The sequence below is a fragment of the Taudactylus pleione genome, unplaced genomic scaffold, assembly GCF_031769625.1.
Source record: "Taudactylus pleione unplaced genomic scaffold, aTauple2 ptg000245l, whole genome shotgun sequence".
NCBI classification, from domain to species: Eukaryota; Metazoa; Chordata; class Amphibia; order Anura; family Myobatrachidae; genus Taudactylus; species Taudactylus pleione.
The window spans coordinates 219,162-507,519 of NW_028284647.1; the positions used below are offsets into that span (position 1 = coordinate 219,162).

The window sequence follows — 288,358 nt, forward strand, 5'->3', positions numbered from 1 at the left end:
GTATTCTGAATGAAACTGCGCCATAAAAATATAGATAGTTGTACTCTGGATATATTGTGTATCAGAAAGCACTAAAGCTGTGTATTAGAAAACACTGAGACGATAGGCATTCATTCCGACATCGGAACAAATGCCCTTGTACGGGGATTGCCGGCCCGCACTTGAACGCGTTAATGAATGACAGAACGATACTGTTTCGTCCTTCGTTAACTTACCATAGGACGATAGCAATGTCGTCAGGTTTGATGTGCAGCACATCAAACCTAGCGACCGTGGGATCGTGCAATCGGCGGGACAAACAGCGATGTCGGGCCGATATGCCGCTTCGTAATCACATATTGCCTACATCCCTCCCACGGACGCTAGTGACAGTCGCCAGGTTTGATGTGCTGCCCATGAAACCTAGTGATATCGCTAGCGGCCAGTGCATTATTAATGAATGAGGTACCGGTGATCGTTACGTCGTTCATTAAAGCCGTCCAGTGTGGACGCACAGTCACTGTTGATGGGCATTTAGTTTCCGATGAATGCCCGTCGCTCCAGTGTGTACCTAGCTTAAGAATGAGCCATGTATGTGACATTGGGCCTGATTCAGCAAGGATCGCAATTGCAAAGCTGCACACAGGCTATAGATATATGATGTATGCACGCAGGCTATAGATATATGATGGATGCACGCAGGCTATAGATATATGATGGATGCACGCAGGCTATAGATATATGATGTATGCACGCAGGCTATAGTTATAGCCGTCAGCGGGTCCAGAAGAAGAGGACGCCAAAGAACTCGTTAGCTGGACACAATAAAGGCTGACACGAACATGCCCATAAATTACCTGAAGGAAGCGGTCAGAGAAAGAGAAGCGTGGCGTTCACTGATCTATAAAGTGTCCGAAAGTCAATGTTGACTAAACGGATAATCATCATCACATAAATAAACAGCACATGTGGAATATATGACTCACAGAACTGTGCAGAAGAAATGATGCATGTCCCATGTGCCGTCTATTTTCTGTCACATACATGATCAGGCAGTAATACCCCTTTCAGACTTCTCGATTCCCGGGAATTTGGCCTGCCTCAGCCAAATTCCCGGGTAGCCGTGTCTGTCTGGAAGCCCCCCTTCAATCGACCAGGGTTTTTCCCGGGACTTAAGTCCCGGGAAATTACCCTGCTTCTGTCTGAATGGTGCTACCCGGGAATTTACTACTCCCGGGCAGCACCAAGCAGCTTTGACATGGAGTTGGCAGCGCAGAGCGCTGCTGCTCACCACCCCCAGCGCCGGCCGGCTGTGTACAGAGAGCCCCAGCCGGACGGTGTGGACACCCACCAGCGGATCTCTGCCACAGTGGGCCGCCTGCCACGCCGGTCGCTGTGTCAGCGACACAGGACCCCAGCCGGACGCCGGGGACACCCGCGCTGGAGACCGCCGACTGGTCCTAGCCATAGTGGGCCATCCGCACTCCCGCTGGACTGCCAGGGAATTAAAAGAAATTTTAAAAAAACTATAAAAATTTTTTTGAAAAAAAATCTGCATTATGATTGACCGGCTTCCGGCAGCTGAATTATATCATCATCATCAGCCAGAGAGGAGATAGGCTAGGAGGAGCAGACGGCAGAGAAGGGCAGGTAAGTAGAAAAACCCTGCTCTTGTCTGAAAGGGGTCTACCTGGGAATTTCCCGGGTAGACGCTGTAGTGTGAAAGGGGGGTCTTGACCAAATACCCGGGAATTTGCACAGGAGAAATTCCCGGGTCTGAGCAGGAAATTTCCCAGGTTGTATATCTGAAAGGGGTATTAGTGATCAGATGTTACACACATCACACACTCTCTGCTGGTACCTATGGAAGTAACCTTCTATTGTACCTAACCTAATAAAGTACAGCTTGGTCTCCGTTTCTACATATATGTCCTAGATATACTTTACATACACACATAATGTAAGGTTGTTTGTCACAGACATTACTGTGGAATGTCCCATTACAGACTTACATTTAACTCTGACTTGTGTGTTCTTCCTCTTTCTCTACACCTTTATATGTATTATACCAGTATGCTGTTACCTGCCAATGTATGTAACCCCACCTTTATATGTATTATACCAGTATGCTGTTACCTGCCAATGTATGTAACCCCACCTTTATATGTATTATACCAGTATGCTGTTACCTGCCAATGTATGTAACCCCACCTTTATATGTATTATACCAGTATATGCTGTTACCTGCCAATGTATGTAACCCCACCTTTATATGTATTATACCAGTATGCTGTTACCTGCCAATGTATGTAACCCCACCTTTATATGTATTATACCAGTATGCTGTTACCTGCCAATGTATGTAACCCCACCTTTATATGTATTATACCAGTATGCTGTTACCTGCCAATGTATGTAACCCTACCTTTATATGTATTATACCAGTATGCTGTTACCTGCCAATGTATGTAACCCCACCTTTATATGTATTATACCAGTATGCTGTTACCTGCCAATGTATGTAACCCCACCTTTATATGTATTATACCAGTATGCTGTTACCTGCCAATGTATGTAACCTCACCTTTATATGTATTATACCAGTATGCTGTTACCTGCCACTGTATGTAACCCCACCTTTATATGTATTATACCACTATGCTGTTACCTGCCAATGTATGTAACCCCACCTTTATATGTATTATACCACTATGCTGTTACCTGCCAATGTATGTAACCCCACCTTTATATGTATTATACCACTATGCTGTTACCTGCCAATGTATGTAACCCCACCTTTATATGTATTATACCAGTATGCTGCTACCTGCCAATGTATGTAACCCTACCTTTATATGTATTATACCAGTATGCTGTTACCTGCCAATGTATGTAACCCCACCTTTATATGTATTATACCAGTATGCTGTTACCTGCCAATGTATGTAACCCCACCTTTATATGTATTATACCAGTATGCTGTTACCTGCCAATGTATGTAACCCCACCTTTATATGTATTATACCAGTATGCTGTTACCTGCCAATGTATGTAACCCCACCTTTATATGTATTATACCAGTATGCTGCTACCTGCCAATGTATGTAACCTCACCTTTATATGTATTATACCAGTATGCTGTTACCTGCCAATGTATGTAACCCCACCTTTATATGTATTATACCAGTACCACCTTTAGTCCTTCCCGTGTAACTGTACCCCCATTTCTTCCTGCTTAACCGTGCCCCCTGTTCTTTCCCATGCAACTGTGCCCCCTCTTTTCCTTTTTTGTAACTACACCCTCATCCCTTCCCGTGTCACGCCTCCCCCGCCCCTTCCAGTGTCACGCCTCCCCCACCCCTTCCCGTGTCATGCCTCCCCCGCCCCTTTCCGTGTAACTGCACCCCTGTTCCTTCCCGTGTAACTGCACCCCTCTGTCCTTCCTGGGTGATTTATACCTCAGGTGTCTTCCCGTGTCACGCCTCTCCTGTCCCTTCCCGTGTCACGCCTCCCCCACCCCTTCCCGTGTCACGCCTCCACCGCCCCTTTCCGTGTAACTGCACCCCTGTTCCTTCCCGTGTAACTGCACCCCTCGGTCCTTCCTGGGTGATTTATACCTCAGGTGTATTCCCGTGTCACGCCTCTCCTGTCCCTTCCCGTGTCACGCCTCCCCCACCCCTTCCCGTGTCACGCCTCCACCGCCCCTTTCCGTGTAACTGCACCCCTGTTCCTTCCCGTGTAACTGCACCCCTCGGTCCTTCCTGGGTGATTTACACCTCAGGTGTCTTCCCGTGTCACGCCTCCCCCACCCCTTCCCGCGTCACGCCTCCACCGCCCCTTTCCGTGTAACTGCACCCCATCCTTCCTTCACGTGTAACTGCACCCGTTCCTTTTTGTGTGACTGCACCCCTGTTCCTTCCCGTGTAACTGCACCCCTCGGTCCTTCCTGGGTGACTTACACCTCAGGTGTCTTCCCGTGTCACGCCTCCCCCGCCCCTTCCCCTGTCACGCCTCCCCCGCCCCTTCCCGTGTCACTCCTCCCCCGTCCCTTCCCCAGTCACGCCTCCCCCATTCCTTTCCATGTAACTGCACCCCCTTTCCTTTCTGTGTAACTCTACCTCTATGTATGTCAGCATGGCTTGCACAGGGCTGTAACTAGGGTGTGTGACAGGTGCCTCCACCTGGGAAGCAAAACAGAGGGGACGGCACTGCTCCTGTCCCAGAGGCACCTGAATTCGGCTTGTAGGAAGTGTTGAACAGCACCCTGGCGATCGCACAATGTATCCTAAGGACGCACCTGACGCTCAGCTTCCTGGCCCAGCCCCATTTGCTTCATCGTGGGCTTTCAGATGACACAATTGCTGGATATATTTTCCTGGGCCTTTATGTGCTTAATGCTGTATAAATAATGCCCCATCTGACCAGGAGAATGTAAGACAGTTACTGACAGTAAAGGGAGTAATCCCGCTATATGTAGCACTTATTCTGCAGTATGTTTTCTCCAGTGTACTGATTGCTGCAAAATACCTTCTTCTTCTTTTTAATTTTAAAATAATGTGAAATTTATATATTTTTTCCCTTAGGTGCAAACAGACGCCCAGCAGGTGGCGGAGGATAAGTTTGTGTTTAACCTGGCCGACTATGAGAGCATCAATCACGTGGTGGTGTTTATGCTGGGCACCATTCCCTTCCCAGAGAGAATGGGCGGCTCTGTCTACATCTCGTACCCCGACCACAGTGGCATGCCCGTCTGGCAGCTGCTCGGCTTCATTACAAATGAGAAACCAAGCGCCATATTCAAAATCTCCGGCTTGAAGTCCGGTAAGACGATGCCGTGCCATTGCCTAAGAGGCCAATAAGCAGCCGCTAATCAGGGGGAGTTGTCCATAGTCTGTGTGTGGCATCATGGTGATCGGGGCAGATCATGGTGCAGCAGGGGCAGTGGAGACGGATGTCTCCTGTTATGCGGGGATGTTGGGAGGAGGGCTTCTGGGAAATGTATCCTTGGTAACCACATTCGTTAATGCTTTGACCCCTCCCCTTCCCAGCAGACAGGCTGTTTTGCCTCAACTTATCACTATAAATGGGGATGTTTGCGTTTTGTCACTAGGGAGAAAGAACGCCTGTCGCATACAGCGGAAGCAGCCATTTTGTGACTGAACACATAAGGGGCTGATGTAGGATTGAAAGTAAAAGGGGCTCAAAAGTAAAGTGCACATAGCAATAGCGTATGCACACACACATATACGGGGCTGTATGCTGTACTAGGTGCACATGCCTTTGAATAGGCAGCACACACGCCTGGGTAAAAGGTGCTGTGTGACCTGTGTGGGGTCCTGAGGACAGAGTTTGAGAACCTCTGGTCTAGACCATTGTTTCTGAATAATGTGTCACCTTTTGGGGGCTCATCAATGTAGGAAAAAAATACTATTCTGCTCAGCATGTTAAGCTATATTGGGGCAGCTGCTCTGAAATAAGAATGAAAACGCAACAATAATATTCCCGTTGCTAAAGGGCTGACGTAGAGCGAGTAATAGGTCAGCTGTGTAGCGTATTTTGCGCAAATTCCCTCTGCATATTGCTCTGTAAATGGGAGCCTGAAAATGCGAGGGGGGTCAAACGCATTCTGAATGTGTCTACACTTACGACCAGTAGGTGGCAGTAGGGAGGTCAGGGCCATCTCACGTAGGCAAAGTTCAATGGGAGCGTGTAGGCCAAGCAGACCAGCACGCTGGTGTATAGTGGCCGGTTAGGAGGCGGATCTTTTGCACCCTGTACAGGGCAGATCGCTCGCGCACACTGATAATGACATGTAGTAAACCAGGCGTGTGTGTTGGACGTAGGGGTTGGTGTAGTGCGCTACTGGGGTGTTGGGATGTAGGTTAGGAGTGAGGTTGGTGTATGCTGCTGCTATAGACACCGGTGAGTTTCCTGTATTCACCAGAATAAATATGTTATACAGGGTAAAAGGTGTGTCTATTGTGTCAGCGCAGCATAAAGTAAATGAACTTGGTAAACAGTGGTATGCAGTAAATGAAATGTTTAATAAGTACACATGTAAGGATAAAAATTTTGACAATTGTAACAATAATTATGAAGGTTACTCTGTATGCAAAACTAGATAAAGTGTAATATGTTAAAAATTAAACCCAGTCTGCATAAACTAAAATAAAGTAGGGTATAGTAAATACAATGTAACAATCAATATACAGTGAATAAAATAATATTAATTGATAGAGCAAATGATGTTCCAGAATGCAGCTTTGATAATTGACTGGATATAATGAAAAGTTCAATGTCCAAAATGTTGGTCCAGAATAATAATGAATAAGAATTGGTGATTATGTCCCAATAAGTAACAAGCTGTCCTACAAGTGTGGCTTAGTAGTGTGGTGTGAAAGGGTGCTCGCTTTTCATTATATCCAGTCAATTATCAAAGCTACATTCTGGAACTTCATTTGCTCTATCAATTATTATTATTTTATTCACTGTATATTGATTGTTACATTGTATTTACTATACCCTACTTTATTTTAGTTTATGCAGACTGGGTTTAATTTTTAATCTATTAAATTTTATCTAGTTTTGCATACAGAGTAACCTTCATAATTATTGTTACAATTGTCATAATAGAGATGATAGAGTCGGTGGAGGAATGATAACTATAGCACCTTTAAAGATACCGTTATGTGAACGTCTGGTACTTACCTTGGGTAAGTGTCTTGGAGGGATCTCCTTTACTGTGAATTCACAGAGACCGTGAAACTTACCATTCCATTGTCTTCCATGTATTGTGTAAACGCTGAGGAAGAAATCGCTTATTGTGGACAGAAGATTTCCAATATATATTTCACCACATATCAGTAGATGCTTATAAGTGAAACATCGCTTCTTTGGTATTTCCATTTGTTTTATTAGTATTACATTTGGGCGTAGTGTAAGCTCAAGGAGAGGACGGAACTGCAGCTGTTTACGCGCAGGTTATACATTTTCATTTTATAAGCATCCACAAGTGGCGGTAATTATTTCACTTGTGATTCCATGAGGAGACCTGGATAACGTGACCTGCGTGGGGTCCCAAGGACAGAGTTTGAGAACCCGAGTCTAGACTCTAGAGGAATGTGTGTTTTTTGTTTTTTTAAGCTATCATAATGAAGTTTCATTTGGGTTTTACTTTCAGGTGAAGGGACCCAGCACCCGTTTGGAGCTATGAGTTTACCACAGCCACCCTCGGTGGCACAAATTGGTATCTCTGTGGAGCTGCTAGAGCAGCTGGCACAGCAAACCCCTGTAGCCAGCGCTGCTGTGTCGACTGTGGATTCCTTCACCCAGGTCAGTAGCAGGTATATTGTGTCTATTAATGATTACCATATTGCAGCAGGACTGCAGGTCACTTATACTGTACGAAAGGGGTGTAATAGTTAAACTACTTACATTACATGGCTAAAGGTCTATGGATACTGGTTATTAAAATGGAGTTGGTCCCGTGTTTGCGGCTATAACATCCTCCACTCTCCTGGGAAGGATTTCCACTAGATTTCAGCACAGGGCATCCATTCAGCCACAAGAATATTAGAGGGGTTGGCCACTGATGTTGGGAGATAGGGCCTGGCTCACTATCAGTGTTCCAGTTCACCCCAATGGTGTTTGATCAGTAGGGTTTAGGTCAAGGGTCTGTGCCGGCCAATCAAGTTCTTCCACACCAAACCATTTTCTGTTGGACCTTGCTTTGTGCACAGAGAAATAAGCATTGTGAAACAGGAAACGGCCTTCCCCCAAACTGTTGCCACAATTTTGGAAGCTCGAAGTTCCCAAACTCTGGCCCTGATTCAGAGCCGGACGCTCTGAGTCTGTGCGTTTTTTTTTTTTTTGTCCGGCCTTTTGGCCGCTCACATAGCTGTGGGTGACCACCCACAGCTATTGCGAACGACCAGGATGATGGTCGCGATGGTCAAGACCATCGGGCTTGCGACGAGACCCTTGTGGTAGGGTCTCGTGGCCGCAAGCCCCAGAGAGCTTCTGGCTCTAATAGAGCCAGAAGCTCTCTCACTGACATCACTGGTGATGTCAGTGGGGCCACCCACAAACGGCAGGCGTTCGCTTGGGAACGCCTCCGTTTGTGAAGCCACCCCCCCGCCACGCCTACAAAACGGGACGAACGACAGCCGCCCCTTTTATAGTGAGCCACGGAGCGAGAGATTTTCTCTCTCGCTCCGGGGCTTGCGACCGCTGCACGTGCGCAGAGCACACCATCAACCCGCAAGCATTATGCGTGCTCCTAATAATCCTGTCACAGAGCGAGTTAGTCAGACGAGCCTTCACATATAGTACTCAACATTTGGGTCAAAATAAAATGTAAACCAGAGCATGTTTTCCGTCTGTAATCGTGGAGGTAGCAGAGCATGCCTGCGTGTGTTTTTGGGGTTGCACTGTGCCATTTTAATCCTGGGTTAATATTGTACCTATCTTGCATGGAATATTGTGCATTTTTTCAGCATCTTATAGTGGCATGAAGAGAACACTATGGGCCCGATTCAGACCTGGACGCTAAGCCGCGGGCGCACGCTATGGGTGATTATCGCCTGTCTGCGCATGCGTGTACAGTGCACATGCGGTAACCAGTCATTTTGATTGGGAATCGTGCGCTCTTAACACAAAGACTGAGCGCTACTTTGAGTGACAGAATGTGCCGTTTGTACGTAGGTGGTAACAGGGAAGGTGTTTCTGAATGGGGGAGTGGTGCTGCGAACGCAGGGGTGTCTGGGCGTCAAAACAACGTTTTATGGGTGTATATAATTAGCATGGAAGAGTCATTGTACACGTCACCTGGTTGTATTTCAGCCTGCAGTGATCGCAGTGCTTGCGGTGCGGTAGGGTCTACCTCAAGCACTGCGTGCAGCTCCAATGGATCTCGATGGTTCCGATTGTCCATACACTTCCTGGAGATGACGTGTGTTAAGAAAAGAAAAGTGGACGTCTTTATAACGGCCGTCGCTCTCTAAAACATAGAGGGCGTCCTTACACCAGACAGTGCGATCGCAGAATTTTGCATAACCGCCCACTTTTGGCAGCGAGAGAGCGCAGCTTAGCGTCCGGGTCTGAATTGACCACTTTTTTCCTGACATAACAAACACATTAAAAAAAAACCTGAAAGTTGCTCACGTTATTGAGGTGCCAATAAATAAATGGGTAATTTAAGAGAGAAAAAAAAATCCACCCATGTAGTATTATATAATATTTGATTTCGTAAACCAATACGTCATTTTATTACCTGGAAACTGTCACTTAGTTTTCTATAAACCAATATGATATTATGAAGCTCTAAAAAAATGTTTTGTAGTGTGAATCTTCATTTATTCTGATAACCTCTCCAAATCCGGTTTTGCATAAAAACAAATTATTATACTGGTTTGCAGTGGCAAACACAGGATTTCTAGAGGGGGGTTTCCAAATGCCTGATTTTAGAGTGAGTGTGGCCAGTCCATGAAGAGGGCATAATTACCACTTATCCAGCTTTAATATGTTACATACAAAGTATATTGTGTGTGATAATTCCAGCATATAGAGGATCAGCGATCACAATAAGCCATTATATGCGGCAGTAGGGCCATCCTGCCTGAGCTGAATGTTTGTAGTTTAGATGTGGGCTCCATTCCAGAGTATTAGAGCAAGCCCGGGAGTCTGGGAGCAGCCGAGGAACCTAGCACTGCCCTGGACATATATGTACATATTGGGCTCTATAGCAGTGCATCCTTAACAGTGCATGTTTTCCAGATCTCCTAGTTGGTGCACACATTATTTATTACTGGCTGATACATGTTAAAAGATCCACAGGTGGTGCTAATTATTTTATTTGTGATAGTGAGAAGAACATACAGCACTAGTAACAATCTATTATATTACTATATCTATTGTGGTCATGGTGTGGGCTGGGGAGGGGGGATTTCCAGGCAGACGGAAGCCCCCCCTGCGTTTGCCTATGCTTTGTACAAGTTGAGATAGGATTTCTACCTGAAATTCTCTGGTGAAGCCATGGAAACACACTGTTGCTGTCATTTGACAGATATGTTGTTATTAATAACTGGCCTTACTTGGCAACATCTTTAACAATAGAAACAGTGCAGTCCATTTTCATGGTTACATATAATGTTAAGGAATGAGTTCATCACCACATACCTGTCATAAAAGTATCAGGCAGTGTTGTGTTTCCGAGCTTTCACCAGATGATCTTATGTGGGGTATTTACAAGTAAATTGTCGCACTTAGAAAATAATTTTTACTAAGCAAAATCCTTTTTGACTTGAGTCAAAAAAAAATTGTTATCAACCATGTTCTGGAGTTCAGCTTTTAGATAAAGGTGTTCTCTGCCTTTGGACGACCTGTTGGCTTCTATGTCTTTGTTTGCACCAAAATAAGAACGTTGATTTATCTTTCTAGTTGACTTTTGTTGTTTTAGCCATTTATGTTATCACAGTTATTTTCTTGTTTTACCCATGGATAGGACCCAGATCTTCCATCTTAGCATTTAGATGTTATATTATCCCATATGCGTTGTATCCAAAGGCAGCAAAAATATATTCTGCCCAAAGTTACAAATACATGACTGAAAAGCACTGCACGGAGGTAGAAATAAAAAATCAGCGTATAATGTAAAAGGTGCAGCATAGCGCGTAGTTGCCGATAACTTATCGTAACGGGGGCGGAAACGCAGGTGGAAAATTTCTTTAACATAAATTAGTCCATGAGATGCAACTAGAATGTGACGTTTAGGCCCTGATTCAGAGGTGGGCGCCAACGGAACTCCATGGCGATGTTGGCAGAGTTGAGCGCTTATTTGCCTCGGTGCATGTGCGGAAAGTCCTGAAAACCCCAACGGCACATGCGTCCACCTGAGTGCATGCAGAGACGCTGTGTTTCATACAGGATCGCTGGCATTAGAACTGACAGCGCAAGTTCAAGAGCGTTCCTGTGAGGTGGCTGGAAGTGCGCTAAAAAAGTCCACATCAGGCGCGTGTTATGGGAGTGTCGCAAGCGTCACGGTGAACGTGGTTGTGTTCTCAGTTTCAGAGCCACAGAGGTGAGAAGGAGACACTGAGTCCGCCATAGGCGGGTGCAAGGATTGATGGTGCACAGATTGTGGATTGTCAGGAACCACCAGCGGAGTTGCACCCTCCACGGGCATTGAGAGTCTCAGGGCTTGCACGCTCCGGCACCCGCTAGTACACAAGGCGAATGCTGAAACTGGCATCTGCATATTACCGCTGCTGCAACTCTGCAAAAAGTCACATTCGCGCCTGCAATAGCGCTCACCACTGTGTCTGGCCCTTTAGTTTAATTTTGTTTTGGTTTTTTTTATGTAATAATTTGTACTTTTCTTCCAGTTCACTCAGAAAATGTTGGACAACTTTTACAACTTTGCTACATCATTTGCCGTGTCGCAGGCTCAGATGACCCCTAACCCCTCCGAAGTCTTTATACCCGCAAATGTTGTTCTCAAATGGTAAGGAGGGGTGACATTCTATAAGGGGTCACTCTGTGTGCAGTCCGAGGGAAGGAATGGGGGCATCCCTGCCATCTGATTCGCATCCCAACATAAAACTCGTTCAAAGTCATGTGACTAAAGTGGGCTGGGCCTGTTTTTCCCCGGTGCGTACAAACAACCGATGCATCATGTCGCTTATAACGTACTCGCAGAATAAACATTAATTTGGTCTCTTTGCTGCCTTCAGGTACGAGAACTTTCAGCGGCGCCTGGCGCAGAACCCGTTCTTCTGGAAGACGTAGACGGGGAGATTCCACCGAGGGCTTCATAGTGTGGAAACTACATTGGGCGCCTTTCTAACACTTTCTTTGCTGGCCAGTTCCTCAGTTCCCTCCCGGTTTCTCCAGCAAAGCGTGTTTGGGAACGCAGGCACGGTTACATCTGCACTTGCTGCAGGTATCGGTGGATGAGGATATCGGTTGTGGGGATGGGACGTCTACAAAAGCTTCGCTCTGTCAGGCCCCGAAGTGTTACGATGACCCCTCTTTGGATGTATACGTCTTTTTCAATAAGTATCTTACTAAACCTGTTTTAAGGTTACTACGTTATTGAGTTACACTTTTTAATTTGCCATGAAAGTCTTCTCTTCTGAACCTCAACATTTTGTAATGACTTCCAGAAGATTGGGCCAACTATTCATTTATTAATTTACGATGGGTCCTATCTGACCAAATACACTCATCGTTTACTACAGCGAAGTACTACAAGGACGGCAGGTGGTTAAACCAGAAATAAAAAGAAAAAAACATTTTTTCAGAACTGCAGTAGTAACGACGGATTAGTTAAGGTACTTAATGAAATAAATAAAGGTGTTCTTCTTTTTTTTTTTTTTTAAATGGCCAGGGCTATTTTTTATTACTATTATTCTGATAAAATTCGGTTAAGAGCTTCTAAATCCATTTGCTGTGAAATTGGAATTAGGAACAATATTTAATACAAATTGCTTTTGGTGTTGTACTTATACAGACACAAATGTTTGTACATTAATTCCCAATGTTCTTCCTGTTTGCGTGTTTAATTTATTTGCTGACAGATTTCAAAAAGTTCAGTGACGCTAATATGGCCGAATGTACGTAAAATACAGCTGTACTCTTGTTATTTCCATCAGTGTGCGGCCAAATGTACTAAACAATTTTTTAAACTTTGGACTATGCTGTTTTTCAGATTTTTTTTTTTTTTGTATTGCTGCCTGAAAGTATTATTACAGCAGCTGCAGATGAGTTTTGCAATTGGAGCGTTTTTCTTAACATAACATTTCATGAAATTACATTTATTTCTGTTCCTGGGCTTTACTACTATTTTATGCATTAAATAAACTGTGCCATAAAGTGAGCGTGTAATCTGAAAGGGTTTTTTTTGTTGTTGTTGTATGTAAGTATTGTTGTTACAGAGAATGATGCGTAGAACAGGGAACAAGCCCGAATGTCATCGTATTAGGCTTTATTACAGTGGTCGGGGAACAGGGGTAAATTATCCCACAGGGGTTAAAAATGAAATTCCTGGGGTTAATGGATGGACAGCCGGGCATGCATATACAGTCAGGTCCATAAATATTGGGACATTGACAGAATTTTCATATTTTGGCCTCTATTCACCACCACAATGACTTTGAAATGAAACAAACAAGATGTGCTTTAACTGCAGACTTTCAGATTTAATTTGAGGGTAATTACATCCAAATCAGGTGAATGGTGTAGGAATTACAACGGTTTCTATATGTGCCTCCCACTTTTTAAGAGGCCAAAAGTAATGGGACAAACTAAACAATCCTAAATCTAACTTTCACTTTTTAATACATTGTTGCAAATCCTTTGCAGGCAATTACAGCCTGAAGTCTGGAACGCATAGACATCACCCCCGCTGGCTTTCATCCCTTTTGATGCTCTGCCAGGTCTCTACTGCAAATGTCTTCAGTTCCTGCTTGTGCTTGGGGCATTTTCCCTTCAGTTTTGTCTTCATCAAGTGAAATGCATGCTCAATCGGATTCAGGTCAGGGGATTGACTTGGCCATTGCATAACATTCCACTTTTTAGCCTTAAAAAACTGTGGTTGCTTTTGCAGTATGCTTCGGATCATTGTCCATCTGCACTGTGAAGCGCCGTCCAATGAGTTCTGAAGCATTTGACTGAATATGAGCATATAATATTGCCCGAAACACTTCAGAATTCATTCTGCTGCTTTTGTCAGCAGTCACATCATCAATAAATACAAGGGAACCAGTTCCATTGGCAGCCATACATGCCCACGCCATGACACTACCACCACCATGCTTCACTGATGAGGTGGTATGTTTTGAATCTCTTCTCTTCCCATCACTCTGGTACAAGTTGATCTTTGTCTCATCTGTCCATAGGATGTTGTTCCAGAACTGTAATGGCTTTTTTAGATGTTGTTCGACAAACTCTAATCTGGTCTTCCTGTTTTTGTGGCTCACCAATGGTTTGCATCTTGTGGTGAACCCTCTATATTAACTCTTGTGAAGTCTTCTCTTGATTGTTGACTTTGACACATATACACCTACCTCCTGGAGAGTGTTCTTGATTTGGCCAACTGTTGTGAAGGGGTTTTTCTTCACCAGGGAAATAATTCTTTTGTCATCCACCACAGTTGTTTTCTGTGGTCTTCCGGGTCTTTTGGTGTTGCTGAGCTCTCCGGTGTGTTCTTTCTTTTTAAGAATGCTCTAAACAGTTGATTTGGCCACACCTAATGTTTTTGCTATCTCTCTGATGGGTTTGTTTTGATTTTTCAGCCTAATGATGGCTTGCTTCACTGATAGTGACAGCTCTTTGGATCTCATATTGAGAGTTGACAGCAACTGATTCCAAATGCAAATGTCACACCTAGAATCAACTCCAGACCTTTTACCTGCTTAATTGATAATGAAATAACGAGGGAATAGCCCACACCTGTCCATGAAATAGCTTTTGAGTTGATAGTCCCATTACTTTTGGCCCCTTACAAAGTGGGAGGCACATATTGAAACCATTGTAATTCCTACACCGTTCACCCGATTTGGATGTAATTACCCTCAAATTAAATCTGAAAGTCTGCAGTTAAAGCACATCTTGTTTGTTTCATTTCAAAACCATTGTGGTGGTGAATAGAGGCCAAAATAGGAAAATTCTGTCAATGTCCCAATATTTATGGACCTGACTGTATATAATATAGAATGATTCATATGCATGCCTGGCTGTGCCGCAGGAAGGCTCTAAGCCGGACGCCCACTGAGATGTTATTACCAGCAGGCGCCCGGCTCCTTCCCTGCAGCGTCGCGTTAGCCGGAGCCTGGAGTTCTCTTCTGAACTCCAGCTTCCAGCTCTCTCCATGCGCACTATGGGAGAGACGTCATGACGTCTCTCCCATAGTTCCGAGGAGCAGCCGGGCGGACAGGACGGCGGCGGCTGCAGGAGTGGGGATTAAGGTAAGTGTTTTTTTTTTGTACAAGCGGCACTACAGAGGCATTATATGGGGGCACTACTACAGGGGATTTAAATGGGGGCACTACTACAGGGCCACTATATTGGGGCACTACTACAGGGGCATTATATATGGGGGCACTACTACAGGGCCACTATATTGGGGCACTACTACAGGGGCATTATATGGGAGCACTACTACAGGGCCACTATATGGGGGCACTACTACAGGGCCACAACTATGGGGGCACTACTACAGGGGCATTATATGGGGGCACTACTACAGGGGGCGTTATATGGGGGCACTACTACAGGGGGCGTTATATGGGGGCTCTACTACAGGGGGCGTTATATGGGGGCACTACTACAGGGCTATTATATGGGGGCACTACTACAGGAGCATTATATAGGGGCATTATGATGGGCATAACTATGGGGGCACTACTACAGGGGCATAACTATGGGGGCACTACTACAGGGGCATATATGGGGGCACTACAGGAGGATTATATGGGGGCACTACTTTCCTTTCAAATCAAGGGGGTAACGTCGGCGTATCTAAATATATTTTGGGGTAAAAGGTAAAAAAGTTCCCTGACCCCTGCTTTATAAGATGAATGATTGTTTATTCCGAAAGTCGTCTGAGTCGCCTCCGTACGTGTCACATTGCCAGGGTGGTTCTAAATGACCGTCCTAGCAGATGTAACTCTGATGATGGTACTATGATGGCATGTTGCGGGGAGCCTGCCCTGTGCCCACCTAAAGCTGCGCGTCTGCTCTATCTGACCAATAGGTGAGAAGGATACAGACTGAAGCCCGGTAGGGTGAGTGATTCTGTACTGAAAGGAAAAGTGAAATGTGCCAGATAACAGCTGGTTGTATAAACCGTCATCATACACTGTAAGACTTACATTGCTGGGCCCCATCACAGACAGACATGACTGGGACGGATTTCATGCTGTACAATAGAAAATGAGGTTGGCCAAAGACCTCTATCGGCACTTGTGTGATCAGCCGACCATTACATAGAAGCATAGTGAGTGCAAGCAGTATCCGTACCCGTCTGATCTCCATGGATCGTTGCAATTCAAATCTCCTCAAGCTGGTCCTATATGTGCACGGATCGATTGCTCACAAATATAACTGAATTGCAATATTCCAATGTGCATCACATCAGTGGTCTCTTGTTTTAGGTACAGGGCCAGATTATCCACATGGCAACCCAGCTTAGGGCTCTGTGGGCCTAAGGGGCCTGGCAGCCACCCGAATGTCAAAACTTTTTTTTCTTTAGAAAAAGACATCAGTGGGCCTGGACTGAAGAGGAGGGAGAAGCTTGCTTAGAGAGCACTTCTGGGCTACTCACAGTTTAGTAGGGTCAGAGCTTCCTGCACAGCACTATCTGTACTCTCAGCCAATCACAGGGGTCGCAGAACTCTGCACATTCTCATCTGATTCCTCCTTAGCAGCATGAGAACTGACAGAGCTGTACCGGAAGCCTGACATATGCAATAGGGATGACCATCGATGGTCTCCACCAGTGGTGTCTCATCGGTGGTTTACATTGATGGCAGGAAATCATTGATGGTTTGCACCATCAACGGCCATCAGTGCAGAGGCTCTTACTGACTAGGAGGCCGTACTTCGTGGACCAATAAGGGAAGGCGCAGGCATAAGGGCCGCCGGCCAAGGAAAATAAAACATTGCTGCACTCGCTCTTTGTGAAGAACCATTAGTTCTCCGCCACTGATAGCAAACCTCCCATGGTTCCTCACCATCTATGGTCGATGGCTGTACCCATGCACACTGCAGCAGTGAGCTAGATGCATGCAGCACACAGATGAGCTATGGGCAGCGGTAGATACATGCAGCACACAGATGAGCTATGGGCAGCGGTGAGCTAGATACGTGCAGCACACAGATGAGCTATGGGCAGCGGTGAGCTAGATATGTTTAGCACACAGATGAGCTATGGGCAGCGGTGAGCTAGATACGTGCAGCACACAGATGAGCTATGGGCAGCGGTGAGCTAGATACATGCAGCACACAGATGAGCTAAGGGCAGCGATGAGCTAGATACGTGCAGCACACAGATGAGCTAAGGGCAGCGATGAGCTAGATACGTGCAGCACACAGATTAGCTATGGGCAGCGGTGAGCTAGATAGGTGCAGCACACAGATGAGCTATGGGCAGCGGTGAGCTAGATACATGTAGCACACAGATGAGCTAAGGGCAGCGATGAGCTAGATACGTGCAGCAGACAGATGAGCTATGTACAGCGGTGAGCTAGATACGTGCAGCAGACAGATGAGCTATGTACAGCGGTGAGCTAGATACGTGTAGCACACAGATGAGCTATGTACAGCGGTGAGCTAGATACATGCAGCACACAGATGAGCTATGTACAGCGGTGAGCTAGATACATGCAGCACACATATGCGTTAAGGGCAGCGATGAGCTAGATACGTGCAGCAGACAGATGAGCTATGTACAGCGGTGAGCTAGATACGTGTAGCACACAGATGAGCTATGTACAGCGGTGAGCTAGATACATGCAGCACACAGATGAGCTATGTACAGCGGTGAGCTAGAAACGTGTAGCACACAGATGAGCTATGGGCAGCGGTGAGCTAGATACATGCAGCACACAGATGAGCTAAGGGCAGCGATGAGCTAGATACATGCAGCACACAGATAAGCTAAGGGCAGCGATGAGCTAGATATGTTCAGCACACATGAGCTATGGGCAGCGGTGAGTTAGATACGTGCAGCACACAGATGAGCTATGGGCAGCGGTGAGCTAGATACGTTTAGCACACAGATGAGCTATGGGCAGCGGTGAGCTAGATACGTGCAGCACACAGATGAGCTATGGGCAGCGGTGAGCTAGATAGGTGCAGCACACAGATGAGCTATGGGCAGCGGTGAGCTAGATACATGCAGCACACAGATGAGCTAAGGGCAGCGATGAGCTAGATACGTGCAGCAGACAGATGAGCTATGTACAGCGGTGAGCTAGATACGTGTAGCACACAAATGAGCTATGTACAGCGGTGAGCTAGATACATGCAGCACACAGATGAGCTATGGGCAGCGGTGAGCTAGATACGTGCAGCATACAGATGAGCTATGTACAGCAGTGAGCTAGATACGTGTAGCACACAGATGAGCTATGTACAGCGGTGAGCTAGATACATGCAGCACACAGATGAGCTATGTACAGCGGTGAGCTAGATACATGCAGCACACAGATGAGCTATGTACAACGGTGAGCTAGATACATGCAGCACACAGATGAGCTATGGGCAGCGGTGAGCTAGATACATGCAGCACACAGATGAGCTATGTACAGCGATGAGCTAGATACGTGCAGCAGACAGATGAGCTATGTACAGCGGTGAGCTAGATACGTGTAGCACACAGATGAGCTATGTACAGCGGTGAGCTAGATACATGCAGCACACAGATGAGCTATGTACAGCGGTGAGCTAGAAACGTGTAGCACACAGATGAGCTATGTACAGCGGTGAGCTAGATACATGCAGCACACAGATGAGCTAAGGGCAGCGATGAGCTAGATACATGCAGCACACAGATGAGCTAAGGGCAGCGATGAGCTAGATATGTGCAGCACAGATGAGCTATGGGCAGCGGTGAGTTAGATACGTGTAGCACACAGATGAGCTATGGGCAGCGGTGAGCTAGATATGTGCAGCACACAGATGAGCTATGGGCAGCGGTGAGCTAGATATGTTTAGCACACAGATGAGCTATGGGCAGCGGTGAGCTAGATACGTGCAGCACACAGATGAGCTATGGGCAGCGGTGAGCTAGATACGTGCAGCACACAGTAGCTGTGTACAAGAGTGAGCTAGATACGCGCCGCACACAGATTAGCTATGTACAATGGTGAGCTAGATACATGCAGTGCACAGATGAGCTAGATACATGCAGCACACAGATGACCTAAGATCAGCGGTGAGCTAGATAAGTGCAGCACACAGATGAGCTATGTACAACGGTGAGCATGATACATGCAGCATACAGATGAGCTATGGGCAGCGGTGAGCTAGATACATGCAGCACACAGATGAGCTATGTACAGCGGTGAGCTAGATACATGCAGCACACAGATGAGCTATGGGCAGCGGTGAGCTAGATACGTGCAGCACACAGTAGCTGTGTACAAGAGTGAGCTAGATACGTGCCGCACACAGATTAGCTATGTACAATGGTGAGCTAGATACATGCAGTGCACAGATGAGCTAGATACATGCAGCACACAGATGACCTAAGATCAGCGGTGAGCTAGATAAGTGCAGCACACAGATGAGCTATGTACAACGGTGAGCATGATACATGCAGCACACAGATGAGCTATGGGCAGCGGTGAGTTAGATATGTGCAGCACACAGATGAGCTATGGGCAGCGGTGAGTTAGATACATGCAGCACACAGATGAGCTATGAGCAGCGGTGAGTTAGATACGTGCAGCACACAGATGAGCTATGGGCAGTGGTGAGTTAGATATGTGCAGCACACAGAAGAGGTATGGGCAGCAGTGAGCTAGATACGTGCAGCACACAGATGAGCTATGGGCGGCGGTGAGCTAGATACGTGCAGCACACAGATGAGCTACAGTATGGGCAGCACATAGATGAGCTATGGTCAGCGGTGAGTTAGATACGTGCAGCACACAGATGAGCTATGTACAGCGGTGAGCTAGATACGTGCAGCACACAGATGAGCTATGTACAGCGGTGAGCTAGATACGTGCAGCAGACAGATGAGCTACAGTATGGGCAGCACACAGATGACCTATGTACAGCGGTGAGCTAGATACGTGCAGCACACAGATGAGCTATGGGCAGCGGTGAGCTAGATACGTGCAGCACACAGATGAGCTACAGTATGGGCAGCACATAGATGAGCTATGGTCAGCGGTGAGTTAGATACATGCAGCACACAGATGAGCTATGAGGAGCAGTGAGTTAGATACGTGCAGCACACAGATGAGCTATGGGCAGCGGTGAGATAGATACGTGCAGCAGACAGATGAGCTATGTACAGCGGTGAGCTAGAAACGTGTAGCACACAGATGAGCTATGTAGAGCGGTGAGCTAGATACATGCAGCACACAGATGAGCTAAGGGCAGCGATGAGCTAGATATGTGCAGCACAGATGAGCTATGGGCAGCGGTGAGCTAGATACGTGCAGCACACAGATGAGCTATGGGCAGCGGTGAGCTAGATATGTTTAGCACACAGATGAGCTATGGGCAGCGGTGAGCTAGATACGTGCAGCACACAGATGAGCTATGGGCAGCGGTGAGCTAGATACATGCAGCACACAGATGAGCTATGGGCAGCGGTGAGCTAGATATGTGCAGCACACAGATTTGCTGTGTACAAGAGTGAGCTAGATACGTGCAGCACACATGAGCTATGGGCAGCGGTGAGCTAGATACGTGCAGCACACAGATGAGCTATGGGCAGCGGTGAGTTAGATATGTGCAGCACACAGATGAGCTATGGGCAGCGGTGAGTTAGATACATGCAGCACACAGATGAGCTATGAGCAGCGGTGAGTTAGATAAGTGCAGCACACAGATGAGCTATGGGCAGTAGTGAGTTAGATATGTGCAGCACACAGAAGAGCTATGGGCAGCAGTGAGCTAGATACGTGCAGCACACAGATGAGCTATGGGCAGCGGTGAGCTAGATACGTGCAGCACACAGATGAGCTACAGTATGGGCAGCACATAGATGAGCTATGGTCAGCGGTGAGTTAGATACGTGCAGCACACAGATGAGCTATGTACAGCGGTGAGCTAGATACGTGCAGCACACAGATGAGCTATGTACAGCGGTGAGCTAGATACGTGCAGCAGACATGAGCTACAGTATGGGCAGCACACAGATGACCTATGTACAGCGGTGAGCTAGATACGCGCAGCACACAGATGAGCTACAGTATGGGCAGCAAACAGATGACCTATGTACAGCAGTGAGCTAGATACGTGCAGCACACAGATGAGCTATGGGCAGCGGTGAGCTAGATACGTGCAGCACACAGATGAGCTATGGGCAGCGGTGAGTTAGATATGTTTAGCACACAGATGAGCTATGGGCAGCGGTGAGTTAGATACGTGCAGCACACAGATGAGCTACAGTATGGGCAGCACATAGATGAGCTATGGTCAGCGGTGAGTTAGATACATGCAGCACACAGATGAGCTATGAGCAGCGGTGAGTTAGATACGTGCAGCACACAGATGAGCTATGGGCAGCGGTGAGCTAGATACGTGCAGCAGACAGATGAGCTAAGGGCAGCGGTAAGTTAGATGCGTGCAGCACACAGATGAGCTATGGGCAGCGGTGAGCTAGATACGTGCAGCACACAGATGAGCTATGGGCAGCGGTGAGCTAGATATGTTTAGCACAGAGATGAGCTATGGGCAGCGGTGAGCTAGATAAGTGCAGCACACAGATGAGCTATGGGCAGCGGTGAGCTAGATACATGCAGCACACATATGAGCTAAGGGCAGCGGTGAGCTAGATACGTGCAGCACACAGATGAGCTATGTACAATGGTGAGCTAGATACATGCAGCACACAGATGACCTAAGAGCAGCGGTGAGCTAGATAAGTGCAGCACACAGATGAGCTATGTACAACTGTGAGCATGATACATGCAGCATACAGATGAGCTATGGGCAGCGGTGAGCTAGATACGTGCAGCACACAGATGAGCTATGGGCAGCGGTGAGTTAGATACGTGCAGCACACAGATGAGCTATGGGCAGCGGTGAGCTAGATACGTGCAGCACACGGATGAGCTACAGTATGGGCAGCACATAGATGAGCTATGGTCAGTGGTGAGTTAGATACATGCAGCACACAGATGAGCTATGAGCAGCGGTGAGTTAGATACGTGCTGCACACAGATGAGCTATGGGCAGCGGTGAGCTAGATACATGCAGCAGACAGATGAGCTATGTACAGCGGTGAGCTAGATACGTGTAGCACACAGATGAGCTATGTACAGCGGTGAGCTAGATACATGCACCACACATATGAGCTAAGGGCAGCGATGAGCTAGATACATGCAGCACACAGATGAGCTAAGGGCAGCGATGAGCTAGATATGTGCAGTACAGATGAGCTATTGGCAGCGGTGAGTTAGATACGTGCAGCACACAGATGAGCTATGGGCAGCGGTGAGCTAGATACGTGCAGCACACAGATGAGCTATGGGCAGCGGTGAGCTAGATATGTTTAGCACACAGATGAGCTATGGGCAGCGGTGAGCTAGATACGTGCAGCACACAGATGAGCTATGGGCAGCGGTGAGCTAGATACATGCAGCACACAGATGAGCTAAGGGCAGCGATGAGCTAGATACATGCAGCACACAGATGAGCTAAGGGCAGCGATGAGCTAGATACGTGCAGCAGACAGATGAGCTATGTACAGCGGTGAGCTAGATACGTGTAGCACAATGATGAGCTATGTACAGCGGTGAGCTAGATACATGCAGCACACAGATGAGCTATGTACAGCGGTGAGCTAGATACATGCAGCACACAGATGAGCTATGGGCAGCGGTGAGCTAGATACGTGCAGCACACAGATGAGCTATGGGCAGCGGTGAGCTAGATACATGCAGCACACAGATGAGCTAAGGGCAGCGATGAGCTAGATACATGCAGCACACAGATGAGGTAAGGTCAGCGATGAGCTAGATACGTGCAGCAGACAGATGAGCTATGTACAGCGGTGAGCTAGATACGTGTAGCACAATGATGAGCTATGTACAGCGGTGAGCTAGATACAAGCAGCACACAGATGAGCTATGTACAGCGGTGAGCTAGATACATGCAGCACACAGATGAGCTATGGGCAGCGGTGAGCTAGATACGTGCAGCACACAGATGAGCTATGGGCAGCGGTGAGCTAGATATGTGCAGCACACAGATTAGCTGTGTACAAGAGTGAGCTAGATACGTGCAGCACACATGAGCTATGGGCAGCGGTGAGCTAGATACGTGCAGCACACAGATGAGCTATGGGCAGCGGTGAGTTAGATATGTGCAGCACACAGATGAGCTATGGGCAGCGGTGAGTTAGATACATGCAGCACACTGATGAGCTATGAGCAGCGGTGAGTTAGATAAGTGCAGCACACAGATGAGCTATGGGCAGCGGTGAGTTAGATATGTTTAGCACACAGATGAGCTATGGGCAGCGGTGAGTTAGATACGTGCAGCACACAGATGAGCTACAGTATGGGCAGCACATAGATGAGCTATGGTCAGCGGTGAGTTAGATACATGCAGCACACAGATGACCTATGAGCAGCGGTGAGTTAGATACGTGCAGCACACAGATGAGCTATGGGCAGCGGTGAGCTAGATACGTGCAGCACACAGATGAGCTATGGGCAGCGGTGAGCTAGATATGTTTAGCACACAGTTGAGCTATGGGCAGCGGTGAGCTAGATACGTGCAGCACACAGATGAGCTATGGGCAGCGGTGAGCTAGATACATGCAGCACACAGATGAGCTAAGGGCTGCGATGAGCTAGATACGTGCAGCAGACAGATGAGCTATGTACAGCGGTGAGCTAGATACGTGTAGCACACAGATGAGCTATGTAGAGCGGTGAACTAGGTACATGCAGCACACAGATGAGCTATGTACAGCGGTGATTTAGATACATGCAGCACACAGATGAGCTATGGGCAGCGGTGAGCTAAATATGTGCAGCACACAGATTAGCTGTGTACAAGAGTGAGCTAGATACGTGCAGCACACATGAGCTATGGGCAGCGGTGAGCTAGATACGTGCAGCACACAGAGTAGCTGTGTACAAGAGTAGGCTAGATACGTGCAGCACACAGATTAGCTATGTACAATGGTGAGCTAGATACATGCAGCACACAGATGACCTAAGAGCAGCGGTGAGCTAGATAAGTGCAGCACACAGATGAGCTATGTACAACGGATAGCATGATACATGCAGCATACAGATGAGCTATGGGCAGCGGTGAGCTTGATACGTGCAGCACACAGATGAGCTATGGGCCGCGGTGAGTTAGATACGTGCAGCACACAGATGAGCTATGGGCAGCGGTGAGCTAGATACGTGCAGCACACAGATGAGCTACAGTATGGGCAGCACATAGATGAGCTATGGTCAGCGGTGAGTTAGATACATGCAGCACACAGATGAGCTAAGGGCAGCGATGAGCTAGATATGTGCAGCACAGATGAGCTATGGGCAGCGGTGAGTTAGATACGTGCAGCACACAGATGAGCTATGGGCAGCGGTGAGCTAGATACGTGCAGCACACAGAAGAGCTATGGGCAGCGGTGAGCTAGATATGTGTAGCACACAGATGAGCTATGGGCAGCGGTGAGCTAGATACGTGCAGCACACAGATGAGCTATGGGCAGCGGTGAGCTAGATACATGCAGCACACAATGAGCTAAGGGCAGCGGTGAGCTAGATACATGCAGCACACAGATGAGCTAAGGGCAGCGATGAGCTAGACACGTGCAGCAGACACATGAGCTATGTACAGCGGTGAGCTAGATACGTGTAGCACACAGATGAGCTATGTACAGCGGTGAGCTAGATACATGCAGCACACAGATGAGCTATGTACAGCGGTGAGCTAGATACGTGCAGCAGACAGATGAGCTATGTACAGCGGTGAGCTAGATACGTGTAGCACACAGATGAGCTATGTACAGCGGTGAGCTAGATACATGCAGCACACAGATGAGCTATGTACACCGGTGAGCTAGATACATGCAGCACACAGATGAGCTATGGGCAGCGGTGAGCTAGATACGTGCAGCACACAGATGAGCTATGGGCAGCGGTGAGCTAGATATGTGCAGCACACAGATTAGCTGTGTATAAGAGTGAGCTAGATACGTGCAGCACACATGAGCTATGGGCAGCGGTGAGCTAGATACGTAACACAGATCACACTGATATTATACACCTGATACACACAGGTCACACTGATATTATACACCTGATACACACAGGTCACACTGATATTATACACCTGATACACACAGGTCACACTGATATTATACACCTGATACACACAGGTCACACTGATATTATACACCTGATACACACAGGTCACACTATTATACACCTGATACACACAGGTCACACTATTATACACCTGATACACACAGGTCACCCTGATATTATACTCCTGATTCACACTGGTCACACTATTATACACCTGATTCACACAGGTCAAACTGATATTATATACCTGAATCACACTGGTCACACTATTATACACCTGATTCACTCTGGTTACACTATTATACACCTGATACACACAGATCACACTGATATCACACACCTGATACACACTGATATCACAGACCTGATACACAGGTCACACTGATATTATACACCTGAAACACAGAGATCACACTGATATTATACACCTGATACACACAGATCACACTGATATCACACACCTGATACACAGGTCACACTGATATTATACACCTGAAACACAGAGATCACACTGATATTATACACCTGATACACACAGGTCACACTATTATACACCTGATACACACAGATCACCCTGATATTATACACCTGATACACAGAGATCACACTGATATTATATACCTGATACACACTGGTCACACTGTTATACACCTAGTACACACAGGTCACACTATTATACACCTGATACACAGGTCACGCTGATATCACACACTTGATACACACTGGTCACACTGTTATACAACTGATATACACAGGTCACACTATTATACACCTGGTACACACAGGTCACACTATTATACACCTGATGCACACAGGTCACACTGATATTATACACCTTATACACACAGGTCACACTGATATTATACACCTGATACACACAGGTCACACTGATATTATACACCTGATACACACTGGTCACACTATTTTACACCTGATACACACTGGTCACACTATTATACACCTGATACACACAGGTCATCCTGATATTATACACCTGATACACACGTCACACTGATATTATACACCTGATACACAGAGGTCACACTGATATTAGACGCCTGATACACACATATCACACTGATATTATACACCTGATACACACAGGTTAAACTATTATACACCTGATACACACAGATCAGTCGCACGCAAAAGCGAGTAGCAGCGTCTGTTGGCGGTCGCCCATCTTTGGCTTTATGCAAATGCCGTTACAAACTCCCCACCTTAAGTATATTCGTGCGGCTCAATGTCCACTGTTAGCGCCCATAGAAGCTATAATACCCATTAGATTCCACCCTCGGTTACACCATTGAAACTCGCACCAGACCTATGGCAGGTGCAGTGACTATGGCTTAACCCAGCCGCTTACACTGACACGCCTACGATACTCCCATAACACGTCCACTGAACGGACCATGTTTGGTGCGTTTAGCCACCTCCCAGTCACCGCCCATCACTTTTCCGCCACACTCCTAATACTATGTGACCCAATCGCAACAGCGCCGATGTGTGGACACACTGTGTAACGCATGTGCCGTAGGGGTTTTCCGAAATTTTCGTGCATGCGCAGTTACAGAACATCGGCATTGCGTGAGACCCAGAATCATGTCCATGGTGTCTGCAGACCAGAGGAAATACGTCCCTATTTATTACTTTGCTACGTAACTACTATAAAACATCTATTTAGTGAGGAAGAGCTGTGGTGATGCACTGTACCCGGCCTAATGTACAGACTCTATAAATGTGATATGATGGAATTAGTGACAGTTGTGCTACAGACAATTCTCAGGGACCGCACTGTTACCCATAGCTCATCTGTGTGCTGCCCATACTGTAGCTCATCTGTGTGCTGCGCGTATCTAACTCACCGCTGTACATAGCTCATCTGTGTGCTGCGCGTATCTAGCTCACCGCTGTACATAGCTCATCTGTGTGCTGCACGTATCTAGCTCACCGCTGTACATAGCTCATCTGTGTGCTGCGCGTATCTAGCTCACTGCTGTACATAACTCATCTGTGTGCTGCACGTATCTAGCTCACCGCTGTACATAGCTCATCTGTGTGCTGCACGTATCTAACTCACCGCTGACCATAGCTCATCTATGTGCTGCCCATACTGTAGCTCATCTGTGTGCTGCACGTATCTAGCTCACCGCTGCCCATAGCTCATCTGTGTGCTGCACGTATCTAGCTCACCGCTGCCCATAGCTCATCTGTGTGCTGCACGTATCTAACTCACCACTGCCCATAGCTCATCTGTGTGCTGCACGTATCTAACTCACCGCTGCCCATAGCTCATCTGTGTGCTGCACGTATCTAACTCACCACTGCCCATAGCTCATCTGTGTGCACCATGTATCTAACTCACCGCTGCCCATAGCTCATCTGTGTGCTGCACATATCTAACTCACCGTTGCTCATAGCTCATCTGTGTGCTGCATGTATCTAGCTCACCATTGTACATAGCTAATCTGTGTGCTGCACGTATCTAGCTCACTCTTGTACACAGCTACTCTGTGTGCTGCATGTATCTAGCTCACCGCTGCCCATAGCTCATGTGTGCTGCACGTATCTAGCTCACTTTTGTACACAGCTAATCTGTGTGCTGCACATATTTCGCTCACCGCTGCCCATAGCTCATCTGTGTGCTGCATGTATCTAGCTCACCGCTGTACATAGCTCATCTGTGTGCTGCATGTATCTAATTCACCGCTGTACATAGCTCATCTGTGTGCTACACGAATCTAGCTCACCGCTGTACATAGCTCATCTGTCTGCTGCACGTATCTAGCTCATCGCTGCCCTTAGCTCATCTGTGTGCTGCATGTATCTAGCTCATCGCAGCCCTTAGCTCATCTGTGTGCTGCATGTATCTAGCTCACCGCTGCCCATAGCTAATCTGTGTGCTAAATATATCTAGCTCACCGCTGCCCATAGCTCATCTGTGTGCTGCACATATCTAGCTCACCGCTGCCCATAGCTCATCTGTGTGCTGCACGTATCTAACTTACTGCTGCCCATAGCTCATCTGTGTGCTGCACATATCTAGCTCACCGCTGCCCTTAGCTCATCTGTGTGCTGCATGTATCTAGCTCATCGCTGCCCTTAGCTCTTCTGTGTGCTGCATGTATCTAGCTCACCGCTGTACATAGCTCATCTGTGTGCTACACGTATCTAGCTCACCGCTGCCCATAGCTCATCTGTCTGCTGCACGTATCTAGCTCACCGCTGCCCATAGCTCATCTGTGTGCTGCACGTATCTAGCTCACCGCTGCTCATAGCTCATCTGTGTGCTGCATGTATCTAACTCACCGCTGACCATAGCTCATCTATGTGCTGCCCATACTGTAGCTCATCTGTGTGCTGCACGTATCTAACTCACCGCTGCCCATAGCTTATCTGTGTGCTAAACATATCTAACTCACTGCTGCCCATAGCTCATCTGTGTGCTGCACGTATCTAGCTCACCGCTGCCCATAGCTCATCTGTGTGCTGCACGTATCTAGCTCACCGCTGTACATAGGTCATCTGTGTGCTGCCTATACTGTAGCTCATCTGTGTGCTGCGCGTAACTAGCTCACCGCTGTACATAGGTCATCTGTGTGCTGCCCATACTGTAGCTCATCTGTCTGCTGCACGTAACTAGCTCACCGCTGTACATAGCTCATCTGTGTGCTGCACGTATCTAGCTCATTGCTGTACATAGCTCATCTGTGTGCTGCACGTATCTAACTCACCGCTGACCATAGCTCATCTATGTGCTGCCCATACTATAGCTTATCTGTGTGCTGCACATATCTAGCTTACCGCTGCCCATAGCTCATCTGTGTGCTGCACGTATCTAGTTCACTGCTGCCCATAGCTCTTCTGTGTGCTGCACATATCTAACTCACCACTGCCCGTAGCTCATCTGTGTGCTGCACTTATCTAACTCACCGCTGCTCATAGCTCATCTGTGTGCTGCATGTATCTAACTCACCACTGCCCATAGCTCATCTGTGTACTGCACATATCTAACTCACCACTGCCCATAGCTCATCTGTGTGCTGCACGTATCTAGCTCACCGCTGCCCATAGCTCATGTGTGCTGCACGTATCTAGCTCACTCTTGTACACAGCTAATCTGTGTGCTGCACATATCTAGCTCACCGCTGCCCATAGCTCATCTGTGTGCTGCACGTATCTAGCTCACCGCTGCCCATAGCTCATCTGTGTGCTGCATGTATCTAGCTCACCGCTGTACATAGCTCATCTGTGTGCTGCATGTATCTAGCTCACCGCTGTACATAGCTCATCTGTGTGCTACACGTATCTAGCTCACCGCTGTACATAGCTCATCTGTCTGCTGCACGTATCTAGCTCATCGCTGCCCTTAGCTCATCTGTGTGCTGCATGTATCTAGCTCATCGCTGCCCTTAGCTCATCTGTGTGCTGCATGTATCTAGCTCACCGCTGCCCATAGCTCATCTGTGTGCTGCATGTATCTAGCTCACCGCTGCTCATAGCTCATCTGTGTGCTAAACATATCTAAATCACCGCTGCCCATAGCTCATCTGTGCTGCACATATCTAGCTCATCGCTGCCCTTAGCTCATCTGTGTGCTGCATGTATCTAGCTCATCGCTGCCCTTAGCTCATCTGTGTGCTGCATGTATCTAGCTCACCGCTGTACATAGCTCATCTGTGTGCTACACGTATCTAGCTCACCGCTGTACATAGCTCATCTGTCTGCTGCACGTATCTAGCTCACCGCTGCCCATAGCTCATCTGTGTGCTGCACGTATCTAACTCACCACTGCTCATAGCTCATCTGTGTGCTGCATGTATCTAACTCACCGCTGACCATAGCTCATCTATGTGCTGCCCATACTGTAGCTCATCTGTGTGCTGCACGTATCTAGCTCACCGCTGCCATAGCTCATCTGTGTGCTGCACGTATCTAACTCACCGCTGCCCATAGCTCATCTGTGTGCTGCACGTATCTAGCTCACCGCTGCCCATAGCTCATCTGTGTGCTGCATGTATCATGCTCACCGTTGTACATAGCTCATCTGTGTGCTGCACTTATCTAGCTCACCGCTGCTCTTAGGTCATCTGTGTGCTGCATGTATCTAGCTCACCATTGTACATAGCTAATCTGTGTGCTGCACGTATCTAGCTCACTCTTGTACACAGCTGCTCTGTGTGCTGCACGTATCTAGCTCACCGCTGCCCATAGCTCATGTGTGCTGCACGTATCTAGCTCACTCTTGTACACAGCTAATCTGTGTGCTGCACATATTTAGCTCACCGCTGCCCATAGCTCATCTGTGTGCTGCACGTATCTAGCTCACCGCTGCCCATAGCTCATCTGTGTGCTGCATGTATCTAGCTCACCGCTGTACATAGCTCATCTGTGTGCTGCATGTATCTAGCTCACCGCTGTACATAGCTCATCTGTGTGCTGCATGTATCTAGCTCACCGCTGTACATAGCTCATCTGTGTGCTGCATGTATCTAGCTCACCGCTGTACATAGCTCATCTGTGTGCTACACGTATCTAGCTCACCGCTGTACATAGCTCATCTGTCTGCTGCACGTATCTAGCTCATCGCTGCCCATAGCTCATCTGTGTGCTGCATGTATCTAGCTCATCGCAGCCCTTAGCTCATCTGTGTGCTGCATGTATCTAGCTCACCGCTGCCCATAGTTCATCTGTGTGCTGCACGTATCTAGCTCACCGCTGCCCATAGCTCATCTGTGTGCTAAACATATCTAGCTCACCGCTGCCCATAGCTCATCTGTGTGCTGCACGTATCTAGCTCACCGCTGCCCATAGCTCATCTGTGTGCTGCACGTATCTAACTTACCGCTGCCCTTAGCTCATCTGTCTGCTGCACATATCTAGCTCACCGCTGCCCATAGCTCATCTGTGTGCTGCACGTATCTAACTCACCGCTGCTCATAGCTCATCAGTGTGCTGCATGTATCTAACTCACCGCTGACCATAGCTCATCTATGTGCTGCCCATACAGTAGCTCATCTGTGTGCTGCACGTATCTAACTCACCGCTGCCCATAGCTCATCTGTGTGCTAAACATATCTAACTCACCGCTGCCCATAGCTCATCTGTGTGCTGCACTTATCTTACTCACCGCTGCTCATAGCTCATCTGTGTGCTGCATGTATCTAACTCACCGCTGCCCATAGCTCATCTGTGTGCTGCACATATCTAACTCACCGCAGCCCACAGCTCATCTGTGTGCTGCACGTATCTAGCTCACCGCTGCCCATAGCTCATGTGTGCTGCACGTATCTAGCTCACTCTTGTACACTGCTAATCTGTGTGCTGCACATATCTAGCTCACCGCTGCCCATAGCTCATCTGTGTGCTGCACGTATCTAGCTCACTGCTGCCCATAGCTCATCTGTGTGCTGCATGTATCTAGCTCACCGCTGTACATAGCTCATCTGTGTGCTGCATGTATCTAGCTCACCGCTGTACATAGCTCATCTGTGTGCTACACGTATCTAGCTCACCGCTGTACATAGCTCATCTGTCTGCTGCACGTATCTAGCTCATCGCTGCCCTTAGCTCATCTGTGTGCTGCATGTATCTATCTCATCGCTGCCCTTAGCTCATCTGTGTGCTGCATGTATCTAGCTCACCGCTGCCCATAGCTCATCTGTGTGCTGCACGTATCTAGCTCACCGCTGCCCATAGCTCATCTGTGTGCTAAACATATCTAGCTCACCCCTGCCCATAGCTCATCTGTGTGCTGCACGTATCTAGCTCACCACTGCCCATAGCTCTTCTGTGTGCTGCACGTATCTAACTCACCGCTGCCCATAGCTCATCTGTGCTGCACATATCTAGCTCATCGCTGCCCTTAGCTCATCTGTGTGCTGCATGTATCTAGCTCATCGCTGCCCATAGCTCATCTGTGTGCTGCATGTATCTAGCTCACCGCTGTACATAGCTCATCTGTGTGCTACACGTATCTAGCTCACCGCTGTACATAGATCATCTGTCTGCTGCACATATCTAGCTCACCGCTGCCCATAGCTCATCTGTGTGCTGCACGTATCTAACTCACCGCTGCTCATAGCTCATCTGTGTGCTGCATGTATATAACTCACCGCTGACCATAGCTCATCTATGTGCTGCCCATACTGTAGCTCATCTGTGTGCTGCACGTATCTAGCTCACCGCTGCCCATAGCTCATCTGTGTGCTGCACGTATCTAACTCACCGCGGCCCATAGCTCATCTGTGTGCTGCACGTATCTAGCTCACCGCTGCCCATAGCTCATCTGTATGCTGCATGTATCATGCTCACCGTTGTACATAGCTCATCTGTGTGCTGCACTTATCTAGCTCACCGCTGCTCTTAGGCTAGATACGCGCAGCACACAGATGAGCTATGTACAGCGGTGAGCTAGATACGTTCAGCACACAGATGAGCTATGTACAGCGGTGAGCTAGATACGCGCAGCACACAGATGAGCTATGTACAGCGGTGAGTTAGATACGCGCAGCACACAGATGAGCTACAGTATGGGCAGCACACAGATGAGCTATGGGTAACAGTGCGGTCCTTGAGAATTGTCTGTAGCACAACTGTCACTAATTCCATCATATCACATTTATAGAGTTTGTACATTAGGCCGGGTACAGTGCGTCACCACAGCTCTTCCTCACTAAATAGATGTTTTATAGTAGTTACGTAGCAAAGTAATAAATAGGGCCGTATTTCCTGTGGTCTGCAGACACCATGGACATGATTCTGGGTCTCACGCAATGCCGATGTTCTGTAACTGCGCATGCACGAAAATTTCGGAAAACCCCTACGGCACATGCGTTACACAGTGTGTCCACACATCGGCGCTGTTGCGATTGGGTCACATAGTATTAGGAGTGTGGCGGAAAAGTGATGGGCGGTGACTGGGAGGTGGCTAAACGCACCAAACATGGTCTGTTCAGTGGACGTGTTATGGGAGTATCGTATGCGTTTCAGTTTAAGCGGCTGCGTTAAGCCATAGTCCCTGCACCTGCCATAGGTCTGGTGCGAGTTTCAATGGTGTAACCGAGGTTGCATCTAATGGGTATTATAGCTTCTATGGGCGCTAACAGTGGACATTGAGCCGCACGAATATACTCAAGGTGGGGAGTTTGTAATGGCATTTGCATAAAGCCAAAGATGGGCGACCGCCAATAGACGCTGCTACTCGCTTTTGCGTGCGACTGATCTGTATGTATTAGGTGTATAATAGTTTGACCTGTGTGTATCAGGTGTATAATATCAGTGTGATATGTGTGTATCAGGCGTATAATATCAGTGTGACCTGTGTGTATCAGGTGTATAATATCAGTGTGACGTGTGTATCAGGTGTATAATATCAGGATGACCTGTGTGTATCAGGTGTATAATAGTGTGACCAGTGTGTATCAGGTGTATAATAGTGTGACCAGTGTGTATCAGGTGTATAATATCAGTGTGACCTGTGTGTATCAGGTGTATAATATCAGTGTGACCTGTGTGTATAAGGTGTATAATATCAGTGTGACCTGTGTGCATCAGGTGTATAATAGTGTGACCTGTGGGTACCAGGTGTATAATAGTGTGACCTGTGTATATCAGTTGTATAACAGTGTGACCAGTGTGTATCAAGTGTGTGATATCAGCGTGACCTGTGTGTATCAGGTGTATAATAGTGTGACCTGTGTGTACTAGGTGTATAACAGTGTGACCAGTGTGTATCAGGTATATAATATCAGTGTGATCTCTGTGTATCAGGTGTATAATATCAGTGTGATCTGTGTGTATCAGGTGTATAATAGTGTGACCTGTGTGTATCAGGTGTATAATATCAGTGTGACCTGTGTGTATCAGGGGTGTGATATCAGTATGTATCAGATGTGTGATATCACTGTGACCAATTTGTATCAGGTGTGTGATATCACTGTGACCAGTGTGTATCGTGTGTGATATCAGTGTGACCAGTCTGTATCAGGTGCGTAATATCAGTGTGACTAGTATGTATCAGGTGTGTGATTTCAGTGTGAGCAGTGTGTATCAGGTGTGTGATATCAGTGCGACCAGTGTGTATCAGGTGTGTGATATCAGTATGTATCAGATGTGTGATATCACTGTGACCAATTTGTATCAGGTGTGTGATATCACTGTGACCAGTGTGTATCATGTGTGATATCAGTGTGACCAGTCTGTATCAGGTGCGTAATATCAGTGTGACTAGTATGTATCAGGTGTGTGATTTCAGTGTGACCTGTGTGTATCAGGTGTGTGATATCAGAGTCTCCAGTGTGTATCAGGTGTGTGATATAAGTGTGACCAGTGTGTATTGATCAGTGTGTATCAGGTGTGTGATATCAGTGTGACCTGTGTGTATCCGGTGTTTGATATCAGTGTGACCTGTATACCAGGTGTGTGATATCAGTGTGACCAGTGTATATCAGGTGTGTGACATCAGTGTGATATGTGTGTATCAGGTGTATAATATCAGTGTGATCTCTGTGTATCAGGTGTATAATATCACTGTTCATCAGGTGTATAATATCAGTGTGACCTGTGTGTATCAGGTGTATATTATCAGTGTGACCTGTGTGTATCAGGTGTGTGATATCAGTGTGACCAGTGTGTATCAGGTGTATAATAGTGTGACCAGTGTGTATCAGGTGTATAATATCAGTGGGATCTCTGTTTATCAGGTGTATAATATCAGTGTGTATCAGGTGTATAATATCAGTGTGATCTGTGTGTATCAGGTGTATAATATCAGTGTGATATGTGTGTATCAGGTATGTAATATCAGTGGGATCTGTGTGTATCAGGTGTGTGATATCAGTGTGTCCTGTGTGTGTCAGGTGTATAATATCAGTGTGACCTGTGTGTATCAGGTGTAAAATAGTGTGACCAGTGTGTAGTAATCAGTGTGTATCAGGTGTGTGATATCAGTGTGACCTGTGTGTATCAGGTGTGTGATATCAGTGTGACCTGTGTGTATCAGTTGTATATTATCAGTGTGACCTGTGTGTATCAGGTGTGTAATATCAGTGTGACTAGTGTGTATCAGGTGTGTGATATCAGTGTGACCTGTGTGTATCAGGTGTGTGTTATCAGAGTGTCCAGTGTGTATCAGGTGTGTGATATAAGTGTGACCAGTGTGTAGTGATCAGTGTGTATCAGGTGTGTGATATCAGTGTGACCTGTGTGTATCAGGTGTTTGATATCAGTGTGACCTGTATACCAGGAGTGTGATATCAGTGTGACCAGTGTATATCAGGTGTGTGACATCAGAGTGATATGTGTGTATCAGGTGTATAATTTCAGTGTGATCTCTGTGTATCAGGTGTATAATATCACTGTTCATCAGGTGTATAATATCAGTGTGACCTGTGTGTATCAGGTGTATATTATCAGTGTGACCTGTGTGTATCAGGTGTGTGATATCAGTGTGACCAGTGTGTATCAGGTGTATAATAGTGTGACCAGTGTGTATCAGGTGTATAATATCAGTGTGATCTCTGTTTACAAGGTGTATAATATCAGTGTGTATCAGGTGTATAATATCAGTGTGATCTGTGTGTATCAGGTGTATAATATCAGTGTGATATGTGTGTATCAGGTGTATAATATCAGTGGGATCTGTGTGTATCAGGTGTGTGATATCAGTGTGACCTGTGTGTATCAGGTGTATAATATCAGTGTGACCTGTGTGTATCAGGTGTATAATAGTGTGACCAGTGTGTATCAGGTGTATAATATCAGTGTGATCTCTGTATATCAGGTGTATAATATCAGTGTGTATGAGGTGTATAATATCAGTGTTCATCAGGTGTATAATATCAGTGTGACCTGTGTGCATCAGGTATTTGATATCAGTGTGACCTGTGTATATCAGCTGTATAATATCAGTGTGACCTGTGTGTATCAGGTCTATAATATCAGTGTGATATAAGTGTGTATCAGGTGTATGATATCAGTGTGACCTGTATGTACCTGGTGTGTGATATCAGTGTGACCAGTGTGTATCAGGTGTATAATATCAGTGTGCATCAGGTGTGTAATATCAATGTGACCTGTGTGTATCAGGCATGTGATATCAGTGACCAGTGTGTGATATCAGTGTGTATCAGGTGTGTGATATCAGTGTGACCTGTGTGTATCAGGTGTGTGATATCAGTGTGACCTGTGTGTATCAGGTGTATATTATCAGTGTGACCTGTGTGTATCAGGTGTGTGATATCAGTGCTACCTGTGTTTATCAAGTGTTTGATATCAGTGCGACCTGTGTGTACCAGGTTTGTGATATCAGTGTGACCAGTGTGTATCAGGTGTGTGACATCAGTGTGACCAGTGTGTATAAGGTGTGTGATATCACTGTGACCAGTGTGTATCAGGTGTGTGATATCACTGTGACCATTGTGTATCAGGTGTGTGATATCACTGTGACCAGTGTGTATCAGGTTTGTGATATCCGTGTGACCAGTGTGCATCAGGTGTGTGATATCACTGTGACCATTGTGTATCATGTGTGATATTAGTGTGACCAGTGTGTATCAGGTGTGTGATATTAGTGTGTATCAGGTGTGTGATATCACTGTGACCAGTGTGTATCATGTGTGATATCGGTGTGACCAGTGTGTATCAGGTGTGTGATATCAGTGTGTATCAGGTGTGTGATATCACTGTGACCAGTGTGTATCATGTGTGATATCTGTGTAACCAGTGTGTATCAGGTGTGTGAAATCAGTGTGACCAGAGTGTATCAGGTGCGTGATATCTGTGTGTGACTAGTGTGTATCAGGTGTGTGATATCAGTGTGACCAGTGTGATATCAGTATGACCTGTGTGTATCAGGTGTGTGATATCAGTGTGTACAGTGTGTATCAGGTATGTGATATAAGTGTGACCTGTGTGTGTGACCAGTGTGTATCAGGTTTGTGATATCAGTGTGACCAATATGTATCAGGTGTGTGATATCACTGTGACCAGTGTGTATCAGGTGTGTGATATCAGTGTGACCAGTGTGTATCAGGTGTGTGATATCACTGTGACCAGTGTGTATCAGGTGTGTGAGATCAGTGTGACCAGTGTGTATCAGGTGTGTGATATCACTGTGACCAGTGTGTATCAGGTGTGTGATATCACTGTGACCAGTGTGTATCAGGGGTGTGAAATCAGTGTGATCTGTGTGAATCAGGGGTGTGAAATCAGTGTGACCTGTGTGTATCAGGTGTTTGATATCAGTGTGACCTGTATGTACAAGGTGTGTGATATCAGTGTGACCAGTGTGTATCAGGTGTGTGATATCAGTGCGACTAGTGTGTATCAGGTGTGTGATATCAGTGTGTATCAGGTGTGTGATATCAGTGTGACCAATTTGTATCAGGTGTGTGATATCACTGTGACCAGTGTGTATCATGTGTGATATCAGTGTGACCAGTGTGTATCAGGTGTGTAATATCAGTGTGACTAGTGTGTATCAGGTGTGTGATATCAGTGTGACCTGTGTGTATCAGGTGTGTGATATCAGAGTGTCCAGTGTGTATCAGGTGTGTGATATAAGTGTGACCAGTGTGTAGTGATCAGTGTGTATCAGGTGTGTGATATCAGTGTGACCTGTGTGTATCAGGTGTTTGATATCAGTGTGTTCTGTATACCAGGTGTGTGATATCAGTGTGACCAGTGTATATCAGGTGTGTGACATCAGTGTGATATGTGTGTATCAGGTGTATAATATCACTGTTCATCAGGTGTATAATATCAGTGTGACCTGTGTGTTTCAGGTGTATATTATCAGTGTGACCTGTGTGTATCAGGTGTGTGATATCAGTGTGTATCAGGTGTATAATAGTGTGACCAGTGTGTATCAGGTGTATAATATCAGTGTGATCTCTGTTTATCAGGTGTATAATATTAGTGTGTATCAGGTGTATAATATCAGTGTAATCTGTGTGTATCAGGTATATAATATCAGTGGGATCTGTGTGTATCAGGTGTGTGATATCAGTGTGTCCTGTGTGTATCAGGTGTATAATATCAGTGTGACCTGTGTGTATCAGGTGTATAATAGTGTGACCAGTGTGTATCAGGTGTATAATATCAGTGTGATCTCTGTTTATCAGGTGTATAATATCAATGTTCATCAGGTGTATAATATCAGTGTGACCTGTGTGTATCAGGTGTGTGATATCAGTGTGACCTGTGTATATCAGCTGTATAATATCAGTGTGACCTGTGTGTATCAGGTGTATAATATCAGTGTGATATAAGTGTGTATCAGGTGTATGATAGTGTGACCTGTATGTACCTGGTGTGTGATATCAGTGTGACCAGTGTGTATCAGGTGTATAATATCAGTGTGCATCAGGTGTTTAATATCAATGTGACCTGTGTGTATCAGGCATGTGATATCAGTGACCAGGGTGTGATATCAGTGTGTATCAGGTGTGTGATATCAGTGTGAGCTGTGTGTATCAGGTGTGTGATATCAGTGTGACCTGTGTGTATCAGGTGTATATTATCAGTGTGACCTGTGTGTATCAGGTGTGTAATATCAGTGTGACTAGTGTGTATCAGGTGTGTGATATCAGTGTGACCTGTGTGTATCAGGTGTGTTATCAGAGTGTCCAGTGAGTATCAGGTGCGTGATATCTGTGTGTGACTAGTGTGTATCAGGTGTGTGATATCAGTGTGACCAGTGTGATATCAGTATGACCTGTGTGTATCAGGTGTGTGATATCAGTGTGTACAGTGTGTATCAGGTATGTGATATAAGTGTGACCTGTGTGTGTGACCAGTGTGTATCAGGTTTGTGATATCAGTGTGACCAATATGTATCAGGTGTGTGATATCACTGTGACCAGTGTATCAGGTGTGTGATATCAGTGTGACCAGTGTGTATCAGGTGTGTGATATCACTGTGACCAGTGTGTATCAGGTGTGTGAGATCAGTGTGACCAGTGTGTATCAGGTGTGTGATATCACTGTGACCAGTGTGTATCAGGTGTGTGATATAACTGTGACCAGTGTGTATCAGGGGTGTGATATCAGTGTGACCTGTGTGTATCAGGGGTGTGATATCAGTGTGACCTGTGTGTATCAGGTGTTTGATATCAGTGTGACCTGTATGTACAAGGTGTGTGATATCAGTATGTATCAGGTGTGTGATATCACTGTGACCAATTTGTATCAGGTGTGTGATATCACTGTGACCAGTGTGTATCAGGTGTGTGATATCAGTGTGACCAGTGTGTATCAGGTGTGTGATATCACTGTGACCAGTGTGTATCAGGTGTGTGAGATCAGTGTGACCAGTGTGTATCAGGTGTGTGATATCACTGTGACCAGTGTGTATCAGGTGTGTGATATAACTGTGACCAGTGTGTATCAGGGGTGTGATATCAGTGTGACCTGTGTGTATCAGGGGTGTGATATCAGTGTGACCAGTGTGTATCAGGTGTGTGATATCAGTGCGACCAGTGTGTATCAGGTGTGTGATATCAGTATGTATCAGGTGTGTGATATCACTGTGACCAATTTGTATCAGGTGTGTGATATCACTGTGACCAGTGTGTATCATGTGTGATATCAGTGTGACCAGTCTGTATCAGGTGCGTAATATCAGTGTGACTAGTATGTATCAGGTGTGTGATTTCAGTGTGACCTGTGTGTATCAGGTGTGTGATATCAGAATCTCCAGTGTGTATCAGGTGTGTGATATAAGTGTGACCAGTGTGTAGTGATCAGTGTGTATCAGGTGTGTGATATCAGTGTGACCTGTGAGTATCAGGTGTTTGATATCAGTGTGACCTGTATACCAGGTGTGTGATATCAGTGTGACCAGTGTATATCAGGTGTGTGACATCAGTGTGATATGTGTGTATCAGGTGTATAATATCAGTGTGATCTCTGTGTATCAGGTGTATAATATCACTGTTCATCAGGTGTATAATATCAGTGTGACCTGTGTGTATCAGGTATATATTATCAGTGTGACCTGTGTGTATCAGGTGTGTGATATCAGTGTGACCAGTGTGTATCAGGTGTATAATAGTGTGACCAGTGTGTATCAGGTGTATAATATCAGTGTGATCTCTGATTATCAGGTGTATAATATCAGTGTGTATCAGGTGTATAATATCAGTGTGATCTGTGTGTATCAGGTGTATAATATCAGTGTGATATGTGTGTATCAGGTATGTAATATCAGTGGGATCTGTGTGTATCAGGTGTGTGATATCAGTGTGTCCTGTGTGTATCAGGTGTATAATATCAGTGTGACCTGTGTGTATCAGGTGTATAATAGTGTGACCAGTGTGTAGTAATCAGTGTGTATCAGGTGTGTGATATCAGTGTGACCTGTGTGTATCAGGTGTGTGATATCAGTGTGACCTGTGTGTATCAGTTGTATATTATCAGTGTGACCTGTGTGTATCAGGTGTGTAATATCAGTGTGACTAGTGTGTATCAGGTGTGTGATATCAGTGTGACCTGTGTGTATCAGGTGTTTGATATCAGTGTGACCTGTATACCAGGAGTGTGATATCAGTGTGACCAGTGTATATCAGGTGTGTGACATCAGAGTGATATGTGTGTATCAGGTGTATAATTTCAGTGTGATCTCTGTGTATCAGGTGTATAATATCACTGTTCATCAGGTGTATAATATCAGTGTGACCTGTGTGTATCAGGTGTATATTATCAGTGTGACCAGTGTGTATCAGGTGTATAATAGTGTGACCAGTGTGTATCAGGTGTATAATATCAGTGTGATCTCTGTTTACAAGGTGTATAATATCAGTGTGTATCAGGTGTATAATATCAGTGTGATCTGTGTGTATCAGGTGTATAATATCAGTGTGATATGTGTGTATCAGGTGTATAATATCAGTGGGATCTGTGTGTATCAGGTGTGTGATATCAGTGTGACCTGTGTGTATCAGGTGTATAATATCAGTGTGACCTGTGTGTATCAGGTGTATAATAGTGTGACCAGTGTGTATCAGGTGTATAATATCAGTGTGATCTCTGTATATCAGGTGTATAATATCAGTGTGTATGAGGTGTATAATATCAGTGTTCATCAGGTGTATAATATCAGTGTGACCTGTGTGCATCAGGTATGTGATATCAGTGTGACCTGTGTATATCAGCTGTATAATATCAGTGTGACCTGTGTGTATCAGGTGTATAATATCAGTGTGATATAAGTGTGTATCAGGTGTATGATATCAGTGTGACCTGTATGTACCTGGTGTGTGATATCAGTGTGACCAGTGTGTATCAGGTGTATAATATCAGTGTGCATCAGGTGTGTAATATCAATGTGACCTGTGTGTATCAGGCATGTGATATCAGTGACCAGTGTGTGATATCAGTGTGTATCAGGTGTGTGATATCAGTGTGACCTGTGTGTATCAGGTGTGTGATATCAGTGTGACCTGTGTGTATCAGGTGTATATTATCAGTGTGACCTGTGTGTATCAGGTGTGTGATATCAGTGCTACCTGTGTTTATCAAGTGTTTGATATCAGTGCGACCTGTGTGTACCAGGTGTGTGATATCAGTGTGACCAGTGTGTATCAGGTGTGTGATATCAGTGTGACCAGTGTGTATAAGGTGTGTGATATCACTGTGACCAGTGTGTATCAGGTGTGTGATATCACTGTGACCATTGTGTATCAGGTGTGTGATATCACTGTGACCAGTGTGTATCAGGTTTGTGATATCCGTGTGACCAGTGTGCATCAGGTGTGTGATATCACTGTGACCATTGTGTATCATGTGTGATATTAGTGTGACCAGTGTGTATCAGGTGTGTGATATTAGTGTGTATCAGGTGTGTGATATCACTGTGACCAGTGTGTATCATGTGTGATATCAGTGTGACCAGTGTGTATCAGGTGTGTGATATCAGTGTGTATCAGGTGTGTGATATCACTGTGACCAGTGTGTATCATGTGTGATATCTGTGTAACCAGTGTGTATCAGGTGTGTGAAATCAGTGTGACCAGAGTGTATCAGGTGCGTGATATCTGTGTGTGACTAGTGTGTATCAGGTGTGTGATATCAGTGTGACCAGTGTGATATCAGTATGACCTGTGTGTAACAGGTGTGTGATATCAGTGTGTACAGTGTGTATCAGGTATGTGATATAAGTGTGACCTGTGTGTGTGACCAGTGTGTATCAGGTTTGTGATATCAGTGTGACCAATATGTATCAGGTGTGTGATATCACTGTGACCAGTGTGTATCAGGTGTGTGATATCAGTGTGACCAGTGTGTATCAGGTGTGTGATATCACTGTGACCAGTGTGTATCAGGTGTGTGAGATCAGTGTGACCAGTGTGTATCAGGTGTGTGATATCACTGTGACCAGTGTGTATCAGGTGTATGATATCACTGTGACCAGTGTGTATCAGGGGTGTGAAATCAGTGTGATCTGTGTGAATCAGGGGTGTGAAATCAGTGTGACCTGTGTGTATCAGGTGTTTGATATCAGTGTGACCTGTATGTACAAGGTGTGTGATATCAGTGTGACCAGTGTGTACCAGGTGTGTGATATCAGTGCGACTAGTGTGTATCAGGTGTGTGATATCAGTGTGTATCAGGTGTGTGATATCAGTGTGACCAATTTGTATCAGGTGTGTGATATCACTGTGACCAGTGTGTATCATGTGTGATATCAGTGTGACCAGTGTGTATCAGGTGTGTAATATCAGTGTGACTAGTGTGTATCAGGTGTGTGATATCAGTGTGACCTGTGTGTATCAGGTGTGTGATATCAGAGTGACCAGTGTGTATCAGGTGTGTGATATAAGTGTGACCAGTGTGTAGTGATCAGTGTGTATCAGGTGTGTGATATCAGTGTGACCTGTGTGTATCAGGTGTTTGATATCAGTGTGTTCTGTATACCAGGTGTGTGATATCAGTGTGACCAGTGTATATCAGGTGTGTGACATCAGTGTGATATGTGTGTATCAGGTGTATAATATCAGTGTGATCTCTGTGTATCAGGTGTATAATATTAGTGTGTATCAGGTGTATAATATCAGTGTAATCTGTGTGTATCAGGTATATAATATCAGTGGGATCTGTGTGTATCAGGTGTGTGATATCAGTGTGTCCTGTGTGTATCAGGTGTATAATATCAGTGTGACCTGTGTGTATCAGGTGTATAATAGTGTGACCAGTGTGTATCAGGTGTATAATATCAGTGTGATCTCTGTTTATCAGGTGTATAATATCAATGTTCATCAGGTGTATAATATCAGTGTGACCTGTGTGTATCAGGTGTGTGATATCAGTGTGACCTGTGTATATCAGCTGTATAATATCAGTGTGACCTGTGTGTATCAGGTGTATAATATCAGTGTGATATAAGTGTGTATCAGGTGTATGATAGTGTGACCTGTATGTACCTGGTGTGTGGTATCAGTGTGACCAGTGTGTATCAGGTGTATAATATCAGTGTGCATCAGGTGTTTAATATCAATGTGACCTGTGTGTATCAGGCATGTGATATCAGTGACCAGGGTGTGATATCAGTGTGTATCAGGTGTGTGATATCAGTGTGAGCTGTGTGTATCAGGTGTGTGATATCAGTGTGACCTGTGTGTATCAGGTGTATATTATCAGTGTGACCTGTGTGTATCAGGTGTGTAATATCAGTGTGACTAGTGTGTATCAGGTGTGTGATATCAGTGTGACCTGTGTGTATCAGGTGTGTTTTCAGAGTGTCCAGTGAGTATCAGGTGTGTGATATAAGTGTGACCAGTGTGTAGTGATCAGTGTGTATCAGGTGTGTGATATCAGTGTGACCTGTGTGTATCAGGTGTTTGATATCAGTGTGACCTATATACCAGGAGTGTGATATCAGTGTGACCAGTGTATATCAGGTGTGTGACATCAGTGTGATATGTGTGTATCAGGTGTATAATTTCAGTGTGATCTCTGTGTATCAGGTGTATAATATCACTGTTCATCAGGTGTATAATATCAGTGTGACCTGTGTGTATCAGGTGTATATTATCAGTGTGACCTTTGTGTATCAGGTGTGTGATATCAGTGTGACCAGTGTGTATCAGGTGTATAATAGTGTGACCAGTGTGTATCAGGTGTATAATATCAGTGTGATCTCTGTTTACAAGGTGTATAATATCAGTGTGTATCAGGTGTATAATATCAGTATGATGTTGTGTGTATCAGGTGTATAATATCAGTGTGATATGTGTGTACCAGGTGTATAATATCAGTGGGATCTGTGTGTATCAGGTGTGTGATATCAGTGTGACCTGTGTGTATCAGGTGTATAATATCAGTGTGACCTGTGTGTATCAGGTGTATAATAGTGTGACCAGTGTGTATCAGGTGTGTAATATCAGTGTGATCTCTGTATATCAGGTGTATAATATCAGTGTGTATCAGGTGTATAATATCAGTGTTCATCAGGTGTATAATATCAGTGTGACCTGTGTGCATCAGGTATGTGATATCAGTGTGACCTGTGTATATCAGCTGTATAATATCAGTGTGACCTGTGTGTATCAGCTGTATAATATCAGTGTGATATAAGTGTGTATCAGGTGTATGATATCAGTGTGACCTGTATGTACCTGGTGTGTGATATCAGTGTGACCAGTGTGTATCAGGTGTATAATATCATTGTGCATCAGGTGTGTAATATCAATGTGACCTGTGTGTATCAGGCATGTGATATCAGTGACCAGTGTGTGATATCAGTGTGTATTAGGTGTGTGATATCAGTGTGACCTGTGTGTATCAGGTGTGTGATATCAGTGTGACCTGTGTGTATCAGGTGTATATTATCAGTGTGACCTGTGTGTATCAGGTGTGTGATATCAGTGCTACCTGTGTTTATCAAGTGTTTGATATCAGTGCGACCTGTGTGTACCAGGTGTGTGATATCAGTGTTACCAGGGTGTATAAGGTGTGTGATATCACTGTGACCAGTGTGTATCAGGTGTGTGATATCACTGTGACCATTGTGTATCAGGTGTGTGATATCACTGTGACCAGTGTGTATCAGGTTTGTGATATCCGTGTGACCAGTGTGTATCAGGTGTGTGATATCACTGTGACCATTGTGTATCATGTGTGATATCAGTGTGACCAGTGTGTATCAGGTGTGTGATATTAGTGTGTATCAGGTGTGTGATATCACTGTGACCAGTGTGTATCATGTGTGATATCAGTGTGACCAGTGTGTATCAGGTATGTGATATCAGTGTGTATCAGGTGTGTGATATCACTGTGACCAGTGTGTATCATGTGTGATATCTGTGTAACCAGTGTGTATCAGGTGTGTGATATCAGTGTGACCAGAGTGTATCAGGTGCGTGATATCTGTGTGTGACTAGTGTGTATCAGGTGTGTGATATCAGTGTGACCAGTGTGATATCAGTATGACCTGTGTGTATCAGGTGTGTGATAACAGTGTGTACAGTGTGTATCAGGTATGTGATATAAGTGTGACCTGTGTGTGTGACCAGTGTGTATCAGGGGTGTGATATCAGTGTGACCAATATGTATCAGGTGTGTGATATCACTGTGACCAGTGTGTATCAGGTGTGTGATATCAGTGTGACCAGTGTGTATCCGGTGTGTGATATCACTGTGACCAGTGTGTATCAGGGGTGTGATATCAGTGTGACCAGTGTGTATCAGGGGTGTGATATCAGTGTGACCTGTGTGTATCAGGGGTGTGAAATCAGTGTGACCTGTGTGTATCAGGTGTTTGATATCAGTGTGACCTGTATGTACAAGGTGTGTGATATCAGTGTGACCAGTGTGTATCAGGTGTGTGATATCAGTGCGACCAGTGTGTATCAGGTATGTGATATCAGTGTGTATCAGGTGTGTGATATCACTGTGACCAATTTGTATCAGGTGTGTGATATCACTGTGACCAGTGTGTATCATGTGTGATATCAGTGTGACCAGTGTGTATCAGGTGCGTAATATCAGTGTGACTAGTGTGTATCAGGTGTGTGATATCAGTGTGACCAGTGTGTATCAGGTGCGTAATATCAGAGTGTCCAGTGTGTATCAGGTGTGTGATATAAGTGTGACCAGTGTGTAGTGATCAGTGTGTATCAGTGTGTGATATCAGTGTGAACTGTGTGTATCAGGTGTGTGATATCAGTGTGACCTGTATACCAGGTGTGTGATATCACTGTAACCAGTTTATATCAGGTGTGTGACATCAGTGTGATATGTGTGTATCAGGTGTATAATATCAGTGTGATCTCTGTGTATCAGGTGTATAATATCTCTTTTCATCAGGTGTATAATATCAGTGTGACCTGTTTGTATCAGGTGTATTTTATCAGTGTGACTTGTGTGTATCAGGTGTGTGATATCAGTGTGACCAGTGTGTATCAGGTGTATAATAGTGTGACCAGTGTGTATCAGGTGTATAATATCAGTGTGATCTCTGTTTATCAGGTGTATAATATCAGTGTGTATCAGGTGTATAATATCAGTGTGATCTGTGTGTATCAGGTGTATAATATCAGTGTGATATATGTGTATCAGGTGTATAATATCAGTGGGATCTGTGTGTATCAGGTGTGTGATATCAGTGTGACCTGTGTGTATCAGGTGTATAATAGTGTGACCAGTGTGTATCAGGTGTATAATATCAGTGTGATCTCTGTTTATCAGGTGTATAATATCAGTGTGTATCAGGTGTATAATATCTGTGTTCATCAGGTGTATAATATCACTGTGACCAGTGTGTATCATGTATGATATCTGGGTAACCAGTGTGTATCAGGCGTGTGATATCAGTGTGACCAGGGAGATATCAGTATGACCTGTGTGTATCAGGTGTGTGATATCAGTGTGTACTGTGTGTATCAGGTGTGTGATATAAGTGTGACCTGTGTGTGTGACCAGTGTGTATCAAGTGTGTGATATCACTGTGACCAGTGTGTATCAGGTGTGTGATATCAGTGTGACCAGAGTGATATCAGTATGACCTGTGTGTATCAGGTGTGTGATATCAGTGTGTACAGTGTGTATCAGGTATGTGATATAAGTGTGACCTGTGTGTGTGACCAGTGTGTATCAGGTGTGTGATATCACTGTGACCAGTGTGTATCAGGTGTGTGATATCACTGTGACCAGTGTGTATCTGGTGTATGAAATCATTGTGACCTGTGTGTATCAGGTTTTTGATATCAGTGTGACCTGTATGTACCCGTTGTGTGATATCAGTGTTACCAGTGTGTATCAGGTGTGTGATATCAGTGTGACCAGTGTGTATCAGGTGTGTGATATCAGTGTGTATCAGGTGTGTGATATCAGTGTGATCTGTGTGCATCAGGTTTATTATAGTGTGACCAGTGTGCATCAGGTGTATAATAGTGTGACCAGTGTGTATCAGGTGTATAATATCAGTGTGATATGTGTGTATCAGGTGTATAATATCAGTGTTCATCAGCTGTATAATATCAGTGTGACCTGTGTGTATCAGGTGTATGATATCAGTCTGACCAGTGTGTATCAGGTCTATAATAGTGACCAGTGTGTATCAGGTGTATAATATCAGTGTGATCTGTGTGTATCAGGTGTGTGATATCAGTGTGACCTGTGTGTATCAGGTGTATAATAGTGTGACCAGTGGGTCTCATTCAGAGCCGCCTGTTCGTTCCGAGCGATGTTCGCACATCTGCGTATGTGTATGGGTTTTAGTACGCATGTGCGAACCAGTCAGTGCGGTCAGAAATCGTGTGCTCGCAATATAGCGAATGCCTGCTAATTTGAGTGACAGAGTGAGGCGTTTGTGGGTGGTAACAGGGGAATGTTCTTGAAAACGGGGAGTGGAGATCCGAACGCAGGCGTGCCAAACGGTCAATGGGTGTGCATAATTAACAAAGCAGCGTCATCGACCACGTCAGTTGGGTGTCTTTTAGCCAGAACTGCTCGCATCTTTGCGGTAGGAAAATGCAACCACAAGAATAGCGAGCAGTTCATTCGCCTTTCGATGTTCTCGATTAATCTAATAAATAGCGGAGATGACGTGTGATGCGAGCGGCCAGGGGGCGTTTTTTTACAAAAAAACGTCCGCATGTTTTGTTCACTCGTTCAGACCTAGAGGCGTCAACAGACCGCAAAGAGCGAACGGTTAATTTAAATAGCCACCCCCTTTTTCTGAATGAGCGAGTGCAAATAGCGTCCGGCTCTGAATCAGACCCAGTGTGTATCAGGTGTATAATATCTGTGTGATCTCTGTGTATCAGGTGTATAATATCAGTGTGACCTGTGTGTCTCAGGTGTGTGATATCAGTGTGACCTGTGTGTATCAGGTGTATAATATCAGTGTGACCTGTGTGTATCATGTGTGTAATATCAGTGTGATATAAGTGTGTATCAGGTGTGTCATAGTGTGACCTGTATGTACCAGGTGTGTGATATCAGTGTGACCAGTGTGTATCAGGTGTGTGATATCAGTGTAACCTGCGTGTATCAGGTGTATAATATCAGTGTTCATCAGGTGTATATTATCAGTGTGACCTGTGTGTATCAGGTGTGTGATATCAGTGCGACCTGTGTTTATCAAGTGTTTGATATCAGTGCGACCTGTATGTACCAGGTGTGTGATATCAGTGTGACCTGTGTGTATCAGGTGTGTGATATCAGTGTGTACAGTGTGTATCAGGTATGTGATATAAGTGTGACCAGTGTGTTTCTGGTGTATGAAATCAGTGTGACCTGTGTGTATCAGGTGTTTGATATCAGTGTGACCTGTATGTACCCGGTGTGTGATATCAGTGTTACCAGTGTGTATCAGGTGTATAATATCAGTGTGACCTGTGTGTATCAGGTGTGTGATATCAGTGTGACCAGTGTGTATCAGGTCTATAATAGTGTGACCAGTGTGTATCAGGTGTATAATATCAGTGTGATCTGTGTGTATCAGGTGTGTGATATCAGTGTGACCTGTGTGTAACAGGTGTATAATAGTGTGATCAGTGGGTCTCATTCAGAGCCGCTCGTTCGTTCCGAGCGATGTTCGCACATCTGCGTATGCGTATGGGTTTTAGTACGCATGCGCGAACCAGTCAGTGCGGTCAGAAATCGTGTGCTCGCAATATAGCGAATGCCTGCTAATTTGAGTGACAGAGTGAGGCGTTTGTGGGTGGTAACAGGGGAATGTTCTTGAAAACGTGGAGTGGAGATCCGAACGCAGGCGTGCCAAACGGTCAATGGGTGTGCATAATTAACAAAGCAGCGTCATCGACCACGCCAGTTGGGTGTCTTTTAGCCAGAACTGCTCGCATGATTGCGGTAGGAAAATGCAACCACAAGAATAGCGAGCAGTTCATTCGCCTTTCGATGTTCTCGATTAATCTAATAAATAGCGGAGATGACGTATGATGCGAGCGGCCAGGGGGCATTTTTTACAAAAAAACGTCCGCATGTTTTGTTCACTCGTTCAGACCTAGAGGCGTCAACAGACCGCAAAGAGCGAACGGTTAATTTAAATAGCCACCCCCTTTTTCTGAACGAGCGAGCGCAAATAGCGTCCGGCTCTGAATCAGACCGAGTGTGTATCAGGTGTATAATATCTGTGTGATCTCTGTGTATCAGGTGTATAATATCAGTGTGTATCAGGTGTATAATAACAGTGTTCATCAGGTGTATAATATCAGTGTGACCTGTGTGTCTCAGGTGTGTGATATCAGTGTGACCTGTGTGTATCATGTGTGTAATATCTGTGTGATATAAGTGTGTATCAGGTGTGTCATAGTGTGACCTGTATGTACCAGGTGTGTGATATCAGTGTGACCAGTGTGTATCAGGTGTGTGATATCAGTGTAACCTGCGTGTATCAGGTGTATAATATCAGTGTTCATCAGGTGTATATTATCAGTGTGACCTGTGTGTATCAGGTGTGTGATATCAGTGCGACCTGTGTTTATCAAGTGTTTGATATCAGTGCGACCTGTATGTACCAGGTGTGTGATATCAGTGTGACCAGTGTGTATCAGGTGTGTGATATGTGTGACCAGTGTGTATCAGGTGTGTGATATCAGTGTGACCAGTGTGTATCAGGTGTGTGATATCAGTGTGACTAGTGTGTACCAGGTGTGTGCTATCACTGTGACCAGTGTGTATCATATGTGTGATATCAGTGTGACCAGTGTGTATCAGGTGTGTGATATCAGTGTGACTTGTATGTACCAGGTGTGTGATTTCACTGTGACCAATGTGTATCAGGTGTGTGATATCACTGTGACCAGTGTGTATCAGGTGTGTGATATATGTGTGACCAGTGTGTTTCAGGTGTGTGATATCAGTGTGACCAGTGTGTATCAGGTGTGTGATATCAGTGTGACCAGTGTGTATCAGGTGTGTGATATATGTGTGACCTGTGTGTGGAAGGCTGTGCTGGGATCACGAGTTTGATCCCAGCATCAGCCGACGTGCAGGGGCAGGCAGAAGGGATGTGTCCTCTGCGGGTCACATCCGTTGCCGGCGCTGGGACAGTAATGTCCCTAGCGTCGGTGCAGATACCGCGGGCACCTGGTGAAGGGACCGCCTTGTCCCTTTCACCAGTGCTGGCGGTACTGTGGCGCCAGGAGAAGCTTGGCTCCGGGCGCAAGCTCAGCGGAGCTTGGCGTCTGGCAGCCAAGAAGCGGCGGGTAGCCGGCGCTGGGAGAGAGTACTTGCTCCCAGCGCCGGTCAGGCGTTGGGCGCGGCGGGCGTTTGGCTCTGGCCGCGAGCCAAAACTGGCCGGTGTGAAGGATGTGGAGATCCAGAGCATGAGCTTCGAGATTGTCCGTGGGACGAAAACCGGATGATCTTGGATGGCCGAGCCCAGAAGTGGATAGAAGAAGCCAGGGAAGTGGAGCAGAAGAGCCTGCTGGAAGTACGTTCGCAGGTGCCCATTGTTCCTGAGCAGGAGCCGAAGGGTAGAGACCCCTTTGTGATGAAGATGGCAACAGCACCCCCATGCTGGAAGTGTCGGCGGCAGGGACACTTGGCCCATGAGTGTCCCTGGGAAGAGGCAGTGACACTGTTATGCTCCGAAGAGGTCCCAGTGAAGAAGGATCCTTGCCCGCAGAGGGCGGATGTGGATGACTGGGAGGTGAAGATGCCACGCTATAAGGAAGAGCGTGAAGACCCAGTGGCAAAGAAGTCTAGGATCTCCCCATGCTGGAAGAGTCCGAGACCTGGATACCTGGAGATGTCAGCGGAAGAGGTGGAGTACGCTGAAGAAGGAAAGTGTCGCTTGCTGCAGGAGTCTGTGGAGAAGAGTCCAGACTCATGGAAAATGTCGGCGGAGACCCGGGAGGAAGAGGATGCCCCGGAGGAATCGACTATTGGGTGGTGGTTAGTGCCACACCCTGAATTCAGTGAAGATGCCCCAGACAAGCTGGAAGAAGAATGGGTGGCTGCGGCACCCTTAGAAGAAAATTCCCCATGGTGGCCCATCGTGAGTGGCACTTCCGAGTTGCCACTCCCACAGAGGATCCGCAGAGTGAAGTCAGGAGGTACGAAGATGGAGAGCCCGGAGCCAGTGGAGAAGGAATGTGGGGTCATAGTCGGTCCCGGCTGGGCCCTTGAACAGATCCTCGCTGGAGGGACCATAGAATACCCTGACCCGCGGACGTTGGAGATGGAGGAAGACTTTGTAGGGACTACAAAGGAAAAAGGGGGGGGAAATGTGGAAGGCTGTGCTGGGATCACGAGTTTGATCCCAGCATCAGCCGACGTGCAGGGGCAGGCAGAAGGGATGTGTCCTCTGCGGGACACATCCGTTGCCGGCGCTGGGACAGTAATGTCCCTAGCGTCGGTGCAGATACCGCGGGCACCTGGTGAAGGGACCGCCTGGTCCCTTTCACCAGTGCCGGCGGTACTGTGGCGCCGGGAGAAGCTTGGCTCCGGGCGCAAGCTCAGCGGAGCTTGGCGCCCGGCAGCCAAGAAGCGGCGGGTAGCCGGCGCTGGGAGAGAGTACTTGCTCCCAGCGCCGGTCAGGCGTTGGGCGCGGCGGGCGTTTGGCTCTGGCCGTGAGCCAAACCTGGCTCGCGGGCCAGCAGCCAATCAGAGGCGGACACGACGAGCCAATCGCGGCTCGCCGCGTCATAGCCCCGCCCACTCGCGCCGTCTTGTATTAGACGGCGCTGAGCGGGAAAGAGCAGTTCGGCGGCGGAGAGGGAGGAGAGAAGACCTCCCGAAGAGCGGAAGATCGGCGCGGCAACAGGGGCGGCGGCCGCGGAAGAGGCCAGAAGACGCCGCTGTCAAGAAAGAAGAAGACAGGCGGCGCCGGCTGGAAGAAAGGAAGAAGAGGCGGCGCCGCTGGCCAGGACGGGCCAGCGGCCGAAGAATGCGGCTGAGGACCGGAGAGGACTGCGGGGGAGGAAAGTAAAAGAGCATCACGAAACTCCCCCCCGCAGCCTCTTCCAACGTAGCAGGTAGGCCCTCCGTGAGGCCCACCATATACCCCCCTCCCTAGACCGCCAGGATTGTCGGGCGCTAGGCCCGTGGAGTATTGTCGGGCACTAGGCCCGTGGGCAATTAGTCGGGCACAAGGCCCGGGGGACAGTAGTGGGCATTAGGCCCTATAAAAGGATTGGCCCGTAATAAGGTGTGAGTGGCCTGGGTACTAGGCCCAGGCCACTAAATGATCGAGTAGGCGGGCACTAGGCCCGTGGCCATAAATCAGGCGTAGGCCTGTACCCATACAGGAGGGCACTAGGCCCTATATCTGAGCCCCATAAAATGTGGTCTGGGCATTAGGCCCAGACCACTACCAGAGCCCACCGTTAGGCAGGCCACTAGGCCTGAGCTGCAAAATAGAGCGGGACTCTGGGCAGTAGGCCCAAGTCCCTTGAGTACCCCGCAGTAGGCAGGCATAAGCCCTGAGCCGCTGGTAAGATCCTGGGCGTTAGGTCCAGGGCCCTGAGCCCATTAGGTAGCCCCCGCATAGATGATTAGAGGTGTGAGCAGTGGTGGAGAGCTGTACGGCTTCCACCCATGAGGTAGTGGTCTCCCCAGTCACCGAGAAGAGGAGCTGGCCAGCTCTGGGTAGGTAGCAGACATTTAAAGAGACAGTACCGTGTTTTGCTCTTGTATATTTGGTCTGTGATTGGTGTTCCGTGCAGGGCAAAAGTTTAGTTGTTGTTTATATCTGTCACACTACACACACTGTAGGTTGAGGGTGATGCCGTTTTAGTATGTGTAGTTGCTTGACATAGGTTTAGGCCCTGCACGGCTGTGTTGTGTATCTCCTTACAGGGACCTGTAGGCGAGTGAGCGGACGAAGAGCAAGAGTGGACTCGGTGAGGAATATCTGTGTGTACTGTCTCTCCCTGTTTGTCACTATCTATCTCCTTCCTTCTGGGCGGACGGTGAACCTTGCAACCCGGTGCAAGGACGGATCTTCACCTGGTGCGTGAGTACCGATAGGTGAAAATTCGGGATCTGAGGCCAAAAGTGCCAATGATGATCTTCACTTAAAACCTGAATTTATCCCCCGGTTCGGTAGGGCGCGTCGGTCGACGCGAGGAAGGACGGTACTCACCTCGTCTCCTTCCCCCTAGGTCATCGTGTCCGTGTTCTATTCGGAGGTTCCAGGACCGTCTGCTCAACACACGGCCTGAAGGTGAGAGGGTGCGGCGCAAGGTAAGTAACAGACGTACACCTGCACGGCAGCAGGCATTGCACCGCACCCGCCCCTCACATGTGTGTATCACGTGTGTGAAATCAGTGTGACCAGTGTGTATCAGGTGTGTGATATCACTGTGACCAGTGTGTATCAGGTGTGTGATATCAGTGTGACCAGTGTGTATCAGGTGTGTGATATCACTGTGACCAGTGTGTGTCTGGTGTGTGATATCAGTGTGACCTGTATGTATCAGGTGTGTGAAATCAGTGTGACCTGTATGTACCAGGTGTGTGATATCAGTGTGACCAGTTTGTATAAGGTGTTTGATATCAGTGTGACCAGTGTGTATCAGGTGTGTGATATCAGTTTGACCAGAGTGTATCAGGTGTGTGATATCACTGTGACCAATGTGTATCAGGTGTGTGATATCACTTGACCAGTGTGTATCAGGTGTGTGATATCAGTGTGACCAGTGTGTATGAGGTGTGTGATATCAGTGTAACTTGTATGTACCAGGTGTGTGATATCAGTGTGACCAGTGTGTATCAGGTGTGTGATATCAGTGTGTATCAGGTGTGTGATATCACTGTGACCAGTGTGTATCATGTGTGATATCTGTGTGTGACTAGTGTGTAACAGGTGTGTGATATCAGTGTGACCAGTGTGATGTCAGTGTAACTGTGTGTATCAGGTGTGTGATATCAGTGTGTCCAGTGTGTATCAGGTGTGTGATATAAGTGTGACCTGTGTGTAGTGATCAGTTTGTATCAGGTGTGTGATATCAGTGTGTGATATAACTGTGACCAGTGTGTATCAGATGTGTGATATCAGTGTGTATCAGGTGTGTGATATCACTGTGACCAGTGTGTATCATGTGTGATATCAGTGTAACCAGTGTGTATCAGGTGAGTGCTATCAGTGTGACCAGTGTGATATCAGTGTGACCTGTGTGTATCAGGTGTGTGATATCAGTGTGTACAGTGTGTATCAGGTGTGTGAGATAATTGTGACCTGTGTGTAGTGATCAGTGTGTATCAGGTGTGTGATATCAGTGTGTAGTGATCAGTGTGTGATATCAGTGTGACCTGTGTGTATCAGGTGTGTAATATTGGTGTGACCTGTGTATATAGTGTTCTGTATTTATGCGGTGTATGATATCAGAGTGACCTGTGTATAGTGAGAAGTGTTTATGTGGTGTATGATATCAGAGTGACCTGTGTATAGTGAGAAGTGTTTATGTTGTGTATGATGTCAGAGTGACCTGTGTATAGTGAGAAGTGTTTATGTGGTGTATGATATCAGAGTGACCTGTGTATAGTGAGAAGTGTTTATGTGGTGTATGATATCAGAGTGACCTGTGTATAGTGAGAAGTGTGTGTTCAGGGTAAGTAAATAGAGTGATTTCAATGAATGTATCTTACCTAGGGCCCTCTGGAGTTTTAAGGAACAGATCCAACATTATAATGCACAATTTGTGCACGATTATTGAGCAATTGAACGATAACGATGTTGTTATCGTTCAATCGCTCATTAATATCGCTTAGTCGATGTGCGCCATTAGAGGCCCATTTATTAATACTCGCATTTGCAATGCTTTCTGGGTGCAATATTACTTCCCGTGTTTGCATTGCAGGATGCGATTCCTGAATGTGCTTTTTCATACATTCAAAAGTAGCCCGTCCCTGCGATGTGCTTGGGGTGAAGTGACCGTGTCAGCAGGCTCTTCACTCCTGTACATTCAGGGGATACTAAATATTTGTGGGTATACAACGAAAATGGGTGTTTTCGGGGAATAAACTGCAATTATTTAATGATAATCGGCTTCATACGGCAACGCTAACCCTCCTGGAAATGTTGACAGTATGACACTGTTCACTTTTATGATGTCAGCATTTTGCAGGTATTAACATTTAACCATGTTGACAGACATCAATGTCCACCTGCTGTCGACATTATGAATGTCAACATGCTAAAAGCTGGCATCGTGATTGCATACCCATCCAGTTACAGCTCTCTGCTTCCCGGCGGATCATCATCGGAATGGTCCAAGCTCCGCCGGACATTAAGACTTTTAATGAGCAATGGGCCTGATTCAGCAAGGAACGCACGGATGCAGACACACGCTCCCGGCCGCTGCGAGAATATGCTAATGAATGCATACGCACGGCAATCGCAGCACAAAGATGCAAACGCCCAGCACTATATGAGCACTTTACCCTCCGCTAATGTCCGTACCAGTAGCGTAACTAGGGCATGGGACCGGCGGCACGGGTGGGGCACAGGGGTCGGGTGGGAGCACCGCCGGCCACGGTACTGGCCCGCCCTAGTTAGCCAGTGTAGTGCCGACCCCAGTGAGTGCGGTCAGCACTACACATTTACACAGGACCGGCGCTAGGCTTCCCAGCGCTGGTCCTGTGCTGCACAGCTGAGCCCCTTCCCTCCCCCTGAGCGCTTGCCCAATAGCGCTAGGAGGAGGGTAGCAGGCGGGCAGGCTCAGACTGTGCTAACACACACATCGCCGCCAGCGCTGGCGGTGATGTGTGTGTGAATCAGCAGCCAATGAGAGTCAGACAGACTCTCATTGGCTGCTGCTGCTGCACACACATCACCGCCAGCGCTGGCGGCGATGTGTGTGTTAAACAGCAGCCAATGAGAATCAGACTCTCATTGACTGCTGCAGCCGCAGCGCCCACTGCAAGAGCCGGCTCCCTTCCAGCTCCTGCAGTGGGTAATGGGAGAGACTTCATGACGTCTCTCCCATAATGCAGAGCGCAACAGCCCGGGAGCACTGACGTGCGGACGGCGGCAGCATGGATTCAGGTAAGAATTTTTATTTTATTTATTGTTTAATTTTCGTGTATATTTATCGGGAGGGGGGGGACTATTACTAAGGAGGGGACTACTACTGGGGGCACTGCTTCGGGGGGGGGGGAACCACCACTACTGGGGACTACTACTAGGGGGGATACTACTGGGGGCACTGCATTGGGGGGGGACAACTACTGGGGACTACTATTGGGGGGATACTGCTGGGGGCACTGCATTGGGGGGAGGAACCACTACTGGGGACTACTACTGGGGGGGATACTGCTGGGGGCACTGCATTGGGGTGGACCACAACTGGGGGGATACTACTGGGGGCACTGCATTGGGGGGGGGGCACTACTGGGGACTACTACAGGGGGCACTGCATCAAGGGAGACTCCTACTGGGGCTGGCCACTATATAAAGGGCACTGTATAGGGGGGACTACTACTGGGGGCACTGCATTAGGGGAGACCACTACTGGAGGGGGACTACTACTGGGGCCACTGCATCAAGGGGGACTCCTACTGGGGCACTATATAATGGGCTTACTACTGGGGGCACTGCACAGGGGGGACCACTACAGGGGGCACTGCATAGGGGGGAAAACTACTGGGGGCCTGCATAAGGGGATCACTCCTGGGGGCACTGTATAAGGGGAACTAATCGGGGGCTGCATAAGGGGGATCACTACTGGGGGTACTGTATAAGGGGCAATACTGGGGGCATGCATAAGAGGGACCACTACTGGGGGCATTGTATACTGGGGGTACTATATAAGGGGTACTACTGGGGGCCTGAATAAGGGGGACCACTACTAGGGGCACTGCATAGAGGGGACTGTATAAGGGGCACTGCATTAAGGTGCAAATGGAAAGAAATGTCCCCAGTGACAAGAAAAGGGTATGTCATGTTGTCACATCCCATTTTTTAGTGGCCACGCCCCTTGTGACCACACCCATTTTTTCGCCACGCGCACACATAGTTTTCAAATTTTCCCTGGGCTCCAAATACCCTAGTTACGCCACTAGTCCGTACTGATGCGCATCGGGAAAATCGAGTAACATGCATACCAAAGGTAGACCTGACCCTGCCGCAGGAGTTGAGAGACGTCCTGCACGCAGAGGGACGCCAGACTGCGTCCGGCATCTCAGTGGCTAATTTATGCACACCCCTGTAATGACCACTCCCCGTATCCACCCACAAACGGTACTTTCTGTCAATCACTTTTCCCTGGGTCTGCGTATTCACTGCAGTGAGGGGTTTGCGCTTGCGCACTGCGACCCAAACGCATGTGCAGACCGCGAACATCAGCCAATTGCGTGCATCTGCATCCGTGCGTTTCTTGCTGAATCAGGCTAAATATAAAGACACCCACATCCCGACATGAGGCTAAAGATAGGTGTCTAAATCCCGATGCCTATCATTAGCTCCACTACTAAATCCCGACACCCGGCTTACCGAACGAAGGTTAGCCGGGTGTCTTAGCGTGTAGCCACAGGGGGGAAGGGTTAGCTTTAGGGACTCCTGGGGGCACTTAGGGTTAGGCACCCCCCTCGGGAGGGTTAGGGTAGGGAATGGAGGGGTTAGATTTAGGTACCACTAGGGGAGGCTAAAGATAGGCACCCGCCAGGGAGGGTTAGTTTTAGGGTGCGGTGAGGGGGGGTTAGGTTTAGGCACTACTGGGGGGAGGTTAGGGTTAGACACTAGGGGGGCAGGTTAGAGATAGGCACCACTAAGGGAGGGGTACGTGGGGGAGAGGGGAGGGTTAGGGTACTTACCTTTAGCTGCCGGGATTTGGACCCGTCAGGCTGCTGCTGTCGGTATTTGATCCGCCGGCATTACATACTGATTCCGCCCTGCACATAGAGAGGGACGAGGACTAATGCATATCATAGTAAACCTATAGCTCTGATAGGCATTACAGACTCACCAATCAGAACCAGATTTTTACTGTTTATCTTTCAATTGATGAGGACAGAAAAAAATTCCGTCTAGGTGGGATCTCGTGATCACATGTAACCCGCAGGCGTCGGAGCCTCTTAGAGGAATTACAGACTAATCAGAGTTGTACAGATTTCTGTCGTATCTCCACTAGTGGGTGTTACTGAGCGACAACTGGACTCCTAGTGTAAGTGTCCCATGGGTGTGTTACGTGGAACTACGGGCTATTCGGGGTTGTGCTTGCGCAGAGATTTCAGACAGATATCTAGCTCCATGGACAGGGTGGTGCACATACTTGCCGACAATCAGTTCCCTCCTACCGGGAGGGAGCTGATTGTCGGCTAACAGCGGGGGGCGTGCCCGGCCATGATGTCACATTTGGGGGCGGAGCCGGGGGTGGAGCTGCGTGATCGCGTCATCGTAGCCCCACCCCCTCTTCACAATGCCATTACTTTTGGCATTGTGAAGCAGGGGGCGGGGCCATGATGAAGCGATTCAGCGCGAATCGCGTCACCGCCCCCCCCCGCTGCGCGGGTTTTTAGTTTATTCTGGGGGGTGGTCGGGAGGGTTGCCGGCTGCCGGTAGGCTTGCCTGCCTTTTCAGGGGGCCAGGAGCGGCACCCGAAAATCGGGAGGCTCCCGGCCAAATCGGGAGGGTAGGCAAGCCTGGTGGTACAGTGCTAAAGTGGTACTAGAGAAGTGGTGGAATTGACCCACCCCCTTGGCGCTTTCCTAAAAAAAGGGCAAACGTGTGCCGTAGACACGCGCCAAATGAGGGGCGTGGTCTCAAAAGAAAGGGGCGTGGGCACACAATAGTATTCCCAATTCAAATTACACCACATAGTAGCACAATCTTGATTCATCTGATTCACATTGCACTACATAGTAGTGTCCCTTATTCATGTATAACACACAGCAGTGCCCCTTTTACACAATGCCCACATTTGTGCCCCTTATACACAATGCCCCCAGTAGTAATGCCCCCTGTGTAATGCCCCCAGTAGTAGTGCCCCCTGTGTAATACCCCCTGTAGTAAGAGCAAGCTCCAGCCTCCGGGTGCCACTGGTGCTGCAGGGAGGGAGCCGGGCCACCGCTGGTAACAAAATCTCAGCGGGCGCCTGGCAAATGGATCCTCCCTGTGGCGCCGGGCTAACGTTGGTCGGAGGAGGCAGAACTGGTTCCGTCTCCAAACAGAAGTGACGGAACGCAGTTCCGCCCTGTTCCACCACACTTTAACCCCTGGGGTGGTGCAATGAGGACAAGCATTTGCATAGATGCAGGTAAATTCTGAATACAGACGGAGATCCGCATTTATGTCTGAGCACACAAAGCGTCATCTTTATGCGCAGCTCTGATGCAGGACGAGCATGAGCATTGTTATAGCGCCATCTTGTTTGTGCGTTGTAGTTTTCGCTAAAATAAATTGTGTTGCTATCTGTGGGTAAATGGGAGTAATGTGCTGCCCTCTAGCGGTGAGGAAGAAAACCTGCGTGTACCAAGTGTACAAATGCCGGAAACCGGAGGCCCACGGCTACACGCAATTCCTTTTCTCTGCTCCGGCTAGTTTTAATTAGAAAAGCAAATAAAGAAAAGACATGAAAGTATGTAAAGTAGTTCATGCCAAGTGGCATAACTGAGGCAGACACGAAGAGCAAATGCGTCACTGGGATGATGAAACTAGCTGGAAAGGTTGTGAGGAGGTAACAGAAGCTGCATGGCCAGGAAATGGAGATAGTGAATATCCACTATAACATTATGTGTGAATCACCCTAATCCCCCCTCTTCCCCCCCCAAAAAACCCCCAAAACATACATTATTAATCAGCACCAAAACAGGACTTCCTGCACCCTGTTCTGGTCATGCCCCCTGAGTGCATGATGTCATGTGGAAGGGGCGGGGCCAGCGCTGGGAGTTACATCAATGACTGGAGCATCCTCAGGATGCCCCAGGGGGACTGTAAGGGCAGCGGTGTGAACGTCTCAAGCGTCCTAAGAACACTTTGGGCGGCACTGCAGCAGCGTTTCTGGCCAGATGTAGTGACTGTGGGTGAGATACGGTGCCGCCCACAGGGTTCTGCGCTTTGTGTGGCAGCACCGCTCGCACGCCCCTGTTCTGAATATAAGGGGTGTAGTAGTGTCAACTAAAGGTAAGCAAAGTTTGGTTATGATATTGTGCAGGTTTCCGCAGCAGAATTTGGTTTCAAGTGACTTTAAAGCTGGTCACAGACATAGAGATGTGCTCACGATCTGACATCGTGTACGATTTGGCGTGAACTCTCCACGGGAGCTCCCCGGCAGACGTGAGCATGATTTGGTCCAAACACCTGCCAATTTGACTTCCAATCTCAATCCATCGGATCGTAAGAATCGTGAGTTTCATCTTGACTTTCCCAAAACAAGAGAAGAGGCTCTTCATGATTGGTGGGAAATGTAAATAATAATCACAAAGGGAGGGGCTAGCCAGGGTGTATAAAAAGCAGCCACCATTTTAACCCTGTGCACGTTCTGCTCTGACACTAGTGAGGCTTTTTTTTATACCAGCTGAACCCTGTACATTGCTACTGTGCTCTGCATTGCATTTGGCTTACCTTTTACAAAGTGTCTTCTACCTGGGAGTGTGCATTCTATCCTGTTCCTGAATTCTGTGCTGATGCATCCCTATCAGTATAAAGTGTTGGTCGCCCAAGCTGGGGTCCAGTTGATCCAGGAGAGGGCCCAGCGAAGGAGGAGAACATGCTGGACCAAAGAGTGGCTGCAGGAAAGGGATACCCGCTCTCACATGTCCCTCCAGGTGGAGATCAAGGACAATAACCCGGACGACTACCGCAACTACCTGCGCATGGATGACGCCACATTCCAGGAGTTGCTGACTATGGTGGCCTCCCACATCCGGAGGCAAGATACAAGGTGGCGGAGGGCAATCCTTGCTGAAGAGAGGCTGGTGGCTACCCTGAGGTACCTGGCTACAGGAAGGTCATTTGAAGACCAGAAGTTTGGGACACTCACCTCACCTCAGTCCTTGGGCGTCATCATTCCAGAGACCTGCAAGGCCATCGTTAAAGTGCTGCAGTACCAGTATTGCAAGGTAAGAAAAAAAACACACTACACTTGTGAAAGAAAAAAAGTTTTTTTTTGTTTTTTTTTCAATTTAACTCTTTATATAACTGTGACAGCCAATAAGGCTGCATTAACAAAACAGTGCTGCATAGCAGCCATGAATATTTGTGTGGCAAGAACACAAATAGGTAGCCTGCTGTATGCTATATGGCGGGTCAGACACCAGATCGAACAGGCCAATACACACATGGCACAAGTACACATTGTGGCCCCGGCTTCCAGCAATGTGTACTTGTGCCATGTGTCTAGTGACCTTGTCCAATTGGTGTCATCACCACTATATAGCATACAGCGTGCACCTATTGGGAGTGATGAAGAAGCAAAAAAAAAGCATTAAAAGTAATGCGGCAAATCCTCTGACTCCAGCATAGCATTGTAAACAGTGCTGCTTGTGGTTGGGGTGCTGGGTGGGGGAGTCATCTCCAACTGGGCTGGGGGGTGCCTGACATAGGCATTTGGAGCAGGGGAATAACGCATAGCGTCAGTAATATAGGTGGAGTCGTGCAAATTACTGCTGAGGGATCGAATGAAAAGCTCATAGACGAGCCTATGGAAATTTTTGGAATTTACCGCATCCATTTTTCTCATCTGGCTATTTATGTGAGCAGTAAAGTCGTCAATAGCATCAGGGACTTTTTGAAGGATGCTTTCTGCTTTTTGTAGGAAAAACTCCTCCTGTTCTGTGTGTTTTTGCTTTTTTTTTTTGGGGTGGAATCGAGGAGGATGATGCTCCTGTTTCATTTGGTGTGGCCATTGTGGTGAAGTTTTCCACCTCGCTGTCCCCAATCAAAGTTAGGCCCAGCGTCATGGACAAATCAGGATCTTGGGTGGGAGTCTATATAGGAAAATAAATAAACAAAATTATTAAAGTTATGTTTATCTAAAAAATTATTTTTCTACTTTTGAAGTTTCCTAACACCGTGGAAGAGCATCACTGAAGAATTTGAAAAACGTTGGAATTTCCCTAACTGCGGAGGAGCCATCGATGGAAAACACATCCGCATCAACCCACCTGCCAACAGCGAATCATATTACTACAACCATAAAGGCTTTTTCAGCATCGTTTTCATGGCAGTGGTGAATGCAAACTATGAATTTTTGTTTGTGGATGTCGGCAAGAATGGCCGTGCTTCGGATGGTGGGTCCTTCAAACAGACTACTTTCCACCAGAAACTCACCAACAAAACCCTCCACTTGCCATTACTGGACGAGACAAAGCACGGCCTAAATTACGTTTTCGTTGCAGACGAGGCTTTTGCATTACATGAACATGTGATGAAGCCATTTCCACAGAGGGGCCTGACCAGAGAGAAGAGGACCTACAACTATCGTCTATCCCGGGCATGGCGCATTGTGGAAAATGCGTTTGGAATACTCAGCAACCGGTTCCGCATTTTCCACACCACCATTAACCTACGTGTGGAGAAGATAGATTGGGTCATGTTGGCGTGCTGTATGCTACATAACTTTCTGCAAAGGAAAACTACACATCGAGGACCAGTCCCAGCTAGACCAGAAGATGTAGGACCTCCGGAGGAGATTGCCCAGTTTACATCAGTGTCTGCACCGACAAATGCAACAACATCAACAGCACGTGCCAAAGAAGTGAGGGAGGAGTATATGGCCTAATTCAAAAGGACCAGGTGTGGTACCATGACAGGAGGGCTATCAGTGAGATAACTGACTACAGTGGACAACTGTGATTGAGCAACAAAAAAACTTATGAACTGTGGGCCTGATTCAGAGCTGCTCGTAAGCGGCCGCTCGTTCGCTCTGAGCGATGTTCGCACAACTGCGCATGCGTATGGGTCGTAATGCGCATGCGCAAACCAGTCATTGCGGTCGGAAATCGTGCGCTCGTTAAACAGCGAGGGGCTGCTAATTTGAGTGACAGAATGAGGCGTTTGTGGGTGGTAACAGGGGAAGGTGCTTGAAAACGGGGGAGTGGAGATCCGAACGCAGGCGTGCCAGACGGTCAAAACGGCGTTTAATGGGTGTGCATAATTAATAAAGCAGCGTCATCGACCACGTCAGTTGGGTGTCTTTTAGCCTGAACTGCTCACAGTGATAGCGGGAAGTAACTCCTACCACAAGCACTGCGAGCAGTTCAGATGCCTTTCGATGTTCCCGATTAATCTATTAAATACAGGAGATGACATATGATGCGAACGGCAAAGGGGCGTCTTTACAAAATAGCGAGCGCATTTTTTGGACACTCGCTCAGACATAGAGGCGTCCACAGACCGCAAAGAGCGAGCGCTCAATTTAAATATCCGGCCCCTTTTTCAGAACGACCGTCCGCAAATAGCGTCCGGTTCTGAATCAGGCCCTGTGTCTCTACTTACCAGCAAATCCTGAGATGGTGCAATCACCTGCAGCCTCCTGGTCTCCCTCTCACTTGGCCATCAGGACCACTGACTGGTGTTGTGGCTCTTGTTCACTTATAAAATTTATAAGGTCATAGTACCTGAGTGTTGGGTGGTACACGTCATCACTGAAAGCCCCAGAACTTTTGGATTCATCAACTTTTCGCTTTTCTTTGATATAGATGGTACGCAGATTGGGCGGGCGGTGGCTGTGCCATGCATTTATAAATGGCTGGCACACATTGGTAGGTAGGTGGGTGGCACACATTGGTGGGTTGGTGGGTGGCACACATTGGTGGGCAGTGGGAGGTTAATGCATGGCCCAGCCACCGCCCGCTTATTCCAACGGGCGGTGGCTGGGTCATGCATATAGAAGTGGCTGGCACACATTGGTGGTCAGTGGGGTTGCATTAAAATACAGTACCAATACTCACCAAACTGCGGTAATCCTGCAGGCTCTATCGTACTTTCCTTTTCCACTCTCCACGATGCTGCACAAGATAGCGATTGGGCGTGTACAGGGTCCTGTCAGTCAAATTCCCCAAAGTACGATGAATCGTGAGATACATCGTGAGTAAAAAAACCTAACGATTTGGATCAAATCGTGTCCCAGATTGGCAAATCTGGCCTACAGCACGCCAGATCTGAAGATGCGAGGTGCGACGAGCGGGGACGCGCATCCTGATCAGGAGTAGAACTTTATGATTTGTCCATATTTTACACGATTTGCCCTCACGAGTCGTCGAAATCGTCCAAATCGGGTAAAAAATCGCCATGTGTGTGGCCAGCTTAAGTGTTCCATGGTCCTACCACAACACACAGCTGGCTGAGATGACAAGAACTTTGTGGGCCATCTGAATTAGTCCTGATTCCTTTCGGGATCAGGCTGTTTGTCTTGATTTGCGGTGTGACTGGGAGGCGTCACAATGCTGCACACTGTATGGAGGTGCCTCCACAGCGTGCGCCATATATGCCTACCCTCCCAGAAGTCGTGGGAGGCTCCCGATGTTTCGGGTAACCCCCCTGCACCTCCGGAAGGGTAGGCACTTCTCCCACATTCTGCCCCCTTCCTAGTGAAGTGGGCAGAATAAGGAGAATTTTCATGCGGACCAGTGGGTCAGCGAGGAGGGGGCGTGACCTAATGACGCAATTCTATGACAATCGCGTAATTTGGCCCCATCCACTTATTTAAATATGCACTGTTCGTGGCAAATTGCCACGAAGGGGCGGGGCTTAATGACACAATCCATCCGCCCCCGCCCCCAACACCTCCCACCTGCTTCTCCAACCCGGACTTCTCGACAAGTATGGTGTGCGGTATAAATCATTGTATTTTATTTGAAAAAAAATAAAAATAAATACCCACTCTGGGTGTATTCATGACCCCCGTGTGCCCCAGCTACACTCCGTCCCTCATACCTGTAATACCCGTATACATAAGGGCATAATAAGAAAGGAGGGGGTCCACGTGCAGTCTTCCTCCATGCCCCTTCCTCTCTAGCTGGCGGCACAAGGCAATAGGCTGTGGCTCTGTGCCAGAGTCTACTGCGCATGTCTCCAGGAAAATGGCGCAGAGGCCATTTTCCCAATACTGCACATGTGCAAGTCGCAGAGAAAATTGCCATTATCCCAGTGATTTGTGCAGCGCTGCAGCCGCTAACGCGGGATTCCAAAGAGGTAAGTATTAAAGAACATGCACTGTGGGCCCCCATGGACCCAGGGGCCCATGGGTACATGCCACTTCCCATACATGCCAGTACACATAACACTCAGAGGGCGGGATGTACTAAAGAGAAAAATGCGGTAAAACCCCCAAAAATTCAGTTTTCGGGGCTTGTACAGCATTCTCCATGTGTACAAAGCACCGCAATGTGATGTATGCCGATGCTTGGTCCAGGTGGGTAACGCCAAATTTCAGGTGGCATTACCCAATAGAAGTCTATGGGCTTCTATGTGGGACGCTCCCCCTGCGTTTGCAGGAGGACGCCAGATGGACTTCTGGGTGTTAATTTAGAAGTCCCTCTATCTAGGGGCATTGCAAAGGACAGCTCTTATCGGGAGACATTGTGACATGGTCAGTATGAGATATACAGAGGCGGAAGTGGCCCGGTGTACAGCGGCAGGCTAAACCGCCACCTCTCACATTGCTCTCATTGTATGGCCATAATGGCTGATTTGTGCTGTCTCCCTCCCCTTCTCTCTGTACCTGTATTACAGACTGACCACACACCCTCCAGCCATCCCGGAACCCCCAGCACCCAGGGTTGGTGGAGACACCTCTGGATAACATTCTGCCAGACAGTAGGCCAGATACTACGGATAATGAGACTGACCACACCCAGGAGCCCCAGGACTGATGGCAAAGCTTCTCCCCTCAGTGCCGGGCAGATGCAGGTAATTATATACCAGGAGTTATGTGCTCACAAGTAATTGTGAAGTATTTACAGTACTAATAACATTATTAAGGTTTGGTGCCCCAGGCTGTGTGTCATTTTGCTGTGTTATAGTTGTATGACTGCATGTATTTAACACATTCACGAGAAACAGCCTATAAAATGTAATAGTCATGTATTACCGTACATGCCTACTCTACCGGAAGTTTTAGGAGGCTCCCAATCTTTCGGGTAGCCCCCCTGCACCCTTCCCACTTCCTAGTGAAGTGAGCAGAAAGGGGGAGATAGAAATGGGAATCGCCGGTCCATATGGTGGGGGCTGGGGCTAAAATGATTAGAAACCATGTCATTTAGCACCGTCCCCTCTCCTCAGCCCCACGAATGACATCAGAGCCCAGCCCCACCTCCGGAAAGTAGCAAATTGCGTCTCCTCTCCCGGAAAGGAGATGAACAAAGTAGGTATTACCCTCATTGCCCGGACTAGGTGCAGGCACTGTATAGCAGCACAGCACATAACTTCCAGCATGTCTATCCCCGACCCCACACCCACTTCCTCTGCATCTGTGGCATCTGGTGCATCACACGGCTGGGGCATAAGAAGACTATGGGGCCTATTTACCTATTTATTATTGTGGCACTAAGAAATTATTTATCGGGGCAATTTATGTAGAAATTCTTGCAGGGACACAGGTTCTGGTAAGAGCCCATAACTATGAACAGACCTGGCTTGCTAAACGCGCCAGTGCAGTCATCAGACCACACATGTGAGAGCATTGGTTACCAGAGAGAAATCCTTCAGATCCCTCTGTGTAAATGATGCAGAACTGTATCGAATACACTACAATGGCTAAAGCCCAGAGTCTTTGGTTACAAGTATTCCATATGTTTGCATTTGCCACCTGTGTGTGTACTCTGATACACTTGCTGTCTGTTTTGAGCTCCACTATTGTTGCAATATACTCTGTGTATCTAATTGGATACTACGCGCTGTTTCTACAGTGCCAACACATCCATCTCTCTCATAACATGTTACACGCAAGGTACATTGCCAACAGAGGGAGACATACACAGCTTCAGACTGGATAAAGCTTCACCTGGTTCTTCTACCTTCTGGGAATATAGGACACGTCCTCGTACTTAATATTGTCATAAAAGAATCTATTTGATATACCGTTGCATGGTGAAGGGTTAAAATAATTGCCTGGCCTTTAAGAGTCGATTTAAGAATCCCATCAGATGAAGGGACGGAAAATACTCCCACATCACTGAGTGTGTATTCAGACCAATTCTATTTGAAGTTTTGTACCCCTGAAGAAGTCCCTTAAACGTACGAAACGCGTAGGGTCACCGATTTGATAGCCCGCACCCATCACATGAGAGGTCCACCTAAGAGCTCACACCCGTAAGGGTACAGGTGGTGAATAACATCATCTCTTCAGTATTGGGGCAGGTTATAAAGCTACACATGTATTTATCTATATTGTATTTTATGTAAACAATTTTACCTCTGTTGATATACCAAGAATAAAATATTCAGGTCTAACATTCTTCGTTGCCATAACGCTTTTACATTTGGGTGATGTTTTAAAAAAAAAAAAGGGTGTATGAGTTACTTATCATCTGACATTTTAAAAACTTGTTATAAAAACTACCCTGTAGTGGAGATTCTTCCTACAGGCGAATATTAGCGCACCTAAGGTACCCCAATCCCTATCAGGGCCGGTTCTAAACATTGTGGAGCTCAGGGCGAAAGTTCCCAGTTGCGACCCCCCCCCCAAATAAATGACTTTTATTAGATGTTGTTCCTCTGCGCGTGCTGGAAGCACGAGCGCTTCCGGAAAGGGGGAGTGTCCTTGCGGAACACCCCCAATTCATCACACTGTGGGGCGTGCCCAGCACTTACAAATGTGCTGGGCTTCCCCCAAGCTCTCCCCTCGTGGCGAATAATTGCCATGTGCAGCAATGCACCTTACACAGTATGTCTTACACAGTAATGCCCTTTATAACACATTATGCCACATGTAGTAATGCCCTGTATAACACATTATGCCACATGCAGTAATGCCCTTTATAACACATTATGCCACACGCAGTAATGCCCTTTATAACACATTATGCCACACACAGTAATGGCCTGTATAATACATTATACCACATGCAGTAATGTCCTGTATAATACATTGTGCCACACACAGTAATTCCCTTTATAATACATTATCCCCAATTCGAATTACGCCACACAGAAGTCCCTTATTCATGTTATGACACACAGTGGTGCCCCTTTTACACAATGCCAAAATTAGTGCCCCTTATACACAAGGCCCACAGTAGTATTTCCCCTAATACAATGCTCACAGTAGTAGTGCCCCTTACACAATGGGGTCATTAGTGGTGCCCCCCATGCAGTGCATTCTTTAGTAGTGCCCACAGTGGTAATGCCCACAGTGTTAATGCCCCCATTGGTAATGTCCCATGTAGTAGTGCCCCCCCTATAGATGTGCCTCCAGTAGTAATGCCCCCTGTTGTAATGCCCCCAGTAGTAATGTCCCCCTATAGCATGCCCCCAGTAGTAATGCCCCCTATAGCCATTTCCCTCAGTAGTAATGCCCCCTATAGCCATGCCCCCAGTAGTAATGCCTCCTATAGCCATTTCCCTCAGTAGTAATGCCCCCAGTAGCCATGCCCCCAGTAGTAATACCCCCTATAGCCATTTCCCTCAGTAGTAATGTCCCCTATAGCCATGCCCCCAGTAGTAATGCCCCCTATAGCCATGCCCCCAGTAGCCATGCCCCCAGTAGTAATGCCGCTTATAGCCATGCCCCCAGTAGTAATGCCCCCTATAGTCATGCCCCCAGTAGCCATGCCCCCAGTAGTAATGCCGCTTATCGCCATGCCCCCAGTAGTAATGCCCCCTATAGCCATGCCCCCAGTAGTAATGCCCCCTATAGCCATGCCCCCAGTAGTAATGCCCCCATATAGCCATGCCCCCAGTAGTAATGCCCCCCTATAGCCATGACCCAGTAGTAATGCCCCTTATTGCAATGCCCCAGTAGTAATGCCCCTTATAGCCATGCCCCCAGTAGTAATGCCCCCCTATAGCCATGCCCCCAGTAGTAATGCCCGTAGTAATGCCCCCCTATAGCCATGCCCTCTGTAGCCATGCCCCAGTGCTGGTGCTGAAAAAAAACAAAAAAACAATTAAAATACAAACACAATACTTACCTTAAGCCCCGCTCCTGCGTCCGCTGCTGTGCGGTCCGACCGAGGTTCCACCACATATCTATGGGAGAGACGTCATGACATCATGACGTCCCTCCCATAGTGCGCTCCGGGCGACGGCCCTGTTAGCCTGCCTCTAGAACCGCCACTGATCCTGATTCCTGAAGCAGCAACGTGTAAAACCAGCACTCACATTTAGTAGGGAGAATTGTTCCTTTATTCACATACTGTAGTGATAAGCAGCAGCACTGCAACAGCCCAACGTCCGTTTCAACTGTAATGTCAGTTTTCCTCAGGGGCTAGTGGTTTATGTTTATGTTAGTGGTTTATGTTTTGTTTAGGACCGTGCACCCCCTTGCCTGTTATGAATGAGTGCTACATTCTCTGATCTACAGATATATATATATATATACACAGTCGAGTTGCACTATTATGATTTGACGTCGGCGGTGCGTAGCTAATGAAGTACGCACATGCCTCTGTGCTGGCTTGGTGGGTATATAAGGTGTAAGATAGGCCGTCGGCACACATATCACTTGTATGCTGTCATGAGTAAAAGGGGTGATTTATCCGAGTTGCAAATAGGGATGATTATCGGCTTTCGGGCCAGGGGAACCGTATTTCTGAAACACGCTCCTGTATTGAAATTGGAGCGCTAGTGATTGGTGAATGGTTGCCTTCTCCAATGAGTCGTGCTTTCTGCTTCATCAAACGGGTGGACATTAGCGTGTCAGAGAACACACACCCTGCAACCATTGCTGGTAGAACACAAGCTGGTGGTGGCAGCATTATGGTCTGGGGAATGTTTTCATGGCATTCTCTGGGCCCACTCATCCATGTGGAAGGCACCCTCAACCGATTTAGTTATGAATCCATCCTTGCAGAGCACGTACATCCATACATGCTGAGTGTCTTCCCTGAGGCGGATGGATCTTCCAGCATGACAACGCGACAATCCAGCTAGAAATGTCTGACAGTGATTGGACGAGCATGACCAAGACTTCCAAGTACTTCCCTGGCCCCTAATTCCATGGACTTGAACCCAGTTGAGCATCTGTGAGACCACCTCGATCATTGTATTCGCTCTATAGATCCTCCACCACACACCCTCCAGCAGCTGTGGGATGCACTGCAGTCAGCATGGCTCCAGATACCTGTGCCAACCTACCAGCACCTTATTGAGACACTCCCAGCCTGTATCCGTGGCTGTACATGGCGGTTACTCTGGTGGTCATAATAATGTGACTCGACTGTATATATCAGGGGCGTATCTATAATGGTTGCAGAGTGTGGGGGCACACGGTCCCCTGGGTCCAGGGGGCCCCACACTGCACACCCTGCACCCATTATATACTTACCTCTCCAGAGTCCTACGTCAGCGCGGGGGTCCAGCGCTGTAAAAACATCTGGAAAATGGCCGCAGCGGCCATTTTCCCATCGTTTGTGCATGCGCAGTACAGAGAAAATGGCCACCACGGCCATTTTACAGGTGCCCTGTGCATGCTATAGACTCTGGGCACACTCTAGTGCCCAGAGTCTATAACTCCGGCGCTGGCCGCACACAGCTCAGAGCACTGCCGGCTGCCGAACGGAGAGGAGGGGGCCTTTGACGGAGACTGCACACGGGCCCCCTCCTCACTAGAAACGCCCCTGATATATATATGTCTGCTTAGGAGGGTCAGCACTCACACATAAGTGCGGCTGGGGTGCTCCTCAGTGTTCGCCCCACGGGGACTCCATAAATATATTGAAATAATATCAAAAAGAGTGCACTCACCAGGACTTTTTCAATCCATACAGGGATGTTTCGGTTTGCACAATAGGGTTAATTTTTGTCAGAAGGCAATTAACCTACCAGTTTATTTTTGCATTGTCAGAGGAAACCTATGCAAGCACAGGGAGAATATACAAACTCCACATAGTTAGGACCGTGGTGGGAATAGAACCCTATTAGTGCTGTGAGCAGGGGCGTAGCTAGGTATTTGAAAGCCCCATAGCAAATGTTTGTAATGGCCCCTAGGTACCACCCAATGATGATAAAATATATAACACATGTAACTTTGACAAAAAAGATGGGCCCCCCTCAGCTCTGGGCTCCATATCAGCTGCACCCCTTGCACCTATGGTAGTTACGCCCATGGCTGTGAGGCAGTAATGCTACACCAATTATATTCATATAATTAATAAATTAATATTGGCTTATTAATGTAATTATTGCTACTATAAAATAATTACTAAGGTTTTTCCCATTTTATTCAATAATTAAGACAGAGTGCATTTCATATGCAAGAAGTTAAATTAAACACCCGAGCCAGTATGTCTGACTACGGGCTATAGAGGGTTACGTTTTTGTTACTAGGCAGTTATAGGGGATAGGGTGAGTTGGGTCAGCCTATAGGAAGGATACTAGGGGGTGGGGTTTCAGGGACATTTCAAGGAGATTGTTCTAGCAGCCATTTTAGGTCATCTTCCTTTGGTTTGTTCTCTGCCCACCCTCCCTGTATTTTTGATTTCTTAGTGGTGTCAGCTTTGGCGTTTGGTGGGAAAGAACGGTTGCAGTCGCCATCTGTCTATGGAGCTTCAGGTGCTCTCCCTCCCCAATACATGGCTTAGGCTGATTCTTCCCTACTGGGGTCAGCGGTACCATCGCTCCATGTGAGCTCACGTTGTGTCATTGGGGCGGGAGGTGGATACCTTGGGTGCGGTAATGGGCTGGCTGGCCGCCTCCCATTTTGGTACGGGTCAAGTATGGAGTGGCAGTTGGTGGATCTTGCATTGTGGGCCCGTTCTTTCGGTGCCATCATTCTTTATCTGTCCTTTCCTCTTCTTAGTCATTTAGCATTGTTAGCATTTTTTAGTATCTGCTAGTTTAAATAGCCATTTATAGTTTTAAATATGAAAATAAATAAAAGCTGACCTTCTTTCCCCTTAAGCAAGTCTCAGTGTCGTTATTTCAATATTGTTATGGTTACTGGTTTGCTCTACACTGGGAGTGGGAAGACATGCATCTGGTTATGGGAAGTTTAATAACAATTGTCCACATAATAAATGTACTGTGCCTCCTCATGGTAGGGTCAGATAGGGGGTGTGGCCTCATTTGAACCCATTTTTCAGCTGGAAATCTATGAAATTATAATTTTTAAACGTAACGGTCGCTGTGATGGGCGTCCCCCCAGCAATAAGCACGGATATAAGACATGAGGTTCTCTGCAGAGTATAATTATTCTTACATGTATTATATAAATCATATGGAGATATAAACCCAAACCAAGCCACTCCTATAAGCTCTGTATATTTCCCTTCTCTATACAGGAGACAGGAGCCCTGTTTAGGTGAGGGCCTGTGATGTCATGTGCATGACATCACAGTGGCTCTGGCTGTAACATAGACATTGTCTGACATTACCCAGAGTCACTGGTGATCTAGTTGCTCAGACTGTTTAGAGGCATTAATTTGTCTCTCACCAGATTCGTTATTTTTGGCGTTTAGCTTTGTCCTCTATTATTATATAGAAGGAAAAGGCGACATTTTATTTCCTCCGGTGCAGAAACTGATCCAGGCAGCATCAGCTCAACATCCAGCATCGCTGCTGCGCTCAGTAAGGTGAGTGGTACCTGAGGGGGGGAGGGGAGGACGGGTCTTGGTTATAGCCTGAGACATTGTCATGTTACGTTTCCTGATATAACCAATCCGTCATTATTTCATCTGTCACCAGCTCTTATATAAATCTCTCTGTATGTGGTAACCTTGGAAGAATTTAGTTATTTAAAGATCATCTGTCACCGATACAGACAAATACATTGGTGTCATTAGGTGCACTTGTACATATACAGCATGGAATATGGGCAGTGCCAGCATCCATCAGATTGTGGCCGAGCAATGCACTTGGTGTCTGTATTGTTTCCAACTGTCCCTAATTTCCAGGGACAGTCCCGACATTTAAGGGATTGTCACAGAACATTTTGTCCCTGGAAGTTCTCCTACTTCTCAGTAATGACTAACAGCGCAATATAATCCCATTTATCTGCTTGTTGTATGTGATCCTTACCATGTATTAAGTGAATATTTATGGAAGAGCAGTATACAAGGCCTAAAGCATATTATATCCAGTGACGTTGTAATGATGGCGATTGTAGTGCGCCAAGTTCCTCAGAGACAGAATTACGCTTAGATGCGCTTAGATGCGGCTGCTCAGTAAAAACGTTCCCTGGGGCCTTTATACCAGTAACACAATCTATCTGATGCTCATTTGCATACGGCTACCCTCAGGGCGGATCCAGGTGGGGCAATCAGTGTGATCCCCCCCTTACCCCGGAACACTTCTTACCTGGCCACTACGGCTGGCTGCTGTATAGCGGCGGCATTTCATGCAGGGAGAGAGAGGATACTGCTCAGTGCAGGGTCCAGAGAGGCCCAGAGACACACAGCGATGTCATTGTCTGTTCAGGTTGTGATTCATTGTATTTATTGCAATATGTAAGGACGGGATGCAGTCGGGAAGCCGGCTGACCTTATACCGACAGCCGGCTTCCCGACTGTCATATCCCGGCGAGGTGAAATGCCCGGCGTCTAGATGTAGACTGGCGCCCAGCATCCCGATCGAAGGGATGCCGGGCGCCACGAGCGGACAGCCACGGGGAAGGGGGGGGGGGGGGAGGTTAGGGTTTAGCGCTCCCGAGGGGGCCTTAGGGTTAGGCACCCCCCCTGGGAGGTTAGGGTTAAGCTAGGGGGAGGGAGGGTTAGGGTAGGCACCCCCAGGGGGAGGTTAGGGTTAGGCACCCCCCTGGGGGACTAAGATTTAGGCAGCGGGGAAGGGGGGGTTAGGTTTAGGAACTTAGAGGGGGGATTAGGGTTAGGCACTTGGGGGGGAGGTTAGGGTTAGGCACCCCTAAGGAGGGTTAGAGTTAGAGGGGTAGGTTAGGTTAGTTAATACTTACCTAGGGATGATCGGGATTTCCAGTGCTGTCAGCCTGCCGCTGCCGGGATCTGTTCCAGTGTCGGGCTGCCGCTGCCGGGAATCAAACTGTGCAGCCGGCGGTATTTCATACCGATTCTATAAGGACAGATGGAGCTTTTTATCCTTTTGTAGAAGATATACTTGTGATCCTTCTATATTAGAGTAGAAGAACCTGACATAATATTTATTGATCAATGTCACCCACGTTATTATGCTGATGAGAACTTATATCTATAATTCCAAATATCACTAAGGACGGCACAGTCCAGCTTCCATTCTTCTTTTTATACTGGTAGATTTCCTAGTCATTGTGTCTCCTACTGTGATGTCCCTCATAGCGTTTCTCTCATGCTAGCCAGACATCTGATCACTGTAGGAAATGTCAGTAAAGCAGCTTTGCTCTGAGTGTAACAACTGATGACTTTATGTGACTACAAATTTCCATTGTGTAACAGGGAGAAGAGCGGAGGAGACACTAATTACCCGGAGAGATGGAGGAGAAATCTCCAGGCTTACAGGTACCTGTGTTCTGCAATGTGTTAGTCACCTCCCACTCTCAGCAGCCAGATAGAAGTAGGACTTATGGAGACCCAATAGGATGTGTAACAGTAATACTAGCCAGGGCCCATATATATGAATGTAGGGACAGGGCCACTGAGACAGCCACAGGGCCTGGGTACAGAAAGGGGAGTGGCCAAATCCAGGAGGTGTGGTCACACTCCCCATCGGGAAATAATAGACAGCACACTGGTAATTAGTACCCACTCCCCCTCTCTCCCGGTGCCCATGTGGGAAGGGGGGCACCATGCAGATTTCCACTAATATCAGTGTAATAGTTGTATTTGAGGTTTCCTTCCTTAGCTGCTTTCTCTGTATGAGTCACAATATATAAAGGGTTAGATTAATGCTTGTAGTTCATCTCCAATTTATTATTATTTCATGAAAATTCCCAGTGTAGCATTCCAAAATGGCGGCATCAGGACACCCATTTTATCTTTTTGCATTATTGCTGCTAAATACAATGAATGTAGAATAGTTGCACCAGATTTTCTCCCTGTGTAATATCTCCTGTCATGGCTGCTGTGACGATTGTCCTTTTCCTCCTCAGCATAGAGTCACGTGGATGCTGGTCAGTTCCGTGGTCTGTGCAGTGTTGGGATCGTTGCAGGTTGGATACCACTCAGGAAACCTCAACTCCCCACATTCGGTGAGAAAACAGCACAATCACTGGTTCTTTCTGCTTTTCTTGTGTTATCATTTTCAGCAGGAATTATGGTAAATGTAATTGGAGCCAGGAGATGGAAGATTTAATATGTAGAAAATCATATGGGGTTCATGTGTACAAATGATTATTATATGTGGGTTAAGAAGATTGTGGGTAGGTATCAGCAAGGCCATAACTAGGGGTGTGCGATCAGTGCCATCGCCCAGAGTGCAGGACATGGGGGCAGCAATATCATGATCCACAGTACCTGCTTGTGGCCTGGAATGGCACCGTGCAGCCTGTAGAGCTGCAGCAGACATGTTTAAAACATCCTTAGGATAGGGATGGCCATCAACCATTGATGGTTAACCACCATTTGTAGATGATTTTGCCATCGATGAAAAAGAACCAATGGTTCTTCACCATTAATGGCTTAGAGCCCCAATGGGCTTTTTCTTTCTGCTTTGTGCCGGGACATGGAATCTAGCTCCGCCCCCAGATACAATGCACAAATCCCCGTTCCACCTCTTATTGGTCCGCTGCCCGCTAGTAATAAAGCAGGGATGACCTACGGTGGGTAAAACCATCGATGGTTTCTCTGCACAGGGTGGATTATACCCCTCTACGATCAGATGTGAATGATTAGTACATTACATAATTTGTTAATAACCTAAAATACTAGTTACTAAAATAGTAGTATAGATGAGTAGGGGATGCCAGCTCCTGGGAACAGTATCGATGTTACTGCAGTTACACAGGTAAAAGCCGGCATGAATTTACAAAATCCAAAAATAATTCTTCTATCAAAGTAGAAAAAGAGGGAAAACCCCGATTGGAACAATTAATATAAATAACTTTTCATTGTAACTGTTACTATTGGATCCTTCCTGGCTCTCTAGTCTCTAATCTCACACAGGAGAACCTTTGCCATAGACAGACATGTTCCCTCTGTCTGCTGGGCACATTGGGTGCTATCTGTTACTAGGTAGTTGGGAGGATCCACATAGAATTGATACCAAGCTGTAATAAATGGGATATGTGCATGTATTGCTGTTTAGTTCCTCAGAATAATAGACTCTTTCTCCCCAGCTATTTGAGCAATTCTTTATTGGCTCATGCTGGACGCGTTATGGGAAACATATTTCACCGCAAACCCTGACTATACTGTGGTCCATGACGGTCAGCATTTTATACTTTGGGGCCTTTATATCAGCTCACTTTGCTTCTCGGATGGCAAATAAATATGGGAGGTAAGTTCTATTCTCTTTTAAGTCATTAATATTTTAGATTATCAGGATCTTACTCAGTGCTCTCTGTGTGACCTCACTGAGGGGCCTATTCATCATCGGAAGCTGTATGGCCCACAATGATTAAGTTTTGAACTCGCGGCGGGAGAAACTCGACACCGGAGCAATTTATCATTGCTCCGATGCAGAGACAGCTGCTCTTCGGTTAGTATCGAAGCTACAGAAGTAGCTGTATTACTTCCTCCCTGTTGGTGCGGCCACACATGCGTGACCCAAAATCATGCATTGGCACAGCCACCGGGGTGTCCCTAGAGAAGGTGGCAGAGGGATCCGCTTGGATCCCACTTTGCATCCCAAGAATCTGAGAACAAGCGCCATGTGAAAATGTTGCTTGCTCTCACGAGCAAACTCAGAGTTTGCTGAATATCAGGTGGTCCTATTGGACCCCTGATAATGAATGGCCTTGTAACTAAAATATGCAAAAACTAGCATTTCCGCATGCTTACCTGGCCATTTATCGATGATGAACAAACCACTCAGTGCTGTCAGTGTGATGTTACTCAGTGCTATCTGTGTCATCTTATACAATGCTGTCTGTGTGATGGTACTCAGTGCTGTCTGTGTGATCTTATACAACTCAGTGCTGTCTGTGTGATCTTAAACAATGCTGTCTGTGTGATGTTACTCAGCGCTGTCTGTGTGATCTTATACAACGCTGTCTGTGTGATCTTAAACAATGCTGTCCGTGTAAGTTTACTCAGTGCTGTCTGTGTGATGTTACTCAGTGCTGTCTGTGTGATGTTACTCAGTGCTGTCCGTGTGAGGTTACTCAGTGCTGTCTGTGTGATGTTACTCAGTGCTGTCTGTGTGACGTTACTCAGTGCTGTCTGTGTGACGTTACTCCGTCCTGTCTGCGTGATGTTACTCAGTGCTGTTTGTGTGATGTTACTCAGTGCTGTCTGTGTGATGTTACTCGGTGCTGTCTATGTGATGTTACTCAGTGCTGTCTGTGTGATGTTACTCAGTGCTGTCTGTGTGATGTTACTCAGTGTTGTCTGTGTGATGTTACTCAGTGCTGTCTGTGTGACCTTATACAATGCTGTCTGGTGCACAGTGAGTGCCCTATATATAGTACATATGTAAATCGTGTAGTATATATGGAAATGTGAGGGAATAACTTATTTCTGGTGCAGCGGCCTCTCCTCATTTCTCCTTATAATCTTTCTTTCCTGGCTGCATTTAGACGGACGTCCATTGTGGTCACCAACGTGTTCTCACTGACGTCTGCGCTGCTGATGGGATCCTGCAAAGCAGCAAACTCCATTGAGATGCTCATTCTGGGTCGCTTCTTAATGGGCCTCTTCTGTGGCCTAACAATGACCCTGACACCTCTATACATTCAGGAGTTGTCACCCACTAACCTCCGAGCGGCCTTCTCCACTATCCATCCATTGGCCTTCACCATTGGCATCTGCATTGGGCAGGTAATGCACCTTCTATAATAACTGAGGAAGATACTTTATGTCACACTGTGTAGTCTGTGTACACGTCTGGTGTGATATAATGGAAGTACTGACATCATGTACATAACGGTAGAACCTCATCTAAGAACGTTTGTCATTCTGTACTGATCTTTGTATGCAATGTATAATTATCTCCTGATCATCACATATCTTGTGTTATGTTCCTTGTTGTCTGATTGGCTGAGAACTCTCCTTTCTCGTGCAGGTGACAAGTCTGGAAAGCGTTTTGGGCACAGATAAATGGTGGCCTTTAATGCTCAGCATGTCAGCAGTTCCTGGCCTTGTGCAGATTGTGACCCTGCCCCTGTGTCCTGAGAGCCCCCGTTATCTATTCATCAACTGCAGGAGAGAAGAAGAAGCAGTACTGGGTAATACAGAAGATACTAGTCAGTAAATATGTCCATATAGGGTGATACGGGGACATATAGCTGTGTGGTGTGATAGTGACAAAGGGTGGAAGTCAGTAGGATTCCTATGTTCTCCTCCATATTACATACCTGCACCCCACTATGTGGGACGGTCTGCATCTATATATACTGTAGTAACCACAGCCTCCAGCTATGCAGCATGTGAGATAACTATGCAGGGGGTCAGAGAGATACTGTATGTAATGTGTATAATAGTACAATGACACATATGTGTGTGGAACATTGCTATGTAGTGGTGCATCATGCCAGTCGGTGTAATACAGCTATTAGTGTGATAACCTATGTACCGGAACATTGTGACACAGTGACCAGAAGCTGTTCTTGTCTCTCAGGGCTGCAGAGACTCCGGGGGACATCAGACGTCTGGGAGGAGGTAGAAGATCTGTGGAATGAGGTGACCCAGATAATGAGGAAACAAGACGTGACCTTGTGCCAGCTGTTCACCCAGTACAAGAAGCCAGTGTCCAGGGCCTTCATCATCACTGCCTGCACACAGTTATCTGGCTGTAGTGGAGTAAGTGCTTCCCTAGGAGAATTGCTATAGTGACGTTGAGGAATAGATAAAGAAATGGGATATGTCATCATTATGGGGGTAACAGGAACCTGGGCTGTAACGGCTGGTCAGGATGGCACTTGCTGGAGCACGGTAGAGGAGGGGGGGCATCGCTTGGCATAGTTACCCACAGATTTTTACCACTGAGCACCAACAGCCACCTGATGGTGGGGAAGGCTTTCTGCAAATTACCCCAGTCTTGCTTTTTTACCCCCAAACTCCTGGCTCTGGGCTCTATCACGGAACCTTCATGATGTGTTAGCCCAAAAGTGCAGCTGAGTAAAGTTTTACGGGTATATGTAATAGCCTGCGGACTGCAGGCAGCGGCAAGTCCCGTGTGCTAAAAGTGCACGGGTGTACACAAGGGAAGGCGTTTGTAGCGGCATTTGCATAAAGTGGCAGAAAGACGACCACCAATAGACGCTGCTGCGTGCACATTTGCGTGTGACGCAGAGTCAGGCCCTATGGGTTATTTCCAGGTTTGGGGACCATAGTGAATATGATGTTTGTGATGCCAGGTGCCTAATTTCTCCCAGTGTGACTGATGCACATGTCTAAGTGGCAGCAGCAGTAGAGGTGCGATAACATTATATACAGCCCCGTAACCCTGCAGGTGATGGCGCAGAGTGTCCCCAGCAGCAGGTAATATATAGAACGTGGCCGTGCCTGTTGCTGTGTGATACGTGAACAATTAGGAGAATATGCATGGAATGAAATGGTACCAGCCTGTATATTATCAGGTCCATAAACCACCTTTATATGTATATTCCACAAGTCTCCTCAATGACCAGGTAACAGAAACAATGTAATGATAGATGTCTTCATGTACCCCTAATCCTTTTATTTATCATCTTGTTCTTTCAGATTAATTACTACTCCACTAAGATGCTGCACAGCGCTGGCCTCCCTCATGCCCAGGAGATCGCACTGTCATTGGGTCTCATCAATATCATTGCTATCATCTTATGTGTAAGTGCTGGGGCACCAGTTCTCCTGATCCTTCTATATAGGCACACAGGGGTCATGTCCTGAGGTCATACAGAGGCGTATTAAGAGAGGAGGAGGCCCTGTTCATTCCTCATCTGGGGCCCCCTCCTCTCTCCCTGGCTGCCATCAGCGAACTGACAGCAGCGGTAGACTCCGGGCACTAGAGTGTGACTTCCTACTGCGCATGCGCAAAACACTGTGACAATGGCCACGGCGGCCATTTTACAGGTGTTTTCTGTAGCGCTACTCTGCGGGAAATCGGAGAGGTAAATATAACAAAAAAAAAGTATTGTGGCAGGGTGTGCGGTGCGGACAAGGTGCACCGCACACCCTGCACCCATTATAAATACGCCCCTGGTGTCATAAATTAAATAGACCCTTTACTGTGGGATTTTATTAACAGATTGTTACTATCCCTGGACAACACCGATACCTGCAGATAGGCCCACCTCTGATTTAGCCTCAAACACATGTATACACCCTGACTGAATTTGACCTACACTTGTACATCTCTTCTCTTCCCATGTTCCTGTGCTAAAGAGTGCTCACAGGGGCCACAGGCTGGTACAGAGTGTTAAAGGGGGCCACGTGCTGGTACAGAGTACTAAAGGGGGCTCCAGGTACAGGGGACCATGTTTCCAGCAGTAGAACATGCATGTCCTTCTCTCTCTCCAGCTGTTGGCATGATTCTGTTTTTGCTGTATACATGGGGAAACTAGAATGACACAAATCAGATCAGGGCCAGATTGTGGTACAGAGATAACCTTGGGGTGACCAGTATTTCATCATCAAGAAGGACATTTCCTCAGAACATGCAAAACATATCTGTTATCTTTATTTAGGCTCTTCTGGTGAAGAAGGCGGGAAGGAAGATCCTGCTCATGATCGGGCAGGTTGCCCTGGCTGCCTGTAATATCCTGCTGGTGGTATCAGGGGCCACATTGGTGAGTCATAGAGGAGAACACATCACATATTGCTGTAAGGACAGAGCTGCATGTGACAAGGGCCGTGACATGATTCAGTGGCATAACTATAAATGTTGCTCCCCCCTGCTAAAAAAGATTATGGCAATAGTAAAATTTGAAGCATTAAATGCAAATATTGTTTAAATAATAAATCATTAATAGATGAAGATACACAGTGAGTATTTATTATAACTTATTTTAATGATTTTGTTTCTCTCACAGCCAAGTCTAAGCTGGATGAAATACCTGCTCCTAGTGGCATTGTACCTTATGGTATTCGCCTATCAAATAGGACCAGGACCCATATCATCGTACATAGCAGCAGAACTATTCATCCCAGCCGTACGCCCTATGGCCATGGCGGTGACCAGCAGCTGGACTTGGCTCATGAAGTTCATTATAGTCATCAGCTTCCAAAGCCTCATGGTAAGTAATACCCCTTTCCACCAAACACCCAGCTTCAACCCGGGACACTGAGCACTGGTCGGAGCTGGGTTTTACCCCTTTCACACCGGCGGCTGGACCTGGGTTATTCCCAGATCAATCCTTTCACAATGGACCCAGGTCTTTCGGCATTACAGTGGATACTTGGAGATGATGTCATTACCAAGCGTGACTGAAGCAAGCCTCGTTTGAGGCATGACCCGGGTCCTCGTGACCTGGGTCATGTCATTCCCACCGCACCATTACCCGGGTCGGATTCCGGGGTAACTCAGCCCAGATTAATATTCTTAGACCGGTTTACACCAAACGTTGTCCCAGGTTGCCTCAGCAGTAACCCAGGTTATTTGTTTGGTGGAAAAGGGGTATAAGTGAGCCTGTGTCACAGATGTGTTTGTTCTATGAAGAGTCAGACACTCAGGTCTCTGACAGTGAGTCCTCCTACTGATAGACCTTTACATGCCGGCTTTTCCATGCTATATAGTCACCTGTTACCATGGTTACAGCTGTGTGAATCTGCTGTCCAGGGTAATACATTAGGAATAAAATGGGAGAAGTGATATTAGTTATAAAATAGCTTTATTGTATATAAATGTATTAACAAATGTACATATGGGTAAGTGATGCATGTAGTGTAGAGCATAGCCCCTCTCTCATTATTACTATTCTTTCCCCAGAACTCGCTGGGACCCTACATATATGTCATCTTCGCCACAGTCCAGGTAGCAGCTGCTCTGTATACTGGGCTCTGCTATGCTGAGACAAAGGAGGACCATAGGCAGCCCAAGCCAGATGTTTAACAGCTGGTGGCAGGGGCCCATGAAGAACAAGGGTGTTACCATCAGCCAGAGACGTCCTGGTCACTCACCTCTGGCTCTTGTGGTCACTCTTACCCTGTCCGGCGGTGCTTTACCAAGGTGAGCCATTCTGTCCCAGTGTGCTATCAATCCACTCCCTGAGGTTCATGAGCACAGCCATGTTGTCTCTGATCAGGTGAGCACCAGTATCCAGTCTCTATCTGTCTCCTGTGCTCACATAACCACCTCATCCTATCCCTGACAATGTGCTTCTTTACCTTCCAGTGATCTCACTCACTAGTAAGTGCTACCTCTGATCCACTGCCTGATCCTGCGCTACTGGAGTCTTGCAAGCTGCTCTCTCTGAGTCTACTTCATCCACTCTGCAGTACTGCGCTGTATGCTGGTGCCAGCCTGCACCTACCAGCCTGTGTTCAAGCACCGGTCCCAGTCCGGCTCAACTACTGTTACTCTGACTGGTCCCACTCCGGTTCAAGCCTGTGGTCCCGCTCCAGCTAGCTGCTGCTTTCTCCGGTCCTAGTTTGATTCAAGCTTCCAGTTCCACTCCAGCCGCTCAGTTGTTACCTCCGGCCCAGTCTGGTTCAAGCCTCTGGTTCCATTTTGGTTTCACATCTCCAACCTCCGGGTTTTACCCGGTTCATCTATCATCCAAGTCTGTGAGTTATCCTATGATACCAGACTGTGGTAATCTGAAGTCTCCTGGACATTACAAAGACATTCCTAGTGCTTCCAGTGCCAAGTCTTCTGCCACAGTGACCTCATCTACTAGCAAGTCCCCTGAGTACATCTCTCCTGCTCATTGCAGGTTCAAGTGGACTTTATCCTCACTGTACTTCAGTTTACTTCTGTCCTGCATTACACTGATTATACTCAGAATTGGAGCTCCTGTCTTACTTCTGTACTCACTACTGACTATACCATTGCTACCTCTATCAATGGTGGTTGTTGCTATGTGGGGCCTCTTCTAGAGTGTTGGGGGTCATGCTGAGTTTCTGCTACAGTGCTCATTCCAGTTGTTGGGAACTGGGTGCTGGACCTAAGCTTCTCTTTGAGGATTTAAGCTCCAGTTACCCAGCTCCGATAATCGCTCTGCTGCATCTGTTAGCAGATTCCAGACGGGCTACCGATTACCTGAATTACTTGCTGTCTTGTCCCCTGAGTTGTACAGGGTGGTGTGTTGTCCTAGCACTGGTAAAGGGTGATGATGGGAGAGACGTCATGACGCTGACGTCTCTCCCATAGTGCAGGAAAAGAGCTGGGACTCGGAGCGGACGGTGGCGGTCGCATCAGGAGTGGAGATTCAGGTAAGTTGTGGGGGTTTTGTGTGTGTGTGTGTGTGTGTGTAAAGGGCACTGCATGGGGGGGCCACTACAGGGGTCACTGTATAGGGGAGCTGCTTCATGGGGGCACTGGGGGGGGCGCTACTAGGGTCAATGCATAGGGGGGATTACTACTGGGGGCAATGCATGGGGGGACAACTACTGGGGGCACTGTATAGGGGAGACTATTACTGGGGCAATGCATAGGGGGAGACTACTACTGGGGGCACTATATAAGGGGCACTGCATAGAGGGGACCACTACTGGGTCTGGGGGCACTATATAAGGGGCACTACTGGGGGTATTATATAAGGGGCACTGCATAGGGGGACCACTACTGGGGGCACTGCATAAGGGGCATTACTACAGGGGGCACTGCATAGGGGAAGACTACTACAGTGGGCACTGCATAGGGGGGACCATTACTATGGGCACTGCATAAGGAGCACTGCTACTGGGAACAGGGGCACTACTACAGTGGGCATTGCAAGAGGGGCCTTACTGCTGGGGACATTAAGGTGAATAAAAAAGAAAAAAAATGTTCCTAGGGTGACAAGAATCGGTTACATACAGTTTAGAGAAAAATGAAGAGACGAAAGAACTCTGTTATGTGAGCACTCTTGAAATATGAATTAGTTAAAACGTCACTTTTAATATAGAACTTCTTAACATATATTAAAAATAATGTACTTTAGACACTCTTCACAGAATTCATAGTCCCTATTGGGATACAAAAATCACAAGGCGAAATATTAAAACAAAATTTATTCATATGCATGCAGGGGCATTTCTAGAGAGGAGGGGGCCCGTGTGCACTCTCCGTCATGGGCCCCCTCCGAAACGGGCCACTGAGCGGTGCGCGGCCAGCGCCGCACTTATAGACTCCGGGCACTAGAGTGTGCCCAGAGTCTATAGTGCATGCACAGGTCACCAAGAAAATGACTGCGGCGGCCATTTTCCCTGTACTGCGCATGCGCAAACGACAGGAAAATGGCCGCGGTGGCCATTTTCCAGCAGTTTTTACAGACGGAGACACCGGAGTCGACGTGGCTCTCCGGAGAGGTATGTTTTATGGGTGCAGGCTGTGCAGTGCGGGCCGCTCCTGGACCCAGGGGCCGGTGTGCCCCGCACAGCCTGCACCCATTATAAATACGCCCCTGTATGCATGGCTTCAATAGCCCGATTCAAAATAGCATCAGTTTATACCTATTGCAAGATCACTCAAATGAGATATCAGGATGGTCAGGGTAAAGACACTGTTGCCCTTAATTCTACTGCTCCTCACTTAGCCGTATTCCATCAATGAGGAGTGAGAGATTGTTCGAGAGTAGTTTTGCCCTTAGAAACAACAGTGTAACTGCAACGTTCCTCAGATTTTCATTTCTGCTGTTGGAGGTCTTACATTAAGCATTGGACCTCCAATGAGAGAATGACTCCATTTGAGATGGTCATCAGTTCATAGAGGAATAGAGAAAATACGGAGAAAAGAAATTAAATATTAATCCTGTGAGCAAGCATAATATGTTGTACAGAGGCCCCTCAATACAAATCACAGTGTCCAAATATATAGTGCAGGCAAATCAAGTGTCTACAGGTTATCCACCTCCACCGTAATTTATTGCAACAGACCTGAATAGCAGCAAATGAAAAAAGTGCTAGTGCGTAAATAGGTTTCTTTTGTCATCACAAAACAGAAAACAGCATAAACGCATATATATATATATATATATATACTTTAATTAAGTTGTTATGTAACTATCATGTGATATAAGCAGATTTGAATGACTCTTATACAAACCAGCTCATACACAGCTTAGCTCTGTGTGAGCCCTTAGAAGAACGTCTCCAAGAAAAGTGCTGGTGCTTGTGTGGTCCAGCTGTATTACATATCATAATAGGTGCTTATTATAGCATTCTCTAGTAGCAGCAAATCAAAATAGTGCTAGTGCATAGAAAAATAAGTCAACATACATATATATAATCCAATTGTGTTATTAAGGGTAAATGCATAAACACCATGGGGTAAATTTACTAAAGTGAGAGTTTTCAGAAGTGAGTTTTAAAAGTGATGTTGCCCATAGCAACCAATCAGATTCTAGCTATTATCTTCTAGGAGGTGCTAGTTAAATGTTAAGTAGAATCTGATTGGTTGCTATGGGCAACATCACTTTTAAAACTCACTTCTAAAAACTCTCACTTTAGTAAATTTACCCCCATGAGTTCAGAAACTCAGCACATATAAATATTCACATATATTATAGCTGCCTGTAAAGGTCTATATATATCATTCTGGATTGGTATAGATGGGCACCCGTCCTGCCGATGCGCGTTTCGCCAATCCAGCTTGTTCAGGGAGGAAGCAGCACTGTTAATATAAGATATGTGAGAGACAGCGAAATATATGTGACGGAAATAAGAATATACAGTATAGAAAGTGAAAGAACACTCAGATTAAAAGAAAAGACAGCTACTCACAAATTGACCAATATATACCAAAGTAGCAAGTAATCTGTCTCTCAGGGTCAATGATTGTGTAATACATTTACACATTAATGATACTAGGTAGGTATCAAATGAGCACAAACAAAATATCTGCGTTACACACTGCCTTAGAGTCTATAAGGTTTATGTTGTTCAATGAATATACATAAGAACGTTAATCAGCAGTGTGGGGTCATCAATATATTTACAGGTAAATCACATAGAACCATATGTTCCAAATAGAGCATGTAATCAATATATCCCAGGTTTGAGAATATCATATTTAGTCCTGTGAATCATAGGAAAATCATAAGACATGTATTCAGAATATCCCAGATCTAAGCATACCATATTACATCATGGGAATCATAAAAGAATAACAGGAAGCCATATGTTGCAGGTAGGCGCCAAATTACTGTCTTGTCCCGGATGACAAAAAACTTAGTTTCGGTCCTGATGCTTAATACATACATTTGCTTACAAACATTGAACATTTATCACATTTAATAGTGTAATATTGCTTAGCAGATAACATCTTTAGCCTTGTGTCAAAGTAGTGTTATAGGTAAAAGAGTGGAGCACTTATAAGTCGCTGCCTCTGCTGTTCCCTGTTATACAAAGTAGTGAACAGGGAATGAGGGAGCAGGCACAATGGCTCTCAGAAATAGATAGAAGCAGCATCTGCTGTCAGGGTACCTCCACGTCTGTCTGCTCTGTTACTATTGCAGCGCAGGACTGCACGACACAGGGACCACCAATGAGAGCGCTGCTAAGGGAATACTTAGGGAGTTCTCAAACATTGATTCCAGACCCTTATCCCTACATTCAGCATAAGGGGTTGAGTTCCACTCAGTTGGTTCCATGGGGCAGACTGGGAGCTATGCAGGTATCACTGACCTCTCCGAATTCAGCATAAGGGGTTGAGTTCCACTCATTTGGTTCCATGGGGCAGACTGGGAGCCATGCAGGTATCACTGACCTCTCCGAAGGCACCAGACATTTACCACATGGGTCTCTCCCACGTGTAGACCTCTGATCCTACCACCTCTATTCTGCTACAAGTCCATGGGTGACGACTCAGGTCTAAACACCCTAAACATAACACACATGATCGTCCAGTCAGTTTATTGCAACCTTTTGATTGGACGATGACCGTTTATCTAGACTATCATTTGAGTGCCAGTGTTACCAGCTCCTGTGCCACTCTGGCCCATGTTTGCTTCAGATCTTGACCTTGGCTTGTATTGACCATTCTTTGGATGGATATTCTGGCTCTGACCTCGGCTTGTATCGACCCTTCTACGGATGGATATTCTGACCCTGGTTAGCTTCTCACCATTCTTTGGACCAAGTTAATTAAAAAAAAATCTATTGTAACATAAAAAATGTTTCTCCAAAATTATTTTGTATTACCAAATGCCATATATATTTATTACAGTATATTTTGTGATTTAATACAAAAATAACCGAGGTTTGCATAGAGCAGAGGGCATAAAAACCTCTAGACTGGGATGGATGGGGTTAATAAAGTGAAAGGAGGGATAATTTAGGATTGACAGTTGTTAAATTACAGGGATAGGTTTGTTGTTAAGGGGCGAGTGGTTACTGGGCTTATGAGTAATGTCTGGGTAGGATATTTTGCCTCTTTGATTGTGATCTCCAAGCTGCATGGTCACGGGTTGTAGAGCTGTTGTTGTCGCTTATGAGGCCTACATTTCTTTATACTATTTTCTTTCTAACTATCTCGGAGCAAGCGATATTTTGCAAGGTGCGCATGCGTATACATCGCAGTGCACGTGCGCGAGCTAGTCTGAGGAATTGGAAATCAATCGCTCAGCCAGCAGAGACAGCCCTGCTGAATGAGTGACAGGTCAAGCCGTTTGTGGGTGGTGACAGGGGCTGGCCACTGGAAACGGGGGAGTGGAGGTGTGAACGCAGGCGTGTCTGAGCATCTTAACGCCATTTCAGAGGCGTGCATAGTACACATCACCTGGTTGTGCACCGAAGTGCTCGCAGTGCTTGTGTTAGGGTACAGTCAACCGCAAGCGCTGCGGTCAATTGCGATGGAACCCGATATACCGATGGTTACATACACTTCCAGGAGATGACGTGCGCTAGTGGCGGCTAAAGACAGGCTGGTGGGCTTCTGCAAAAACAAAGTGATCGCACACCAAGACATAGTGGGCATGCTTATGCCTTGCCGTGCGATCGCCTGCCTTGCCGTCCCTTAGCTGAATTTGCATACGCTGGGAGCGAGCGTCTGCATCTAGCGACTGGGTTTGAATCAGGTCCTCTGTCCCTAACCTCTCTCTCTCTTTCTGTATTCTAACTTCACTGTTTTCTCTATGTGTGATCAGGAACAAATAGCTTTATGAGCAAGGTCTTTGCCGGAATCAGTATGAATTACCGCCGGTCCCCTGGCCGGAGTTTGGAATCCCGACACCAGGAGGCTGGCAGAGGAGGAAATCCCGATCGTCTAAGGTAAGTATACACTAACCTAATTCTAACCCTCTAAGCCTCCATTAGGGTGCCTAACCCTAACCTTCCCTCCCAGTGCCTAACCCTAACCCCCCCTTCCCCGTCGCCTAAACCTAAGTCCCCCGGGGGGGTGCATATCCCTAAATCCCCCCGGGGGTGCCTAACCCTCCCTCCCCCTAGTCTAACCCTAACCTCCCGGCAGGATGCCTAACCCTGTCCCCCCCGGGAACCCTAAACCTAACCCTCCCCCTCCCCCCCCCCCGCGGCTGTCCGCAGCGGCGTCCGGCATCACTTCGATCAGGATGCCGGGCGCCGGTCTCCCGGCGTTGGTAAAATGACCGGCGTCTACATCTAGACGCCGGTCATTTAACCCTCACCGGGATATGACAGTCGGGAAGCCGGATGTCGGTATAATGTCAGCCGGCTTCCCGATTGTATACCATCTTTCCCTAATATGTAATAGGGTACAGGTCAGGACAGTATTTTTCCTTCCTCCCTCACAGCTTCCTCCTGTCTCTCATCTTCCTCTCTTCCTATGTCTTGCCCCTTAGCGCCATCCCTGCCCGTCTGTCTGATGCAGCCTGATTTGGGGTGGTGCCTGCCCAGGCCCCCTGCCCCTCTTACCTACTATGGCCACTTCTGCCCCTTCTTGGCAGCCGCACCTATCCTCCCGGCTTACCAGTGAGGCAAGCGCAGTTTCTCCTATGTCCCCTGTGAGAGCGTGGCACGCGCTAGCGCCGCAACTGCGGGCACGCACGTTGGCCGCAGTTCTGGCAGTGCTAGCTCCCCTTCCCACGGCTGTGTCCCGAACTGGGGCTGCAAACAGCCGGGCTTCAGGGGGCAGGAAGGGGCCGCATAGATGCCCAGGCCGGGAACCTGTCATGGCGCCGGCCATCTTCTGCAGTCATGGTGGTGGAGCCAGGCTGCTGGTCAGAGCCAGCAATCTTATATACAGGATTTTATATAGCCATTGGAAGTGGCAATTAGTAATTCATTCATAAACAATGTAATTTTATTAGTACATGCACATTCAATGATAAAAGTCTAAAGATGATAAAAATAGTGGTAAAAAGCTCTAATTTATAATTTCATATGAACCTTTCTGGTATTAATTAGGTGTATATTAACCCTGTGTCAGGCGCAGCTGGCCTGACAGGGTCACAAAGCTGTTCTCGCTTGCCCCTCCTAGTACCTTCCTATCTCTAGGTGCTGTTTGAAACCCCCCTAGTCAGTTTTCCCGCCGCCTGCGTGGAGTGCAGTTGTGACCTTCCTGGCCTCTCAGGCTCATTGCGCCCGAACTCGTCCGACTTTTGTAGGTACGTATTTCCTCACAATTTTGTGTATATTGCTCATTTTATGAATGAAAATTACAAAGGTTGTGGGTATTTTGCAGAAATATGTAGGTTTGTCCAGGGTGGCCTCTTAGGCACACCGCGCCTCTTAAAATTGAGTATTTTTTGTTTTACTTGCTTTAAGGTTAATAAATGTGGTTTCGTGAATCAGATTTCCATATATTCTATCTTTGTACATCCTAATGAAGGTCACTGATCACTTTAAGAACGTTAGAATTGAGTTAATTAGGTGCTAATGACGATTTTATAACAGGCGCCTGTCAGGCGCTCTGCGTCCCAACCTGGGAGTCCCTGAGGTGCGCCTGACGCAGGGTTAATAATGTCATTCGTAGGTTATATATTAGTAAACCAGCAGAATAAATATATTAGAGATAACTGTAGACAGAAGCAGTTGTATCAAATCAGGTTACAGTCTAAAATTAGTTCTCAAGGGTTGCTGTAAGCCGCAGCTCCCGGTGTGGGATGTGGGGAAATGTAATGTGCAGCACTGAGAGTCTTCCTCGCTGACAGGAGACGGCAGTTTTACGCTCGCATGTTGTTTCGCCATAGTGCTGGCTCACTTCTCACACGTCATCCAAAACAAAGTGGCGTGGCCTATCTCGCTTCTCGGCTATGTGCCGTTTCCTTGGAAACATCCAGCCCTCCTCTCTCACATCCTTTATTGGACTAAACCAATCATTGTCCAAGAACCAGATTTATTAATCAATACTGTTGGTACAGAACTTATTTCATATAAATGAATAAACTATGACTACTCGATAAGTACATTTGTAGCACACGTTATCATAAGCCAGCATGTCAGAAACCACTGCGCCTTTTTTCTTAGGTTCTTCTGGCGCATTCTCTTATTAGAGTATTGTGTGTATAAATATATGCCTATTACATTCAATTAATTACATGTCGGAAAGTACAAAAGATATATTGATTCTAATATTAAAACAATCAATTCATTATTGCAATCTGAATAAAGACCGTATCGTCCATCAAACCCATTTCTAACAACAATACATTCATGTGTATAGTCATGCACATAGATCATAAGTAAGTACGTAAAGGGGACAGCGGATAGGGGAATATCTGTATCATGGAGTATTCAGCAGATAGTATATCACAAACGACACATTCACTAAAAGTTGTGAAATATTGCTAATATCACGCTAAAATTAAATAGGCTCTACATCGTATCTACTGAATCACTCTACCTGGGTATTTATTAAGTTAAATAGAGATTGGGAGTGGTATGGAACCTAATAAACGTGTAGGGGCCTAAAGCGAATAAGAGCCCCCCTCCCCCCCATCCACTCAAATTGGTTTCATCTTGTGAATTGGTAACATGGGCTCATAGTCTAAAATTTCCAGTATACCTGAAATTATTTTCAATGTTGTTTAGCTGTTATTAAGAACATTGGGGGACAGGGAACTTAATCTGACTATACAAAATTCTTCTAAGTATTGGGAACCTGTCACCTCCTCTTCTAGTAACCTTAATTTGTTTGCTTGCTTTCACAGTTAGAATTTTTAGACCATCTTTTGGTCATAAACGTACATGCCTAGGAGCACTGTAGTCATTGGATTGCACCTCATTTTTATTCTAATAACCATATATTTAGTGTATGAATAGTGCAACCCAAATATTGTATGCCACAACCGCAGTTAATGGCATGTATAACAGGTTTTGATTTGCAGTTTGGAAAACCTTTAGCTGGAATACCTATTTGTGTGTGATGTTATTGAGGTGACTCTATGGTTAACATGATCGCTTGTGGGGCAATTTGTTCAGGTTTCTATGGTAACCACGTTCAATTTGAAGTTCTGATGTTATCATTATCTGCTTTTCGAATCACTCAGAGCTAAAAGTTGTTTCGGATTATTAAACATTCTGAATACCACTTTATCAACATCTCCTATGGTAGGTGCCAAAAAACAGTCCATCTTTAATAGTGCAGCATTTTCTTTTGTCCTTATGAGTTTTTACTAATACTTTCTGTAGCTGAATGGTATTGATTCACGTAAGCTTGGCTCCTGTTCCCTGTAGACCGTGTCTTTCTATACCGCTGACTATTTTGAGAGCTTTGTCTAAAACATTATGGGGATAGTTACACAAAGGTCTGATACGTCTGCTTGGATTATTTCAAACATCTCACTGGACCAGTGCCTCCTCAGATGCAGGTACTGGCCTTTGGGAATATTGTTTTTATTTTTAAAAAATGTTATGTTGACTATGTGTTTATGGTCCAAATATGTGTTCATAGAATTTAGGTGAGCTACACAATTGAAATTGAAGTCTCATCCCCGTCCGAAATAAGAGCTAATCATCTATATATCTTGCATACAGAAACAGGTTTGACCAGAGTCCACCACCCCATATGCAATGGTCTTCCAAACACACTATGGGCCTGATTCAGACCCGGACGCTAAGCCGCGGACGCACGATATGGGCGATTGTTGCCCGTTTGCGCATGCGTCAGAATGCGCATGCGCGAACTAGTCATTGCATCCGGGAATCGTGCGGTCATAGTTCACAGACTGGACGCTACTTTGATTGACACATAGCACTGTTTGTGGGTGGTAACAGGGGAAGGTGCTTGTGACCGGGGGAGTGGTGGTGCGAATTAAGGCGTGTCTCGGCGTCAAAACGGCGTCTTATGGGTGTGCTTAATTAGCAAAGTAGCGTCATTGTACACATCACTTGGTTGTTTTTCAGCCTGCAGTGATCGCAGTTCATGCGGCGGGGTAGGGTCGACCTCAAGGACTGCGATCAGTTCCGATGGCTCTCGATGGTTCTGATTAGTCATACACTTCCTGGAGATGATGTGTGTTAAGAAACAAAAGTGATCACTAAGTGGCAGGCCAGCTTTCCAAATCTAACGGAAGCTAATATTTTACGCACTTTACAATATTCCCTCCGCGCATTGACAGCTACAACCTATAGAGAAATGTTTTATAGGCTATTTTATAGGGGATATCTTTCTCCTACACGTTGTCATCTTATCGGTATCTCAACCTCCTCTGCGTGTCCAAAATGTGCCCAATTAGAAGCATCTTTGTATCACTGTTTATGGGATTGTAGGGTCATTAAGAAATTTTGGATGGAAGTGAAGCAATATGCGCTTGTGGACCTAATTAATTATCTTCCATTAACACCAGAGTGGGCAGTGTTGGGATATATTCCAGGAATAACTAGAGTTTCTAAGGGATGTAGAAAACTATTATTAATTAACATCGGCTGTAGCTAAAAAATGTATCCTGCAAGAATGGATTGCTCCTACCCCTACTTCATTAAATATGTTCAAAGACAAACTATTCTATATCTTCAAAATGGATTGGGTCGACTCCTCTCTCAATAAGGAAAACAGAACAGTTCTTCTTAATTTGGGAGAGCTTTATTGATACTTTAAATCCTGAGATTAAAAGACAAATACAACATTTCAAATCAACACACTGGTACGAAACTAGACTGCTCCTACAAGATCCCCCAATAAATAACACCTAAGAAAAAAATAAAATAAATAAAAAAAAAAAAATGTGATCAAGGAGGGCAGGGCACAGAGAAACTGGGCTCGGGAGTGCATGGCTCATATCCCCCTTCCCATCGTATCCCCTCTTTCTTTCTTTTCTTTCCTCTTCCTCCCCTTACTACCCGTTTCCTATCTTACTTTATATTATTTTTATTCTGGTTCAAGTCACTACAATAATTTCTTGATTATTTTTCTATGGAATGGTAAAATGAGAAATTTGTGGTGAAGTCATTTTTTCAAAACCACAAATGATTTGTATTTATGTTATGACTGTGACATACCTTTGTGATATATTTTTGTGTATCATGATTCATTTGATGACTTCAATAAACACATTTTTGAAAAAAAAAGAAACAAAAGTGGGCGTCTCTAGACTGGCGTGCCTTCGCTCTCCAGTCGCTCTCTAAGACATAGAGGGCGTCCTTACATCAGACAGTGCGATCGCGGAATTTGCATACCCGGCCCCTTTTAGCTGCGAGAGAGCGCAGCTTAGCGTCCGGGTCTGAATCATCTCCTATGTCTTATATACAGCCCTCTGTAATACCGGGACATGACCCTGCCTTGGGTTCCCCCATGCTGTAGGCTGCGGGCTCCTACTGGCTTGGATGAGCGAAGGCAGCCTTTTGTAGCAGATTTACCACATAGTTGCCAGTATCGGGGAAATACTACGTCCCTGGTTACAGGAGTCATTGCTGCGCTGCTTGTGTCAGTGGGGGTGCTCCGATGCCCCTGCTGTTGCAACAGGGGGTGTCGTCGTCTGCGCCTCCAGCATCCACCATGCCGGCGCTCTTGGGTCCACTCATTCAGCAGTTAGGCAGTATTTGTGGTCTGTCTCTCTCTTTGCCTGTTATTCCCTCTGTCTCTTTTGCTCTTTTCACTGCTGCGCCTGCGCATCCGGGTTCATAGCCTGACTGCAGGGGACCCAGGGAGCTCGCAAGACACTATGTCTGTGTTCTTTTTGTTTCAGACATCAATGTGGTTGGACTCCCCGTGGTCGCTCCTACCGCCACCCCAGGGATCTATGGTGTCACTTCTGTTGCCAGGCCTGGAACCGTCAGCACAGCCAGCATGGAGTGTCTTGCATGTCGGTCCTTGATCCCTCGCACCTTGATTGCCTATCAGGCTTTGTGACAGCAGTGAGAGACCTTCTTGCAGAGTCACAGCTTGGCAGGAGATACAGGCTCTGTGAAGATGGAAGTCCAACGCCTATCTGAGATATATTCATGTGGAACCATGATGTTTAACGTTGTTTGTGGACTTGACTGCTTCGGTCAACTTGCCACCTATCCAATGGGGGTCTCGAGGGATTTTGCCCTATTTTAGGACAACGATGGAGTATAAAAATAAATAAAAAATAAAAAAATTTGTAAAAAACTGAATGGAGACAAATAAACAGCAAAGAATAAGAGAATGGCATTACTAACAAATATAAAAGATCCAGCAGGTTTTTACCTCAGGTCAAGTCTTCCTCCCCCCCCTCTCCTCCTTTGGTGATGGTTTCTATAGTTACATGTTCTTCATATATTTGCTTGTGTGTACTGCAGGTGATTTCCTGCATTCTAGGCCCATCTGACTGGTTGGAGTAGGGCGGGATTGTTGTGCATCATCAACTACTCAGAGTCCAGGATGCCCATCTTTTTCGCAGGGATGGGGTTAGCCTCATGGAGGAGGGGGAATTGTTTGTTCCTTGAGGAGCATTTTTCAGTGTTGGGGAGTTTAGTGAGCTAGGTAGTATGGTGGCATTCCTAGTTCCTTAATGGGAACCATGTGTGGCGGGAAAGACCGGCAATCTGTAAAGCGTCCATATTACTGCAGTAGGAGCTGTGCACACCCCTTCATGCATGGGTTAGGCTGATTTCACCCTACTTGGGTCAGTGGCGCCTCTCTTCTGGGTAGGCCTTAATGATGCATAACCCCTTTAATGCTTGCTAAAGGGGTTATGTCACCCTTTCTGTATTCAACAAACAGCGGTAATCTAAGATTACTGCTGTTTGTCATAGCATGGCGAGAGCAATGCAGTCCCAATTGGTGGCAATGGAGACCCACTGTGCATGACACAGAAAATAGTCGCAGCGTTAAGGTGCCCATACATGGGAAGATTTTTTTACATGATATGGCCAGTTACGACAGGTTGGACAGACCAATTGTGTGAAAATAGGTGTATTTTGTGTGTTCTGCGCCCTCGATGCGCGTCCCCGCCGTCGTCTAGTTGGATCGCAGAACAGATGGTTTTGCAGAGAGATCTCAACCGATCGTGTACGATATGACACAGATGTATTGATCAAATCGTATGGTCTTATGTGGAATCATTGTATTTTAAATACAAATCGTCCTGTATCTGAAGGGAAGAATTTTCAAGGGAAATCGTATGCGACTTCACATATGATTACAAATCGTTCCGTGTGTGAGGGCCTTTAGGCTGCCAGCAGCCAAGCGGAGGACCTACAGTAGCAGACGAGGAGGACTTTGCTGGACCTCGCCGGGGGGGTAATTATTGATAAATACTAGTGGTATTTTTGTTTGTAACACAGTGATACTAAACAAAAAATGGCGCTGGTTTTTACATTAGAGAAACCGAAAGATTACATAAGAAAAGAGGTGTTTTAAACCTCTAGGATGGGGGCCGGCATGTATGCAAATGACTTGTTGGTGTTAGCCTATGACAAGCAGGGGCGGGTTTGTAACAGGAACATTATATAAAGGACTAGAAGTGTGGGCCAAAGCCTCTTTGTTCCAGATTCCCCACCCTCCCTCCCCTATAAATTTTGGTATGTTTGTGGGTTTGTTTTTATGTGGCGGGAAAGAACGGCAGGTCACCAGTCCGGGTGCAATTATGATTTAAGGGCGCTCCCTTCTGTTGGCTGTACCAACCTAACGGGTGGCAGTATCACCACCTAAACGGGTGGGAAGTCAAGATAGAGGTTGAGCGTTACCTTTTGTTGTTGATATGATTTACATGGTTATGTGTATGCACTCTGGGCGATCTACGCCTGCTATGTCTTTTGTTGTTTGTGTGTGGGCATAGCAGATTTGGCTGATTTCTGGCCATCCTTTCTTTGCCACCATACATCCTTAAATAATAATAAATAAATGATTATTGCTCCAATAAATCGCCATCAAGTTATCTGCCAAATCCACGTCTCAGATTTTATGTTAGTATGATAAGTGGTTTGCACACCGGACAACACCTCATCCGATAGAAGGTTTAGTTAATAAATGGGGACCTTATTCTAAAGCAATTATTTTGGCCAAATGCAGCTTCTTCTATTTATTAATTTCTCTTCTTTAGGTGTGTTTTTACAGCAGGTGACATAACTAAAGAGTAGAAGATCTTATGCAATAGTAATTTTGAGAAGATTATTTTAAATAGGAGAATATTATTTTTTTTTAATCCAGGCAGCCAGCACTTCTATGATGGCTTTAATTATCCTGCTTATTTTTATTTAAGAGAATATTAATTTTGTAATTTTTTTTTTGGAAACTTGATCCCCAAATACGTTAGGGATTAATTTGTCCATAATCATTTGTTTAAAATTCTCACTGCAGTTTGATTGGCTAGTGTGGCTCCGAGACAGATATATTGATTTATCCTAGGTAATATTGAAACTTTATTTTTCTGAATTTGTTTATTTCAGCAAATATTAAATGTAACGTTTGACGGGGGTAAGATATATATGAAGTAGCTGCATATCAGCAAAGCGAGAACTCATTTCTTTATCTCCTACAGCTATGGGGGTTATTTAATACGTTCCAAGATTACAGAAGTGGCGTGATTTTGGCGAGCTCGGCAGCTAAATTTAAAGCGGCAGTTAGTTCAGAAACAAAACCAGCCTCATACCGGATTGTCACTTTAAATTTAGCGGCAAACTCGATGATTCCGTAATATTTGAACCTATTAGATAATCCTCTGTGTCTTTGAAGTTGCCCCATGATTGTAGAATCCTGACCAGAGGGTTAAAGGCTAAATGAAATAGAAGTATCCATGACAAATGGGGAACCACATGTACCACTGATAAGTAGTGAAGTGACCAGAATCATATAATAGGTAAAATGGTTTCATGCTCTAATATCATCTGCCGATATTTCCACAACAACTTACCATAAGCTTTTTCAGCATCTACTTTTCATAGCCTAACGAATATGGGCTTTTATTCTCAAGAAGAACTGGTTAGTTGGAATCGGCTGGGGGTTGGTTTTTTTGGGGGTAGGGGGGCGCATACAGTATCTGTTGCAAGCCTAATTTCCCTAAGGAATACGACCCGCCAGCCTAGAGATGGTTGTCACTATGGCAGGCAGATACTGCGCTGCTATAGTGTCACCGGCCATTTATTTTTAAACCTTTTTACAATGAAATAACTCAAAGTAGGTTTCCTGCCTTACATCGAAGGAAGAAAGGACGAATCCATCTCAATCACAAATAGGAGGGAGGGGCCTGGCTTTAATGGCTTTCCTGGCATGGTTTCATCATTTGTGACCAGGTCAGGCTGTGCATTAACTGACATGGACGCAAATAATGCGGTCAGAAGCGCACAGTGGACGGCTGTCAGAAGACAATCTTCCAGCATCTGCCACTAGCAGAGACCCCAGTGTCTGCCCTGCAGCTGATCACTGTCGATCTGTAAGAACAGCAGGACCCCCCACCCAGCGGCTGCAGAGAGGAGCAGCTGCTGGGGAAAGCAAAGTTGCGATGGTCACGCTGTTCCGAACATCAATGGTCCAATATATCGATAACTGATTCAAAAATTTATATTAAATGTTTTGCATTTAAACAATTATATATTTTTTTATAAAATTGTGTCGGATACATTTCAAATGAGACATTACTGACCCAGTTCAATAAAAAAAAAAAAAAAAAAAAAAAAAAAGAATTTCAGCGTTTGTTTTGTGAGAAAAAAAAAAATTGCCAGTTAATTGGTTACACCAGTGGTTCCCAAACTGTGCGTCTTGGCACCCTGGTGTGCCTTTGGACCCTTGCAGGGGTGCCTCAGGTTGGTGGTCCAGCAACAAATAAAATGATTGATGTTCAATGTAATGTAAATATGAGGACATACAGAAGCGCAAACCTGTCACCCACCACATAACTGAACCTAAGGATGACAGATAAGCCCAATTTACTTCACTTTAATACTTATTAAAAAAAGAAAAATCTTAATTTCTCAATAACAAACTTTTGTCTTAGGGGTGCCGTGAAAACACTGATACTCTAGGGCGCCGTGGTTCAAAAAAGTTTGGGCACCACTGGGTTAAGCAATGGTTATTAGATGTGATGGAAGTTGAGAGATTGAGGTCAGTAAAACTCAGTGGGGTGAATTCTGAGTTGGAAGCAAGGCACAAAACAACAACAAAAATCAAGTAACTCTGCAAAACATTCTACTAAGCCAGGGGGCCAAATATACATCTTGTTTTTGCATGCAGGGTAAATACTGGCTGCTTTTGCATGTAGCCAACAGAATGCTGGACAGCTTTATTTTTACACTGCAATTTAGATTTGAGATTTGACACACCCCTCTCAATACTGCAGCACAACATGGTTTTACCCAGGTGCAAAGTTACTTACTATTTTTTTTTCTTTTCTTCTAACTCGGAATAAGCCCCAGTCAGTGAAATTACTTTCACGGAGGACCCAGACGGGGAAGTGCAGAGGGTATTGTTGGGTCATATGAGAGTCTTTAAACTTTTCATATTTCCTTGTAGCAGACAGACATATGTCCTCAATAGTTATGTAAAAATCTAGTCTCTGCATGCAAAATACTATGTTACACTGGCAGCAGCTGTGACACTAACGTAGTATTCCACATGCAGATACACCCACATTCGCACAGAATATAGGCATCATAGAAATCAGCAGAAGCTGCTTGTGCATCATATTCACATCGCTTTGCATTTAAAGGTAAAAAGTCACATGAAGATGCTCGGCGTTACTGTGTCACGCCATGGCATGGCGCGACAAGAAGGGCTGTTTAACGCGCAAGGAAGTTTATATGGACACATCTCAGGACTTGCCTACCACCCCGATTTTGCCGTGAGCATCCCAAAATCGGGTGCAGCTCCTGGCCCCCCGGAAAGGTAGGCAAGCCTCCCGGCAGCCGCCGCCGATCCCTCCCGACCTCCCCCGCCGCGATTAATAGTTAAACCCCGCAGCGGAGGAGGCTGGTGACACAATTCACACTGAATTGCGTCATTTTGGCCCCGCCCCCTGCTCCACAATGCCTGTATTATAGGCATTGTGTAGCAGGGGGCAGACCAAAATGACGCGATCGTGTGGCCCCCATCCCTGCCACGCCCACAAATGAATGTCACCTGTCTGGCCACTACCCCTTCTCCTCGCCACGCCCCCCCCCGTCCTGCCGTTCTGGCTGCTCCCTCCCAGAAGGAAGCAGCTAGAAAGTCGGCAAGTGTGACACATCTGAGGTCTGGATGCGGAGAGGGAAGCCTCAAAGGAATTGTATATTCTTTAACTAGAACTCATCTGTGAAAGGGTGAAGGATCCATTTTTGCTGTAAAGTACTCCAGGAGAGATCCTTACATATCTGGATATTCTGCTCATTAAATTCAAGCTCCTTTAGATTCCTCACTCTATAAAGCATATCTTCCTTCACTTTGTAGTAGTGTAGCAGACAAATAAAGCCCCGTGTTTTCTCATATTGTAGCCTTTGTGGCTGCAGTACCCTGTTGAAAGCTATCTGGGTGTCCAGGTCATAGTCCACAAGTTCACTGAATATTTTGTCAAGAGCATCGACAAGACCTTGAAATGGGGGGTGGGTGGGGATTATTGCTATATCCATTCAGGGGCTCAACTGTTTCAAGTGATAATCCACCCCCTTGCCCCCCCCTCCATTCCGACACCCATGTACCTGCCTAGGGTCTGATTGGAGAGAGGTTTTACTTGAGTATTGACTGTCTCGTCTCTTAGATCCTATACTCCAGTGTTTTGCTGGATACTGTATCCTGGTCTTGCAGGAAGGGACTGGAGGTGGCACGTGATGTCCCTCAAGTCCCCCCCCCCCCCGAGAAGGACAGGGAGGTGAGGGCGCTGGTGGACTATCACCAATATTGGGTGTTTGTGGGAGTCTGTCTGGGGAAACTGGAGGGGAAGGAAAGATCAAAGTCTGTAGGTGGTCTTTTTTTTTGTTTACTTTTATAGATTTCCTCATTGGCGATATTTAGGATGAGAGCATCAGAGAGGCCTCAGATCTAGTACAAAGCAGGTCACCCTATACCATTTTTTTCTCATAGAACACAGTAGTCAATGCCTTAAAAAAGGCATTTTATGAAGAGGGCCGAGGTCCTGAGAAGAGACTTGGACAGTCTCAAGGGAGGTAGCACCAAATATAGTAGGATTCAGCACAAAGTAGTGTAGTCACTCAAGGTCTATACAAATCAGTTAGACCAGAACACTATCTTGAAAGGTATAGAGGGTACAGGGTATACTCAAGAAATAGTGGATCATTCAGAAAAGGTCAGACCAGAGGAGAAAGCTGGTGTTCTCCCTGACTGATAAACCCCCCCCACCCCCCACCAGCTGCCTTTGGAATAATTTGTCCTTATCTCAGGATCTTCCATAGAAAGCATTCGAATTCTGGAGCTCATGAAACATCAAATTCCTACCAGAGTTTGCCTCACAGTGGACTTCAACATTGTTTCAGTATGCATTCTTCTAGCGTCTACAAATTAGACATATCCATGCTTCCACTGACTCTTCATTTGGTGCCCGATTCCAGAAAAACCCACACTTTAGCAAATATACCCTAAAGGCCTTATCTCAATTCTGCATTATATTCTACTCATATATTATCAACTACTCAAGTTCCAATATAAACTCAAGTGGACAACACTGGGGAGTCTCTTGACCCAGAGGAGTGGGAAAGATTTGTGAACGACTGTCAAAACCATAGATTTGGGCTATTATTAAAGGAACTTATAAGCTCTCTTACCAGCGTCATCTTGTTCCATCTCACCTCCACGTGATTTTCCTGTGTGTTTCCAACAGATGTTGGAGGGGTTGCCTCCACATGGGCAGGCCATCCCCCATATGTGGTGAAGCGGAACCAATATTGAGGGTTTTTGATGCGATGTTCACAACCTCATATCTCAGATAATGGATATCTGTATGCCTACTAGCCATTCTCTTTGCTTCCCCGTACCCTTCTTAATGATCTTCCCCACTCCGGCCAGTTAACTGGTCATTTTAATGCAACTCGGGGCCTGATTGGAACCAAAGAAGAAAAAACAGCCCTTTCATCTCATAGGCCCTTATCAAGAAGCTGGCAGACTCACAGGTTGGAGCCAGTTGGAAGTATTATCCGTGAAAATCTCAAACTTTTTACCATCCCCCTAGGTAAACGACTGTCATCCCTGTAACTCTACCTCAATATGTTCTGTGAAATGCCAAGCTTGTCTTTTACTCCTGTACAACTCCTTTCCCTGACTAACTTCCCCATCTTCCCTGCCGTCCTTTTCTTCAAAACTTTCATTACCAATTAGAATTCTGGATGTTGTTTACTTTTTGTCTATTGTACCCCTCATGGGGTTTTTGCAGCTTGATTTAGTTGTACTACTATGTCGCCTTGTTTCTGCCTCAAACGTTTTATTATACAGTTTACGCTCATAATTTCTGTAATAGGTTTCTGCTCCCCCTTTCTTTTTCTGTTTTGGTACCCTTTTTATCACCAAAATGTAATAAACTTTCAATAGAAAAAAAAAAGTTAAGACCACAGGTGTCGCTGTAAAAGTCTTTCTGAAGTTGCTTGTAGATCGGAGCCACTAAGATGTTGCAAATGAGGAAACGATGCGAATATTTGCTGGCAATAGTGTTAGACCACATCTCCATAGTTTAACAGAGAGCCAAGGCAGCAAGGAGCTGCATCTGATGCAGAGCTGGAAATTGAAGAACAGCAGCTGATAGGGACAGCTAGGGAAGTCCACTTACTATGCTGTCGCTATAGATGACCTATGCAGTCTCCTATGGTTGATACTCGGTACGCCAGTCAGGAGAAGTAGTTGTTGCAGGGAATAAGTGCTAGGAAGGTGAGAAAGATCCAGCTGTCACTGAAGCCAGGTCCAGTCTCGGTCAATGGATGGAGTAAGCTGATCCAGGACTGCTTACTACAGAGCACGGTGGGAGCCAGGACACAGCAAGGAAAAAAAGCCAAAAAGCTCTGTAGAGCCTGGTATCACTGCAGCAGACAACCTCTATTACAGATGTTGTGGGAAGGTGGGTAAGAAAGCAGAACAAGGCTGCAGTACCCTGTTGTCAGGGTGAATTGGGTCAGATGTTTACCCAGAGACCAACACTAGGATGTATTGAGGAACATGTCATGGATGGTGTGTAGAAACCAGGGAATGGTGGAACTTTTTGGTGCATCACCGAGGCTCGGCACTCGCAGAGTGAGCCTACACACAGTGGCTCAGTGCAACAATTTTTCAATAGATTTACATTCAGAATATCCAAAAATACAGAAAACTGCTATAACAAGATAAAGACAGAAAGCAATTGGTGTGTCATTCAATCATTTTATTGAGATAATTACATATATACACATCTCTAACCAAACTTAATTTTCCCCAAATATTGACACTTTGCTTTGTACAAAACCCATTACACAAGTACACATTTAGCGAAAGCTTAAGTGTCACACTTAAAGGTACAGAAATAACGAACATACGACATAGTGGACATTTTTTAATTGCTCTTAACCAGTTTACCCACAGCCATGAAAATCATGTAAGCCATGATGCAATAAAAATTAAATATATTTATAGAGATCCATATTTACCATATTTTACACCTTTTGCCCCATTTTCTATATGAAGTTCCCAATAAAAGGTACAGAAGCCATCAAGGAGCAAGACAGCTTCCATTTTGTGTGAGCCCTAATGGCACAGGGGCGGCTGTATAGGATGAGAGTGAATAAGGAGACGTCACCCATTCCAAAAGTTTTCTAAAAGATAAAGTAGCAGCAAAGTAGTGGATAAAGTTTTTACCACTATAAGAATAATATTTATTTAAAGACTTCATTATCTCTTTCTAATCAAGTTCCCATTGTACCACAGTTAACATAAAAAAAAAAAAAAAAAAAAGTCACCAGAACATTAGGCAGTTCCATTGTTACAAAGGCTACTCCAGAAGCAAGTGAGGTTTACAGTAGGAAAGTGATCGCAGTGCTGGATGACTATGGACGGATATGATAGATTTTCCTATTTATTTGGCTAGTTTGGCCATCTTAAACATCCGCAGCGGCAATAAGCCTTCGACCCAGGTGTTGGGAGAGGTACCCATCCTTTCCCACATTATTGTTTCCTCATGGCTCGAGTCCATCCAGTCTACAGCTGTCCCGTAACTCTTTCCTAAATGAGAAGAACAGGTAAGTGAAAGCATCGCAGAAGAAGCGCTGAACCTAGGTTCATTCCTATATAATTTGTTTAGGAACGGGTATCACTTCGTTTACAATGCCACTGCAATGTCACTAGTTTTTCAAAAGGGTGTAGCAGAGAAAATAAATCTCCAAATACCAATAGAATGTGAACAATAAATTAAAGTTAGAGAATATTTTGAATCTGGCAGCCCAACCAAGACAGCAATCTCCAAAATAAATACCTGATGTCTAATGTGATATCCCAGAGACAATTATAGTCAGGAATTATAAAATATCAATATGTATTTCTACTGGCAGCTTAAAGAGAAGAACAATAATAAATTAACTTTTATTAATAAAAAAAAGAAAAGAAAAAGGAAGGAGTACTGATGGTGCAGTTCAGGGAACGAAACGCGTTGGTAGGCCTCCAATAATGTGTTCAGTGCTTTGAAAGGAGCATATTTTGTTGATCGTGTGTCCCAGTGATGTCACATCTAGTCCTGCTGCTACAGGAGCCCATTACTCAGATAAACTTTGCCTAATTTATGTTTATTTTAGTTTTCAAATCTTCATCGCTATGAATAAAAATATTAATCTATATATAAAAAGATCTCACACTTGTGAGGCCTTTGTTTAGACTTTTTGGACAGTTCCATCTAGGATCTGCTATATTCACTATAGTTTGGTTGGCATCCATATCCTGAGGAGCAGAGAAGATTGATAAGCTGTATATTCTTCTACTTAAAATACTAATAATTACTTCCAAATGATTCTACTGTAGGTGTATTAAATTTACTGCACCATGAGCACTATTATTTTTCTTTTAGATATTTGTTCCTTGCTGGGTAAGGAACTGAAGAGCAACCATCTATATACACATCCATGTTGCATTTTAACTTTTTATTTAATAATTGTGTTTGTAATAAATTTTAGTTTTATTGATCAGCCAGCAGGAATATCTTCTTTATATTTATTATCAGACATTTCTTAAGTTAACCACTTAACTGACTAATATTTTTTTTTAAAATGTCTCCAAAATTGTAGTTTGTTTTTTTTAAGCAAATTGTAAATAAGAGCCATTTTACTTAATTTAATATAATTTTTTTAACAAAAATGTAAAGTTACATTTAAATAGCTAATAATAATGTGGTGGTAAACAAAAAAAAAATTTTGGGGAAGTTTTTGAAAAAAAATTACTTTATACTTTAAAAAACAAACTGTGGTAGCTGGGGAAACAGGCAGGACTATGGTTATATCTGCATGCGAAATGCTGCGTTACAGTGTCAGCGGCTGTGACACTAACATAGCGTTTCGTAGGCAGATATAGCCGCAGTCACACATAGAATACAGGCATTATGTATATATTAATCAGCAGAAGCTGCTTGTGGGTCTCATGTGTGAATGAGACATTATTTTAAATAAATCTCATGGTCAACCCAACGCATTTCAAAACTGCTCAGAGGGGCACATGAATATCTTACAAAGACTAATATTACCCAACATCTGATGGTGTGTATAATTCATCCCGCTGCATTTTGTGGTGAAGGTTAAACAGTTCTGGGTAATTTATTGGGAAGAATATTATACAGAATGTTGTGCAATAACAATGTGCTGCAACAAACCGTGGTATTAACTACAGCACTATTTTTCCACAGTTATTTATGGCAGTTTTGTTTTTTGTGCATTGGTATATAATCCTTTATTTTTTACCTGTTCCAAGGCCTAATCGTAAACCTCCGATGAAGTGATTTGACAGTCTGTTGTGGTCCCACACTGTGAGCTCCACACAAGCCTCTTTCAAGTCGTCTGGTTTGAAGCCGTCATAAACCATTGTGTGGTTAAAAATGGGATTGGGGGTTTTGTCTACAGCCCGTGTTTTCTGGCGACTTTTCCTGCTTGTGTCAGGAAGTATCGTACTAAAAACAAAAGGAAAAACATAAAAATATAGTCACAAATGCTTTAAGAAATTGATAATTTGCAGACTAAGGGAAAGGGGGGCGGAGGGGAGAAATTTATTAAACCTTCTAAGGGAATCAAGTGGACGTGTTGCCCGCAACTACCAATGAGATTAGAGCTACCATTTTATAGAATTTACTTAATGATGGCTAGTTGTCTGTCCTCTTTAGAAGGATTGATAAATAGCTGCAAGAATTATTCTCTGATTTATGCTGTAACTGTTATCTATCCTCTGAAGTACTGGGGCTTGCAGGACATAACAGACCAGAGGTAAAGAGGAATTACCATTTTACGAAAGAGTTTATTTTGTTTTCACGAAGCATTGGCAGTTGGAGGCACTCCTTAATCCAGATGTGTACTTCCCCCGTCGTGCCCGCCTTTGCACCCGTTACTGGATTCAAGGGGAAACAAAACATTACCATACAAAGCAATAACAGTGGTCACACCGGTAGGTGGAATATAAAGTAATAATAGTAGCTTGTACATACCAGTGGGTGACACTGGAATATATTTGAGAGCCAGTTTAATCTCTCCTCTGTTCTCTAATCCGATGCCAGAAGCTGGGGTCTACGTAAAGACAAGGCGTTCAGTCATCATTACTTCCAAAACACACACACACACACACAGTGATATTAATGGAAAAAAAATCTTAATTTATTGCTAGAAATATTGTTTATTGGTCATTTCGTCACAGCGTACACAAAACCGCAGCAACAGAGTGGTCGTGAGGTTTCTATGTCAGGCTCGGGGAATTGCAGCAACCAGCACAATGATTGTCAGTAGGTACAGTAAAATCATTTTTTATTCGCTGTGCCTTCGGCAGTATCGGATGCTGGATTCAAAGGGGCAATAATATCAAATACAAACAACACCCGGTTATTTATTTATCATTGCCCCTTTAAATTCAGCATCCCCCGCTCCCCCCACACAGCAACCTAGTGTCACTATCCCTTCCTCTAGTGCCACTTGAATCCAGCCCACTGCCTTGGTGTATAATTAACTGCGGACTCAGCTTTACTTCCAACATCCAGTGACTTGGTACTGCCTAGCGCCTCCTCCTTCAAACAGTGACAGAATATGCCCTTTTCTCAATCAAGGCAGTAACAAAACGCTTATCTGTTCTCTCACTGTCTCCCACCTTGACTACTGCATACTCTAAAGCTGGGTACACACCTAAAAAGATATATCTATAGATGATGGTTGTTCATACACACTGAACGTCCATCATCTGTCATTTGGCAGCAGGGGTCCCGCTGGCCGGGGCGTCGTATCGCACCCCCCTCCTCACGGCCTCCACCGCAAGTGTATGGGCGGTCGTTTGACTTTCAAGTTTCTGACCCTGGTCAACACCTCCGTTTCATACATCTCCGATTCCGTAACAGGATACACTCTTGTCTGGTGATCACCTCTCACTTTCTCTTCTAAGACTGCCCCAAGTTGCTCCACACTAAGGGAATGCCTTACCACGCCTGACCAGACTCTCCCACCTTAAATCCTTCAAGTGCTCTCTCAAAAACCTGCCTGGGACTCCTCCCTCTGAATGTTCTACCAGCTGCAGTCCACTCCATGTCCCACTAGCTCCTATGGTCTCAGCATTGGCCTCTGGCTGTAAACTCTCACAGGCACGGCCCGCCCTACTCTTTACATCACATTGGACTAGGGATGTGCAGGCTCGGATAGGTTCTGCACATCCCTACATTGGACCCTCCTTTGTCATCCTCATCTGCACTGTTCTGTTCTTTTATATGCGATTTGTATTTTGTACAATTTGTAACTGACGGACTCGCGCAGCAGAGTTTTGTGGTACCTTACATATATACAATGACGATGATAATAACAGTAACCTAATGGTTATGGTATTTGGGGGGGGGGGGGGGGCTGTTTAATCTCTTTAAGACAAAGAGACATTTTATACACATAAAAGGAAGAGACAGATCAGGTGTTCTAGCAGGATAAAAAGAAAGATGGCGCCTACTACTACAGCATCAGGGAAAAGAGGAGAAAGACATTCAGATGCTTTTTAACACAAGCAACCAAACGGATCGTCATCTGGTAGCTGGAACGTTTAATGGTCCATGTATTACCCAATTATTTTTAATTTGCCGCTACCTGGGGTGAATTTACCAATTTGTTTCTGGTTTGAGGCATTCTTTTAAAAAACAAAAAACAATTATGTCCAATATAAACCAGACTTATTTACTAATGTCTGGACTTCCCGAATTCTAAAGCAGAGTCCTCACTGTCCATTCAGTTCTCCCATGTTTTAATCATTCAAAAAACTGCTTTCTTCCCCAGTCCAAATCAGGTCAAATCCCCTCTCCTGTCACCAACATCTCTTGGTAGTTTTATTTCATAAGTATACCCATTTCTATAGCTAGTCTCTGTTCCACCCCATCTCCACTCTGCCATTCTCTACCTTTGTTTATACTTCTGTTATTTAAATTATTGCGCCATGTGACTTTTTACATCAAATGTTCATATCACTTATGCCTCTTTTCCACCAAAATCCCGGGTCTGTCCCGAGTTGGAGGGTGTCCTTTCGGGAGGCTGTGATGTCACATCTGTCAGCGGAGACACGGCAGGGAGAGATTACAGCCTCCCTGTATGAAGCGGGCATGGGGTAAAAATCGGAACGGTCCGGACCATATGGGGAGGCTGTAATCTCTCCCTCCCCGGTGACAGCTGTCACAGGTAGCTTCCGAACAGCACCCAATCAGCATGATGTACACGGGTCCTGTGTCGGAAGACCCGGGTTACCTGTTTCCACTAAACTTGACTAGGGTTTTACCTGCGTAAAACCCTTCTCGAGACCAGTTGAGAAATGCCATGTCAAATCGACTAGGATTTTTTCTAGGAGCCTTTTCCACTGAGCCACTACCCTACCCTCCAACATGTCACCATCCGGTACAAAATGCTCTGCTCCTGGGCTTCCCACCTAATTAATGATTGCAGACGCCTGTGTTGGGCTTGTTAATAGATGAGGCAGGTGTATCACCGCAGGTGGCTGCAATCATCAATTAAGGGAGAGAAATCCAGGAGCAGGAGTTTTTGTACCAGATGGAAGGGGTCATGTTGGAGAGTCTACACTACCCAGGTTGACACGACAATTACCTGGGTATTTTGGCCAGTGGAAAGGAGGTATTACATATGTCTGTTCAAAATGAAAAGCTTGAATTTCAAAAAATCATTTTGAAGCAACTTTATTGACAAATTACGCCAGAGTTTGCTGCAATTGCAAAATGCGTGGGTGCACCAGGAACACAAATATCTCATGCTTACACTGTAATGTCCGAAAACGTGGAAACAGCTACTTACGCGTGGCTCCAGTGGATACCAATTCCTCTGTGAATTGTTCCAATCCCATGTATCCAATTGGACATTAACCTCGCCAAGAAAACTGTTCCTGCCAAGTACATCATGATGCCAGACCGACAGGTTCAATGTCTGCTTCAGAAGAGGTTCTTTGGGAATCTTATACTGTAGAGAAAAAAAAAAAAGTAACCTTCAGTCCATTAAAGGGACCTCAGCAACACGACTTACACACGTTAGCCATGAGTACAGTAAAACATGACGTATCAACGTGCACTATGAATACATTATCTTACCACACACGTGACGTGCAACAGGGATAGAGAAAAACATTACATGTGTTTTGTATATAGAGTTAAACATGAAATACTACTGTACGATTGATACAGTAAAATGCACTTTACACAAAATGCATTTTACAAAAGGACACAAAAACCCTGCAGCTTTTCTTTATATGCGGGCACTGTAGTTATTAATCTGCACCTTACCCGTAAAATTTCATTGTACACCGGATTTAGCGTCTTTTTCTTGAAAGCAGTTTTTCTTTTGCCCATCTTTAATTTTTCTGGAAGCAAATAAGCCTTCACATACCTAAAAAGATTACATGAGATAAGTAAGAGAACTTGGCGCTGCGCCTGCATATTCTTCTTATGGTATCAATCTGTCATCTGCTTATGGCTATTGGGTCACACTAATAGCTGTTTTACCCAAGTATTGGGTCATAGCTGTGCTGGCATTATCAGCGCCAGGACCATGGAGGGGGGGGGAGAAGAGAGCGCGCGCGAGAGAGAGAGTGCAAGAGAGATCCGGTCAATTACAGTTCTTTCTATATCACCGCTTGTTTATTGGATTCTGGCTGTAGATACAGTTGTGTCCTCATACATCTAGCCTCCTGGCGCGTTAAACAGCCCTTCTAGTCGCACCAAGTCGTGGCGTGACTCAGTAACGCAGAGTATCATTTTGTGCGCGTTTTAATGCGTCTTATTCGCACAACGATGCGAATAGATAGCACAAGCAGCTTCTGCTGATTAAAATGATATGGTCACGACCAGGGTTTCTCGGCATGGTGGTCGACAGGTATTACCCATGAGGTCGCTGTGGCGGGGGGCGTCTGGCGGTGGTGCTGGTGTTTGGCGAGGGCATTGGCTGTGCGTAGTTCTGTGCGGGCACATTGTCACTCTGGGCTGGTGAGGCCTGGCGGTGCTTCCGTTCCGCCCGGCATGGGTGCCGCCATCTTGCCTCCGGCCATGTGATTCAGTTGTACCTGCTGAGTACCTGAGTCTGCTGTCACCCTGCACCTTGCCTCCACTTACACTCTCCTGGATCACATCCCCTCTGCAAGCATATCATTTCAGCTCACCACACCTGCATACTGGACTCTTCCTTGCCTGTCACTATCTGGACATTCTCCCATTTGCTTCACTACAGTTCCCAAGTGCACTTCAGTGCTTTGCCTGGACTTTTACTTTTGCCATATTCATGTCTACTAAACCACTCATTAAAAGTTCCACATTTTCATTTAAATCTGCTTCTGTGTCTGCTCCTATCACCACCCGGGTCCACAACAAAACCAGAACCTCACAGATATGCAGCATGCCTATGTTCTCTGAGCGAGTGCAGGTGCATCTGCATGAGAAATGCTACGTTACAGTGTTACAGCCGCTGACACTGTAACGTAGCGTTTCGCATGCAGATACACCCACAGCAGCACAGAGAACATAGGCATGCTGCATGTCGTTTTAATCAACAGAAGCTGCTTGTGCCATCTATTTGCAACGCTGTGCGAATAAGACATTTGAAGGTAAAAAAAGGACGCACAAAAAGACGCTCTGCGCTACAGAGTCACACTGAGCTCCCGTGTTGTGTGTGGTGCGATTTGTAGCGCATGGAGGATAGAGGTATGTGGGCACATCTGTATTGAGGGTTAGCAGAAAACCCCTCCTTTTTGCACTGTCACCATCTCTGCTGCAGATTGGTAATACGCCAATAGAAAGGTTTAATTTGGTCATATGTACATTTGGTTATTCAGGAGAATGAGGTACAAATCAAAACTATGACAAGTCAGCCTGTCTGTTAATTAGGAACCAGTGATATCACTAACTCTTCAGCACACACAGGGGCGTCTTATAAAGGGAGGGGGCCTGTGTGCAGTGACTAAGCGCACCCCCCTCCTCTTCGCTCCAGCGCATGCGGACTGCAGGCTTTAGCACTGTGTCAGAGTCTACTGCATACGAGCATATCTCCAGTAAAATGGAGCCGCCGCCATTTTCCTGGAGATTTCTTCTAAAGGCTGCTCCTGCAGAATGTAATCATATGGAGTGAGTGCAGGGTGTGCGGTGTGGGCCCCCCCTGGAACCATTGTAGATAGGCCACTATATTTGTGGCCACCATTAAAGCACTAGACGGACATTGTACTCACGGGTCAGAGCGCTGCTTCTTTACGTCAGCCACAGAAAGCTCTTTGCACTGGTAGATATAGATGAGGAATTCCTTCACCGGCTCCAGATAGTCAACGGAAAACTCTATGCTGCCTTTCACATCAACGTTGCCGAAATCGCCGCTGTACATACTCGCTACACTTCCACTTACCTGGAGGAACAAAACCAATCAGTAGACGACAGGCAATAAAACAATACATTGCCAAATAGCGCAACCTAGAATGGCGTCAAATCTCCATGTTTAATTAGGTGCAAGATACGGTCCTGTATATAGGTGGGGAATCAGATTGAAGGTACCAGTGAACAAGAACCTGACCGAAACATCACCATGATCATATTTTGGTGGACCAGGCCACTTATATTACTATTGGCTAAACTAGTATCCAATACAGCCCACATGAAGCTTAGTGATATTTCTAGAGGAACTAGAGGGTGTAAGTATATCCCCATGAATCTAGGGTCATCCACAAAATAACACCTATGGGCAAGTTGTTTTAGACTTAGCGACAATAACCAGCTGTAATGTTGGTACAGTCTAGCAATGGATAAAAGTCACGACCCCCTCCCCTCCCACAAACTGCTTCTTCATAATTACTTATGGGTACTGCTGCATCCCCACGAGCCAGCCGCGGGTAATGAGCCGACAAGCTGGTCATGCCTAGAAATAACCGCAGTGCAGACCTATCCCGGCAGTGCCCGTCAGGGAGAAGAACCAGCAATGAAAGCATAGAGGTAGGATGTTGATTAACCCATCACTTTATCCTCCCTGACGACCTTCCAAGAGGCGGCATTGCTGCAGAGATTGACGGATTACATTCAATGATACTTTCAATATTGTATTATTATGTATTTAATATTATATTGCCCAATATAACATTTTGGCTACATAAAATCAGATTGTTAGTGGTCTATGATCTCCAGGTGATGCTTAATTAATTTGGAAGTTACGTAAGGGTAGAAGTGAGTTCGCATTATGATTGGAGATCGGACCTTTAAATAACATGGGCACACTCAATTGAATGAATCTTCCTGAGGAAACACTGAAACGCGTCAGTAATATTGATAGGACAGCTGTCATTTCGATAAACCCGCTGGTGGTGCTATAATTGGTGGACACAAAATAGGACAGTTCTGTGGATTGGAAACCATGAGCATCTTGATAAATCGTAAATGTAAAGGGTCCTGTGTATGCCTCCAGCTGGAGCGTGTGTGTGAGTATGTGAGGGTGGGTGGGGGTTTAAAGGTGCTAAATGCATGCCTTTAAACTTCAATGATGTAATTCCAGCCCAGACATCATTAGTTACTAAATAGGCGTTTTGCAGAGAATTGCCTGGTCATTAATAAAATGAACCCAATAAAGGACAGCGACAATCTCATAAATGCCGCCATGCAGTACGGATGGTGTTACAAGTCCTACCTTAATCCTGCATTAATCTGCTGCAGACTTACACTGTTACACACAACAGAAGCACAAGGACATAATTAGTGGAAGCAGAAAGTTACAGTACATACAGAGGACATCGACGCCATGCCAGAGGAGCCACTAAGATTGGTTAGAGAGCTGGGGCTCTTCCTGTGTCTGCCAATCTTAAAACTGCTTTCTGATGCTGAGTCTGTCTCTCTGCCATCAGTCTAGAAGACATCACAATAATTGTTACTGTACATGTTCAACAACGAAGTGCAAAAGTTATCTTGTGTGTTAGATACTTACTGAATAACCTAGCGAAGGACTCCCTAATCCGTGTATATACCAGAGACTGATCATCCACCAGGCAACCCCAGCTTCATGTGTAGAGCCAAGTGGTCACCAAGGGAACCGGATTTTTTCAAACCTGTTTTTATTTGGGTATTTTTATTTGACTAATGGAGAACGAGAAAATCCGCATCTTGCCTACGGCCTCACCAGGTCATAATCAGGCTCTGGGATATACTTCAGGGCAAATCCCAATATCAGAAAAGAGCATTTCTTAAACCTCAAGTTAATAAAGCCAGTGACATTTCAGGGAAAACCTATTTCTCCATTTGCAGTTTAAGGAGTCTCAGGTTACACGGCAAAATCCGTGTGTGAAATTTTTTTTAATGCACACCCATTGATTTCATACAGAGCTAAGACAGCCATGTTGGGAGCTGAACCCAATGCAGTCTATGAATTCATAACCAACCAAACAACATGGATGAGGCGTGTCGTAGAGGCAGCCATTTTGTGAGTTGCCTGGCATGAGTTAGCCGCCAGGTCCCGTGCTACTCTGCTAGTGTCGGGTGTCTTTTTTTGCTGAAAGTGTCTAAGAGCCGTATTCAATTTGAGCCGAGCCACGATATTTTTTCGCGTCCTGGACTTTTCGCCTACGTCGCCTGTTTTGTAGGCGGAAAAATATTGTGCGGCGCGTGCCCGCTTTACTCCGTATTCATTTTGAAAGTAAGCAAAAACGGGACCCGGCAAAACTTGAACAGGCAGAAAGTACCATCAGATTTGGGGAAATCAGCCTGACACCCCCCCAAAAGATGCTCTGACATGGGGGATCCCTATGGTACACCCCAATTTGGCTTGCTGAATGTATTTGGTGTTTTTAAATGGGCTCAATATCTGCTAAATAGTGTTTTTCTATACGTGGTGCAGAATAGTATTCAGGAGTTATTTTTCCCTGAAAATAACTTATTCCAGCAAATTTGGGGTACTTGAAAAAGGGGGGCCACAATATTTAACAATTGCTAAAGTGATTTTGAATAAATCGTGTAAAATTCACCTGCAGCAATAAAAAAATAAAAAAAATAAAAAAATTGGGGCATACTTGGGGACCCCCCCAAAGTCAAGTTCTCTAGTTTTTAACTTTGTCCCCCAACATTTATTTTTTTCGCCCCTTTTTTCAAAGTCATTTTTTGGGGTGTCCTTAAGTGTTTTTTAAAAATTTTTTGACACAGTTTACCTTTGGGGGACTGTCTGAAGGCTGCAGGGGGGTTCCTGCAAAGTTGCACCCCAAAACCCCAATTCTGCACTTTTTTTCCGCCTGCTATTCATAGGCGAAACTTTTCGCCTATTACATTGCATTGACTTTCCACCTAGGCGGAAAGTCTTTCAAATTGAATACGGGGTAAAAGCAAAACAGGCGAAAATGACGTCATCGGCGAAAAAGTATCGCCGATCCGGACTTTTCGCCTCAAATTGAATACGGGCCTAAGTCGCAATGCAAAGTGACTAGGAAGCACAAGCAGACACTGCTGGTTAATTTACTGTGCGACACCTGTATATCTGTGTGCACCTGAGTCTGTATATGAAGCACAACGGAACTTGGAATGAATAAAGCTGTGGCTGCTACATTGTAGCACTTCCTATACAGATTCAGAGACTCAGTCATACACAGATATACAAGTGTCGTATATCAAATTAATCAGGACAGTCTGTTGGTGCGCGCGTTTCGCACTTTCGGCAAAAAAAAATAAAGACTTCTGGCACTAGCAGAGTCTCACGGACCCTGGCGTGCTGAAAAAGGCTTTTTAGTGCCACTGCGGCAAAGATGTGTAAGGTCACATCTGTATATGAATACTACAGGATTTGGGTCTGCCATGCTGGAAAATTATATTGGATCTTGCAGGCCCTACAATTATGCTAGCTTGCCATTAGAAGTTGTATCAACAGCATGTCAGTAAATTGCGCTCCAGTAATACTTGTATGTTTCAAAGAAGACATAACTTGAACTAGATACTACTTCCATCAGATTGAGGAATATAAAAAAATAAAAATATGAACAATAATAAGTGTACGATATTGGGAAGGATGGATCACAGGGATCTAATTCACTTTGTCCATTGATGACCACCTAACACCAAGCAGAACAGCAAATACTAAAAATATAGATGCCAACGTCATATTAAATGTTTTGCACCCATTTCCCAGCTTTTCTTTGAGGTTTAGTGCAATTTAGAGGTTTGTTTCCAGTGTTTGTGTTGTCTGCCATAATGTAAAGGATTCACACAAATATATTTTCTCCACAGAGCATGCGATACATGCATGAACAGACGTGTACAGTGAATACAAAAACGGAAGGGCTTTTACGCGGTTGTTAGGAAGCCCTTCATTCAGTTATCGGGTAACACAAACACATTTACATACACAAAGGACAGAACTGTGCATTTTTAACGGATGCAGACAGAAGCAGGCAGGATATACGGATACAGGAGCCTCATCTGACTAATAGGGGAGCGGTCACATGACATGATGCTGAACCAATAATGAAACATTAAAGTGAGCAAATTATCGATAAAAAAAAAAAAGTAAAGGTTTGCCTAAAAATTATTTATATATATATCCGAACACAAGCTGAAAAAGTAGTGTGTGTATATATATATATATATACACACACACACACACACACACACACACATATACACACACACACACACATATACACATACACACATATACGCACAAATTCACTGGGGTTCCTGATGCCTCTCCCTCTTGAATTGCCTAATATAAGCTTTTATTGGTGCCTATACCTCCAGAATTGCCCCGGCTGAGAGGTAAGCTAAGAGAGGAGTGAGGCAAAGGACTGTTGGAGCCACCAGGTCCCCTAGAAGATCCAAGGTAATCGTGCTTTTGTTGAATATATCAAATACTTTCTCTCCCAAAAATGAATTCAATTTATAATAGTAAGAAAAATGGTCAAAATTGTCATTTACAGTGAATTTTTAATATTTCAAGTTAATAAAACTGTGAAAATATATTTATAATAATATAGAATAAATAAAAGGTGCACTTACATCGTCTTGAAGGAAGGCGGGCACAGACTGACTCATTCTTTTAAATTTGTCAGCGTTGTCTGGAAACGAATTCATTGTAGAAGCTGAAAACAGAAAAATGTTACTCTTTGATGTGACGCGCGGATTGCAAATTGTTAGGTGTACTGTGGGGACTCTAGCACGGTCTCTGTACGCAAAATACTGTAACAGCCTTCAGTCACTATTTCCTAAAAGGACAGCAAAACCTCTAAACTGACATTTACAGATATAAACCATTTACCCCAAAATTCCACTGCAGGTCTGTAAAGTAAAAAATTACCTCCTGCCCATTTAATTACACACAGCTGAAGCAACTCCCAACCTTCCCGATTTCAGCCGGGTTGTTGATAGGTATTCAACTGTCACAGTCAGGTGTCTCCAATTGCAAATGGTGGTATAAAAAAAAAAAAAATGATGTTTTTCTAATAACGTATGGTGGGTGCGGTGGTACCCATTAGGTCCATGGTCATACCGCTATACCATGCCTCAGCCACACCAAAACCCTATTTAGAATCCCCCCAAAGTTGGGATGTATGATTTAGGAACAGTGTCCGGATTGATCCAACTATCAGCTGTTAGTAAATTCTGTTAGTAAATTGCTATGACATCACTGGCCCTGCCCGTGTGTAGGAAACAACCAATCCACACTTTGCTTTTTTTACACAGCAAGTCTGCCAAACGGTCAGTCACCAACTGTCTTTGACTGTAGGTAGAGAAGCACTTTCCTCCTCACGGGACATTAAGCTCAGGAATACACAATCTTTGCTTAATATTAAGGGAAAATAGTGGCTTGACTATGAAAATTAGATAGTGGAACGAGCAGTGTCCTCTTTCAGCACAAATTAGTGGATGTGAGGTTCTTGTGACACTTGCCAAACCGCTTTGTAAAACATGCAACCCGCTGTAAAACATGCAACGTTGTCCTACCGCAATTATCTGTGTTGTGTGCGACCGCGCATCCCCGATAATTAACTTGCCCCCTATGACTAGGTGTGTGCGTATCTAAGTGTAAAATAATGCATTTACATATATCCCATGTGTCTTATGTGATAAAGTACAAATAGTTACCCAATACATCTGGTTTTGGGGTGTCCAATGTCACTTCATCTGTCCAGAAAAGAGCAAGATAATGATAAAGAGATGGATAACAATAGATACATTTATTCCAGAGCTGTCCAGAATAGATGAGGGGAGAATTTGATTAACGTACAGAGGGAAAAACTCATACAGCAGTGTTAGGACAACTTCCATAGCGTTATACAGAGTGCACACAACACATTCTTCAATTAAAAGTCATCCTACTGCACCAAGTTTTCGTTCATTTCATTTCAAATTCAGTGTATTCCCCCGGGGCGGTTTAAGAAAGGAGAGGGGCCAGTGTGCAGCCTCCGTGCATACCACCTGGTCTCCGGCAGCGTAGTAGACTCTGGCTTTGTGCAAGGGTCTACTGAGGACTCCGGGAACATGGCGCCCCTGCTATGTTCCCACAGACTCCTTTACTGCACATGTGCAAATCTTGTCTGCTGCGTCGGCCTACACGGTACTCTGGAGAGGTAATTTATATTATATGGGTGCAGGGTGTGCGGTGTGGCTATACCTGTACCCAGAGGCCCGTATGCACCGCACACCCTGCACCTATTATAGATATGCCAATGAGTATTCCACTATGATATTTGTGTTATCGGGTGTACAGGAACTTACCTTACCGATTGCTGAAATAAGAGCGGATTAGATTGCAAGTAGCTTGTGCACATGGTTTATTAAATCCAGGAAGGAACAAATTTAAGACTCTAATACGTTGTTTAGAATATAAAAATGTGCACAAAAATAGTGAATAGGATTTATGCTTGGTACACACTGCGCAATATATATCGTTCGTACGGTCGATGAACGATATATCGTTTAGTGCAGCATCAGGTGTGTACATACGATATATCTGAGAACCTAATTCACAGATCTATTGCGTAGGATGCGCAGCACGGCTGATGCAATATCATTCAGATAAATCATGCGCATCTACCTGTGTGTACAGACGGCAATGGCATAAACACTGGTTCCTCTTACTGGACATATCGGTAGGCCGATTGGTAAGTGTGTATGCTGGGCACAGACTTACCAAAACGATTGGTTGGTCAATGTGTACCACACATTAATGGTTACCTAGTAATGGTGACCTACAGTGCACACTATGTATCTTCCTGAACCAGTAGCCAATCAACCTTCTCATTTTTCTCTCTCCAGCTGCCAACCAACCTTACAGCTTTCTCTTGCCCCATAGGCCAGGTAGTCTCACATCTCTCTTGCCCTAGTGACCAGGAAGCCTCACACCTCTCCCCCGCAGGCATCTGGTTTCACAATTCTCTCCTGCCCCAGAGGCCAGCCGCACACCTCTCTTTTGCCACAGAAGGCAGCCTTACTCATCTCTTTTTCCAGTAGGCAGTCTCACATCTCTCTCTCTCACTCCGGTAGCCATCTCTCTTGTCCCAAGGGCCGGCTTCACATCATTTTATCCCCAGCAGCCAGTCAGCCTTTTCCTCTCTCTTGGTCTAGGAACCAACCTGTCTCAAACCTCTCTCCCATCCAAGAGACCAGCTAGACTCACTTTTCTCCAGCTCCAGTAGCCAACTCCCACCTCTTTGCCACTCTACTAGAGAGGTGAGAGTGAGGCTGTCTACTAGTCTGCCAGCATCAAACCTCTCTTGCTCCAGTAGCTAATCTTACACCACTCTCTCTTCAGCAGTCTTCCAGCTTCTCACGTTTCTTGTCCCAATAGCCAATCTTACACCTCTCTCTCACCTCACTAGCAAGCCAATCTACCCTTGTAGCCAGCTAGACTCACATCTGTTTTCTCACCCAAGTAATCAGTAGATTCATCTTTGTTGCCAGTTTCACCTCACTCCCTCCAACTCTAGTCAGCCAGTTTCACCTTTCTCTTGTCCCAGTAAGCCATTAGTCTTACCTCTCCCTTCCCAAGTAGCAATCCAGTCACTCCTGTACCTACCCCAGTAGCCAGTCTCTCCTCTTCCCACACTAGAAGCCATCCAGTTTAATATTTCTTTTATCCCAGTAAGCCAACAATGTCTCCTCTCCCTGCCCCAGAAGCCATCCAGCCTTTGTTGCTGCCCCAATAGCCAGTCAACCCTACTCACAACAATTAGCTAGCTTCACCTTTCTCTCAACCCAGTAAGACAGCCAGTCTCTATTCTCTCTGCAATATAGCCAGCCAGCCTCTCCTGTCTCTGCCCCAGTGGCCAGACAGACAATCTCATCTCTCACCACTATCATTAGCCAGCCATTTTCACCTCTCTCTCCTCCCTGTAGACAAAAATGCTCATCTTCTCTCATCCCAGTCAACCAACCAAGCTGTAGCACAATACTGATGGCCTTCATGTTAGCGATCAACTGTTTACCAAGGGCAAAATGATCCCTAATAGGAGAAGCAGCAAATATGCACACAAGTGCTTTGCCAAAGCAGCAATAGGAGAAAACAGAGCATGTTCCAATTTACCCAGTTCCTTTTTCACCATACTCTATAACAAAGCACTGTACCGGTATCTCCCCATATAGAGAACATTGTCCACCCATCCCACAACAAACTGAACAGATGAGACACAGATTAAAAAGATGCTTACATTGTAAGCTTTCATGAACAGCCTTCTCCCTACTCTCATTTCATAGTCCCTGTTTTATGCATCTGAAATCTGCTGTTCTACATAAAACATTATATTTACAGGAGGAGAACTAGACAATACTTACAGAAGAATGTTCTTAATCAAACATTTATTTTTGGATTCAGCGTTTTTTTTTATTTAAATTTTTTTTTTAAGATACCAATGGCTTTTGCAAAATCCTTATGACTAGGTTGATTAAAATTTTGATTTCCCAGAAAATGGAGTGGCCGTTATTTCAAGATAAAAATATAGATAAGATTTTTTTTCACACAGAATGCTCACATTAAAATTAACCTATTTAGAAAATTTAGACACTTACAAGAATTTTAAAAATATTTTTATAAATTATATAGCCATGCATTTTAAAACAATGACATTTTCTCAATCACTATAAGTACTATTCTTGGCCACTAAGATTGGAATATAAAAGTATTTGTGTGTGCGCGCCAAGGTTTGCTTTAAATGTTTATGCTTGGATCATGCTCTAAGATGTGGGACATAATTCTGTAACACGACAAAAGGATTAAGATAAACCATTTAAAAAACACTCAAATTCTAGGTACAGAATTCCAGGGGGAAAAAAAAAATCCAAGGCAGAGATTTTACATAATATTCTGCCTAGAACTGGAGGAGCTGATAGAATAGTCATCATTGTCAAATGTTCAAAAAAACAAAACAAAAACAAAATATTGAGAATGTGGGTGGAGCTATGAACGTAACAAAGGGAGTGCCAGTTATTATTGGTTGAGAAAGAGAAAGTGGGCAGGGTTCACCATTGGAGAAATCCTCTCGGCATGTGCAAAACTCAAAATATTATGATAGCTTCAGAATCAGAACATGTCTATTATTTACTGCATCTATGTAGTAGCATAATTGAGAAAATGTCAGAAACTTAGGTATAAAATAACTTTTAACATGCAAGAGTTATAGTCTTCATTGATGTGACCAGAGCCATCAGCAGCTTAATGTGTCCTAATTGAAGTTTTGTAATAAAGGCTCAGAACAAATGTCTCTGGTGCCATCAATTTGTGTAGCGCCAGGAGAGTCCACGGACGGCCCTGTGAGAAGCCTGGGCGGCTACATTAGTGGTTAGTGTACTAGAGATGGAGCTCAGACAGTGCATGTTAGCTGGTTTAGTAGGGCCTTAAGGAGACAGCAGACATGCTACATCCTCACTTGTACTTGTGGGGGAAACCTCCTGTACAGCTTTGGAGTTAAGCGTTTTAGCTGCGCTCCTTTTCAATGCGCTCAAAATGGGGTTTGAGTCTTCCATACCTGTCATGAAACAAAGCAGGTGAGCACTCTACAAAGGAAACCATGACCGATACACTTCTAAACACAGGGACAATTCGTCCGAGCATTTATTTCTAAATGCTACAACGAATCGGATTTACAGAAATAATTTATAGGGATTGTCAACTTCAAGGATATGTAACTTAAAGGTTTGCACATGCCCTCGAACAACTTTGCTAAATACATTGTATCATCTTTATTTCACTTTTTTTTTTCGTTTTTTGCCAAGGCCTGGCTTTTAATTGTCCGCTGATAGTACACAGTTCAACTATGTTCTGTGCAATGGTTATAATTTAAAACAATGCACTTCTGTGTCATATCCAATGGCTATAATGACTAAAAAGCTTTAGTTAAAAACAAAGAAGGAAGCCAATGAAAAAAATGTGAAAGGGTTACTTTTTTCTTAGCAAACGTTGCCGTAGGACATATACAAAACTGTAAATTAAAATGTCTGAAGATAGACCTAAAAAAATTAGAAAACTTTAAATTCTATAAAAGCCCTTTAAACTGAGTCGGGACTTCTTGATGGGGACAAGAGATGACATAATATTAGTATAAGTTGAACATTTATACTGTGAAAAAAAAAAAACACGACTTAAAACCTACATCTCTCTTTGTCAACTTCTGAAGTAATATATCCGGAAAGATTAAAATCAATACTTTTGGATACTTCCCTCCGATATGGCGTCTCAAGGTAAAGTTCCAGTGTACTCCTCCGCAAAGAGCTGCTTTTTTCTTTCAAGGGTGTGCTCTGTTTCAGGGATGCGAAGGCAGGCTTTGTTTCTGAAGCAGATTCTTGACTCTCCTCAAATCTGGCAGGCTCCATTTTTTCTTGGACAGAAACTTCCATTACATCGGGAGTTGTTGCTGAAACTTTATTTTCTATGAAAAAATCTTCATTCAATTTGGGCTGGAGCTCACTTGTAGTCATGTGTTTAGGAGGCACGTTTCCTATCCATCTTCCTTCCTCGTCATCCAGGGCCTCCTTTTGAAGTTTATCTAGGCTTTTAGTATAGGACGGTATTCTCTTTGGTGCATGAGTTCTCTCAATTGTTTCTTCTACTTCCTGTACCAAAGTATCCGGAGCCTGAGAATCAGAGGCAGCTTTTTTATCAATCAGTGCCTCCTGTTCAGCTGGCATTGTCACAGAAGAATCCAAAGTTGAGTTAAATGATTTAAGGATTGTTGTCTTTGGTTCACTAGAATATAAATGAACTTCAGCTTTTTGTTCATGTTCAATTTTCGGTGTCACATTCTCCATGTTCGTGGTGTCTGTAAGTGTAGGTTTGGCGCCGGCTGACTCCTCATAGAGCTTTCTCAGCCTCTCGTCAAAGTGATAAAATGGAGTTCTGGACAGAATAATTGGACTTGGAATTCTTTCTAGAATTTCTTTTTTACTCTGTACTGTTGGCGGAGCAATATATCCCTTATTATCATTTGATTCGGCCAATGGGTATGAAAACTCTGTTTCCCTGGCAAAAGAAACATTTAGTTCAGATGTAGGTTCTTCAGAAATTAGGTTTGCGGATTTGGGAGACCCCATCAAATCTGAAGATGAGCCGATAGTGTCTGATGATGCATTTCCCCATCCTTCCTGGACCGGTTGATCAAGCACGTTATCATGCATAAGACTAGTAGAATGCGGTGTAATTGAGGACAATTTTTTGAGAGGTGTGTACATGTCCTCATTTCGTTTATCTGTCTTTTTTGAAGAAATATTCAGTGTAAGTGGCTGATGGGCTGTGGGTTTTTCATTTGTACTTGAACTTCTTTGGACGTCGCTGCCATTTTCAGTGGCTGCTAATTCTTCGCCAACACCCTGGCCAGGTTCCTGTATCTCCATATATTCATCATTGGGCAGATTTTTATTTGGGGTAATTGGTGTATCCAAAGATTCATTGTAAAGATTTTGCAATCCTCTAAAACCCTTTTTGTTTGGAACTACAGTTTTCTCAACACTCTCATTAATAGGTACTTCACTGGAATCAAATGACTTTATAGTATAGACACTTTCTGAATGATCTTTCTGGGCAGTGTTTGGTGGAGATCCAGATACATCAGGATCTACTGGAATCTTTGCCAGACTATTGTCAAACCCACCCTGTTTTGCAATAATTTTTTTTGGAACGCCGTCATTTGTTACATTAGAATATATATGCTCACCATTTTCTTCATCTTGGAGCTCCAATTGATCATTTTCTATTGATTTACTTGATGACATAGGTTTCAGAGGAGAAGACATGGACTTCTGCTCTATTGGCAAACTAGAATGATTATCAGAAAATTCATCCCTTAATTTTTGTAAATTTAATTTAACTTCAGCCTTTCTTGGTGCAAACGATTTCAATACGACTTCCGAAACCTTTGTCAATTTCTCAGATGGCACCACTTGATTTATTTTAGATGGACTCTCGAAGTCTTCTTGAAGAGATGGGTCAGCTGAGTTTGAAGGTTTCTTTAGTATAGGAACCTTGCTCTCAACCCTGTTCTGGATAGTTGGTGTAATTGCAGTCCTATTGGGTTCATCAGGTCTAGACTCGTTATTGTATAATTTATTTAGGTTTTTATCACATGAAGGATTGTCTATGGCTTCTGGATTTTCTTCTGCACTACTAGAATACATCAACACGCTTTTATTATCAAAACTAGGTTCTGGGTCTTTTAGGTATTCAACATAATTTTTCTGCGGTAGTGAAGTAACCAGATCAGGTTGTTTATTAAATTCTTCTCCATCATCTTTATTGCTATAGCCAGGGTTTTGTACACTATCCATATCATTTAAAATATTGATTTCCTGTGTAGGAACAGCTTTACCTTGCTTTGTTTCTACTGTAATGCTAGAAGTATTAGAAGGCAAAGCAGGAGTAGCATCCCTAACTTCACATTCTACAGAAGGGGATCTCTCTTCTGAAACCTCTTTTTTTACAATGTTTACATTTATTTTAACTTTACTGCCAAACTGCTGCTTAGATGCACTTTCACTTTCTTGTACTGAGCAATTTGGGCCTGTCGTATTAATTTTTTCTATATTAAATTGACTAGGAATAGTTACTATGCCTTTTCGATCATGTTTAGGGTCATACGATTGAAACGCAGAACTATCGGGCATACTGTTTCGAATGTCCTCTAAACTTTTTGAAGCTAGCTTATTTTTAACTTTTGCAGTTAGTGGATCTTTGCTACTTATATCAGGATTGGAATTAAACTGCCTATTTGAGGTTTCTGACCATTCTTGAACTTGCGGGTTGATACCCTTTGACTTACTGTCCACATTCCAGAAGCTTCTTAAGCTCTGAAAGTTTGAGGATTTCTGCTGGTCATTTTCACCATCATTTGTGTTCTCGCCAAGTGAAACACTTCTCTGAGGTGCATTGTTCTCTGGACCTGTGATTTGTTCTTTTTCAGAATAATAATTGAATTTGTGCCTCTTCCTAAAGTCTGGTCTGGGCTCTGCTGCAGGGAACACACTTTCAATGTCCAAGCTTTTGTTCTTCATTGACGGTCTACCTGGACGACTTTTTATCACTTCTTTGTTTTTCTCATTTTCCCAGAAGGATTTCAGCTGATCAATGGGAGATAACTGATCATCGTCGTCCTCTTCCAACATAACTTTTTTAAAGGTCACAATGCTTGAACCACTCTGATCATCACTGTCAAATGAACTGCTCTTTGGAGTGATGGACCGTTCACTTGGACTAAAAGTACGTTTTAAGACTGATTTTTTTGTTACAGATTGAAATGGCTTTTCCCCTTCCCAGAATTGCTTAATATCACTGACTCTATTTTGTGGAATATTAAGTTTCACTAACGCCTGCTTTTTAGAATTTTGGAGAGATTCACTTTGTTCTAAAACAGTAGGTCCAGATGAAGTTAGCTCAACCTCTTCTTGCTCTTTATCTTCTCCATATACTGGAGTCCCTCCTGTCTCAACCTTAACAAGTGATGGAGACTTTAAGATGCTGGCTTCCATTTTAGCTTTTATGTCCTCATTGTAATTCTCAAAAACATCCATCTTTTCTACCGTCTGTAGATCTTTTCCTACAGAATCATCATTGCCAACATGGTTATTTATCTTTCCACATCCACCTCCACTCTTTCCAAATTCCAGGGGCTCTTCAGCTTTTACACATGAATGGACTTGTTCAAGTGGAATGGAGTCTTCTTCCATTGGGGCGATTGGTGTCATAAATTCAGCATTTAGTATATTTGATTGATCAATGTCGATATTCTTAAAATTGCCTATTAATAAGTTTGAATGCGGGTTCCCAGCCATTTTAGGAAGCTCAGATTCTGAGATGGACTCTGTGTTCACTGGTGTTAAGAGACCATTTACTACATTATCAACACCAGCTCCAGATTCATCTTCACTTGAACCAACACGGGTAGGTATTTGTTGCCGACTATTTTTTGCTTCCTCCATCAAACCAACAGATGGTGACTGTTCATCACCCATGTCAGAACTTCTACTAAACCAATCTAGAACTTTACTTATGGATGCATCCTGAGCCTTCATAACCTCAAATGTATATTTATCATGTCTGGATGATGCGGAATCGCTTGGGCTAACTGCCGGAGCTGGCTTACCTGGCTCAGAGTTTGATACTCCAGTAGAAATTTCTGGCTTCTTATCTGTAATAAAAAGAAAGGAATGCCTTTCCATAAGTGTACATAAAAGAAGGGTTTCTACTTAAATTGCTGAATTGTTAAAAACAACAAAAAAAAAAAAAGCTATAGATCCTATACAAAAAGGATGAGCCGGCTGAGCATTAACCTAGAAACAATATGAAATTAAAATTATTATTTGTGTGCAAATTAAATATTAATCTGTGTTTCAACTGACAATGGTCAAGATGTGGTGATGGCGGTAAAGGGGAGAGTCTGCAGATTTAATACCCATCGATATGGAGCAGTGAAAACCCATATGTTTTAAACCCATACAGTGCTGGCAACTTGGACTATTATGGTGCATAAATAATAAGCCCATGGTACACAGCATTGAGCACACAGTCCTCTAGGAGTGGGGAGGGGCAAACATGTAGAGGCTACTGCCCAATGCTAACTAGAAATGGGTCCTTCCTACTTTCTCTGGGCTGTGGGTAACAGGGTATTAATAAATATTATGCCCCGGTTACTAAATATCATCTGGTGCCTTAATAGAAATTGTAAAAATAAACAAGGGCCATTCATCATAACTTAACGGTCCGTTACACATGCGGATACGCTGGTTTCCACATATTTCCGTTACCGGGCCATTCATCATCAGGTGCCAGATAGGGCCACCTGATATTCAGCAAACTCCAAAAACAAAAAGTTTTCGGAGTTTGCCTGTGAGAATAAGCACCACCTCAGGTCACACATGCGCAGAAGCCGGTCACAGGGGAGGTAAGCAGCGCTGCTACAGAAGTAGCACTGTTACTGATGGCGGGGACAGCGGCTTTTCGGAGCAGCTGTCTCCACACCGGCGCAATGCTGAATTGAGCCTGTGAGAGGCTTCCCCCCCGCCGTCCAGCTCCTACTGATGACTAGACCACTTATACTTTTTTAAACCTCAATATGACAGGCCAGATTGCTACGATTGACGCTATCTTGCCGGCCAGGGACTCCTCTCCATCGCTTTTTCATTACGCCCTGTCTGTTGACAACTTGTGAACTTGACCCTTATGGCAGCCGGCTATTTGAATTTAGAACACAATATTATCCAGGAGTTTCTTTCAAGAGTAATGGTTCAATATTAAATTAGGTTATTGAATTACTTTACAAGGAACTCGTTCTACAATATTTTGATTACAGTCTATTTCATTGACAGCAAGCTACCCCTTACATTGTAAGTGTAGTTATTTGCATAATTAAGGTTAAACTGTATTATCAGTTGTTAGCACATAATAGTTTAAAGAAAACAATCATGGTAAAAGTTCGGGGTCAATTCAATTAGACGAGACTTAGTCATGGCTGCGAGTAAGTACGGCTATATGCCGCCCTTCTGGAACTGCCGTACTTGCAGAATTATGTTCATAGCCCCTGAGGGCTGCGTACAAAAGTACACAAGTCTGGCCTGTGAGGTGGAGTTCCAACGCTGTTACAGAAGCAACTCGCTCCCCTCGCACCTAATTGAATTATCACCATACAAAGTATTAGGAACCCGACCTACGTTGCAATCCAAGAATTTAATTACCTGTGATTGAGAAAGAAAACAAAAACACCAAACCAACAATGCACATTGAAGACTACCTTGGACAATTGCAGGTTAATTGGGACATGGTCTCGTATAAGCGCATTAAGTACATAGATCAGCATATAAAACATTTTTGCAATAGTGAATAGAGATTTTTGTTATTTACTATTACAATGTGCAATAAAATTACTGGAATGTTCTATGTTGATGATGTTCAATAGGCAAAAATGGTTAATGTTTGCTACAAAAACATAACTATCTTGGAAGCAATTTACTGTAAAAAGGAGTTTCAGATATAACAATTAAAATAAACAAATAAATCATATGAACTACAAAAGTTTGATCGATCATTCTTTATAGAATGTTAATACAAGGGTCATACCATATTGTGTAAATTTAGGCAAGTACCGAACTGTGAAATCTGTTACCTTCTTTACGACAAAATTGCTACAAACCAGACAAAGTGGAACTATTCCGTACAACACCACGCGCACAAAGGTTATTTTACACAAAAATATTGATAAGTAGGTATTGATAGCAGAAGTAACCCAATCACAATGAAAATATAAACCCTTATTTAATTTAAGTGCCTTTATCAATTCAATATGAGTTGGGTACAGGATGGCGGCGCTCGGTATCCCGGCAGTCAGAATCCCGAAGCCGGCATCCCAACAGGGTTAGGATACAGACTCTTGTCAGTCAGTATCCTAACCCTCCCCTCTCCCTGCACCCTAAACCTCCCTCCTTAGAGCCTAACCCTAACCCTCCCCCAAGTGCCTAACCCTAATCCCAGTATTTACAGTCACGATGTTGGCACCGGGATTCTGACAGGTGTCAGGATTCCGGCACCGGCATTCTAAACGCCGGCATCCCGATTGTCGGGATATTAACTGGATCCCTTCAATACTTCATGCATACCGTTACGGTTTTAGGTCAATTTAAAAAAAAACACAATTAGTAGTTAGTGGATTAAAAAAAAAAAAAAGTCACAATCTGAATTAAAATGCAGAAACGTTTAACCACCTGTAGAAATTTAAATTTGTGGGTTATAGCTATTAGACAAAAACAGCAAAATTACAAATTACATAAAATAATTTTTAGTAATTTTATAAACGAAAAAAAAAAAAAAAAGACAATTTACATTTCTTAAAAGAATGCATCCCCCAACTCCAACCCATAATTAGAGACCTAAATAAGTCTGAGTTTGACTAGTTTAATATATTCAGACCTTTCAATTGTAGAAACATCAGCTGGATGATGCAGCAGAGGAGGATATCATGTTTTCTGGGATGAAACACTGAATTTTGAGATCTCTACAAAGCAGAAACAGGGGATTCCCAGTATGAGATACCCTGTCATACGGAGTGAGGGCATTGACACAGGAGAAGGAAATGGCAGATGGTGGACATCTATTTTGGGGCATAAAATATAAGTGTTTGTGCTGAACATTAACGGTCTCTAAAGTTTGAAGTCAGTGCTTACTGACCAGGAAACACTGCCAGGCACTGTATTAAATGGATAAAAAAGAAATATAATAATAATAATATAAAAAAGAAACTAACCACCATTAATACAGTCTGGCATTGTTTCCATTTCCTATTTTTCTTTGAGAAAGTGCACTACATAAATTATATACCAAAAATAAACCAAGAAAACTAAAATAAGAAATAAAAATTCTCACATAGCACATTTCTTGCGTCTCCATTGTAAAAGCCAGATTTATCAGCAGAGCGAGGATATTTTGCCAGCTCCTCAAGCCGAGAATAGGCCGGGGACTTTTGTTCATTATGATCCTTCGGTTTACTCCATGGAGAAGACTCGTTACTTACGACCTCATTAGTCTTCTCAGCATCATGTGTGCCATAACTATACGTAGGGAGTGATTCGATGCTAGGGAACACTATTTTAGAAATTACTTTTCTGTTCGGAGACTCTGAAAATATGACAGTTTCATAGACTGATCGATCTCCTGACTCTACTGAAACAGTGGCTGCTTCGTCTTGCAGACGCATTAACCGGTTTTGAAAGTCACCACTGTTTTCTTCAGTTCCAACAATGGTCCGCTCTATGGTCTCCTCTTCTTCCACTGGTAAGTTCTCCTGGGTATTAGCAGTGTATTTTGGCAGTTCTATTTGAAACATTGGTTTGGCCTCGTAAGAGTACTCCTTTGGGGTCTCCTCAACTGCCGATACAGATCTTCCAGCTCTATTTGAGTATGATAATTGCAGATCAGGTTGTTCCTTCTCAGTAGAAGACAGAGGTGTAGACGACTTAATAAAAGTGGTTTGTACTGGAGACTTGTTGGCCTGCAACGATGGGTTAATTTTTGACTTTTCAAGGTCTTGCTCAACATTTTCATTGTTGGATTGTGATTCTATTTCTAGTTTCTTCAGTGCAGAGCAGAGATCACTTTCAACTTTTGGCACTGTGATCTTCTCTACAGTTTCTTCATACTCATTTACCACTTCAGCGCTATGCGTATTGTTGGGTGGATAGTACCTTGGAGCTTGATATGTTAAAGAGTGTTCTACAGGAGATTGAAACGGACTATTATCTTCAGGTGAGATAATATGCTCAAAACCAATTTTATAGGAGGACTTCACAGGGCTTACTGTGTTCAGTGTAATTTCTTCTTCAGGAAGGTTATCCTGATCTTCAGTTGGAAGGAACAATGGTTTAGAGGCTTCTATTTCTAGCTTATTCAGTGAGGAAATAAAATCCAGTTGGTCTCGACTTTTTGGTGCATTTGACTTCTCAATGACTGCCTCTGGCTCATTTGCATCTTCCTCATATAGGTCTTCATAGGGCAGATTTGATTCATCCATTTGGCATTCTTCATTAGGCTTGGCATATTCTGTCTGGAGTTTCTCTAAACCAATATTGAATGCACTTTCCTCCTTTGCCGGTGCTACAGTTTTGCTGACCGTTTCTTCAACTGGTTCTCCAACACTGTGCTCAGACTGTACACTACGCATTGTTGGTATGTCCCAAACAATAAGATTTGTATCTTTCCCAGCGGTAGGCTTGGTACTTCTTTTTAAAACTTGTTCATAAGTAGTGTTAATATCGGCAGCAGGAGGCCTCTTTTCCTCGGAATTCAGGGAAACCGCAGAAATTTCCTCAGTCCGCAACTCTTCTGGCTCAGCAATCCTGGGGGATTCCGAAGCTTCTATTTGGAGTTTTTGAAGTGCACTAGTAAAATCCTCAGCATTCGTTTTTTTAATGGCCGCTGATTTTTGGATATTTTCTATAACTTCTTTGCCAGGTTCGAATGGTTCTTCGCTGTGATCCACTTTATTGACCCCATAAACCGTGGGTGTCTGTGCCAACCAGGAGGCTACTTTCTGAGAGGTTTGTTCCTCCTCAGAAAGGCTGTCAAATGTGTTAGGGAATACTAGGTCATCCCCTGGGATCTCCCTGGAGTTTCTTTGTTTGAGATCAGCTCTGGTGGGCTTGTTCCTGTTTAAGATGTCTGTGAGAAGTTTATTTGGTGATGTATCAACATCTGCTGTCTGCAAATTTTTCTCTTCTACAGTCCAGAAATTCTTTAAGCTTTGGAATTGGGAAGGGTCGAACATCTGTTGCCTTGGCATTTCATTCATTCTCTCTTTCAAAGACATTACTTTAAAGTTGGCTGACTTTAAGTTTGGCCCAGCTGGCCTATCAGCATTGTGTGTATTTCTGAGGAAGAGAGGCTCGTACTTAGTTTCCCTTTTGTAGTCTCCAGGGAAATATTTGGAATTGGCCTCATTTTCTGCGTATGCACTTGCTAGCAAGCCTTCGTCCTTGAAATCAACTTTGGGGACTTTCTGCACTGTACGTGTAGATGTTTTCTGCTGCTCAGGATCGTCAGTAGTTGGCCGTCTCAAAGATTCTTTGTTCTCCAAGAACGGTCGTCTCCATGCTGCTACAGACTCTACATAGTCATTGTCATATTGAGGCGTAGCCATTGTCTTATTTTTGAGGTCAGAGTAGGAAGACTCAATATTTGCTGCTCTTTCTGGAGCCAAGAATGGTTCTCTGGTGAAGATGTAGCTCTCTTCAGGCTTTCTAGTGGGATAACGGGATTCAAAGCTTATTTTACCACCTCCGCCATAGCTCTGTCCAAACACCAGTGGTTTTTCACTCTGGTAAGTATTTGGAGTCTTCCATCCTTGGCCAAGGAACCATGGTTCTCTGAGAGCATCCTCCATAGCAAACTCTGTGGGAAAACCAACATTAACTGTATTTTCCAGAGACCACATATCCAATACAGCGCATATTAGCATCACCATTATTAACAAACAACAAGGGTAAAATTTACTAACCAGCTTTTGTTTCTTAACCAGCTTTGCAAACCACCACACATCTAGAACTGTTCTTACCCACAAATTTTAGGATTTAATATCATGTGCTTTAGAGGGTGAAAAGTAAAATAACTGGCAGTGTGTAGAGGTTTGAATGTCTATCAATTTAGTCTAATATGCATGGCGATATTGGATAGCAAGTGCTACATAGTATTTTGCCTGTACTCTATCAGATCAGCCTGAAAATATACTTGGATTTCCCGCACCTCGAGAGGTTTTGCTCAATGCTTACTGGCTGGTGGGTGACGGGGTAAATAATTACTCGTATATACCCCTCTTATAATTAAAACATTCTTGTGCGCCCTGTTTAAATGTAACTATATTAGTGGCCCCTCTTGTAATAACAAATGACTGTTGTACCCTCCTTTAAAATAATAAATAATTAGTGCCCCCTTTTTGATTTATTGTGTCCCGTCTACAATAAATTATTTGTCTCTCCTCTTTGATGAATCGGTTGCACAATAGCCAGACAGCCAATCACAAATACCCTATCAGATAAGCTATCTGATTGGGAGGAGTAGTGCAAGAGACCACCCCTGATAGGCTCATTAGAATCTGTACGTTCAGTGTTTCTTTTTTTTTTTTTTAATTCCCTGCTGGGATTTCAGGATTCTAATTGTATTTATATTATAATGAAACAAGAAGAAAAAATTATTTTAGGTTAGTAATAATTACATTTTCTGTTAATGAAGTCATTACATTTATTATATTACAGGAGGGGGCATTTTTTTTTTTTTATAATTACAATTAAACAGTGGGGTACAAGATCTAATTAAATTACAAGAGTAGGCATTAGTAGTCATTTACACAGGTACCCATTGGCCGGGAGTACCAAAATGGAGCCCAGTGTTATTATGTATTGGGCCAGGCCCTTCTAGGTGATTGCACACAAGCATTTAATTTTCCTCCTCCAGAAGACCAGGGCATGCTGAATAGCACTGGGCTGGAATTGAATGCAAGTGAGGGGGTGGCGGGAGGATTTTTATCTTCTTTAGATATTGGTTTCCTTTAACCTATCTATCTTCTAGCAGGAAAGAAATTGAATAAATAACTCAAACAGCACGCGGTTTCAGCTCTCTCACCTATCAGAACCACATGTAAGAGGCAAAAGTCCTGCCTGTTTTTTCTGATAGCCCGAGGTGCGGCTTTGCAAACTATGGCCTCACAAGTCGCACAGTTTGTATTTTTGTTGTTTGAAAAAGGTGTGGCATGGCGATATCAGATCATGCTCTTTCATCTGACGGCTGCCAAACCGTGCATAAAATCGCCAAAAAAATTAATAAAAATTTGGTGGTTTTGCAAAACCGCAATTTAGTAAATTTTCCCCCAAGTCACTGTAAAGCAAAAATCACACCTGTACTGCACAGTCTAAGAAAATACAATTATATATGCAAATCAAAATACTCCCAGTCAAAAACATACACACACTTTACAAACATAACAATGGACAGATTCAAAAATCGCAATCTGGGCACGCCTGCCTAGAAGACCCAAGTTTGGAGTGCTCTAAAGGGTTCTTGTTAACCATTTTCTGCTTTCTACCCAAATTGTCTCTTACACCAAGAAAAATCTTCCTGATTGACCCAACTTCACTAAAATATCCACCGCCCTCCTAATCTCAGTTGGATAAACAGCGAGTGGATAAAAGAAAAAAAATATCTTCCAACTTGATCCCACTAGAGGTCGCTAGCCTACAGAAGACGTGTCCTCACCACTAATGTACAGCTATCTAGATGCATGCTCTGTTTCTGGGACATTGTGACATATAGTGTATTTGCTTATGATCATATATTGTTGATGAAATGCTATACCTTTATTGAGCTATATTTTTATAATTGGAATTATTTACATAATTAAGAAAATATGTCCAATTTTTTTTTTTTTACCACAATGCCGCAGGATGCCATTTTGTAGGAGTCTGGAAGCCTGTGTGACTTGGTGGATTAAAATACTATAGCAGGACCAGCACCTTAAATGGTGGAATTTTCATTTTTTTTTTTTTTTTATAACAGTCCCACTGGGTCATCCTTAAGGGTGTGTGCCACTGTCTAATGAAGGGAGGAGATCTATTCCAATGAAACTACTTTTTAACACAAAACTAGAGTGAAAAGTCAGGGTTGTACTGAACAGCGCATTTTTATTTGCATGATTCTTAGCCATTTACTACAAATTTGGGTGTCGGGTTAAAACACATTCATTTCCTACACACAGTAGATTAATTTCCTTAGAACAAGTGGCCTCACAGGAGGGACCCCATACAATATTTTCTAGATTTAGCTCTCAAAACCGTCCTAGAACAATAACATATCCGAGACGTGAGTGATCACGCATGAAGCACGGTTTGCAGCTGTACTGAGAACACTGCGGAATCTTAGAATGGAAAAACTATACAGTACAACAGCTTAACAGAATTCCAGTTTATAGTTTACAATAACCAGCAAGACAACATACAATACCAATCATAAAGGAACACTAAACAAAAGCGTTGTTATACAAGGCAGATAAGTTTTCCCCTTTTTTTTATTTGTTTTTTTCCAGGCCATTATCTGAACTGAAGATATCGGAGATAAAATGGCAATCATAGGGGACTTCCGGTGAATACGCTGCATTCAGTTTTATTATCCGAAACTCGGCTTATAATCAGTCAGTCACATAACAAACATAATAATATATATATATATATAAAAAAAAAATCTAAAATCCTGTCACGCCATGTGAGCACGGACATCTATATTTCTTAACATTATTAGGAGCTTGTTCATATGAGGAAACCTGCTTTTATGTTCCCTCAGGGCATAGGAACTTCACTGCTACACGTATGTTCAACTTGTATCTTAGGCTTTGGGAGCCCTTTTTCTATCACAGACTTTCATTCGTTTCTGAAAGCAAAGTCATTGAATGGCACAAGAACATAAGGAGGGTGGCCACTGGCGTCCCGTGGGTTAACAGCGCCAAGAAATAGCTGTAGGTCTGAGCATTTGTCTTTGCACTGGTGTATTGTAACTAGAGTGTAGCCGTGTGGTTCTTGCTGGTTGTGTCTCAATGTATATTTATTCTGTGTCACAGGTATTACGGAAGGAAAAGCGAAGCACAAGATGTGGAAATGACTCTGAGCGATGTGGGGTGGGAGCCAATGCTCGGGTTACAGATTGGGCCATCACAGGCTACGTGTCAAGTGTGACTGACATGTGTCAAGGGATGGATCCCGGGGGTTGGATGCAGTGCTTACATGGCAGGTAGAACGCGCCATGGTGGTAGCATTTGGTAATTATACACTAGTCTTGAGTATCGTATTTCCTGCACTGGGTTAATTGTGTAAATGAAGGTGAGCCGTTGCTTGACTATAGTGCACCAAATGGGAGATTTGCCTGTTGGGCTATGTCCCCTTATCTGTATGAGATCTTCCTACACCTACTGGGGTACTATTCCATATACAAACCAAACATTGACCACCAAACCTCCCCAGGAAACCGTGTCTCCCTCTGGAAAGCGGAACACAACTGCTCTGCACTACAAGTGGTGAACGCAGACAGACAGCACTGTGTGTACATTATATGAAGTGCACCTGTCACGTCGAAACAGTCCCCCTCCCAATTTCCAGTACACTCTTGCCCACTTTCCATTAAATGCTACGTATTCTCCATGTGCAGTCACACAAACACAGGATGATGGTGTTTTACCTTCTGCTGGATTCAGTGAGTTGACTTTTGGAGTCTTGTTCACGACGGCGTATAACGGTTCTGCACCTAGAAAACAAAGGGAAAACGTATCTTCAAAAACACACACAGACATTTGGATGGAATAAATGCTGCACAGACGCTGTATGAATTATCCAAACATTATAGGACAAGATACGATATACACCAGTGCAAGGGAAAAGACACAACAAAAGAGGATCTGAAGATTATGGGAAAGACATTATTTTGTTATGAGCCATTCATAATCTGCAGCAGCATTAAATATATCCTTTATGTCTAATAACAGATGGTGGATTCTGGACTAAAGATAATTGAGACAGACACATGGGGGGCGGGTTTAAAATGTTCACAAAGATTCCGGTGATAAAATTCTGTAACTTGTGGCAACCATGCGTTTGCTTTCATTTAAACTGTACTGCAAAAATTACAGGTACTGGGGAGTCTATCATGCAGTGAAAAGTGAACCAGTGGAGAAGTTGCCCATAGCAACCAATCAGCTTTCAAGTAGCATTTATCAAGTATGCCTATAAAATAATAGGTAGAAGCTGAGTGGTTGCTATGGGCAACTTCTCCACTGGTTCACTTCTCCATGCTTTTCACTGCTTGATAAATAGACCCCTTAGTTACAGTGTGTAATAAATTACATACACACATATATACACATACACACATTTATATTTTGTAGATTTCCTTCCTCATAGCTTCCATCAACATAAACAGTTACAAAACACATATACACACAGTCATATCATAGGTTCATACATACAAAAATACCTACACACAGCATCTACCTGCTAGAAAAAAAGACAGGTATTTTAAAACACTCGAGTCAGGTGGAAGGTAAATTGTGAAATGCGTGGTGCGCATCAAAAAAGTACTTCCTAAAATTCCCTTTTACCCAGGGTGGATCTGATTTTGCCCACTGAGTAACCAAAAAGTGTCGATAAACACAGCATATACCACTAGTTTCCTCACCACGTGTAGACGCAGCAGTGAGCACCCAAAGTAGACTGAAGAGAATGCCTGCATGCACAAATGTGGCATAGCCCATTTGCGATGCATAACATTCTTCATCCCTTACCATTATAATCAATGCTTCTCTCAGGAATTTTTTCTTCCAAAATGGTCTGTACTTTGTGATTACTTATTTCTTCATATGGGTCATCCAGAAACTCCTCAGTATCCAAAGAGGAGGTTGTGGTTGAAGGGGTCTCTATAGTTACTGGAACCTTTGGTTTTTCCAGAAGGTCATTTTGTCCAGAATTATTATAATCCAGGGCAGAGTGAGGATATTGAACTGGTACGCGCTCTTCAGAAGTGTGATGATCAAGAAATTCACTGTCCAAGTCACCTGAATATAATCCCGGTTCTAGTATGCCAAATTCGTCAGTCTCCCTTACGATGTAGGGCTCCGGCCTTGGAGAAGGCGGTTTCTGTAGAACCTTCTCAGCGAACCTCACTTGTTTTTGCCTGTCTGGTGAGCCTTCGCTCGTTGCAAGTTGTTCGTCAAATAAATAATTCTGACCAACTTCGAGAATAGGGGAACCAGGCAGAATTATTTTGTTGGACTCAAAACTGTGAGGTATTCTTATGCTTTCGGAGTCTGTAGAGCTGGAACTGGACCGACGTTTTAATATGCCTCGCCTGTTAGTACCATTGACTGAGTCGTCCCTTTTAACTGAAGGGTCAGCCCGTTGTGGGGCCTGGCCATTGGTAAAAAATGTTCTTGGCTTTGGTACCGGAGGCTGTACGACAGGTTTTGGTGGACTGTCATCCGCGACCTTCTGCGAAATGTGCCTCCCTCCTGTTAGTTCTGGATAAGGTAATTTCACACCGTATTTAATTATTGATGACATGATGTCTGAAAGAGACATGTAAATAAGGGCAAGGATGAAATAAAAGGCCTCATGCATGACTGAAAAGCAATGCATTGATCAAGTATAGAAAAGGAGGAAAGCGGATTTTCGAATGATTATAAAAAATAAAAATCAGACAGATTTTCTTGTGTTTTTTTTATTTGAATTTTTATTGGTTTTGAGAAGAAGTGATTATACAAGATTACAATTTGGAAGAGAGAAACCACGTAAAATGACTGACAGATGTAACACGCATTGTACAGGTAGCAACAAAGCATTGCAAATATCGTTTAAAGCTTCTTTGGAGTCAACAATTCTGGCAGACATTGAATTGTGTTGCATATAATAATCACCACAAAAATGGAAGGAAGACATTCTCTACCCTATACTGATGCACTACAACAAGATGGCAGCTCCCAGTAATGCTGAATGGATTTCAGAGGTGGCTTTAAAACACAAACAAATGGATTCCATGGAAATTACAGGCAAACAGGACAGAGCTTCTCTTTAAAGCTGCACTACCACATAAAGGGCCGGATTCTGAGTTACATTCAGCTCCGCATCCAGCCGCAATGCGGATGGATTTCAAATCAATGCTAATGCGACTATATGTACATCTACATGCGTTCGCATAGCATTGTCCCCCTTTTTTATATCAGATAGAGCATCACAAGGATCGCCACTTACACCGACCCCATGATAGGAGATGATCAGTCTCCAACAGGCACCCCCATTGGCATTGGCACCAATCTGAATATGGTGTAACTCCATAACACTCCCACAAGACCGTTCGCCCAGTCGACAGACACCAGAAACTCCCATTTCACGGACAGGAAAAAACTTCCAGGATCTGTACCAGGAATCGCCTGCAGATATGCAGAGATGCGCGTATTGGCTACAGCGCATACGCAGTTTGCTAAGACTTGCTAGATGCGGTTACATTCACACGCACCTCACAGTCAGGCCCAAAGTGAACATTTTAAATTCCCCATTTTAAAATGGCTGCAATCAGAAGCAGCAGCGTCTGTTACTGCAGCTTCTCATTGGCCCTCCTGCTAATATCCGCTCTCAACGCCCATCCAAAGTGTCACACGGTCCCTAGGGCCCTGGGAAATCTAATTGCACTGAGCAGCCCCTATGTTTTTTGTTTTTTTTTGCCCAATGCAGCAAACATAGCATTACAAAAAGTCTCTTTCCAATAAGTAGTTTTATTCCAAGCTAGGTATGTCCAGTTTAAATAAACGGGACACATGAATGCCCTTAGCATAAAACTGCGGAATGTAGGATGCTTGCAACTATAAACATTGTACATGACATGTACAATCACAAACAAGTTTACATTTGAAATATGATAATACATTAACAGAACATACATTTTTTTTTACAGTACGTATACAAGACACACTGCATGGTCCCAACCACAGTCCCCAAGGCCACACTAACAGTCCAGGTTTTAAGGATAGCCAAACTTGAGCACAGGCGTCTTAATTAGAACCTCAGTTATTTTGATTTAACTATCTATGCTCAAGCATGGATATCACTAAAACCTGGACTGTTGGTGTGCCTTGACGGCAGAGGTTGGGAAACACTGGTCTACTACTTCCCTTGACAGTGTTAAAAAACAGGGTTCGGGGAACATAAATAGTGACCGGTTTCGTCACTCCCACCACCGTGAAACGCTACAATTTTTTTCAGGCTCCCAAAGACCCCCACCAACATATCAAAAAAAGATGTGGCATAAGTTATACTGATGCATTATGGATCTTCGGGGGAAAAAATAGAACGGTCGCTCTTAAGAAACTACCCCCTAATCATCTAGGTCATAGGAAAATAGGCCATCTTCCATTATAAGCTTCTCCGTTACCCACTGTCTTTACAATTCTGTATTTTTTACTAAATTAAATGCATGCGCCCCCTTCCTTATCCATGTACCCTTGTTCAGCGCTGGCCACCATGCGCAACAGCCAGGTACAGCGATCTCCTCTCCCTGACCATGTCATGTTCCAAATCCGTCCTCTCTCTCTCTAGGGTGTTGTCCATCTTCCCTTCCTTAATACTGTATGCTATATATGATGGTGCCATACTGGGAATTGGTATGTAATGCCGGCGGACCAAATACAGACAGCGTCCATCCAACGGGTCAAAATCCCGACACCTCGACGTAAGTACCCTAACCCTCCCCTCTCTAACCCTCCCTTAGGGGTGCCTAACCCTAACCTTCCCCGGGGGGGGGGTGCCAAACCCTAAGTCCTCCCGGGGGTCCCTAACTTTAACCCACCCCATCCCCGCACTAAGTGTATACTTACCCGGCAGAGAGGGCGATCGGTCTGGCGTTCCGGCATTGGAATTTCAACGCCTATGCTAAATCCCTTGCCGGGATTACTCTGTCGGGATTGAGACCGATAACTACATCCCCTATACTGTATGGAATAGTACAGTACCATTACTATACCCCAAAGGCTGGTGACAACCTCATCTGCGGTGGCATCTGTATACCTTTCCCCCCCCTCCACAAACGCTCAGTGGCAGCCAGTGCTTCCCCAGGTATTTAACTGCGGTGGAAGCACATGCGATACATTCTGTTCCTCTTGCAGGGTATTAGGAGAATGGGGCAGGTACATGGAGGGAAGGTACTTAAGATACCCTTCCTCCCACTTTTCATATCTTCCCACTGTCAGTCGCTGTAAACCTATAAAATGACAGCCCAGCACTGTGCGCTTCCCTCAGGAGTCCTTGGTAGCGGACACAAGAACAGTCAGCGACAAGGGTCCATGAAGGCTGTGGATGAGTTCTGCATCAGGCAACACAGAAGACTGGACCTCTACCGTACCCCGCCTATCTTGTACATTGATCGGAGGATGTTTAGCATCAAACTATAAGCACGAATGCTCTGCGTCGAGGAGCCTGCATGCTGGAGCAGATTTTATTTTTTTCTCTTATTTTAGAAAATCTATTTTTTTTTAGAAACATGAAGTTAAAAGACCAGGAGAGTTTTCCTACCAGGCTTTGCTTCAAGTTGTCCATTCACTTGGTCGCCTTCGGGTATCGAATCGGTCACATCTTCTAACCCTTTGGAATTGAAAGGATTTTTTCTTTGCTAAAAAAGAAACAAAACAAAACAAAAATTGTATGAAATGTTTTGCTACTTCTTACACTGCACACACAAATACAGTCAGGCGCCCAATTGATGTCTAAGGGAGCGGGAAAACTTGGTGCAGAATCTGGAAAAAGTTTTTTTTTAAAACAGTTGACTTTGTTGCATGCGAGTGTCCAACACGGCTGCACCAGATCATAGAGTAACTTCTAGTAATAATATAAAAGGATGGAGCAGACAACACATTTTCTCCATCAAACTTCAAACTATTTACTAAGCCTTGGATGGAGATAAAGTGGACAGAGATAAAGTACCAGCCATTCAGCTCCTAACTGCCATGTCACAGGCTGTGTTTGAAAAATTGAGAGCTGGGTGGCTGGTACTTCCGTTTCATAAACTTTACCTCCATCCGAGGCTTAGTAAATAGACCCCTTCGTGTTCTAAGCAGTGAAGTATTGAAGTCTGCATCTCAGGAGCTGCGAGGGTCTGGAGGGCGGTGGGGGAAGGGGGCCGACTAATTATGCTTGTTGAGAGGCAAAGTCAAAGATTCCAATAAAAAAAAATATCAAGAGGCCAAAAAACAGCTAAACATTAAAAAAACGATATATATACACACACACACACACACACACACACAACCCACCTGAGATCATAGTGCATTTGTGCAGATTAGTCTGCAACAGACATGCTTACCTTGGCAGGCGACGACAGGCCATTCCTCAGGATGTCCTTGTCTAGATCGGTAGAGCTGAAGCTCACTCTTTTTGCACTAATCAAGACAATAAAAACTTGACATTAGAACATGTTAGGCCATAAAAGCGACGACTGCACACACTATATTATAATATATATATATATATATATTTTTTTTTATTTTTTTTATTTATATTTATTTATTTTACACACACACACACACACACACACACACACACACACACACACACACACACACACACACACACACACACACACACACACACACACCTGTCTCCAACCTGTGTCTAACACCAGAGCTGGTGCCCTCCTCGGGGGATCAGTGACCCCAAAATAAATAATCCAAAAATATGAGGTGGCACTTAACAGACTTGCAAATCGTGTACCCCAAACGGGGAGTTTATTACGTAGTCAACGTTTCGGGGCTCTAGTCCCCTTCCTCAGGAGAGCATAGTGAACATGATGTTTAACATGCAGCAATATAAATACTGTATTTATATTGCTGCATGTTACACATCATGTTCACTATGATGCAAGTCTTCTGAGTGCCGTCTCATATTTTTATATGATAGATATATCTGTATCTATCCATCCATCTGTATCTATCTCTCTTTTATTTTTTTTCTGTCCTCCTAGCATTATGGAGAGCTTAGGTGCTCAATGTGGTCTACCCACTCCGATAATAGCAGCATTGATTGCTATAAAGAGAGAAGCTGATCGAGGCTTTTAAGCAAATCGCCAGTTGTTAAAATAGCAAAGTCTGTAAATCTGAATCCTGCCATCTATAGATTGATTTGGAGCTGCATGGTCTGAGGGGTAGTCAGGCTGAGCATGCAGAGATTTCATAAGGTGTCTAAAACAAACATAACCATTAAATAGACCCATGACCTACGGCTTGTGTGAGCTTAGTGATCAGGATTTACTCTCTGGAGGACAAAATATAGAGTTTATCAATGACTCAACGTCAACCATCCAAGTCAGGACAACAGGGGAACCCAAAGCGACTGCCAGGGTTAGCAGGGCTGTGCCAGCCCCATCTTCTCCCTCAAGACCTACCACTTTGGAGACACTCTGGCAACGTCCGAGATTTCCCGTGTGGCCCCTAATCTTGTTTTACCCAAGCAGCCTGTATGTCTAGGACACAGACTCCCGATAGGCGCATCAATTCTAGACGAGCAGGATATACGGACTTAGGGGTCTATGTACTAAGCCTTGGAGAGAGAAAGTGGATGTAGATAAGTACCAACCAATCAGCTCCTAAGTCTGGGTACACACTAGACGATGTGTACCCATCGCAACATCTTCAGCTACAGGGCCCAGAGTGCATACAAATTTGCCGATGCGGGAAGAGACTGGAAGCATCGGCACTAACGACATCCTCTGACGGCCCTGCATGAAGGGCCGACGGAGGATGTCGTTAACGACGCGCGACATAGCGGGTACACACTAGACAATGTGCTAGATATGTCGCCCGATCCAGCAGATCGGCCAGACCTATCGTCTAGTGTGTACCCAGCATAACTCATTTGAATGTAAGCTCTCACAAGCAGGGCCCTCTATCCTCCTGTGCTTCTCCTTACTTATACTTTCATCTACTCCTTACTCCCCACATGGGCACCTAACACTTACGCCCTTTTGCTTATTTGAGTGTTATGATCGCCTATGCCGCATTGTACTGTACTATAACTCACTGGTTTCTTCTTCACTTATTTGTCTATGTACTATGTAAGGCGCTGCTGAACACTTGTGGCACCATATAAATAAAGGATAATAATAATAACTGTCACTTTACAGGCTGTGTTTTAAAAATGATAGGTAGGAGCTGATTGGTTGGTACTTTCTATCCATTTTATCTTTCTCCAAGGCTTAAGGGCATATGTATCAAAGCTTGATGTGAGATAAAATTGTGAACTATATAATCACCAACCAATCAGCTCCAAACTATCATTTCTTAAACACAGCCTGCAAAATGTAAGTTAGAAGCTGATTGGTGGGTGATATATATATATCTCACATCAAGCTTTGATACATATGCCCCTTAGTACATAGATCCCATAGAGAGGTACGTAAAGGGTCACCTACGTTGGGGGCAGGGCCGGCCGGCCCATTACGCCAGGTACGCAATCGCGTACGGCGCTAAGTTAGAAGGGCGGCAGAGTCCCGCCACTGTCCCCAAAGATGCCGGAAATTAATTACAATGAGTCACACTGACTCCTTTTATGCCGCTGCGCAGCTAGCCACAGCCTGAACGGCTGCATAAGAGGAGTCAGTGTAACTCATTGTAATTCACACTGGCCCACAAGTTCATTAATGACAGGCCAGGGACGGCCGAAGGGAGAGGAGTGGCCACTCTCTTCTCCTCCCCTCCAGAGTGACTCAGCTTACAGGAGTCTTTGCCCGGCTGGAGGGGGAGGAGGGGCCTCGCTCTCCCCTCTCCTAAGCTCCTCCCCTCCATCCCCAGCTTCCTCTCTCCCTGTGCTACTGCTTGGACTCCGGAGATCTGACGTCACGATCTCCGTCCCCGGCGTTTAGTGAGTACTCCAGGGCTAGGAAGGGGAAGAGCTATCCACGCGCTGCAGTTCTGGCCCCAGGTAAGTCAATTTAATTACTTTCTATTTGTCATGCAATGGCTGTCACCCTCTCCCTGTCACCTAATGCTATTACCCTCTCCCTGTCGTCACCCTCTCCCCCTGTCACCTATTGCTGTCACCCTCTCCCTGTCATCTAGTGCTGTCACCTAATGATGTCACCCTCTCCCTGTCACCTAATGCTGTCACCCTCTCCCTGTCACCTAATGCTGTCACCCTCTCCCTGTCACCTATTGCTGTCACCCTCTTCCTGTCGTCATCCTCTCCCTGTCATCTAGTGCTGTCACCCTCTCCCTGTCACCTATTGCTGTCACCCTCTCCCTGTCACCTAGTGCTGTCACCCTCTCCCTGTCACCTAATGCTGTCACCCTCTCCCTGTCGTCACCCTCTCTTTGTCACCTAATGCTGTCACCCTCTCCCTGTCACCTATTGCTGTCACCCTCTCCCTGTCGTCACCCTCTCCCTGTCACCTAGTGCTGTCACTCTCTCCCTGTCGTCACCCTCTCCCTGTCACCTAGTGCTGTCACCCTCTCCCTGTCACCTAGTGCTGTCACCCTCTCTGTCACATAGTGCTGTCACCCTCTCCCTGTCACCTAATGCTGTCACCCTCTCCCTGTCACCTAATGCTGTCACCCTCTCCCTGTCACCTATTGCTGTCACCCTCTTCCTGTCGTCATCCTCTCCCTGTCATCTAGTGCTGTCACCCTCTCCCTGTCACCTATTGCTGTCACCCTCTCCCTGTCACCTAGTGCTGTCACCCTCTCCCTGTCACCTAATGCTGTCACCCTCTCCCTGTCGTCACCCTCTCTTTGTCACCTAATGCTGTCACCCTCTCCCTGTCACCTATTGCTGTCACCCTCTCCCTGTCGTCACCCTCTCCCTGTCACCTAGTGCTGTCACTCTCTCCCTGTCGTCACCCTCTCCCTGTCACCTAGTGCTGTCACCCTCTCCCTGTCACCTAGTGCTGTCACCCTCTCTGTCACATAGTGCTGTCACCCTCTCCCTGTCACCTAATGCTGTCACCCTCTCCCTGTCACCTAATGCTGTCACCCTCTCCCTGTCACCTATTGCTGTCACCCTCTCCCTGTCACCTAGTGCTGTCACCCTCTCCCTGTCACCTAATGCTGTCACCCTCTCCCTGTCGTCACCCTCTCTTTGTCACCTAATGCTGTCACCCTCTCCCTGTCACCTATTGCTGTCACCCTCTCCCTGTCGTCACCCTCTCCCTGTCACCTAGTGCTGTCACTCTCTCCCTGTCGTCACCCTCTCCCTGTCACCTAGTGCTGTCACCCTCTCCCTGTCACCTAGTGCTGTCACCCTCTCTGTCACATAGTGCTGTCACCCTCTCCCTGTCACCTAATGCTGTCACCCTCTCCCTGTCACCTAATGCTGTCACCCTCTCCCTGTCACCCTCTTCCTGTCGTCATCCTCTCCCTGTCATCTAGTGCTGTCACCCTCTCCCTGTCACCTATTGCTGTCACCCTCTCCCTGTCACCTAGTGCTGTCACCCTCTCCCTGTCACCTAGTGCTGTCACCCTCTCCCTGTCGTCACCCTCTCTTTGTCACCTAATGCTGTCACCCTCTCCCTGTCACCTATTGCTGTCACCCTCTCCCTGTCGTCACCCTCTCCCTGTCATCTAGTGCTGTCACCCTCTCCCTGTCACCTAGTGCTGTCACCCTCTCCCTGTCACCTAGTGCTGTCACCCTCTCCCTGTCACCTAATGCTGTCACCCTCTCCCTGTCGTCACCCTCTCTTTGTCACCTAATGCTGTCACCCTCTCCCTGTCACCTAGTGCTGTCACCCTCTCTGTCACATAGTGCTGTCACCCTCTCCCTGTCACCTAATGCTGTCACCCTCTCCCTGTCACCTAATGCTGTCACTCCCTGTCGTCACCCTCTCCCTGTCACCTAGTGCTGTCACCCTCTCCCTGTCACCTAGTGCTGTCACCCTCTCCTTGTCACCTAATGCTGTCACCCTCTCCCTGTCGTCACCCTCTCCCTGTCACATAGTGCTGTCACCCTCTCCCTGTCGTCACCCTCTCCCTGTCACATAGTGCTGTCACCCTCTCCCTGTCACATAGTGCTGTCACCCTCTCCCTGTCATCTAATGCTGTCACCCTCTCCCTGTCGTCACCCTCTCCCTGTCACCTATTGCTGTCACCCTCTCCCTGTCACCTAATGCTGTCACCCTCTCCCTGTCATCTAATGCTGTCACCCTCTCCCTGTCACCTATTGCTGTCACCCTCTCCCTGTCACCTAGTGCTGTCACCCTCTCCCTGTCACCCTCTCCCTGTCATCTAATGCTGTCACCCTCTCCCTGTCGTCACCCTCTCCCTGTCACCTATTGCTGTCACCCTCTCCCTGTCACCTAGTGCTGTCACCCTCTCCCTGTCACATAGTGCTGTCACCCTCTCCCTGTCACATAGTGCTGTCATCCTCTCCCTGTCACCTAGTGCTGTCACCCTCTCCCTGTCACCTAGTGCTGTCACCCTCTCCCTGTCACCTAGTGCTGTCACCCTCTCCCTGTCACCCTCTCCCTGTCACCTAGTGCTGTCACCCTCTCCCTGTCACCTAGTGCTGTCACCCTCTCCCTGTCACCTAGTGCTGTCACCCTCTCCCTGTCACATAGTGCTGTCACCCTCTCCCTGTCACCTAGTGCTGTCACCCTCTCCCTGTCGTCACCCTCTCCCTGTCACCTAATGCTGTCACCCTCTCCCTGTCGTCACCCTCTCCCTGTCACATAGTGCTGTCACCCTCTCCCTGTCACATAGTGCTGTCACCCTCTCCCTGTCATCTAATGCTGTCACCCTTTCCCTGTCGTCACCCTCTCCCTGTCACCTATTGCTGTCACCCTCTCCCTGTCACCTAATGCTGTCACCCTCTCCCTGTCATCTAATGCTGTCACCCTCTCCCTGTCGTCACCCTCTCCCTGTCACCTATTGCTGTCACCCTCTCCCTGTCACCTAGTGCTGTCACCCTCTCCCTGTCACCCTCTCCCTGTCATCTAATGCTGTCACCCTCTCCCTGTCACCCTCTCCCTGTCACATAGTGCTGTCACCCTCTCCCTGTCACATAGTGCTGTCACCCTCTCCCTGTCACATAGTGCTGTCATCCTCTCCCTGTCACCTAATGCTGTCACCCTCTCCCTGTCACCTAGTGCTGTCATCCTCTCCCTGTCACCTAATGCTGTCACCCTCTCCCTGTCACCTAGTGCTGTCACCCTCTCCCTGTCACCTAGTGCTGTCACCCTCTCCCTGTCACCCTCTCCCTGTCACCTAGTGCTGTCACCCTCTCCCTGTCACCTAGTGCTGTCACCCTCTCCCTGTCACCTAGTGCTGTCACCCTCTCCCTGTCACATAGTGCTGTCACCCTCTCCCTGTCACCTAGTGCTGTCACCCTCTCCCTGTCACCCTCTCCCTGTCACCTAATGCTGTCACCCTCTCCCTGTCACCTAGTGCTGTCACCCTCTCCCTGTCGTCACCCTCTCCCTGTCACCTAGTGCTGTCAGGGCCGGTTCTACCATTAATTACGCATGGTATGCAGCTGAGTGGGGCGCCACATAGTGGAGGGCACCTCAGCTACGTACCATGCGGCCGCGGGCAGTCTGTGTCTTTGTAACACAGCTGCACCGTGTGTGTAGCGCTGACTGGACGGATTTCAGTCAGCACTACACAGTGCCAAACGCGCCGGCAGCTGTGTGTGTTTTGATTAGCAGCCAATGAGAGTCTGTCAGAATCTCATCGGCTGCTGCGCCCACTGCTGGAGCCATCTTCCGGCTCCCGCAGTGGGTAATAGCCCATAATGCAAAGCGGCCCAGCCCGGGAGGACGGATGGAGGAGCTGATAGCGGCGGCAGGGGCGGGGTTTCAGGTAAGTGTTGATTTTATTACGTGTGTCTCTACTGGGGGGGGGGGGGGGGACTACTACTGGGGCACTACAAGAGGGGCTACTACTGGGGGCACTACAAGGGGGGGGTTACTGCTGGGGCACTACAAGGGTGGGTTACTATTGGGGGCACTACAAGGGGGGGGATTACTACAAGGGGGGCTACTACTGGGGGCACTGCATAGGGGGGGGACCTCCACTGGGGGCACAACAATGGGGGGACTACTACAAGAGGGGGGACTACTACTAGGGCCACTACAAGGGGGGAGCACTACTGGGGGCACTATATAAAGGGCAAAACTGGGGGTACTGCATAGGGGGGGACTACAACTGGGGCTACTGTTTAAAGGGCACTGCATAAGGGGTACCACTATTGGGGGCACTGCATGGGGGCACTGCATAGGGGGGACCACTACATAGGGGGGCTCCAAAAAATATACTCGCTTACCAAAAAATTTGGGCTAGGGCCGGCCCTGGTTGGGGGTCTATGCTCTGGGTGTGTCTGGTGTGTTCAGCATTTGCCAAAGCCTTAGTCTATGCAGTCAGCCCATTTAACACTGAGATTAACTATTACATTAAAAGAGGCAGCTTCCACCACTCAGTGACACATTGAAAATGAGGTAGGTAACCCAGCAGGACGGAGGAGGAAAACCCCTTTATTAGATGTATAGTGTAACTCTGGTGTATTCTGATTAATATGCAGTTTAATTTGCACATTGCTCTCTGGGCCTGATTCAGAGACGAACCCACTGACATCACTCACTGGTGATGTCAGTGGGGCCGCCCACAAACGGCAGGCGTTCGCTTGGGAACGCCTCAGTTTGTGAAGCCACCCCCCCACCACGCCTACAAAACGGGGCGAGCTGTCGAACAACTTCGACAGCCGCCCCTTTTGTAGTGAGCCACGGAGCGAGAGAATCTCTCTCTCGCTCCGGGGCTTGCGCACGCGCAGTGCGGCCGCTGCGCTTGCGCAGAGCCCACCATCGACCCGCTCGCGAGCGCTCAAGCACTTGCAAGCGGGTCTGAATCAGGCCCTCAGTTCAAATCAAAATGACGTATTTTACCAATCATATATCATTACACATGGAATTACCGGGATAGGATAAGAGCGCAACAAATCCAGTATGTTTCTAGATCTACGTAACTAATTTTAATTTACGTTTTGAACAGTGTTACTAAAAATTATTATTTTTTTTTTAATTCATTCTTGCCACAATATAACAAAAAAAAATTAAAAATGATATCGCCGAGCAGGGGCCTATTAAGAGAGGAGGGGCCCGTGTGCAGTCTCCGCCCGGGGTCCGTCGTCTCTACCCGGGGGCCAGCAGACTCTGGGCACTAGTAGACTGCAGCGCTTTGCCAGTCTACTGCGCATGCAAAGGTCACCGGGGGAAATGGTGCAGCGGCCAATTTTCCCAGCGATTTCCCTACTGCGCATGTGCAAAACACCAAACAAATGGCCGCTGCTGCCGAGGCGGGACTCCGGGGAGGTAAGTATTTTTTAAAAATGGGTAGGGTGTGCGGTGCAGAAGCAGTGTTGGCACCGGCGGTAAGCTTTTTTTGTGTACTGGGCAAGAACTGAAAAAAAAAAAAAAAAAAGTCTTCATCACCAGCCACCTTGACACACATTAATAAGTCAGCCGGTAAAAATATTTTAATATACCGTATCTCAGCATATCAATATATATACACACACATTATATATATATAAAAAAGAGTGATAAAGCTCTGTATGTTTTTGAATTATATTTGGTACCTCTGATTAGTTTCTGCCTTGTTTGGCATTAGATCTTCGTCGGCTTCATCCGGCACGTCCATCACACCGAATAACTCTGGAGGAATAAAAATGTCTTTGTTGACACTGTTCACCGAGCGCCTCTTTGACTTGCTCTTACCCATCTCACTTAGCTCGGCTAAAATACAAAAAGTTTCCGTCAACCTCGGTCTCCTCTAGAAGCTGTTTAGGAGGGAAGCACTAGGCATTGCATTTCGTTTCTATTAAAGTGCCTGGGAGACTATCACATTACACACAACAGAGAAATCACCAATTCCGAGTGAGTTGATTGGTTAAATATCAGATCAGCCAAACACAGCCCAATTCCATAAACAAAAGACGCCGATTATCTGTACTAATTTCGGATGACAAATAATTTTTTCCGAATGACTGGACATGTTTTAAAACTATTTATGTTATGGTTTTTATCTTTGTTGTACATTTACAATACCTTTTCGTTTTTATGGGCTAATGTATCAATTATTGTACGTGCTCAGATGATTAGCGTTCTACTGTATAATTACAAACAAAAGCACAATACAGGTTGAGTCTCCAATATCCAAATATTCCGAAATACAGAATTTTTTTGGTTTGACTGAGATAATGAAGCCTCTGATTTTTGATGGTTCAATGTATACAAACTTTGTCTAAGGCACAAATTATTAAAAATATTGTATACAATTACCTTCAGGCTCTGTGTATAAGGTGTATATGAAACATACATAAAATTCAGTTATGTACACAAACTTTGTTTGAGCCACAAAATTATTGAAAATATTGTACAAAATTACCTGCAGGCTGTGTGTATAAGGTGTATATAATACATAAATGCATTCTGTGTGTATATTTGGGTCCCATTCCCAAGATATTTCATTATGATATGAAAATATTCCAAAATACGGAATATTCTGTTATCCAAAATGCCCCTGGTCCCAAGCATTTTGGATATTGGAGACTCAACCTGTACACCAAACGTACTGTTTCCCCACAGAGCTGCCTTGAACAGGTTCCTAGTTTGCTTAAGTGATTAGAAATATATCCAAGAATATACAGTACATGGTTTACAGTTGTACGATCAAGTTAATTTATTATTCATGTTTAGATATACAATTAAAATATAAATATCAAATTGGAAAAAAAACTTACCCTTCCTGGAAGGTGAATCATACATTTCCCCAGAAAGAATCAGCTCCACTAATAAATCTGCCGTCATTCTGAGCCTTTCCAGTACAGCTCCCCCAGTGTAACCATTACCAAGACTGTTTTAGCCTCTCTTATATTATTTATTATTATTTATATATGAACCTCCCTCATGAATGCTAGAGCACCAATTCCTAAAACAAAATAAGTTAACACAACTACATTCTGTAAATGGGTTTATTTAAAAAATAAATGAATAAGAACGTTAAATTCTGTTAATTGTTTTTAAAAACTGGAATCCATGCGAATATTTTGTTATTCTTTAATTTCTCTTTCCAAGCTTGTAACTGTACTGTTTGGTCAAATATGTTCATCTGCGATGCAGTCTACAATACAATCCATGCAATACCACATGTACAAAACACAAAAACATACAACACAAACCACTAAAAGCATGGGAGTTTCAACATAAAATAAACCATCATGGAAAGATGCATAAAAATAATAATAAGTGTCTACAGATTTTCCACTGAACCCCCCCTCCTCTAAATGCAATCCCCATAAAAACTCATACCCACTGGCGCCAAATATGTGCGATGCACTTCCTTTGAATGCTAGTAAAATGCATGAAAAGGAGTAAGAAAATATAAACCATTGTTTCTGATGACCTCATATCCACGAGTGTGGAGCGTTTCAGGAGTGTTGCAGTTTTCCAAACGCTGCCTGCTCCACTTGAGTTCGAGCATTGAGGTCAGTGGAGCAGCCCCCATCGACCTTCCCAAAGCCAGCAAAAATACAAGTTACTCTAGCAACTGCACGTCACACAAATTTGCAATTATAATAAGATAAATCAAAAGCCAGTGAAGACTTAAAGTAGGGATAAAATAAATGCATACTACGTTGGAGACGTGCGACTTACCTATAGTGGATGGCTTCTTTCGTTTCCTAATGGACGCCCGGACGAGGTCAGCTCCATGGATTTTATCGCTGTGTCTCTTTGATTTTGCTTCGTAAAACCACTGACCGCTTTTGTACTTCAGCTCATTCTCATCACTGACTATATCCGGTAGGTGACTGCAGAGCAAAAAGAGCAGTTATGTATATGACGTCCATCTCTCAGCCTGTAGTAGATGTACACTAAGATGTGCACCAACTTTTTTTTTTTTTTTTTTTTAATTGACCTTACTGCTAAATTTCTTTATTAATATTTTTGTTTATTGACCCAGATATTCTATGAGAAGATGATGAAGCCTCTTAAATGTAGTAATAATTAATAACTTTCATATAAAAGTTGGTATTTACTTTCTGCCCACCTTATGTTGGTGCACAGAAAGTTGTTTAGAGGGTTGAACCAACCTTTTAACCTTAACTTTGATTGACAGTTGTTGGGGTTTTCTGTAGAAGTGATAAACAGGGTCTGCAAATGTGCAATAATCCCCAGGAAATCGACGTACAGTAGACATTGATCTGTCTAGTGGAAAATAAATGATTGAAAATGTCTGATGGGTTTCAGGAAAAGAATAAAAAAAGAATAAAGACGACAAAGGGCCTGATTCAAAGATGGACGCAATGGTGATTACGGATGCAGATCGAGCGATTGTTTACTATGGCGCATGCGTACGAGCTGCACTGCAGAGTGTTCACATTGCGACTACGGACACAGAGGAATCCATCGCAATGTGACAGGCTTTCAGTATTTGGTAGTGGTGACCGTGGGTGGTCGGAAAAACGCAGGCACGTCTCTCCATTTGAACCCCATTTCATGGGCGTGCATAGATGAGCCATAGCGATCTCCTCTACGCAGCTCTGCGCATCAGAAGAGCTGCCAAGGCTGCCACAAGGGAAAGGTGGCCGCTCGATGTTACCGAAACTTAAGCACGTAAGCAACGTTGTACGCATATGAGAAGGCATGGGTGGGCGTCCCTGTGCTTGGGTAAGCTTTGGAACCATTAGTATAAATTCGCAGCTGCATTGCGCACGAAGTTACAACCAGGAACGCATTAGCGTCAGTCTCTAAATCAGGCTCAAAGTCGCTTGGGGGAAGGGGGGGTTCCAACGCTGCCAAATGGTGATTCGCGTTCCAGACTTAAGCAGCCACAGGGATAAAATGGTGGTACAGCATTTAACAATGAGCATTACGTAATAAATTAAATTAACGTTTATTGTAAATAAGGAGACCATTTAAAAAGGGGTTAATCTTGGTACATGGCTTTTTGTACTTAAAAACTAGTTCTAAACATTAGCAGGCTTATTTATCATGGTGTGTTGCTTAGGGCAATTTTAGCGGTACTTATCACACAGATAAAAAACCTGCCATCTCCCTGATTTAGCAATAAAATCTTACCAAGGCCAGTCTCCAGGAATAGCTGCCACACACACACACGTTTAAGTAGAAACGTGGCGATACATCTACTGCCGTAATGCTCTTTTCATGGAGATAGCGGCGGGTATTAAATGGAAAAAATATATATATATTTGAAAAGCATTTTTTCCCTTGAAAATTAATGTACATGCGCAGAGAATATCAAGACTGACTGGCTGGTTGTTTCTGAGGGGGCGTGGCCACACCTCCAGGACATGTCTGCCAGCCGGGGATTACTAGGCAGCTGGGCATCAAGCAGTTGCCCCATTAAAGTTTAATTTCAGCAATGGACGATTTTCTCTGCCCTATCGAGAAAATGCCCCAAATCTCAGCTTAGCAGAGTTCCCCTTTAATACAAACCCTGGCACTATTGATTTCAGGGTGCGATTGTGTGTTTTTTCTTAAATGTGTTTGCTTCCCAAACATCACAAGACCAGGATGGTTGCAAACAAATCTAAAATCACAGGGAAGGAGACAACAAATCCGTTGACCTCAACAACAGATTCCACATATCATCATTACTACTACTACAAAACTCTCTCAAGTTAAAAAGTGGGTCTCTGCCTAAAGCTCACGCACGACCGCTGATGGGTGGTTAGGTAGGTTCCCAAACTCTGCCATTACAGTTCAGGTTTTAAGAATATCCATGCTCGAGTCCAGATGGTTAACCTTTGAAATAGACTAGAGCAGTGGAACTCTGGCCCTCATTCAGAGCCGTTCGCTATTTGCGTTCGTTCAAAAACAAGGGGTGGCTATTCAAATGATCCAGTCGCACATTGCAGTCTGTTCACACCTCTAAGTCTGAACGAGCGAGCAAAACATACGCTCTTTTATTTCTTAAAAACGCCCCCTGGCCGCTCGCACCATACGTCATGTCCGCTATTTATTAGATTAATCGAGTACATCGAACAGGATATGAACTGCTCGCTATTCTTGTGGTTGGTTTTTTCAACCGCTATTTTGCGAGCAGTTCTGAGTTAAAAAAAAACAAATGACGTGGTCATTGACGCTGCTATATTAATTATGCACACCCATAAAACGCCCGTTTTGACCTTTAAGCACGCCTGCGTTCTGATCTCCACTCCACGTTTTCAAGCACCTTCCCCTGTTACCACCCACATACGCCTCCTCCTGTCACTCAAAATAGCAGGCACTCGCTAATTGCGTACAAACGATTTTCGGCCGCACTGACTGGTTCGCACATGCGTACTAAAAACCGTACGCATGCGCAGATGTGCGAACATCGCTCGAAATGAGCGTACTGCCGCTAGCGAGTGGCTCTGAATGAGGGCCTCTGTCCTTAGGACCCCACACAGTTCATGTTTTGCAGGTCGCCCAGCAGGTGCACAGGTGTAGTCATTACTCACTGACCCATTTTGAAAGATCCACCGGTGGAACAAATTATTTCACTTGCAATTCTGTCAGGAGACTGGAAAACATGCGCTGTTTGGGGTCCTGAGGACAGAGTTTGAGAACCTGTTGACTAGAGCATGATGTGCTAGGCTTGTACTCATGTGACCACGCCCACACTGCTACATGGCCACACCCACATTCAGCAGCTGCTGCAGGGAGGCACTCTACATCCCGCTGTGATTAATTAGAAAGCCTGGAGGTATGTGATCAAATTGCCACGGTACAGATGAAAATGGCTTTAGTGCAGCAGTTACAAGTTAGGAGACCTTTAAAATTCCCAAATACTGTTAAACAATTTACTGTGAAATGTGCGCAGATTAAGATTTACCACCACACAGGGGTCTATTAACTAAAGGAAAACAAATAAATGCAAAATGTACCTGGCGCCAATCTAGTTAGAAACTTAAATTAAGAAAAATAAAAGGGTTTATTAATCAATGCTGATTCTGCAGCTCTCTAATTGGGAGATCAACTCGGAAACCTCCTAACCGAATAGGTAAACAGAAAAAAATAGTAGAAGAGAGCGCTTAAAACAGCAGTAATTATAAATATTTATTAGATAATTAGCATAAAATTATATAAAAAAAATCAACATATAACAATTGCCAGCCAGCAATAGCACAATCCAATCACTAGTTATTGGTCTATACAATTTGAATAATGACACACACAGAATTATAAAAATAATTATCCATAAATATAATTATAACCTATTGTATCTAGAGAGTGTTCAATAAAATATTATATCCCTCTAAAACAAGCCACAAAATAGAGAGGAAAAAAGAGCAATAGTATTTGTTTAAATAATCAATTATGAAGATACTTTTGGATAATGCGTATCAATCCTCTCTAATATAAAATTATGTTAGATGTCCAACATGGCCATGTGGAAAAAATAAAAAAAGAGAAAAATTTAAAAGTAGAACAATGTTCTTTTACTGGGATATTGAGCCCGCAGCTTGAGGTTCACCAGACTTAAAAGCCGCTTTCAATATTCCTCACTCCGAGTATTCAGTCCCCTCTCCGTATGTGGACGGCATCTATCAATCAATGTCTGTCAGCGTCCCCTGCCAGGCAGAAAATAAGCCCGCTGTATATCCTTCGGGCTAGGTGCTCATCTCTGGGGGTTGATGCAGACAGTGAGCCCGCAATACGTCCTTCGGGCTGAATGCTCGTCTCTAGGGGTAAAGGTTAGCCGTTCCCTCGAAGTGGGTAGCGTGTATCCAATGATTATGGATATGTATCAGCTGGCGTCACCTGGCAGCCGGACAGTGATACTGCTGCACTCTCCTTCGGGCTATTGCTCGTCTCTAGAAATTTGTGAGGTAGCAAATTCCTCTTTGCGGGTGGTATGTATCAGTCAATAAATGGGCATCTGCAGGTATGCATGGGGTAAAACGCGTTTCTCCGCCTACAGATTCAGCGGCTTCCTCAGTCAGAATGTTAAGCAGTGTTAGGAGACAGAGGGAAAAGTGATGTGAAGAGTGATAAGGTGCCAGCCAATCAGCTCCCAACTGTCATCTCACAGGCTGTGTTTGAAAAATGACAGTTGGGAGCTGATTGGCTGGCACCTTATCACTTTTCCCTCTGTCTCCTAACACTGCTTAGTAAATAGACTCCATAGTACTTTGCTGGGTTTAGGGTCATTGGTGACTGAGACGCCCCAAGTGATAGGCATGACTCCTGGTTTGGCTGTCCTCCTACGCTCTACTTGACATCCTAAGCCATCAGCAGAAGTTCAACTCTCGGGGGCTAATTCAATTCAGCGCAATGTGTTCCCGAAACAGTTGTGCGAAATCACTTTTTGACTAGTTTCTTCGCTCATTTTTCCTCAGGCCCCATATAAAGTCGCATAGGAACAGTGGTAAAGGTTTCCTACCGCATTAAGTGGCGATATGCGCAGCCGAACATCACGGTGATAACGGGGGGCACCTTGCAGTGAATTAAATTGACCCCACAACAGCTCCAAGCCTGCCAAAATAATATGTCTACTAGTCAACTTTCTACACAAAAAAGGAGAGAGATGGGATAGAGCGCCTCACTTTAACTCGTCCTCATGGTCATTAATGCTCAGTGGACACTGCCATATTTCTGTAAAAGTCCACTGTTTGGGGCAGGTATACATGTGCTTAAAAATGCCTCTTACAAGTCGTAGACAAAATTTTCTACATTGTCATTGCTTTAAATAGAGTTTTAATGTGTTCTCAATTCTCATAACCTCCTCCTGCACAAGGGATGCAGTCAGAATCCAGACTACTGGGATACCGGGGTTCAGAATGTCGACGAGGCCGGATTCCCGACACTTATTAGAATACCGGCCCAAGCATCCTGACAGCTGGGATTCCGAAGGTAAGTACTGGGGCTAGGGGGAGGGTTAGGGGTTATGATTAGGCACTAGGGGGAGGGTTAAGTTTAGGCTGCGGGGGGAGGTTAGGTTTAGGCTGCGGGGAGGTAGAGTTAGGGTTAGGCACTAGCGGGGGAGGTTAGGTTTAGGGTGCAGGGAGGGAGAGTTAGGGTTAGGCACTAGCGGGGGAGGTTAGGTTTAGGCTGCGAGGAGGGAGAGTTAGGTTTAGACTGCGAGGAGGGAGGGTTAGGGTTAGGCACTAGCGGTGGAGGTTAGGTTTAGGCTGCGAGGAGGGAGGGTTCGAGTTAGGCACTAGCTCGGGAGGTTAGGTTTAGGCTGCGAGGAGGGAGGGTTAGGGTTAGGCACTAGCGGGGGAGGTTAGGTATTAGGTTAGGCTTACTTACCTCTAGGAGCGTCAGGATAGTAACCTGGTCGGGATTCTGACCATTATCATCCTATATCAATCCCCTGCATAATGTATTATGCATCTATGCTTGGTCAGAGACACATCGCACTTGAATAAAACAGCAATGGTCAATGGATTCTGCTGCACGTTGACTTAGGACTGATCAGACAAAGGCCATATTACACCAAAATGTGCCAATTGCAGAATGTGACATCTCCCTATACATTTTTGAAAAAAGTATTTAAAAAGTATTTCAAGTATATAAAAGTATTTCATGCAGGAAGTATCATTTGGGTCTTGCTGCATGCCTGGATCGGAACATTATCAGGAATGGAGCATGTTCACGACCTAACGGCAGAATCAAAGGGCTGACCTAGCAAACCAAGATTATCAGCCCCCAGCCCCCTGTGTTTACTAGTTGGTACAAAGATAGGAGAACTAGTGACTAATTGTAGCTCTGCACTGCAATCCTATAACAAATTTTTTTTATAAAAAAATAGAAATCCTCCTACAATTTTTTGTAAAACGAACCACTTTATCTGACCAGCTTTATTATAATCTGTGTATTGAACATCATCTTGCCGCTTTCCCTGCATTGGATACAATTACAACCAGAGGGCAAGTCTGCGCCGTACAGTATCCCATGAGGACCTTAAGTTATGACGTTATGTTGTTACTAAAAAGCAAAGAACTACACTTGCAAAACAAAGCAAGCCATTTAAATCAGTCATCCAACTGTGGGAAAACTCTCCAAAGGGGCTAGGTTGTTTTTTTTTTGTAACTACAGTAATAAATCAGTTACCCAACCATAAAATGAGACTAAAATTGCTCCCATAATGACCAAAACATTCCAGAATAAGTCTGCAATATTAAGGGAACAAAAAAAAAACCAAAAACACGCCATACATACCATTCCAGACAGCTCTTTAGTCATACATTATCCAGTGAGCAGCACAGCCCAGCAAGGGTTTAACGTTAGATCATACTGTATCACAAGGCTGAACCTGTGCGCTGTAGGCTCCGAAATGTGGACGACTAAAGGCAAATACCAGGGATAAGCAGATTTTAGCGGATCAGCCAAGGCAATCTGCATGTCAAGTGACTTCTCAGCTCACATGATAAACTAATACAGAGGAATGTACTGGCAGGTTTAAGTAGCTGTGAGAATTAAGCGATTAAGAGACAGATAGACTGGATGGGTTTTCACGTTACAGTGCCAGGATGCCTGCTGTAATACCTGGCTGCCTGGATGACACCTGAAGAGGGATTTACCCAAGGGCACTGACGAATAGACCGTATACTCTGTCCAACCTATATTACTTAGTAAAAGGATAACGTAAATCAGGCACCTGCTTCGATACCTGTGGCACAACATTGCATGGCACCAATGGGCAAACGGTTCTGAGTTAGTTTTGTTTTTTGCAGGACAGATTTTCCGTATGGTTAAAAGGTAAATTTCTATTTGTAGAGATGCTTGTATTTTTTCTGTCTTCCATACAGATGCGACCTTATACATCTATCCTCCCTGCACGTTAAACAGTCCTTCTAGTCGCGTCATGGCGTGACTCAGTATAGCCGAGCGTATTTCCGTGCAAATTTTTACCTTCAGGTACGTGAGGTCAATAGCTAGTACAAGCAGCTTCTGCTGATTAAAATGACATGCGGCATCCTATAGTCTGTGTGCGACGGACGCTGTACCTGCATGCGAAATGCTACGTTACACTGTGACAGCATTTTGCACGCAGATACACCCTCGCAAATGGCACACAGTATATAGGCATGCGGCATATGAGGGACTGCACAAGCTGCAGATTATCAACCCTGCTGAACATTGCCTCTCTCTCCACCATTAACTAAGTGGTACCGGTAATTATCTACAGTGATTACATTTGTCCATGGGACTTCATTACCCTACACATGATTTACAAACACTGTTAGGGCCGTATTCAATTGCAGGCGAAAAGTCTGAATCCGCGGAAAGTATTGTGGATGACGTCATTTCGCCAGGCGGAAAGTTTCCGCCGTATTCAATTGCAAAGACTTTTCGCGGATGCGGAAAGTCAATGCAACTTAATATGTTTCGCCTATGAATAGCAGGCAAAAAAGAATGCAAATTGCAGTTTTTGGGATGCAAAGGTGGGGAAACCACTCTGCACCCTTGGGACAGCCCCCCAAAGGATAACTGCGTAAAAAAAAAAAACCTAAAAAAAAAAAAAAAAAACACACCCCAAAAACTTAATTTTTAAAATGGGGCTGAAACAGTACAAAGTGGGGGTACACACATAAAAAGTAGCGAAATAGACTTTTTGGGGGGTCTGCAAGTACAGTGGAGATGTTTTTTTGATTGCAGGCATTAGCTGAAGGTGTTTTTTTGATGTACCTTAAAACTTACCCTTTTGCGAATATGAACCCATTTTCAAGTACCCCAAATTTCACTGGACTACTTATTTTCTCGAAAAAATACTGCCTAATGCTATTCTTCACCACTTGAAGCAATAGCTTCAGGGGGGCTATTCGGGGACATCTATACTGATCCCCAATGTTAGTGCATCTTTTGGGGGGGTGTTAGGCTGATTTCTCCATCTTTGACAGCACTTTTCGCCTGTTTGAGTTTCGCCGGGATGCGTTTTCGCGTCCCTTGGATTTGAATACAACGAATAGCGGGGAACGCCCGATACTTTTCCGCATCCAAAACACGCGATGCAGGCGAAAAGTCCGGCAGGCGGAAAAGCATTGCGGGTGCGAAACCAATTGAATACGGCCCTTAGTATTTCTAGGACTATTTTCAGTGTATATTTCCTAATAATTTTTAATGATCACAGGTTGTGTTTATTTAAACCTCTTTTTATTTCTAAAATACTCACACGGCTTCTCTTATGAATTCTTGTAGATGTTTTACTGGGTGTTACCTTTAGGTAACAAGAATTTCTTAGTATACACAACCTATGCGCCAATTAGATTTCTCCCTTGTGTTCTAGTGTTTCCCAAAGTGACTACCCTGGTTATACGGCAGCATTGACGGAAGGTTGTTTATTGGATGCTAAACACCTTTGTGTATATATTCTGTACACTCACCTGAGGTGACTCTAGTAAGCGCCTTCTATTTTGTCAACTTTTTTTTAGATACTGTACAGATGCACATTGAGAATTAACAAAGCTAAACAAAATGCAATGCCGTTCTATGAGAATGCACAGCGTATACATTCTGCTGCAGATAAGCAGTGAGGGGCAGTAATAGACTTAAAATTCTATGTTAAAAGTGAGTAGAATGTGTACGTGTTTTCTAGGTTTTAACCAGAACGGTGTTTCAATGCTGTGCACAAGCTCTTATTCTACATATAATGTTATAGCGTGCGAATTAACAGGTCGCCAGTGTCCAGATAGACACCACAAGTTAGACAGTCAATAGGTCGACTGTGCCAAAAGGTCCGCGTGTAAAAAAAGTCAACGTGGAAAGAATAAAAAAAATAAATAATAATAAAAATAAAAAAAAGGCCACCATGGACAAAAGGTAGACAGGGAAAAAGCGTCTACAAAAAAATGGTCAGCAAAAAAAAAATGGTCAACATGATTTTATTTTTGTTTTCTTGACTTAATCTTCATCCTAACCCTCCCCTTGGTGCCTAACCCTAACCCTCCCTCCTGGTGCCTAACCCTAACCGTCGGGGTAGGTGCCTGACCCTAACCGTCCCTTCTAGTGCCTGACCCTAACCCTCCCTCCTGGTGACTAACCCTAAAAAAAAAAAAAAAAAATTAAAATAGTGTCGACCATTTGTATGTGGCGACCATTTTTTTTGTGTTAACACATTGACCCTGTCGACCATTTGTACATATTCGACTTTCGTACATGTCAACCTTTAGTGTGTGTCGACCTTTTTGTCCCAGTCAACCTATTGACTGTCTAACATCTGGTGTCTATCTAGACATTGTCGACCTTTTTACTGTCTGTCTATCTATAGTCCGGAACCCAAGGTTATTATAGGTTATATTAAAGTTATTTTCTCCTTTTCGATCTGGATTTTTCAGAATCAAGATTCTATATGTATGGGGTTGTGTAAGATCTATAGGAAAATGAAAGCTAAACATACCAGACTTACGGACCCTCCCTGTAACCGGCAGAGTAGCAGAGGAGAACTCTATATTGGGCATGGAGCAGTCAATATAATTACACATCAGGGAGATGAAGGACCAATTCGGATGTCAGGATCTGTCTGCGGTGCAGAAACCAGGGAAGGTGAATAAAGGACGGAGGAGAAAACAGTAACATCCTGGAGATAAATTAGGAAGAGGCGGAAATGTGCACTCTGCATTAGGCATTGGAAAAACTGCACAAGCTCCTGCATCTATATTACCATGAAGTTTGGCGTCCTCAGGAAACCCTGTCCATTAACAAAGACTATCATTTTAACCCACGGAGTGCCAAGACTGTTTTGAGATATTCCTATTCTTGCTAGCCATAGTCAGATTATAAATGCAGATTATAAGTGTAACCCTAGCTCTTAAGGTGCGTATCCACTAGTCGATAGTGGAAAGTCAGTACGATAACAACATTGTAATCGTACAGTCGTTCCTCATTCCCTGTAGTGCCTACACTGAACGATATGTCATTAAGTGTAGGCACCCTCCCTCATCCCCGAACTTGCCCAATCGGTCGTTAATCGGCAGATTGACCGGCATGTTCAGGCGATGATTGATGTCAAAAACGACCAGCGGGAGTGCGCATCGCTGGTCGTTTGGCATTTTAATACCCGATTTGTGAACGATTAATGAGCGATTGAACGATATCGTTATCGTTCAATCGCTCATTTTAATCGCCTAGTGGATACGCGGCATAACAGTACACACTGAAGGCAGCCGCTAGGTACAGTACAGATATTTTCTTATAAAATGAAGCCCATCAATCCACCTGTAGTGGACAAAGATGATCTGGGGCCACAGGTTGTACGTAGGCCATGGGACCACCACCCAAGTTGCGAGTCTCGACAACACGAGAGACCCCAGGTGCACAGCAGCCCAGGTAATGTATATTTAGCCTGCACGCACCACTCTCCGGTGGCGTGGTGACGTGATTTGTGTCATAACGACCCTGTGCAGTCGCTGTAAAATGCATCGATACACGGCGTCGTGCAGCGAGGAGCTGGGCTATAATTACGATATGCGCTGCCTTGAAAAATTGACCCGTAAGAGGTAGTGAGAGAAGCAGGGTCCCCCGACAGTAATGATGTGAAGGCTCCTGTCACTATGATGCAGGAACACTGGTGTAAAACACATCTCTATGTGACACAAAGTATATACAACCCAACTTGCATACAACAGGGTTTGTATTACAAAGTGTACAAGTATGGTTCCCTCTCTTTCAGGACTGATGCCGCACCAATGATGGCAACGCAATATGTTGAGAAAACATGGCTAAACCAGATGATGTTTTACAGATGATGCAAAACCATTAACCATCGATGGTAGAGCCGGGAGCGGGAGAACGGGTACAAATTACCTTGGCCCGAGCCCCCCACCCCCCCTTTTCATTACAGCAGCCCAGCACACGCTGCTGCGTGCTGGGTTGCACTGGGAGACTGCTCGCAGTCTCCTATGCCTATGCTTGATCGCTCCCCCCCACTGGTTATGCGTCGGGCTGAGGGGGCTCAGAGCGCCCCCCTTGCCAGTGCGCAGAAAAACATTTTTTCTCTCAAAGAGGGCGTGGCCACGCCTCCCACGATTAGGCCATGTCCCCTTTACCCGGGCCCGCCGCGGATCTCGGCGGGCCTGCTGGTTGCAATGGGCAACCTCTCCATATGATGTCTCTCCAAGGTTTGGAACATCTCCCCAGAATGATTTGTAAGAGCGCACTATTGCTAACACAGACCAGAAAAAAATAATAATATTATTTTAAGAAAATAAAAGGGCAGTTAATAATGGGATATAACTTCAAAACATCAACTGCAAACAACGGAGGCCACGATATTCAGCTCATCTATACTCTAGTGATGTAGGGATTATAATAGATGCAGAGAACGCCCAATGCAGGGACAATATGGGGGCCCACCGTTCTGGCTTCAGACGCCTTCGGAGTTTCCTCTTGTTTTTTCATGGGGAGGGGAGGAGGGGTTGGGGGAGAAGTTACATTTCCTCCGCCGGCCCCTTTCCCAATTTTTTTTTAATTGAAGTACCGGATCTCACTGAGGTGGGCGGGGTTGGAGCACAAAAATCGTGTCAAAGCCCCGCCCACCTTCCAGCACTTAAGTGCTTTGGGATAAGTGACTGTTGTATCTGGTGTCTCCCAGATATTCTCAGAGACTAGAGAATTATGAGATGCTATGAAACAACCTAAGACGAAGGACCAGGTGGAAACCACATGTATTGCAGCAGCCTAGGGAGACCCATTAACAAGGTGGTAGTGAGCCTTGCCGGGCCGCAGTAATTCTGGTTCGCATAACCGAATGTCCGAAGGCATGGCCACACCTCCCCTCCAAAAAATAGTTTTTGCTATGTCGCGAAACAGGGGGGCGCAGTGTGCCCCTCTGCCAGGGGCAAATCCGGGGGTAGGGTGAGCGCGATCAGTGTGATCAGCAGCAGAAGCACCCTCCTTGGTCCCACTGCAGACCAGCACACAGCAGTGTATGCTAGGCTGCTGACAGTTAAGGGAGGGGAGGAGGATGGACTCGCTCCTCCATCAAGCCCGACCCAGTCAATTAGTAACAGCCCCCCTGGCTATTAATCCCCCCACCATGTCATGTATCCTGTCTATTCTGACTACAATGAAATAGGTGGCATGGCCGGGAACAGCATATTCAGGGGGAGATGTATCAAATTTTAGAGAGAGAGAGAGCGCGAGAGAATGTGGAGAGGTTATCCATAGCAGCCAATCAGCTTCTAGCTGCCATTTATTTAGCACAGTTAGAAGCCGATTGGTTACTATGGGCAACTTCTCCACTTTCTCTCTAAGGTTTGATACATCTCCCCCCAAATCATATATGGCAGCCTATTGTCAAACAAGGTCAAATAGGCGTAGCCTCTACCTGCAGCAAGTTCCACCCCATGATATAATCAACGTTTCCCCCAAAAATATTCAAATTCTGACTTTAAGCATTACATATAATCTAGGTCACGTATAGGATTAGGACCTCTATCCTCCCTCCCTACAAAGATGAGCAGAGAGAGCGTAGCAGCCACACCAGGCACCATTAGTATTTGTACTGGTTTGTTACTTAACATGAGCTTAAAACTGCACACAAATGTAGAATGCACCTGAATTATAAAAGGTAGCGGGCGGTGATTTACCTACAGCAGATCTTCTCAACTTCTATCCGTCCCAAAAACCAGCACCTCTGGGTGTTCATCAGCAAGTGCCAGCTTTAGTTAATAAATTATATTTAGTAAATACTGTAGCCAAATGTTAAGGCATGCATCAAAGTAATGTGAGTGTTGGGGATATAGCCATCCGAGGCTGGCGAAGTTCCTCTGCAGTCTGCGTCTCCTGGGATAAAGAACCCGCTTGTAGTGTTGTACGTGGATATAATAATCTATCATTCGCTATCATCCCACAGTAGAAAACCCTCAGCCCCTTGGTATAAACAGGACATCAGCATTATTACTTAAAACAATATTTAGCTCTCACTGAAAATAAACCTAAAGCAATAGGTCTAGCAACATAATGCGTCCACGAGATATATATATATATATATATTGTATTTTCTCTTACCGAACGCGCTCTTCCTCAGACTTCTTCAGCTCAGCATCCCGATGCAGGACTTTCAGGATGGCCTCCTGCTCGGCTTCCGTTAAAAAGGCGAGATCAATCATTTTGTCTTTTACAAGGATCAATACCAGCAATCGTATAAAACAGAGTCAGTCGCCCAGCAATGTACTCTGGCAGACAGGCTCTGACAGGCAGGGGGGAGAAGTGGGAGGGGGGGCTGACGTCTCAGCGTGGCGGAGCTCCAGCCGGTGCCTTCCACACTTTGGGTTTGTTCGCAGAATAATGGTGCATTACTTTTTGGTCAGCACCGATGACTCAGGAAGGCTCCACGTTCCCCCGTTCTCACGTCACATGCTCCCGCTGTCCTCTTGCAGGAGTCAGAGGACAGACTCGTTCAGATGGGCACCAGCATATCTGGAAACATCACCTAGTGTAAAAGGGAGATACTCCGTTATGAGCTGAATGATAGGATTTTTGGCTGTAAATCAAAAGTTTATTGGTAGGTTTAAGTCAGTGACTTGAGGCTTGACTTTTCATATATATAGCTCCCAACTGTCATCTCACAGGCTGTGTTTGAAAAATGACAGTTAGGAGCCGATTGGCTGGCACCTTGTCACTGTTCACTCTGTCTCCTAACACTGCTTAGTAAATAGACCCCTAATTATTCTTTTATTACAGCGAGGATCTTTGTAAACAGATGACAAAAACTCATACAAGGAACAAACATTACAGTAGTACATGGACTGACATAATGCCAGTTATATGGCCCAAACAAAATAAGATTCGGCAACACATTACACATGCTTGTACCAGGAACTCACTCACTTCACCTATATAACAAAGGGTGCATATAATACGGCTATCAACGGCGGTATATTCCCATGCTTTAGAATGGGGGGCACTTGTTTAACAACTATCGTGAAATTATTTCTACTGCTGCAATACCGGCCTGTTATCAGCATCTGGAGATGGCAATAATAGAAGAAAATCACTTTTAAATCCTTTAACTAAAATAATAATGAAAATATAGCTAGGCTCTCAGTTCTACCGCGCATTCGTGTGTTTCGGCTAGCTACGGTAGTCAACGCATGCATGCCAAAAACTGGCCCGGTAAAGCACTAAGTAAATGCTTACAGCCCCATGATATATTGCAGCAATCCAGAAATTTTATCTCAGAAAAAAAAAAAAAAAAATTCAGCCCAATCCAGTTCCCAGTGCCTTATTGCGCACAAGTCAAATACCTCTTGTGCTTGCACCTTGTTCTGGCGGATGTGGTATATTATGTCGACAGTCGGCACTGCCGGAACGGCGACAGTCGGCATTCGACAATAGGATTTTACAGTAAACCTAACATTAAGCCTAAACCGAACCATAACCCTATTTGAAGCCGAATCCCAACATCATCAACTTTCTGATTGTTGACATTCTGACAACGGTGATACAATGGGCGGAATTCAATTGTTTTCTTGGCCCGCATCTCCCGTCTAAAGTGACAGGAGTTTGCGGGCCGCTATGCAATTGTTCCAGATTTTCGTGCTGATCGCGCCCAAAGTGGTCGGGTTTAGCCGCGTAAAGCAGCTAAACCCGACCAAAGTCCAGGGCACGATCGCGAAAAGTGATGTTTGGGCGCCCAAACATGTCACTTTTCAGCTCTCACCCCCCTAGGGCTGCGAGCTGAAATGTAGCACTGTCAGCTGATCGTGCCCGACAGGAGCAAGAATTGAATAGCTCCGTCGGGCGCAACGGGGGGCAGAAATCAATTGAATTCCGCCCATTGAGTGACAACACGGTGAATGCTGATGTCGACATTAGGGTCTCGACATAATGACTACATACTGTCAAGGCCCTGCACTGGAGATGTGGGTTTATTCTGACACCTTTAGCTGGAAGAGGCAGGGCCAGAATTCTTCTAAGAGTTATTACTCTGGAACTAACTTGTGCCACAAGTTTCAGATTTTTATTGCATGAGAGCAGCACAGAAGAACATTCCACGGAACAGAATAACCAGCTTTCAAGAGCGTGTTTTAACAACTTGCCTCCAGCACACCCTCCGACACTCTCTACATGCAAAAATAGGGACAGATTCAGTGGCTCCAAGTCCAGTCCTTGATTTTTGCAAGAGGCAGCAGTTCCCAATAATGTACAGGAATGCAAACACTACGGGGTATATTTACTAAAGTGCGGGTTTTTAGAAGTGGAGTTGTTGCCCATAGCAACCAATCAGATTCTAGCTATTATCTTCTAGAAGGTGCTAGATAGATGTTAAGTACTGTAGAATCTGATTGGTTGCTATTGTCAACATCTCAACTTCTAAAATCTCTCATTTTAGTAAATATACCCCCTACAAGTCCTGATTTAGTTATCAACACCACTTATGAAATCTGCAGACATGTATTACTGATATTGGTATAAACAGAGGGCCAGATTCACTATGGATCGCTATTGCGATTGCACCTGCGATTACACACTCAGTTCTACTGCGAAAATAGGCTGTTTGCAACGGCTCAACCATCATAGAGACGCCCACTACCGCTTCCGCACATCTGTTAGACCGTGCAAACCTGCGTATACATCGGTAACATCGGACCCTCACGCAGAATTACAGCAGCCCTGACCCACCTCAGAAATTGCAACGGCCGTCGTACGCAGTGAGTACTCAAGCTGCGTAACACGTCGCAGTAGCCAATTTATGCACGCCCAGGAAACGGCATTCAATCGGAAAGGCGCGCCTGCATTTCTCCGACCACTCCCCCCTTCCCCACCGACAAACCCTGACGTCCCGTCACACACTGTGATGGCTTTGTATCAGCGTAAGTGATCACAGTGCAATCGCAATGCATGCACATTACGCACCATCGGCCGATCTGCGTACGCAGTTGCAATACGTGATGAATCAGACCTAGCATTGCAACGAGGTAACCCCAGATAGCAGAATCTGAAGTGTCTTATGGTGGTCCTGGGTATGAAAAAAAAGGGAGAGGTATTAAAATAAACTAATCTAATGCTTTGATGGTAAGCATTGCAGATTTAAAATAAAATAAAAAAACACCCTCACAACAACATCGTATGTAATAAGGGATCTCAAACCAGTTATGCAGAAAAATAATAATAATAATAATATATATATATCCATAGGGCTGACATTAAGCCTGAAAGTGTTTAAACCCTGAGGCTGTGGCAGATAGTGACCTGCTAGGGCCCAGTTCATACTTGCCTACTTTTGAAAAAGCATTTCAGGAAGATTGTAAAAGCAGCACCTATGAGCGCGGTGGTTAAGTGGGCGTGTACCGCTACATCTGAGGGGCCTGTCAAACTCACTTACATGTAAATGAGCCCCAAAGCAGTCAGTAAGATCTACTTGTTGATGAGAACACACTGATACTTTTCAGAAAATTCATGTATCCATAGGGATCATTGTGCCTTATACCCAATGCAGGGACAGGATACTAATGATCACATATATGTTTGTTTGTATATATATATATATATATATATATATAAATAAAACAGCTACATAATGGGGGTAAGGTGCAATCAGGGAGATTGCTAGTCAGGGAGGCTACCTGAAATAGTAGCAATCAGGGAGTAGCAAGTATGGCCCAGTTATAGACTGCACAGAGTTTATAAAGTTGATGGAGGTTTTGAATGATTTGCTGTGTGCGGGACCATTTCTATTATTGCTGCTATTTGCAGATTTTGAGATATGATATATAAACACATACACACGATTTCTAAATGTCATTTAGCAGATGTTAGGCATATTAATTTAGGGACAGAAGACACTCCATCCGGAAACTGAAGTTTAAAGTGGTCTGGAGAATAGGGGGAGATGTATTAACGGCGACATCGCCGTTGCGGTACATCCCCCCCGACTTCGCGTACATACCGCGGTTCATTACTGCGGTATGTACCAAGGACTTCGCAAAGGACAGCTCTCTCGATGAGAGCTGTCCTTTGCGATGCTGCCGGGCAGAGAGACTTTCGGGTTGAACACCCAGAAGTCCTTCTGCGCATGCGCAGAAGGACGCGGGGGCTCATGGGAGGGATCCGATCGGATCCCTCCCAGCCCCGAGCGTCGCGCTAAGAAGCCCATAGGCTTCTATTGGGTAACGCCCCCTGAAGGTGGCGTTACCTAGCGACGCGAAGCAGCAGAATGCAGCTGCTTAATACATACGGGGAATGCGGTAAAACCCCCGAAAACTGCATTAATGTTAATACATCTCCCCCATAGATCCCAAACCTATATTTATTTATTACACACAATACAAACAAACAATACATTTACAGGTGCATGGAGAAAGCTGGTTGCTGCAAGAAGAGGATCGCTGGAGAGTTAAACTCTAGGAGCCTGTACATGCCACACACAGCTGTAGCTGCACAATACACATACTGTATAACACAAAGGTGCATGCATACAGTACTTCATGTCTCATCAACCAGGAAACAGACTATTGAAAAGAAAAAGAAAAAAAAAGCAGCAATACTGAGTCTGACACGATCTCTAGAGCAGACACAAATAACTGATGCAAACATATCAGAGCCAAACAGGAGATGTAAGTGCAACTTCCCACAGGACTTACAGCGCGGGGAGGCCAGAAGCTCATGTTGGGACTCGGAATCTGAGGTGAAACATTTGGGACAAGAGACGTCTCTAGCGCAGAAGGTGCTGGTGAGGTGACTCAGACAGTTCCGGTTCTACCACATTTATTACACTACACTGGTTAGCTGTGTGGTTACTAAGATAATAGACATGGGATGTAAATAGGCCGGTTTTGTCAGCTCTCCATGGTTACACAGTCATCCAGATCAGTCACTCAGATATGGTCACATAAAAAAATAAAATAGAACAATAATAATAAAAAAAAATGAAAACAAAAAGGACAATAGTTATTCTCCAAAATAAAAATTATAATCAGATAGACACAACGGACTCATTAAGATCTAATGTAAATTAGCTTTTTGAGTAGAAGTTACAGGGAAATCCTAAATGAAAGAAATGTGTGTGTGTGGGGGGGGGGGTTATTTTCTCCACAAAATCGCATTTTTGGCGAATACAGGTGTGATTTTGTCAGAGGTAGGGCTATGCCCTATGCTAAGGTGTGAGATGACAGTTAGGTGCTAGCCAATCAGCTCCTTATCACTTTTCACTCTGTCTCCTAACACTGCTTAGTAAATAGACCCCTAAATGCGCAAAAAAATACATTTCTAGGAGAGTTAATAGGCAGCATGTGGTCTTCTGCTGCGGGTTACACCGCATGATCTATCTAATTACAGAGATGTGCCGGCCGTCGCTGTACGCAATTCTCCAAACAACTGGAAGCACCTTTAGCTACAGCCAGGAGACGAGAGACATGGTTAATCCCAGCTGGTGGGCAGATTGAGCTTGGCAAAGACACGTTTATAGAACACGGAGATGAAAGCAGCACTGGCCACACGCTATGGAGCAGCCCAGAAATAATGCCACGCTGCAGTCTGCCCGGCAACTCGATAATTACACGTTACTGGACAACAGACCACACTGAGGAGGGCATTTATACTCCGCATTCAGGGTACCCTTCATTATAACACAGCTGAGGATTTGACATTGCTGCAGTCTACTCACTTACAGAATAATTAAAGGAAAATAAATATACAGTAACATGCATGGGGTGGACCATATACAATTTAAATAAATTTGAAGCCGCAGCAGTTTATGGTTATATCCAAAGACGACGAAAAGAGCAACTCTGCTTAAATTACAACGTATAAACCATTGGTGAAAAATGCGAATGGAAAATCAGAAAAATGAAATAATTTCTCTAGCAAAAGTTGCAAAAGGGTGTGTACAAGCCAGTACATTAAAAGACATCTTAAAAAGGTAAAAACCCTCTTCAAGATAACTGTATATGACATTATTTTACTGGATCACGTAGGCGCACTTTCCCACAGACTGGCCCAATCTGGGTCAATGTTCAGCTGCCAGCAGTGGCAAACGCAGGATTTCTAGAGGGGGGGGGATTTCCAAATGCTTGATGTTAGAGTGAGCGTGGCCAGTCGATGAAAAGGGCATAGTTAGCACTTATCCAGCGTTAATATGCGTCATACACAATGTATTGAGTGTCATAAATCTGACAAATACAGGACCAGCCATCACAGAAAGCCATTAGATACGGCAGTAGGGCCATCCTGTCTGAGCTGAATGGTTCTATTTCAGATTTGGGCACCACTCCAGAGCATGGGAGCAAGTCCGAGAGCCTGGGATAGCAGCAGAAGAACCTAGCACTGCCCTGGACATACAGTCAGGTGCATAAATATTGGGACATTGACAGAATTTTCATATTTTGGCCTCTATTCACCACCACAATGACTTTGAAATGAAACAAACAAGATGTGCTTTAACTGCAGACTTTCAGATTTAATTTGAGGGTAATTACATCCAAATCAGGTGAACGGTGTAGGAATTACAACGGTTTCTATATGTGACGCCCACTTTTTAAGGGGCCAAAAGTAATGGGACAAACTAAACAATCCTAAATCTAACTTTCACTTTTTAATACTTTGTTGCAAATACTTTGCAGGCAATTACAGCCTGAAGTCTGGAACGCATAGACATCACCAGACGCTGGGTTTCATCCCTGGTGATGCTCTGCCAGGCCTCTACTGCAAATGTCTTCAGTCCCTGCTTGTTCTTGGGGCATTTTCCCTTCAGTTTTGTCTTCATCAAGTGAAATGCATGCTCAATCAGATTCAGGTCAGGGGATTGACTTGGCCATTGCATAACATTTCACTTTTTAGCCTTAAAAAAACTCTTTGGTTGCTTTTTGCAGTACGCTTCGGGTCATTGTCCATCTGCACTGTGAAGCGCCGTCCAATGAGTTCTGAAGCATTTGACTGAATATGAGCATATAATATTGCCCGAAACACTTCAATATTCACTCTGCTGCTTTTGTCAGCAGTCACATCATCAATAAATACAAGGGAACCAGTTCCATTGGCAGCCATATATGCCCACGCCATGACACTACCGCCACCATGCTTCACTGATGAGGTGGTATGTTTTGGATCATGAGCAGTTCCTTTCCTTCTCCATACTCTTCTCGTCCCATCACTCTGGTACAAGTTGATCTTTGTCTCATCTGTCCATAGGATGTTGTTCCAGAACTGTAATGGCTTTTTTAGATGTTGTTTGGCAAACTCTAATCTGGTCTTCCTGTTTTTGAGGCTCACCAATGGTTTACATCTTGTAGTGAATCCTCTATATTCACTCTTGCGAAGTCTTCTCTTGATTGTTGACTTTGTCACATATACATCTACCTCCTGGAGAGTGTTCTTGATTTGGCCAACTGTTGTGAAGGGGTTTTTCTTCACCAGGGAAATAATTCTTTTGTCATCCACCACAGTTGTTTTCCGTGGTCTTCTGGGTCTTTTGGTGTTGCTGAGCTCTCCGATGCATTCTTTCTTTTCAAGAATGTTCCAAACAGTTGATTTGGCCACACCTAATGTTTTTTGCTCTCTCTGATGGGTTTGTTTTGATTTTTCAGCCTAATGATGGCTTGCTTCACTGATAGTGACAGCTCTTTGGATCTGATATTGAGAGTCGACAGCAACTGATTCCAAATGCAACTGTCACACCTAGAATCAACTCCAGACCTTTTACCTGCTTAATTGATAATGAAATAACGAGGGAATAGCCCACACCTGTCCATGAAATAGCTTTTGAGTTGATAGTCCCATTACTTTTGGCCCCTTAAAAAGTGGGAGGCACATATAGAAACTGTTGTAATTCCTACACCGTTCACCTGATTTGGATGTAATTACCCTCAAATTAAATCTGAAAGTCTGCAGTTAAAGCACATCTTGTTTGTTTCATTTCAAAGCCATTGTGGTGGTGAATAGAGGCCAAAATATGAAAATTCTGTCAATGTCCCAATATTTATGCACCTGGCTGTATATGTGCCTATTGGTCTCCTTTTGCACTGGATAGTATTCAATTCCAAATCGGCGAAAACGGGACACGGCGAAAAGTTATCAGTTTTGGGGAAATCAGCCCGACACCCCTCAAAAGATGCACTGACATGGGGGATCACTATGGGTACCCCCGAATAGCCCTGCTAAAAAGGTATTTGGGTTTTTTAAATGGTCTCAATAGGCGCCATTTAGCGTCTTTCAGCAAGGGGTGAAGAAGAGCATTTTGCAACTTTTTTTGGCAAAATACGTATTCCCATCAAGTTTGGGGTACATGAAAATGGGTGCAAGCATATTTTTAAAGTTGCTAAATTCAAGCACTAAAAAGCGCCAAAAAGGCATCCTCAGCAAAAACCTGCAATCCAAAAAACTCCTACCCCATACTTGCAGAGCCCCCCAAATACTATTTTGCTAGTTTTTGAATTTGTATTTTTTTTTTGCCCACTTTTTCAAAGTTCTTTTTGGGGTGTCCTTGGTGGTTTTTTTTTTTTTTTTTGCGTTTTTTTTTACGTAGTTAGCGTCAGGGGGTGTCCAAAGGGTGCAAGGTGGTTCCCGCAATATTGCACCCCAAAACCCCAATTCTGCACTTTTTTCCTCGGGGTATTCATAGGCAAAACTTTCGCCTATTACATTGCATTATCGCGCCGGCGAAAAGACGCTACAATTGAATACGGGGATAAGTTGAAACCAGCAAAAATTACATCATCAGCGAAAAAGTGTCGCTGAAACGGACTTTTCGCTTCTAGTTGAATACGGCCCTCAAAGTCAGTTAGCCACAGAACCTGTGTAATTCATGTGTTTCCTGATTTAGAGGAATGATATGGAAAGAATAGGTACAGTATAGAGAGTTCTACACTTCTTTACATAAATATAAGGTTATTGGTATGTATTAAAATGAGCAGCAACATGCTCAACTCCATAACACTCCACTTAATTTCGTTTTGCAACGCATAGGCCATGAATTATTTTGGATAGCCCAACACCACAGTGGTTAGCATTGCTGCCTCACAGCAAAAAGGGTATGAGTTTGAACCCAACATTTATATATTTTATAGAGCAGTACTATAAACACGAGTTAACCATGACAACTTCAGAAGCGTTTTAGTTCAAGTTATACGGATCTTGCAATAAGTGACCTATGAAATGTAAATTTACACCTGCATAAACTGCATACAAGTTTTAGAGTTGATGATTGACCCATTGTTGCTCCGGACAGTTTAACAGTATCTGCTAGACTTAAGTTTGTACGGGTCTTACGATAAAAAAAATCTCAAGATGCAAATAATGCCTGTAGTGTTGGAATTAGAGAAGGGAAGTTTGGTTTAATCATGATAGAATTCTACACACTTTTGAACAAAAAAAAAAAATATATATATATATTTTTTTTTATAATTTTCAATAAAACAGTCCTGAAGGTTGCAGCTCGTAAACCCTTTATTGCCCCCAGATCATCATGAGAAATGTACTAGTGGCAATTTGGAGACCCATTTCTAATATCCTCTGAACTACAAACTGAAAAGTATAACACTTTGAAACGTTACTAAATAGTCAACTGGCACGCATGACCGAAATTCAAAAACAACTTGTACAGTCCAATCACTCCTAAACTTTTCCCAGAATGGTCATCTCATCCCGCTATGAGCTTCACAAACACCATAATCACAAATTCAATTATTCTAATGTCTTTCAAGCTTATAAAAGGAAGTTACCAATATCAAAATATTAGAAGTAAATTTTTCCTCGGGATCAGGTCCAGATTAAAAGGGAGGGGGAGACATGGGTGGTCGTCCCGGGGCCCCCACACACAGAGGGGCCTCCACAGGTTGAGTTCCTGTGTACCTAGAACCCCCCCCCAATGGAGCAATTGCCCCCCTTCACCAGCCATAATGGGGCGGTAGGAGGCGGTATTGTGTATATATGTGTGCGCGTGTTTAACACACACGTAGGGGCGGTAGGAGTAGGCTCCGTGTGGCTTGGTGGGGGCACCCACAACTTACTTGCCCCAGGTCCCCCATAAGCCTTAAATCCGGCCCTGCTCGTGATGCATAATGATTGTCGCACACAGGACAAGCATCCACCATTTCCAAATCAGATGCGATCCAACCTTTTTGGTGTTCAGATCGAGCTCAGTTGAATCTCTGCTGGTTTCTCAAAGGCCTGACAGGGCGGCTGGACGAGGACGACACGCAAGCGTATACCACTCCATTTCTGAGCATTTACATACTGCAGAACTTAGGCTCACCGATGCTGCCCGTGACCACAACTGGAGCGGCCCCTTTCAGCTCTAACACATACCAAATTTGTATTGTGCACACTATAAAAAGACAAATACTATTGTAAAGATTAAAAAGCCAACAAGCACAATAATTACATCAGCACTTTTCTTCTTTTACGGAGCATTTTACACCCATTTTGCTAGAAAGACTGCATCGTCCCCTGTATGCCTTTCTCTGCCATGTTTGAAAATATGTTAGACCATTTCCTGGGACACTTTGCAGCTAAACGCATCACTCACGGCCCCGAATCGGGGGATCTGAATAACTGCAATCTGTAATCGGTCACATTTGCTAAATCTGTTCTGAACACGTTTTGCATTTTAAAAACACTCTTCTTCAATAACTATTCCCCTACACCAGTGTTGGCTAACCTTGACACTCCAGCTGTTATGGAACTACATAACCCAGCATGCACTGCTACAGTTTTGCTATTAGGGCATGCTAAAACTGTGGCAGGTCATGCCGGGATATATAGTTCCACAACAGCTGGAGTGTCAAGGTTAGCCAACACTGCCCTATACCATCCACGGAGGAAGCAGTCACCCGGTCGACATTCAAAATGTAGACATGGAACATGCCGACATGTGAAATGCAGACATACTGCAGAACACCGAAATTAGGTGAGATACTCCGGAATTCCGCATCACCTGACACCACAGGGCCTGGAAGACACAGCTGTACCGCTGTAGCTAAACGGAGGTAAGTGATCGACAAAACCTACCGAACCCCATCCAGAGAATAAGGCGAGATGGTAGAAGTTGGATCTAACCTGCAGAAGTTTAGGTAGTGTATTGTATAGAAGGTCTGTAACACAATACAGAGACAATTCCAAAGAGGCATTTGTAAAACCTGGCACCGTCCCTGAGAATTATGGACAGCTGACAACTATGCTGTAATAGAGTTTGGCAGGAGTGCTTTAAATTCCGAGCTGACTGCCACTGGTCAGTGTATTACACAAGGTTTTTTTTGTTTGTTTGGGTTTTTTCTTTAAGTTTGCTTGTTAAAAAAAAAAAAAAAATTAATAATTTAGTTATATGTAGGTAAAAAGCAAACACACACACACACACACACACACACACACACACACTTTAAAAGAATGCGGTCCGGCAGGGCTGGCGAAGTCCTTATTTGGACAGCAGCAGCTCAGTAGAACGCGTCTTGCTTTGCTGATCTGGAATGCGCGTAGAAAACACAGAAGAATTCCTTTTAAATATCAATTTACAGAGGATTACTCTCTCAGCCAATCTGGTGGCTCCTGAAGTATGTGTAACAGTTACACAGATTCATATGTTACTCTTTGCCCAGGATTGTTATTTGGAATTCTGCATTCTCTCAGCACGGGATATTACTGGCATATGAGACTTGGCTTATTACCCTTTCCCATGGCTGGAATGAGCCCTGGGGTAGGAGTTGCTTTGCCTGCCCAGAACGAACCAGATTACAGGAGGAGGAACCAAGTAATAGTCGGAGAAGAGTTTCATTTTTTGCTATTTTATCAGTAATAGTAAAAGGGACTTGCTTTTGTCATTTGCAGTCTGTAATATGACTCTAATTAACTAGAATTTTTTGACTGGAGTGTTACAACACAGCCACATTTATTTCCGTCCTGCAATGTAATAACATAAGCAGTATAATAGTATAGTATGATAATTGTGTAGAGTTTACCTGCAGCACAAATCCAAAATTCCACCAAACATTTTAAAAGCCAAAAGAGGCCTGCCATAAGTTAGTGTAAAGTTTTGCATGTTTCAGTAAACCTGCATCAAAAGAGAACTACAAAAAAAAGCTTAAATTACAAAATAACTTTTGTGCATCAAGGGTGACACAGTTTAGGTCAGTTATGGGCAATCCGATATACTTCAAGGGCATCAAACTTTCATTCATTACCCTTAATTTGAAGAATTAAATAGCAGCCCTAAAACTACCTAGGCACTTTACTTATCCCAAAACACCCCTGTATACCCAATTGGTCACAAATTCCACCATACACCACTCAGTCACCCCATTTTCTCTAAAACATCCGCACATGCATTAAGACCCCCACATATAATCTAGAACCCCACCATATGCCCCATTCTTTACATATGAGACCTCTCACATTCCCTGTATATGCCCAACACATTCTCCCACATGCCCATCAGACCTCCACAACATGCCAATTACATGTCCATCAGAGCACCCCACATGCCAATTTCATGCCAGCCAGACCCTACCACATATCAATCAGCTCCCTTCCACATGCCAAGCATTATGAGATGCTTCTATCCAGATAGGAGTCATGGGAGGTTATTACTACAGACTGACCAGAGCTTATTATCCAGTGCAATCCTAAATTAATTATAAGTTATAGATGACCAGGTAATTCCCATACATTATAAGACTGCCACAAAAGGCATGTGGGATGCATTACAGAAGCTGCATAAGAGATCCAATTTAAATAGTAAAGTGCTTCTAATGATAAAGCTACCAAATGAGTCTTGGCAAAGAAAGAACATGCAGGGAGATATATATATATATATATATCTATCTAGCGCCATAGCTCAACTCTCGCCCATGGGTGAGGACAATGTAGCCACCTGGAAGCCATACTTATGGGCTGTCTACTTGACACATACATACAGTGTACCAATTAGTGCCCAGGAAACAGGAATGAACACAATATTTTGTGAAAACCAGGTTTACAGCCAGTGTATTAAGGAATTAATTCATAACAAAATGGAAAGACACATTGTAAGGTCCCTTAAAGCTGCAGCTATAGACACAATAAGGAAACAGCAGCATGTCTTAGATGCAGAAAACAGACTGTGAGGGAGACTCAGAGGTGGATGCAGTTGCAGCTGTGACTTCTGTCCAATGGTGCGTCTTTGCACAGAACACCTGCCTATGACGGGCACAAAATGTCCGACTGACCATAGCCACCAATGTTAGTGCAATTGTGTCTTTAGAAGCAGTCACTGACACCTTCACCCGCATGTTTGCTCCGTGCAAATTCGATTTGCGACTCCCAATAGTAAATATTGGGATGGATGTGCAGTGCGCCTTGGATGCATGCGCAAAGGTAAAACACTGGGCACTTAGACCCGATGCCTTACCTGTATCCACCTGTGAATTTCCCCTTGTGAGAATCTTGTACTGGGGTGATGTTTAGGGATGCTATCGACAGGTTAAACGTTAATGGTTTTCACCCGTTGGGAGGACACTATCGATGGTTAAAACATCAATGGATATGCGTGTGCAGACTGTGATTGCCATCAAACATCAGACATCCATGGCTGATCCATCAATGGTGAAACTATTTGCCATCATGACAGACCATCGTTGGTTACGAACCATCAATGGTCATCCCTCTTGAAGCAACTTTTTTTTCTTTCATCAACCAACTGGTCTGCCTGTAAGCCAGCCTTAGGCCCTTAGCCTTCCAGGTACCACGCTGTGGGTTAAAGAAATCACCTAGGTGAAGAGTGCCTGAAATATGCACCCTTTTATTTTAGACACACACAGCTCACCCTAATACAAATAATGCAATACACCAAGGGGTGCAGCATACTGCAGATTACCCACTCCTACACCTCAGCAATATCTCTGTCCCAGTTGCTTTGATGTGCAATTCTGGATGCTGGAGTAAGGCTCTTCACTTGTCTGCCCACGTGGTAGATCCATGTTCTCTTACTTTTGGAAGTTAAAAAAGTCACATCAGCAAAGCAGGAAACATGAGATTACCAGCAGCACTTCTTCCAACTGAACATTTTACTACCAAATAAACATCAGTGACAAGACTGGGGGTTCTGAATTCCAACAGTTTTCACCAGAAAACTGTTTGCCCATTAATCCTTCCCCATATCCGGGGGCACAGAGATGAGGGAGCAGGTTCTAATTACCTGGATGTGTTTGGGGGGGGCATACGGGGACCCGGGCCAGCTGCTGAGGCAGACAAATTACCATCTTTGCATTAGTGTGCATAGACTTGTTTTCTGAAGGGGCGTGGCCACTCCTGGTGCATTTGTTCACCCTCCCCCTTAGTATCCAGGCCCTATGGATGTCTCAATGGCCCTACCCATATCTACTTACAGCTAGTTATAAAATGTACTGCACTCACACTATGTCACCTACCTGTGCAGACAGTAAATAGGCCCCACCAAAACTGAAAAGGCAGCGAGTTAGCCCGCCCTACCTAGTTTGTTGGTTTTTAAACTCTACTGTTCAAAAAAATCGATTTACAGTTACTGTACCAAAGAGATGCCAGTTTCTCCATTACTTGTTTTTACCCTGTACGGCACTGCGGAAACCATATGAAACCATACGGTGCCTTAAAAATAAAATTATAAAAAGGCAGAAGCAGAAAAACTGAAAATGTTCCAAACCAAAAAGTATAACCATGAGTGGAATATGAGGTTATATAAAACAAGGGGTCCACCCTTCCCTCACACAAATCCTTCACTTCCTTGGTATATGTGATACTGCCCTTTCCTGGCTGTCCTCCTACCTCTCTGACCGTTCCTTCTCTGTCTCCTCTCCCCCCCCTCCGGTTTTCACAAATGGTCGGTTTTCCTCAAGGTTCTGTTCTTGGACCTCTCCTATTCTCCCTCTACACATCTTCTTTAGGTGAACTCATCAGCTCTTTTGGCCTACAATATCATCTCTATGCTGATGACACTCCGATCTACCTCTCCTCCCCTGACCTCTCCCCTCACTCGTATCTCCAACTGTCTCTCTGCTATCTCTTCCTGGATGGCCCAGTGCTTTCTTAAACTTAACATGGCTAAGACTGAGCTGATCATCTTCCCACCCTCCCACATAACCTCACTGCCCACTATTTCATTATCTACTATCACAACTATCTGCTCTAGCCCCAAAGTGCAGTGTTTGGAGTTATCCTGGACTCCTAACCCTCCTTCAAACCACACATTCAGTATCTCTCACAGTAATGCCATTTCCATCTCAAAAATATTTCCAAGATCAGGTCCTCTCTCACCCTGGAGGCAACTAAGACCCTCATACACTCACTGGTCATCTCCAGATTGGACTATTGTAACCTCCTCTTATCTGGCCTCCCCGACTCCCACCTCTCTCCTCTCCAGTCTGAACTCAATGCTGCTGCTCGGCTCATCGTCCTCACCAAACGTTCTACATCTGCCTCCCCTCTCCTACAAGCCTTCACTGGCACCTCTTCCGAACCCAATTCAAGGTTCTTACACTCACTTGTAAATGGGAGAGGATTGGGTGAGGGCTTTATATCTGTGATCTCATTTCACTTAACTCTCATGCACGCCCACTTCGCTCAACAAATACATGCCGCTTATCTTGCCAACTGATTACTTCTTCCCACTTCCGCCTCCAAGATTTTGCCCCTGCTGCACCCTATCTCTGGAACTCTTTCCCTCTCAAACTCCCACCTCTCTACAAATCTTCAAACGAGCTCTCAAGAGCCACTATTTCATCAAAACCTTCCAGCTCTCATCCTCACCTACTGCTCCATGCTTCTTCCTAATTGTCTACCCCATCTGTGTCACCCCTGTCTGTCTGTCCCTCCATTTAGAATGTAAGCTCTCATGAGCAGGGTCCTCTTCCCTCATGTGCTTCTCCTTCCCTTACAATAATCTACGCCAAACTCCCCACAAGGGCACCATCACTTGGCTGCTGATACCCGGCTGCTTTTGAGTGTTATGATCGCTATTGCGGCAATGTGTACAAACTATGTCCTTGTCCTGCACTGTATTGTACTGCAAGTCGCTATTTTCTTGTTTGCTCAGTTGTTTATGTACTTTGTGAGGCGCTGCGGAACCCTTGTGGCGCCATATAGAGGAAAATAATACATGCCAATGCTAGTAATAATAATTTAATGCCAGTCCGTATGAGGCTTTAGAAACCTTTCATTAAACGATGTAAATAGCATCAGCTACAAGATGGTCCCCAAACAAAATACCGCAGGACCAACATACTGATCTATAACAGATATAGGAAAAGTTTTATCCGTGAGAAAACTTCAGGGCCCCCGAGAAAGTCTGAAAGTAGCAGAGTTTGACCCTTTCCAAGGTCCCTAGTGTACAGTAAGGTTCTAAAACAGTTAAAAAGTCACTTCAGCGAAGCAGGAAACATGATTATCATCTACAGCAGCAGAACTTTCAACTATACAGTTTAATGCCACAAAGTGACAAGATTGGGAGATCTGAATTCCAAAAGCTGCCTCTTAAAATAGACAACACTCTGCAGTCAATGAAATACAGCTTCCAAATAAGGAAAATCCAGAGAAATAACCAGCCGGCGTTTGCCAGTAATACTGGGTAAGATAAATTGCAGCAAGAAATGCATTCAGCAAAGAGCTATATTACAATAAGCAAATGATTCAGGCACATTTATGTTCGGGGTACAGGAGTAATTTATGAATAGATATAGAGATATATATATATATATATATACACACACACACACATACACACATATATATACACAGTCACCCCACACAATCGTACAGACTACAGTACACTGTCACCACCACACAGTATAATACAACATACACTACATTGTCACCACCACACAATGCTACAGCCTACAGTACATTGTCATTGCACACACTGAACAGATATTTTCCTATTATTTTAAAACTAATTTAAACACCTGAATCCATAGGCTAAATATTTAATGCCTGGCACCCACTGCCACATCCTCTGTTTATGGTTTAGAAATGGGAGTGATGGTTTTTTGTTTTTTTTACTGGACTGGATGGAGCTTAGCCCCGCCCCCATTTTTGATTGGCCCGCTGATCCCCCAACAGCAGTGGCCATCGAGTTGTGCAAACCATCAATGGTTCCCCATAGATGAATTGTATGCCATCGGTGGTAATCACCGATGGACCATCGACGGTGACCATCGATAGACACCCCCACTGATGGACATCCCTACTATAGTTACAGCGTGAGCTACGTTAAAAGGTACTGTAAGTGCTACACACCATTATGAGAAAAGTGCATATACTTTAGCAAACAGATCTATTTTAGGGTCTATTTTAAAAATGTGTCTAACAGAAGGCATTTTATTGGCCGGTTGGGTTTAAAGTAAACCCATGGCTGGGTCAATCTGTAATCCAGGGGTAGCAAAATGATTCGGGATGGGTTTTAGAATCCAGTCTTTCACCAGCCTAATTAATTTTTATTAAATTAATTTTAAAATTAAAAGAAAAATATATATATTTTTTTTTATCCGCAGACTTGTGTTGTTTATTTTATTATTTTAAGTTGAGTTTATTGTCTTTGACCTGCAACGGGGGTCACAGCCATCAGCAAGTTTAAACAACTGTCCTACTTTGCACATTAATGTAAAAAAAATAAAAAATAAATCCACACATGCGGATGTCGTCTGTGCACTTGCAGGATCCTTGGTAATGGATCATAGCTGGGCGGAGCGTGACCTGTCACTTCACGGTGGAAGGATAACACCATGCATGTTTTGCTATGGGAGATTTCTGGATCACATCAGCAGCCTTTTAAACCGTGAATGCCAGTTGTAGGATGATCCGTTTCTGATGAAGCAAGAGGAAATACTCCAGCACACTTTACATCCTGTGGTGTATACTGGTCAGTAATGTGAGGGTGACATGTGGGTTATGGACTCTGCTGGACAACTGAACGTTGTGTGTCCAGAATATTTGAGAGTACTTAAAACCAATCAAGGAAATTTATGCCCGTCGGTGCTAGACTGACGAGGTCATTAGAGGAGGCTTGTGCTAAACGCACTGAATGAAGAGACGCGCAAGCTGCAGGCGAAATACGCAAAAGAATGGTGGTAAATGCATCTTCTTTAATGCCAGTGGGTGTGGGATTTACGGGCAGGTTATTTGGTTCTGAATTTAATTTTGTGTTTAATAAAAGCCCGACAGCGGTGTATGATCAGGGCCGGCCATGACCAATTTGGTGCCCTAGGCACCATATTTATGCCACCTCAAAACACCATCGCACCAACATCTTACTTTGGGGGAGAGAAAGATTTTAGCTGGAGCCCCCTAAATTGCAGCCAAGTCCACGTATCAATATTACATATTAATAAGAATTACAAATTCACTTGACAGCCCGACTGAGTACCGCTCCTCTCTCCAATCACACACACAGAGAACTAGGAGTACCGCTCCTCTCTCCAATCACACACACAGAACTAGGAGTACCGCTCCTCTCTCCAATCACACACACACAGAGAACTAGGAGTACCGCTCCTCTCTCCAAATCACACACACAGAGAACTAGGAGTACCGCTCCTCTCTCCAGTCACACAGAGAACTAGGAGTACCACTCCTCTCTCCAATCACACAGAGAACTAGGAGTACCGCTCCTCTCTCCAATCACACAGAGAACTAGGAGTACCTCTCCAATCACACACAGAACTAGGAGTACCGCTCCTCTCTCCAATCACACAGAGAACTAGGAGTACCTCTCCAACCACACACAGAACTAGGAGTACCGGCTCCTCTCTCCAATCACACAGAACTGGCTGAATTCAGTTGCCGTGCTGAATATAATCAGTTTAGGTTTCTCCAGATGTGAGAGGGGGATTATACTGCACAGAGAAAGTGACCCACAGGAGGAGGAAGAGTACAGCTCCAGTTGGGCGAGCCAGCCATTCAAATGGCCCAAGGCTGAATCCTAAGCGGCGCCCGGCTCATTCCTCAAACACACTGTAATAAACAATTCTAGGAATCGTTTTCACTTTTAAAAAAAAGGACAAAATGGTTTAACCATTACTAGATCTACTAAGCAAACACCAATATATTAGATGTATGCAGAGCCGTAACTAGACTTTTTGGTGCCCTGTGCCAGAAAAAGCATTGGTGCCCCCCTCATTTTTCAAAGGGACATAATGCACCCAAAAAAGGGCCATGGCTTCATGGGGAAGGGCCAGGGAAGAGATAGGAGAGGCCAGGAGATGCTGGGGATGAAATAAGAGGAAGCTACAAGCAAGAATGATAATAAACAGAAATTTGACAGACCCAAACAGCGCCCCCTGACCTTTGGTGCCCTAGCTACGGCCCTGGATGTATGCATCCAGAATATGGGGGCATAATAAGTTGCTGCCCCCTCCAAAAGGTTCTGCCGGTAACAGCTACCTCATGAGGAGAAAACATTAACCCTTTCACAACCTGAAGGTTCTTCACCCTTCACGAGTTGCCCAATTTAACATTTGGTAATGGTTTCTCCAGGAATAATGTTATCCATTAGTCTGCAGTACACAGGTGCATTTTAATTAATCTTTCTTTGTAGGACAGATAGGGTTGGGGATATATAAAAATGTATGACATTTTACTTTCTGGGATAACAAGGAGAGGAAAATAAAAACATCCGACTGTACGCCTAAAGCTGGCCACACATCTAAAGATTATCTGTCCAACCATCCATCTAGTTGATTGGTTGGAATGAAAATCTGGTAACGTATGGGAGTAACTGATGATCAGCAATTTGCTCCTAAATGCTAGAAAACAGATGAAAATGGACATCAGAGAAGTTTGTTAAACGTTTGAGCTAAACAATTTGTTCAGACAACAGTTTTTGTCCCTTTTCCAGCATTTGGGAGCAAATTGCTGATTGGTTGGAATGAAAGCAAATGACAATCAACTAGTTGGCTGGTTGGACAGATAATCTTTAGATATGTGGCCAGTTTAAGAGTAGTAATCTCAACCAATAAGAGTGACAATAAATATTTACATCAAACTTCTGAATTGCCCAATTCTATAGTATAGCACAGTAATACAGTAATAGAAAAATAATAGTACAGTATGGTTTGTGTTTGTTGAGCAGTCCCTTAAACGAGAGGAAGTAACAATTTGAGATTCGCTTCTGCTATAGGTGTTACATTACACTTCCAAATTTTATTCCTGACCAACAGATTTATGAACCATGCTAAACCGGTCAGGGGTGCGTGGGTGGGGGCAGGTACATTACTGCTAATGCTTGCTTGCTTTCCAAGAACGGCTTGGGAGGCTCCCAAAAATCAAGTGGCACTCCCGGCCGGAATCGGTATGACATACCGCCGGACCGAAGCCCAACGGATGAAATACAAATGCCAGAAGTCCGGCAGATGAAGATCCCGATGGCGCCTGGTAAGTATCCTAACTCCCCTCCCCCCCCCCCCTCCCTAACCCTCCCTTAGGGGTGCCTATACCTAACCCCCCCTCTCCGCAACCTAACGCTAACCATCCCGGGGGGGGGGGGGGCCTAACCCTAACCTCCCAAGGCCATCCGCTCCAGACGCCCGGCTTACCTACGATTGGTACGTCGGGATTTTGGCGTGGGGCCAATGATTGGGATCGGTATTTAGACGCCAATCATTAGTCCCATGCTAGGATTTCAGTGTCGGGAAACTGGTGGTCGGCGTTTGCACCGTCTGCTTCTCAACTACATTTCTTGGTAAGTGTGTATGCACTTACCAATCATAAATAGGTCGCCAACCAGGTGTGTACTCCACTTTAGTCATATTTGTTTGACCTCCAGAGAGCTTTTGAAAAGGTGATAATGATTTGTACGGTGATGGCTTAATATCGGATACATGCCCCGGGAGTGCCTGACCCTAACACCGCCTTCCCCTAGTTTAACCCTAAGTCCCCCCGGGAGTCCCTAAACCTAACCCCCTACCTCTGCGGCTAACAGGTCCCGACGCCCGGCTTACCTACGTTCGGTATGCTGGGCGCCAGGATTTCAGCATGGGGCCAATGATAGGCGTATCATTAGTCCCATGCCAGGATCTCACAGTCGGGAAGCCGGCGGTCGCCATTTCGACTGCCAGCTTCCAGACTACATACCGTACCGGCTGCCTGGAATAGAGGACAAGTCTCACGGCCAGCCAACTACATACCCACACACCCCTGCAAGGGGGGAATGACACGATTCGCGCTGAATTGCGTCATTATGGCACCGCTCCCTGCTTCTCAATTCTGATAATGTCGGCATCGTGTAGCAGAAGCGGGGCCACGATCATGTGGTCACAACCCCCCCCCCTGCAATCCAAGGAGTTGCGGGTGCGAATGCAGGCACGTATCTGCTTGCGGGCGCACGCCTCGCACCATGCATGGCGCGATTTGCTGCGTACACAGCAAAGATGCAAGAGGACACATCTGTGAAGTATTCTGAAAACCATCTGGCCACGAACACTGCAGAGGCCTGAGATACACAAAACACATAGGGCACGATTCAGTTCCGCACGCAAATGCCATCGCAGCTGCGATCTCTCATGGATTGCATTCGCGAGTATATGCTAATGGCCCTCGCTGCCATCCAGTGCCTTAGAGACTCCCACTGACAGCATCTCACATCTGCCGCTCACACATAAAACCGGAAACATCAAATTCAGATCAGGCGGCCATCAGCCTTCTGAGTAAGTCTAACATGCCGCAGACAGAGCGAGTCTCCTGGCACGCAGAGGGCTCTCCTGCTGCCGGCAAGGACGCAGGGGCTAATTTATGCACACCTGGAAAAACAGTGTTTAAACGCTACAGACATGCCTACGCTCTTCTAAGCAGCCCCATTACCTCCCCCAAACGTTAACTTTGCCAGTGAATCGTCAGTGTGAGCGTGATCGCAATTCAGTTGCTGCGCGTGGACGCACCAACTTTCGCGCATGCAATCCCTGAATCTGCGAGAATATCGCCATTTACTTGCAGATCTGAATCAGGCCCATAGTGTGTATGCGACCATGTTTTATATTGGATCCAGAAAGGTAGAGGTTTCCCTACAGACGATACATCACAACCAGTTAGTAGTGTACTATCTGGAACCATAGATTGAAGTGTCATTTCGGTCCTGTCCCTCCAAAAGAGAAGTGAGTAGGTATACAGGACATACTTGCCGACTATCTGGCTGCTCCTTCCGGGAGGGAGCAGCCAGATCGGCAGAACAGGGGGCTTGGCCGGCAAAAGGGGGCGTGGCTGGGCGGGCTGAACGCAGTTTGGGAGTGTGACAGGGGGCGGGCCCACGCGATCGCGTCATTTCGGCCCCGCCCACGCTACACAATGCCGAAAAACAGGTATTGTGAAGCAGGGGGCGGGGCCAAAATGATGCGAATCGCGTCAGCGGCCCCCAGCTGAAGGGGGTTTATCAGGTACTGGCGGGGGGGGGGGGGGGGGGAGACAGGGGAACTGCGGCATGCGGGAGGCTTGCCTGCCTTTCCGGGGGGACGAGAGCTGCACCCGTTTATCGGGAGGCTCCCGCCCCAATCGGGAGGGTAGGCAACCCTGATACAGACATGTTACATAGGGCCATCTTAACTCATGAGCATGCTGGGTAGCTGCCCAAGGCCCCACAATTCCAGGGGCCTTCCGGCAGGGACAGGCTAGACTGGGGTGGGGTGGAGGACATCTACATGGAGGGAGAAGCTGCTTTCTCTGTGCATGATGCTGCAGTGCTTGTGAATTACACACAATCAGAGGGGCCAGGCAGAGTTCTCTACCTGCCTTCCAGCCTGCAGTGACAGAGCCTGACTAAACAGAAAATTGTATAGTGGATGGCCGGCTTTAGGGTGAAGGGATGGGGGAGGCAAGTCCTCCCAGGCTCCCCTCTCACAGAGGTCCCTCCATACTTTAATCACAGCTGCAGTGTATAGCAGGAACTGCACTGCGAACTGGAGAAGAAGGAAGTGGAGTTCGTCATCCTTGCTTTATTTCCTTTTTTTTTTTTTTATGTTTAAACTTTGATTTTGTTGGAAGTACCAATAAATCTAAAAGGTTTAATTTTATTGACGGTTTACATTTTTATTCCCGCGGATTTCCAGCAAATGTATAAACACTCCCCTGGCCAGTTTATGAAGTGTCTACCTTGAATTGGGCGGTTCCTTGATACACCTAACAATCGAGAGCCAAGGTCACCACAAAGCAGGGAGTAGTCAACAAATAATGTTACTCAGATCAACTTTGAAGCCACCTCTTGTGTTGCTAAGCCTTACCAAAGCAGTATCGAGAATGGTCATCTGACCCATCAGGGAGATCTCCAGCATATTTATTTAATAAAGTATCTATGTTTGTATAATGGGAAAGTCAGCTTTAAGACTTGTTGGACTATTACATTCTTGCATAGTAAGTCACACATCTATGCACTGCTTTCTGTAATATTTATTTTTGTACATTTCTTAATAGTTACCTGAGGTTTTTCTGTAAGAACAGCCAAGTAGTACCTACGTAGATAATGGGTATGGCAGGGGTATTAGAGAATTATTTTGTACAATATAACCATCATCATGGTGCATCCCGCTATGCACATCCTAGGCATCTGTCTGGGCACAGCACAGGGGTATCTTACTGGGCATATTACACAGTTGCATCAGCTGAGTGTGCTAGAAGCACCAGAGCAGAGAGCGACACCAAAGGCAGGAAAGAGGAACTGCAAGGGTTGTGACAGGTGCAGGGTGCTAGAATGTACACTATATCGTTGGATATTGCTTGACATATTTTATTAGTATACAGTACATAACATTGTATAATAAGTTTCACTGCCTCATCTCAAGTGTGATGAGGCAGTATAGTGTTCATTCTAGCACCCTGCACCTGTCACAACCCGTGCAGTTACTATTTCCTGCCTGGGGTGTCGTTGTCTGTTCTGGTGCTTCTAGCACACTCAACTGATGCAATCAATTGCTGAGATACAGATTAGAGTGTGCTAGAAGCACCAGAGCAGAGAGAGGAACTGCAGGGGTTGTGAAAGGTGCTAGAATGAACACTAGGGCTGTACATTTTGGGTATGAAGTGGTTTGGGCATAAAACCTGTAAGAATGTGAGTTTTAGGTTTGTATGCAACAGTCTTCTTTTATGCATACTACATAGCACACTGTATACATTTATTACTGATGTTCTACATGGGACGGCTACCTCTTCCTGCTGCGACCACTACCTCTTCAATGACAGAATACCAGGGTGGAGTAGTGTGGCTACCTGAGAGCCACCGGTCTCTTATCTTTTAGCCAAAGAGTGGTCAATTTATGCAAGGATATTTATCCGTAAAATAAATAACACTATTTATCTCTGTTTAAAGTATTGTGCGCTACTTTAAAAAATAAATAAATAAAAATTGAATGATTCCCCTACTTCCCCAACTATGGTTCATTGGGCGCCGGGGAAACCTACCTGTTTCATCTGTACCGGGCCACGTAATTTGTGTTGGCAGCCCTGACTATGACTAACTGGCAAATAAAAACACATACAAAAGGAAAAATAAATAAATAAAAATAGTTAGATACTGCTTTTTTTTTTTTTTTTTCCATTAAGATAATGGAAAAAAAAATAAAAAAAATGAACAAACGTGATCAAGGGAAACAAATGTGTAACTATTACTGCATTTTAAAGCAGAGATCCCATACAGGTTTTTTTGTTTTTTTTTATTTAAACAGCAAATTAAAGTACCAATAAAGCATGTATCCTATATTAAGCTATCCCCCTTCAAATCATTATCACCTTTTCAAAGCTCTATGGACTTCAAACAAATATGACTAAAGTTGAATAGACACCTTGTTGGCGACCTATTTATGATTGGCATACACACTTACCAATCGTTTGGCTGATGTGGCTGTGCCGACATCACAACTGGAAGGGCATTTAAATTTGCCCGCCCAGTTGAGATGTCAGTTACTGGTGTTCCCTGCAGCAAGTATACAGGCGGTCGCCCATACACACAGCCAGACGTGCTGATATATGTGCAAGATATATATATCGACATCAGCTATGCTGCAGGGCAGATGTGATAGGTTTGTGAATGACATAGTTCAGCCATATCGTCTGTACACAGCCACCGATGCACAACAGATATATCATCCGTGCAATGGAACTGGCGATATATCTGTCAGTGTGTACCCAGCATAACACAGGGTCACATTTGTCAGCAGGTAATCTGAATGCAGAGGGGGGGAGAAGGATGTCACAGAGAAAACAGAACTAAAAGGTGCATTCCAACTCCACACTGCTTACCACATTGTGTGCTATGTGACTGTGGTTGCCATGGTAGTCACATCACAGCATGGAAAATTCAGAAACAGAAGTTTGAAGAAACAAAACAAAGGATAAATGTTTATTACTCTAGATCCTTTTATAACCTGCCATTGTGCTTTTTGTTCACCTCCTCTCCAGGAGATCCCAGAGAAGAGGTCCAAGTGGTGAGTGCAGGGGGGTCATGAAGATGTGATTTGCAACATCACGGCCCCACAGCAGTAGGGCGTGTCTCCAGGATTGGGTGCTTCACTAAGGAAGTGGGCGGTATCCAGAAAGGCGCCCAGCCCTTCCTGGAGCCCGAGAGAAGTCAACACTGGCTTTTTTTCAGGGGTTTGCCATTTTAATACTTTTTTTCCCAACATATATATTAATGTAAAAAACCTAGAGACTAAGCATAGATGCTAAAGACTGCATCTAGAATATCTACTAAAAATAAATAAATTTCCAGGGACAAAAAGTTACATTGACACAAAATAAACCTGGTATTGTCCCTGAAAGCATACCTGCCTACTCTCCCCGGAAAGGCGGAAGGCTCCCGAAAATCGTGTGACACCCCCGGTTGCCCGGAAGAGTGGGCAAGTTTCTTGGAGCTGAATCACTACATTATGGCCCCGCCCCACAGCACGGTTCACAATGCTGATTACATAAGCAATGTGTAGTGGGGGGGCGGGGCCACAATGACATCACATTTGGCCACTATAATGTAAGATTTTTCTTGCATTTCTCCACCACAAGTTGCGGCACATAATTGCTAAATGCCACAGGCTGCGTTACTACAGATGGCTGATAATGATGTTGCCTTACAATAGCCACCTACAGGGTCTGCATCATAAATTTCCCTCACACAGAAAAATAAAGAGAACCAATAAACAGGATTTCTGTATAAAAAAAGTGTTAGAGTTTGTGGGGCTGACATTTATCCTACAAGTTGTAGAACAATTGTGAACATGAAGTCACCTTACAACAGAAAGCAGTGGTTGTGTATTGCACATAGGTAGGTACATAGGATGGTTTATACATTTTCAGGTGTCACCAAGAGAGGGGTGACTCAGAGAAGAACAAAAAAAATAAAATAAATACCCAACCCCTCTCAGCGTGCATAGTTTGTTCAAACTCATCACAACCATCCAGATTTTGTTGTGACAGACAGTCCCGATCTGCGAGAGGTATCCCCGTGCCACACACAGCAGAGACCGATACTTCCACTGGTGCAAATAGCGTTTCTATAGGCGGGGAGGGTGGCATAGCAAATCAGAAGGGAAGGAGCAAGGCATTGCTCACTTGAGGGCTGGTCAAACCCACTATAACACAATCCGGGCCGCAGACATGCTCTCGTGTCCTGTTTCTGGGATTACTAATGTTGGGAGTTATGCAGATATAGTTTTTAAATTGTATCTACTGGAGGTAAGCAAATGAACCTTTCGGCGTATTCCCTGTGGCCCCTCCCCCCACACATACCCCCAGTGATATCGCACACCCCTCACTATTAAGCCCATGCTCCAAGCAATTGTACCGCACATAACTACACTTAAGATAATTATTACACCTTAATGACACTGACAGGAGAACACAAGGAGACAAAAGGCAAACAATGAAACTGTACCAAATTATGTACACTGCAAGCAGGACCTAAATAACACCATCCAATAAACTAGGAAAAGTCCTATTACAAGATTATATATTCATACCTTAATATTTAGATAAGACAAATGCAAAAGGAAACATAAAATATCCCTTTAAAAAAAAAAAAAAGGACAAGATCTTATAATATGGGGAAAACAATACCTTTGGCGCAAGAATGCGAATTCCCAACTTGAGATCAAATTGATAATTAAATACCATATAGTGAATAATAGCAGCAAAGTCTTAAGGCCCCCACACACGGAGCGATATACCGGCCGATCCGACGGACTGGAAAGATATCGCAGCTATATCGTTCCATGTGTGGGCATTACATCATCCGCTGCGCGCTCCCATGGGCTCGTCCGTCCTCCTCTGCATGCACAAGAGACTTGGAGAATCAATGTGGGGGGGGGACAACATATCGGGCGGTCGGGCACCGGATCGCTCAGTGTATGGGGATCGCCCGATAGGTCGGCCGTCATAACGCTGGGTACACATCGTACCGCGTATACCCAGCTTTAGAGATCTAAGCTATATCTTAAAAGACAAAAAAAGATAAAAATTATTTATATTACACTATTTATATTACACTATATATATATATATATATATATATATATATATATATATAAAAATAAAATTTGTCTTAGTGCCGAATTCAATTAGGTGTGAAAAGTCCAGCTGCCGAGGTTTTCGCCGCCATCGCTGGATTTCAATGCGGAAAAGTATCGCACTCGTCTGCTTATCCCCATATTCAATTCGAAATCGGCAAAGGCAGGACCCGGCGAAATGCAAACATGCGAAAAGTACTGTCAGATTTGGGGAAATCAGCCTGACACCCCCCAAATGATGCATGGACATGAGGGATCACTATGGATACCCCCGAATAGCCTGGGCTGAAGGTATTTGGGGAACTTAAATTGTCTCAATAGGCACTATTTTGCGTCTTAGAATAAGTGGTAAAGAATAGCATTTAGTGGTGTTTTTTTTTTTCCTTTAGAAAATAAGTAGTTCCAGCAAATTTGGGGTACCTGAAAATGGGTGCTACGATATTTAAAAGTGAAGTTTTAAAAATAGTGAAAAATCCACCTCCCGCAAACACCTGCCATAAAAAAAAAAAAACCCACACACCTGGGGCATACTTGGGGGACCCCCTGGAGAACACTTCGCTAGTTTTTAAGTTTGTCCTGCAACTTTGGACTTTTTCACCCCCAAAACGAAAGTATTTTTTTGGGGTGATCTGAAGTCTTTTATTTATTTTTTTTTGGACGCAGTTTACCTTTGGGGGACTGTTCCAAGGCTGCAGGGGGGTTCCCGCAACTCTGCACCCCAAAACCCCAATTCTACACTTCTGCGAATCTTTTTCGCTGGATACTATGCGCAGACTTTTCGCAACAGCGAAAAACAAGTCTTTGGAATTGAATATGGGGATAAGTTTTCGCCGGTCAAAATGACGTCACTGGCAAAACTTTCTCGACGAAAATGGCTTTTTGCAGCTAATTGAATACGGCCCTTAGAGTGTATTCACCGTAACAACATATTTAGTGCATCTTAAACACCAATAATAATAATACACAAAGAAATATTACTGATGGATTAAAGTACAGGTGTCCACATACATCTAGCCTCATTGCTCATTAAACAGCCCGTCTAGCAGCGCCATGCCGTAGCGTGACTCGGTAGCCCGGAGCATCTTTTTACCTTCAAATGCATCTTATTCTCACAACGATGCGAATAGGACACAAGCAGCGTCTGCGGATTAAAATGATATGCAGCATGCCTGTATTTTGTGTGTGACTGCGGGTGTAAATGATTGCGAAAAGCTACGATAATGTTACATCAGCGGCTGTGACACTGTGTCCTAATTACATCGCTGTGCGAATAAAGGCCCCCATACATCAGAGATTGATTGCAGCAAACGTGCAATTTGCAATCGATTGAAAAATGGAAAGATTTTTATACACAATCGATTGCAAATTGCACGATTGCTGCAATCAATCAATCTCTGATGTATGGGGGCCTTAAGACTCATTGATGGTTAAAAACATTGTAGAGACACAAGGCACCCGTGTTATGTGTAACGAGACTTGTAGCGCACGGAGGAATATAACGGAGGTTTGGGCTAGAACCGACGGCACATAATCTTCTAGTCAGGGATAGAAGGGGGTTAATAAAGTTAAAGATGGATGTTTGTTTGACAGCAGGTAGGCAGATGTGATAGGGTGATAGGTTAGGGGGCGTGTTAAGTGAGAGGGTGTGGTGATAGGATGATAGGTTAGGGGGCAGGTTATGTGAGAGGGCGTGGTGATAGGATGAGAGGTTAGGGGGTGTGTTATATAAGAGGGTGTGGTGATAGGGTGATAGGTTAGGGGGCGTGTTAGGTGAGAGGGTGTAGGGAATCTGCGGTTGTAAAATCTGCCTCTATGAATTTGATCTCCCACCCTCCCTCCCCTATTGTGTCTTGTGTCAGCTTTATTCATTTCAAAGCAGGGAAAGACCGGCAATATTGAAGCGTCCATCTTGCGGCAGTAATAGCGGTGCGCACCCCTGCAATGCACTGATTAGGCTGATTTCACCCTATTGGGGTCAGCGGCACCTCTCGACCGAGCAGGATGAATGGTGCATTGGCATGGGTGTTGGGGCCGCATCACTTGCTCTGAAAGGGATAGTTGGCCCTTGCAAGTTTTAAGATCACACTTGCCCTTGTCTGGGATAGTTGGCCCTCACAAGTTGTGATATACTTTTGCCTAAGACAAGTGGACGCTGGTTATTTGCCGTTCTTTCTCCTGCCACCATACCTACCATTGTAACTAAATAAAGCTGACCAATTTAAACGGCATAACTTGGTCTCGTGTGTTTATTTTAGTTAAGTTTAGTTCAAGTTTATGGCTCACATCTATCATCTGACGATAGAAAGTTTATAGATGTATGTGGACATCTGTACTATTAAAAAAACAAAAACGTACAAGTTTTTGTAAGTTAGGGGACTTTATAATACTACTTTATTCCATCAGCACGTACATACTGTTACTTTCTGAACTCGGACATTTGGAGGGGCTGTAATTATGCAATAAATGGATTTTCCCTAATTGATTCTGTAAGATTGGCTTCTATGCATTGTGTTATTTAGTAGGCTGTGCATATCTACTGTGAATATTGTAGTTATTATGCATGCATATTTCTAGTTTGAAAGTGTGTTTGAGATAGATTTAATATATTCTTACAGTGAATACATATTTTTTCGTTACATATATATTTTTATATGTTGTAATATAAGCTCATTTTTGTCACCTAATAATCAATGGGAATGGGTATGAAATACCGCATGGCCGGTGGTTCGATTCCCGTCAGCGGCAGCCCGACAGGAGCAGAGTGCGACGCAGTGGAAGCCCGACAGCGCTGGAAATTCCGATCGTGGATAGATAAGTATCCACTAACCTAACCCCCCTAACCCTAACCCTCCTTAGGGGTGCCTAACCTTAACTTACCCCCCAAGTGCCTAACCCTAACCACCCCCTTCCCCGCTGCCTACACCTGTCCCCCGGGGGGGTGCCTAACCCTAAGTCCCCCCCCGGGGTTGCCTAACCCTAACCCTCCCTCCCCCTGGCCTAACCCTAACCCTCCCGGAGGGGTGCCTAACCCTAAGTCCCCCCCGGGAGCCCTAAACCTAACCCTCCCCCCTGCAGCTGTCCGCTTGCGGCGCCCGGCATCACTACGATCGTGATGCCGGGCGCCGGTCTCCCGGCATCAGGGAAATGCGGGTGTCTACATCTAGATGCCCGGCATTTCACCCATGCCGGGATAAGACAGTCGGGAAGCCGGCTGCCGGTATTTAGACAGTCGGCTTCCCGATTGCATCCCATCTAATAATACAAGAACAGTGTTTTTTAGTCCTCTGAAGCGCTTAGTGACAGCAATAAACCACAACGAATTTGCCTCTATCTGGGTGAAGTGGAATGTGAAATGTTTCTAGTAAATGATGGCAGGATTAATTAGCATTGTTTGAAATACAGTCTCCAGCACCAATGTTTCCTAATAAGAGCTTGTCTGACATCGGTCCCTAGATACATATTTCATGAAAAGCCACAGTGGCATAAGGAAAGCAGAATTAGGTTTGTTACGGTTGCAGTTTACCCAGTGCAATCAATAGAAGACTATTGAGATTATTTAAAATAAAAAAGGGTGGGGCGCACCTTGAATGTCGTGGTGAGAGCCTGCTTGTCATCAGTCAGTAAATCACAAAAACAGTTATATTATTGTCAGTAGAAGTAAAAATATATAGATCAGTAAAAAACATTTGACAGCCTCTGAAAATTGTGACGTTCCAGCATTTACAACATCTGGTCTCAGGAATGAATCGGGTTTTCAGTTTCTCAGTTTTCAATCCCTGGATTTTACGACTACGCGCTTCTATTTTCAACTCTTAAGATATTGTAGAATTGCATAATTTATCAGGAAAATGTCAGTCAGTACATGTTTCTGAAATTATCATTAAAGATTAATATCAAATGTTGGCAACCCTGCTAAAAAGCCAAAGAGGCTCTTCATCCAGAAACCCTTTCCATTGCTTGTATAATACAGCTCTGGCTGTATATAGTAGATGTAGTTGGCATACCAGCACACGCAATGTCGGCGGTCTTACCATTCGGGATGCCTACGGTCTAAATACCGGCACAGAAATCCCGACAGGTCGGGATCCTGTTACCAGTATCCCGACCGTCGGCATCCCGAATGGTAAGTATCGTGGTTCATGGGGAGGGTAGCGTTAAGTAGTGGGGTTAGGTTTAGGCATTAGGGGGAGGGTTAGGATTAGGGTACAGGGAGGGGGGGGAGGGGGTCTTAGGTCTAGGATGCGGGGAGATTAGGTTTAAGCACTGGGGAGGGAAGGTTAGGGTAGGGAAAAAAAAAAAAAACAACTTACCTTGCGTTCCAATGGGTGTAGGTATTCTGGCTGTTGGGTTTCCGCTGTTGGTATTCTGAACAGAGGCATCCTGACAGCCGGGATATCATACCCAACCCAGGGATAGGCACTAGGTGGAGGGTTAGGGTTATGCACTAGGTTGAGGGTTAGGGTCAGGCTGCGGGGTGGACGGTTAGGGTCAGGCTTATAATACTTATATGCATGCGTTGTGATTTCTCCTGATGAAATTACCGGGATTCTGACCTCCTGCATTATGAGTGCCGCGATTGCGTACCCAATCCGTGTACAAGAGGGTGGAACACCAATTAATGGTTTAATCTACAGCCACTGGGAGTGTAAAGAACACTTTTACAGGATCATGGGGGGCACTGGGGGACAAGGAATAAGTACCACTTTTTCACTATTTTTTCGTTTTATATTGAGATCCCCTTTAAATCCAGATCTGGTGACAGCCGGTGAAAACACCTATGACTGGCCTATTCCTGCCCAGGGTAGAGTCCTCTGCGCAGGCCAGTGGGATTTTTAGGATGCTACAAAGCAGGACATGTGTCTCATGGCTGTGTATAACGTAAGTGCACATGAATACTTTGATCATAAGCAAAGCATGAATTCACATTCCTCCTCACCCACTCCCCTGTCAGAAGCCCGACATGCCTCTATACAAACATACTGCATATTAAGCATACACAGTACAGCACACATCAATATCTTCATAAAGATTCCAATACACAGGCAGCTGTTGATTCTGAATAATGGTTCCAAAGTTCAGAGTGAACATTTATTGCTGCGAGACCATTACATTACACACTGACAGCCACGTGATGGAAGAGACGTATTCTCCATCACACGCCCAGGAGCTCACAATGCTGTCCTGGGGAGGATCAGGAGGTGTGCGCTAGGCAAGTAATACATGATTGTCAGGTGCAGAAAAATGTAATGACCTGAGGGCAAAGTATCACTGGGGCCTATTCATCATTACTAAAAACTCTCTGGAGGTAATGAGGTTTAGAACTGGCATGGAGTTCTACCCAATTAACAGGAGGAATTCATCATTCCTCCTCTCTATAACCATCTATTCCAAAAAGCTGTCATTTTAGCGATGACAGCTTTTCGGGAAATGGATACTTTTCCCTCTCTGCCTGCACAGTTCACTGCCGTCCTCCGTGTCACCCCGCTCTTCCACCCCTGTCCCCGGGCGGCGTGTCCGGCTCCCAACCCCACTGCACTCTCTGAATTGTACCCCCGGAATCCCCCCCATCCTTCCCGGCCGGTTCTGCTTGGCTGTTCTGTGCCCCAGACGCTGGTGCAGACCCTGGGAGCAGTCACTTGTGGGCGGCTTTAAAGGGACACAGCCAGTGGGGAGATGTGAGCTGTGCAGAGGTGGCTGCAATACTTACCTCTGTTCTCCCCACTGCCGCATGCTGCTGCCGGAAGAGTCTTTGTTTGTTTGTTTTCTTAGAAAGCATCTTAATGTTGTAGAAGCCCAATTATTGTTTGTAGGTAAATAATGTTGACAATTTAGTAAGGCAAAGACTGGAAAAGCGTGAGAATAACTAAGAATACTGTTTTTAGCTGTATGGCTGTTGATGACAGCCTTGTTGCTGGGCAGATTATAAGGCTGTCTGGTCAGCTGGTTGGGTGAGCCAATGATATTGCTTGAGGGAGTGGTCAGATGATTAGTATACACTGGCTTGTTTGCATGTAGACGGCCTCTTTTTTCTGGATCTGTGAAACCCCCATCCCACCCATTACTGTTTTTTTGTTGAGTCACACTAACCTTTTCTTCCCAATTTAGGGGAGGCACAGCATGGCGGGAGTACGCTGCAGCTCAGTGGCTTTATGTGGAGCAAGATATACGTGGTGGGGGCACTTGCCCTCGATGAACCTGGCGAATTTGTCCTGCTCCGTGCGACGGGACCCGGGCGCTTTTGTATGAAAGAGTCTCTGATTGGCCCAGGAGGGAAGTGGGACCCTCGCAACGTTAGAGCATCTAGAGGGGGGGACGTTTCAGTCATTCGAGTATTTGAGCAAAGTAAAAGCTAGAACTGAGTCTGCAGCATCTCTTTGCCAATTGTTAATTAATTATAAATAAAAGCTGTGACCTATTAGCCAAGCTGTCTGTATCGTTATTTATTAGTTTAATTTAAGTGAACTTGACAAGGGCAGCACAGACGGTCTAATGGTTAGCGTTACTGCCTCACAGCACTGAGGTCGTGGGTTCAATTCCCACCACAACCCTAACTGTGTGGAGTTTGTATATTCGGGTGCTCTGGTTTCCTCCCACACTCCAAATATACAGGTAGGTTAATTGGCTCCCAACACAAATTAACCCTAGTGTGTATGTGTGTGAGCATGTGATAGGGAATATAGAGTGTAAGCTCCACTGGGGCAGGGACTGATGTGAATGGCTGCGGAATATGTGTGCGCTATATAAATAACTGGTAATAAGGTTGTTAAAGGTTAGAAGCAATAAACCAATGTATATCTTATAGGTCTTTTATAGGATCCCTACAGAATTTTGAAAGTAGTAAGAACTGGGACACCCATGTAACCTATAACGTGCTCGGGCAGCAACAGACAGCCCAATAATGATCAAGCCATTGTAAAGGGGAAAAAAAATTAAATTGAACAAAAAACAAACAAACAAAAAGAAAGAGCTGCTTGATCCTGGTCCAAAGGGCCACCTGTACTGTATGCCCATGGAGCAAGTTTGAAGAAAGCTAAGAAACCCGATAGTAGTTGTGCTGCTCTTAGAGTCCATCCAGGCACACAGATGTATGCGAGCGTGCGGAGCCATTATGACGTAGTGCTATGTACTGCGTAAGGCTGGGCCATTTGTGTCTCCGATTTGTTCCATCTAGGACAGTCGCGTACATTTGATCTTCTGCACTTTCAAACTTTCTGAAGTCGTCACTGTAGATGGGCACCGGGCACAGCAGATTACCGACCCACTCAATGAACGCCGTAGTCTGACGAATTCAGGGTTACTTTTTACACAATAACATCCTTATAGCTGCATATACAAAGTGACTCATAACTCAGCAATATAACATATGGCAACAAATGTGCCAAGTAAGTTCGCTACAACTTGTAGCTTTCACTGGTATGGGCAACACCCTGAGCTGCTAGAAAGCCTGGAAAGATTTTAAAACTGTAAAGACAATCATAGGATTAGAAGAGGAATTTGTTTTGTCCCGTTTTACAAAACGATTTAGTTATGATTGTAGAGATAATATAATAAAAAAGAACAAACAAAAAAAAATGCAAAAACATTACAAGGCAATTCCACCCAAAGTTTTTCTTTTGGATAAAGACAAAACTGGGTGGTTACGTGCCAAGATATTGAAAGACTCCTGTCACTATGGAGAACACCAACACCTGGGCACCAGGAGGTAGGCGAGCGACAGAGAAACCTGATTAGACAGGCAAACTTGCACTCCAATCAGGCGTTTTCACTCACACACTCTCCCTGATTTCATTTTGTCTGGTGGGTGAAGCCCTCCGGTAACACGGGTTTCCATGGCTTCAGTTATAAAGCTGCCCATAGGTGCAAAAGGGAAATTAGGGTAGGGGGATACAAGCTCTGACTGTGGCAATAAAACTATAATTAACTCAAAAAGTTCCCTTGGCTGATACCAGTTTTCACCAAGCTTTGCTAAGAGATTATGCAATGCAGCATGTACAGTACTAATAATAAAGTTCCACATAGTCCAACAAGTTTAAGCTTTGTCCAAACTTGACAGGGGTTCTTGACCGCGGTGCACCACCACAAAAATATATGGTAACAGGAAAAATGCAGCCATGATGAATGAAGATTTAGGGGCTCATATTGAGCTGCACATAATTTGCATCCAGAAAAAAAATAGGTGCTTTGTAAGCCATGGTGAGTTGGCAAAAATCACAAACTCTTAATGGGCAGGAATGGGAGCGGCGCGGGTGGAATCCCGAAGGCGGGATTGGAAAGTGGCGATTGAGTGGGGGGGGGGGAGATAGCCAATGACAAAGCAGAGTGGGCGGGAGCTATTAGTGTAGCAGTACTTACAAGGAACCATCCAATTGTATTCCACATTACTCATTGCTAGATCTGGGGGTGCCTTCTTGACCAGGGGAAGTAGTTTTCAATGGCAGATTTTATTTTTCCATGTCTAACGGTTCATACACATGGTCAGATAAAAAGGACGATAAACGTTAACGATATCGTATATATTGTCTTTTTTTAGCCCCTTCCAACGACCATCTATGCGCTTGCACGGATGGTCCATATCAATGTCGTTGATCGCGGGTCGTTATAATAGTTTGGTGATTGGTGAAAGCGCTGGGTGCTTGATATCGAACATCCAGCACATGCAGGACGATCAATATCTGATCGTCCCGTGCATACAGGCCATAAGCCACATGAGACCAGAGCATCTTGCATTCCAAGACATGGATCATATAAACAGCATCACGTCTCTGGAGGTCATTCTCTCTGTGCAAAGGAGTCACTATCGTGACCAATGGTTGCTATGGTGATCAAAGGTTGCGACCCCAGTCATAGCACTGGGATCGCAGATGTAGAAAGGAGGTGTCCGATTCCTACACACCCCTCCTGCTGCATTAGGATTTGAGATGGACGGAATTGCACAGACGCTTGTGTATGTCTCTGCAATTCCGTCCTCTGTACAGATAGAGCACTGTGCAGCACCAAGCCTCTTGTTCTAATTGCTGGCTGCAATTCCCAGGATCTGTAGACCACGCAGTTGACAAACAGGGTGCAACCAGAAAGCCCAAAACTGCCAAGTATGTGCTAAACTTAACATAAGGCGCAGTCCGTCTCAACGGTTCTCAGCACCGGCTAACTGTTTGATAATGGCAGCATGGTGCAGCTAGATACAGACAGACATACACTTAATCGCACAGTCATGATTAAACATCTGTCATTTTTGGGCCACAAGACAACATAAAGTTAGGGAGAGGATGTTGCATTCTTCAGCCACATATAGGGGGGGGGGGGGTGTATCAAGCAGGGCAGCGGGATGCATGACGCATTCCGCCGGTCATCGCATCCCTGTAAAGGACCGCTCTGTCGGCAAGAGCGCCCCTTTGCGGTGGAGGGGCTTCCGGGTCTATGACCCAGAATTGCCTCCGGCGTTCTTCTGTGCATTTCGCGGGGAGGGGGGGGGGGTGCTGGGAGGGAGGATCCCTCCATCAGCACTCGATGGAGAGAATCAGGGAGATAGCGATACCCAACGCAGCCAAGTCCCGGTGTGCATCGCACTCTGGGGCTTGGTGCATATGAGAAATGCTGTAAAGCCCGCATATTTGGAGTTTGACCGCATTTTTCTCATTGATGCATCCCGCCCTAGAAGAGAAACTGAAGTTGCCCAAGGCGACCAACCAGCTTCTCACTATCATTTATCTAAGAACAGTCTTTGAAGTGACAGTTAGAAGATAACTTGTTTCCTTTCCCAACTGCCGCACGCTCTCCTCTCGAAAGCTTGATACATCTGGCCTATAGCGTGCCCACCTGCATCCATCTAGCAACAGTACCGTATGTGTCCGACATTGCTTCGTAGTATTACAGTTCTGCTAGGCCTCATAATTCACAGGCAAATGCCCATACAATGCACAGGAGCTGCTGCACCATTAACCTGGGATCTTATCTGCGATAAGGTGTTCGATAGACAATCATTCAGCGATCCCAGGACTCCAGTTACCTCTATGGACAGGGCTGGGTGGTTGTATTTACATTGGAGTTAACTCCCTATTTAATCATCCGTGACTCACTTCCGGGCACATCGCTGAAACCCAACCACTTGATGTCAAGACACATTGGAGACTCTTACGGAGATATTTCATAGGTCCCACAGAAATATCCTTAGGAGACAGAACAATTTCTAGATTCTCTGGCTCCTGTCTGCCCATTATTATAACCTCATACATTTCAGACACGCAGACAATGACAGAGTAACTCTCTGACCGATTGTCTCTAAAAAACCAGTTAAGCAGCTTAAACTAAGATAACAAGAGATTGCAAAGCAACTGTTCTGGGAGTTTGCCCACAGAAGTACCATTACAGTATAGAAGCAAAGATCTGCCAGTATTGCTGTGTGAGACTGGCGTAGTAAGGGCTTACTCACATTGGGTAGTGCAAGTGCGTACTGCAGGGCAGGACATGCACTAGTCCACCTGTTATTAATCTTTAGGGTAAACTTGCCATCTGTAATCCATAAAGAACAGAGGGCCTGATTCAGACCCGGTACAAGCGCTGAGCGCTTGCAACCGGGTCGATGTTTGCCCACTGGGCATGCGCACGACGGAGCCGGCTCCGTTGTGCGCATGCGCGAGACCCAGCTAGCAACGGGCGCTCCGTCGCTCTGGGTCTCGCACCAAAGGGGGCGAGCTGTCGATGGTGATTTACAGCTCGCCCCGTTTGGTAGGCGTGGCCAGGGGATGGCTTCACAGACGGAGGCGTTCCCAAGCGAACGCCTACTGTTTGTGGGCGGCCCCACTGACATCACCAGTCATGTCAGTTGGGAGAGCTTCCGGCTCTATTAGAGCCAGAAGCTCTCTGGGGCTTGCGGCCACGAGACCCTACAACAAGGGTCTCGTCACAAGCCCGATGGTCGCGATGGTCTTGACCAACGCGACCATCATCCTGGCTGCTCGCTATAGCTGTGGGTGGTCACCCACAGCTATGCGAGCGGCCAAGAGGTCGCACAAAAAAAAAAAGGCCTGATTCAGAGTGAATGCTCTGAATCAGGCCCAGAATGCCCTTAAAATAGAACATCGGACATTCCAGATCAGTTTCATTGATATTATAAATATACTACTAAAGGACACTCATGGCGAGGTCACAAAGACAACTTTTGTAGCACCTATAATTGAAGATGAATGGATGCAGATTGCACATATAACCTTGTCAGTACCAGTAACACAGTCAAAAAATAAATAAAAATTAAAGACCCTGGGTGGAATGTTCTAAGCATCGCTTCCATGATGCGGTACATCCCCCGACTTCAGGTACATACCGCTGTTCATTACTGTGGTATGTACCAAGAATTTTGCAAAGGACAGCACTCCCGATAAGAGCTGTTCTTTGCGATGTTGCCGGGCAGAGGGTCTTCCGGGTTCAACACTCAGAAGTCCCTCTGATGTCCTTCTGCGCATGCGCAGAAGGCCGCGGGGGGTTCATGGGAGGGATCCAGCCTGGAGCATCCCAATAAAAAGCCCATAGGCTTCTATTAGGCAACAACACTTGAAGGTGGCGTTACCCATCGGAACGAAGCACCGGAATGCATTGCATTCCAGGTGCTTTGTACATTCTGGGAATGCGGTAAAGCCCCCGAAAATGGCATTTTACCGCATTTTCACATTTAGTACATCCCGCCCCTAGCTGCAATTTGCCATCTCTTCCTATGTACTGAGGCCAATGTTTTGCTGAGTAGACGATTGATATATCGCCCATTCCATTGAACAGGAGATATATCTGTAGTGCATCGGCGAGTGGGTACAGACTACGTGTCTGTGAACAACGTCTTTCACAGACATATCGCATCTGTCCTGCAGCACAGCTAATGCCGATACATATCTGAGATATATCGGCACATCTGGCTGTGTGTACGGGCGACCACTCATACCTCATGCTGCAGGGACCGGGGGGTGATAGACATCTCAACTGGGCGGGCAAATATAAATCCCCGCCCAGTTGTGATGTCAGCACAGAAACATCGGCCGAACAATTGGTAAGTGTGTAAGCAGTTACCAATCGTTTGATTGGCCAGGTGTGTAGCTGTGTGCCCGGCTTAACACTTCTCATCACAAACCCTCGCTGTGCCCAATAGGAAATAATGGAAGCTACAAAGCTGAAGCGCGTTTCACCAAAGGATAAGTTAAAGTTCGATATTAATATTGTATTGGGATTACCGCATCAGTACAGAACAGCCGGGGCACCCGGTTTGGCAGCATGCGGTGTAGGAGCTATTGGCGCTGCTGGCGGAAGGGATGGCATGCAAGCTATGTCTGATTGGATGACCATAGTCATTATCAAATCAGGTGACAAATTTATCAAGTCAGGCGACACAGGTACGCACCCATTACGTCACACAGGCATGTGAAAGATGTGTCATGGCCCAGGCCGCAGGTGAGCCAGAAGATGAGCCCAGCGTGGGCCAGGCTAGAAGATAGCGGTTGCACTGTGCACCCTAGGGGATGGCACCTCATATGTGGGTGCTCCACTCTAATGGGCCTCGCTCCGGCCCTGCGTTTACCACACAATTGGGTAGATGTATCAAACAAACTAAAGAGTACAAGCAGAGTTGTTACCTATAGCAACCAATCAGCTTTTGGGTAACATTTATCTAGTATGTTCTATAAAATTACTGTTCGCATCTGATTGGTTGCTATGGGCAATTTCGCTTGTCCTCTATAGGTGGTTTGATGAATCTCTACTATGTCAGTTTTTGTAATGGTGGGGGAGACGGGTAAGAGAAGGTGAGGGGGGGTTTAATATCTTAGGGGGAAATGTATCAAGCCTACGAATAAGTGGAGGCACGGACAAGTGGAGAAGTTGCTCATAGCAACCAATCAAAATGTTGATCGCTTTTATCAAGTACAATCTATAAAGTGATAGGTAGAATGTGATTGGCTGCTAAGTGCTTTATTATGGAGGACCAATTGCTCAAATTAAAATTACTGCCATAACGCAAGATTTACAATGAGATGAAGAGGAAAGGGTTACAGTACAACAGGAAAAGTGTCATTAATATATCCTTAAAACAACACGGACAACCGAGTATTTCCTGAAGGTGTGATCCTGTTAATCCTCAGAGTTCACTATGTTACTATTTGGTACTATCGCATCTTAAATTAGATTTACAGAGGAGATACAGGGATTGAGGAGTGAGAAGAGAAATGCACTAATATTTCCCACATTTTCCTTCACCATTGGACAAATACAAAGGATTACAGTCTCTTTAGGAAACATTCTAAAAGCGGGAATATTTTTTAAACTAAGGACACACACCTTCTCAATGCGACACATCTATTATCCTAGAGCACAGGTTCTCAAACTCGGTCCACAGGACCCCAAACAGTGCATGTTTTCCAGGTCTCCTCACAAAATCACAAGAGAAATGATTATCTCCACCTGAGGATCTTTTAAAATGTGTCAGTGAGCAATGAGTAAACCTGTGCACCTGCAAAACATGACCTGTGTGGGGTCCTGAGGACAGAGGGCCTGATTCTGACCCACTCGCGAGCGCTATGCGCTCGCAAGCGGGTCGATGGTGGCCCAGTGCGCATGCGCACGACGGAGCTGGCTCCATCGTGCGCATGCGCGAGACCCGGATAGCGACGGGCAATCCGTCGCTCCGGGTCTCGTACCAAAGGGGGCGTGCTGTCGATGTTGAGTGACAGCACCTCCCCTTTGGTGGGCGGGCCGGGGCATGGCTGCTCAGACGGAGGCGTTCCCATGGGAACGCCTACCGTCTGGGGCCGGCCCCACTGACATCACCAGTGATGTCAGTGGGAGTGCTTTCGGCTCTGTTAGAGCCGAAAGCACTCTAGAGCTTGCGGCAACAAGACCCTACCACAAGGGTCTCATCGCAAGCCCGATGGTCTTGACCATCGCGACCATCTTCCTGGGCGCTCGCTATAGCTGTGGGTGGTCACCCACAGCTATGCGAGCGGCCAGGAGGCCGCTCTAAAAAAAACCAGAAGGACGGACCCGATTCAGAGCGAACCACTGTCCTAGAGCCTTGAACACCAAGGAGCATTAGTCAGAGCCCCCCTAATTTTTCAGGGACATAGTGCACCCAAAAAAGGGCCATGGCTTCATGGGGAAGGGCCAGGGAATAGATAGCGGAGGCCAGGAGATGCTGGGGATAAAATAAGAGGAAGCCACAAGCAAGAATGATAATAAACAGAAATTTGACAGGCCCAAACAGCACCCCCTGACCTGTGGAGCCCTGTGCGATGGCACCGGCCACACTACCCTAGCTAGCTACGGCCCTGGCATTAGTCATTGGGCCGGATTCAGCAGGACATACTAGTGCACTGCTAATGTGCAGAGCGGGTCTGCAATCCCGCACAGACCGGCAGGAGACTTTCAGTCATTGGCAATCTGCTGTCATTTCTGGGCTGTGAGGTGGCATCGACGGCTTCAGTTTCCCAAAACAGAGGCGTGTAGCCTCCACTGGGAGAGAGTGAAGAGGCTACGACGCAGCTCGGATCAGTAATGCATGCCGGAGGCATGACGCCTGAACCTAACCCCCCCACACACAGCCTAAACCTAGCCCTCCCTGACTAGTGCCCAACTCTAACCCCACTTCTTACCGTTGTGATGCCAGCAGTAGGGATTCTGACCCGTGTTGGGATTAAACTACATCCCCATGCAACTACATTACTTTTCCTTTATAGTTTCCTGCTGTTCTTTTTAGGCATGGTCCCATAATAATCAGGCAGAATGTTATATATCTGCTGCCGTGGGTTACAGCACAAAACTGCTCTCGGTATACTGTAACTGAAAAAAAATAAGGGTTTACCACTAATCACTTAAATGCAGACAATCCCTGCAATCCCAACAATTGGCATCTTCATGTACCTTTTGTTTTGTAGTCAGCTTTAAGGTATGCCAAGTGACACCACCAGGGGGCATCCTGCTGCACAATAGTACAATCTATATTTGACTACTCTCCTGGACACCCACATTTCATGGAGGTCTCCCTGACTCCCAGGAGAGTAGTCCTCCCTCCCGAATCCGACGTCTTCCTTGTAAAGTGATTATCATGCCCTGCCTCTGCTGCACAAGGACGCACTTATCCTCATCGTGCAGCAGTGAGAAGGGTCCGATTATGCAAATCATGTCATTATGGCATCACCCCAATGGGTGAGTGCGCAAATTGCATCACTGTAAAGCAGGAGGTGGAGCAGTGACCTCATCATCACGTCCTTGGCGTGCCGTATAATCCAACAACTTTACACATTGTAGGGTACCCCATCAGTCCAAGTTTTAAGGTTATCCATGCTTAAAGCACAGGTGACTTAATTAGTACCTCAGTTTGATTTAACCATCTGTGTTCAAGCATGGATATCCTTAAAACCTGGACTGTTAGGGTGTTTTGAGGACAAAGTCTGGGAAACCCTGTTGTAGGGGGTAAACAAATGACTATTTTTACATTGGTCTTTTCAACACAAGCAGCGTTTCCCCCTAAGGCTGTTTATATGGACACTATGGGCACACATATAACGCAAGCTGGAGCAGAGTCAAACGCACTCTTTACTCCCCTACTCACCAGAAGTCGCTCCCTCACTGCGCGTCACAAAAAACATCCACCTCCATCGCCTAATCCCTCAATAAGTTCTGGAGCCAAATTAGTTACAACCCTGAGGCAATGAGGGACCCACCCTGTAGAGCTGCATAGAGAATGTGCTGTGTAGTGCAACCCTGTGAAACGGGTGTTATATAATAAGGTCCACTTTAACAGAGCTGACACAGGTATTTGTGCGTGTCCGTCCCTCTAAGTCACATGAGGCTTTTGTTAAGTGTCACATATAAGGTAAAGTATTTTCATACATCACTTCAGTGCGCTAATCCTGTACATGTTGTTCTACAAATGTAAACATTACACGCCAGTAATTGCTCGATATGTCAAATAAAACATTACCACAGGCGAACAATAGAAACTATAGCTGGCTGAAGATTTGGAAAGTCTACGTTTTGGTTTGTGTTCTGAATCTGCACTTCGTAACTTCTCAGGCTAAAAGAATCAAGTTGCCACAAGTGATCCAAGAACTGATATTGATTTATCTTTACAGTACATATTTGCTCAGTAACCCATAAAACGAAGAGGTTTATAGCAGGATGGTTTAGCTCTATATTTAGTCCTATAACCAGAGAGGTACATTGAGACGCCCCACAACACTGTTTAAGGACTCATGCAAATACAAGATTTTTTTTTTTATTACTTTTGCATTCGGGGCGTATCCATTGACCTTATAGAGTTTTACCCATAGTATGGATTAAAAAACGGCACAGGCAACATTGGGAAATTACAAACGCTCACAAATTTGGGAAACAGCGATGACTATGGGGCCTGTGCAACGGAATCAGTATGACAAAGAAGGAAATCCCGATCGCCCTAAGGTAAGTACTAACTAAACCTAATTCTACCCCCTAACCCTCCCTTGGGGGGGGGGGGGGGGGGGAAGGTTAGGGTTAGGCACCCCCCCAGGGGACTTAGGTTAGGCTGCGGGGAAGAGGGGGGGGGTTAGGTTTAGGCACCTAGAGGGGGGGTTAGGCACCCCATAAGTGCCTAAACCTAACCCCCCCCTTCCCCACAGCCTAACCTAAGTACTCCAGGGGATGCCTAACCCTAACCCCCCCTACGCCCGGCGGCTTACCTTCGATCGGTAGGCCCGGTGTCGGGCTCCCGACGTAGGTCTAATGACGCTGTCATTAGTGTCTTGCCAGGATTAGACAGTCGTGAAGCCAGCGGTCGGGATTACGTCTGTCGGCTTCCCGACTGCTTCCCTCTGCAACGGTTTCTATTTTCAGACCTGTACTTGCGTTAGAAATGTTAGGATGCTGCACAAAATGAACGCCAGTTGGTATGAGGCCTAATGAACACCCTGAAGCCTACTTCTCCATCCTGTAAACCGTTTCGGTTATAGAAGGTTTATGAACACATATGTACAATGGAACATTCTGCAAACATTTTGGTGGAAAGGCAAGGTCTGTGTACAATAGCAATATAGAAAAGCTACGGCCTTGAAAATACCCTGTAAAATGTTGTTTGTAGACAATTTTTACATTGTTTGACAGATTCCATAAGAATATATTGCAGAACGAATGTTCTTAGTCCAAGACACCCTTAGGACCAGAGAATACACTCCTCCTTCTATGAAAATGCTCCAAGGAAAATATGAACTGTGATAGATAACCTCAATTTATTGGGGTATATATTTACTAAAGTGAGAGTTTTTAGAAGTGGAGATGTTGCCCATAGCAACCAATCAGATTCTACTTAACTAGCACCTTCTAGAAGATAATAGCTAGAATCTGATTGGTTGCTATGGGCGACATCTCCGCATCTAAACACTCTCACTTTACTAAATCTACCCCATAGAGGTCTTCTACTGGGCTCCATCCCCTAAATTTCTTATTACATATGATCACAATTGTCATGTATGTGGTTTATCGTTAAGAAAAAAAACAATTGGGGTCCACAATATAGAGAGCTTAAAGTGAATCTCCACAAAACAATTTTTCAGAATGGATCATTCACATCCAACGAGTAAACTGATTATTAATCATATTTTAATATTTCCTGTAGAACCATTTTCATGACATTAATATTCTTCAATTTTATATATTGAAAAGTTAATAAAAGAAGAGGAACTATTAACTGAAAATTTACAATCGCAAAGTGGATTCACAAACAAGAGACTGAGAGATGAACGTGGCCTGTCGCCGGAGTCGTGGCCCAGAGTTCAGGACTAGGACGCCCACTGTCACCATCTCTGCACGCTGTAATAACGTATCTTTAGACACCACTATCGCTCACAGCAGGCGCAGTCTGTCCGTCTGACTTTGGCCTCCTGTGACTGCGTATGTGAATGCAGCAGCTTGGATTGACACGGCGGCGACACTCTAAGTGCACAACGTACAATTTTGGCGAGCCTTTCTACCCACCGCCTCAGAACGGCCAGCACTTTTTCACCGCTTTTCTGATAACGTCTGAATCGATCACAGCAGCACCTTCGTGTGGACACGCTGTGTAACCCATGCACCGTGGGGGGGGGGGGGAATGGGGCGTTCAGAAATATTCAACTACGTGAACATCGACACTGTGTGTGGTTGGGAATAAGGCCAGTAGTATCCAATAGGTTAATGCCAAGTTCACGTGGATATTCTTAAAGTGCGCAGGGCACGAACAAATCATGTTTAAATAATATGGCCATGCTTCTTCATGGCCAAAAGCACACTCAACATAATTAGCTGTGTGGCAAGGATGAAGGCTTCACTTTCAACACTTTGTCGTACCCGCGTTTGTTACACTATGATGTCACAGGCTATCGCCACACTCCCAATTTGAGGAGCCGAGAAAGTTACGAACCCCACCTCCTGACTGCCATGGTAAGAAAAAGCAGGCAGTGTCCAAAGGGGGTGCTGCAACCAAACGCACGTGGCGACACGTCCTAGAATTCCCCCAGGGCTTGCGCCAGGCGTGAGAGGCAAACACAGATCCCACTATGCTGGCAACGTTAGCGAGACTTCCCTCATCTTCCCAATAACACTATACAGGTATTTTACACAACACGTAACAGAGCAGTGTACAGACCACAAGAGGCCATTGTTGTAGAACAATTATTGAATATACTGCTCAGATCCTGCACACCTTTACAGTCTATTCTATATTACCACCACAAACCTTAGAACACACATCCCTAATATTACTAATAGTGAGATACAAGAGCGGTGTGTCATATTGTGACTATTGAAGCATAAGATGCTGATTCTATCTTATAATAAGCCTCTATTTATAAAGCAGTCTTCACACAACCAGATGCTGATCCGGGAACAGCTAAAGCTTCCAGCGGAGTGATCAGTAACACAACAACAATATAAAGAGACAGTGTGTAAAGGCCCCCATACTATGAGATTGATTGCAGCAATCGTGCAATTTGCAATCGATTGAAAAAGGGAAAGATTTTTATACACAATCGATTGCAAATTGCACGATTGCTGCAATCAATCTCTGATGTATGGGGGCCTTTAGGGGTCTCCTCACTCAGTCCCAGCCTTCATATTTCCTATAGGCACCATCCTGAACAGGTGATGATAGGACAGACCAGCACATGTTCCCATACAGAGGAATACTGAACACACCCAGAATATCAGACTGACACCACGTATTCCGCACAACTTGTGGTTATTGATCACTAGTGGGGACCCAGAGCCTGTCCTCTCAGTCAGTATATGGATAAACAGTTTCTTTAGGAGGGACCTAAGTCTGGGTACACACTAGGCAACCCATCAACGCGACACCTGATGGTACAAATGAACAATATATTGGGCGGTGGGTACACACTGCACAATCCGGCAAACGACCGGCCGATACATCGCCCACCTGCACCTTGCTGGTGTCACCAGCTGGGTCGCGGTCGGCGTTGGCATTCACACTGGGCGATCCGGACGATCCGTCGCTACAAACAGTCATATCTAGACGATTTCTCGAACGTGTGTACCCAGCATAAAGATTATAATTATAAATAACACCAGCACATTCCAGTTACGCTTTCTAATATTACACTTGGGGGTTCAACTTAAAAGAGAAATGCTGAATAAAAAAACTAATCTTACATACCCTGTGAACATGTTATGTGAACAGTATTTTTTGGTACTCATTGTACTGCAATTCTTTTCACTAAAATGTATGGAGTTGAAAAACTATTCTCACATCAGAAACCTAAAACAAACATAATCATATGCAAGAAACCATTCAAGAGACTTCAACCCATATCAATCACTATTATATAACCCGAAGTGTCGCGCACTTTGGACTAGTTACAATACACAGCAGCATTCTCACTCTCCTAATTACTGATATAAGTAAAACTTGGAAGGCTACGCTGGGTTCTGCTATAGAGGCTCCCACAGAATACATATTTCTACATGTTTAAACAAGAGTTGTGCAATGAAGGTAAAAGACAGAACTTACTGCAGGTCCTGCACTCTCCCAGGAAAGGCTCTGCTCCCCACCTCAGCTTGGGAATAAGACCATTCAGATGCTGGAAGCTGGTTAATTGCTTAATTTGCTATGGCTGTGGCTATAAGCAGTGACCCTGGCTGGGAGCTCAGTGCACTCACTCTCCCCTGCTCTGCACAGAGAATGGGCGGATATAGGAATATAAAACTTTCTGCCAATAGGAGTCTGTGTGTGACTAATAACTCTTACTGCTCCCTCCGGTCTCTGCCCTTCCCCTGTGTTACCCCCAGGCTGCCAAAGTAAAATACCTGGCTGCACTAGTGTTGCCCTGCAGAGGTGTGCAACCAGGAATGCATTAGAAGGACGGGAGGAATGCTGCTTAGTACTGGCTCTACCTGCTGGATGGGTTTATTGCTTGCGCAGAGTGTGTGTCAGAGGCTGGCCGGCTGCTGTAGAACTACAAGTCCCAGCATGACCTGCAGCAGGCTAACTTAGTCTAATGTGTGCTGTGAAATAATGCAGACATGAGTTAGGTCGTATTAGGATGCACAGAGGAATAATGACAATGCTTTATACCAGCACTTTCAGGGTGATGTATTGTGGTGTATAACAAAATTCCCGGACATATCACTATACATTAGAAGGAGGTCTTTGCAGAGTGACCTTTGATCATAAATTGCAGATGATTGGTGTGTGCTGAAGTCTCTTCCTATTGTACACTCTGGAAATAAATAAAAAAACCTAATCTACTTAAATGACCACTCAGTTGCATTGTGCATCAATTCCATTATTAACACCGTCCTTTCCAGACTGGTTGGTAGCCATCCAATCAGTCAGGAGGGTGATTCAGAGGTGGACGCTTGTCGCAGGCTCTACCCTGTCTTTATTCTAACGCCACAGGGCAGGGTAGGGATGGACATCGAATTGTTGGCGGGCTTCCGAGATCAATAATGCGATGCGATGACAACTAGCCATCACAATGAAGGGGGGGGGGGACACAGAGAGGCATAGAATAAAGGGGGGGACACAGAGAGAGGCATTGAATAAAGGGGGACACACACACAGTGAGGCACAGAATGAAGGGGGGGGGACACACAGGCATAGAATAAAGGGGAGGACACACAGAGAGACATATGGCAAGTTGCACTAAATGGAAAATGCAATAAAAACCCTGTTTCCGGGTATTACCGCATTTTCCATATGCACTAATGTGTGGCCGCCAGAGTTCCGACGCAGAGGGTAACGCCAGCTTTTGCTGGCTTTACCCTATAGAAGCCATTGGGCTTCTACTGCATCGCGCTGGTATAAGGGATCAGATTGGATCCCTCCCAGCATGCCCCGCAGCTGCTGCGCATGCTCAGATGGACTCCCAGGTCATAAACCGGGAATTCCACGGAGCGGCGCGGATTGCAAAGGATAGCTCTTATCGGAAGAGATGTCCTTTGCTGTACTGATCGCATATGTTAGTGCACATGTGATTAGTAACAATGCGATGTCTGGTGGTAATCCCAAAAATGACATGTTATTATTGGACTAATTAAGTTATTGGAAACTTCCAATTGCTAATTAGTCATTAGGGGGTGTCCAAGGGGTTTAGCACAGTTTCCCGACAGGAAGGTGCGAATGGCAAAATGCGAATTCAGTCTGACTGATTCAGTGTGAGATGCTAATTGGATTGCAAAATCAATTCGCTATGCGAATTCGAAGAGAAAATAGCAACTCCCACCTCGCAATTCACATCTAATTGGACTGACCCCATAGAATGAATGGGAAGATGACGTGGGTGGGAGATTATGGTTTGGCTGAGAGACGCAGGGGGGAGATAATGTGGCTGAGAGATGCAGGGGAGAGATGATGGTGTGGCTGAGAGACACAGAGGTGAGATGAGGTGGCTGAGAGATGCAGGAGGGAGATGATGGTGTGACTGAGAGATTCAGGGGGGGAGATGATGCTGTGGCTGAGAGACGCAGGGGGGAGATGATGGTGTGGTTGAGAGATGTAGGGGGGAGATGATGGTGTGGCTGAGAGATGCAGGGGGGAGATGATGGTGTGACGGAGAGATGCAGGGGGGGTTATGATGGTGTGACTGAGAGATGCAGGGGGAAATTATGGTGTGGCTGAGAGATGCAGGGGGGAGATGATGGTGTGGCTGAGAGATGCAGGGGGGAGATGATGGTGTGACTGAGAGATGCAGGGGGGAAATGATGGTGTGGCTGAGAGATGCAGGAGGAAGATGATGGTGTGGCTGAGAGATGCAGGGGGGGAGATGATGGTGTGGCTGAGAGATGCAGGGGGAGATGATCATGTGGCTTAGAGATGCAGGGGGGGAGATTATGGTGTGGCTGAGAGATGCAGGGGGGAGATGATGGTGTGGCTGAGAGATGCAGGGGGGGAGATGATGGTGTGGCTGTGAGATGCAGGGGGAAGATGATGGTGTGACTGAGAGATGCAGGGGAGAGATGATGGTGTGGCTGAGAGATGCAGAGGTGAGATGAGGTGGCTGAGAGATGCAGGAGGGAGATGATGGTGTGACTGAGAGATGCAGGGGGGAGATGATGGTGTGGCTGAGAGACGCAGGGGGGAGATGATGGTGTGGTTGAGAGATATAGGGGGAGATGATGGTGTGGCTGAGAGATGCAGGAGGAAGATGATGGTGTGACTGAGAGATGCAGGGGGGGATATGATGGTGTGACTGAGAGATGCAGGGGAGAGATGATGGTGTGGCTGAGAGATGCAGGGGGAGATGATGGTGTGGCTGAGAGATGCAGGGGGAGATGATGTGACTGAGAGATGCAGGGGGGAGATGATGGTGTGACTGAGAGATGCAGGGGGGAGATGATGATGTGGCTGAGAGATGCAGGGGGGAGATGGTGTGGCTGAGAGATGCAGGGGGAGATGATGGTGTGACTGAGATACAGGGGGGAGATGATGGTGTGGTTTAGAGATGCAGGGGGGGAGTTGATGGTGTGGCTGAGAGATGCAGGGAGGAGATGATGGTGTGGCTGAGAGATGCAAGGGGGAGATGATGGTGTGACTGAGAGATGCAGGGGGAGATGATGGTGTGACTGAGAGATGCAGGGGGGAGATGATGGTGTGGCTGAGAGATGCAGGGGGGGAGATGATGGTGTGGCTGAGAGATGCAGGGGGAAGATGATGGTGTGACTGAGAGATGCAGGGGAGAGATGATGGTGTGGCTGAGAGACACAGAGGTGAGATGAGGTGGCTGAGAGATGCAGGAGGGAGATGATGGTGTGACTGAGAGATGCAGGGGGGAGATGATGGAGTGGCTGAGAGATGCAGGGGGGAGATGATGGTGTGGTTGAGAGATGTAGGGGGGAGATGATGGTGTGGCTGAGAGATGCAGGGGGGAGATGATGGTGTGACTGAGAGATGCAGGGGAGATATGATGGTGTGACTGAGAGATGCAGGGGAGAGATGATGGTGTGGCTGAGAGATGCAGGGGGGAGATGATGGTGTGACTGAGAGATGCAGGGGGGAGATGATGGTGTGGCTGAGAGATGCAGGGGGGAGATGATGGTGTGGCTGAGAGATGCAGGGGGAGATGATGGTGTGGCTGAGAGATGCAAGGGGGAGATGATGGTGTGACTGAGAGATACAGGGGGGAGATGATGGTGTGGCTGAGAGATGCAGGGGGAAGATGATGGTGTGACTGAGAGATGCAGGGGGGAGATGATGGTGTGGCTGAGAGATGCAGGGGGAGATGATGGTGTGGCTGAGAGATGCAGGGGGGGAGATGATGGTGTGGCTGAGAGATGCAGGGGGGGAGATGATGGTGTGGCTGAGAGATGCAGAGGGGATATGATGGTGTGGCTGAGAGATGCAGGGGGGAGATGATGGTGTGGCTGAAAGACGCTAGGGGCAGAAAGTTACACAGGGAGCACAACTCTGGTTGAACTGATATTGTATGATGATGACCTTGTTAATATTCCTACACAAACAGGCATCTTCTGGACGATGTAACCTACATGAATAGTGAATACCGACTGAAGACGCCGTCTTCCCAGGGAGGATACATTTCTTCAGAGGTTCCACATTGTGATAAACCATAATATAGTCGAGGTGCATATGGAATGGAGAGGAATGTTACCTGAGTGATGAGAAATGGGTGCCGTGTCTTATTGGCACGCCCTATTTTCAGTGGCCACGGCCCTTCCGGCATGTGCCCACGCCCATTTATTTGGCAAATGGTTTTGATTGTGTGTGTGGTGGGGGGGGCGTTCTTCACCTTGCCCTGGATGCCGAAGACACTAGCAATGCCTCTGACCATCAGGTCCGAGCTGTAGAGTACGTGGTGCTGGGTGCAAAAGAATCATCTGAGACAGGCATCCCTTCATCATAGGCGTAGCTCAAAATAGAAGGGAAGTCTGACTACACGCCCATGACACTCCCCAGGACCATAGACAGCTGTGTTGGGCCGGGGTACTTTTGGGGGGCGTGGCCTAATGTAAGAAGCCGTGGCCACACCTCTTATGAAAGAAATTATGAAAAATTAGTACGAGGGCTGAAAAGTAATGAGACTGATTTTTTATTCAGAATCAGATGACTCCACAGGATCTGCAGATTTTTCTTTTTCAAAGTAGCATCTTTCACATTCAATACATTTTTTGTAGCATTTCAACAACGATTCAAAGACACGCAGTAGACTGTTTTGTGACATCACTTTTAGTGTTGCAGCTGTGGCATTTTCAATTCATCATTTGCCGAGAACTTGTTGTTTTTTCAGGGTTGGGAATATCCAGAAATCACAGGGCGCTAAGTTCGGGCTATATGGAGGGTATTCCAGTTCCCATTTCAGTCAGTGGTACCAATGCAACAGCAGCAACAATGTCTTGGTGAAAAAAACACTGTTTCTTCAGCAAATCTGGTCATAACTCCCCTCAAATGGGTTTTCAGGATGTTTGCATAGTAGTCACCATTAATTGTCTGTCCACGGGGAACCCAGTGCTGTAGGATCATTCCGTGCGCATCAAAGAACAGCAGAAGCATGACTTTACATGTCGAAGGGAATCACACAGAATTTTTTGGTCTGAGACGAATTTGTGTGTTTCCATACACTGGACTGTTGTTTGGATTCCAGATATATAATGACGAATCCACAATTCGTCACACGTCACAATCGATGTCAGGAAATCAGGTATCCTCTCCGACATTCTGACATTCGTGGCATCTGCTCTTCTGTGAGATTTCTGGGTACCCACATGCAGGCCCGCTGAGAGCCACGGCGGGCCCGGGTAATAGGGGGTGTGGCCTAATCGCTGGAGGCGTGGCCATGCCCCCTTCCCGAAATTTTTTTTTGCAGCGCCCCGCTCTGGGCCCCCTCAGCTCTGCTCAAAGCCAGGGGGGCGCGATCAGTGTGAACGCTCCCACCCACAGGCATAGGAGACTGCTGTGGCTGCTGCTCAGCTGCCACGAGCAGTCTCCACTGCAGCTCAGCACACACTGTGTGCTGGGCTGCTGTGAGGGAGGGGGAGCAGCGCCTGACCCGGGCCCCCGCTGGGCCCCTCAGGAAGCCCGGGCTCCGGTAATCTGTACCCGCTCCCCTCCCCTCTCTGCCCCCCTGCCCACATGGCACACAAATGCGATGCATTTTCATTTCCTTCATCACAATACGCTGAACCCGTTGGAATGAGATGCCAACTGAGGCCGAAAGTTTGCATAAAGTTATCCTTCTGTCATTTTGCAGCATCTCCGCAGCTTTGGCAATGTTGACATCTGTAACCGCAGTGGATGGTCTCCCAGAACGCGCTGCGTCAGTCACTCATGTATTACCCTCTTTGAAGTGTTTCCACCACCGAAATACTGCAGCACGGATAATTGTTTCTCCACCGTATGCTTGTCATAACATTTCATGAATTTCATTTGCGCTTTTTTCAAGTATAACACAATATTCAATCACACATCTCACAGACACGTCTTCCTCATCCGCCATGACGAAACGTACGAAGATCTTCCACTCGCTGTGACCAAACAAAGATGACTACGGCAGTCCAAACGCAGGTTCAGACACGTTGATGTATTACAGTCATTACTCTTCAGTCAACCCTTGTATTTGCTGCGCCGCTTGATATACTAGGTGCAATTAAATATGGTAAATAGTAAAGTAGGGCACTCCACAGGGGGGCGCCATGTACCCCTCTGCCAGGGGAAAATCTATGGGGAGGGGCCATCCAGCCCACGTCCGGGTAATTAATATCCTTCCTAACCCTTCTCGGTGCACCTGACATTCCCACAAAATGGAATACTCATGTGCATTCACAAGGTTGACACGGAGAGTGAGAACCGGCTGCGTATAGACTGGCTCTGTCAGGGTGCAGTGCATGCGCAGTTTGCTAAAAAAACATACACTATCTAATTACTACACACTAATCTCGTGACAGATTCCAAATCTACTGTGTGCAAAACAAAGACTAAAGGTGTGTACACACTGGGCGATATTATTTTGGACGATGGAACAATAACGATATCGTTATCGCTCAGTCATCCAAAATATCGTTCAGTTTTTGCCCCAAAACCATGAACGATAACGACCAATGTGCGCTCCTGCTGGCCGTTGGTCGTTGTCGTTCATCTCCCGAACATGCTGTCCAACCTGATGATATTGTCTGGTTGCTGCATGTTCGCCAATGAGGGAGGGAGCCCGGCCCTGAACGATATTGTTTATAATATTGTTCAGTGTTTGTGCTCAGTGTCGTTAACGACACTGAGCACACCTCTGCCGGGGACACACTAGACGATGTCGCTCATGGAGAAAATCATCTAGTGTGTACGCACCTTAAGGGTCTGATTCCCAGGTTGGATACAGACGCAGCTGCAGCTTTTGGCGGTCTCCCAGATGTGACTTTATATACAAATGCTGTATGCAATCTACGGGGAAGAATCATATAAACTTTCTATCGTCAGATGATAGATGTGACACATAAACTTAAACTACACTTAACTAAAATAACCACACAAGACCAAAATATGCCATTCAAAATAAAAGGTCAGCTTTATTTAGTTACAATGGTAGGTATGGTGGCAGAAGAAAGAACAGCAAACAACCAGTGTCCTCTTGTCTTAGGCAAAAGGATGTCATAACTCATGAGGGCCAACTATCCCAATATCAAGGGCAAGCGTGATATTAAATCTTCCAAGGGCAACTCTCTATTTCTAAGCAAATGATGCAGTATCTGACACTGACCCATACCAATGCACTATTCAGGCCTGCTACGGTTGAGAGGTGCCACTGACCCCAGTAGGGTGAAATCATCCTAGCCAATGCATTAAAGGGGTGCGCACCGCTCATACTGCCGCAAGATGGACGCTTCAATATAGCCGGTCTTTCCCTGCTATGAAATAAAGCAGACACAAGACACAATAGGGGAGGGAGGGTGGGAGATCAAATTCAAAGAGGCAGATTTACAACATCAGATTCCCCACACCCTCTCACATGACACGCCCCCTAACCTCTCATCCTATCACCACACCCTATCACATAACACGTCCCCTAACCTCTCATCCTATCAACACACCCCCTAACCTCTCATCCTATCACCACACCCTCTCACATGACATGCCCCCTAACCTCTCATCCTATCACCACACCCTATCACATAACACGTCCCCTAACCTCTCATCCTATCAACACACCCCCTAACCTCTCATCCTATCACCACACCCTCTCACATGACACGCCCCCTAACCTCTCATCCTATCACCACACCCTCTCACATAACACGCCCCCTAACCTCTCATCCTATCACCACACCCTCTCACATAACACGCCCCCTAACCTCTCATCCTATCACCACACCCTCTAACATAACACGCCCCCTAACCTCTCATCCTCTCACCACACCCTCTCACATAACATGCCCCCTAACCTCTCATCCTATCACCACATCCTCACACATAACACGCCCCCTAACCTCTCAGTCTATCACCACACCCTCTCACATAACACGCCCCCTAACCTCTCATCCTATCACCACACCCTGCCAGGTGCTGTGATACAGAGCAGCAGCAGCGTCATGTCCTGCCTTGTTCCTGCTGCTCTAGTGAGAGACTCCGTGGCCAAAGGAGCTTGTGATGAGCCCTGATTGGTGGAGCTCAGCACATGTTCATCTGACCCCAGCAGGGGATTTGAGGACCCCAGCAGGGGGTTCGAGGAAAAAGCTGCAGCGTCCACATTAAGGTGAGAGAGGTTATTCCCCAGGCAATCGGTATGAATACCGCCGTCCCTCTGGCCAGCAGTTCGAATCCCGTCCGCGGCAGGCTAACAGATGCAGAGATCCCGACAGCAGAAGCCCGACAGCACTGGAAATCCCCATTGTCCGTAGGTAAGCAAAAACTAACCTAACCTAACCCCCTAACCCTCCTTAGGGTTGCCTAACCCTAACCTCCCCCCCAAGTGCCTAACCCTAACCCCCCCTTCCCCGCTGCCTAAACCTAAGACCCCCGGGGGGGGTGCCTAACCCTAACCTCCCCCAGGGGTGCCTAACCCTAACCCTCCTTCCCCCTAGTCTAACCCTCACGGGGGGTACCTAACCCTAAGTCCCCCCCGGGTGCCCTAAACCTTACTCTCCCCCCCCGCGCGGCTGTCCGCTCACAGCGCTCGGCATCCCTTCAATCAGGATGACGGGTGCTTGTCTCCCGGCGTCGGGAAAATGATAGGCGTCTAGATATAGATGCCTGTCATTTAACCCTCGTCGGTATAAAGCAGTCGGGAAGCCGGCTGTTGGGATTAAGACAGCCGGTTTCCCGATTGCATCCCATACCCCAGTTATGTCTATCGCCCTCCCTGCCTGTATGTACTGTATGTGTGTATGTGTGACCCTTCCTGCCTGTATTTATGTATGTATGTGACCCTGCCTGTATGTGTATGTATGTACAGTATGTATATGTGATCCTGCCTGTATGTGTATGTATGTGTGTATGTATGTGTAACCCTTCATGCCTGTATGTATGTGACCCTGCCTGTATGTGTATGTATGTATGTGTGATCATGCCTGTAGGCATGTACAGCATGTGTAACCCTGCCTGTATGTATGTGTGACCCTGCCATGCATGTATGTGTGTATATATATATATATATATTATATATATATATATATACATATATAAATATATATATATAGCGGTTATATTATATAGCACACACTTTTGGGGGGAGGGGCACCGTAGCACTGGCCACATGCTACACCTCTGGGTCTGGGTCCATCTCCTGAGCAGCCGCAGCAAATCTTAGAAGCATGGTAGCCGGCAGGCAGCGTACGCCGACACTGGCTGGCATGCGTACAGCTCACACTGTGTGCCAGCCCGGCAAGGGGGAGCATGGGACTGGCCCAGTGGGAACGTTCCTTTCTTCCCAGTGGCCCAATCCGTCCCTGCTGTATTCTGCAGTTTGAGTGTGCATGTGGGGGAAAAGGTGCAGCCTGCAGTCCAAGTTGGGAATACTCCTATACTTGTACAATAATAAAAATAGTAATACTTCACACTGACAAATAACATCTATCTCTCTCTATATATATACTGTATATATATATATATATATATATATATATATATATATTCATATAATACAACACAGCTGTGTATTAATCAATGTTTCAGTACCTTTAGTATTAACTTCCTGAAGCAGTCACAGAAAAAAATCTAATCTTACACCAAGCTAAAGTGGAGTAGCTGTCCATGGTGTTGAAATAGCAAAGTGAGAGCCAAAAAGAGCTTGCAATGTGCTCTGGACCTGATTCAGAGCCGGATACTATTTGCGGATGGTCGATCAGAAAAAGGGGCCGGCTATTTAAATTGAGCGCTCGCTCTTTGCGGTCTGTTGACGCCTCTATGTCTGAAAGAGCGAACTAAACATGCGCTCACTATTTTGGAAAAACGCCCCCTGGCCGCTCGCATCCTACGTCATCTCCACTATTTATTTGATTAATCGAGTACATCGAAAGGCGTATGAACTGCTCGCAGTGCTTGTGGTAGCATTTTCCTACCGCAATCATGCGAGCAGTTAAGGCTAAAAGACAACCAAGTGACGTGGTCAACGACGCTGCTTTGTTAATTATGCACACCCTGCGTTCGGATCTCCTCTCCCCGTTTTCAAGCACCTTCCCCTGTTACCACCCACAAACGCCTCATTCTGTCACTCAAATTAGCAGGCATTCGCTATTTTGCGAGCACACGATTTTCGACCGCACTGACTGGTTCGCGCATGCGTACTACAACCCATACGCATGCGCAGATGTGCGAACATCGCTCGGAGCGAACGAGCGGCCACTTACGAGCGGCTCTGAATCAGGCCCTCTGTTGCTTAGCATCAGCCTAGAGAGGGAACAGAGTAGGGGCCTAAGTAGGATCACGTCTAAGCAGGGCTGGCTCTAGGGCTGTGACCTGAGCGGTCGCACATCGGTGCCACTCATAGAGGGCGTACCCCTCCCCAACATCCCGATTTCAGCGGGACATTACTGTCCCGCTGTTCCACCCGTGGGCCGAAGTGGCCCGCTTGTGGTTAAATCGGGAGGTTGGGGACCCCCCACTGCCGCAGCTGTGCGGTGGTGCCGGACCCCGGAGACACTGAATGGATGCTGCGCTGCGAGGGGAAGCCCAGTTAGTGAGGCTCCCCCAATCCTGATGTTATTTGGAGGCGGACATGCCTTCTAATAATGTCACGTAGGGGGCGTGGCCTATGGTAATGAGGCCACGGCCCCATTATCGAAGCTACGAGCGAAGATAGGGAGCGCCAGAGGGGGCCAGCACAGGGTGCTCCGATCCCTGGAGCCGGCCCTGCGTCTAAGGTAGACAGAGAGTGAGAGACACCCTCCAACGAACCCATGCAGATGCCCTCATGCAGTCACAGTTGCCAGGAAGGAGCCAGGGGAGGCATATCTATCAGGAATTTATTAAAAACAAGCATCGGACCTCCACAATCAAATGGTAAAAACACTACCATCAGAACACAAACATTGATGGTTAATAACCATCAAATTCCGAAGTCCATCCCTACGCTGAACCTGCAGATGGACTCTGGGCCTTTCAGAGCCACTCGTAAGCAGCCGCTCATTCACTCTGAGCGATGTTCGCACAACTGCGCATGCATATGCAGTTAGGGATAGGCTGCAGTTAAGGCTAGGCTGCAGTTAGGGAGAGGCTGCAGTTAGGGATAGGCTGCAGTTAAGGTTAGGCTGCAGTTACGGATAGGCTGCAGTTAAGGTTAGGCTGCAGTTAGGGAGAGGCTGCAGTTAGGGATAGGCTGCAGTTAAGGCTAGGCTGCAGTTAGGGAGAGGCTGCAGTTAGGGATAGGCTGCAGTTAAGGTTAGGCTGCAGTTAGGGATAGGCTGCAGTTAAGGTTAGGCTGCAGTTAGGGATAGGCTGCAGTTAGGGATTGGCTGCAGTTAAGGTTAGGCTGCAGTTAGGGAAAGGCTGCAGTTAAGGTTAGGCTGCAGTTAGGGTTAGGCTGCAGTTAAGGTTAGGCTGCAGTTAGGGTTAGGCTGCAGTTAGGGATAAGCTGCAATTAAGGTTAGGCTGCAGTTAGGGTTAGGCTGCAGTTAGGGATAAGCTGCAATTAAGGTTAGGCTGCAGTTAGGGATAGGCTGCAGTTAAGGTTAGGCTGCAGTTAGGGTTAGGCTGCAGTTAAGGTTAGGCTGCAGTTAGGGTTAGGCTGCAGTTTGGGATAGGCTGCAGTTAAGGTTAGGCTGCAGTTAGGGATAGACTGCAGTTAGGGATAGGCTGCAGTTAGGGTTAGGCTGCAGCTAGGGATAAGCTGCAGTTAAGGTTAGGCTGCAGTTTGGGATAGGCTGCAGTTAAGGTTAGGCTGCAGTTAGGGATAGGCTGCAGTTAGGGATAGGCTGCAGTTAAGGTTAGGCTGCAGTTAGGGATAGGCTGCAGTTAAGGTTAGGCTGCAGTTAGGGAGAGGCTGCAGTTAGGGATAGGCTGCAGTTAAGGCTAGGCTGCAGTTAGGGAGAGGCTGCAGTTAGGGATAGGCTGCAGTTAAGGTTAGGCTGCAGTTAGGGATAGGCTGCAGTTAAGGTTAGGCTGCAGTTAGGGATAGGCTGCAGTTAGGGATTGGCTGCAGTTAAGGTTAGGCTGCAGTTAGGGAAAGGCTGCAGTTAAGGTTAGGCTGCAGTTAGGGTTAGGCTGCAGTTAAGGTTAGGCTGCAGTTAGGGTTAGGCTGCAGTTAGGGATAAGCTGCAATTAAGGTTAGGCTGCAGTTAGGGTTAGGCTGCAGTTAGGGATAAGCTGCAATTAAGGTTAGGCTGCAGTTAGGGATAGGCTGCAGTTAAGGTTAGGCTGCAGTTAGGGTTAGGCTGCAGTTAAGGTTAGGCTGCAGTTAGGGTTAGGCTGCAGTTTGGGATAGGCTGCAGTTAAGGTTAGGCTGCAGTTAGGGATAGACTGCAGTTAGGGATAGGCTGCAGTTAGGGTTAGGCTGCAGCTAGGGATAAGCTGCAGTTAAGGTTAGGCTGCAGTTTGGGATAGGCTGCAGTTAAGGTTAGGCTGCAGTTAGGGATAGGCTGCAGTTAGGGATTGGCTGCAGTTAAGGTTAGGCTGCAGTTAGGGATAGGCTGCAGTTAAGGTTAGGCTGCAGTTAGGGTTAGGCTGCAGTTAGGGATAGGCTGAAGTTAAGGTTAGGCTGCAGTTAGGGATGGGCTGCATTTAGAGATAGGCTGCAGTTAAGGTTAGGCTACAGTTAGGGATAGCCTGCAGTTAGGGATAGGCTGCAGTTAAGGTTAGGCTGCAGTTAGGGATAGGCTGCAGTTAGGGATAGGCTGCAGTTAAGGTTAGGCTGCAGTTAGAGATAGGCTGCAGTTAGGGTTAGGCTGCAGTTAGGGTTAGGCTGCAGTTAGGGATAGGCTGCAGTTAAGGTTAGGCTGCAGTTAGGGATAGGCTGCAGTTAAGGTTAGGCTGCAGTTAGGGATAGGCTGCAGTTAAGGTTAGGCTGCAGTTAGGGTTAGGCTGCAGTTAGGGATAGGCTGCAGTTAAGGTTAGGCTGCAGTTAGGGATAGGCTGCAGTTAAGGTTAGGCTGCAGTTAGGGATAGGCTGCAGTTAAGGTTAGGCTGCAGTTAGGGATAGGCTGCAGTTAGGGATAAGCTGCAGTTAAGGTAAGGCTGCAGTTAGGGATAGGCTGCAGTTAGGGATAGGCTGCAGTTAAGGTTAGGCTGCAGTTAGGGTTAGGCTGCAGTTAGGGATAGGCTGCAGTTAAGGTTAGGCTGCAGTTAGGGATAGGCTGCAGTTAAGGTTAGGCTGCAGTTAGGCTTAGGCTGCAGTTAGGGATAGGCTGCAGTTAAGGTTAGGCTGCAGTTAGGGATAGGCTGCAGTTAGGGATAGGCTGCAGTTAAGGTTAGGCTGCAGTTAGGGATAGGCTGCAGTTAGGGTTAGGCTGCAGTTAAGGTTAGGCTGCAGTTAGGGTTAGGCTGCAGTTAGGGATAGGCTGCACTTAGGGTTAGGCTGCAGTTAGGGATAGGCTGCAGTTAGGGTTAGGCTGCAGTTAGGGATAGGCTGCAGTTAAGGTTGGGCTCCAGTTAGGGATAGGCTGCATTTAGAGATAGGCTACAGTTGAGGTAAGGCTGCAGTTAGGGATAGGCTGCAGTTAGGGTTAGGCTGCAGTTAAGGATAGGCTGCATTTAGAGATAGGCTGCAGTTAGGGATAGGCTGCAGTTAGGGTTAGGCTGCAGTTAGGGATAGGCTGCAGTTAAGGTTAGGCTGCAGTTAGGGATAGACTGCAGTTAGGGATAGGCTGCAGTTAGGGTTAGGCTGCAGCTAGGGATAAGCTGCAGTTAAGGTTAGGCTGCAGTTAGGGATAGGCTGCAGTTAAGGTTAGGCTGCAGTTAGGGATAGGCTGCAGTTAGGGATTAGCTGCAGTTAAGGTTAGGCTGCAGTTAGGGATAGGCTGCAGTTAAGGTAAGACTGCAGTTAGGGTTAGGCTGCAGTTAAGGTTAGGCTGCAGTTAGGGATAGGCTGCAGTTAAGGTTAGGCTGCAGTTAGGGTTAGGCTGCAGTTAGGGATAGGCTGAAGTTAAGGTTAGGCTGCAGTTAGGGATGGGCTGCATTTAGAGATAGGCTGCAGTTAAGGTTAGGCTGCAGTTAGGGATAGGCTGCAGTTAGGGATAGGCTGCAGTTAAGGTTAGGCTGCAGTTAGGGATAGGCTGCAGTTAGGGATAGGCTGCAGTTAAGGTTAGGCTGCAGTTAGGGATAGGCTGCAGTTAAGGTTAGGCTGCAGTTAGGGTTAGGCTGCAATTAGGGATAGGCTGCAGTTAAGGTTAGGCTGCAGTTAGGGATAGGCTGCAGTTAAGGTTAGGCTGCAGTTAGGGATAGGCTGCAGTTAAGGTTAGGCTGCAGTTAGGGATAGGCTGCAGTTAGGGATAAGCTGCAGTTAAGGTAAGGCTGCAGTTAGGGATAGGCTGCAGTTAGGGATAGGCTGCAGTTAAGGTTAGGCTGCAGTTAGGGTTAGGCTGCAGTTAAGGTTAGGCTGCAGTTAAGGTTAGGCTGCAGTTAGGGATAGGCTGCAGTTAAGGTTAGGCTGCAGTTAGGGTTAGGCTGCAGTTAGGGATAGGCTGCAGTTAAGGTTAGGCTGCAGTTAGGGATAGGCTGCAGTTAAGGTTAGGCTGCAGTTAGGGTTAGGCTGCAGTTAGGGATAGGCTGCAGTTAAGGTTAGGCTGCAGTTAGGGATAGGCTGCAGTTAAGGTTAGGCTGCAGTTAGGGATAGGCTGCAGTTAGGGATAAGCTGCAGTTAAGGTAAGGCTGCAGTGAGGGATAGGCTGCAGTTAGGGATAGGCTGCAGTTAAGGTTAGGCTGCAGTTAGGGTTAGGCTGCAGTTAGGGATAGGCTGCAGTTAAGGTTAGGCTGCAGTTAAGGTTAGGCTGCAGTTAGGGATAGGCTGCAGTTAAGGTTAGGCTGCAGTTAGGGTTAGGCTGCAGTTAGGGATAGGCTGCAGTTATGGTTAGGCTGCAGTTAGGGTTAGGCTGCAGTTAGGGATAGGCTGCAGTTAAGGTTTGGCTGCAGTTAGGGATAGGCTGCAGTTAGGGATAGGCTGCAGTTAAGGTTAGGCTGCAGTTAGGGATAGGCTGCAGTTAGGGTTAGGCTGCAGTTAAGGTTAGGCTGCAGTTAGGGTTAGGCTGCAGTTAGGGATAGGCTGCACTTAGGGTTAGGCTGCAGTTAGGGATAGGCTGCAGTTAGGGTTAGGCTGCAGTTAGGGATAGGCTGCAGTTAAGGTTGGGCTGCAGTTAGGGATAAGCTGCATTTAGTGATAGGCTACAGTTGGGGTAAGGCTGCAGTTAGGGATAGGCTGCAGTTAAGGTTAGGCTGCAGTTAGGGATAGGCTGCATTTAGAGATAGGCTGCAGTTAGGGATAGGCTGCAGTTAGGGATAGGCTGCAGTTGGGGTAAGGCTGCAGTTATGGATAGGCTGCAGTTAAGGTTAGGCTGCAGTTTGGTATAGGCTGCAGTTAGGGTTAGGCTGCAGTTAGGGATATGCTGCAGATAAGGTTAGGCTGCAGTTAGGGTTAGGCTGCAGTTAGGGATAGGCTGCACTTAAGGTTAGGCTGCAGTTAAGGATAGGCTGCAGTTAGGGTTAGGCTGCAGTTAGGGATAGGCTGCAGTTATGGTTGGGCTGCAGTTAGGGATAGGCTGCATTTAGAGATAGGCTGCAGTTGGGGTAAGGCTGCAGTTAGGGATAGGCTGCAGTTAAGATTAGGCTGCAGTTAGGGACAGGCTGCAGTTAGGAAGAGGCTGCAGTTGGGGTAAGGCTGCAGTTAGGGATAAGCTGCAGTTAGGAATAGGCTGCAGTTGGGGTAAGGCTGCAGTTAGGGATAGGCTGCAGTTGGGGTAAGGCTACAGTTAGGGATAAGCTGCAGTTAGGGATAGGCTGCAGTTAAGGTTATGCTGCAGTTAGGGATAGGCTGCAGTTAGAGATAGGCTGCAGTTGGGGTAAGGCTGCAGTTAGGGATAGGCTGCAGTTGGGGTAAGGCTACAGTTAGGGTAAGAAAGTACTGTCCACATTCTTACTGTTGACATGCATAATGTCAACATGTCGACATTATGCCAGTGTCAACATTGTGAATGTTGACATGTCAACATGAAGACCCCGTCAACATTCTGAATATTGAACTCATACATCTAACCTTTTTACTGTGTCAGTGAACCTCATTTACATTGCACAGTGCCTGTACAACTGGATAAGACCATAGTCAATTTAAAATGGATCTCTCCCCTATGTGCTGAACCAGAATCTTGTCCATCTGTCACATCATTGAGGCACTGACTGAGTTATAGTCATGTTATATACCCGTGCGGCTCAGTCAGGAGGAGTGTGACCTCTGACATGTGCTACTGCGCATGTGCCATGTCTCTACTCCCCAGCGTCCATGAGGACAGACTCCAGAGGCTCCCACCAGAATACAGAACATGCCAGTCCAGCCAGTCACAATATCTGCAAGCACCCGATACCACCACCGACATCATTCGCCGGTGCATTCGCCCAGCTCACACCCAGTGCATTACAATGTCCAGGATTACCCTAAGCTCCAGGCTGCTGTGTTCCATGCAGATTGCCTGCAGCTGTTACACCTGTAATATCCCTGTGTCTTGTGTCACTTGCCAGATTACAGTAAATCTAAGAACTGGTTGAGCTGTACCCAGGGACGTGCAGTGAGGTGAATGGATGGGGAGGCACTGGCTAGTATCAGAGCCAGATATACACACACATATATGAACCTGCTCCACTTGCACAGATCTCCCCCCTTACCCAGATCCCCGCACACACACAGATTCCCCGGAGTGCATGTCCCCCTCACACATATCTCACACTATCACAGAAGACCCCCCTAGCACAAAACATATCCCCCCCACACACACACAGATTTCCCCCTAGCAGCAGACCCTCATCTATTTCTCCTTTGTGTGTTTTCTCTATCTGCATTTTCCAATCTCCTTCCCTTCTCAGTGCTGCTGCTGCTGAGCTCTGGTGGTTAGGTCTCCGATGCCTGAGTACTGTGTTCAACAGAGCTCAAGGCACGCCCCCTCACAGTGAGACATGCCCAGGGTCGGCTCAAGGCCCGTTCGACCAGTGCAGCTAGGAGTGGTCCTTCCTGCTGCTCCAAATCTTCCCTCCCTGCAGCCTTCTCTCTCTCTCAGCAGCCTTCTCCCTCCCCACAGCCATGCTTATCCCGCCTTCTCCCTCCCCACAGCCTTGCTTCCCGCCTTCTCCCTCCCCACAGCCTTGCTTATCCCGCCTTCTCCCTCCCCACAGCCTTGCTTATCCCGCCTTCTCCCTCCCCACAGCCATGCTTATCCCGCCTTCTCCCTCCCCACAGCCATGCTTATCCCGCCTTCTCCCTCCCCACAGACAGCCATGCTTAGTCCGCCTTCTCTCTCCCCACAGACAGCCATGCTTATCCCGCCTTCTCCCTCCCCACAGCCATGCTTATCCTGCCTTCTCCCTCCCCACAGCCATGCTTATCCCGCCTTCTCCCTCCCCACAGACAGCCATGCTTAGTCCGCCTTCTCCCTCCCCACAGACAGCCATGCTTATCCCGCCTTCTCCCTCCCCACAGACAGCCATGCTTAGTCCGCCTTCTCCCTCCCCACAGACAGCCATGCTTAGCCCGCCTTCTCTCTCCCCACAGCCTTTATCTGCCCGCCTTCTCCCTCCCCACAGACAGCCATGCTTAGTCCGCCTTCTCTCTCCCCACAGCCCTTGTAAGCCAGCTGCCCAGGTCCTCCACCATCCCACAGCCATTGTGACAGGTGGTGCTATGAAAGAGTGGGTCCATAAAGGGCATTCCTCTACCCCCTCCCGGTTGTCTGTTCCTCAGTGAGGGCACCTGTGCTCCGTGAACCTGGTGAAGCGGGAGAAATCACCTGGCAAAGTTGCAGGGAGAGCCAGGGGCTCAGCACTGGTTACACCACAGCAGGAGTCCGTCTGTGAGCAATGTGCGCTTATCTGCCCGCCTCCACCTGCCTCACAGCCATCGTGACCTGCTCTCCCTCTATCCCCACAACCCTTCTAAGCCCCCCTGCAGCCAGAACAGCCCCCTTCCTCTTGCAGCCATAAGTCCCCTTCACCCTGCAGTATAGCCTGAATCCCCCCTTCCTCCCTGCAGTGTAGCACAAATCCCCCTCCCCCTGTAGACAGAAATCCACCTTCCTCCCGAGTCCCTACAGCCAGAACAGACCCTCTTTCCTTTCCCCTTGCAGACTCAAACCCACCTTCCCCTCGCAGCTCCCGTTCTCCCCCAGAAGCATCCATGTGGTAAGTAAAACTAACAAATTATTTTAATTGTTATATATACTGTATATATATATATATATATATATATATATATATATATATATACAGACATACAGGTCTATTTACACGCACACATATATATATATATATATATATATATATAAAATCTGGTGCTAAATGACGGGGTGGGGGCACTGCAAAAAATCTTGCACGGGGCGCTACTACACCTGGAGCTGGCCCAGGGCATGCCTCCATTAGCTCTTTCTCTCTGTGTTTTATTGGCTGTTCGGTGGCCCAGCCCCCAGCTCCAAGCAGTGTCTGAGATATCAGAGTGGAGGCTCTGCTCTTACTGCCTCATCTCTCCCTGTATTTCCAGGGAGTGCTGCAATTTTTGTGAGTCCTGATTATAAAAACGATCAGAATAAAAGTCCCTGGCTGTACCAAATGTGGACTAACCGTCACCAGCACCAACACCTGCATCACACAAACTATACCATCAACATTTTGGCCAGCACAAGTTTACCTGGGTTTAACTCCATATCTGGAGGACTACTGCACCTAGCACAATCCGATACGCATATTTTGACACTTCACTCTGCTCTTACCATCTGCTGTTGCTCTACACATAAAGCAATATTCATTAGAATGTAACTAATTGATAGACTCGGCACGAGGCATGGACTGCTGAACTTCCATTGTTTTGAAATGAAAATCTGGAACACCTGCATGACCACAACTTGCTCAGGCCATAAGACCCCCTCCCATACTTTAATTGTATATTTCTGTCTTCTCACTTTTTTGGGGGGAGTGTATAGTCAAATAGTTTTAGGAGCATGTTCCCTCTTGTCCTGGTAATTGGGGATCCTCAAGAGTTCAACCACTACTGGGAGGTGCTTCCAGCAGCTGCCGTCTCGGTACACCCAGCTGGCCCTTCAGTTGCCTTGGCAACCTCCTACCAGGCTACTCCTACCAGCTGGGGTACAGAAGGACATCCTTCATACAGCCGGCTGCAGCCGGACTCTGGGGGGCTCAGGGAAGCAATCCTAATAGGACTGCATAAAACTATTTTTTTCCCCAAAAAATCCCCCAAATTGCTGATTTTTTAAAAATGATTAAATTATGTGAATAATTAATATTTTTGCCTGGTTTAGTATAATATATTGGGTGTTATATGTATTACCGCCGGCCGCATGGCGGTTCAATTCCCGACAGCGACTGCCCGACAAAGGAGGAAATCCCGATCGTTCTAAAGGTAAGTATTTACTAACCTAACCCCCCTAACCCTAACCTCCCCCCCTGTACCTAACCCTAACCCCCCCTCTAAGTGCCTAAACCTAACCCCCCCTTCCCCGCTGCCTAAACCTAAGTCCTCCGGGGGGGTGCCTAACCCTAACCTCCCCCTGGGGGTGCCTAACCCTAACCCTCCCTCCCTATTTGTCTATTTGTTCGGCCCATAAAATAGCTGATGCACTGTGCTGAGGGAAGAGGTGCACTTACTTATTAGGAGCTGATAAAACAGCTGTATAAATAGAGTGGAATTGTCCGATTTCCCTTATGCAGGAAGGATTAGAACTGAGATATGCCAAGGTTCCACCTCAGGCACCAGAGGGTTAACTCTGTGTGAAATCTGCTAATCTCACGGAGACAAGAGGCGGCTGGCAAAGTCATTCATAATCATACTGTGCTGAGACCCTTGCGATTAATCTTTATTAGTTTGCAGACTGGCAAAATAGCAAAAAAATAAGTGGAACACGTGCGCTTATGTGAGAGCGCCTTGCTGTGAAATGAGCTGAATCATGTGACTAACTAAGGGTGACTAATTTCATAATTCCTTCTGTCAATATAATATGACTACTGAGATGTGTGTTACTTGTGTAGAAGCTTGTCAGTTTAGGCGTGACTGGGGAATGGGATTGTATTGCCGGTTCAAATCCCGACAACGCGAGCCCGGCAGGTGTAAATCCCGACAGCGGAGGTAACTAAACCTAACTCTCCCCTCTCCCCCCCCCTAACCTTAACCCTCTCTTAGGGATGCCTAACCCTAACCTCCCCCACTAGTGAGTAACCCTAACCTTCACCCCGTTAGTGCCTAAACCTAACTCTCCTTCCCTGCTCCCTAAACCTAACACTCCCGGGGGAGGGGATGCCTAACCCTCCCAGGGGGGTTTCTAACCGTAAGTCCCCCCGGAAGCCCCCTAACCTAACCCTCCCCCCCGCATCTAAAAGGACGCGCGGGCCGGACTTACCTCATTTGGTCCTGCGTCGTCCTGGATTCTGGCTTCGGGATTATGATAGGCGTCGGTATCTCGACGCCTATCATACATCTCCCACCTGCATTCTGCCGTCAGGATTGTGACCGGCTTCCTTGTGACATCCCGTGACTGGTTCCTGGGTTCCTACAGCTTACACATATTCCAAGTTGATCAAGAGGGAAGAAGGTCTTAGAAAGGGTGGGATGCATCAAGCATCACATTTTGGATGAATGCATGCCAGCGTTTAGTAACGTCACATGCATGAAGATTTTAGCAATGAACAGCTCCCTCAATAATTGCTGTCCTTTGTGGTGTGGGGACTTCCAGATTTATGACCCAGGAGCCCCTCTGTGCATGCGTGAGCTGCAGGAGACCCTGGGAGGGATCGTATTATATCTCTCTTATTAGGCAACTCCATCTATGCACAGCATTGCCTATCGGGTGAGAACCCCGTAGATTGCAGCCGCCTGGAAGAGTACCAAAGGACTATCTGGGAGCAGTAATGGAGACTGGGATAGTACATTGAAGAATTGGAATCCAGAGAGTGGTCAATCAAGTCAGGGTGTCACAATCAGAGGTTTGCAAATGATTAAACAAACAGTGGTCGGGGGTACAGGCAAATAAGCAAGGTCAAGGGCAAGCTGGAAACTGGTACACCGGAAGCAAACCACAAGAAGCTGAGAGCTTCTGCAGGCAACTGAGGAGTCAGGGAATCTTCATTCTAGGAGAGACTGTTTGACAAGGTGCTAGGGGAGTGAGGGATTTAAATAGGGCACGAGCACCTTGATTGCAGTGATCAGCTGGATGAAAACTGAGACTGAGATAGTCTTCATCAATCTGGCAGCACCCCTAGAAGGAGACCAAAGATGCATCTGCAAGGACTGCTAACAGATGGAGTAGACTGGAGCTCTGAAGACAAGAGAAGCCACCCAATGAGTCACAAAAACACAGCAGAGCGTGACACACGCCATGTCCTGCATAGATATGAGTGATCGCTGGAGTGAGCAACAGATCACAGTTGTAGCTTTACGGCGTGTGCTGTTCAGTAGACCTGAATTCTTCTTGGAGGCATAGTGGGGCCAAGTGAGGCTACATCTGAGACTTCTTCATGTGCCAGACAGAGGTTACAGTTCTATCCGGGGAGGTTAGCCTACCTTCCCTGGAGTATCGGAGGACTGCAAATTTTCCATGCGATACAATGTTCCAGAAGTCTCCCAATGTTCCGGGAGTGTCCCAATGTTCCGGGACTGTCCTGAATCATGCTCCAGAAGAGTAGCAAACTATGATTCCAAAGTATATACTTTCACTGAACAACAGCATAGATATCCAGCTTGACAGTCTTAGTTATATGAGTGATATAGACAGAAGAGAGGTTATTATTTTGACACTATGGGGCATATTCAATTGGGTGCGTGAATTGCAAAAATCCCGCAACTGCAAGGTTTTTCCTGTAGGTGCGGGATTTTTGCAATTCAGTTAGGTGCAGGGTTTTTTCTTTTTTGACTGTCGGGAGTTCTTCTGTATCCAGCGTCGGAAGCCGGGTCCTCTGCTGCAGGGTATGTCAGTGTGTGTGTGTGTGAGTGTTTGTAAGTGTGTGTGTATGAGTGTTGTGTGTGTGTGGCCCCCGGTGTGTGTGGCCCCTCAGTGTCTGTGTGCTCCCCCCCCGGAATGGGTGCTGGGAGAACTACATCTCCCAGCAGCCCTTGCCCCTCCCAGCAGCCCCTGGAGCCTCCCAGCAACCCCTGGGACTCCCAGCAGCCCCCATCTCCATTTTGAAGAAGATAGAGGGGAGGCCACCGGGAGCCACGGAGACCCCCGGGCAGGTAAGTGAAGAATTTTTATTTATTTTTATTTTTTAACGCGGAGTGGGGTTTTCAGAGCTGAAAACCCGGCAACCGCTTTTTTTTCCAAAATTGGGCGCGAGGGGCACGAGGTTTTTTACCTCGCTAAAACTCGCGCCCAATTGAATATGCCCCTATAACTAATAAATGTGATAGTCACGTTTACCTTCTAAAATGTAAAAAAAAAAAAACACCCCCACATTATTCTTTAATGCTTTATGAATCCAATGAGAATCTTTTTTTCTGCAGTAGTCCAAATGGAAATGACAAATCTGAATAAAAGGCGGCAACTTAACATATTATATATCCGCATCACTAATGTAGGAAGTGCCTTCAATATACAGACAGCCAATTAGATGCAGCTAAAGGTGCTGGTGTCATTATCACATAACATAACTTTACACAAGACACCTGGTACCTGCAGAAGAAACGATTGCTGGATATCTTCAATATATATTTGCAAATATGCACAACTAAGATGTCTGCTTATGTTATTTGGTTAATGCCGGGTATTGTTGTCAGGCAGATGAATACAGGCAACTTATCATTTTTATTTCTGTGCAAACATTAGCAGACTGATGTCTTGGGGATAATTTTGTTGTCATGTTTGCTTTTTGGATTAGCAAATGCATCTAATGTGTGTTTTTCATCTGCCCTGGGACGATGTGAGTAACAGAGGCAAGGATTTCGGAAAGAGGGTCTCTAATGTATAATGAGATCAGCAGGGCTGTAGCGAGGGCTGGACGACCGGTGCCTTCACCCAGCCTGCCTTCACCCAGCGCTGCCCTAGCCTGTGACGTTGCTCAACAGCCATATATAACTGGAGGGTTGTGCGCCCCCATTTTCCTGAACGGAGGCTGGCGCCGCCCCTAAATGGGACCAGTTCTGGGGCGTCTGTGCAGGACCCATTCTGAGATGTACGCAAACCCATCAATTTTTTAAAATCTGTTTATTGAAGGTTTTCAAATTTCTTTGTCAATATAATGCATAATCGATGATGGAATATAACCATAAGTAACAAATACTGTATGTAAATATTTCCGTGTAAGAAGGACACCAATATTGTCTGAAGTAGTAAAACTATGGCCCTGATTCAGAGGCGCTCGCTATTTGCGAGCGCTCGCTCTGAATCAGGGCGGGCCATTTTTTTTTTTCACCGGCCTCCGGGCCGCCTGCTAAGCTGTGGGTGACCACCCACAGCTTTAGCGGATGGCCTGGCGATGGTCGCGATTAACTCAATCATCGGGCTTGCGACAAGACCCTTGTGGTAGGGTCTCGTCCACCCCAAGCCCCAGTGAATTTCCTGCTCTAATAGAGCAGGAAGTTCACTACTGACATAACTGGTGATGTCAGTAGGGCCGCCCACAAACGGCAGGCATTCCTTCAGGAACGCCTCCGTTTGTCCAGCCACCCGCCCCCTGCATGCCTACAAAATGGGGCTAGCTGTCAATCACAATCGACAGCCGCCCCGTCTTGTAGTGAGTCCCACTACAAGTTAAATTCACTCGCTACGGGGCTTGCGCACGCGCAGTGCCCGGCCATCGACCCGCTTGCGAGCGCTATGCACTTGCAAGTGGGTCTGAATCAGGCCCTATAGGCGAAAGACTAACTAAATAGAATGGGTATGACGATTCCCGTCAGTGGCAGCCCGACATCAGCAGAGTTCCGAACAGCAGAAGCCCGACAGCGCTGGAAATCCCGATCGTGGATAGGTGAGTATCTACTAACCTAACCTAACCCCCCTAACCCTCCTTAGGGGTGCCTAATCCTAACTTCCCCCCCCAAGTGCCTAACCCTAATCCCCCCCCTAAGTGCCTAACCCTAACCACCCCCTTCCCCGCTGCCTAAACCTAAATCCCCCGGGGGGGTGCCTATCCCTAAGTCCCCCCCGGGGGTGCCTAACCCTAACCCTCCCTCCCCCTAGCCTAACCCTAACCTTCCCGGGGGGGTGCCTAACCCTAAATCACCCCCGGGAGCCCTAAACCTAACCCCCCCCCCCACGGCTGTCTGCTCGCGGTGCCTGGCATCACTACGATCGGGATGCCGGGCACCGGTCTCCCGGCGTCGGGGAAATGCGGGCGTCTACATCTAGACGCCCGTCATTTCACCCTTGCAGGGATATGACAGTCGGGAAGCCGGCTGCCGGTATATAGGCAGTCGGCTTCCCGATTGCTTCCCAACTAAATAGGTGTTGCAACATATCACAAAGAATAAATATTGGGTTATCCTTTTGAGAACTTTAAAAATAAGACAAGTATAGATGTGGAAGATAGTAAATAGCAAACAAAATAAGGAATCTCGGGGGGAGGAAAAGAGAAAAGGGAGAGGAGACGTGGAACCAGCCAGTGTGTATTGCTGTGGTCAATAAATTGTAGCCAAAAGTTGGTGTGATTATATAATGGTTAGTGGAGGTTCAACCTCAAAGTGGTTGGTCCATGGAGTCCAGACTTTAATAAAATTAGCTGGGTGTCAAGCAATAGAAGGTGATTCCTTCTATTCTATAACTAGACTAAATCACGTTAATTGTGGCCAACAGAGAGGGGGGGTGTAGACGATTTCCACTGTGACACAATGTGACACATAGTTACACTCAGTATATGTTTGATAAGGTTCTGTGAAGGCTGTGGGAGATGAGGAATAGGACAAGACAGTAAAGATTTGTATTCAGGTAATGGATTTAACTAATTTGTGAACCTTCAACCAAAAAGGTTGGATACAGGGACAGGACCACCAGATGTGCAACGGTGTCCACCGATGGCCACACATCGCTAACAGAGCTCTTTAGTAATAGGGGAAATTGAATGGAGATGGTGGGAACTAGGTGGGTTTACATACATCTGTGATTAAGGACTTTAGATAGAAGTGGAGGAACACATGGGAAATGAGTCATAGTTAAACGTTATAAATAATTTTTTAATTTTTAGAACATCAATTGCAGTTGTACATACCAAAAAGGCGAATAAAGTAATGCTCTTCAAATATTTTCTTTAGTGAACGTATCTCCTGTAGAGTGCCTTGCACCCAAAGAGGACAATACCTCCAAATAAACAAAGGGGGTAATATAATATGAAGGATGTCTTGTGGGCCATTCAAGCAGAGTGAATGTATGGGGGCGCCATCCCATATGGGGCACAGTGCGGCTGCCACCTAGGGGTAAATTTACTATGATTCTAGGTTGGTCGAGATGCCAATCTCAGGAGAGTTTAGAAATTATTTTCATCTCGCATACTTACTAAAGGCAAACTCTGGTGAGTTTGGGAGAGAGTACTCTCTTCTCACTCGTAAAACTCGGGTGAGATCGCAAACACAAATCTTATCACCATCGGGCAAACTCGGAAGTACTTTTCACTTAAAATATACAGCTCGCAAATTTACCAAGAATAGAGATGACAATCTCCGGTGAGATGACAGCAAACTCTCTGCCAAATTGAAGTTTTAAACACTCACCTCCGAAGTTGTGAGTTTGCCAGAAACATGCATAGATCAGTGTGATATTTGTATGTTTCTGCCTGTAAATATTGAAAATAGGGTTTTTAAAAAAAAAAAAAAATAATAATGTTGGGTCCTCCTCCAAAAGCCATAACCAGCCCCAGACTTGTCAGCCAGTCCTGGTTCCGAAATTACGGGGAACAAAATGAGTAGGGTTCCACCGTAATTTAGGAACCAGCACCAGGCTGCTGGGCCAGTCCTGGTTTTAAATATAGGGGGGAAAAATGCGTATGGGTCCCCCTACATTTAAAACCAGCACCGGACCTAAACCGACCGGGGTGTAATGCCACAGCCAGGACACCCTATCACCAGGGCTCCATGGCCAAAGTATTAACACTCCAAACCGGTCAGGCCAAGCCAGGGATCTCGGGAGGTGGGGACACCGACAATAAAGGGTCCCCCCTCTCCCGAAACCCCAGGCTTGGTCTGAAGCACGGGGCACTTCCTCACACCCCTGGGCTGTGGGTATGGGGGTAATAAAGTGTTAAATAGTTCTAAACTATTGTATTTTACAGTGGAACTACAGGTGCCAGCATGCCTGCCCTTTGGCACTTGTGGAATTACAAGCCAGCACCAGTACCCACACTGTAAAATAAATACACCTAGCCCACTCACACATACTCACCTGCTGCCAGATGTTCACGTCCCCTTGTTTAATATAGAAATCCGTTTGGAAGTACCTGCAAAAAAGATCCTATACTCACCTCCATTCTCGCGCCGCTCTCCGTAGCACCCAGAGTCTTGGCAAAACAAAAAAACGACTTACGCGTACCATGCCAAACAGGTGTAAGTATATGTTGTTACATATACTTACACCTCACGAAATGACAGATGACCAAAATCATCTGTTAATTCTCACGGGCTGCTAGCCAATCAGCGGCCACTTTACATGTAGCGGCCGCTCATTGGCTGGGACCCATGTGGAACTTGGAGAGTGCCGCGAGGATGGAGGTGAGTATGGGATATTTTTTCAAAGGAAATCCATGGACCGACCGGCTGGTACAGGTAAGCATGTGTGAGTGGGTTAAGTGTATGAAATAAAGTTTTACGAGATACGGTGTGTGTGTGTACTGTGGTTTTTTTAACTATTTATTTTACAGTGGGGGTACGGGTGCTGGCCGGCTGCTGGCACTTGTAGTTCCACAAGTGCCAAATGGCAGGCATGCTGGCACCTGTAGTTCCACTGTAAAATACAATAGTTTTCTTCTATTTTACACTTTATTGCTCCTGTACCCGGTATACAATCGGGAAACCGGCAGCCGGCTTCCCGATTGTCATATCCCGGCGAGGGTGAAATGCTGGGCGTCTAGATGTAGATGCCTGACATTTCCCCGATGCCGGGAGACCGGCGCCCGGCATCCGATCGAAGGGATGCCAGGCGCCGCAAGCGGACAGCCCTTTAGGTTTAGGGCACCCGGGGGGGGGGACTTAGGGTTAGGCACCCCCTGGGAGGGTTAGGGTTAGGATAGGGGGAGGGAGGGTTAAGGTTAGGCACCCCCGGGGGGGACTTAGGGTTAGGCACCGCCTGGGGGACTTAGGTTTAGGTAGCGGGGAAGGGGGGGTTAGGGTTAGGCACTTAGAGGGGGGATTAGGGTTAGGCACCCCTAAGGAGGGTTAGGGTTAGGGGGTTAGGTTAGGTTAGGGATGATCGGGATTTCCAGCGCTGTCGGGCTTCCGCTGCCGGGCTCCGTTCATCGGTCGGCCAGACGCTGCCGAGAATCGAACCGCCGGCCATGCAGCTGGTGGTATTTTATACCAATTCTCCGTACCCACTGCTCCAAGGGTGCAGGGAATAGCCCTGGGCTTCAGACCAAGTCTGGGGTTTCGGGAGAGGGGGAACCCCTTTTTTGGGGGGTCCCCACCTCCCCTGAGATCGCCGGCTTGGTAATAGGATCTCCTGGCTGTGGCATTACACCCCAGTCGGTTTGGGTCCGGTGCTGATTTTAAATATAGGGGGAACCTTACGCAATTTTTTCCTCCCTATATTTAAGACCAGCACTGGCCCTGCAGCCAGGTGCTAGTTCCTAAATTACGGTGGAACCCTACTTGTTTTGTTCCCCGTAATTTTTGGAACCAGGACTGGCTGACCAGTCCGGGGCTGGTTATGCTTTTGGGGGGGACCCTACGTAATTTTTAATAAAAATTACCCCTTATTTTACAGGTCTAACACAGAAGCAGCCTTCACATATCTGACTGATATGTGCAGGCTGCTAGCTCGGGAAAGATTTGCAGAGAGAAAACACTGCAATCTCGGGTGAGTAATCTCATATAAACTTGCAACTCGGGGGAGATATCTCGATCTGCATCACCATTGAAAAACTTATTTTCAACTAAACTCATTTCTTAGTAAATTTGCGAGATAAAAACGGGAAATTCACCTGAGACTTGGCGATACAAATCCGAAGATCACCACCTTTCTGTCTTCTCCACCTCCTCCCTATCCACAGCTCTTCTCTACCTGCATTCTTTTGCTCAACAGCCCTTCTCTGTCCACCTTCTCCCGCCCCACAGTCCTTTTCCATCTACCTTTTCCAGCCCCACAATCCTCCGTCTACCTTCTCCCGCCCCACAATCCTTCTCTGTTCACCTCCTTGTTAGGATCTGCAGTTAGCAGATCATATTGTGCTGTTCTCATGTGTTCATTAATTACTTCCTGTTTGGGTGAAGTATCAGCTGCACACTAATTAATTGCCCTGTCTGTGCACAGGCCAGGTGCACTAATCTGTCATTAGGGAGGCTTGAAAGGCTTGCTCTGACTGGGCCCTGTATCTGTTAAATTGCAGCCAGCCCTTCACTCCATGCTAGTGATAGCGTTCACATGTTTCCGGTTGTGGTCAGTCTCCTGAGTATTCTAGTCGATCTCCAGTACTCCTGTTCGTATTCCAGTCTCTTGCCGTTTGTGTCATCCAGGCGGCACAGTCCGTTTACCAGCTACTTGCCGTTTGTGTCATCCTGGCGGCACAGTCCGTATACCAGCTACCAGCCGTTTGTGTAATTCCACGTGCTGCTGCTTGTGTCAACCCAGCGGGGCAGGCCGCACTCCTGTGTCCAGTGTGTGCCTTCTAGTGTACTGCCGCCAGTGTCATCCCGGTGGCACTAGGCGCACCACAGCATCTGACTGCGCTATCTTGTGTTCTGGCGCCAGTGTCATCCTGTCGGCACTTAGCACACCTCAGCGTCCAGAATACACAATCTTGCGTTCCACCACTAGTTTCATCTCGGTGGCATTTAGTGCATCCCAGTGTCATCTTGCCAAGCATTCCAGCCCTCAAGGCTGCTACACAGCCTAAGGGCTGCATCTTAGCCCAAAGGCAACATCTCGGCCCAAAGACCGCATCTCAGCCCAAAGCCGCATCTTGGCTCAAAGGCTGCATCAAGCCAAGATTACCAGTCCTCAAGGCTGCTATACAGCCTAAAGGCTGCATCTCGGCACAAAGGCTGCATCTCGGCCCAAAGGCTGCATCAAGCCAGGATTACCAGTCCTAAAGTCACACAACTCTTGGACTAATACATTCCTGCCCTCAAGTCTATGCTGGACTAGGCTCCTATGTACTCGTCCCTACCAATCCTGACACTCCTGCCCCACAGTCCTTCTCCATCCACCTCCCACCCCACAGTCCTGGTTATGGAAAATACAGGGGACTCCTACTCATCTTGTCCCTTGTATTTCCACAACCAGGACCAGTTTAACAGAGCCTGGTGCTGCTTCTTAAAATACAGGGGTACCATGTTTATTAAGCTCCACCCACTTACGGCAAAATGCCGCAATTGGGGAGGAGGCGGAGTTGATATTACACAATTCCATTAGATTTGCAAAATTCTGGCCCGCACCCTCGTGATTCACCAGTGAATCGCGGCATTTTGCCGCTAGGGGAGGGGCATAATTACATGTTGTCTGGTCATGTCCCCGTCTGCTACCTGCAGCTGCTGCGCGGTAAGAGAGAGAGTGTGTGTGTGTTTTATGTGTGACATACATGTGTGTATGTGTGTCTGTAATATATGTGTGACATATATGTGTGTGTATAAAATCTGTATGTGTGTGTAGTGTAAATATGCGTGTGTATATATATATATATATATATATATATACATAAATACAGAAACTCTCCCTTAATAATCCTGCTTTTGCCCCTGGCCCGGGACTGGTTATGCTTGTGGGGGGGGATGTACGTAATTTTACTGTTTACTATTTAATTTAAACACAGACGCCTACACAGATCTCACTGATCTGTGAAGGCTTCTGTATAGCTCGGACCTTGTAATGGAAGTCAGAATTTACATAGGGGAAAAATCACACAAAGTTGCATAATGTAATAGCCTCAAACTCAGGCTATTACATTTGTCGAGTTGTGGGACAAACTCGGACCTTTAAATGTGAGAGAGAAGAACCTGTGCTTTAGAATAAGCTACTTTTGGTATTTCCCTCCCTATGAAGAGGCAGATAATCAGATAATCTGCCTTGTTGGATACAGCCTGATCACTTTCTATCTAAGAGGTTCCAAAACTCAGGGCCTGATTCAGAGCCGGACGCTCTGACCAGAACGCTCGCTCTGAATCAGGGCCCTCCTACCTAAAAATGGAGCGGCCTCCTGGCCGCTCGCATAGCTGTGGGTGACCACCCACAGCTTATGCGAGCGGCCAAAAAGATGGTCGCGATGGTCATGACCATTGCGACCATCGGGCTTGCGACGAGACCCTGCGGTAGGGTCTCGCTGCCGCAAGCCCTGGAGTGATTTTGGCTCTATCAGAGGGGGGCCGGCCCCAGACGGTAGGCGTTCCCATGGGAACGCCTCCGTCTGGGCAGCCACACCCCCGGCATGCCCACCAAAGGGGGTGTGCTGTCACTCACCATCGACAGCACGCCCCTTTTGGCTGTCGCTGTGCGGGTCTCGTGCATGCGCACGACGGAGCTCCCTCCATCGTGCGCATACGCATTAAGGCACCATCGACCCGCTTGCGAGTGCTCAGCGCTCGCGAGTGGGTCTGAATCAGGCCCTCAGTCCTCAAGGCACCCTAACGGTCCAGGTTTTAAGGATAACCATGCTTCGGCACAGGTAGTACCTCCAAACTATTGATTTAAAAATCTGTGCTCAATCATGGATATTCATAAAACCTGGACTGTTAGGCTGCCTTGTGGACCGACTTTGGGAACCTTTGTTCTACCTCAAACTTCTTACATAACCCAATATCTTTAAAAAAACAGCAAAATTATCTGACCAAACCTGCATGTGAGTCTTGTGTATATATAATATACCATATTAGACAATAGCTTACTCTTCCCAGTGTATAATATTAGCTTTGTACACATTCTATTCTATTTGTGTTGTAAACTTTTTGCAGATTTTTTTTTTCCTAAACAAGAGCTTCATTTATGTGCATTGTGCTTACAGAATAATATTCTGCCCACTGACTCCTGCACTGTCCTTACTGAAGTCATTATTTCTATTAGTGACAGAGCACAACATAAATTATATGAGGTTTGCAGAAAATAAGAGCTTGCCGACGTGTTGACTCATTGGGAATATCCTGTTTCCTGACGATGACTGACACAGATCAGAGAGATGACCATGTGTGCCACTCTGATATCAGCTATTCACACTCAAAGGGGGGGGGGGGTATTGTTTAAGGATATTGTAGGAATATACTCAGCAGGCTCGTATTGATGAGTGAAAGAAGTCCACTATAACATGACCACTGGATGAGATCACACACACATGTATATATAGTGCATGTTTTTCAAACAGTGCATGTTTTCCAGGTCTCCTCACGGAATCACAAGTGGGATAATTAGCTCCACCTGTGGATCTTTTAAAATGTGTCAGAGAGTAATCACTACACCTGTGCACCAGCTGGGTGACCTGGAAAACGTGACCTGTGTGAGGTCCTAAGGACCGAGATTGAGAACCACTGTATTAGGGTATGTCACCAGTATGGTGGCCATCTTGAAGTCACCCATCTTGGATTCAACTGTCATTTTTTTAATTGGGAAGGGAGTCATGTGACGGATCAAACAGATGCAGAGTTTCATAAGAAAAACAATGGTGTTCTTCGTTTTAAGTTTAACATATCTTTAGTCATTCTTGAGTTTAACATAAAGTTTATAGGATATGTTCGAAGTGCTGTCCACCATGTTGCAGTGTTAAGGCTATTCTCTTTTCATCTATCTATCTATCTATCTATCTACCTATCTATATATTCATATACAGGGGCGTATTAAAAAAGGAGGGGGCCCGTGTTCACTCCCTGTCCAGGACCACCTCCTCTCTCCCCGGGTGCTGTCAGCGAACTGACAGCAGAAGTAGACTCTGGCCACTAGTGTGTGTGTGTGTATGTATTTATTTTAGAAATATAAAAATATATTAAATCTGTGCTAATTGGGCAAGAATTTCAAAAATGATTGACAGATAACGGACATGGATTATGATTAGACAGGCTCTCTTTAAATTCTGAACACTGCTGGTGCACTGATGCATACATGCCTACCCTCCCGGTTTTCGCGGGAGGCTCCCGATTTTTCGGGTAACCCCCCCGCACCCCCGGAAGGGTAGGCATTTCTCCCGCATTCTGCCCACTTCCTCGTGAAGTGGGCAGAATGAGTAGAATACCCGCGGCGATCGCGGGTCTCCGTGAAGAGGGCGGGGCTTAAGATGTGATTCTGCATGAATCACAGCATTTGGCCCCGCCCCCTATGTAAATTTGACCCAATCGCGGCAGTTTTGCCGTGAGGGGGCGGGGCTTAATGACGTGAATCGTTAGGCTCCGCCCCCATTGGCCCCCTGCTGCTTCTCTTACCCGGGCTTCTCCTGGGAAGAGATTTATAAAGGTAGGTAAGTATGCACTGATGTAGCTACAGCGAAATGCGCATCGGTGTGTACTGTAGTTATGTGCATTACTGACCTGTCACCCTGCATACATGCTAAACGTTAGTTAGGGCTCCAGAATGACTATGGGCCAGTTTCAGTTATTCTAATCACCCCTCCACTACCACCCACAAATGGCCCCTGTCAGTCAATCACACTATGTCTAAATCCTCCCTGGGAGCGACATCGCAGAGGCACCGGGGTGCATGCGCCGTGCGACTTAGATGCTTCTGTAATAAAAACATAGATAAGACTGTAACAGTGACATAAGGGCCTGATCAGAGGTGGACTCAGTGTCAATGTCTGCGTAGTTGAGCATTTATTTCTTACTGCACATGCGCGAAAAGTCCTGGTAATCCCTACGGCGCATGCACACCACTGAGTGTACGCGGTCGCTCCCATTTGAGCTGGCGGCGAAAAGTCATGGGCGTTCCTGGGAAGTGATTGGAAGGCGGCTCGAAGAGAACGCACAAAAGGGCTATCTCATAGGCCTGCTATGGGACTGTCACAAGCCAGGACGCGGCTGCTATCTCAAACGATGCAGCCACAGAGGCCATGTTTAGAGAAAGTTCTAAAGCAGACTCTGAGCCAGCCAAAGGACATAATAAGTGTTGATGGTGACCATGATGGTGGAGTGTTTGAGTCCACTGGCGCATACATGCCTACTCTCCCGGGAATCGCGGGAGGCTCCCGATTTTTCGGGTAACCCCCCGCGATCCCGGAAGAGTAGGCATATCTCCCGCATCCCGCCCACTTCCTAGTGAAGTGGGCAGGATGGGGAGATTTTACCTGAAATTATCGGGTCTGTCGGGAAGGGGCGGGGCTAAATTAGGCAAATCGCGTCTAATGCCGTCTATTGTCTGGCCCCGCCCCCCGAAGAGGAGAGCAGCAGGTCCCCTCCTGCTGCTCCCGGAAAGCTGCCCAGCAAAGTAGGTAAGTATGCTGGCGGATTTCCACTGTCCACGTACACTGAAAGTGGGTGTCTCAGGGCTTGGACAGTCCGTCGTACGCTAGTACACAAGGGGAGGTCTGAAACTAGCATTTGCATATTATCGCAGCTGTCAATCCGGAAAACATTGCGGCCACGCACGTGTCCATCTCTGAATTAGACCCTAAGTTATAATAACGACAAGAAAACAATTGCACACTATAGGCCTGAGGCAGAGATTCACACTAATGCGCTCGCAGCTGCATTCTCCCACGGATCGCAGTTGCTAAAATATGCTAATGCCGTCCAAAGCACAGCCGAGCATAGGGACACCCACTGCTGCCTTCTCAGGTCAGGCCGCAACATCTCTAACATCGACGCACATCGGGCAGCCATGCAGCATGTAAGTCTGACCAGCCGCAATCACTGCAGCTCTCCGGCGACGCAGAGAGGCCCGCTCCTATCACCGCTGCACAACCCACAGCCCGCACTACCCCCTTGAGTGAAAGACGGGGTCCAGCTGCTATCGCCTGCCGCCGCCGCCCCGGCCCGCTCTACCCGGCCCCCATTAAGTAAAAGGAGGAGGCCACACATGCCTCTCCAACCTACAAGCCCGCCAGCCCCTATGTTCAATAAAGTTTGTTTTGGAGTCAGCACACATGACGTCATGACTCCACGCACTGCCGCTGGAAGGAGAGATCAGAGGAGCTGCAGCGTGAGAGGAGCAGTGTCTGCCGGGGCAGACAATGAAGCCAGAAGCAAGGACTCAGAGCCTTCTTCAAGGAGATAAGGTAAGTAAATAATCATAATAAGGGGGCGTGGTCAGGCCGCCGTCCGGAGCAGTCGCATCTCTCAGGGGCTCCCGCTATCAGAGACTCTGGTGCGGCTCTCCGGTGGATTCTCCCCTCGGCTGGTGCGTTTCGAGGGATCCTCTTACCTGCGTCTACAGAGCGGTGCCTTGTCAGCTCCGCTGTGGTGATTTTCGGCCCCTGACGTTGCGGCCTACTGCAGTGTTGGCAGCCGCGGGCTTGGGTGGAGCTCTGGCACGGGCCAGGGAGCTCTTGCCGGCGTTCTGACACCCGGGACTGCACGCCCCCAGGTCCATCCACTGCTGTCACCATTCTGTATGTCCCCATCGGCACCTACCTGATTGCTCTGCCTTCGGTGACGGCCGCCATCTTGCTCACTGGCTCCCGGCTGCTGCTACAGCGCCCAATGTAGGCAGATCATCCCTCTTACCCTCATCCTATATGGGAGAAGACACCAGTCACAGGTACTGATGTTCAGTGATCCTTCAGGAGGAGACTACATTCTGTGTGTAACACGGCATTGAGACTGTAACTTTATCTCCTCTCCCCCTGCTGGCTCCTCCCAATTCTTCACACTGATTCTACCTGCCCTGCATTATCTCTCCTGCTGCTCCTGAAGTGGGAGATGAGTTGCCCTTATACTGGTTGCTATTTTGTGCCCACTGATTGAGCTTGTTGCTGACATGATGTCGATCTAGCCACCACAATGGGGAGACGTGATCAACGACAGCCTTACTTTTAATACACACCACCTATAAATCAAGATTTCCCCTAAAGTATATAATTTCTTGACCTTTTGGTCCACAATTTCAGCTCTTTCATGGGGAAAGATAAAAAAACGTGAATCCAAAAGAGATTCTGCACTCCCTGCTGGCACTCCGATCCGCTCTGGTATGCGACAGTTCTTCCAACCTTCTAATCCTACTACCTCTGGTTCTAGTCCTACGCCATACTCTTCTCAGCATTCGCCATCCTCTGATGCGCCTTCTCAAATGGAGGACAGTGCTTCACGGAGGCTGGTGGTATTACCCAAGTCTTACAGTTGTTGAAGTCTATGCCTACTAAACAAGACTTTGAGCAGTTAGGACACTATACGAACGGAACTTAATACCATCAAAACTGATGTGTCCCATCTGGGCACTCGGCTATCTTCCCTTGAAAAATGTACAAATGCCTCAGTGATCTCTCATAATGCACTCCGTGAAGCTGTGATTCGGCAGGCGACTCAATTTAAACAATTACAAAACCGTTACACAACAGTAAAACATCCATTCTCAAGGAACCAAATGACTTACCTATCTTTTGCTCTGACTTGGGCATCCCATTGGTGGCCTTACCTGACTGGCGGGATCATCTTCTAGACTCTATACCTCTGACTCTCTCCACGGGTGAGAATAATTGGCAGTTTGTGGATAGAGGCATGAGATCCCCCAAGAGTCAGCGAGATCCTCTGAACTCTGCACCGCCCTGATGGAGACTCATTCTGTTCTTCGACCTCTGTCTATATTGCGTACTATATTTGTAACTCAGCTTTTCACACCCTTTTCACATTATTTTAGTTTCACCTAACGTTACTAAAGGCCAATTGGAGTAGAATTAGTTAAATTCGACTCCAACCCCTAAGTATCACTTATTTTTAGTAAGTAGATCGCATTTCCCATAATTGTAATGGGAAATGTGATCTGGACAAAGTTACTAAAAATACATTTTGAAAAAAAATACCTGGGGAGGCCCTGTGAGGTGGCGTTATCCAGGGTCTTCCCCGGTTACTGGACTCCTGCTCCGCTATAATGGACAGAGCAGAGCCCGGTGCCGGCCCCAGTGATCAGCTGTGTGGTCTAAACAGACCACACGCTGATACACTGCAAAAAAAGTAAAAAGAAAAAAGTTAAAAAAACTTACCTGAGTCCAGGGACCGGAGTTTGGGGCTCCGGTGATGTCCTCCCTCCGGTAAGCTGTTCTCCCATGGTGCACTGGGGCCCGGTCGTCACCTGACAGGGTCCCAGTGCAGTATGGGATGTCACCGGAGGCCCGATAACTGCAGGTAAGTGTAATTAAGGGAGGGGGGGTCGCGGGGGGTCCACAATCGTGGGGGGCAGGGCTTAGCGACGGGGGCAGGGCTTGGCGACATTGGGGGGGTAGCAGCGGCAGCCGGTCGGCGCATGCGCGGGGCACTTGTCACAGTATTTTTTGCGAAAATACTGTGATAAGGCTCCGGAGGGGATTCGCAGGGACAGAGCTTTATCGCAAGCACTGTGCCTGCAAGGGATTTGTAGTAAATCCCTGTGATATTGCCTGAATTCGCAATGCAAATTCAGTCGGCAATATCACACTACAATCTGCATTACAAATGCGGATTGTAGTAAATAGAGCCCTATATGTGGTTCTTTTTCTTCTTAGGAGGTGTTTTTTCCTATAATGTCCTGTTGATTTTGATGGTTGTCGTTGTCACTGATCCGCAGTGACCCCCTGATCCGCCTATGTTCATACCCCCAAGGAGCGGATTTTCTTTTTTCGTACTCTTCTTTATTTGTTTATCATATTGTATATGTATATTATCTATTATGTTTTTCCTCCCCCTTCCTTCCCTCTTGTTTCTCTCCCTTTCCCTTACCCCATCCTAGCGCTGTTCCACAATCATGATGGTGGTTGATAAATGAGCAAAGACTATTCATATAGTATCCATTAATGCTAAATGCTTAAATGTACCTGAAAAACGCTCTAGAGCCCTCCGAAATTTGTATGCTGCAAGATCAGACGTGGCCTTTGTCGAAGCCGGATAATTGTCTGAGACTGGATCGGTTTAAAATTAAATCTGCACAACGCCATTTTGCGAATGGCAATGAGACGCCATTTCGCGACTCTCCGCCTAACGCCATTTTAGTGAATCTCGCCCATTATAAGTACATACGGCGATGCAATCGTTTAGCGTCGTGCGATTCCAACGCAATAGAAAGAAGTTAAAAGTCCTCATTATACAAATACAGACAGTCATTAAAACATATAAAATGATTAACCCTGCAAAACACGTACCATGGTTTACTCCACAAACACATAGTTGCACAGCGCTAACTAGCGTCTTTTCTCAATTCCCCAACACTTACACACTGCACACTTACATAAAAGGTTCCCTAGCATTGAAGTGTAATATTCAAGGTTTATTCAGTAATTATTAATGTTGTTTGGTTATTTGAAATCTAAGGTTTAGTACATGGTAAGCAGACAGTGTTTGGTGTTGTACTGATCCACTATGTCTCAACAGATTTCCGGTATCATCGGTGAGAAGATCGCAACATGCGTCTGCAAACTATGGACTATAGAGAGTTAAAACATTAAAATGTACTCTGTAATGTTACCAGCTTAGATTAGCATGCAGCGGGAAAAAGGACACAAAGGGCTGTTGGATACTGATTTGTGTCCATTCGAACTAACCTATGAACTATACTATAACAGAAGAACCAATGGAATCATGCCAAACTGTTCTATTGTATTGCCTATCCCTGTAAAGAGTATATATGTGGGCTCTCTGAACTCGGATCTCAGTCTTCTCGCTGTGCTGTTGACAGAGGTTTCTATGCTGATGCCGGTATCTGGGTCCAGAGCGCATGCGTATGTAACAACTGTACCTTGGGTCTGTATGATTTATTTGCGCTAATTATATTTAGATCACAGCGTGTAACCATCTGTTTTTATATTGAATAATAACTTTTTGTGCTTTGGAACCACACTCAAAGTCTGAAAGCATTTATTTCTTGTGCGACTCATAACGCTGAATAGCGACAATTGTTAGAAGGTATAGGTAGGAATCGATTGTTAGAAGGTATAGAGAGGCAGGAATCAATACCTTTATACAGGAAACGCACTTTAAATGTGGTGCTGCTCCCCCACTTAAGGACCGTAACTTTCCCTTGAGCTTTTTTAGCAACAATAGTAAAGGTAAAACATTAGGGGTTGCCATTTTGTTTTCCAGGCGGCTACCGTTCCAAGATTTGGAAAGATTTAATCTAGTTGAGGGTAGGGTTCTCTTAATCAAATGCAAATTATATGATCAAGTGTATACGTTGGTTAATCTATATGTCCCTAACCAGAATCAATCAGCCTTCATTGACAGGGTGTTGGATGAAGTAGACTCTTTGGCTGAAGGTATTCTTGTGGTGGGAGGAAACATGAATTCGTCTGTACAACCAGAACTCGATGTCTCTAGTGCTTCTGCCAGATGTTCCTCTAAATTTCACCGTAGGGTAAGGCACACTCTGCATGAACACCAGCTGGTCGACATGTGGAGGTTCCAGAAACTAGAAGTTAGGGATTACACTTTTTACTCTACTCCTCATAACATTTACTCAAGACTGGATTATTTCTTCTTGTCTCTTAGGTTCCTTCATTTGCTTAGACATACTTCCATAGGCCCAATGACATGGTCTGACCACGCTCCTGTTGCTCTGACGTTGTTAACCTCCTATCCCTACGTCAAGCAGTGTATGTGGTGACAAAATGAAACTGTCCTTACTGATACACGTTGTAAATCACAGGTGTCCGAGACCATTAGCGATTACTTTTCCCTCAATGAGACCCCAGAGGTCTCGGGGGTCACGGTGTGGGAGGCCCACATATGTGTTTTAAGGGGTAAACTCATCCAATTAGGTTCCATGTTTAAAAAAGGAAAGAGAAGGTCAGAAACTTCTTCTTTTGCAGAAACTTAAGGACTTAGAAACCTCCCATAAATCATCCCCTTCTGACAAAGTTCTAGCAGATTTAAAGGAGACAAGAGCAGTTCTGAACAAACTGCTTTTTGATAGAATAAAACGTGACTTCAGACCTTGTAGGAACCGCTTTTTTCAGTGGGGCAATAAACCCGGCAAGTATTTAGCTAGGGCTCTTCGTGCACAGAGAGCTGACCAGTCTTGGCTTGATACCCCATTTTCCCTGACGGGATTGAAAGAGACCCTTGAGTCTACTCCCTCTGGCAAAAGCCCCGGACCTGATGGCTTCACGGTTTTTCATTGCAAAACCTTTGGTGAAATGTTGCTCCCCAAAATGCTCCTGGCCTTTAATGAGATATCCACAGATAAATGTTTTTCAGCACAGTCCTTAGAAGCACATATTGCAGTTATTCATAAAGCGGGTAAGGACCCTGCTCAGTGCCCCAGTTACCACCCAATTTCACTTCTCAATGTGGATGTGAAATTATTTGCCAGATTGATTGCTAATAGACTTAAAACATTGCTCCCCATGCTCATTCACTCTGATCATGTGGGGTTTGTCCCATGTTGAGAGGCTCGTGATAACACCACCAAGATCATCGACCTCATGCACTTGGCTTCCAGCAGCACTATCCCGATGGTTCTACTCTCCACCGATGCTGAGAAAGCCTTTGATAGGATTAATTGGCTTTTTATGCAGGGCTTACTGACACACCTGGGCCTGGGTACTACTTGTTTTCAGAGGATAATGGCATTATATCGCTACCCTACTGCTCGCATTAAAATGAATGGTTCTCTGCCCGCACTATCCGCCCGCACTATCCAATGCAACTCTGACATTTCAGGCTTCATAGTTGGGAACAATGAATATAAATTGGTGTTATTCGCCGATGATTTATTGGCGATTTTATCAAATCCTGTTATTTTGATCCCCAACCTCATGGCTGAATTCAATAGATTTGGCCTGCTATCAAATTTTAAAGTGACTTACTCAAAATCTGTGGCTGTTAATTTGTCATCACTCCCTCCACTCTATTTCCATGCTGAAACAGTCCTTTGGTTTCTCTTGGCACCGGTCTAGTTTAAAATACCTAGGGGTTGTTCTAAATACTGACCTACCCTGCCTCTTTATAGATCATTTTTCCCCTCTACTTCGAAACTTGAGACTAGAGCTGGGGGAATGGCGACGTAAACATTTTTCATGGTTCGGTAGAATCAGTATAGTGAAAATTTATATTCTCCCGAGGGTGCTCTATTTGTTACAGGCTCTTCCCATTCATATACCAAAACAGTGGTTTCTTGACCTCCATAGACTGGTGAGGGATTTTGTGTGGGGAGGACAGAGGCCCCGTTTTAAGCATGACATTCTGTTTCGACAAAAACATTTAGGGGATTCCAACTCCCTCAGTTTCCTACATACTACGACGCTATCATGCTTGGTCGGATCCTTGACTGGTTTAGATTAGAGGATGGCAAGCAGTGGGCTATACTGGAAAATCATTCCCTTCCAACTTTAATATCTATATACCCTTGGTTGTCCAAAGTTTCCATTACACCTCATCCCACTAGTGGCCCTACATTGAAACGTTGGAATAAGTTACGGAGGCAGCCTTGGGTCTCCTCCTTGTTCTCGCCTCTGACCTCACTGTTTGACAACCCCGACTTCCCTCCAGGTACATTGACTGCTGCTTTTAGAATGTGGCTTCAGTTGGGAGTGACGCGTGTGGTCCAGCTGGTTGGAAGTGCAGGTGTATTGCCTTTCTGTAAATTACAGATAGCTTGGTCCTTACCGGACTCTGAGTTTTGGTGTTACCTACAGTTAAAACATTTCGCCCAGTGCAGAGACCTACTGGTGGCTGGTAGCAGACCTTTGACCGCTTTTGAGGACATGTGTCTTGTGTTTGTTCGCCAGACGCACTTTCTCTACAGAGGTTATACACTCCTGATTGAGAATTCTTTCTCAACCCTGCCTAAATTTACTGGGGAATGAGAACGAGAATTACAACTTCAATTAAATCCGAAGGACTGGCAGAAAGTCTTTCTCACTACCTTCTCCTGTTCCGTAATAGAAACCCAATTTAAGGTCCTGTCCTGATGGTATCGCTGCCCCCAAACCCTGGTGAAATGTTCCCCAACATATCTAACAGCTGTTGGAGATGTAGTCAAGCGATAGGTTCTCCACTACATATATGGTGGCACTGTTCGACCCTTTTGGACGAAAGTTTTCTCTCTGTGTGATATACTTTTGGGCAGAGACACGCCTACTGATCCCTCCTTTTGGTTATTGAACCTAGGGCCCGATTCAGAGCCGCTCGCAAGTGCTGTGCACTCGCAAGCGGCTCGATGTTAATGCCCTGCGCATGCGCCACGTCCGGCGTGCACATGCGCAAGCCCCACTGAGCGAATGAGGTTCAGTCGCTACAGGGCTCGCAACAAGATGGGGTGGCTGTCGATGTTGATTGACAGCTCGCTCCATTTTGTGGGCGGGTAGGGGGGTGGCCGGACAAACGCAGGCGTTCCCTCAGGAACGCCTGGCGTTTGTTGGAGGGGTTACTGACATCACTAAGGGTTCACATGAAATGTAGAAATTGGCTCAAAGTCTTTGCAGCTAGACCCTACACCAGGGTCTCGTCGCAAGCACGATGGTGGCAATTATCGCGATGGTCTCCTGGCCGCTCGCACAAGCTGTGGGTGGTCTCCCACAGCTTAGCGAGTGGCCGGAGAAAAAAAAAAACGCCCACATTCAGAGCGAGCACCCGCCAGCAGCGAGCGGCTCTGAATGAGGTCCCTGGTTCTATAACGGCCTATAAAAAGTCTCTACTTAAGCATCTTAATAGTGCCGCCAAGCAAGACGGTGATCCCTGTTCACTGGAGATCTGCTTCTCCACCTACCATTCACGAATTGTTTGATAGATTGGAATTCTATATGGCCATGGATGATCTCCTATTGGGGGTAGAGAGAAATGAAGAGTTTTGTGCTGTCGGGGTCCATGGTTAGGCCTCTGCGACCTTTGCCACAATGAACAAATAATTATGGTAATTATGGGACACCCTCACTCAAATTGTTCTAAATATATTTTACTATTTGGATAGTCTTTGTGGTTTTTATTTTTGGCTAAGCTGTATGTTTCCAGTATTTCTATTATATGTGGCAATTGGGGCTATATTCCTTCCTTTGTGATGTCTAATGATTTTTATATTCTGTTTAGTTATTTTTCGTTGTACTGCTACATTTATATAACTTTGTATGTATATGAGGTTATTTTATTGTATGGTATTCGGTGATATGTACTATGCTCCCTTTATGAGGATATCTACTCTGTTCACCGGATTACTTATTCGGTGGTTATGTTATGTACCAAATATAATAAAAATATATTGTAAACAAACAAACAAAAAAAGAATCAAATAAACCAGGGAAAAGGGAAGTGTAAAAAAGGCAGTGGAGGTGGGGGCAGGGGTGGAGCGGGAGGGGGGGCCTGCCTATTTTGTCAGACTCGGGCCCCAAAATTTCTGATGACAGCCCTGAGGACACATCTGTATGATTGAGGGACCGCAGCAGATATTTCCGATACTTGCTGCGATCCCTTCATGCCCACCAGCAGCCACAACCCCCATAGGTTTCTATATGGGAAGCGATGCTGACGGATTTATCAACTTCCGGAATGCGATGCATTTCGGAGACTGGCCTTGCTACATCTCAGATATAGCTGGCGGAGGGTTCCCCGTAACTCTCCCCGGTAATGGTGGCCACGCATGTGCGGTCATCGGGACTGTTCATGCGCAGTAGCCCTGGCAGCACTCAGAGCACATCGCAGGGACTGGCTCCTTTTGCAGCCCCTGTCCCTGTGGGTGATGGGTGATACATGCCACCGGTAAAATCACATCCTGCAATGCGATCTTAGGCGATAACATTGCACCCAGATTGAATTGGTAATGCGATTTTTGGTAAATTCCCTCCTAAACAACGATAAATGCCCCTCTCAGTAAATATCTCCCTAAAAGTCTTTTACATACATACATACATGCATACATACAATAGCATACACACATACAGTACATACATACATATATACATACATACAGTAGCATACACACATACATACTGTACATACATACATACATACATATATACATACATACAGTAGCATACACACATACATACATATATATATATATATATATACAGTATCATACAGTAGCATACACACATACATACAGTAGCATATACATACATACAGTAGCATGCATAAATACATACACACACATACATACATATATACATATATACATATATACATACAGTAGCATACACACATACATACATACAGTAGCATATACATATATACATACATACAGTAGCATACTCACATACATACAGTAGCATATACATATATACATTACATACATACAGTAGCATACACACACATACATACATATATACATATATACATACAGTAGCATACACACATACATACATACAGTAGCATATACATATATACATACATACAGTAGCATACACACATACATACAGTAGCATATACATATATACATTACATACATACAGTAGCATACACACATACATACATACAGTATATACACACGTACGTACATATTCTGTACAGTCTGTATCCACTAGAAATGTAACTAATGACCTATTTTTGTTTTGGTCATTTACATATGTCAATATTGTTTATGTATTCACTTATGGGATATGGAGAATTGGTAATGCTTCTTTTTATTAAGTATGTTTCCTATTAGATTATGCTACATACCCATTGTCTATAGATATACAGTATGTTTATCTATCTACTGTGAGACATAATAAGACTATATGTATTTTTGATACAGTTTTAAACAGATTTGATCAGTGCCCAGATCTATTGTGGGCGATCATGTGATTACTGTTTGTGTACCAATCACCAAGACACAATCTGGCAGTTACGCTGCTATTGATAAAGTTCTGTTGAGAGAGATTACTAATTGGAGGTCACATGGTGTGCACTTACGGAGGCGTGCATTCCACCAACAGATGTGCGCCAATTCTGAGTGTCACTGACTGCATAACAGGCTTCAGACTATGTAAGGTATGGAGCCTGCTCCTCAACAGTGGAGTTATTTTTATTGCCATATTTGTGTCTGCTAAGTGTTTACCATGAGTCACTATCGATGATCCGGTCGTGTTTTTTGTATTGTCAGTGACTGATTGATTGGAAGATGAGTTTTATGGGTTCGTAAAGGCTGTTTTTGTATAGCTAGATGTATGCCTAGATGTGCCTTTATAATGGTCCCTTAGAGGATCAAAAACCAATCCTGTATTTATCTTTATGCTGCTTACTGTACTATTTTAACTCTCTCCACTTTATCTCTCTCCAAGCTTTGATAAATCTACCCTTAAATGTGGACAATGGAATCTTTTCTACACGTCGATCTTGTGCTGCATCCCAGTATATTGTCTCACTAAGTTGAGTGCAGACCCTCTGTGACTGACTGTATACATACCTCCCAACATTGGTGGTCCAGTGGTTGGCCCAAAACAAGGGCGTGTCATATCAGTAAAGGGGGCGTGGTCTTATGACACACACCTGTTACATCACTCAGGGGGCTAGCACAGCATCCCCGGAGATGCTGGGCTGTCCACAGGCCCTCCCTGCACAGTGAAGAGATACCATGCGCATGTGCATGGCATCTATTCGACCTGCTGTTCTGCTGTGTAAAGCAGCGATTAAACTGATTTATCCCAACTTCCCCCCACCGCGGGACACTGTTTTGCCAAAACCTCACCTCCGTGTTTTGTTTTCATGTTTTGGTTTTGGATCTGGATTTTTTCTTAAAAAATAAAAAAACAGCTAAAAATCACATAAAATTGGCCTTTTTTTGTTCCTACAGTATTAATAACCTAAATAACATTTATTTCCACTCATTTCCACTCAATTGTGACCACCTCACTGCTCACAATATTGATTTTTAATCTAGTTAAAGGGCCAAAAGGTTGCATCCAGCTTGCTGTCTCAAAACTGATTGATATAATTATTAATAGAGTTGAGGACTGTGCAAAGATGATGTTGGGATACCCTTGAGGATTGAAGAATTGATAGTTGATAGTTGGTGCAGCCCCTGGCTGTAAAATTGATAATAAATTAATTTAAAAACAAATCATTGGTTCCTAAACCAACCATAACATAATTTAAAATGTCAGGCAGCAATGCCCCCAACCAGCACATAATGGAAAGGAAAAAGGTGCAAGATTATTATTATTATCATTTATTTATATGGCGCCACAAGTGTTCCGCAGTGCCTTACAAGGTACATAAACAAGTTGTAGACAAGTGACTTACAGAACAATACACTACAGGACCAGGACATGGATAATATATATTGCTACATTAGTGACCATAACACCCAGATAAGCAACAGAGCATAAGCAACCAAGTGTTAGGTGCCCTAGTGGTGAGTAAGAAGTAGATGAAACTAAAGTAAGGAGAAGCACAAGAGGGTAGAGGGCCCTGCTCATTCTAAAAGGGGAGGGGAAGACAAACAGGGGTGACACAGATGGGGTAGATGGGGAGGAAGGTGTATGTATCAGGGAGATAGCATGATAGCTGGAAGGCTTTGATGAAGTAATGGGTCTTGAGAGCCCGTTTGAAGGATTGCAATGAGGTGGAGAGTCTGATGGGGAGTGGGAGAGAGTTCCAGAGGTGGGGAGCAGTGCGGGCAAAATCTTGGAGGCGGGAGTGGGAGGAAGTAATCAGCTGGCATGAAAGGTGGCGTACATTAGTTGAACGAAGAGAGCAGAGAGGAGAGTGAAGGGAGATGAGATCAGAGATGTATATGGGGAAGATTGGGTGAGGGCTTTGTAAGCGAGCATCAGAACCTTAAATTGGGTTCTAAAAGGGAAGGGGAGCCAGTGGAGGGCTTGTAGGAGAGGGGAGGCAGATGCAGAGTGTTTGGAGAGGAAGATAAGCTGTGCAGCAGCATTAAGGATAGACTGGAGAGGAGAGAGATGGGATTTGGGGAGGCCAGATAGGAGGAGGTTACAGTAGTCCAATCTTAAGATGACCAGTGAGTGTATGAGGGTTTTTGTAGCATCCTGGGTGAGATAGGGTCTGATCTTAGAAATATTTTTGAGATGGAAACAACAAGACTGTGAGAGGTTCTGGATATGTGGTTTGAAGGAAAGGGATGAGTCCAGGATAACTCCAAGACACCGCACCTTGGGACTAGATGAGATAGTTATTCCATCAATTTAAAAGAAGAAGTGGGAAGTAAGGTTATGTGGGAGGGTGGGAAAACGATAAGCTCTGTCTTAGACATATTAAGTTTAAGAAATCGCTGGGACATCCAGGAAGAGATAGCAGAGAGACAGTTGGAGATACGAGTCAGAAGAGAGGGGGAGAGATCAGGGGAGGAAATGTAGATTTGAGTATCATCAGCATAGAGATGATAATGGAGGTCAAAAGAGCTGATGAGTTCACCTAGAGAGGAAGTATAGAGGGAGAATAGAAGAGGTCCAAGAACAGAACCTTGGGGAACACCTACTGTTAGAGGTCATGGGGGGGAAGAGGAGTCATGAGAGGAAACTGAGAAAGGTCGGTCAGAGAGGTAGGATGACAGCCAGGAGAGGGCAGTGTCCTTGGGCCCTCCCACCCACCCTTATGTTGTAAACGAAACAGGACAATTTTACAAACCAATCGTTTCAGTGATAAGGACTGCCAATTGTGGCTGAAATTATTGGTTTATTTGGACCCCCTTAAAACAAGCTGCCAATCTGCATTGGACATGGAAATGAAAATGATCCCATACACAACTGGCTTTACATTACAAGCTGTCATCGTCCTCGTCCTCATCATCCCCATCAGTGTGTACATCCTCTTCTTCACATAATATTAATTCGTCCCTGTTGGAATCCACCATAGGTGCCTATGTAATTTTTTCATGTAATTGTTTGTAGAGGTCTTCCTCGTGGAATTTGTAATTCATTTTAATGAACATCATCTTTTCCACATTTTGAGGAAGTAACCTCCTACGCCGATCACTGACAAGGTTGCCAGCTGCACTGAAAACTCTTTCGGAGTACACACTGGAGGGTGGGAAACTTACAAAGCCAGTTTGTGTATGGGACTCCAAAATGCCTCTTTTTCCTGCCAGTTCTGAAAGGGACTGTCTGGCATGCCTATTGGGATGTTATCTCAGAAATAGTCCTCCACCATTTTGTGAATGGAGACCGTATCACACATAGTCATGGTAGAAGACATGTCACTAGTAGGCAGTTCTCTCAGGCCCGACCAGATGGCATTTTTTGGTGAATGATCTGTATGACCAGCAGGCATTCTATAAGGAAAATGTAGTTTTTTCCTGGCAGCTGCAGAAACTGAAGGAGGAGATGATGGCGTTTCACGTGCGGCTGCAGCTGACAATTTTTTTACCAACAGCTATTTGCACAGTTTTAGATTTCGGTCTGTTGGAAAAAAACTCACAAGGTAGAGCTTAAACCTAGGATCCAGAATGGTCCCAAAATATATTTTTCAGATTTCAATAGATTGACAACTCTTGGATCCTGGTGAAGTGAACCAAGGGCTTGATCCACCAGTCCAACATACTTTGCGCAATCGCTCCATTTCACCTCCTCCTTCAGTTTCTCCCGCTGTTTTTGCAAAATTCTGATGAGGGGAATGACCTGACTCAAGCTGGCAGTGTCTGAACTAACTTCACGTGTGGCAAGTTCAAAGGAATGGGATCGAGAACCTTGCACAACACGGAAATTATTCTCCACTGCGCTTGAGTAAGGTGCATTCTCCCTCCACGGCCTATGTCTTAGGCCTTTGTATAGCCCTGGATGGCCTTTTGCTGTTCCTCCATAAGTATATAGAGGGTAGAATTCCACCGAGTTACTACCTCTTGCTTCAGCTGATGACAGGGCAAATTTAACAGTACCTACTGGTCATGCAATCTTCGACAAGCGGTCACCGAATGTCTAAAATGTCAAGATATTTTGCGGGCCACCGAGAGCATCTCCTACACGACCCTGTAATTTTTTTTTAAATGTTGCACTACCAAATTAATTGTGTGAGCAAAACATGGGACGTGTTGGAATTCGCCCACATGTAATGCTCTCACAATATTGGTGGCATTGTCCGAAATCACAAATCCAGAGGAGAGTCCAAGTGGGGTAAGCCATTTAGCATTTATTTCCCTGAGTTTTCTAAGAGGTTCTCAGCGGTATGCCTCTTTGTGAAACCAGTTATACAAAGAGTAGCCTGTCTTTGTATCAGCTGTCTTTTGGTAGATGTTGCTGCTGCTGTTGCTGTTGTAGGCAATACACCTACCCAGTGGGCTGTCACAGTCAAGTAATCCTTAGTTTGCCCTGTCCCACTTGTCCACATATCAGTGGTCAAGTGGACAGTGGGTACAACGGCATTTCTGAGGACATTAATAAGGTTTCTTTTAATGTCCTTGTACGGACTTGGAATTGCTGTTCTAGCAAAGTGGAATCTAGAAGGGATCTGGTAGCGAGGACACAGGATCTCAATTAACTGTTAAAAACCCACTGCAGTAGTGATGGATACTGGACGCACATCTAATACCAGCGTAGCTGTTATGGCGTCAGTAATCCGCTGTGCAAATGGGTGATTGCTGTCATACTTGTTTGCCCTTGAAAATAATTGTTTGACAGTTAATTGTTTTTTGGAGGATACGCTACAAGTAGTCTTCCTCCTGGTCCCCTTCTGGGATGAAGATCCACTCACAGCAACAGCAGCAGCAACAGGCTTAGTCATCAAGGATCCTTCTAAGGAATCACGGATAGGAGAGGAGTCAATCATGCTTCCTATAACAACATTGGATGCAGCAGGACTACTCCCAATGATGAATGAGGATGTTGATGATGCAGGTGTTGGTGTTGGAGATCGAAGGCGCTTGGATCCCACAGAGAGGGAGCAAGTAGGTGACACTGGACTTGTTACGTTTTGAGTTTTGGAACTTGGCGACATACACTTTGATATTTGATGAATGCGCTCCAAGTGACTTAACAAGAAGGAGGTTCCTAGGTGGTTTAGGTCCCTCCCTTTACTCATTCTTGCTTGGCAACGGTTACATATGGCTTGACAACTGTTGTCCAGATTGGGGTGGAAATAATTCCACACAAGAGAAGTGTATTTTTTTGTCTTTTGCCCCGACATGACAACAATGGGCTTTGGCTTTTGCAATCCATGGGCAACAGCTGTTGCCTTACTTACACAAAGGACATCCTCAGCATCTACATCCTCATCACCAACATCTTCATCATCAACATTCAACTACCAAAATATCCTCCTCCTCCAATTGCAATTCCACAGAAGCATCGTCACTGACTACGTCTGCAAGATGTTGACTGCCCTTCCCCACATTTACAGAGGGCACACAAATGTTGGAACTTGGAGGATCCTCCAGTACACTAGTATTTAGGTCGGGCTCACACATGGCAACCGCGGACACACTTGCACTCTCCTCGGGGATTTGTGATTTCGATTTCTCAGGGCACACAGTTGGTTTTTCCAGAGCTGTCTTACTCATCTTAATAACTTTCAATTTTTTAATGGTACCACCACCACTACTACTACAAGCAGAAGGGCTATCAGAAAGTCTTCATAAAGAAAGACCAAGGCCTTATCCTTTCCTTGCCACTTTGTGTAGTGAATGGCATATTGCCAATTTTTTGTTTATCTAAAGGCAAATTTCCTTTCAATATTTTTTTCTTAACTTCAGTAAAAGTAGTTTTACCATATCGATGGCGTGATTTAAGCCCTGGGGCATGGGCCTTCATAGAGGACGAGGAAGTTGACGGCCTTGCACTGCTGGCGGCAGCTACTACGTGTGGTTGTTGGCCTTGCTCTCCTGTCATGTGACAGCCCTCCATATTATCTACAGTCTTGAAGCAGTGTCACAAGCACCAATAGTGTAGCCAAGGTGCGGTTACAAAATTCACACACGTAAATAAATAAAATAATATAAATAAAATAAAATAAATTGACAATATATATATATATTTTTTTTTTTTGACGGTCCAGAACTTGGGCCCAGAGCACCGATTGATGACGACTGCAGTCGGGCAGCACTAGGTTGCGTTGCTGTATCTTGTGTGCCTAAGCCTAACACACACACGCAGAAGATAAATTGACAATATTTTTTTTTTTTTTTTTTGACGGTCCAGAACTTGGGCCCAGATGGATGCAGCAGACAGCACACACCAGCCCAGATGGATCAGCACCAGCCCAGATGGACACAGCAGACAGCACAACACCAGCCCAGAATGGATCAGCACCAGCTCAGGACACAGCAGACAGCACATCACTAGCACAAGACAGCACAACACCAGCCTAAATGTACATAGCAGACAGCATAGCAGAAGCCCAGAATGGATCAACACCAGCCCAGATGGACGTAGCAGACAGCACAGCACCAGCCCAGATGGACGTAGCAGACAGCACAGCACCAGCCCAGATGGATCAGCACCAGCCCAGGACACAGCAGACAGCACAGCAAACAACACAGCACCAGCACCTCTCCCAGCCCTACACTACCCACCCTCCCTGTTCAGTCTCCACAGCCGGAGTGAAATGGCGTCCGCCGCGTGGTCCCTATATACTACATAGATCATAGAGATGAAATCTTGCGAGCCAGGAGATTTAGTCTCTATGGTTTTGCCTCGGATTGAGATCCGGGGCCGGCGGAGGAACCTAACGCATGTTCGGTTCTCGCCCCGGAACTCAAAATTCGGGTGGGTTCGGATCTCTAAGATCCGAACCCGCTCATCTCTAGTATATACTGTGTATAACTTATATTATTAAAAGCAAACATTGGCCCTGATTCAGAGCCGGACGTTCTGACCAGAGCGCTCGCTCTGAATCAGGGCCCACCTCCATTAAAATGGAGCGTCCTCCTGGACGCTCGTATAGCTGTGGGTCACCACCCACAGCATATACGAGCGTGCAACAAGATGGTCTCGATGGTCTTGACCATCGCGACCATCGGACTTGCGAGTGAAACCCTGTGGTCGGGTTTCACAACCGCAAGGCCAGGAGTGATTTTGGCTCTATCAGAGCCAAAATCACTCCCACTGACATCACTAGTGATGTCAGTGGGGCCAGCTTCAGACGGTAGGCGTTCCCATAGGAACGCCTCCGTCTGGCAGGGGCGTGCTGTCACTCACCATCGACAGCACGCCCCCTTTGATGCGAGACTCCGAGCGAAGGAAAGTCCTTCGCTCGCCGGGTCTCGCGCATGCGCACGACGGAGCTCCCTCCGTCGTGCGCATGCGCAGTGGGGAACATCGACCCACTTGCGAGCGTACTGCCGCTCGCGAGTGGGTCTGAATGACCCCCATTATGCCTAATATTTGTTGGCGGTGTTCTAATGCCCCGGGCAACCCTCTCCATATTTGGTGGCAATGCCTGACCCTCCAACCTTTTTGGAAGGAGGTTCTTACCCTTTCTGCAAAAATTCTAGGAGAAGCAGTCCCTACAGAACCTTTGTTTTGGTTGTTCCATTTATCGTCCAGACCCCTCTCAAGATATAAGAGATCTCTGTTGTGCCATTTAAATAATGCAGCTAAAGCAGTTATCCCAGTAAGATGGCATTCCTCTTCTCCTCCAATGGTGATGGATTGGTTCCACAGTATAGATTTCTATATGGATATGGAGGATATAATGACTTCTGCTGATGGGCGTTATGAGTTCTTTAGAGACACCTGGTTTCGCTGGATGGATTTTAAGGACTCTGCTACATTTAAAGCTATTCTTTCCTGCTCTTCCTCCTAGATTCTACAGATACGTTTCCCAGTGTGTCGGACAAAGGACTCTGGGTCTGATTCAGAGCCGGACGCTATTTGCGCTCGTTCATTCATAAAAAGGGGCAGGCTATTTCACGCTAAATCTACTTTTAGCTGAAATTGTTTTTTGTATATATGAGTTTGCACCTTTGGATTGAAAAGGAGTACTTATCCCCCTCCTTTCTTCCCTTTGTCCTGATGTCTTTTTGTTTTTATTTTCATATTATGTTGGCAAGTATTATTGTTTTTGTATGTATATTTTAGTTTTTTTATTTTGTGATTTATTAACTATTGCTGATAGGCGATATGGTGTTAGATGCTTTTTTCAGGTGGTTCTGAAAACGAACTGGGTTTCTCCCAGATTTGCCACTGTTTTTTTTCGAATGTATGCATTATCTCTATTTTGTTGAATTCAATCAAATACAATTTGCACTAAAAGCAACATTAATTGCAATGTTTTCCCTATACTTCCATTGTGTGATTTTCATATATGCTCTGCCAGGGGGAGAATTAAGTGTTCTGCTGTTTTGTTGACAAAGAGGAAAAATTCCACAAAAAAAAACATTTGGGGTGTAAAAAACTGCACTATTATCATATAAAGGTACAAGGGAGTGTTAGATCAGCACACTTTGGGCTCCATTCAGACCCGGACGCTAAGCTGCGTTCTCATGCAGCCAAGAGGGGCCGGGTATGCAAATGCCCCAATCGCACTGTCTGGTGGCAGGATGCCCTCTATGCCTTAGAGAGCGACGGCAGAGTGAACACACGCCAGTATAAAGACGCCCACCGTCATCTCCTAGAAGTGGTGTGATTAATCGGTTACATAGAGAGCCATCGGAGCAGCAAGCAGGGCTTGAGGTAGACCCTACCCCGCCGCAAGCTCTGCGATCAGTGTAGGCTGAAATACAACAAAGTGACGTGCACAATGACGCTTCTTTGCTAATTATGCACACCCATAAAATGCCGTTTATATGCCCAGACATGCCTGCGTTCGCAAATCCACTCCCCCGTTCACAAGCACCTTCCCCTGTTACCACCCACAAACAGCGCTATCTGTCACTCAAATTAGCATCCAGTCTGTGTACTACGAGCGCACAATTCCCGAGCGCAGTGAGTGACTTGCGCATGCACATATTGACGCAAACGCATGCGCAAACGGGCGATTATCGGCCATAGCGTGCATCCGTGGCTTAGTGTCCGGGTCTGAATCAGACCCTTTGTCCTCTGTAGACGGCCGCAACAGATAGGGGACACACCAGCAGAGGAGAACCCCACGCCAGCACAGGGGGGCAGGGTGGGGGTGGGCTGAGGTGACCCAGAATATTACTAGTATAATATATTATATTAAAAAGGTCCTTATGCAACTTATAAAAATTGCGTAAAAAGACTGTTCTCCAAACAGGATTCGGGGGCTATTCATTATACCTAACAATTCTCTGGAGGTAATTAGGTTTAGAACTTGCATGGAGGTCTACCTAATTACCGGAGGAATTCATCATTCCTCCTCTCCATAACTATCTATTTCGAAAAGCTGTCATTTTTGCGATGTCCATTTCCCAATAACAGTTATTATTGTTTTCGGTTACAAGCATTCCCAGTTTCCTCATCATTTCCAGTACCAGAGCTGGGTGAAACATGTGACCAGTGTTGGCAGTGACATAGATGGGCGACTTTTCACCCATTCGGTGCATACGTACAACTTTATACTTTGCCTATCAGTAATGAAAAATGGATAGAGGGAATGTGAAGGCTCATGTAAGGTGGGGAAATGTTACAGGGTTGGTCCACTGGCTCTTCTCATTGGCTTACTTCTCTACAAAGATTGCATGACAAGTTAGAGAGAGAGCGCTCCCAGGCATTAGGACCCAGAGACGCCGGAGGCCAGACCTCCAACTTGCCAAAAAACACGCCTGCACATCTATCTTCTAGCTCTGCCCTGAGTAACGGACATGCCTCTGAGTGACTCCCCCATAACAGAAGGTATATACAGCACTCCAAGACCCCACAGATTTCCTGTGTCACAACCTCTACACTATATTAACATCTTGCTGCCACCACAGTATAAGTCCTTACAGTGAGAGTACACGATAGGTGCACTACAATGACCACCATACCATGTAGGTTCCAGGCTGCAACTAGATATACTTACATTCTGTGCCTGTTGCATATTACTGTTAACCTGTGTTATCCTGTACCTGCATTTATCAGTTAATAAACCATTCCCTGGTTAAGTTTATTTGCCATGTGGACTAACCTCCATCGCACACCGCTGACACCTACCACCATCGTAGGATCTGCCAATACGTTATTGTCCCAGGCACCAGCATGTAAAGATACACAATAACAATTAAAAAGGCTGCAGCAACACGTAATAAGAGGATCTGAGTGAGTACAGAAAAGTACTTTAATCATACAAGAGAAAATGTACAGTGCAGGGGCTAGTATGAACTTCATTAAATTGGAGGGGTTAAAAAAACTGCGCCACTGCGGAGATACAGTTAAAATGGGAAAAGCTCTGGAAGGTTACCAGTGATCCGGGTGATAATCCTAACCCAGACGATGTTGATAAAGCAATGGGGACAATTGGCTCAGCTGTGGAACAGCATGTATATTCCATTATCCATGGGGCAAACATCAGAATGTAATATGTAGGTGGCTTTAAAAACGTCTTATGAAGACAAAGGTTTAATTTGAAGAATCAACCTGGAGTTTACTTTATATGGCACAAAGCTGAGTGCATGTGTTGTACCCCAGGTGTTGGTGTGGGCACAGATAAGTTAGGGCTAGATGGTACAGAACATTACAGTAGAGACAGCAGCTCCAGTGGATCTTCCTTCTTCTCTGGTGATGACTCCACAAGCTTGTCCTTCTCAGGCTGCAGCAGATGAATAAAATAATCAGGAGTGGTATGACTTGATGACATCAGAAGGTTGACATTCAGAATGTTGACACCAGAATGATGACAGGTTCTGAATGTCATTATGGTCATTAGGCCAACAATCAATATGTAGACATGTTTAAAATGTAGATATGGTTAAATTGTTGACACGTTCAGAATGGCAACACTTAACATGTGCACATCAAAATGTTGACTTATGTTTTTTTGTTCAAAGTTCTAAGTGAATGTCTACATATTGATTGTCAGCCTATTGACCATGTTGACATACTGACAGTCAACATTCAGAAGCTGCCGACATTCTGGTGTCAACATTCTGAATGTAGAACTTTTGAATGTTGAGAAGTCTATTGGCTACCAAATAATGTAGTAGATTTATTTAAGGGGAGTAATAGGATGTGGGTCCAGGTAAACTGGTATGGAGAAGGAAAGAGAAAAGAGGACCCCAACAATGAGGCACACCCCAAACATAGAAATTATACTGAGTTATAGCATAAGAAAGGAATGTATAAAAATTCAAATTTTATTAGTTTTATTAAAATCAATACTAAGTCTATAGGCAAGAATCACACGATCAATATATAACACATAACAAAAACACAATAAAGACAGTCACAAAACATAGATATCTCAAGATCGTGTTGCGCAGTGGGATAGATAATAGAAAATATAATAACCAACTTGCTCGTTCCAAATGTTATATGGTCATAGAGACCATTCAGGATTATATCTACTTGGAAAATCCTCCTCCTCAGAAATAGTGTGAGGGATTAATAATCACCAATTATATGGTGAATAATTACCACAAATGGCTCCTGACCAAAAACTCGCAACAGAAATACTAATAATTAGTCCTAGGAAATATATTCCTCATAAACATGGCGAAAATCTAATATAACTTAATATACACAGCATACATTTATCAACATGACATAACACAATTAAAAGGCTGTATACCGCAATCGATAATTGACCCCGTTTCATCAAAAAAGTAAGTATATAGTATACATAGAGGCGTCCCTCTGTTAAATGTATGAGAGCATATCATGTGTTTTATAGATTTGAAATATAGAACGTATGCACTTATGGGACAGATGCTGCTGTTCCACATCAATGAAGTCAGAGGATGTGGAATGAGTTTCACTGTCACCAGGCATACATAGAAACAGTGCAGACTGCCTCTGCTATTAGTACCACTGTATAGGTGATATCCCTGTTGCTCCAGGCAGCGCAGAGATTCACAGAGCAGGCAACTAATGAGAGAGCAGAGAAGGAGAGGATAGCGGCAGTACCTGTATGGAGTATGCTCTCAAAAACGGGTGTCCGGTAAAGGGATCCCCAGTGCGCACTGGGGTCCCCCAGCTAACGAGCCGACGCGCGTTTTGCCGGAAGCGGGCTTTCTCAAGGCGCTTTCTTTTCTCACAGCGCCTTGAGTAAGCCCACTTCCGGCGAAACGCACGTCGGCTCGTTAGCTGGGGGACCCCAGTGCGCACTGGGGATCCCTTTACCGGACACCCGTTTTTGAGTGGTACTAATAGCAGAGGCAGTCTGCACTGTTTCTATGTATGCCTGGTGACAGTGAAACTCATTCCACATCCTCTGACTTCATTGATGTGGAACAGCAGCATCTGTCCCATAAGTGCATACGTTCTATATTTCAAATCTATAAAACACATGATATGCTCTCATACATTTAACAGAGGGACGCCTCTATGTATACTATATACTTACTTTTTTGATGAAACGGGGTCAATTATCGATTGCGGTATACAGCCTTTTAATTGTGTTATGTCATGTTGATAAATGTATGCTGTGTATATTAAGTTATATTAGATTTTCGCCATGTTTATGAGGAATATATTTCCTAGGACTAATTATTAGTATTTCTGTTGCGAGTTTTTGGTCAGGAGCCATTTGTGGTAATTATTCACCATATAATTGGTGATTATTAATCCCTCACACTATTTCTGAGGAGGAGGATTTTCCAAGTAGATATAATCCTGAATGGTCTCTATGACCATATAACATTTGGAACGAGCAAGTTGGTTATTATATTTTCTATTATCTATCCCACTGCGCAACACGATCTTGAGATATCTATGTTTTGTGACTGTCTTTATTGTGTTTTTGTTATGTGTTATATATTGATCGTGTGATTCTTGCCTATAGACTTAGTATTGATTTTAATAAAACTAATAAAATTTGAATTTTTATACATTCCTTTCTTATGCTATAACTCAGTATAATTTCTATGTTTGGGGTGTGCCTCATTGTTGGGGTCCTCTTTTCTCTTTCCTTTTACAATACTGTTATTACTCCAGGAGCACCCCCTGACTTTATTATTACCCTATTGTAAATCTACCGGGAATCACTATACTCCTGTGCGACTGTTTCTCTTTTCTTGTCCTCTGCTTCCCCTTTCCCCCTCTCTTTTTTTCTGCATAACCTGGTATGGAGAAAATAAGGATCACCATACAAATTATGAATTTATCAAGCGATGCTTTGCAAAACTATATGGAAAAAAGCACAAATGCACAATTCTTTAGGCATGCATCTCATTAGTGAGAGTAGACAAATTTCGAGCGTTTTCGGTATGATGTCAACAAAAAGGGGCCTGATTTACAGTTGATCTGTAAAATGCAGCATATGGATTAATCCAAAGCACAGAAGTCACAGTCATCACCCTCAACACTTAAAGTTCGATTTTGCTCTATTTCAAAACGATCAACAGCGATGTTGTGTTTCTGGAGCTGAATCACACATTTATACCCCTTTCAGTTCGCAACTGGCGGGTCGCACCCGGGATTTGTACACGCTTCGATCCTGGGTGCGACCCATCTGAAACCCCTTTTCTGACTGGCGGCCCAACCCGTCAATAATGCCGGGTCGATGACATCACCGCCATCGCTGCTGTGCCGGCGCTAGGAGATGATCTCATCTCCAAGCGCCGGCTCGCCCTATGCAGTGAACGGGACTCGGGTCGCCTCGACCCGGGTTACCCGTTCACACTGCATCATGAACCGGGTTAAACTCGTGTTCAACCCGACTCGTTACCCAGGTTGAAGTGCCGGTTTATTCAACTGGGCCCTTTCACACTGCGCAGTTTGATGGCAGTGTGAATGGGGTATTACTAACACCAAAACCAAATCAAAAACTGTCTGTTAGTAAATGTGTGATTTAGCCCCAGAAACACAGCATCGATTTTGGTTGATTTAGATTGATGTAAATTCGATTGAAATCGGTTGAATTCGACCATTAGTAAATTTACCCCTTGGTGTTTGCCTGCCAAGCTCTGTTACAATAAATGAAATAACAGCGGCCAGGGCAGAACAGAAAGTAGGGGATCTGGAAAAGTCTAGTTAGTTTATGTACAAACTTTAATAAAGGACACTGGATTCTGCTGCAGACAAAACATCGGCATTCCCCATTCCTTTTCCACTCTCCACAAAATCCCCATTAACGGCATACATTTCCCAACCAACTTAAAATGGGATCAAAAGCCCTGATCCGCAAGACTGATCCACCTAGACTGGGACAGTTGGGAAATATACCGTGTCACTGATAAGTGCGGCAGGAGGACCCTGAGCCATAATGAATTGCATTATTATCAGTTGGGTAGGATGTTGTTTGTTTTACCAATTAGTATTAATTAATAGATAGAATCAAAATTACAGTAACACATGACTATCTAATAGTGACGTGCGGTGAGGTTAATGGCTGGGGAGACACTGGCTAGTATCAGAGCCTGATTTACACATACATATATGAACCCGAGGGTTCAGGTGGGCATTATACAAAGGTACCGCAGTATATAGGGCTGGAAATTTGGTGTGTTTTGATCAGGGATGTGCGAAAAAGGTAGACAGGGGAGGCAGTGCCTCATGTGCCATACACTTTTTACTCCAGAGTTTTCACTATAAAAATGATTCGAATAATACAAAGAAGGCTCGGCCTCACCTGACTGCACATCACTGCTATCTAACAATCAGGGCCGCCGACAGCCGCGCCGGGCCCAATTGACAGGGGGCGTGACCTAGTTGCGGGAGGAGTGGCCACGCCCCCTTAGGAAAAAAAATTGCAGCGCCGTGCGCTGGGGACGGGGGCATGTGTGCTCCTCAGCCCGGTGCACAGCCAATGAGGGGCGCGATCAGTGTTATCATTGCCCCCATAGGCATAGGAGACTGCTCCAGCTGCCCGTGTGCTGGGCTGCTGTGACGTAAGAGGGAGGGGGAGCAGTGCCGAACCCGGGCCCCCACCGGACCCCTCCAACAAGCCCGGGCCGGGGTAACTAGTACCCGCCCCCCCCCTCTCGGCGCCCCTACTAACAATCATATGATGTCCCCGTGGTTGTGCAGGTTTATGCATCGTCTCTGTGGAAATGGACCCTACTGTGCATGGGATGGGGTTTAGATTGTAAGCCCAATGGGCAGATAACACATTCTACCTGCAGCCTTTAGGCAGCCAATGACTGAAGATAGCACACAAGGACCCCTAGAGCTGCCAATGATACCTGTTTGTACATCCATGTAAGACAGCTGGGGTTACAGCACTGTGAAGTAATAGAAGTGACATCATAGCACCAGGCGACAGGTCCACTTTAAGGGGAGTCTTACAGTGTGTGTCATTGTGTAGTGTTTGTATAACTTTTCCCTTCTTTCTCCAGTACATACTATGATTAACACGCCGACTCTGGCACTCCGCGCACAGGTGACAATGCAATTAATCTCACAGCCAATCTTAATTTTGTTTCTTTATGCACAGCTGGGTTGATATTACCCTTCGCCCAATATTTACATTGTGGGAGGGTGAGTTTGGAGAAATGCAACATTACTTGTAAAAGTGTAATACTGTTTATTTTGTTGCTGTAGTATCCAAGAGGGAAAGAAATAGTTGGACAGATTTTAATTCTGCCTGTGCATGACGGTCTTGCTCACAGCGTTTTGTACATGACATAATCCTGACCGATATTATCCGGGCCCTACTTCTAGTAACACCAGCCGGTCCCGGTATCAGAACTGCACTGCATCAGATTACATTTGTCTTCTTCCGGAATAATCTGGGGTCCTCATGCATGGTCACATATTTCATTCATTTACTGTCATTTTTTTATACATGCGCCTCCTTATTTTGTCACTTTGTTTACATGTATTTCCAATGGATTCATGGTCCATGATGATGGGTGATCCTCAAAAACCTCTCCCCAAAATCTATGGGTGGTAGTATGGTTCTGATCCTCCTGATGTTTTTTTCCCCAGGTGATGCTCCAGTGTATCGTATCAAGTGATGGTTTGCAAAACCATATGGCAGGGATGGCCATCCATGGCATAACCATCGATGATTGTTAGCTTTGAACTATTGAAGGAAAACCATTGATTGTCGATTGTTTGAAACTATTGGAGGGTCAGCCACAGACCGCAGCAGCTGGCTGCCATCAGACACCCGCAGCCGATTTAGCTCCATTGGGTAATCGCACATTGATGGTAAAACTAAACATCGATGGCCAATGTCCCTTCCTACCTTATGGGAAACTGCACAAAGACTCAGTAGAGGGACCCCTTAACCAGCCAGTGTTTCAACCAAATATTTTTATCTTTCTGGATCGTACAGTAAGTGTATGCAGTGTAGCAAGTTCAGCAGGCCTAGTTGAGGTGCATCTTATTTTGGGTTGCAAAATTAATATTGTCCTTAAAGTCTGTGTCTAACCAAGAGGGGCACGCTTTGGGAGCTGATGATGATTGATGAAAATGACTCAAACTACCGAAAAGGAAACGTAAGTCCAACTCAAGTTTGTAGTGTGCAATAAAAAATAAAAAACACAATTGGCACTAGTGGCTAAAAAACAGTGGCATCACTATAGGGGATGCGTGCCATACCCGGGTGTCACCCTCGGAAGTTTGCTGCAGTGTGACATTCTCCTGGAGCACTCGGCCCCTGTCACAGAGGAGGAGCCGACCGTGCAGGCACTAGCCTCCTGGGGCAGCCCTGGAGTGATGTGATGGGGATTTCCTGCGAGGCCACGCCCATTTATGTTGGACCACGCCCACATTTCGGTCACACGCGATTCTGCCATGCACGGAAGTGGATATGAAGTGCGCACCGGGTGTCACCAGAACCGCTGCCGCCTCTGCACCCACCTCCTGTATCTCACATCCGCCGCTCACGTACGAAATCTGAAACATCAGTCGCGCATGGAACCCCCGAGTAAGCCTATGCTGTCTCAGACAGAGCGGCTCTCCTAAGACGCCGGGGCCTCTCCAGCTTCATATAAATCCGCAGGGGCTCATTAGAGCACTCCCAGAAAATGGTCCTGACATGCCTGAGCACTCCCCCCCACCCTGTTACCTCCACCAAATGCTGATCACACTTACTTTATGAATAAATCTCTCTGCGACCACCAACACTAATCCACTGCCGCACATTTGAGCAGTTGCGTCCAACATCGCCATTGCGTCCATCTCTGATAGAGGCCATAAACTCCCCTTTATTTTTGTTCTGTTCAGTGCCTGGAAGAAGACCCCAGACTCAGTTTATTAGGAGATCTTGGAACACCATTGCAAGAGGCAATAAATAAAAACTGTGTCCCCGATAACAAGAAATGTAATGACTGAGTGTTGCAGCGATCGGTCACAAGGGAGCTTGTTTGACAAGTGTGAAGTCTTAGTTTTTCCCTAGAGAGAAGATGTAAAGATAGATATTGTGCATATTTCTAGCGGCTGTTAAAATTCCTTCCTTCTCTTCAAAATTGTACAAGTGGACGATTCACGCGTTGCCTATTAATGCAGGTAGCCTGTGTGTGTTCTATCCACGCAGCTGAGTGTGCCACGTAATCCGTCCAGATCTTAAGAACTACTTCACAAACACAACAGAAAAATCCCCAAGTGCTTAAAATGAGTATGCCAATAGATGCCGGTCTTATCTGCTGTAATACTAGGGCTAGTCGATTTCTATAAGTGAAAACCACACATAATATAAAATGTTATAGCACTTGAAAAACAATTGCTCAACCTGCATAAAAATTGCCATTGCGTCAGTCTCTGATTCATGCCCACAATGCGTTCACTTCACTCCGAGCCCATCGCAGGGACGGGCTCCTTTCGGAGCTCCTGTCCCTACATGTGTTATTTAATACATTCCTGTGGTATTATCATATATATATATCGCACCTAGATCACATTGAGAATGTGATTATTGATAAATGAGCCCCATGAAGACTATTACAGATGTATCACACCCCCATATGGTATGTTATGGTATGTTTCCGAAATACTGATGGAAGTGTGGCCATGGGAACAATGGGTCTCATTCAGAGTCGGTCGTTGCGGCCACACGGTCGTAGGGGAAAGGGGCCGGATATGCAAATGAAGCGATCACAAGTTGCGGTCCTAAGATGAGATCGTTAGCTGAACGACCGAGGGTAAGAAGCGGTCGTAAGACTAAATCACGCCCCCTTCTCGATCACAACACACGTCATCTCCTGGGATATAAGGATTAATCGCGACCATCGGGAACCATCGGAGCTGGTCGTAGAGCTTAAGGTTGACCATACCCTCTCTTAAGCACTACGATCAAGTCAGTGTACAAACCTCCCATGTCACATGCGCCATGACACTACTTTGTTAATTATGCACTCCCATTAAACGCCGTTCGCATAATTAGGCACGCCTGCGTTCGGATCTCCACTCCCCGTTTTCAAGCACCTTCCCCTGTTACCACCCACAAACGGCTCATTCTGTCACTCAAACTAACGACCTGGCTGTGTTCAAGGAGAGAGAAATTTCTGATCGTAACAGCTAGTTTGCGCACGTGCATTGCGAACTTTACGCATGCATAGTTCAGCGAACATCAGCTGCGTACGACCGTGCGGCCACAACGACTGACTCTGAATGAGGTTGAATGTCTCATGTATGGTCGACATGCTCAATAATCACCCCCCTCCACCAGCAGGTATGGGTGTGCCAGTTTGGAATTTGAAGAACCCACTCCCATCTTTCTCCCAAGAACTCAAACAATACATTTGGCACGATGCATGCCAAGGAAGACATAACATACTATCTGCATGATAAGGGGCACGTTTTTGAACAGGTCTGGGCTTCGTGGTTGTCCAGAATGAGCGAACCTTCTTCCCGTGAGAATGCTCCCTCTTTGCTTTCCCTACCTATGAGACCCGTCTTGGAAGACTCTCCTATCCCCTGATATGGGGAATGTTGCTTCCATCCCTCTCATTTCAATAATCTCACTGTGTAAAATGAACTCTCACTGCACTGCAAAATAGGCTGAAGGAGCGCCCTTGTGCTATATGGCTATATGGCCAGTGCAAAACTCCACTTATCTGCAAATAGCACCATGTTGCTCAGCGGACCCACGTGCTGTAGTGGTAATCTACATGTACCAGCTCACAACAAAAGGATTGACACTGCCCCCTGGCTGTTGCTTTCCCTGTGCAAGAGCCATATTTACAGCCATTTTTTTGTAAATATGGCACCAGCAGCCCCCCGGTCAGATGTTGTTCTGGGTGTAAAGTGGGTAACACAGGGCCCTTTGTCTGAAGGGCCCGTGTGCACTGCATACTCTTCAGCCATTATAGTTACGCCACTGCCTGGACTGTCACCCAGTGAGTATTTTATATTTACTCTATATTTGTAAACTACATTTTGGGCCACGTGAGGGTCGATGTTTTCTTTCATTATTGAAAGATGGGAAAACTCGGTCAAAAGCAAAATTCTTCTCCAAATTCCTCTATCTGTGAGGTGTTTGTAGGACATCACATGCCTGAGCCACGCTCCTTTATTCTCCTATCCCAAGGCCGCTCACATCCCCAGGAGCAGAGCACAACAATGTGCAGCATTGTCAGATGCTTCCATCTTCCATGAAAAGCTAAAACACGGGACCCTCCACACAATGCGGACGTTTGTTCGTCCTGTTCCTGAACATGTCATGTAAGGGTCACTCTGTGCTGCCCTTTCCATATCTGACTTTAAAAGAGGTAAAGGCTGCAATATTTAGGTTTCCCTTCTACAAAATGGTCGCTGAAGCAGTAAAACCATCTGACAGGCACCATTCATATCACTGTGGATTTTACATATATGTGTTACGATGGTTGATGTTCCTACTTTAATGATATAGATGTGTCCCTGGGGAACTAGAGTGCAATTTTCTGAAATCTACATTACCGTGCACTGTTTTGGGCAAGTTGCAAACCGTCAGATGTGTTACAGTCAAAGTCACCAAAAAATCGTAGTAAAAATTTGATTTTCAAAAAAGATTCGGTGCAACCTGCGAGCTATCTGTCCAGCTAGAACCTGCGAGCTATCCGTCCAGCCAGAACCTGCGAGCTGTCCATCCAGCCAGAACCTGCGAGCTATCCATCCACCCAATACCTGCGAGCTATCCGTCCTGCCAAAACCTGCAAGCTATCCGTCCAGCCAGAACCTGCGAGCTATCCATCCAGCCAGAACCTGCGAGCTATCTGTCCAGCTAGAACCTGCGAGCTATCCGTCCAGCCAGAACCTGCGAGCTATCCGTCCTGCCAGAACCTGCGAGCTATCCATCCTGCCAGAACCTGCAAGCTATCCGATCTGCCAGAACCTGCAAGCTATCCGTCCAGCCAGAACCTGCGAGCTATCCATCCAGCCAGAACCTGCGAGCTATCTGTCCAGCCAGAACCTGCGAGCTATCTGTCCAGCCAGAACCTGCGAGCTATCCGTCCTTCCAGAACCTGCGAGCTATCTGTCCAGCCAGAACCTGCGAGCTATCTGTCCAGCCAGAACCTGCGAGCTATCCGCCCAGCCAGAACATGCGAGCTATCTGTCCAGCCAGAATCTGGGATCTATCCACCCAGCCAGAACCTACGAGCTATCCGTCCAGCCAGAACCAGCGAGCTATCCGTCCAGCCAGAACCTAATTGAGGAGACACAGGACCTGATTCAGAGATGGACGGAATTGCAGAGCCACACAAGTGGCTGATTTCAGAACCTGCGAGCTATCCGTCCAGCCAGAACCTGCGAACTATCTGTCCAGCCAGAACCTGCGAACTATCTGTCCAGCCAGAACCTGCGAGCTATCTGTCCAGCCACAACCTGCGAGCTATCCGTCCAGCCAGAACCTGCGAGCTATCCGCCCAGCCAGAACCTACGAGCTATCCGTCCAGCCAGAAACTGCGAGCTATCCGTCCAGCCAGAACCTAGTTGAGGAGACACAGGACCTGATTCAGAGATGGACGGAATTGCAGAGCCACACAAGTGGCTGATTTCAGAACCTGCGAGCTATCCGTCCAGCCAGAACCTTCGAGCTATCCGTCCAGCCAGAAACTGCGAGCTATCCGTCCAGCCAGAACCTGCGAGCTATCTGTCCAGCCAGAACCTAATTGAGGAGACACAGGACCTGATTCAGAGATGGACGGAATTGCAGAGCCACGCAAGTGGCTGATTTCAGAACCTGCGAGCTATCTGTCCAACCAGAACCTGCGAGCTGTCTGTCCAGCCAGAACCTGTGAGCTATCTGTCCAGCCAGAACCTGCGAGCTATCTGTCCAGCCAGAACCTGCAAGCTATCCATCCAGCCAGAACCTGCGAACTATCCGTCCAGCCAGAACCTGCGAGCTATCCGTCCAGCCAGAACCTGCGAGCTATCCATCCAGCCAGAACCTAATTGAGGAGACACAGGACCTGATTCAGAGATGGACGGAATTGCAGAGCCACGCAAGTGGCTGATTTCAGAACCTGCGAGCTATCTGAACAGCCAGAACCTGCGAGCTGTCTGTCCAGCCAGAACCTGCGAGCTATCTGTCCAGCCAGAACCTGCGAGCTATCTGTCCAGCCAGAACCTGCGAGCTATCCGTCCTTCCAGAACCTGCAAACTATCTGTCCAGCCAGAACCTGCGAGCTGTCCGTCCAGCCAGAACCTGTGAGCTATCTGTCCAGCCAGAACCTGAAAGCTATCCGTCCAGCCAGAACCTAATTGAGGAGACACAGGACCTGATTCAGAGATGGACAGAATTGCAGAGCCACACAAGTGGCTGATTTCAGAACCTGCGAGCTATCCGTCCAGCCAGAACCTGCGAACTATCTGTCCAGCCAGAACCTGCGAACTATCTGTCCAGCCAGAACCTGCGAGCTATCTGTCCAGCCACAACCTGCGAGCTATCCGTCCAGCCAGAACCTGCGAGCTATCCGCCCAGCCAGAACCTACGAGCTATCCGTCCAGCCAGAACCTGCAAGCTATCCATCCAGCCAGAACCTGCAAGCTATCCGTCCAGCCAGAACCTGCGAGCTATCCATCCAGCCAGAACCTAATTGAGGAGACACAGAACCTGATTCAGAGATGGACAGAATTGCAGAGCCACGCAAGTGGCTGATTTCAGAACCTGCGAGCTATCTGTCCAGCCAGAACCAGCGAGCTGTCTGTCCAGCCAGAACCTGCGAGCTATCTGTCCAGCCAGAACCTGCGAGCTATCTGTCCAGCCAGAACCTACGAGCTATCCGTCCTTCCAGAACCTGCAAACTATCTGTCCAGCCAGAACCTGCGAGCTATCCGTCCAGCCAGAACCTGTGAGCTGTCTGTCCAGCCAGAACCTGAAAGCTATCCGTCCAGCCAGAACCTAATTGAGGAGACACAGGACCTGATTCAGAGATGGACAGAATTGCAGAGCCACACAAGTGGCTGATTTCAGAACCTGCGAGTTATCCGTCCAGCCAGAACCTGCGAACTATCTGTCCAGCCAGAACCTGCGAACTATCTGTCCAGCCAGAACCTGCGAGCTATCTGTCCAGCCACAACCTGCGAGCTATCCGTCCAGCCAGAACCTGCGAGCTATCCGCCCAGCCAGAACCTACGAGCTATCCGTCCAGCCAGAAACTGCGAGCTATCCGTCCAGCCAGAACCTAGTTGAGGAGACACAGGACCTGATTCAGAGATGGACGGAATTGCAGAGCCACACAAGTGGCAGATTTCAGAACCTGCGAGCTATCCGTCCAGCCAGAACCTACGAGCTATCCGTCCAGCCAGAAACTGCGAGCTATCCGTCCAGCCAGAACCTGCGAGCTATCTGTCCAGCCAGAACCTAATTGAGGAGACACAGGACCTGATTCAGAGATGGACGGAATTTAAGAGCCGCACACAAGTGGCTGATTTCAAAATTACCCCCATGCCCGAAATCAGTCATTATTAGACATTGGTTGGAAGATGCCTGTGATGGCAAAACAGACGTACTTCATGTATATGTCATAAATATGGTAATTTTCCATAAAACAATATTCTCCATATTACCCATACCTCCCAACACTGGAGATCTCCAAAGAAAGACAGGGACTTGGTTGTGGCACAGGTTTTTTTGGGAGAAAAATGAAAATTTTTATGGTGCACACAGTGGGAGCATGTATTTCAGCTGAGCAAGGTCTCCCAACCACATGTAAAATGGCAGTCCTCCAAAATACAAACAAAACCATGGGGCATGGGGAAATAAGGGTCATAGGGGCTGATTCAGCTGGACACAGATTCACGATTATCGGGAATCTGATTACCCTTATCTGCACATGTGCAGAACGGGTTCTGCGTGATCGTACGCAGCCCCTGCTATGCCTCTACCTGAATGGCAGACAGAGGCATTTTCGGAGCGCTGCGTGGGCGGGGATGGCTGACGTTTCTGGAAATGGGGGGCATGTTGCCCCTGTTTTCCAAGAGTAGCAAGGCCAGGATCTGCGTCCACGGACGCAGTTTTCTGACTGCACAAGCCTTCCAGGCTGCATAAGCTGAGGCTAACTCTGCTGGCCAACGCCATCCACCATCGTGACCTCGGTCGCAGTGTTGGGATCGCAAATGCATCAGGGGGAGTCATACACCTCAAAGCAACCATAAAGAAACCACAGCAGCCTTCATATAGTAAATAATACAAAATGATAACAGGCACTTGCATTTCATAACATTCCACAAGAAAAAAATTCAGAACAAAATAAGCCACTCCCCTAATCGCATATACGATGACCAGATCCACCAAACCAAGGCTATATTGTGCAAGGCCACATCCTCTTTGACAGGTCAAGCACTTAATTAAATAAAAACTAGGACTACCCCAGGAAAGTCTGGAATTCAGGATACACACTAAACGATGTGCCATACCTGCCGACTTTCTGGCTGCTCCGTCCGGGTTGGAGCAGCCAGATTGGCAGGACAGGGGGCGTGGCCGAGACAAGGGGAGTGGCCGATCGAGTGACATCACTCGTGGGCGTGGCGGGGGCGGAGTCACACGATCGCGTCAGTTTGGCCCCGCCCCCACTTCACAATGCCGATAAAATAGGCATTGTGAAGCAGGGGGCGGGGCGAATCGCGTCCGCCCCCCCTAGCTGCGGGGGCTCCAGGGCTTATAGCGGGGGGGATAGGAAGGGTGAGCGGCAGCCGGGAGAATTGCCTGCCTTCCTGGGAGGTCGGGAGCGGCACCCGATTTTCGGGAGGCTCCCGACCAAATCGGGAGGGTAGGCAAGTATGCGATGTGCACGATATGTATCGTCTAGTGTGTAACTGTGTACCTGGCATAGCACTCTGTAGAGAAACGTGTTTGATACATACAGTAAGGGGGGCTTGCCTACCCTCCCGATTTGGCCGGGACCCTCCCGAATATTGGGTGCCGATCCCGGCCCCCTGGAACAGCAAGCAAGCCTCCCGGGGCCGGTCGTGATATAAACCCCTGCAGCGGGGGGGGGGGGGGGGGACACACGATTTGCACTGAATCATGTCATTGTGGCCTTTAATTTCGGCATTGTGAAGAGGGGGCCCCCAATGCTTAGTCATTGCCCGGCCACTGTACACAGGCCTTCAGCTCCTTCCCGGGACACACACTCGCAACGTGAGTGACAGGTTATCAGCGATGGGGGGGTAACAGGGGGGCGGTTAGGTAAACGCTGTTTCATGGGCGTGCAGAAATGAGGCATTGCGATCTCTTTAGCAGCACGAGAGATCACTGCGTTGCAGGAGAGCTGCAGAGTCTGCGGCTGGTCAGACCTGTCGCATATGAAGCATGGTTGCCTGCTGTGCGCCGATGGTACCGATGTATGCGCTTTTTTACATCGTCGTACGAATATGAGAAGGGCGACAGTATGCTCAGCTCTGGAAGGCATTAGCATATTTTAGCAACTGTAATGCAGGAGAGTATGTAGTTGTGTTTGCATTATTGTCCGTGTCTGAATCAGGCCTATGGTTTAATAAATATGTCCCTTTGGGGCAGTTGTACTAAGCCTTGGCGAGAGATAAAGTGGAGAGAGATGACGTACCAACCAATCAGCTCCTAGCTGTCATTTTTCAAACACTGCCTGTAACATGGCAGTTAGGAGCTGATTGGCTGGTACTTCAACTCTCTCCGCTTTATCCCAAGGTTTAGTGCATCCCCCCCTTTGTCCTGCTAAAACATAAAACAAACATTTTCACATCGTATTATCATTACGAGAGCCTCACAAATAGACCCCTACAAGTAAGTTTTGAGTGCGCAATGCAGAGAGGCAGTAATATGGTAGTATATATTGGGAAGGTTAGGAAGATTGTTTGTGAATTCGGACAATTTGCTTAAAGAGATGGAACTTCAGAGAGCGCTTGAAGGTTTGGAGGCTAGAGGCAGCGGTGCTGAGATGAGGAGAGCGGGCCCAAGAGTTCTATGACCTTGTCACACCCTGTGACCCGATTCTGACCTCACAAATGTTAGGAGGTATGTTAACCAGGACATAAGGGGATGATATCTGACAGAGACAAAGACTATGGCTTTTTCATGAATAACAAACTTTTATTCAAAGCCGCCTTATAAATAAACGATAAAATGATGCAACATGAATATAATTCAATATTTTTCCTGCAATTTTTGCATCAGACAAATGCAAATAAAAATAAAAAATACTATTAATGCCTTTATATGCCCGCGCCCCCCATTAACAGTGCATCCTTAGCATGACAATTCTGGTTTGGTGGGGCAATTCTGCTGGTGACTTGCAAGCGCCAGAATGCAGAGCCCAAGACGCTCACGCAACGATCAGCTTTCCTTTCTACATGGCTGCGATCTTATAATCAGAACAGGTGGCACACAGTACAATGTCCGGATAGTTTCTTTTAAAACAGTGATGTCACTGAGGTATGAGGCACTTTGTGTCTCATCATGCCTCAGCAACGTCACCAATTTCTTGCGATTTCATTGGGCTGAAACCAATATTCAGCCCTAAAATGGCTGCACCATAGGTGACAGGTACCGCACAATGTAAAAGGCGCCTTTAATATGGGCACAGAGAGAGTGCTGCTGACAGAAGCTTCAAAGGATCAGGGTGAGATGATTCATATACTAGGTGGAGCTCGCTGTAAGGAATGTCACCTCTGCACATACTGTGCTTTTGTACGGTTAAAAAAAATTGTATGCTGAAAATAAACAAAAAATGCCTTATTATACTTGAGAACTGTGTCTAATTTATATATATAAAAGTAGAATAGTTCTTAGAAATTCTGAAAAGAGCTTTGAAAGGTAAAACATGCATGAATGTAACTGTTTACTTAGCTGACGCACCGCAGGAAATAAAGGAATTGTTTGGTGTCACAGTATGTCACAGATTGCACCCTCCCTTAGCATCACATGAGGAAAGCAGTGACTGGTGCACAATACAGGGGTATGGCGAGGGAGGAGAGTATATCGGGGTGTGATCCTATGGCCTCATTAATTCTGGTCCATGAGACAGGATTGTAACCAGGGCCAGATTAACAATGGGGCGGATGGAACTACAGCTCCAGGCCTCCACATAAAAATAGGCCCATTGTCATGACAACACGATATTGACTGGCCATCTCCTCTCCACACGGCTCAGCCATAAATCATAAGTAGTAAAATTGTATTTCTATTTACCTCACAAAGGGCTCTATTTACTACAATACACATATTGAATGCAGATTGTAGTGTGATATGAACGACTGAATTCGCATTGCGAATTCAGGCAATATCACAGGGATGTACTTGCGATAAAGCTCTGTCCCTGCGAATCCTCTTCGGAGCCTTATCACGGTATTTTCGCAAAAAATACCGTGACTAAGTGCCGGCGCATGCGCCGACCGGCCGTCGCTGCCCCGCCCCCCGGTGCTAAGCCCCTCCCCCCATGATCGCGGACCCCCCGCGACTCCCCCCACCCGCGACCCCCCTCTCCGTTAATTACACTTACCTGCATGATCCGGGCCTCCGGTGATGTTCTCCATGCCTCCAGTCAGGTGATCTCCCATACTGCACTGGGACCCGATCACCTGATGACCGGGCAGCAGTGCACTATGGGAGACCAGCTGACCGGAGGGGAGACATCACCGGAGGCCCGATCACCGGTCCCTGGAGTCAGGTAAGTACATTTTTTTTTTTACTATTTTTTTTTTCTTTTTTTACAGTAATCAGCTTGCGGTCATGTGGCCCTCAATACGGCCCTGTTTGTAACAGTGCCGCATGCAAAGAACTGCCCTGTGCCTGACCTGCGACAGCAGGAGCAAAGTTACTTGCAATATGGATTTCATGTATTCTTACCCAACTGTTATATTTGGCCAAATTCTAAGGCCAGATGGCCCCCGATGATTAAGTGTCTCACTCGCCAGAGGGGATACTTATCACCAGGGTAATTCAGCATTGCTCCTGTGCTAGGATAGCTGCTCCAAAAAGCTGCTGTCCCCGTGACCAGTAGCACTGCTACTTACCTCAACTGTGGCCGGTTTCTCTGCATGTGGGGCCTGAGGAGATGACGGAGGGATACTTTTTTGAAACCCCGGACCTCCTTCCCATAGGAAGAGCAGGGCACCCAATCCAGCACCAGCTGAAGATGGCGTTTGTTCTAGCAAGCAAACTACGACAACTTTACATTTTCAGAGTTTGCTGAATATTTGGTGGTCCTACCAGACCCCTACCAGACCATCATCCTGGCCGCGTGCAATAGCTGTGGGTGGTCACCCAGAGCAATGCGAGCGGCCAGAAGGCCGCTCCAAAAAAAACCAAACGCCCAGATTCAGAGCGAGCGCTCTTTCAGAGCGTCCGTCTCTGAATCAGAGCCTCAATACGCACCGAGTTCTGCGCTACTAGCACACGCGGCAGAGAACAGCATAGGAATAGCTTAGAGATGTAGCTAAAAAGTGCTAGAAGACAAATGTAAAATTCACATTATCCTATAATACACAATATAATAACGCAACAAACTATGAAATATAGAAGAGAGAATAGTGTTTGGACAGTTTAATTAATAAATGTGAGAGTCACATTTACCATGTAAAACATAATTAAATACAAATATACACAACGAGTGTACAAATTAAAGCCAGTTAAATACAAACATCTCCTTTTCCTAGCTTTCCTTTTTAAGAGTCAAATAGGGGAACCAGGGGCAAAAGCAGGATTTGCAAGGGGGGGGTGATAAGAAACAGGGCTGTGACACTGTTACGCCCCTAAAATGTCATACACCGGGGCAGTGACCTAGCGGACATGAGGCCACACCCCCTCTCCCGCTATGGAATATTGCAATGTTAGGAGGTACTGTATGCTTTATGTAGACACTGTATATATATTATATATCTCACACTTACCTTCAGAGGAAAGATACAACGCTGCGGCCCTTGTTGGTGGTGGGGCCATTTAAATCGTATAATTAGGCCCTGCCTCCTCGCAGCATAATGCCTCGATTTGCAGGGGAGTGGGAGGGGGCACAGCCAAAATGATAGTAGCAAATCATGGCGCTACGCTGCAAGGTGGCGGACTCCAATTGTGGTCTGTCAGGGGGGTTTCTAGGTACTCAGGGGAACCCCTGTCCTACTAAACACAAATGGAAATATCGATCAAGAAATTCAAATAGACGCATGTCTCCTCATATAATATGGAAACGACTAATGAATGAAACAATATAAATGGGAGGGGACAAGAGATAATCAGCTAATCAGAAACAGCTAGCTACTGTTATTGGCTAACGTCATCAGAGCATATTTAGCACCCGCTGTCCTGATCATATCCAGTGGTCAGGTCCCTCCGGCAGTCACAAGGAAACGCTTACTGGCAGTATATTTGTTTGCGCACAGTTCTGGCACAGTCACATTTATGGGAACATGCCATTACTATACTGGGCCTACATTTGCCTTCCCCTTCCCTCCCACATTCTGACACTCAGATGTATCAAACCTTAGCGAGAGAGAAGTGTGGAGCAGTGACTCATATCAACCAATCAGCTTCTACCTATCATTTATCTAGCACAGCATATAAAATATATAGCTAGAAACTGATTGGTTGCTATGGGATAATGTGTAATGGGCATTACTACTGTGTGGCATAATGTGTAAGGGGCATTACTACTGTGTGGCATAATGTGTAAAAAGCATTACTACTGTGTGGCATAATGTGTAAGGGGCATTGCTACTGTGTGGCATAATGTGTAAAAAGCATTACTACTGTGTGGCATAATGTGTAAGGGGCACTACTACTGTGGCATAATGTTTAAGGGACATTACAACTGTGTGTCATAATGTTAAGGGGCATTACTACTGTGGCATAATGTGTAAGGGGCACTACTACTGTGTGGCATAATATGTAAGGGGCATTGCTATTGTGTGACATAGTGTGTAAGGAGCATTACTACTGTGTGGCATAATGTGTAAGGGGCACTACTACTGTGTGGCATAATGTGTAAGGGGCATTACTGTGTGGCACCAAGGGCAGTGGAACAGGTGGGCAAGGGGGCGGCTCGCTCCCAAGAAAACAGTTGAAAGGCACCAGGGAGACATGTGCAGAAGTGTGAGAAGATGGCGGGGTGCTGCTGACAGCAGGAGACTGGGGCTCATACAGCTGCTCCTTCCACTCCCCTGTGTACTAATCAGAATCCAATGCCCGCAGCCTCAAGCTCTCACACTCAAGGCGGGAGAAGCAGCAGCCGCCACCCAATCAGAGTGCAGTTTCAGTGATAGTGACATCTGGCTGCGCCAATAACAGGTGAAGTTTCATTGTGGGCTTTGCGGGTGGGTATAAGACTGCATCACAATATGGACACAGCTCAGCTGCAGCTACCGGAGAATTACGGCCACTTTATTGGGGTATCCTCAGCAGTGGTGGGGCCGTGGTGGCCCAGCTAGAGGTAAGTTGCTGGGACATTTAGCTTAAGTTGTTTGTGTTATATGTCTGTGTGTCCAGGCCTAAGTCTAATGTGGATTGTCTGCTGCTATTAAAGACACTGCTTTACCGAGTACCTATCTGTCTTGAGTCCTCATTTTTACACCCTGTGTTATTACAATATATATATATGTTAAGCGGTGGTGGCACATTGCATACTGGGGTCTCATTGGGCACCCACATTTGCAGGACTACTCAGGGGCACATCCATATGCCAGATGGAGAGGAGAGGAACATACGGCGGGGTGCCGTGCATGCATAGAATGCAGGTCCCGCCTTAATGGAGAGCTGCAGGGTCCTAGTGCCTGGCAGCTGTGCGGTAACAGAGGCAGCACAGAGCGCGACTTTAACACTGCACAGTGCAGCAGTGTGCTCCGGCTGGGGAGAGGGGGGCCTGGGTACTCACTTTAGTAAATAAACCTTGTAGTGTCTGTCCCATGAGCAGTTCTTCTCATATCTGCCATGGAACACTGTAACTCTATTAGGGTTTTTAGAGGCCTCTTGCTGGTTTCCCTAAAAAGTGTATTCCTGGCAGCGGTGTTCTGTTTATGATGACACTAAGGGCTCGATTCAGACCCGCTCGCTAGATGCGTTCGCACGCAGCCGTCAGCTGCCACATATGCAAATCTCGCGTTCGCAAGGCAAGGCATTAGCACGCCCACTATGTCTTGGCGTATGATCACGGTGTGTATTTAGACACCCACCAGCCTGTCTAAGACACCCACTTTCCCTTAGCAATACACGTCATGTTCAGGAATTGTATGCAACAATCTGTAACATCGAGTACCATCGGAACCATACTTAGCACTTGTGGCTGACCATACCCTACCGCAAGCACTGCGAGTGCTTCAGTGTGTAACACAGCCATGTGACATGTACTATGACACTGCATCTTAATTATGCACGCCTCTGAAATGGCATTAAGAAGCTCAGACACGCCTGCGTTCGCACCACTACTCCCTCGTTTCCATCGACCAACCCGTCACCACCCAAAAACGGCTCGTCCTGTCACTCAATCTGGCAAGGCGTCTATGTACATGGACTGGTTTGCGCACGCGCACTGCGTCTTATATGCACGTGCACATTGCAAACATCGGCAGGCTACGCATCCTAGCGAACGGGTCTGAATCAGGCCCTAAGTTCTAGACGAATTCACAGTTCTGCCATATTCTCTCGATGTCTCTATGACAGGCTTGACAGGGGACATTAAAAGTCTTTGAAATCTTATCACTCTGCTTTTCAATATTATTTTCTTAGATCTTCTTTGAAAGTCATTTGATCTTCATGATGAAGCTCTTGTTTGGAAATGTTCTTACCAACTCCTGGTCCTATCACCAAAGACATATTTATTTTGAAATCAGTTTATAACACTTTTTAGTTGCACACTACTGAAGTGACCAACTGATTGCTCCAGAGTTTTTATTTTATTTGTAAATAATACAAAAGAAAAAGTTATTTGATATTACAGAATATTTTGTGTTGATCATTTTGTAAGAATTTCAGAATAAATCTATTGCAACACCCCGAGCTATGGAGAATTTTTTTTTAATTCCCTGAGTTGTGAATATCTTTTATTGCCACTGTATAATCTGCGCATAGAACGTTCCTTCGTATGCCGGGGTAGTCATTGTTCCTGAATCAGCAAAGAACGCAGTTGCTTATACGCACGCAATCGGCTGATTGTTGCATTCCGCGCATGCGTATGAATTGCAGAGCGCACGCGGTGAACTAGCCATTGCCATTGGGACAGCGATCGCAGAGGATACGCAGGGGAAGTGGGCGTCCTTATGTTAGGCTGCGATCGCAATGCGAATGCAAACATTTACATATCCCCGCTGATATTAGCAACTGCGTAGCGTGCGTATAAGCAGAATAGTGATCTGTAATGAATCAGGCCCGTTGTTTCCTATGATAATACTACTCTATTTACTGTAGGTCCTTCGCCACTGAATTACCCGGCCCTACAGTCACTGATAGATGAGAAAGTTTTGAC

At 45.7% G+C, this 288,358-nt stretch overlaps 3 protein-coding genes across 15 annotated transcripts in view; 2 read left to right on the forward strand and 1 right to left on the reverse strand.

Moving 5' to 3' along the window:
• The window catches only part of HIKESHI (heat shock protein nuclear import factor hikeshi), a 16,499-nt gene extending 3,645 nt beyond the window's left edge, over positions 1 to 12,854 (forward strand). The window contains exons 2-5 of the mRNA XM_088479781.1: positions 4,563 to 4,800; positions 7,160 to 7,311; positions 11,361 to 11,479; positions 11,709 to 12,854. Coding sequence (XP_088335907.1) covers positions 4,563 to 4,800; positions 7,160 to 7,311; positions 11,361 to 11,479; positions 11,709 to 11,763 — 564 coding nt within the window. The 3' untranslated portion in view covers positions 11,764 to 12,854. The remainder of the gene's footprint in view (positions 1 to 4,562; positions 4,801 to 7,159; positions 7,312 to 11,360; positions 11,480 to 11,708) is intronic.
• Positions 12,855 to 65,731: 52,877 nt separating this feature from the next.
• On the forward strand, positions 65,732 to 83,448 carry LOC148516595 (solute carrier family 2, facilitated glucose transporter member 1-like). Its single transcript, XM_088479814.1, has 12 exons — positions 65,732 to 66,255; positions 74,886 to 74,948; positions 75,539 to 75,637; positions 76,724 to 76,884; positions 78,125 to 78,365; positions 78,610 to 78,772; positions 79,165 to 79,346; positions 80,250 to 80,354; positions 81,215 to 81,316; positions 81,560 to 81,763; positions 82,456 to 82,695; positions 82,861 to 83,448. Exons 2-11 carry the CDS (start codon positions 74,922 to 74,924, stop codon positions 82,576 to 82,578), a joined length of 1,407 nt encoding a protein of 468 aa, XP_088335940.1. The 5' UTR covers positions 65,732 to 66,255; positions 74,886 to 74,921; the 3' UTR covers positions 82,579 to 82,695; positions 82,861 to 83,448.
• Positions 83,449 to 103,243: 19,795 nt separating this feature from the next.
• Positions 103,244 to 212,721, reverse strand: SYTL2 (synaptotagmin like 2). Of its 13 annotated transcripts, none has more exons than XM_088479782.1 (21): positions 212,442 to 212,720; positions 165,033 to 165,456; positions 151,728 to 151,882; positions 149,651 to 149,807; positions 141,402 to 141,477; positions 140,615 to 140,711; positions 136,840 to 137,619; positions 135,741 to 135,806; positions 129,396 to 131,915; positions 126,127 to 126,171; positions 121,426 to 121,524; positions 117,647 to 117,685; positions 116,561 to 116,643; positions 113,315 to 113,434; positions 111,784 to 111,953; positions 109,853 to 109,955; positions 109,371 to 109,532; positions 106,544 to 106,622; positions 106,341 to 106,446; positions 105,810 to 106,015; positions 103,244 to 104,091 (listed from the first exon to the last, which is right to left on the reverse strand). In XM_088479782.1, the coding sequence occupies exons 2-21, from the start codon at positions 165,131 to 165,133 to the stop codon at positions 103,946 to 103,948; spliced, it is 5,310 nt and encodes a 1,769-aa protein (XP_088335908.1). In that variant the 5' UTR covers positions 165,134 to 165,456; positions 212,442 to 212,720; the 3' UTR covers positions 103,244 to 103,945. The 13 variants fall into 13 exon arrangements, with proteins under 13 accessions (XP_088335908.1, XP_088335910.1, XP_088335912.1 ...); XM_088479784.1 differs by having other exon boundaries at positions 149,651 to 149,726; positions 212,442 to 212,719; XM_088479786.1 differs by lacking the exon at positions 113,315 to 113,434 and having other exon boundaries at positions 212,442 to 212,721.
• Positions 212,722 to 288,358: the final 75,637 nt, after the last annotated feature.

Excerpts from the sequence above, each read along its gene's own strand:
- LOC148516595 (XM_088479814.1), top strand. The coding sequence starts at position 74,922 with ATGGAGGAGAAATCTCCAGGCTTACAG. Across the intron at positions 80,355-81,214 it reads TCATTGCTATCATCTTATGT|GCTCTTCTGGTGAAGAAGGC; the intron begins GTAAGTGCTGGG and ends ATCTTTATTTAG. Across the intron at positions 81,764-82,455 it reads TCAGCTTCCAAAGCCTCATG|AACTCGCTGGGACCCTACAT; the intron begins GTAAGTAATACC and ends TTCTTTCCCCAG.
- SYTL2 (XM_088479782.1), bottom strand. The coding sequence starts at position 165,133 with ATGATTGATCTCGCCTTTTTAACGGAAGCCGAGCAGGAGGCCATCCTG. Across the intron at positions 140,712-141,401 it reads GCCTGTCGTCGCCTGCCAAG|CAAAGAAAAAATCCTTTCAA; the intron begins GTAAGCATGTCT and ends TTTCTTTTTTAG. Across the intron at positions 131,916-135,740 it reads CTCACTGAATCCAGCAGAAG|AGTTTGCTATGGAGGATGCT; the intron begins GTAAAACACCAT and ends GTTTTCCCACAG.